Below are 250,345 nucleotides of genomic sequence, written 5' to 3'. Positions count from 1 at the left end.
TAAGCTCAAATGGATTACTTTGCGTATTATCTATATTGCTAGAAAACTTCTAACCTGATTGGTGCATCTCTCTTTTGGGCATACTCTTCATCTCTTGCCTTAGTGTTCATTCTCAAACCACACTCTCCACTGTTGCTCTTAATTAACAACGAATTTCACTCACAAAGGGTTGAATAAAGCGACTGCCAAAATTTTTACCACTTAGTATATAAAATCCCAAACAGATATCAGAGATAAACTAAACATCAGCTTCCATTCAATAACACAATTTGAATTCAGCATTCTTTAGTGCATTATTACTTCTGTTATTAAAGTAAATATTTTTACTGTAATCTACACATACCCCTACAGCCTTATTTAAACACAAATAATGTTTAATTGAATGTAAATCAACCTGTTACGTATCATTATAATGCATGTTTCAAATTACTAAGAGAACATGAAAATAATTAAACTAAATGAGCATTTATTTGGGATTAAAATGTAAGGAGGAAAGTAGGTTACAGAAGGGTTATAAGAATAAGTAAGAATCTGAAATACTTTGAAGGAGAGATTTCCTAATCAGTGATGTGTCCATATAACATCTTTTCCTCAATCTGAATGAAGTACTTTGCTGGTTTTAGATAACACTTCACAGAGCATGGCAATTGTTATAGGTTGCCAAGGCAGGAACTGGAATTCCCCAGATAATAAAAACATAGAGGTGAATGAGTACTTTTTAAGTGATTGAGTATATTTTGACTGTGTGATGTAAACTCTGGTCAGCATTAATATCAATACTGCTGATCTCTTGGATATGGAGAAAAATGGGCAATGATTAAACAGTGTGTGAAAGGAGATGCATTTGAAGTCACAAAGGAGTCTTGTCACACCAGAGGATACTGTGACTGTAAAACTGACAGGTTGAGGTAATATTTAGAAGAGCTACACAAGGAAATTGAGCTTGAAGACAATATCCTAAAAAGGAAAGGGGGGGATTTGATGAAGATGGGATGGAAAATATGATACCGCGAGAAGAATTTTACAGAACATTGAAATACCTATGTCCCTGGCATAGATGACATTACTTCAGAATTACTGAGATTCTTGGGAGAGCCAGTGTTCAAAAAATTCTCCCACCTGTTGTGCACAGTATATGAGACAAGTGAAATATCCTCACACTTCAAGATAAATGTAAAAATTCCAGTTTCGAGAAAGGAGATGTGTATACTACTGAACCACAAGTTTAATAAGCCTTAGTTGTGAAATACCAACAAGATAAAAACTCTCAACAACATCAGTCAGAGGTTGTGAGGCACCATCTGAGGAGACTCAAAGTTGACTTTGCATACATCTGCAGTTGCACTGGCTTTTTTGGCTGCAGAGTACTGTGCTTCACTGTGGGGGAATAGTTGTCATACCAGCCTCAACGATGCACAGCTCAACAACAAGACACATGTGATTACTAGTACAATCAGACCAGCTCCTGTCTACTGGTTCCCTCTGCTAAGTAACACCTACCCATCACAGACTTGCATAACTGAGACTCTGCTTAGAGATTACCACAATATACAAGAGGAGAAAGACATACCTGTCTTATGAACAAACAGGCTTTGTTTGAGACACCAAGATGCCCACCACCACTGAACACTCAACAACTAGCTACAACTAACACCACACTTAAGAGATCTGTGGAACAAGAACTGCCCACACATTGGAAATTACCAAGAACGAGAATGGTTCAAGAAATACAAGTGTGGTACTGTGGGTGTCGAACTTGACACGAAACTGCGGGTCAAATTAAACAGAACCTGCACTGGATGTGGTTGGTGCTCTGATTCACTCTATAAATTGTGTACTGTGGAGTCTCCAAGTTGTGACTACAGTGCTCTCAAACAATCTACCAGACACACAAGAGGGAAATGCTCACTACAACGCTATAAGGGTACATGGAATAATTTTATGAATGCCAATGCCACAGTGGAGGAAAGGATTAATAACCTAGATATTAATATTTCTTTTATTTACTTTTGTTTTATGCATTGACATGCATTACATATTATAAATTTATTGCATGTGTGTGGCATACAAATGATGATGATGATGATGATGATGATGATGATGATGGCTCACAAAAATTGAAGGCAGAATACTGGGAAACTGATTGGAATTAACCTTAGGAAGATCAGTTTGGATCCTGGATGAAAACAGGAAAACACAAGGCAATAGAGACCATATGGTACAACTAAGGAGATACGAAGAAGAAAGGAAAACCTGTGGTTATAGCATTTGTAGATTTTGAGAAAGCTCCTGACAATGTTGATATGATAGAAAGCAAATAACCCAGAGTGAAGGCAAGAATTTACTAAATAGCAGATACATTGAGTAATTGGTTTTTTAACATTAATCCTTAAATTATTCTGATGCTGAAGGACTGGAATACACACTTCAACATTCTGAAAGACATGGGGATAAAGTGTAGCGAGAAAAATGTTATAGACCAGGCTGCAGTTACAAAAGTAGAAGGGTATTAAAGGGAAGTTGTTGAGAAGGGAGTGAGACAGGGTTTTATCCTATCCCCCATGTTACTGAATTGGTACACTGAGCATGCAATAAAGCAAGCCCAGGAGAAATGTTGAAAGAGAATTAAGGCCCATGGAGAACAAATTCAGGTAGAAGAAATAAAAAATTCGACATTTGCCTTTGACAATATAATTACATAAGTCAGCAGAGGACATAGATCAGTTAAATGGAATGGGTAATGTCTGGAAAAGATGTTGTAAGGTGAAATAAACAAAAGTAAAACAAGGGTTATGGAAAGTAGTCACATTAAATTAGGTGCTACTGATGGAATTAGATTAGGATATGAGCACTAAAAGTAATAGACGAGTTTCGCTATTTGGGCTCCATACTAAGTGAAAGTGGCTAAAGTAAAGAGGATACTGAAATGTAGGCTGCCAAAACTGAGGAAAGAAAAATATGTTAACACTGGATATAAATTTAAGGGTTAGGAAGATTTTTTCTGAAGTTATTTGTCTGCAGTGTTGGCTTGTACAGAAGAGGAATGTAGATGACAAACAGCACAGACAACACAGCTTTACAGAATGGTAAATGGCATCACTATTGAAGATATAATTGGATTGATAAAAAATATATTTATCAAGTGGCAGCAGGAGGAAATGCACATAAAAGTTACGGAAATGTGCAAGCTTTCTGTTACGGCATCAAGTCAAGCATCAGCACGGCATTCAGAAACAACATAGCAGGACTGTGAGAAGAGGTCAGCCAATAGCCTGCTGACTGGCCCCTCTCCAGGACAACAACGCGACAGCAGTGGCTCTTAGGTGAAAAGGACATAAGCGCCATGCCCAACTGGTCGCGAACCAGTCGAAGAGCTGCAGAAAAGACACCCAGAACTCCAGGTCCAGGGAGATTTACTGAAAGAGATGTGAAGGAAAGACTGATTGTTAGGGGCTGCACCATTTGAAAATTTGAGAGCTTGAAGTTGGCAGATAAGGTAATATGTAAGACAGGGATTACTGAGAAAACATGGTGCAAGAGTTCATAAGAGTGGAAAACTAAGTGCATTAAATGTGGTAGACAGGTGAGGAGAAATAGACAGACCAGAAAATAAAAGATGTAGCAAACTAAAAGAGAATGAGGAAAAGGAATATTTACTGAAAAAGAATGCCGAAACCAAAGAAATTAACATAAATTTACGCCATGTGGATGGTTAGAATCAAGCATATGTTGTAATGTCAGTTCTCATCAGCAGAGTTCTGAGCAACTGGTGGTGTCAGGAGACACACTCCAGATAGCATGTGTGGTGAAAGAGGCACAGAGTCATCACTGTTACATTGTAGAGCATGTTCAACATCAGGATATTGTGAGTTGCCAATATACACTGTCTATTCCCATTCATCAACCCTTCTGCCAGAAGAAAGAGCCATTGGCTACAAAAGTTTGCAACATTCCCATAACTTCTATGTAGGTTTTCTCCTGCCACCTCTTGGCAAGTAGATTTTTTAAAATCTATACCGTTAGATTATACTTTCAAAAAATGATTATTGTATCTTGTAACTAATGCAGAGGTACTCAGCTGAATTGGGGAGAAACGAAATTTATGCCACAACTTGACTAAAACAAAGGATTTGTTGATAGGTATCGAGGAATAGTCAAATTGATGATGGAGGGAAGTGTGGAGGGTAAAAATTTTGGAGAGACCGATTACAGTAAACAATTTAAAATGGATGTTGACTGCCGTAATCATTTGGAAATAAAGAATCTTGCACAGGATACAGTAGCATGGAGAGTTGCACCAAGCCAGCCTTCGGACAGAAGACCACAACAAACAAACATACTTACAGAAGTAGACAGCTTGGTAATAGGATCAGGAGACAAATAAGAGCTACAAAAGCTGCTAAACAGACTCACGTCACGGGTTGTGGAAAATGACCTGCAAATAAGTCACAGCAAAACCGAACAGATGATTTTTGTAGAGGGCGATAACTCTCACCAAAAGGCATGCTGGCCCTCCAAGACAAACCACTAGATGTTGTTTGCAGATGACTAAGATATTTGTAATTTAGTACCACATCAGCATCATTCAACACCCATGTGAAGGAAAGAGCAACAGCAGCAATAGAAGCAATTTACAACATCCAACAGCATCAAAAACTCCCCATAAAAACAATGATGACACTATTTAAAACAGCCATAGCAACAATAGCAACTAGCTAAAAGTCAATTACTAACACCAGACAAAGCCAAATTCTGATTTATTCACGAATCCTGGGCATCGGGAAGACAGTGCCTTCAAGACTGGCTTATGTTTTAATGAAAGGGACCTCCTTCATAGAAGACATCAGAATGCAGATGATGCTCCTGCTCAATGAAGAAACACAACTCAATCTGGAACAACTTCTACTCAACTGATCCACAAGGACAGAAGAGTGGAAACAGGCAAGCTACAAAATCTAATACATGGTAATATTATATGCAACACACAGATTCCACCTTAAGTTCTACCAAAACAAGAGGTTCCACCAGCTGACTGCATGTGTGAACTGTGAAAGCTATCATGCAAAAAACTACAGGAAAAGAACAGCATCAAAAAGAAAACTAGGACTAGAGTAATGTAACTCAGCTTTGTATTTGCACTTGCACATTGTGTGAATTTTCATTAATAATAATAGAAGTAGCCAGCAACGCCTCATTATCTCTGTTAATGTCTAACGACTCTTCTCCATCATTTAAGGATCTCTCTCATGATGGGATTCATGGAACATGGTGTATGAGTCAAAGAATGACATGTTAACTGCCAACCACAGTCCATTTTCTGCTGTATGTTGTGTCCATACCACTGTATCATGTCTTGTAATTTTGCAGTATGATATTGAATGCAGTCCATAAGATGATTTTGATTTCAAAGATGTGCACTTTGGAGCGGTGTTACTTTCTTAGCTGCATAAAATTCATTCTTTCATTTACTGCCCACCTTGAATGCAGCCCCATACATATTCTCAGACATGCAGTTGTTGCAAGAGGATCTTTTCTTCACTTTACAATTCACAGCTTGTTTTGATACAAATAACGTAACTCGGTGTCGAGACCCTCAATGTCAAGTGCCACCAATTCATATCGTATCAATGTGACACTAATAAATGTAAAGTTACATGTTTTTGAGTGCACAGGTGGCCAGAGCAAATTCTACATGAAGCTACCAGCACTTCTGACATGTGCTGCTATCTCTTAAGTGTATCAGGTACTTCTAGAGTGACATTATGTATTTTTTTCTTTTGTGTTGGAATTTATCCAGGTATTAAGGAATAATACCAGAAGCAAACAGGTCTTCAGTGTGATGTAAGTATTTGCTACTTGCACAAAGTACAATGAAAATAAAACGTTCAGTTGAGTACCTAATAATATTAGAACAATAAGAGGTGACAGATTTACATTCAAATGTAATTAAAAGAAGTACTTCGTTAACATTTAGTATGGACTTTTTAAAGTTCTTTTTGTAGAAATACTTAAAAACTTGTGAAGTTTTTTGCACAGACCCAATATTGCAGGACAAGCATTATTAAGTTTGATACACAATGCTGTAAGGGAAATCTCTGACAAGTTACTTTCATTTCTTGAACACTGTTTACATAACTTGCACTATCTGATCACAAACATCCAGACACCCTAACTAGAGCAGAATTGACCAGTATGTATCACAAGAGATGAATCCGTCAGTCTAAAAGGAGGTGCGAAGTATTGTTTCACCAATAGAGAAACTGCAATGGCAGAATGGGTCGGTCAAGAGAGCTCAATGACTTCGAATGTGGACTAGCCATTGGATGTCATCTGAGTAACAAATCCAACGACAATTCAGTTCTTCTAAAGAGGCCCAGTTGGACTGTTGGCAGTATTATTGTGAAGTGGAAACACAAAGTAACAACAGGCAGACCTCATGTACTAACTGACAGGATCTGGTGAGCATTGCAGAGTGCAGTTGTCACAAATCATGCAATGCTAACGGAAGAAATCAGTCATGAATTCCAAAGTCCTACTGGCAGTCAAGATATCACAATTACTTGATGCCAAGCGACACTTGAGACCGTATCAAGAGCGACACCACTGGACGGTGGATGACTGGAGACGAGTGATTTGGACTGATGAATCACACTGTACCCTGTGGCAGCCCAACAGAAGAGTTTTGAGAGTGAGATTTTCACTCTGCAGCGGAGTGTGCACTGATATAAAACTTCCTGGTGGATTAAAACTGTGTTCTGGACCAAGACTCGAACTCGGGACCTTTGCCTTTCGCGGGCAAGTGCTCTACCGACTGAGCTACCCAAGCACAACTCACGCCCCGGCCTCACAGCTTTACTTCTGCCAGTACCCGTCTCCTACCTTCCAGACTTTACAGAAGCTCTCCTGCGAACCGGTGGAGCACTTTCCCGCAAAAGGCAAAGGTCCCGAGGTCCAGTCGTGGTCCTGCACACAGTTTTAATCTGCCAGGAAGTTTCAGAAGAGTTTTGGTTTGGGGAACGTTGGGAGAACGTTATGTGCCATCATGTGTAGTGCCTACAGTGAAGCACAGAGGAGGTGGTGTGTTACAGTGTGGTTCCCTTATTGTGCTTAAGAAAATACTAAATGTCTACAGGTATGATCTCGTTTTACAGCATTGTGTACCATATACAGTAGAGGAACAGTTTGGAGACAATGACTGTATCAGCATGGCAATGGACTGTCATAGAGCAGCATCTCTAAGTAATGATTTGTTGACAATGACATTCCCGAAATTGACAACCTGCCCAGAATCCTGACCTGAACACCTCTGGGACGAATCAGAACGTAGACCTTGCTCTACATTCCAATGCCCGATATTGCTACCTTCTCTGCTTTAGGCTCTTCAGGAAGAATGGGCTGCCATTCCTCCACAGACATTCAACAGCTCTTGGAAGTGTCCACAGCAGAGTTCAAGTTGTTGAAAGTTCATGGTGGACACACCTCATATTAATGTCTATTAATGTGTCCAGATACCTCCAATCAGATAGTGTATGTTAACAAGTTTTGTAATTGCGTGTACCTATGAAAGCCTGTTAAAGGAAAAACAGCAATAGTTGCACCAGTCTTCATAATGCTTCTAGTTCATAATGCAATTACATTACACAGCAGAACAGACTGGCTACCTGACCATGGTGGCAGCACCGCCATTCTTACACCCAAGGAAAGGAAGGGGTGTGGAGGGGTAGGGGTGGGGTGGAGGGGAGGCAGCAATAGTAGACAGTCCAGTATCCATGAAAGTAAAGTACTACCACACACTACTCGTCCGTACATAGAAGCCCTGCACAGCACAACCAATAAATGCAAATGGGCACTTCGTCTGCCAACACTCTCAGACCAGTGGTTGTCAAACTTTATTGCTGAAATGCCAACACTGACTTGCAGTGCAGTGCAGCACCTTGAGGGGGGGGGGGGGGGGGGGGGGGGGGGAAATCTGCATATGTACTGATCTCATTAACTGGTGACAGAGGTAAATTAATGTGTTATCAGTGCCCAATAAATTAGCTGTAGTCAGGGAGTGGTAAGTTGCCCACCAGCCAGTGATTACTGATTGTTAAAACTCAGCACCATTTGGAACACTTCAGGATGACTGTTGTCTGTTTCAGTTTGCTGCCATCGTTAAGTGACCCCAAAGCAATGACACTGAACTTCATGAAAGTGTTGTTGTGATCCCTGTGCGAGTGTGTAATTAATTGGTTAATAACAATAATTGTACTTATGTTCAAATGCATAATCAATATGAGACACAATGACCAACTTTTACTAAATGTTTTGAATGCCATTTTTCTTCCACTCATTTGACCATATCACAACAGCCTTAAATTAATTTCATATTCCTTGCTGCAAATATATGCCACATTTAAAGTGACTGTGTCTATAATGCACATTCCTGATCTTGTGTTATTTCAGTTTTAAATTTATACCATACCAGATGACAAGCATGAGGTGCACACACACTCTAAGTCATCAGCACTGGCAGGCAGACAGCAAAACATTCCCTCTCTCACATCCTCCAACACTACTGTGGTTACACTATTTACCCATTTGTCCTTGAGATAGGCCACCAACTATACTTACCTGATGGCCGAATTCACTTTGTCAGTCAAAGCAATGCATATCTTAAGTATTACAGTCTCCGCATGTTACTGAGAGGAAAACTAGTCTCTTACGAAGCTCTTAAAGTTAGTCGAAGTTTTTGCATTTGGCTGTTATGTGCTACATGCATATTATTGTAATACACGGCTGACAACTCAAGTCGGGCTGCATGCGTCCTGTAGGCAGCAATTTGACGATGACTGCTTCAGACGATGTCACTTCGCTAACATATAGTCACAGTATACTATGTACAAATCCACTTTTCAGTCCAAATAAATTAATCCATATCACCACTCAGTATATTGTCCTAACCCGCTCCCAGACCCCACATCAGCATTTGTGTGGCAGCTCTGAACTACAGTTCTATATGACACATGCTCTGAAGGTCTAGCAAAGAAGAGGTTTTCTTGTAGGATTAGTGCATAAGTTCGTTACGTTTTTCCACAAGTTTAATAAACACAAAGCTACACGAAACAGAAACTTTAGCCATCAATAATGTATTCTCCTGCACTATTTAACAATAGCCTCCAGTGCTGGGGTAACTGTTTGATCATTCGACTACAGAAATCACACGGTTTTGACGCGAAGAACACATTAAGCCGTGTTCAGAACACACTTTCATCCTTAAAGGAAGTTCCTTGAAGGTTGTTTGATAGTGAGCAGGAAAGGTGAAAATCTGTGGGTGCATATTGGGTGAATAAGATGGTTGCAGAATGACATCCCAACCCAAGCCCCGTATAGTGATTTTTGTGACTCTAGCAGAATGCAGACATGTGTTATTGTGCAGTAGCAAGATTTCATGCATTCTTCCTGGTTGTCGTTCTTGGGTTGCATCTGCAAAACGTATCAGTTGTTAACAATACATGTCGGCAGTGATGGTTACTTCTTGGGGAAGCAATTCGTAGTACACTATGCTGCTGCTGCTCCACCAGATGCATAACATCTTTCTTTTTGGATGCACACAGGTCTTTGTAGGAGTTGCTGCTTTGTGTAGACTGTACCATTCATTTCTTTTCTTTATATCAGCATAAAGACACCGTTTCTCATCACCAGTGATGATACAGGATAGGAATGGTCGGTATTGTTCACGAGCCAACTGATGACGATCAAATAGAGATGCACATATTGCATGTGGTACCCATACAAACAATTTTTAAACCTTTCCTGCTGCATGCGAATGTTGCACGATGGTGGAATGATCACAGTTTGTACACTGGCATGGATCATTGTGGATTAATGCATTTAAACGATCTTCATCAAACCCCAAAGGTCTCCTTCATGTGCAGAGTCACTAATGTCAAAACAGTCCTCCTTAAAACAAGAAAACCACTATCTAGCCACGCTCTGTCCAGTGGCATTATCCCCATACATGGTGCAAACTTTTCTGGCTGCCTTCACTGCTCTCAGCTTTGTAGTGAGCTCCAATAGGAGAATATGTGGGAAATGTTCTGATTTCTCCATATGGCACTCGATTTTCTAGCACCCACAGCTCCTCTGGCTATCTCCATATGACAACACGACAATAGGTAAACTCAAATAGTAACAGTGAACTACAAATAAAAATTGAAATTGATAAATAAACCTATAGCAACTGGAATACCAACATGCAAAACAAAAACCTGACGAACTTTCACACCGACGTAATACATTGAGCTGACTTAGTGGCACTTTCTTTGGAGTAAAAACTTCGTATTTACACACCATTAACTAACTTAGCTTTAACACTTTCCTTCCAAGTTCCATCATCTTTGCGGACTAATCTGTCGCTGCTTTCTCCTTCTTATCGTCAGTAAATTTATTTTTGTTAGCAACATGTAACATTTTCGCACTGTGCAATAGCAATTCAGTCATGCGACCCTGTATGTTCCCTCCAATGCCAGGCACATAATTTGCTTTGCTGGGTGATACACTTAGTGCATTGTTGTTGTAATGCCTACTATTTACTGCCGGGAGAAACTGAACAGGATACAGCTGCTGAGCTCTACAGAGTGTGCGTCTCTTGCCAGTTTTGTCATTGTAACTCTTACTGGTGTCAGTGGGTCGGTGGAATGTAGAATAGATGACACCTACAATATTAGCATTCAATTGTAGCCAGGTCGTAGGTACTTAACACACGGTACCCATAGTCGAGGAAGCACTGGGCCTTTTATACACCACTATACCGAGTGTGCATCACTGGTACCTCAATTCGGAGCAAACTGCCACTGAGAGAGAAAACTTTTACAGGCAGCAATCAATTGCCACAGATTCTAACAGTGCGGAAATGGGTAACAGTGCAACAACTTCTCTACTGTTCAGTGTGAGGCAACAATAACTGGTGAGTAACTGTATCTTTCAGAACAATCTTCTCCCTGTGGGACACAGAAGGTAATGCCCCATCCACATACCTGTTCTCAGCGTATGACACAGGGAAAAAAAGACGTTACTGAGGGTGCAGCAATATACACTTGAAGCCTGGAAAAACGTCACTTGATTAATGAAATACAGTACATGTCGTTACATGTCAGTGTCCAGGTACAATTCTCTCAAAAACTACAAGAGGCAATGCACTATACTTGCGAACACAGCACTGTTGAAGGAATGTGCTTGAAGGTATCTCACACAGCCAACAGTTACCCAGGATATGTCCACATCACCTTTCCCTCACTCCAGCAAACAATACGGGAAACTACGCTGCTATTTTTTACTATGCCGTTTGCTTGTTATTGTTTTGTAAGATGTGCTAATCCTTGAATGTCTTACCATTCTGCTCCGGTTTTGGTCCCAGTTCTATGTTTTTATTCATCCTGCAAATGTTTTTATAAATTAACTGTACTTTCACCCATTACGTGTTATATGTTCTTTACATTTACATATCACTTGAATCATTACATATCAGGCTCTCATATGCACAAAAGGATCAACAGACTATGTGAACAAATTGTTGTTGTTGTTGTCGTCTTCAGTCCTGAGACTGGTTTGATGCAGCTCTCCATGCTACTCTATCCTGTGCAAGCCTCTTCATCTCCCAGTACCTACTGCAGCCTACATCCTTCTGAATCTGCTTAGTGTATTCATCTCTTGGTCTCCCCTCTACGATTTTTACCCTCCACGCTGCCCTCCATTACTAAATTGGTAATCCCTTGATGCCTCAGAACATGTCCTACCAACCGATCCCTTCTTCTAGTCAAGTTGTGCCACAAACTCCTCTTCTCCCCAGTTCTATTCAATACCTCCTCATTAGTTATGTGATCTACCAATCTAATCTTCAGCATTCTTCTGTAGCACCACATTTCGAAACCTTCTACTCTCTTCTTCTCCAAACTAGTTATCGTCCATGTTTCACTTCCATACATGGCTACACTCCATACAAATACTTTCAGAAACGACTTCCTGACACTTAAATCTACAATCAATGTTAACAAATTTCTCTTCTTCAGAAACGCTTTCCTTGCCATTGCCCGTTCACATTTTATATCCTCTCTACTTCGACCATTATCAGTTATTTTGCTCCACAAATAACAAAACTCCTTTGCTCATTTCCTAATCTAATTCCCTCAGCATCGCCCGACTTAATTTGACTGCATTCCATTATCATTGTTTTGCTTTTGTTGATGTTCCTCTTATATCCTCCTTTCAAAACACTGTCCATTCCATTCAACTGCTCTTCCAAGTCCTTTGCTGTCTCTGACAGAAAGTTTTAATTTCTTCTCCATGGATTTTAATACCTACTCCGAATTTTTCTTTTGTTTCCTTTACTGCTTGCTCAATATACACATTGAATAATATCGGGGAGAGGCTACAACCCTGTCTCACTCCCTTCCCAACCACTGCTTCCCTTTCATGTCCCTCGACTCTTATAACTGCCATCTGGTTTCTGTACAAATTGTAAATAGCCTTTTGCTCCCTGTATTTTACCCCTGCCAACCTCAGAATTTGAAAGAGAGTATTCCAATCAACATTGTCAAAAGCTTTCTCTAAGTATACAAATGCTAGAAACGTAGGTTTGCCTTTCCTGAATCTTTCTTCTAAGATAAGTTGTAAGGTCAGCATTGCCTCACGTGTTCCAACATTTCTACGGAATCCAAACTGATCTTCCCTGAGGTCGGCTTCTACCAGTTTTTCCATTCGTCTGTAAAGAATTCGTGTTAGTATTTCGCACCTGTGACTTATTAAACTGATTGTTCGGTAAATTTCACATCTGTCAACACCTGCTTTCTTTGGGATTGGAATTATTATATTTTTCTTGAAGTCTGAGGGAATTTCACCTGTCTCATACATCTTGCTCACCAGATAGTAGAGTTTTGTCAGGACTGGCTCTCCCAAGGCCGTCAGTAGTTCTAATGGAATGTTGTCTACTCCCGGGGCGTTGTTTCGAGTTAGGTCTTTCAGTGCTCTGTCAAACTCTTCACGCAGTATCATATCTTCAATTTCATCTTCATCTACCTCCTCTTCCATTTCCATAATATCGTCCTCAAGAACATCGCCCCTGTATATACCCTCTATATACTCCTTCCATCTTTCTGCTTTCCCTTCTTTGCTTAGAACTGGGTTTCCATCTGATCTCTTTATATTCATGCAAGTGGTTCCCTTTTCTCCAAAGGTCTCTTTAATTTTCCTGTAGACAGTATCTATCTCACCCCTCATGAGATAAGCCTCTACATCCTTACGTTTGTCCTCTAGCCATCCCTGCTTAGCCATTTTGCACTTCCTGTCGATCTCATTTTTGAGACGTTTGTATTCCTTTTTGCCTGCTTCACTTGCTGCATTTTTGTATTTTCTCCTTTCATCAATTAAATTCAGTATATCTTCTGTTACCCAAGGATTTCTATTAGCCCTCATCTTTTTACCTACTTGATCCTGTGCTGCCTTCACTATTTCATTCCTCAAAGCTACCCATTCTTCTTCTACTGTATTTCTTTTCCCCATTCCTGTCAATTGTTCCCTTATACTCTCCCTGAAACTCTGTACAACCTCTGGTTCTTTCAGTTTATCCAGGTCCCATCTCCTTAAATTCCCACCTTTTTTGCAAGTTCTTCAGTTTTAATCTACAGTTCATAACCAATAGATTGTGGTCAGAGTCCACATCTGCCCCTGAAAATGCCTTACAATTTAAAATCTGGTTCCTAAATCTCTGTCTTACCATTATATAATCAATCAGAAACCTTTTAGTATCTCCAGGGTTCTTCCATGTATACAACCATCTTTCATGATTCTTGAACCAAGTGTTAGCTATGATTAAGTTGTGCTCTGTGCAAAATTCTACCAGGCAGCTTCCTCTTTCATTTCTTAGCCCCAATCCATATTCACCAACTACTTCGCCACAGGTTGATTTAATCAGTGCAATAATATCATTGAGCTGCTCAGCCAGCTTCAGTGGCGGATTTAGAAAAAAAAGTTAAAGAACACCGACACTGAATGGCTTCAGGTAGCAAAATTACATAGGTACTGTTTTTTTGTCCTCCTCCTACTTCTAAATATTTCTTATGGCAAGTACGTCGAATTTGAATGTACGTACTGGCACAACATTCTGTCTCATAATTTTATATTTTTTTAAACTGATTTTTAATTTTGACAAACTTACAAGGAATATGTTGTGCACCATGGAGAGAGGTTTACTGTTCACATTTAGTGATGGGATCAAAAATTTTAAAAATCACGAATGTGATTGCTGTTATCAGTATACTAAGCATCCATTATCAATTAAGCTATAATATGTGGAGCATACGTTATGTACGACGGAAACCTTGGAACTGGTGCAGGAAGAAGTCTTTATGCAGTATCCGATTCACATATTTATACATGAGTCGATATAAATAGACCCTATCTGCTGTACTAACTTAGTATGGTAGAGTGTTATTCACATCCAGCTAAGTACTTTAGTTAGAATCTTAAATGAAAGGGAGAACTTGAAATGTACACTCTTAATTTTAATTCTCACAAAATGACAAGATAGTACTCAAGCTTATACACAGGCACTAACAATAAATCATCCTTGTACCGTGCACCACTGACAAAATGCTCAGGAGTGAAGTCGAGGTGGAACGCATGAAAATGGTAGAAATGTGCCACAAAACACACTGAAAAAGTGACTATGGTGTCAAATGTTATTGTCTAGTCCACAACTGGCCAATAACAATCACCTTTGGATTTCCTTTAGTTATTATAAATAGTTTCCAAAGGGTGTACTGTATTTTTGTTGTTAGTTCAGCTGAAAGTTTTAGATAGTGGCTAATATGAGCTACATTTGTTTTCAAATATTGCCTCAGTAAGTCAGTCTGCACTGAACATTAGTATGTTATCTTGTTGATAAGATAATGTCACAGAGATCTAAATTTACAACAGTGACTATTGTAAGTGTACTCTGGACTGTGAATTTTTATAAACATCACGAAATGATCCTTTCACAACTCTGGCAACATTTTATTTCATGTTGATACCTTTAAAAACTGAATGAACTTGGAAAGGTACTGGCATAGCGTTTGAAAGTCATTATGTTAACGGCCTGTACACAATTGCGTGTGTGAGTGCACCAATCCTCCCCCCCCCCCCTTCCATGCACACAAACAAACACAATGAAAGAGGAAGAAAAATAAAATGTGCTTGGGAACTCTTGTTTATCAGCATCCTCTACATACAACATCTGCCATCCAGATACCACCCTTGTGATCCAAACTGGCCCGCAGCTCCTCCTCAAAATCTCAGGCCCCTCACAAGGACTAACACCTCAATCCATAGAAGTTCTTATTCCACCCAAACCATGCACCCCCACCTTTTACGTCCTTTCTACAATACACAAACCTAGTCACCCTGGCTGTCCCATAGTTGCTGGCTTCAAAGCACCCACTGAACGTATATCTGCCTTAGTTGATCAACACCTGCAACCCACAGTACAAAGACTGCCCTCCTCGATCACAGACACCAACCATTTCCTAAATCGTCTGAAATCTGAACATCCCACTCCCACCACACCCCCTGCTTGTCACCACTGATGCCAGCTCCCTCTACACTGACATCCCCCACATACATGGTCTCCCTGCTGCTGAACACTTCCTCAGTCAGTGCCCACCCCATTACAAACCTACGATATCCCTCTTGCTCACCTTAACTAACATTATACTTACCAACAACTACTACATCTTTGAGAGCCAAACATATAAACAGATCAGAGGTAGAGCCATGGGAACCACGATGGTTCCTTCCTATGCCGAAGTTTTTACAGGTTGTTTTGGACAGGGCTTTCCTGGGATCCCTAAGCCGTCAGCCCCGATTTGGTTTAGTATGTTGATGGACTCCTAGTGAGGCTGACCTGTTAAAATTCCTGAAATCTCTAAACAGATTCTCCCAATTAAATTTCGCATTATGCCACTTTCCTTGATGTTGATCTCACCATCAACAAAGATCGCTACACACTTCTGTTCACATAAAAGTAACTAACGAACAACAGTACTTACATTTTGATAGTTGCCATCCTTTCCATGTCAAACATTCCGTACCATATGGCCTCGACACTTGAGGCAAATGTTTTTGTTCAGATAGACTCTTTAAGCAGTACAGCACCATTCTTACATCAGCATTCACTGGACATAATTACCCCATCAGCCTAGTTCAAAAGCAGACATTCCAGACCATCACAGCTGATACTGGTACTGCTGATCCCTCCAAAAAACAACTCAAGAGTACATGTCTTGTCACTCAGTTTTATCCAGGTCTTGAATGTATTAATAAGCTACCTTGACAAGGCTACAACTTCCTAAAATCACGCTCTTAAACGACATCCATTCTGTCATGGGATTTCGACTACCACACCTAGAATAGCTTTTTGTCACCCTCCAAATCCCCGCAATATCCTTGTCAGAACATTTAACACACCAGCCTCAGCTGCAAATACATTATGACTAGTTACTACGGTGCTACAGTTTTATACTTGACATAGCCAAACTTTGGCATGCAGTAGTTTAGAGTCACTCGCTTTGAGGAAGGCCAAATTATTTCGGCTGAAACCTGGGTAAAGTTTGGTTTCTATTTGCAACTGAGGCTTGTGTGTTACATGCTCAATTATCATAGTTGCTGACAGGGCTGCACAACGTTAAAAATTCTTAAATCCTTGTCAGACCCCACGCTGCTCCTGCACCCATCTCCCGACCCTATGGCTCCTACCACTGTAACCGTCCACACTGCAAGACTTGCCCCATGCATCCTATCATCACAAACTATACCAGCCCTGTAACTGGCAAAACAATACTGTCAAAGGGAGAGCCACTTGTGAAACAACACAGCTGTAGTGTGAACAATGTTCGATCTTTTCCATCAGCACGACTACCACCAAGTTGTCAGTTAGGATGAATGAGCACAGACAGAAGGTGTATACTGGCCACACATAACACCCTATTGCAGAGCATGCTCTACAACATGACAGTCAAGATCTTGGTGTCTGTTTCACCATACATGCAATCTGGACCCTTCTCCCAGACACCAGTTTCTCAGAACTGACACTACAACATGTCCTCGGTTCTCACCACCTATCTGGCCTCAATTTCGTATGTCTCAGCATTTCTTCACAGTAACAATTTCTTTCTTCAATTCCCTTTCGAACCTATAACACACACAATGCACTTAGCTTTTTGCTCTTATTAACTGATGCACGATATTCCAGCAGTAATCACTGTCTTCTGTATTACCCTATCTTCCATCTTCAAGCTCGCAGGTTTCTAATCTCATCCAGTGCATTCCCCAACATTCACTCTTTCCATCTCACCCTATCTGGTAAGTCTCACCTGACCCTGGGTTCTGGGTGATCTTTCCGAACACTACCCCTTTTCCTAAACCTCACCAATCCTTTTCCTTCACCATTCTTCCTTCCCCTTCAACGCTTCTGCCAGAAGCCACTGACTTTGAATGCTTGCAAACTGTGATACCCTTTATGTGTGTTTTCCTGCTGCCTCTTTGTGGGTAGACTTTTTTAATTACCTAATTATACTATAGCTACCTCAATAGATAATTCATATGAATTAAACCAAGCACAACTATTGCCATTCATATCAAACTATATATTTTCAATTAAAAAACTAACATTACAATATTAATTTTCAGGATGCTTTTCCAGACAATAGTTAACATCAAAACATTACAGACTTTAACAATGAGTAAATGCTTTAGTACAAAAATATCCATACAGTAAAAAAGCTGCATTATGTTTTTGAAAAATATCCTCATAATTATAAAAATTTCATACGAGTATAAAAATGGCACAGAATACAGGAAACTTCTAATCAAACTCCTCAGTATCTACAAAGCCATATACTGACCGCAACAAACATAGCAGAAATGAGAACATTAACAGTCTTACAAAAATGAGCAAATTGCACATGCTGCATCACAAACAGTTTTAGAACAAGAGATTCTATTTCTGCAGGCATGATTTAGCTAGGAATGTACCTGCAATTCATTGTATACATTAACTCAGATCTAATATGTACTAAGGTCTACATACACCATTTTTGTTCTTGGATGTCATGGAATGTTTTCGTATGACATATTAGCAACTGTTGAAAACTAAACAGAAGCTAAGCACTACACTAAACAGAAGCGGTGTGGTATAAATTCCAACATCAGAACAGGTAAAAGGTTTGGCAGTGTATTTGCTATAGTGGCAGCTCAGTGACGCTTTGTTCATTGCAAGTTCCAGCACCTTTTCGGTCTGCTAGCAGCATCTGGTTTTAGATTTTAAAATCATTGATAAAAATGTCACTGTCTGCTTTGGTAATATGTAAGCAGTGTAGATAACTACTGGAACTCAGGAATAATAAATTATGTTGTTTAAGAGAGGACATATCCCTTTTTTTTTCATTTCGCCAGTTCTTTCAGTTTCAGCGTAACTATCTTGCAATTATGTGTTTCAGTTTTTGATAGTGTAAATGTAACATACTACTCAAATGTGTATTTTCTGTACTAACTTGAAAATTAATTTTTCCAGGTGTATGTTGTTGATCACAACAAAATTATTCCCTATCCACTCATGGTTGCAGACACATTATTGATGATAGTCAAAATTTCAGTAAGTGTTCTATGCCTTTTTGCCATGAATTGTCATTTCACTATTTCTGTTGTAAGTGCAATAACTAAAGTGGCTTGTTCCTTTTGCTTGTTAGTTTTTACCACATGAAAAGCCTTTAGCGCAAGCTACGAACTTACGTCCTTCACTGTAGGTACCCATCTGCCTTCTGCAGACATTAGAACTACCAATACACCAGCATTAGGCCCAATGGGCTACTATGCTAGTAGTGTTGAATACCCATCATATTCCAACTTCAGGTGCTCTGTTAACAATATGGATGCAATAATTCTAAATATTGCATCCTTACTGGTACAGAACACCTCAAGTTTGCATGTGGTAAGGTGTCGAAACTAATAGCATTGTGGGCCATCATGCTTAATATAAGTGTATGGATAGTTCCAAGGCAGATGGGCACTACAATGTTCCTCTATAGGATCCATAAGGCCTGTTATGGTTGATGTGTAGCAATGGACGGAGAGCTGTTGACACACAGTCAAGTTGTGTGTTGGACCTAACTGTTTGTGCAAGGAAGTCTGGTTTTTATGACATTACAGTGAAGGATCTAAGCTCGTAGCCCGTGCTAGAAGATTTCTGCAGAAGTGCACATTTCATGTGGTAAAAACTAACAAGCAGAAGGAACAAACTGCTTTAGTGACCACATTTAAAACAATGAGATGACAACTCACGGGGAAAAGATAGTTGTGACAGTGGATCATATTACAACTATCAAGCGTGCGAGACTAACTTTTGCATGTGTCTACTGTTTGCATGCTGATACTCAGTTTGATTATAAAGTTCAGATAACAGCAGTTTAGTGGTGGAACAAACGCAAGTTGGTGTGTACAAGAGTGATTTTGCGCTCATCACATGCTTTGATGACTTCAGCATCATTTGCAGATCCTGCTGGGCTGACAATGTATTCCACTCCACTCTGAAACAGAAATAAAATTAATTTAAACCAACAGAAAAAGTTTTATTTTAACCTGTGCTAAGTAACAATGATTCTGCATGAATTTTAAAAATGGTCAGATCTATTTAGGTAGTATATTTGATTCACATACACTGCAAGACACTAAAGTTCATGGCACAGAACACTTATCACAGTATCAGACACGGGGGTTTCTTCCTGTTACAATCTGGTATGCAGTGCAGGTAGAGTGACTGATTAAATACTTCCAAAGAGATAGAGGGGCTGGCCAGTACTTACCTCAGCTCAGTACAGGTCTGCAGACCTTGTCCACAAACAGATTTCCCGAGCAATACATTCCTCCCCGTCCAACAACAATGTTCCTACCCCCAGACCACACAGAAGCATCCCCCTTGTCACCCAATATTATCCTGGCCTCGAAAACATCAACAAATTACTCCGCCAGGGATATGAGTTTCTCAAGTCAACCCCTGAAATGAGATCATCCCTTGACAAAATTCTCCCCACACCACCCAGAGTTGCCTTTCGTCGCCCCCCTAACCTCCGTAACATCCTTGTTAAACCCTACAATATTCCCAGACTACCTTCTCTACCCAGCGGTTCCTACCCCTGTAACCGACCCCGCTGCAAAACCTGCCCCATGCATCCCCCCCACAACCACCTACTCCAGCCCCGCTACTGGTAAAACATACACAATTCAAGGCAGGGCTACGTGTGAAACTACACACGTCATTTATCAACTGACATGCCTGCACTGCACAGCCTTTTACATCGGCATGACAACAACTAAACTGGCTGAGCGCATGAACGGACACAGACGAACTGTCCGCCTAGGAGATGCCCAATACCCAGTAGCGGAGCATGCCCTCCAGCATAATTGTAGGGACCTAGGAACCTGCTACACCGTATGTGCCATTTGGCTTCTCCCATCCAACACCAGTCCCTCTGAACTGCGGAGATGGGAACTTGCACTCCAACACATCCTTTCATCCCACCATCCCCCTGGACTGAACCTACGTTAAACAACCTCACTCCCATTCACTCTTCAGTCTTCTCCTCTTTCCCTTTCCTCTTTAGCCATTCATGCATCTTTTCATCCTACATAGTTATGTTTATCTTTATACTATATACCTCTTTACTTCTGTATGCATCCTCTTTGGTTTGAAGCTGGCACAGTACTTAACAGTAGAATATCTTTGGCTTCCCTCTGACAACCATGCCTCCATCCTTGCTACCCTCCCTGTTTACCTTTCCCTGTTGCTTCATAACCTGGGTTGTGAGTAACTGAATCCACTTTCCCTTCTTCCCTTTTTTCCCCTCTCTCCTCCCTGATGAAGGAACAAAGTTCCGAAAGCTAGGAATGTAAATTTTCAGTTCTGTTTTATGTGTATCTATCGGCTGTACTGAGCTGAGGTAAGTACTGGCCAGCCCCTCTATCTCTTTGTTAGTATTTGTTTCACATCTTATATGAGATTTTTGATTAAATACTTCCACACATCCTCTAATTAGTCTAATTACACCTCTACAGCCCCTACAGGAGCGATACATTGGGATTGAAGAATCTCTCCAGAGCCTTCACTTATACATGTTTAGGTTAGAAGTTCTACAGAAAGTGCTGAAAGGGCTTCAGTTTCAAAGAGCGCAGGGCGAGCACAAGAAGCGGGTAGGTGCAGCAGCGATCAATGTTGCAATTTAAACTGTCACAGCTGTGTCAGGAAAGAACCAGAGCTCCAAGTGCTAACAGGAAGCACTTAATCTCAATCACAGGTATGCAAAGTGGCTAAAGCTGGAAATAAATACAGCCAAAACTTTTACAAAGGATTTAAATGTGTTTAGAAAGGATACATTAAATACAGTTGGTAGTGGAGTTTTTATTGCTGCCAGTATTTTACCTTTGAGTGAAATTGAAGCAAGCAGTTCCTGTGAGTTGTTATGGATAGAGGTTACACTTGGCAACCTGAGCACCTTAATAATTGGTTCCTTTTACCAATCCCCCAACTCAGATGATACAGTTGCTGAACAGTTCAGAAAAAAACCTGAGCCCGATTTCAAATGGGTACCCCATTCATGTAATTATAGTTGCTGGCAACTTCAAAGTACCCTCGATATGTTGGTGAAAATACATGTTTGAATTCAGTGGTAAGTATAAAATGCCGTTTGAAATCGTACTGAATGCTTTCTCAGAAAATTATTTTGGACAATTAGTTTAGGAACCCATTTGAAATGTAGATGGTTGTGAAAACACACTTGACCTCTTAGCAACAAGTAATCCTCGTCAAATAGGGAGCATCATGACAGATACACGGATCAGTGACCACAAGGTTGTTGTAGGCCGACTAAATACTGTAACATCTAATCCCACCAAAAATAAATGCAAAATGCATCTACTTAAAGAATCAGATAAAAATTTGCTTGACACATTCCTAAGAGAGAGTCTCCATTCCTTCCATTCCGACTACATAAGCACAGACCAGATGTGGTTTAAATTCAAAGAAATAGTATCAAAGGCAACTGAGAGATGTATACCAAATGAATTAATAAGAGATGGTATTGAATCCCCATGGTACACGAAACAGAACACTGTTGTAGAAGCAATGAAAAAAGCATGCCAAATTTAAAAGAACATATAGTTTTACAGAAGCTCAAAAATTAGCACAAACTTCAATGAAGGATGCTTTTAACAGTTTCCACAACAATATCTTGAAACATGGCAGAAAACCCAAAGGCATTCTGGTTGTATGTAAAGCACACCAGCGGAAAGACGAAATCAATACCTTCATTGTGCGATAACAATGGTGACGTTATTGATGACAGTGCCGCTACAACAGAATTACTAAACACAGTTTCCCAAAATTCCATCACAAAAGAAGACTAAGTAAATAATCCAGAATTCGAATCAAGAACAACGGCAAACATGAGTAACTTACAAGTATGTATCTGTGGTGTTGTGAAGCAACTTAAAACACATAATAAAGGTAAGCCCTCCAGTCCAGAGTGTATACCAGTCAGGTTCATTGCACAGCATGCTGATACAATAGCTCCATGCTTTGCAATCATAAAGAAATTCTTGCTTAGTGAAAGATCGGCACTGGAAAGTTGTATAAATCACATCAACACCCAAGAAAGGAAGTAGTGCAAACTGCTGAATTACAGATCCATTTAACTAACATCAATTTGCAGTAGGATTTTGGAAGATATACTGTGTTCAAACATCATGAGTTACCCTTAAGGAAATGATTTACTGACAAACAGCCAATGTTGTTGTTGTGGTTTTCAGTCGTGAGACTGGTTTGATGCAGCTCTCCATGCTACTCTATCCTGTGAAGCTTCTTCATCTCCCAGTACTTACTGCAGCCTACATCCTTCTGAATCTGCTTACTAATTCATCTCTTGGTCTCCCTCTATGATTTTTACCCTCCACGCTGCCCTCCAATACTAAATTGGTGATCCCTTGATGCCTCAGAATATGTCCTACCAATCGATCCCTTCTTCGAGTCAAGTTGTGCCACAAACTCCTTTTCTCCCCAATTTTATTTAATACCTGCTCATTAGTTATGTGATCTATCCATCTGATCTACAGCATTCTTCTGTAGCACCACATTTCGAAACCTTCTATTCTCTTCTTCTCCAAACTAGTTATCATCCATGTTTCACTCCCATACATGGCTACGCTCCAGACAAATACTTTCAGAAACTACTTCCTGACACTTAAATCTATACTCAATGTTAATGAATTTCTCTTCTACAGAAATGCTTTCCTTGCCATTGCCAATCTACATTTTATATCCTCTCCACTTCGACCATCATCAGTTATTTTGCTCCCCAAACAACAAAACTCATTTACTACTTTAAGTGTCTCATTTCCTAATCACCCGATTTAATTCAACTACATTCCATTATCCTCTTACTGCTTTTGTTGATGTTCATCTTATATCCGCCTTTCAAGACACTATCCATTCTGTTCAACTGCTCTTCCAAGTCCTTTGCTGTCTCTGACAGAATTACAATGTCATCGGCAAACCTCAAAGTTTTTATTTCTTCTCCACGGATTTTAATACCTACTCCAAATTTTTCTTTTGTTTCCTTCACTGCTTGCTCAATATACAGACTGAATAACATCGGGGAGAGGCTACAACCCTGTTTCACTTCCTTCCCAACCACTGCTTCCCTTTTGTCCCCCATGACTCTTATAACTGTCATCTGGTTTCTGTACAAATTGTAAATAGCCTTTCGCTCCCTATATTTTAGTCCTGCCACCTTCAGAATTTGAAAGAGAGTATTCCAGTCAACAGTGTCAAAAGCTTACTCTAAGTCTACAAATGCTAGAAACGTAGGTTTGCCTTTCCTTAATCTAGCTTCTAAGATAAGTCGTAGGGTCAGTATTGCCTCACGTGTTCCAATATTTCTACGGAATCCAAACTAACCTTCCCCTAGGTCGCCTTCTACCAGTTTTTCCATTCGCCTGTAAAGAATTCGCGTTAGTATTTTGCACCTGTGACTTATTAAACTGATTGTTCGGTAATTTTCACATCTGTCAACACCTGCTTTCTTTGGGATTGGAATTATTATATTATTCTTGAAGTCTGGCGGTATTTCGCCTGTCTCATACATCTTGCTCACCAGATGGTAGAATTTTGTCAGGACTTGGCTCTCCTGAGGCCGTCAGTAGTTCTAACGGAATGTGCCTTGTTTTGACTCAGGTCTTTCAGTGCTCTGTCAAACTCTTCATGCACTATCGCATCTCCCATTTCATCTTCATCTACCTCCTCTTCCATTTCCATAATATTGTCCTCAAGTACATGGCCCTTGTATAGACCCTCTATATACTCCTTCCACCTTTCTGCTTTCCCTTCTTTGCTTAGAACTGGGTTTCCATCTGAGCTCTTGATATTCATACAAGTCGTTCTCTTTTCTTCAAATGTCTCTTCAATTTTCCTGAAGACAGTATCTATCTTACCCCTAGTGAGATAAGCCTGTACATCCTTACATTTGTCCTCTAGCCAACCCTGCTTAGCCATTTTGCACTTCCTGTCGATCTCATTTTTGAGACGTTTGTATTCCTTTTTGCCTGCTTCATTTACTGCATTTTTATATTTTCTCCTTTCATCAATTAAATTCAATATTTCTTCTGTTACCCAAGGATTTCTACTAGCCCTGGTCCTTTTACCTACTTGATCCTCTGCTGCCTTCAGTACTTCATCCCTCAAAGCTACCCATTCTTCTTCTACTGTATTTCTTTCCCCCATTCCTGTCAATTGTTCCCTTATACTCTCCCTGAAACTCTGTACAACGTCTGGTTTAGTCAGTTTATCTGGTTCCCATCTCCTTAAATCCCCACCTTTTTGCAGTTTCTTCAGTTTTAATCTACAGTTCATAACCAATAGGTTGTGGTCAGAGTCCACATCTGCCCCTGGAAATGTCTTACAATTTAAAACCTGGTTCCTAAATCTCTGTCTTACCATTATATAATCTATCTGATACCTTCTAGTATTTCCAGGGTTCTTCCATGTATACAACCTTCTTTAATGATTCTTGAACCAAGTGTTAGCTATGATTACGTTGTGCTCCGTGCAAAATTCTACCAGGCGGCTTCCTCTTTCATTTCTTACCCCCAATCCATATTCACCTACTACGTTTCCTTCTCTCCCTTTTCCTACTGCTGAATTCCAGTCACCCATGACTATTAAATTTTCATCTCCCTTCACTATCTGAATAATTTCTTTTATTTCATCATACTTTTCTTCAATTTCTTCGTCATCTGCAGAGCTAGTTGGCATATAAACTTGTACTACTGTAGTAGGCGTGGGCTTTGTGTCTATCTTGGCCACAATAAGGCGTTCACTATGCTGTTTGTAGTAGCTTACCCGCACTCCTATTATTTATTCATTATTAAACCGACTCCTGCATTACCCCCATTTGATTTTGTATTTATAACATGGATATGATACAATCATTGAAACAAAGGAATTTTTCACTGCAAAATTTTAATCACTAACTTTCTCCATACAGTGTGAAAATATTTTGCTGGTGCCCATCCATATAGGGATAAATGATCATTGTAGTAAAATAAGAGAAATCAGAGCTCACATGGAAAGATTTAAGTGTCAATTTTTCTCATGTGCTGTTCAAGAGTGAAACGGTACAGAAGAAGCACAAAGGTGGGTCGATAAACCCTATGCTAGGCACTCACCTGTGAACTGCCAAGTAATCCTGTAGATGAATAAGAATTATCAAAGTTTTGTAAGTAGGCTCTCGGGCTCGCAGTATGCATCTGTCTTCAAGAGAACACCAATTCAAGCTTTTAAAAATTCCTGCGAGTCTCTCCTGTGAGCCAAACAAACGTAAGCTCACCAGACAAACTAACTAGTCATCTCAGTGGGCATGCACAAATGAATCGTTATGCCTTTACAGATGGCACAGTAATCGAGTTACATGCTCAACATGCACATGCTGCCCCTAAGTGAGCATAAGGCAGCAGCAAACACGAGTAAATGTAAGGACACGACTAAGTGGCAAAGCAGGGCAACCACATTTGGTCGTGACCATGACCACACTGTGTGTAATGTCGCTGCATTTGTTGGTGCTTCGCAGTGGACTGTCCAATGTGTGTACAAGAAGCGGTGTAACACACACAGCCACAATGCACGACACTGAATTGTGGTCAGAAACCTGACAGAGAGACAGGAAACACGTTTAAGGGCTCGTGAATTAAAACTGCTTCCAAACCTGACAGGAATTGCTGCAGGCATGAAGAAAGGACCACCCCCAAAGATTAACGAGACAACACAGTGAGAGGAACTGCACAGGACGAACATTTTGAGTCCGTCGTCACACAGGAGGCCATTGCTCACACAGGCACCTATAGATCACAAAAACAAAGTTCATTGGGCTGGGAGAATATGTGACTGGTTTTCTGAACATTCCCCCATCATATTACGCCTTGACTGGCCTGCAAAATCACACAACTCGAACCTCTTAGAAAATCTGTGGGACACATCGAAACAGTGGGTAAAACTCAGACATCAACATCCTCACAGTTTGGTGCGACTGCGGGATCAAATCTCAGCAAGTGGATTAACCTATACATGGCATATCTGCACATCCTTGTGCACTCACTTCCTTATTGAGTCAAGTCGTTATTAAGTCCAAGGGAGGAAATATATTGTATTAACTGTTGCTCGAAACTATTTCTCTAAGGGTGACCAATTTTTTGTCGGGTGAGCTTATGGCCAGTCATGCTGCCCTTCTCTGTGTGCATGCAATAGCCTCTGTTAGTCCTATTTAGTGTGTGTCCCACACACTCGAGTAATATTCTAGGATTAATCGTACGAGAGATTTTGTATACAGTCTCCTTTGTTTACTGACTGGAATTCCCCAGTATTCTACCACTGAACTGCAGTCTGTGACCTTGTTTCCCTACAACTGAGCCTACAGTATCATTTCATTTCAAATCTCGACAAACTGTTACACCCAGGTATTTGTACGACCGTCCGATTCTGACAGTGATTCAGGGGATTATAGTCTTCAGATACTGCATTTTTCTGTTTCGTTAAGTGTACAGTTTTACATTTCTGTCCTTTTACAGCAAGATGCTAACCTTTGCACCACTTCAAAATCTTATCAAGATCGTCCAGATACTCGTGCAGACAAATAGTTCATTATAGATAACTGTGTCATTTGCAAAAAAACCTGCGGTTGCTATTAATACCATCTGCAGGGTCACTGATGTACAATATGAACAGCGCTTCCCTGGGGCATTGGCTGAAGGTACTTCTCATTCTGTTGATGACTCTCCATCTGAGATAACTTGCTGTGTCCTGCCAACCAAGATATCCTCAACCCAGTCACAAATTTTGTTTGATACCCATGAAATCACACTTTTATTAATGAAACTGGCTTGGTAGAGAGTCTAATGCTTTTTGGAAATAAGAAATACTGTATTCACCTGATTTTCTCGATCCGAGTCAGATTCTGCATCATCGGTGTTTTCTAAATCTGTGCTGACCTGTTATGGAGGAGGCCATTCTATTCAAGATATTTTATGCAACATCTCAGTCATTAGCCAACATTTACATTAAGCCATCAATCTTCATGAGGAAATTTTCAACCTATATTTATTTTAACATCCCATCAATAATTTCACATAATGTCCCATTTCTCTCTTCAGGTTCTATGAAATTCCAAGCTGCTCCTCTAGCACCTCAGATAACCCGAAACAGCCCACCTGCCCCATCTCGGTACCCCCTGTAGTGTCAGGGTATAGCTAGAAGCATTTGAAAACAATAATACGTTAGCTCAGCATATGACAATTCTTTCACTTCGAATCTTTATTTTTTTGGGCAGTGATGAATTCTGATAGTTTATTTGTGATTTATAGTAAACAGTTTTGTTTTTCAAGTAAGAATGAGTGGTAAGTAATTTTACTCTAGTAGAAAAGACATGAAAACATCGAATCTGACATGGCGTCAAAGCAGTATGTCATCAAAATGCCACTGAAAGATTTGAAAAGAAATAAATCACTTGGTCCGGATGGAATTCCAGTGTAATTTTAAACAGAATACTCTACAGCATTGGCCCCTTACCTAGCTTGCATTTATAGTGTACCTCTCACTCAACACAAAGTACCAAGTGACTGGAAAAAAGAGCAGGTGACTTCAACACATAAGAAAGGTAAAAGAATGGACCCGCAAAATTATAGACCAATATCCCTAACTTCTGTTTGCTGCAGAATCCTTGAACACATTCTCAGTCTGACTATAATAAACTTTCTTGAGGCTAAGAAACTTATGTCCATGAATCAGCACGGTTTTAGAAAGCATCACTCATGCGAAACTCAGCTTGTCCTTTTCACACGACATACTGAAAACTATGGATGAAGGGCAACAGGCAGATTCCATATTTCTGAACAGCATTTGACACAGTGGCCCCATTGCAAGCTGTTAATGAAGCTACGAGCATATGGAATAAGTTCACAGTCAAAGACTTTTTAAATAATAGAACCCAGTATGTTGTCCTCAACAGTGTGTGTCCATCAGAGACAAAGGTATCGTCAGGAGTGCCCCAGGGAAGTGTTACTTGACTGCTGTTCTCTATATACATAAACAATTTGGCAGACAGGGTCTGCAGCAGTCTATGGTCGTTTGCTGATGATGCCGTAGTGTACAATTATGTGTCGAAGTTTAGTGACTGTAAGAAGATACAACACTACTTATACAAAATTTCCAGTTGTTGTGATGAATGCCAGCTGGAACTAAATATGGAAAAATGTAAGTTAATGGAGATGAGTAGGAAGAACAAACCTGTAATGTTCTGATACAGTATTACCAGTGTCCTGCTTGATACAGTCAAGTCTTTAAATATCTGGGTGTAGCACTGCAATGTGATATGAGGTGAAACCAGCATCTGGAAACTGGGGAAGAGAAGGCAAATGTTCAACTTCGGTTTATTGGGAGAATTTTAGGAAAGAGTGGTTCATCTGTAAAGGAAACCGCATATAAGACGCTGGTGTGACCTATTCTTGAGTACTGCACGAGTGTTTGGGATCCATACCAGATCGGATTGAAAGAAGGCACTAAATAGCGGGCTGCTAGATTTGTTACCAGCAGGTTTGAACAAAACTTGTTACGGACATGCTTCGGGAACTCAAATGAAAGTCCCTGGAGGGAAGAGGACATTCTTTTCGAGAAATACTACTGAGAAAATTTAGAAAACCAGCACTTGAAGCTGACTGCCGAAAGATTCTACTGTCAACAAATATCGCGCGTAAGGGCCACGAAGATAAGATATGAGAAATTAGATCTAACAGTGGAAAATCCAGGATGGAATGTAACAATATTATGAAAGGGAATGTTGCTACTGACCATGTAGCAATGGTGTGTGTGTGTGTGTGTGGGGGGGGGGGGGGGGGGCAGTGCCTGTTGACGATGCAGCACTTCTACTATTTAGTGAGTTGTTTACCTCACCCCTAAATTATGTGTGAAAGAACATGGTCACATTATAGTGTGATGGAGCACAGCACATGTCACTGCTGAAAGACAAATTTCAATATACACCAATTGCAAGTTTTCATTTTCAGGCAGACCATAAACGTAATTCTGAAAACACTATTCATTTTATCAAAAGCACTACAGTCACTTCCATTCCAAGCTTATCTCTCTTTCCATACATCAAGTCATCCTCATCTGCCCTGAATACAAAAATCCATCTACTGGTTCTTTCACTTCACTGCTGCTATGTGCTAATTTTCTTTAAATGTGTTGATTGTACATGACATTAGTCTCATGACAACGCTTTCTTTGAAATATACTCTATCAAATTCTTCCACTAATTGTTGAACTTTATCTGCATTTGGTATCAAAATTTACATCAGCAGAACACAGATGGCTCACTCTCATCCTGGTCACAGTGTGAGTTACTTTTCTTTCTTAACCTTACCCATCCTACACTTCTGTCTTCCCCAAAGAAGGAACTAATATTTCCAAAAGTATATATTTCACCTCCCTGATGTATGTATTTGCACCAGATCCGACTCTAAACTTATTAGCTTTCTCAATTAAGTTTTCCTTTGTCAAATACCTGAAGATGCTCTCATTTGTAGAGTGAAACTAGCAGTAAGGTAAACAATAACTGACGTCTGGTGGCTCACCTGTACATTAATCCCTAAAGGTCACTGTTTTGCCTGAAGTATGAAACATATCGAGATTTGTGCTCACTGCATGAAATGAATCTTTCGATACCACTTTCTCTATTGGAGAATCTGATGACACTTTAATAGGTGTATACGCAACACTTTTTCAGGAGAGTATTGTGTGTGTTAAATTCTAAAATGTGAAAAATGCCAGAAAAATAGTCATCCTGATAATTTCATGTCAGATCTAATTAAAAGTAGATCAAAGCATAAAGTTTGAAAGCTAATATAATTTGTACTACATAATGACACATAGGTTTCTATTTTTGTTGTATACATTACAAATTGCAGTTTATGTTTATATCTTTATAAACAGTTTGTAATTCATTTTTATATGATTGTCTTACATTGTGAGTTTGTGCTGAAAAACATGCAAAGTAGCAGTGCTAGAGGGCAAGTCACAAGCAGTTGTTCTACGAAGTCAGTAGTACACACTTCTTCCAATTGGTTACTCATTCTATGCTGTTTAGTACATTATTTTTCATCTTTAAATCTACAAACTGCTCTTATGCTCTTGGTCATATGACATTACATGCGTATTTATTCATCACCCTAATATTTGTTTTGCCTAGACAATAATATGCAATAATATGAAAATTATTGGACAATGTACGATCAAGGACATAAATATCTGGAAGCAAACATTTCAACAACTATTCATTCATAAAATTAAACTGGGACATTCCACCTAGACAGAAAACCACCATTTCAATGAGCCATCATTTCAACAATGAACCGGCGGTAGGCGAGTACTAAAAAAGTATTTTTTTTTAAGCGTCTCTCAAATGCCTGGAGATCAGTTGCACTAAAATAAGCACCATATCAGCTAAATGAATGCAATTACACCAAAAGATGATTTTAGTCATCTTAATAATTAAACTAACAGCATTTATGTATAATTGGGAAGGGACAATTTCAAGTTGATGTCTTTTTATTTTACTAGCACTGTATTAACCAACGTGTGTAAAAGAAAAACACCCTAAGATTTTTCCAAAACTTAACAGCCAAGCACATCATCTTAAAATAACTCTAATCACGTTATTGGACATAACAATGGACATTTACGCCTTCTGATATCAAACATAGTTTTTCTTCTTCCAGCCACTCACCTGGTAGGCGCGGTCGACATTGTCCCGGAAGGGGAAGAAAGCATCTGAGCTGAGAGCAACTGACTTCAACTGCTTGATCCACTCCTGACGTTCCTGCTGAGTCAGGAATGGGGGAACCTCTTCGTAAACTGATGCCCAGGCATCATACTCCATGTCTTTACCTGAAAAATGAGAAATTGTGTCAACAAGATCTGTTTTAATGAATAATGAATTATTAGCTGATAAATATAAAACAAAATTAGTAAGGACCCTGTAACTACCAGTATTGTCACAGGACAAAACCACAAAATAAAATGGTTATTGTATATAAAAACAAAGATGAGGTGACTTACCGAACAAAAGCGCTGGCAGGTCGATAGACACACAAACAAACACAAACATACACATGAAATTCAAGCTTTCGCAACAAACTGTTGCCTCATCAGGAAAGAGGGAAGGAGAGGTTACAAGGATGGTTTCCGGGGGTAACCATTGATGCCACTTCCTTATACACAAATATTCCGCACGTACAGGGCCTCGCTGCGATGGAGCATTTCCTTTCATGCCGATCACCTGCCACCCTACCTAAAACCTCTTTCCTCATCACATTAGCCAGCTTCATCCTGACCCACAACTTCTTCACTTTTGAAGGCCAGACATACCAACAATTAAAGGGAACAGCCATGGGTACCAGGATGGTCCCCTCGTACGCCAACCTATTCATGGGTCGCTTAGAGGAAGCCTTCTTGGTTACCCAGGCCTGCCAACCCAAAGTTTGGTACAGATTTATTGATGACATCTTCATGATCTGGACTCACAGTGAAGAAGAACTCCAGAATTTCCTCTCCAACCTCAACTCTTTTGGTTCCATCAGATTCACCTGGTCCTACTCCAAATCCCATGCCACTTTCCTAGACGTTGACCTCCACCTGTCCAATGGCCAGCTTCACACGTCCGTCCACATAAAACCCACCAACAAGCAACAGTACCTCCATTATGACAGCTGCCACCCATTCCACATCAAACGGTCCCTTCCCTACAGCCTAGGTCTTCGTGGCAAACGAATCTGCTCCAGTCCGGAATCCCTGAACCATTACACCAACAACCTGACAACAGCTTTCGCATCCCGCAACTACCCTCCCGACCTGGTACAGAAGCAAATAACCAGAGCCACTTCCTCATCCCCTCAAACCCAGAATCCTCCCCACAGAAGAACCACAAAAGTGCCCCCCCACTTGTGACAGGATACTTTCCGGGACTGGACCAGACTCTGAATGTGGCTCTCCAGCAGGGATACGACTTCCTCAAATCCTGCCCTGAAATGAGATCCATACTTCATGAAATCCTCCCAACTCCACCAAGAGTGTCTTTCCGCCGTCCACCTAACCTTCGTAACCTGTTAGTTCATCCCTATGAAATCCCCAAACCACCTCCCTACCCTCTGGCTCCTATCCTTGTAACCGCCCCCAGTGTAAAAACTGTCCCATGCACCCTCCCACCACCACCTACTCCAGTCCTGTAACCCGGAAGGTGTACACGATCAAAGGCAGAGTCACATGTGAAAGCACCCACGTGATTTACCAACTGACCTGCTTACACTGTGACGCATTCTATGTGGGAATGACCAGCAACAAACTGTCCATTCGCATGAATGGACACAGGCAGACAGTGTTTGTTGGTAATGAGGATCACCCTGTGGCTAAACATGCCTTGGTGCACGGCCAGCACATCTTGGCACAGTGTTACACCGTCCGGGTTATCTGAATACTTCCCACCAACACCAACCTATCCGAACTCCGGAGATGGGAACTTGCTCTTCAATATATCCTCTCTTCCCGTTACCCACCAGGCCTCAATCTCCGCTAATTTCAAGTTGCCGCCACTCATACCTCACCTGTCATTCAACATCATCTTTGCCTCTGCACTTCCGCCTCGACTGACTTCTCTGCCCAAACTCTTTGTCTTTAAATATGTCTGCTTGTGTCTGTATATGTGTGGATGGATATGTGTGTGTGTGTGTGAGAGCGCGCGCGCGCGCGAGCGAGTGTGTGCCCGTCCTTTTTTCCCCCCTAGGGTGGGTCTTTCCGCTCCCGGGATTGGGGTGGCCCCTTGCCCTCTCCCTTAAAACCCACTTCCTTTCGTCTTTCCCTCTCCTTCCCTCTTTCCTGATGAGGCAACAGTTTGTTGCGAAAGCTTGAATTTTGTGTGTATGTTTGTGTTTGTTTGTGTCTGTCGACCTGCCAGCACTTTCATTTGGTAAGTCACATCATCTTTGTTTTTAGAGATATATATATATATATATATATATATATATATATATATATATATATATATAGATATAGAGAGAGAGAGAGAGAGAGAGAGAGAGAGAGAGAGAGAGAGAGAGAGAGAGAGAGACAAGCTTGTGTCTGTATGTGTGGATGGATATGTGCGTGTGTGCGAGTGTATACCTGTCCTTTTTTCCCCCTAAGGTAAGTCTTTCCGCTCCCGGGATTGGAATGACTCCTTACCCTCTCCCTTAAAACCCACTTCCTTTCGTCTTCCCCTCTCCTTCCCTCTTTCCTGATGAGGCAACAGTTTGTTGCGAAAGCTTGAATTTTGTGTGTATGTTTGTGTTTGTTTGTGTGTCTATCGACCTGCCAGCGCTTTTGTTCGGTAAGTCACCTCATCTTTGTTTTTATATACAATTTTTCCCACGTGGAATGTTTCCTTCCATTATATAAATAAAATGGTTATATATATATATAGTGCTGGCAGGTCGATAGACACACAAACAAACACAAACATACACATGAAATTCAAGCTTTCGCAACAAACTGTTGCCTCATCAGGAAAGAGGGAAGGAGAGGTTACAAGGATGGTTTCCGGGGGTAACCATTGATGCCACTTCCTTATACACAAATATTCCGCACGTACAGGGCCTCGCTGCGATGGAGCATTTCCTTTCATGCCGATCACCTGCCACCCTACCTAAAACCTCTTTCCTCATCACATTAGCCAGCTTCATCCTGACCCACAACTTCTTCACTTTTGAAGGCCAGACATACCAACAATTAAAGGGAACAGCCATGGGTACCAGGATGGTCCCCTCGTACGCCAACCTATTCATGGGTCGCTTAGAGGAAGCCTTCTTGGTTACCCAGGCCTGCCAACCCAAAGTTTGGTACAGATTTATTGATGACATCTTCATGATCTGGACTCACAGTGAAGAAGAACTCCAGAATTTCCTCTCCAACCTCAACTCCTTTGGTTCCATCAGATTCACCTGGTCCTACTCCAAATCCCATGCCACTTTCCTAGACGTTGACCTCCACCTGTCCAATGGCCAGCTTCACACGTCCGTCCACATAAAACCCACCAACAAGCAACAGTACCTCCATTATGACAGCTGCCACCCATTCCACATCAAACGGTCCCTTCCCTACAGCCTAGGTCTTCGTGGCAAACGAATCTGCTCCAGTCCGGAATCCCTGAACCATTACACCAACAACCTGACAACAGCTTTCGCATCCCGCAACTACCCTCCCGACCTGGTACAGAAGCAAATAACCAGAGCCACTTCCTCATCCCCTCAAACCCAGAATCCTCCCCACAGAAGAACCACAAAAGTGCCTCCCCACTTGTGACAGGATACTTTCCGGGACTGGACCAGACTCTGAATGTGGCTCTCCAGCAGGGATACGACTTCCTCAAATCCTGCCCTGAAATGAGATCCATACTTCATGAAATCCTCCCCACTCCACCAAGAGTGTCTTTCCGCCGTCCACCTGACCTTCGTAACCTGTTAGTTCATCCCTATGAAATCCCCAAACCACCTTCCCTACCCTCTGGCTCCTATCCTTGTAACCGCCCCCAGTGTAAAAACTGTCCCATGCACCCTCCCACCACCACCTACTCCAGTCCTGTAACCCGGAAGGTGTACACGATCAAAGGCAGAGCCACATGTGAAAGCACCCACGTGATTTACCAACTGACCTGCCTACACTGTGACGCATTCTATGTGGGAATGACCAGCAACAAACTGCCCATTCGCATGAATGGACACAGGCAGACAGTGTTTGTTGGTAATGAGGATCACCCTGTGGCTAAACATGCCTTGGTGCACGGCCAGCACATCTTGGCACAGTGTTACACCGTCCGGGTTATCTGAATACTTCCCACCAACACCAACCTATCCGAACTCCGGAGATGGGAACTTGCTCTTCAATATATCCTCTCTTCCTGTTACCCACCAGGCCTCAATCTCCGCTAATTTCAAGTTGCCGCCACTCATACCTCACCTGTCATTCAACATCATCTTTGCCTCTGCACTTCCGCCTCGACTGACTTCTCTGCCCAAACTCTTTGTCTTTAAATATGTCTGCTTGTGTCTGTATATGTGTGGATGGATATGTGTGTGGATGGATATGTGTGTGGATGGATATGTGTGTGTGCGAGCGCGCGCGAGTGTGTGCCCGTCCTTTTTTCCCCCCTAGGGTGGGTCTTTCCGCTCCCGGGATTGGGGTGGCTCCTTGCCCTCTCCCTTGAAGCCCACTTCCTTTCGTCTTTCCCTCTCCTTCCCTTTTTCCTGATGGGGCGGCAGTTTGTTGAGAGGGCTTGAATTTTGTGTGTATGTATGTGTCTGTTTGTGTTTCTATCGACCTGCCAGCGCTTTCGTGTGGTAGGTCACATCCAGCGCTTTCGTGTGGTAGGTCACATCATCTTTGTTTTTTTTTTTTTTATTATATATATATATATATATATATATATATATATATATATATATATATATATATATATATATATATATATATATATATATATATATATATATTTCAAGTTGCCGCCACTCATACCTCACCTGTCATTCAACATCATCTTTGCCTCTGAAATATATATATATATATATATATATATATATATATATATATATATAGACAAGCTTGTGTCTGTATGTGTGGATGGATATGTGCGTGTGTGCGAGTGTATACCTGTCCTTTTTTCCCCCTAAGGTAAGTCTTTCCGCTCCCGGGATTGGAATGACTTACCCTCTCCCTTAAAACCCACTTCCTTTCATCTTCCCCTCTCCTTCCCTCTTTCCTGATGAGGCAACAGTTTGTTGCGAAAGCTTGAATTTTGTGTGTATGTTTGTGTGTCTATCGACCTGCCAGCGCTTTCGTTCGGTAAGTCACCTCATCTTTGTTTTTTTATATATATATATATTTTAAAGATGTGATAGAAAAGCACTGTACATGTATAACAGTTACCATTTGATGATGGGCTTGTAAGCCAAAAGGCGGTTACCAAAATAAATTACTGCAGAACAACCATATTTATCATTTATTAGTATCGAGTAGTTCTACCATGAATTGATAGAATAATCCATTAACATGCCAAACAGTAGAACAAACTGAACAGCATCCAATGATGATGATGATGATTAGTGTTTTAGGGCGCACAACAGCGAGGTTATCAGCGCCCGTTCCCAGAAGTTCAATTCAGAGCCGAATTGTGAGAGAATTGGTATTGTTCAAATTGCAAGAGTGGACACAGCACACCAAAACAGGGAGATAAAACTAAAAATAAAATAGCAGTACAAACAGGGAAAAATAAGTAACGGTGGCTGAGTGACCACTTACAAATAATGGGTGACCAAACCACTGGACAGCACATTAAGACTGCAATCCCAATATTTTGGGAAGAAGGCCAGACATCACACAAAAACGTAAAACTCTAGCGACACTTGTCTCATTATTAGTTAAAAGAGAGGGCAGGTCTGGTGGGAAACTGAAATCTTCCCTCAAACCCGCATATAAAACACACTCAGTTAATATATGCCGTATCGACAACTGTGTCCCACATGTCTGTCACGTTGGTGGCTCCTCACGACATAACAGAAAACCATGTGTCAAAGGACAATGTCCTATTCTAAGCCGTGTAAGGGCTACTTCCTCAGCGCGTCGTTGTCGGAAGGAGGTGAGCCACGGTCGGACAGAATCCTTCACCACTCTCAACTTATTATCCCTCACGTCCAGCCACTGAGCCTCCCACCAACGCATGACCTTCCGAGTCACGAAAGACTTAATGGCCTGCAGGGGGACGGAACAGCGGGCAGGAGGTGGGATGGAGCAAGCCTCCTTGGCAGCCGCATCTGCAAGTTCATTTCCAGGAATCCCTATGTGCCCTGGAACCCAGCAGAAAATCACATCCTTACCCTGCTGTTGCAAGAGCAGGAGTGCGTCCTGCATCTCTTGCACCATCCGATCTGCTGGGTACATCTGTTCAAGAGCGTGTAGAGCACTTTGGGAATCGGAGCAGATGAGGGATTTCGTGCCACGATGTCGGCCTGAACAGCATCCAACTGTGATTGCAAAAAGTGGCAGGAAAAAGCACAGTACTTTTGTGTACGAGACAGCTGCGTGAAGTTTAATGAAGAATTCTGCATAACTGTTATTCATTTTTTATTGATTCAACGGATAGTTACATGACTGGCACGAGGTGTGTCAGGACAAATGTTATGTTAAATATTTTGTGCAGTTCAGAACAAGTTAATGCATATAGCATTATACAATATTATATTGATGGAGTATCCAAACTTCATTGTATTCATTTTATCATTCCAAAAATCGTTCATTAACAATCCTGAAATTAAGTAAAAGCCTCCATAGCATGAGAATAGCAGATCATCCTCCATAGCATGAGAACAGAAATAATGATCATCTCATAAAGAAGGACAACCATTTCGTAAAGTTTGACTAAATATTAAGAAAATCATGTTACCTCAAACATTATTTTGCAATATTTAGTGTTCCCAGATGCAGCAATTGACATCATGCTGTTAGATTTTGTTGCAGACAGCTTTCAGTGGAAACATTCAGTTCACTCATTTGTTCATCCGTCCATCCATCCATCCAACCTCCTCCTCCAAAATTATGAAATAATTTTGCAGTGAACACACAGTGCGTAGTGGGGCAATCACTCAGTTGTAGAAATAATTCAAAAGCAAAGATCGCTTAAGCACTACCTGTTTCAACACACTAAATGTGCCATCATCGGATCTGTGAAGATATAACACGACAGGTTTGAGGGAGAGCTTACATGAGTTACACTATATGCATTACCATTAGTAAAGTACCACATACCTGAGTGTAGCTTAACATTTATAAACCATTTGGATATAACGATACATAGGGCAGACCAGCTGATATAAAATCATTGTCACAAAAAATAAAAAACAACTGCTCTCATGGTCATTCTTTTCCATCAGATATGTAAAACTGAAGTCACAAGATAAAACTATTTGGTACATGACCGCTACTCGACTAACAACGGTTGGCATCACACTGCCCTATTCTGCACCGGTTTACCTGCTGTGATTCTAGTGGTTCACAACCGGCCACTAGATGTGGTACTGTACTAAAAGTAATGTATATAGTGTAACTCGTGTAAGCCCTCGCTCAAACCTGTCATGTTATATCTTCACACATCAGATGATGGCACCTTTAGTGTGTTGAAACCAGTTATCCAGTAAACAGTATTTAAGTGATCTTGGCTTTTGAATTATTTATATTATGGAATAAAATGTGGATAGCTTGGAAATGTGTGGAGGGCATCTGAATGCTGCCTAGAAAAACTTCTGCAGTGTAGTCTAAACAGCCTTGGCAATATGTGGGCTCCAGAACAATCAATAGTAGGATTAAGACATAGCAGAGACTACTGTCAACAACAAAAAGATGGGATTTAGACAGTGCTACTCTACAGCAGATGAAATTTCTTAGTAAAAAAATGACTATAACTGAAGGGAATTCAACCTGGAAATTCGCATTGCCTAGTTTTCAAAAGGCATTTCACAGCCTTAACAGCGACCAGATGATCTATTAAAAGCAATCAGAAGCCTATATCAAAACACTACAGAGTTTACAGACACAGGGAAGCAACTAACGACACCAGTAAAAACCTAGGAGTGACACAAGGTTGCCACCTCTCCCCAACATTTTTTAGTACCTATGTGGACGAGGTCAGGAGATCACTATAATATGAAAACAAATTTTCCAGTATAATGCTCTACCTGCAGTATAGATCAAGTAGTATTTTATGTGCAGACATGTTGTTACTGTGCAACATGGAGAACATAATTTACAAAGGAGACTATACACCTTAAGAAGTATAGCAGAACAACATGGACTCTCCACGTGTATCAAAAGTAATGGCATTTCTAGGGAAAAAACATAAGATCCAAAATTGTGATAAGTGGCAAAATACTGGAGCAGGTATACACCTTTAATTATCTAGGATGGGAAATATCCCAACAATAGATTGCAACATACAAACAAAGCTTTGCAAATTTAAATATGTATGCTTAACAATTCATAGAAGTCTGAAATACAAAATCAAAAAGGAAACTAAACTCACACTTTATAAAACAATGTTGGTACCAATAGTATCGTATGAAGATTATGTGTGGGTACTCTCAAAGAAACACAGAAGGAAAATTATGTCAACTGGGATGAAATATCTCAAGACTTTCAAAGGCTGCACATTGATGGACAAAATACGAAACACCGAAATAAGACAAGAGCTACAGATTTTCAATTTGGAAACCAAAATTAAAAATGTAAAGACAAATTGTGTAAGTTAAGACTGACTGCTAGAATCACCATAAACTATGAACCCGGAGGACAGCTAAGTGTTTGGCATCCAAGAACAAGATGGTTTCCGGAACAGGCTGTGCAGCCTACTCGACAAAGTGGTGAAGAAGAAGAAGAAGAAGAAGAAGAAGAAGAAGAAGATCATCATCATGATAAATACCAAGCCCTATTTATAGTGCATTATTATCTGTCATACTGGTTTACAATGCACATTGCTACTTTCCAGGTGGCTAGCAGAACTTTTCATTCCCCGAATCTAAATGCACAAGTAACAACTATAAAGAATAGCTAAAAGAAGTGAAATCCCCATTCACTCATGTACACATGTCAGCTAGGGATACCACTTGCAAATACAGCATCCATCAAGTACTGCATGTTTGTAAGTCACCAGTATACGGGACTACCATTAACCTTGGGATGCAAATGTTTCTGCAGTGCAGTTTACATAAATCTGATGCCTGAGACTCCATTTTAGCAAAGCAGCACATATCTTGCAATGACGAATTGTCAAATGCCATTAGAATCTTCCGAATGGTGTACGGTAGTGGTTATGAGCGAATCTGGCTAACTAACTGAGTAAGTTAAGTTTCTCAACAGTGAACCCCTTCCACTTCTATTCGACATAACAGTACAAGATGATGAGCACATCAGAGGTCCGCCAGAGGAAACAGGGGGCAGTAATTTGACCAGAATATAACCTCAGATCACAGAAGAAACAGACTGACTGTTCGCTTACTACAGCGAGTGACCCTCGTCACAGAATGGACATGAGGCAGTGATAGTGTCCTACCCTTACTTGTGGCATCAACTGCTAGACACTCTTGGCAACCTCAACCAAACTCGAGCAGCACCAAGTCACTTTCTACAGGTTGGCATCTGAAGTACAGCTGCTTGTGACAGAATCATTGCTAGCGAATCAAGTCACAGTGCCGAATGCATCAACTGTGGAAGAACAGGTGGACAAGTCCTGAACTAAAATTGTTCAGATTCCCCATTAAAGATGAAGAAAGGATACAAAAGTGTATTTTGAACTCAGCCGAGTTACAAGTAAAATTGATAAAGATCCCTAAAGCACTCAATCTGTTCAAGTTTTGTCGATTTGAGTTGGGTGTAATGCAGGAACTGTGTTTCCTCCATGGGAACCACATGTATTTTTAAATGAAATCGCTACTGTTACTTGACCAAGTTTTTGTTATTTATTTATTTATCGTGATTTTGGTAGTAGAGCCAGTTTTGAATGTAAGGTGAAAACTGAAACCAAGACAACATTGACAACAAAATGCAAGACACAATGTGATAACATTTGATAAATACATTTTAAGGAGGATTACAAGACTCTGGTGGTGAAATAAATAAATATGTAAAATCTCATAGTCAAATTGCAGCAATCATTATACTTAAAAAGTATATTTGACTGTGATCCCCTACCAAAGAAAAAACATGATGATATGATGTCACCTCCATTTTCTAACATCTGGTGTATACTAGAGCGGACGGAAATGAATATGAGTAACGAGTTCACAGCCTCATTTACAGGAAAGCAAACAAAATTTAATGAACAATCCCAAACAATTTGCCAGTGATCACTATCATTCATCTGTATCTGTGAACAAGTATTTACACTGGAAGAAACAGAAAAGAACACAAAGGAAAGAGCAATAGTGTACCAACTCTACACGTGAGACACCTTCAGCCACATGCAGCTGCAGGCAAAAATTACAGTATCAGCTGCGACATCTACTGCCCAAGGAAAAACTCTGTGTGTGTGTGTGTGTGTGTGTGTGTGTGTGTGTGTGTGTGTGTGTGTGTGTGTGAGGGGGGGGGGGGGGGGGGGCGGGAGCGGGGTGTAGTCTGGGAGGAAATTATGGATTTGAACATGAAAATTTATTAAAGACAATAATGTGAAAAACCACATGAAATTGGCAGCCTTAAGAAAAAAAAAAAAAAAAAAAAGTGATTTCTTCAAAATATCATGAAATTTGGCATTTTCCCATATAAATATTATAAATCTGAAGACATAACTTACCAACGTCCATAAATGATAGTTCTTGAATGTTGAAATGCTCTGTAACGCCGAATTTGGCCATAAAATAAAAAGATATTTTCCTATTCCTATGGATTTCTTATGTTCTTGTGATTTTGAATGTAGCACTATTCAGAATTTTATGTTTCTCTCAGTAATAAAAAGGCTTCACCAAGACAGGAGGCACTTAATTGTGTATTGCCCATCGGAAAGGATTTGAATGAAACAGAAAGGAATCAAAGACTGCATAGTGCAGACATTTAGGCAGATATGCCAGGGTTTCTTTAACTCTAGAACAGTCGGGCTGGGTCAGTGAGACTCACTAGCTTTGTTTCACTGGATTTATATTCTTATACTTGCTGGTTTGACTCTAGCACTCTGCTAGCTTCCTGAAATATCCAAGAGAAAACTTTCATATCGTGAATGAGGTTTTGCTTTGTTTAGTCAATCTTCGGCAGTCTTTTAAAAAGCTCGCAGGTCTGTCAGACCCATCCCGACCATTTATATTTCTAATTTCTACCAAGCGATCCCATTTTATTTTGGTGCAGGCTTCTCATTGAGTTACTTTCTGAACCATTTATTATGTCCTAAAATCAAATTATCATTGCCAATAGTTTAAAATGTAAAACGGCAAGAGAAAACTGGTCATAAAGTGAAAATTACAAATTTACATGACGATGACAGTGAAGTACACTGTTCTGATGCAGACCGACACTCTGAAATAAACAATGATCATGACAGTAATAGTGAAACAAGTGGTTGTGAGGAGGAAGATGTTCAGCCTTCTGCCAGCACCAGTGCACCTGCTGCAATTAATTCAAGTACAACTCTTGTAACTGACTCAGGTACGGCACCTATGCGCTTTTATGAAGAAGGAACAGAGCAGCTAAATGGAGAAAAACTTGTTTCCCACTAAGTGTTCAAACAAGATGTCACAACATAGCTACCATGCATTTGCCTGGAAGTATTCGAGCTGTAATGGATGTACATTCACTATTAGAACCATGATAGTTATTTTTTAGGAATTCATTGAATGGTTTAGTTCTTGAATAAGCCAATATCTACACTGATTCAGTTCAAAACAAATATACAAGTGACCCAAATATGGCTAGGCCTACAAGTTTTGATTAACTGAAGGCATATTTTGGCCTACTTTACTTAGCTAGAACACTGCATGACAATAAAAGTACTTTTGAAAACTTCTGGAATACAGATAGGACCAGAATAGAAATCTTTCTAGTAACCATATCATTGAAAAGGTTCAGAGTTTTGACTTGTTTTATCAGGATTGACAACATCCATACAAGGGAAGAAAGAAAAGCACAAGATAATCTTGCTGCCATAAGATCCATTCTAGATATGTTTGTCTTCAACTGCAATGCATATTTTTCTCCGTCAGAAAACATTACTTTGGACGAAATGCTCGTTCCATACAGAGGCAGTTGCAGGTTCAGGATGTATCTCCCTGATAAACCTGCCAAGTATGGGATTAAGGTTTTCATCATGGCCCATTCTAAAATGTACTATGTAAAACGCTGGAAAGTCCATGCAGATGCAGAACATCAAGGACTGTACAAAGTCAGTAATAAGGCAGATGATGATGTTTTGCATCTTGTAGACTCAGTAAAAGTGTCTGTAAGAAATCTGACACTAGATAGTTGGTTTACTTCTTACCCACCCATCAGAAAAGTACTGCAAGTAAAGAATATTACTGTTGTTGGAGTGTTAAAAAAATGTGCCTTAAAACTATGTTTGGCTTTCAGGAAGACATCACATCACTGTACATGTACAAAAGCAAAACAAATCAGAACCGCGTATTTCATCAATGCATCATCATGATGAAACTGACTGTCACAGCTGAGGGGGGAGAGGCACCGGGTATAATAATGTATTACAACAAAACCAATGATGGCATAGATGTCACTGATGCTGTGTGTAGTAAATATACTGTTGCTAGCATGACAAGACTGTGGCTTCTGTGTCTCTCTTCTTGGTTGTTGAACACTGCAGCTCTCAATGGCCACATTGTATTCAAAACTAAAAAAAAAATGTTTCAGTTAGAAGAGACAATACCAGAGAAGGGCCGGCCGAAGTGGCCACGCGGTTCTGGCGCTGCAGTCTGGAACCGCGAGACCGCTACGGTCGCAGGTTCGAATCCTGCCTCGGGCATGGATGTGTGTGATGTCCGTAGGTTAGTTAGGTTTAACTAGTTCTAAGTTCTAGGGGACTAATGACCTCACCAGTTGAGTCCCATAGTGCTCAGAGCCATTTGAACCATTTGAACCACAGAAGGAAAGTTGCTACTCACCATATAGCGGAGATGTTGAGTCATGATAGGCACAATAAAAAGATTCACACAATCATAGCTTTCGGCTATTAAGGCCCTTGTCAGCAGTACACACACACACACACACACACACACACACACACACACACACACACACACACACACACAAATGCACACAAATGCAACTTGCACATACATCTGCAGCCTCTGAGAGCTGAAACTACACTGCAAACGACAGGACCAGTGCATGATGGTGGCAACCGGGGGGGGAGGGGGGGGGTCGTATGGTGGGAGTGGTGGACAGTGAAGTGTCGCTGTTTAGACAGAGGGCAGGAGAAAAGCTTTGGAGGGGGGAGGGGGTAAGTAACGGAAAGGAGAGAAATTAAAATAAATTAAAAGACTGGGTGTGGCGGTGAAATGACGGTTGTGTAGTGCTAAAATGGGAACAGGGACGGGGCTGGAAGTGTGAGGACAGTGACTAACGAAGGTTGAGGCCAGGAGGGTTACGGGAATGTAGATGTATTGCAGTGAAAGTTCCCTGCCTGCGCAATTCAGAAAAGCTGGTGTTGGTGGGAAAGATCCATATGGCACAGTCTGTGAAGCAGTCATTGAGATGAAGAAGTTAGAAGAGAATACCTCAGAACCCTACGAAAGACTCTCATAACACCATGTTTGACAGTAGGTGGAATCCAGACATACCTCCTGCGCAAAATTCTCAGGTTTGCCTGTAACCTTTCCGGCATCCAAGAACAAAGACTAGTTGAAGATCCACAACCAAGAAAAAGTGGAAAATGCCAAAAATGCAAGAACAGCAGAACTAAAACCTTTCACAAAGTTTGCAAGATGTGGTTATGCTAGCATATGCTGAAATGGTTTGTGGTGATTGTTTTGAGAAATAATGATTTTTGAGGACGATATCTCACAAACTATTCATTATATTCATAACTTCTATTTATATTGACTTGTAAATACTAGATTTCATCTATCAGTCGTCATTTTTAAATTTTATTGCCAGATCTAGATTTCAGTTAGGAACTAGCCATTCTCAATGCTAAGAATACAAGAGGTACATAGTTAGGTGCTGTCACAAAAAAGTTGCAATTAATGGCTCAACTCATCTGGTTTGTATATTACATACAATTATCATTTTTTCAATGCATGTAATGCCTGTTGGTTGGGCTTCGTCCACAGTTCATTGAATACTACTGTTTGCGGAAGGCGGGCTGTATGGAGAACACATTCGTTGGTTAGATGGCGCCATCTATATGTGAACTACGTATAAACCTCAAGGGAAGTAAACCACTTCAAATTTAATTACATAAAATGAAACATAAGTAAAATTCTTACATTGTCGTCCGACTTATTTCACATTTATCATCAAGTAATAAAATTTCCATCTTCACTCCATGTGAGTCTGTTGTTATTATCGAAACATTTAAATTGTGTCAGGTGGACAAAACTTTTTTATTTTTTTTAAATTTAAAAACACTAGAAGACAAGCGCTGTATGCACCTATTAGTTGATATGGCTTAAATATATTTATTTTTATATTATATCTCCCTTTATTAAAACATAATAAGTATATTGGTCATCATATTTACTTAATAGTTCATAGATGGGCCAAACATCAGTCAGATGCATGGTTATTACAATTTGGCTGTTCCGCTATAGATATAGAGGATGCTAACTTCTTTCTCCCTTAAAGCCGATTTTCCTTGTAAATGCAAAACAACCAATACATTGAATTGCTGTTAATAATACTGTTTATGCATCTGACCTAACATATCATGGAAGAAGTTGATACATAAGTGTGAGAAAGGCAGGTTCCTCCACCTCCTGGAAGAGCTCGAGATCTTCTGCCATCACAAAAATACCAGCAGCAACCTGATTAATGATAAGGTTGTTGTGAAAAATGCATGGTTCTGGGAGTTTGAGGACTTGTTGCTGGGAACCGGTGCAGGGTTTGACCCAGGGGGAACGAGATAACACCTGCCGTCTTGCCAATATGTAGCAACCATTTGCATTATACTATACAAATATGATGAGTATAATTCTGAACCAACAGAACTTCTTCCATGATATGTTAGGTCAGATGCATAAACAGTATTATTAACAGCAATTCAATATATTGGTTGTTTTGCATTTACAAGGAAAATTGGCTTTAAGGGAGAAAGAGGCTAGCACCCTCTATATCTATAGCGGAATAGCCAAATTGTAATAACCATGCATCTGACTGATGTTTGGCGCCATCTATGAACTATTTAGTAAATATGATGAACAATATACTTATTATGTTTTAATAAAGGGAGATATAATATAAAAATAAATATATTTAAGCCATATCAACTAATAAGAGTTTACAGCACATCTTCTAGTGTTTTTAATTTAAAAAAAAAAAAATGTTTTTACCCACATGACGTAATTTAAATGTTTAATAATAATAACTGACTCACAAGGAGTGAAGATGGAAATTTTATTACTTGATGATAAATATGAAACAAGTCGGACGACAATGTAAGAATTTTACTTATGTTTCATTTTATGTAATTAAATTTGAAGTGGTTTACTTCCTTTGAGGTTTACACGTAGTTCACATCGATGGCGCCCTGTAACCAACCGATGTGTTCTCCATACAGCCCGCCTTCCGCAAACAGTAGTATTCAATGAACTGTAGACGAAGTCCAACCAACAGGCATTACATGCGTTGATAAAAATGATAGAGGTATGTAATATACAAACCAGATGAGTTAAGCCAATAATTGCAACTTTTTTGTGACATCATCTAACTATGTACCTCTTGTATTCTTAGCATTGAGAATGGCTAGCTGAAATCTATTATTTACAAGTCAGTATAACAGTCGCTGTGTGCAACAGCCTTCTGAATGGAAGGTAACCTGATTGTTCTATTTATATAATGAAAAGTCAATATTTTTGCTTCTTAGTTTTACAACTAACTCTCATTCACATTAGTTATCAATAATATTTACTTGTATTTCCAGATTGCTTACCTTTAAATCTACAAAGAGATATGTTTCTGTTTTCTTTTTTACAGTTATCGCATAATTCAGAAAACATTTAGTACTACCTGAACAGTTTATCACTTGTTGCAAGTGTGTTGTTTACTGGGTCCCACACAGACCCTGCCAACCGTTCTTGAAACTGTTTTTCGACCGACCATTCTAAGGTTAATTTGTGCAGCTCATAAAATATTTACAATGTCAAATTGGTATTAATTTCTAAACTTTTTAAAGGATGCCATGATACTAACTTATGGTGAATGTCAACAAATGTACGAAGAGCAGCACAGCTTACCTCATAAACTCGTGAATAGTGCCAGCATGCAAGCGATCATAGACATTGCCTGGTGAGGAAATGCGACTTGCACAGCAGAGGCATTCACTGCCTGCACTTCTCCACTAAAGAACATCACTGGTGATAAGCATTATGCCCTATCAATAGGGGGTACTGTAACATTGTCTTAACAGTTGGCCACTGGAAGTGCCAGATTCCACACACAACTGAAACTGAAGCCATTAGTGTTGTCAAGTCAGTCCTTCACGAGGTGGATTTCAAAGGCTTCTTCAGTGATCGAATCCCAAAAAGATGACACGTGTGCTAGAATTTAGACATTGTCTCAGACAATAGTGTACCATATGAATGCAATATGCAGCAGCAGTAGTAGTCAACCCTCAAAGCCATCAACAGACCACCTAAGTTGGTGTATACTAATGTTTATAAGTCAAGGTAATCACCAATGATGACCCCACAGGCAGTGAATATTTCTGCTGTTCAAATGGTATTACTTCAGCTGATAGTGTCTACTATCATACGCACAATGGAGTGGGTCCACAGGTTTATAAGGCAGACAGGAGGGCCACACCATTATTCTAATGACTCTGAAGATAGCAACATATTCTGCAGCCCATATCTAAGAAGGGAAGGATGGTTTATGGCTTTTTAGGAAAATACGTATTTACCACTTCAAACATGCAGGAAGAAAGATTACTGGAACTACTTACCAACACTGCCACCCACATAGTTGTCAATGGCATTTGATATCTCAGCACGCTTCACACCTTTCTTGAACTTCATGCCAATAACTCGTGGGTGCTGTCGCAGCCACCTGCAACAGAGTACATATCAGAAACTTGTAAAGCAAAGTAAAAATCATTTAAGTCTGCTACAAGAGGGCAAACTGCAGTTGGTTGTATACCAAACAATATGGGGTATCATTTCACATTATTCTTGCAAATGACCCTGTAAAAAGAACATACGAAAGCAGGAAACTGACTTTACAGTATTTATTTTTCTCTACCTCAGTAATTAATCAGCGAGGAATATTCAAGTATAATTTTCTATCATCCTCAAGGTCAATACAAGACAAAGCACAGGTAAGAAGGAAGACTACTGTGTAACATCCCGTCAACGATGATGTCCGAGATGGAGTAACAGATCGAATAGTGTGTGTGTGTGTGTGTGTGTGTGTGTGTGTGTGTGTGTGTGTGTGTGTGTGTGTGGGGGGGGGGGGGGATCAACCGTGTCTTTTTTCACAGGAACCATCCCAGCATTTGCCTTCTGCAATTTAGGGGAACCACAGAAAACTTACATCTCTATGGTCAGATGAGAACATGAAATTCTGGCCTCCCAAAAGTTTGTCCACTACTGGGCCACTTCACTCAGTCATGAGTGCTGGCTACTTTGGGCAAGGGTGAAGAAGGAAGCGATAGACGGTATGATATGATTCTGACATTGGCCTGCAGTGGTTTAGGGACAGCAGATATTAGAAATCATGAAGCTGAAAAGTCCATAATTCACTATAACAAGAAATGAAATGTTCACAGTGGATATACTATTTTATTTTGACAATTTACAAAAGCTAATGGGAACCCTCAAATTATTTTCCACACATCCTTATTTATCCAATTTTAAGATGAGAGTTTTCTTCCAAATTTGTCACTTGGGAAGTACAGGGTCGTCTTATACTCGCAGATTGAACTATTTCTGCTGAGGTTAACATTCTAATGTTGGTTAATAGAGTGTACAGTGGTCATCTTACATTTACAGATGAAGTTTTGGTTATTGAGGTCACGTGCAGATTTATTTTGAAGAATTCACCAAGGACGAACTGGGCAAACAATACTAGGACTCTAACAGGCTGAAAATTTCCTGATACACTGAAATGTTTCATACAGTATCGACACTGCTCAAACAAATATGAGAAATTAGATTCGTGCAGGGGTAGTGCACAGGATGCACAAAAAACTGAACTAGCCACTACAATAATCTATTACTCTGCTTCAAATTTGACAATTCTGTGAAACACAGGAGGAAATATCAATAAATTCTATCATCTTACAAACTGTTGTCATATGTGAATAGGTTTGCAACAGAAGATCTCATACTTTTATGGACACCACGTAAAACTATTTATGCTGCTTTTTAAGTAAAAGTAACAATCAAAAGCAAAAATATTACTCTTCAAAAAACATCATTTAATTCTGATCCCAGATCACTATTTTATCTGATTGCAAGAGACTGTAATGTATTACTAAGTGGATCGGAAATGAGAAATTTTGTCACTGTTAATGTTTAGAATACCGGGTTAAAACATTACCACCTTTTAATTAGTTTGAGAACATTATGGTGCATACAAACAAAACACAAAGGCAAATTAATCCAGAATGAAATGTCTGTCAAACAAAATAAATACTGTTAAACTGACTAATTGTTGTCAGAACAATACACTACAGCAGCAAGGCCTGTTATGGAGATAGTATCAACAGACATCAATAGATCGTGAGAGCAAAAATTTGGGAATCGTGATTGCGACCTTTTATTTATGTACTTGTTTCTGTTGTTGCATATGACTTGCATACTAGAAAATATAGCAGTCTATGTCTCACAGTTGCTCAAGCACAGCACTATGAAAGGAGTTGGAGGGAGGACAGTGGTACCAACTTGGCTGAGAACTAGATGAGTGTGGAGAAGTGAGCAATGAGGAGGCAGTAATTACGTCACGTTGCCAACCATGGGAATCTATATTGCGTACCTTGGATTCTTAGGAACATCTATACATTAAAAATGCAGTTTGCCTGAATCCATTTGTAGTCTGAATAAAACCAACTTCAAAATTGGACAACTACTCAGCAATAGTATTCATTTCTGCACCAGATGGTAAAAGTCTACATGGGGTCAGTGGCGGACTTAGGCGTTTTGTGCTGCAATGTTGTCAATGGTTGCTGTGACATATAACAGGAACAAAAAGGGGTGTGTCAGTTACTAGTTCTACACAGCCAATGAGAGAGTGGCAGGCAGACAATATGTTTGGAAGCAAGTGACACTGTTAACATTCTCATGTCAGTACAGAAACAACATCTGATATGTACATGGATAAAAACAGCAGAGTTTCTCAGGCCCCATGGTAACCACAACCTCAGGAATCATAACATTCGGAAGAAACAGTCAAATATTTGTAACAACAAAGATATAAATTTCACAGCTGTGCTATTAGGATGACGATGATTAAAAAGAGTGACGCTACAGATGACAGTGTTAGTAGGCAAAAAAAACAGTCCTCAAAATAATGTAAACTATTTCTTATCATTTATTTCTCCCTGTATTATCAAAATGCAGACAATCAATAAATGGCATGAATTTAGAATCAGTATAATGTCAACTTATTAGGCAGACACTTCATATCAATAAAACAGTTGTAATTTTGATTTGTCAGAACTTTTTTTTTTTTTTTCTCTCAAGAAGATTCTTGAAGAAAAGGGGGTCTTGCAATCAGGCAATCTTGTTCTTATACTCAGGTAAATACGATACTTCTCAAGTATAATCAACTTATAAGAGAGGTGTAATTAATATTTCAACCAAGTATTATATGTCTTTCAATCAATTAATTAACTGAGAAAGACTCTTGTCTATTCCAAGATTCCTTTATTGAATAAAAGGAGTTGTAACTGTTTTCGTTGTCCAATAGCATCTTCAAAAACTTCATCGATCAGCATCTTGAAGCTGATTACTTTTATAGCATAGCAATCTTAATTGTACCTTTCTGTGCCTGACTTTTACATCTGAGATCACGTTTTTATTCTTAACGTTTTATTTAGGAACACAGATATATCATACTGTGATTTGGTGTTAGCAACACATTTTATAAGTGTGTCAGTGTAACGTGAATTTGTAGTCTGTACGTCCATTAACTTTAAACAATTGACTGGAGAACTGATGATGTATAACACATCTTAGCCTCACATTTCTGCGCAACGAATACTTTATTTCTAAGTGTGTATCACAGATTATTATTCTGTGTTCTATTAATGAATGACATCACAAAAATTTAGCTAAGAGTGACTTTATCGTCAGGCAAATGACCAATTACATGCCATGCAAATGGTGCCAAAATGCAAATTGTATGTCTTTACAAATAACTACTGTATGTACCCAAATCTAATCCAAACTTACTTTCCAGTTTTCTAGATATAAAAGAAACACCTGCCTGCAGCTTAGAATCGAGCGCAAAGCACAAAAGTTTTGAAAAATGGTGCTAGGGGCCAACTAACTTTTGCTGTCAAATATAATTAGGGCTACACAATAAAGTAGAACATGAATTTACAGTGAGAAATGAAGCACGGCACTGACATCTGGCGCTGATGCTTAAATTTTCTAGGACTATAAATTCTATATAGACAGGCTTTGTGGTTTTAAATGTTCGAAAGACTTCATTAAATCTGCAATGTAACCTCACTTAAGCTTACAACTCAAACCTAACTACTATAGCTGGATCTTCATCCACCGTATCTTATCTGTATCTCGTGTTAGAATGACCCAACTGTGATTCAATTTTGAAGTGCAGCCTACAACTTTTTTTCTACTGACTCAATGAAATGTACACGCATGCGCGTGCACGCCCCCGTCTCCACACACACACACACACACACACACACACACACACACACTTTTGGACGCAGAAGTATAGGGTATGGCACTTAAATCTGGACAAATGAAACTTTTTTTTTAAAAAAAGCAAATTTATTAAAACAAAATACAAATGAAAATGAAAATCATTTTACCTACAAGTAGTGGTATCTTTCAAGAATAACATTACTCAATGAAAACCCCTTCAGCCGCAATGACCAGTGTGTAGAGATGCAACATTAGGGTGCCTCACCTTATTGGTAGCTTTTTTGACTACGCTCCAAACGTATTAGCCAAGGGATTCAAATCCGGGCTATTCGGGGGGCCAGAACTTCTTTGACCACAACATGTCAACGTAATCCAAGAGCCAGTTTTGGACTAAACGGCTTGTATGAGTCCTTGTCTGCCATCTGATGTATTGTTTGCTCACTTTTAATACTGATACCAGTTTCCTCCTCTGAAATCAGCACCTGAGCCTTTTCAATAACTGCCGCAATTTGTGACACGTGTGACCTCGAATGAGGTTACCTTGCCAGGTTAGCAGAACCTTCCCCAGACTTCTCCAAAGCATTATACTTGCCCACAATACCATGAACAGTTGATCTCAGGCACCCGAAGAATGCAACTCACCCGAAGAATGCAACTAACGTCCAGCAAGAAGACTTTCGATAATTGTGGCTCTTGAGTTGCACTCCGCACTTGTCCATAACATCTCAGCCATTTTGAGGTTCTGATTGTTTACTAGATGCCTATGGCTTTCAAGAATGCCAATCGCAACCTCCTGCGCAACTAGGATGTGGCTGGAAATTAAAATTGACATTGAAATTTGTCCGGATTTAAGCACCGCACCCTATAGTGAGGTGAAAAACAAGACCAACCAAAATGGAACACATGTATTATACCTGCTTGGTGCAGAGCCATTTACGAGGGATGCTTTCCACGTTAATGTTATCACTCTAAAGAACATTATAAAAAACATGTCAAAGTTCTCCACACAAGAAGTATGGACTTATTGGTTCTCAAAATATGTTTATACAAAAATAAACAACATGTATTACCTGTCAACCAGTTACTTTCATTTTTAACGAATGTTTAAAATCTGGCATTTTCTAAGATGCACTCAAAATTGCTAAAATTACATCAATAAGCATCTACTCCAAACCAATATCTATTGTTCAAGTGCTCTCCAAAGTTTTCAAGTCACTTATGAGCAACCATCTAAATAACCATTTTGAAAAGCGTGCTCTCTCAAATATTGTCTGCATTTCAACACAATAAAAATATTACTATCGATACCACTGAAACTCTTAACTAGTTCCTCTAGTATCTATTGTACTTTGTGATAAGCCTTTGACTGTATACTCCTTAGTATCCTATTAGCAAAACTGTAATTGTATGGTGTACACAACCCACCTATAACGGTAATCAAGTTATATAACGTAAGGAGAAGATAGACTGCTACTTACCATAAAGATGACACATTAACTTGTACACAGGCACAACTAAGGGACACTTACACATTAGCTTTCAGCCATAACCTTCGTCAGAAATGGGAATACACATCTATTAATTCACACAAGAAAGCACACCTCACACACACCGCCGCCATCTCAGCAGCTCAGGCTGTAATTTAACTGTCACACAGAATGGAGGCCGAAGCCTGGAGGGGGTGAGGAAGAGAAAAGATAGCAGTGTATAGACATCAGGAGAGAAGAAAGCTGTCTGGTGGAGCGTGCAGGCATGCAACAAGAGTGCAGCATCAGGAGCAGACTGTGGTGCAGGTGGGATGGTGGGGAATTGAGCAGGGAAGGGGAAAGACAGGTGGGTGCGTTTGCAGAGTGCAGAACACAAAGACGGTGGGAGGTGACAACAGGGAGGGGGGTATCTTTTAGTTGTGCCTGTCGGCAACTTAAAAGGCCATCTTTATGGTAAGTAGCAATCTACATTTTCCTTACACTGTTGATATTCCAACTTGGGGTTCCAACTGTTTGTAATCAACTTCTGTTCAAGCAACAAGAAACAGATGGTCTCAGATAGCAACAGGTGCTCTTCACTTGCAGGGCTTAGTCCTTGGCCCCCTTCTTGTCACTGATGTAACTGATAATAAAGCTCCCCACATAGAAGCTATTTCAGCAGTTTGTTATCCATACGGTACAATACAAATACTGCACGATACACATCACAACGCCATAGCATTGCACCAGGCAACTCTGGAAAAATTAGAACAAGAAATGAATAGGATTTCTGTAATCTGCATAAGACACAGGAATTAATTATGGTATGACCTGAATACATAAAAAGTAAATCATTAAAACTATTAGGCTTTCACATCTATTCTTAGACTGAAGTAGCCAGGTACGCAAGAGAATAGCTCGAGGTGCTATCGCATGACGAAACTGACAGATGCAGTCACTACTGAAGATCTGAAGATGGCATACATTGGCTTGTTGCAGTTGCATATCTCCTAAGGCGTACTGATATGGGGACTGTGCTATGTCAGTTAACTTCAGACAATTAAGAGAAAAGTGTAGTCAGATTTATGAGCAAAGTAAATACTAAGAAACACTGCCATCTCCTCTTCATCGAGCTGCAGCTATTGACTGTTCTAACTGACCACTGTTGCCCACAAGGCAGAATGAGGAAGCAAATCTACAATCGTGGGACACAATATTGGCATGTTGAAAACTCCACGAGTCATTAAGGCTACTACATGAATCCTGACGATCCCATTGCTTCTTGATTTGAGCAGCTCGTCTTCTGGCAGCACAACACAGATTGGACATCACTCCAGGCCTCCCTCACTCAGAAAACATCTAAGGAACAGAACCTAGGTCCTTCTGCACCAAAAACAGTGATGCTAACCATTTTTCTATGAAGGTGGTCTTCTGACTGTTGTAAAACTATATATCTAGAAAGAATTACTTTATGTCAAAGCAACTTAACACTTTCAGGCATAGTGACTTCATTTGAGTCCACCCAGTCTCAAGTGTTCACTGGGGGGGGGGAAGGGGGGGGGGGGGGAAGATACGGCTAAGGTTAATTAAGGAAAAATAGTTGTACTTTATTTGTTTGAGGGTCTGGAGGTCTGGAAGGGAAAGGTTGCCATATATTCTTTGATATATATTTCACAAATCTGCATTAGCAGAAAAGCAAAAACAACGTGGAATGCCTCACTGCGGTACCGTCAAGTGTGATCACAAAGGTTTGGCACAGGTCCACGCTAAGATAGTTTTGGTATTTTGTCAATGCATCAATTATAAATTAATTTATTTTGCACACTCTGTGCAACACTGGTAGGAGTTCACGATTAAAAGAATTTAGAAGGAATGTTGTAACAGGTTTGGCAGATACTGGAAGACTGTGACAGGTTTGTAAGGTCCATCACGTAGTACACCTCCCCCCCTCCAAGAGATTCAAACCACAAGTGTCCATGAACATCGTCCTCCAAAACGATGTGCATACTGTAGTACGAGAAAGACCCCTCACAGATCCAGATGGAGTTGTCAAACATGTGATGTAGGCTCATGCTGGTCATCTGACAGGAATTTTTCCATTTCTTTCCACAATTAGTTATTTTGAGTCTATTCAGTGTATGTTGTGTGATTTCTTTATGTACTGTCAAACAATGGAAAATCTACGATGGAATAATGACAATGTTACAAAAAGGATAGGTTGCTACTCACCATAAAGTGGAGATGTTGGGTCACATACAGGCACAACAAAAATACTTACGAAGTAAGGTTTCAGCCAAATGGTGGTCTTCTGAATTATGCAACATGCACATTCACATTCATGCAAACACAACTCTCTTTCACACACACACAACCACTGTAACTGGCTGTCGAGGCCAGACTGTGAGCAGCCAGACCCCCTTCCCTCATGGCTCATATCCCTTTAATAGACCTAGATGCAAGACCTGTCCCATACAACCTCCCACCACCACCACCACCACCACCACCACCACCAGTCTGGTCAAAAGTATCACCTGTCCCATCAAAGGAAGGGCTGCCTATGAAAGCAGACATGTGATCTTAGAAACATTGGCTAATAAAATATTTGTGGACATTAATCACTGGTTCCTAGCCAATTCTTTGTCACTAAACTTTGAAAAAACACACTACATGCAGTTCAGAACGTGAATGGGTGGCCCACAAGTGTATGCCTAACATACGATGACAAGCAGATAGAAAAAGTGGACAGTGTTAGATTCTTGGGATTACAGCTTGATAATAAATTCGACTGGGAGGAGCACACCACAGAACTGCTGAAGTGTTTTAACAAATCTCTATTTGCAATGCGAATCGTGTCAGACGTAGGGGATATAAAAGTGAAGAATCTGGCATACTATTCTTCCTCTCATTGCATAATGGATTACGAGACTATTTTTTGGGGTAGTTCATCGAGCCAAGCTAATGTTTTCCAGGCACAAAAACGTGCAGTAAGAGTTATATGTGGTGTGAACTCGAGAACATCCTGCAGAAGCCTGTTTAGGGAACTAGGGATACTAACTACTGCTTCCCAATATATTTATTCCTTAATGAAATTTGTCATTAAAAATATATCAATTTTCAAACCAACAGCTCAACTCGTGGAATCAATACTAGAAATAAGAATAATCTTCACAAGGATTTAAAGTCACTTACACTTGTACAAAAAGGTGTGCAGTATTCAGGAACACACATTTTTCAATGACTTGCCAGCAGCCATAAAAAGCTTTGCAGCAACCAATGAAATTCAATTTAAGAGAAGGATTTATTGGTGGCCAACTACTCCTACTCCAATGTTGAATTTCTCAGTAGAACCAACTGATTTGTGTGTGTGTGTGTGTGTGTATCACACACTAAAATCTAATTTCTGCACCATTTCAGTGCAGTAATGTGTTCATTGTAAATAAGTATTGTAGTAGTTCTCTTACGTGTTTATTACCTTATAAATAAAAAAACTTTTTTATTTTAAATTCAGTGCATTAGTGTTTGTAAAATGATTCTTTCATATAGTGCTCATTATAAAAAAAAGCCTGGACCTGTGGAAGGTACATTAGCTTATTTGTTTCAGTTGTAAATATTTGTCATGTATTATTGTTTTTCTGACATGTTCTACTTCCTGGAGGACCTCCTCACTACTGATCAATTGGAATGAAAGTAAATCTAATCTAAGCTGCAACCACTGCACTGCGTTATACGTGGGCATGACAACCAACAAGTTGTCTGTCCACCTCAATGGCCGCCAACAAACTGTGGCCAAGAAACGACTGGACCGCCCAGTTGCTGAGCATGCTGCCCAATGCATCATTCTTCATTTTAATGACTCCTTCACAGCCTCTGCCATATGGACCCTTCCTACCAACACCAGCTTTTTTGAATTGCACAGGTGGGAACTCTCCTACATTCCCCTAACCCTCCTGCCCTCAATGTTCGTTAGTCGTTGTCCTTCATCCATCTATCCTCTTCCTGTTCCCACTCCAGCACTACGGGGACCCTGTATTTTTCTATAAGATAACAGAAATTTTTGGAATACAGCGTCAATATTAGTTTTTAAAAATAATGTTGTTACTGTTTTTGTTGTTGTCTTCAGTCTGAAGAATGGTTTGATGCAGTGCTACATGACAGTCTATACTGTATAAGACTCCATCTCGGAATACTTACAGCAACCTACACCCATTTGAACCTGTATTGATGCTCAAGTTCCCCTCTAAATATACCCTAAGCACTTCCCACATTACCAAATTGACTGTTCCTTGATGCCTCTTGAAGGGTCCTATTAACTGGCCCCTTCTTTCAGTCAAATTGTGCCATAAATTTCTTCTCTCCTCAATACTCGCCCAACCCATATAATCTTATCCATTCTTTTATCGCATCACTTTTCAAAAGCTTCTATTTTCTTGTATAAACTGCTTATTGTTTAAGTTTCATTTCTGTACTTTGCTACACTCCACACACAGACATTCACAAAAAGGTCTTACTTATACTTAAATTTATATCAGATGTTGACAAGTTTCTCATTTTCAGCAATAATTTTCTTGCTACTCCCAATCTGATTTTTATATCCTCTCTACTACACCCATCCAGTTATTTTGCTGCCCAAATAGCAATACTCCTCTTCTACTTTTAGGGTTTTGTTTCCTAAACTAATCGGCTGATTCAATTTGACTACATTCCATTACCCTTGTTTTATTTTTATTGACATTCATCGTGCAACCTACTTTCAGGACACTATTCATTCTGTTCAATTTCCCTTCCAAGTCCTTTGCCGTCTTTGATGGAATTACAATCTCATCGGCAAACCTTGCAAATTTCTCCTTAGTTTCCTTTACTACTCACTGAAATAAAGACTAAATAACATCAGGAATAGATTACAAACCTGTCTCATGTCCTTCTGAATTATTGCCTCCCCGTCATGTCTTGACTCTTCCAACAGCAGTCCAGCTTCTATACAAGTTGTAAATACTGATAAAGAAGTTAACTTCAACTTTAAGAAGTTTTCGTAAAAACCAGTTGTATATGAAATGTTACCACGTATACTAAACAAATAAAGCTATTCCGCTTCAGGTAGTCAATTACTAAAGGACTGTTTAAGGCATCAGCATATGAAAAAAGTAAAGTACTTGGCACACAAGATATGTACGAGCGCTTGGGTGAAACTTGAAAAGTGGGGAGTGTACAAACAGACAAAAAGTGTGAAAACAGGTTGTGAGTTTTCCCCAGATGGTTGAGTCAGTAAGAGCACAACTTGTGAAGAACAGTGTTCCAGGTTCGAGTCCCTGTCTGGCACACAGTTTTAATCTATCTAGCAATGTAATTTCAGAAAAAAATCACAGACATGCAATGCTCTACAATGATGAAACACATGGGGCAGCTACACTTACCAGTTATCGGCCTTGTCCCCTGCCAGCCGGGTGCAGTGGATGCGTGACTGCTGGCCTGCACCCACACCAATCACCTGGCCATTCTTGGCATAGCACACAGAGTTACTCTGCGTATACTTGAGTGCTATCGTGGCGACTATCAGGTCCCGCACTGCCTCTGCTGGCAGCTCCTTCCTCTGCGACACCGTGCGCCCCTGGAAGAGGGACTCATCGATGACTGCATCGTTCCGTCGCTGCTCCAATGTCAGCCCAAACAAAGTGCGCCGTTCGATGAGGTCCGGCTCATAGTTCGGATCCATTTCCAGGACACAATAGGCACCACCTTTCTTCTTACTCAAAATCTCGAGTGCTTCTGCTGTGTAGCCAGGGGCAATGATTCCGTCAGAAACCTGGAGCAAAGTATTTAAATTGATAATGGCATTAAGAGGCATATCTGACATCGAAACACGTTAAGTTTGGATGAATACTAGTATTTGCCACAACTGAAACTGAGAGGGGAACGACAACACAAATAAAAGGAAAAAATTACACTTATTAAGTCATTGCCAACAGAAGACTTCAATTTTAACAGTTAAAGTAAAGTTGGAAACAAGTAAACAACAGAAGTGACAACACTTTTTTTTTTTAAATTAGCCTGTAAAATTGATAAATGTTTCATTTTTGACAGCAACTCTTTCGCTGCTACAGACATGCTCTCTGCATACCATGTTGAAGTGGTTTTTGCTACAGCTGTACTTCTCGCCAAATGTTGGTGCCTATGCTGACAGATCACATTCCGGCCAATACAAAATACGTATCATCGATTTGTTTGAAAATTAGTGGATGAAAATTTTTTATTTTTGCACGTCTTATGGTCTGATACCTTCACTCGATAAAAGACTGAATTTATTTTCATTACATACCATAGTTACCATGCCACGTCAAATTAAGTAAAACACTGTGTGAAGTTTTAAGATTTTGTAAAGGCAGAAATGTATCGCATAAACTTCATACATGCCCGAGTTTATCCGATACACTGCAGTGAATGAAATTTAAAGAAGATATCAAAATTGTATGTAACAATGAGAGCAGAAGTATATTTCATTTCATTCTCAAGTTACTGGAATTTATACACGAAGAATGGTTGCACGCGATGCGCCCTTACACATCCTTGCACCTCTCAAATCACGTGGTCATAACAATCGCCGTATCTCAAACAATTCAAGATATCAAAATGAGGCTTTTTGCAGATGGTAGCACACAATGAGGCACATATGTTTTATGATAAATACTTGAAACATTTTTATTCACAGAGATGTGAAAATAATTAATCTGCAACCGTGACAGGTAGTCGCCTCAGGACGCTTTCAGACGACTACAGCACTGTAGGAAAATCCAAGTGGCACAAATATACACGTCCACAGCACCTGGGGAACAACATAACAGGACGTGCATACATTCCCACAGCAGCAAAAGAGTGAAACCCAAATTTTCTATCCTTTTAATGTCTGAACTGTGACAACTTCAGTGCAATTTTGATTTTTCATATTTGGTTCCACAAACCCTTTGAAATTTCTTAAAAATACAACTCGGACGTGGTTTTTTTTTTTTTGCGTGTGTGTGTGTGTGTGTGTGTGTGTGTGTGTGTGTGTGTGTGTGTGTGTGTGTAAAATGCGTTCAGATGACACCAAGGATGGACAACGATTTCTGAAGTTCATTTACTGTTTCTCGACTTTGAGGACCATTAATCTTCAGCATTTTTGCTGTTTAGTTTTGTTAATAACCAATATGATTTTCTAAAGTGTTTTTATTCTCTGACGCTAAGTGTTAATTTTTAGGGGCCAACCTCACCCTGTAATATGAACAAAAGTATCTTTTTGGATACTGTACTTCCAAGCTTAATTTTATAACTAATTGGATAACTTGTATGTAATGATGAGGGAATGTAATTTCATATGATTAAATAAAAGACATGGCATCCATATTCATATTAGTACCACCAAAATACGTACTTTGCACGTTCTATTGAGTTAAAACTATCAATTGTTTGATAGACAATAAGTTTTGTGTAATTCTCATCAAATTCAGTACTGGGATATAACACGTTCTTTCTGAATCAGTTATATCAAAATGTCATGTTTTGAATCCAGGTCCCTGTGGATAAATTTCTGTAGGTGCTCATGCATCAGTATGAAGTGTTACACTTGAAAAAGTGTATGGTCAAAACTGCAACTGTAGTGACTGCAATAAAACTGACCATCAAAGGTGAAAATGTTTTCCATCAAAAAATTTTGCACAACTATGAACCCTCATCAAGAAAAGATAATACCTATTACTAATTGCGGTGGAGTTTGTGTTATACAAGAACTGCAGACAGAAAGACTGGGAAACAGAAGAAATCGATTCTAAAGTTTTTAAATTGCTAAAATGTTAATACATTACTAAAAAAGGCAGTTAAACAGTCTGAAACTATGGCTTAGAATGAAGACAACAGAGTTAGGTGAGAGCAGGAGATATGAATGACTCAACTGCCAAGTAACTGCCACAAGTTAAGTAAAAACTTTCCACAAATAAAGACTTATCTTTTATGGCATAAATGATCCACAATGATAAAAGAGTGTCTGTGTTGTATGCTCCATCTGATCGCTGTAGGAATTCTTCATAACAGAGATCTTTGTAGCACTGCATGAATCAAGATGATACCAATTTCAGAAACACAGAAAACGATAATTATTGCAACATACAGCACATGTAATGAATGCTGAATGCAGTTATAATGGGAACCTACCTTCAAAACTTTAGAGAAGAGTCTCGTTTTTTCAGGGTAAAAATTATGAAAATAATATATTATTCATTGGATATTGATGATCTGAACATATCATAAATCTGTTATAATTACACATGAGTAAAAAAAAATGTAATGGCAGCAAGACTCAATGTAGAGACCTCAAGCTACAAGTTTACTCGCTTGGCTGCAGAGTCCTTGAATATTAGCAAAAATACAAATAATATAAGCACACCTAAAATTTTTAAGCCCTGTTTCCTCGAAAATGGTTGAGGGTTTTGTCTTTCTGTTTACTTATATTGAAGTCTTAGTTGTGGCCTACACACCAAGCTGATGAGGCAAGTTTCTACAGTCCACTTGCGAGTAGTACATGAGGAGGAGGACCAGCAGTTTTTCTCTTATCACAAATACATTAAGTAATCCAGAAGTAAATACCACAATTATCAGTTTCCAGACATTACTTCTGATCATAATTTGTTGTAGCCAGTAATGGTTTCTTCTGCCTGTTAATGTTAGGCCCGGCACTGTGTGTCCAGTTGGCACAATGAAGGCGCGCACACACACACACACACACACACACACACACACACACACACACACACACACACACACACACAATATTTATCTCAGTTGTAAACGTATTAAATCATGACATATTCCCATCATTACCAAGATAGGTCACTTCATACACCAATTCCATGTGGAACACACAATGTTCATGCCCCAGACAACTTTCCTGACATGCATTGCTAACAATACGTAAGTTACACGAAAGTATTCAGTCATGTTGTTTTCTCAAATTCATTTATAGCTCTACACAGTGGCTGATAAAATACACTACACCACCCAAGTTGGCTTGGCATAGACACTTAGCACTACCTGTGAAGTGTCAGGCTGCGTTGCTAGTGAATGAATAAAATAAACCCTAATGCCGCAGTCAGCAGCAATGCTGGTGTTACCACAATTTGCTCTCTAAGCCTACCTACAGTCTCACCGTGTTACTGTATGAACAGAAAACATAAGAAAATGATGGGTTAAAAATTAAAACACATACAAAGGAAAGTAAAAGGGGCATATAAAACTGAATCAATATTCAAACCTCTCGAGAGATTATCTTGGCAGTGACTGCATCACACGTCCTGGAAAGGGCCACAAAGTCTCCGAAGGACGACATCCTGTCTGCTCCACGGGCGCGGGCATAGGCAGTGGCCAGGGGCGTAAGCTGCTCCAGGAGGTCCTCCACCATGCACAGCCGCGCCTGCCAACAGCAAAACCGTGCATGTGTTTGGCAATTTATTTTTCACTCCAGTAGTGAGCTACCACTCGCAGACAACCAGTTCGATATCTATGAGCCATTACACTGAATGCAACAGCACTTGTGCAGAGAAGAAAGTAATCCCTCAAAATCCCCTCGATAAGAGTTAAAAATTACATTGGTGCAAAAGTTCATTTTTTTTTCCCCCTCACATGTTGGTATTCCTGTTTGGGATAATGTCACTGGACAATCCACAGCAAGAAAATGGCTTTCTCATTTTAGGGAGGGTCATTTTGACATTAGTGACTATGTTTGAGAAGACCTTCAGTGTTTGATGAAATTTGTGTAAACACATTAATCCACAATGACCCACATCAGTGTATTCAAGAACAGTACAAAGTGATGAACTGCGATCATTTCACCACGGTGTGACATTTGCAAGCAATGGGGAAGGTTCCAGAATCAGGTGTATGGGTAGTGCATGCTCTAAGCCCATATCACAAAAATCTGCAGCTGGCCGTATGTGCATCTCTGCTGGCTCAACATCAATTGTCTCCTGAACAACACCAACCATTCCTATCCTGAATTGTTACTGCTGACGATAAATTGTGTCTTTAAGCTAACATAAGGAAAAGAAAGGAATGTTTGAGCCCAAACAAAGCAGCAGCTCCCCACCTGCACATGCCCACAAAAGATAATGTTACGCATCTAGTGGAACAGCAAAGGTGTTATGTGCTACAAACTGCTTCTCCGAGGTGTCACTATCACCGATGGCATTTATTGTCAACAACTGAGATGTCTTCCCAACACAATCAAAGAACAATGACCAGGAACACTGCACGAACTGATGCTACTGCAGGATAATGCCCGACCCTGCTCTGCTAGACACAAAAAACAGTGTACAGGAGTTAGACTGGGAACACACTTTGCACCCATCTTATTCACCTGATCTTGCGCCTTCAGATTATTGCCTTTCCCCCTTCTCTACTCCACAACCTTCAAGGCATTTCCTTTCCACTTGTAAATGCGATCTGCACATGGTTCAACGAGTTCTTCACCTCAAAACCATAGGATTTCTATGGTTGCAGAATTGAAAATTTACCTCAGCATTGGCAGACTGTTGTAAATAGTGAAGGAGAATATATTATTGATGACTGAAGTCTCCATTACATGTATCTGTTGTGCTTATTAAATTTATTGAAAAATGCTATGAACTTATGCACCAATCCGATATTTGGTATTGTCTGTACTTGTGTGCCACATAGGAGGAATGATACATTCGGTGCACAGTTTAGGCCACTGCTCACCACATCTTTTATGCGAGGTCCATTGTCAGTGGAAAGTGCAGGCTCACTTACTATTATAAACAAAATTATTTTTTAAGCAGAACTTTACATGACCATTTTTAAGAGCAGTCCCAAATTAGTCTAGTGCAATATTAGTTTTATCATACTTATGAATAGGGACATTGAAACAAAAAGAATAATCAGTACTCCAGCAGCATTCAAACACTGCTGCTGCACGCCAATCGCAGTCAGTGTGGCCCGGGCAGTGCTGTCACTGCTGGAGTAGTGATTATTCTTGTTTTAGGGTCCCTGTTAATACAGCGAAACTGTGATTGCAGTTGACGAAGATTTATCATGTGTTCACATAGTGCTTACAAATTGTTGTGGAAAAAGAAAAAAAAATAGGGGACATAAAATAAGTGTAAACCACAATCTTACAGTTGTAAATGATAACATAATTTAAATTCCCTGCTGAACAGCACGTATCTCACCGTGACACATCTATAGTTAACTCTGCTATAAATAGCGGCGTGAGTCAGACAATAACTCACTGTCTGGTCGGAGTCCAGGCAGTGAGTACACACAACTGCAAAATTTGCAGCATTCTAAGAAGACAGCTGCATCGGTCATCGAAATATTATGCACAAACTGGAAATGACAACCTGGTTGAACACCCAGAAGCTCACTATTAATCATGCCGAGAAAACATGATAGAACTATCAATAATGCTGCTCCATTTCAAACTGAGGAATAAGCATTACAGATGATGTTCCTGTGATCCACGGGTACACAACTTGGAGCATAAATGTTTTTAGAATGCAAAAAAGAGCTCCAAGAATAATTTGTGGCAGTACAGAAATGGAATGCTATTAACTTCACTACTAAGCTCAGTGTTCTAAGCTTACTTATCTATGGAACTATCTTATTCACTTGGAACTTCAAGAAAACAGGCAAATTGTTTCAGAATAAGAAAAAGTACACAATTACTGTAGCATAGGGCAATCACAAAAATACAGCAAAGATATTCCAGATCATCATCCTATCAGAGGTGTATAACTGACATTTGTACCATACTACACAATAAGATACCGTGGGAAATAAATATTTCTACATTCACGGCATTTCTAATAAAACACTATTTCTATTCTCTAAAAGGATTTCTGAATATGCAAAAATAAATATTACATAAACAAGCACTCGTATACTGAGGTTGCAGAATACCTACCTTATTTTATTTTGTCTATTTCTTTTGCTGATAAAATGGATTATTGAATCAACATTTTGACCTGTCCAATATCACTTTTACAATTCACACTGTACAATAAAACTGGACTGACACAAATCAATCAATTGTACCATTAAAAAAAAAAAAAGAGCCACACTCAAATTTTCTGTGGACAAATTTTTGTTGCGACTTATATTTGAATCTTACAGTATTTCAAAAGAACCCAAAAAAACACTGATGTGACAAAAGTCATGGGATACCTCCTAATAACATGTGGGATCTTCTTTTGCCCAGCGTAGTGCAAAAATTTTAAGTGGCATGTACTAAACAAGTCACTGAAAATCTTTGCAGAAATATTGAACCATGTTGCCTGCATAACCACCCATAATTGCAAAATTGTTGCCAATGCAGGATTTTGCGCATAAAGTGACCTCTTGATTATATCCCATAAATGTTCAATGGGTAGCCAAATCATTTGCTCATATTGTTCAGAACGTTCTTTAAATCAACTGCGAGAAACTGTTGCCCACTGACATAGTGAATTGTCATCCATAAAAATTCTATCATTGTTTGGGAACAAAGTCCATGAATGGCTGTAGATGGTCTCCAAGTAGCAGAACACAACCATTTCCTGTCAGTGATCAGTTCAGTTGGACCAGAGGAACCAGTCCATTCCATATAAAAACCACGCAAACAATTATGGAGTAACAACCAGTTTGCACAGTGCCTTGTTGACAAATTGGGTCTGTCATACTCAAACACTATCATCAGCTCTTAGCAACTGAAATTGAGACTCATCTGGCAGTCATCTGCCAGGAGAGGTGCTGCATGCAGCATCATGCTGTTACCAAAGACATTCGCGTCAATCATCCGCTGCCAAAGCTCATTAATGCCAAATTCTGTCACAATGACCTGAGGGATATATTCATTGTACGCCCCCACATTGATTTCTGTGATTATTTCATGCAGTGTTGCTTGTCTGTTAGTACAGACAATTTCTCGCAAATGCCACTGCTCTTTATCATTAAGAAAAGGCCATCACAACTGCAGTGTCCTCGGTGGTAAGTAACGCCTGAAATTTAGTATTCTTGTCACACTCTCGATACTGTGTATCTCCTAATACCGTATTTCCTAATGATTTCCAAAATGGAACATTCCACATGTTTAGCTCCAAACACCATTCCACGTCTAAAGTCTGTTAATTCTCGATCGTGTGGCCATAACAACATCAGATAGCTTTTCACACAAATCACTTTAATATAAATCACAGCTCCGCCAATGCACTGCCTTTTTATACCTTGTGCCGTGACACTATTGCCATCTGCATACATGCATTTTACTGTCCCATGACTTTTGTCACCTCAGTTTAAGTGTAACAGAGTAACACACATTAACAAAGCACCCCACCTCATCTTTAGTGAGTGGGACACCCACTGCCGCCCCTGCAGGGCTGACGTGCTTGAACGAAGTGGCTGCCGGCAGCCCGAGCGCCCTGTCCAGTTCGCGCACCAGCTGCCAGCCGTTTAGTGCGTCGCACAAGTTGATATAGCCGGGGGAACCGTTGGCAACACGCAGTGGCAGTGCACCCCGCGTCGTGAACAGCTGCGCCGGCTTCTGGTGGGGGTTGGTGCCGTAGCGCAGTGTCAGCTGGCCCTGCCCACTGCTGAACTGCCGCCGGAAGTAGTCGGAGATGGCATCGTCATACTGCGCTGTGTGTGTGAATGCCTTCAGTGCCAGGCGCTGCCTGCAGAAACAGTAAGGCAACAATTCTGACATACTGCCGCAATCTTCCGTCCCACATTCGCCTTATTTGTGGCCACGAGATTAATTGAGGCAACCGGAATCTATTCATTTTTGGGGTGGAATTCACATACGGTTATCTCTCACGGTGGTATTCTGCTGCTCAATGGCATTGCACAATATCCTGGTACATTTCTATCCCACCCCTGCACCCAATCCTTTTGCTCCATGGCTCTTATCGCTGTAGAAGACCCAGATGCAAGACCTGTCCTATTCATCATACCAGCACCAGCTACTCCAATTCTGTTACAGGTGTCGCCTATCCCATCACGAGCTGGGCCACTCATGATAGAAGCCACTCGGCCTAGTAAATTACCTGCAGCCACTGAGCAGCATTCTATGTGGAAATGATCAATAACAGGCTGTCTGTGAGCACAAACAACTACCACCTAACTGTGACAACCCTGGACTGAACCTTCACTAGTCCCTCTCCTCGACCTGCCTCGACATTCTACCTGCTCCCGTGCCCCAGCCTCACGTACCCCTTGTCTCTCTCCCTCCTCTCCCACAAGCTAGCATCTATCCTGCAAAGTCCTTTCCCTCTTTCCCAGTTTTTTCTGCTTCATCTCCCCCGCCCCCTTCCAATCATAGCAATTGTGACTGCTTCTGCTCGCCCCCAATGAAGCACTGCTGTATGAAAAGGCATGCAAATCCAAAACCTTGTGTATCTACACTACAATAACCATTGTCTACTGGGCTAGGAAAGAACTATGCCCTGGCAGACATGGTACACTTACACAATCAACTGCAACTAGCTCCTGTCATAGGTATTCCTACTGTAAATAGCAGCAAATAAATTTCCATACTGTGTAATAGTGCGGTGATTGCCTCAGAATCTTCAATACAGGAGTTGGCCACCAAGGGTGACAAGGGGCTACCGACGACAAAGCCGTTAATTTGAAGATTTCAATCTTTGGTCTTCCTATCCCATGCCGGGAGACTGTCCTCCAAAATCAGTTAAATCTTAAGCACAAACAACAACAGGATGTTTTGCCTGTCACCATCAAAGTCCATTCTGTTCAGTTATGTGAAGGACTGTCTGGCGATACAGAGCACTCTCCCATGCGAGTGTGGACTTCTGTACATCAAACAAATAACACGAAGCATTTGAGAATGATGCATGGAACACCAATGTTACACTTGTCCACTACCTCACGACAATTCAGTGGCCGAACACCCAACTGTGCCATCCACTCACTGGACTATGACACCCTTGAAATTCGGGCATCTGTATCATCTTTCTGGGACAGTGGGTACCTTACATCAATGCTACTCGTGGAAATGAAGTCCCATGCTTCTTGATAGAGTGTAGGGGAACAATGCAGGAGACCCACACCGCGGTACTAGGCAAGGTCCTAATGGAGGTGGTTTGCGTTGCCTTCCTCCAACCTTAATGGGGATGAATGATGATGATGAAGACAGCACTACAACACCCAGTCATCTCAGGGCCGGTAAAATCCCTGACCCCACTGGGAATCGAACCCAGGACCCCTTGCTCGGGAAGCGAGAGCGCTACCACGAGACCACGAGTGGTGGACCACCAATGGATTAAAGGAAGAAAATTAATGTCTATATGTTTCAGTACAAACCCCAATTTCTTGTCTAGTCTTCACAGCCCATACACAAGATGTGAGATTTATGTTGGTGGCAGTAGGACCTATCTGCAATCTGCTGCAAATGCTGATCCTCTAAACTTTATCAGTGTTTTGAGAAAATAACATCTTGTTCCTTCATGGGATTCCCATTTGAATATAAGGAGCATTTGCACAATACTTGTCTTAATTGAATCTGAAAGTAACAAATCTATCAGCATGCCTCTGAATTGGTTTGGAGTCTTACTTTAATTGGTGTGGTAGGGATCACTAACACATGAGCAGTACTCAGGAATGGGATGTCCAAGTTGTCTGTATGTGGTGGGTTGCTCAAGTATTGTTGCACAAATTTCTGTTTATGGTCTCCTTTAGAGATGAGATGCCTTTTCTACAGCCTAACTTATGTGCTTGTTACATTTCATGTCACTTTGCAATGTTATACCTACATATTTACTTAGCATGCTGACTGTGTGAAGCATTACATCACTCTACAGGATTGTTTATCCTACTTATCTATTTCAAGTTAGTTAACCCACATTTATAGCAACTTGCTATACAAGACACAAAATGGAAAATCTCGTCAAGTCACCCTGTATCATCCAACATTCACTCAATGATAATATTTTCCCATACATTGCAGCACCACTGGCATACAGTGGCAGATTGCTGCCAATCCACCTGCCTCATCTTGTAAGTATATATAGAGAACAAGAGCAGCCCTATCACACTTGCCTGGGACACTCCTAATGATCCCCTTGTCTCTGATGAACACATGCCGTCGAGGACAACACACTGGGTTCTAGTACTAAAAACGTTGTTGATGCACTGTCATGTCTATGTTAACAGTCTGCATTGTGGCATCTGGCACATTCAGTAATCTATTCTCACATATGATAGAGTGACCCTGTCAATGTGGTGTAACACTTATCACCAGAGTCCATCACCAACTATGTCTCTAGCAGAGGGCTTGCAAACGTTTACTACCCATGTGGCATTTGTTCCGTTGGTACTGTCAGCAAACACGGACTGGCTCAGTTCATGGGTTTACTGGTAGCTCAAAGATCTACATTAACCTTCCACACACCACTGAAGTGCATGGGAGAGAATACTTCCTATTGTACAACACATTAGAGTTATCTCCCTTTCCATTTACATATGGAGCACAGGAACAATGATTGCTCAAATCATCCTGTGCATGCTATAATTAGTCTACTATTATCTCTGAGGACCCCACAAATGATATGTATGGAGCTGGAGAATATTCCCACATTTACTCGATAAAGCAGGGTAGCTGGATATTTCACAGCAGAAATACTAGAAGAGGAGGAGAACTGCTAACAAGCAGCACTCCCAGAACTTCATCAATCGAGAAAATATTGAAGTTATTACTTGGTCCTGAAAACAGCATTTTATACTAAGCTGTAAAATCCTATGTGCAGGGGAGTGAAATTATAAACCAAGTGTGTGTCACACGTATAAATTTACCCGCTCATACACGACTAATGTTAAAACTGGAGTGTATTGTTCCGCCGAAAGATTGCTGTAAAATAAAAGACTTTCATATAGAACATACAGTTTACATTATTTCACATAGGTGAGAATGCATAAATAGGACCCATTACTTATTAAATTGATTGAACACTTACCTTATTGTAGTACTACTGCATATGACTTCTGTATCATAAGTTTTACCTATATAACTGTCAGAAATTTTCATATGATATAAAACATTTATAATCTGAAGGACTGTAGCATAAATGTTGAGGCATGGAGACATACTGTGTACTACACTTTATTATCTTTGGTTTGACTTGTAAACATAAATCAGTTGTGTACCCACCAGTATGTAGTGCGTCCACACAAAATGTTAGAACCAGTCTGTACCATGTAAACAAAGAGTAATAGTGTTTGGTACACTTCATTCTTGACACTGTACAAATGCATTGTATTAAGTATTTTGTTCCATGTATGAATGCTGCCAGCCCCCATTACTTTCCGAAGGCACAAAGAAATTAAAGACATTAGCTGCCATGGGCAAACTCGAAAATTTGTGTCATACCCGGATTCAGACCCAGGTCTCCTGCCTGTTAGGCAGATGCACTGACCACTATACCATCCGGACACAGTGGTTAACACAGCTGCATGGATTACCCTAGCACACCTCCTGTCAGACCCAAATTCTCAATTTATCCACATACTACTGATGTAGTGTCCCTTACCCATTATCCTCATTACGTGTGGCATTTCACCAATTCCCATAAGAGTTCAAGCTTTGTATGCATATGCACAGAAAGGATCATATAAGTCGTTTCCATTCTTTCGGACATGTCCAAAAGAACAGACACCCCCACATATATAATTAAGATGAGGAAGGCAAATGATTTCTTCACTGCAGACGCACACCAACCTCAAATGCCTACGGGAATCAGCAAAATGCCACGAGTAATGAGGATAATTGGCAAGAGGCACTACATCAGTAGTGTGTGGATATGTTGAGAATTTGGGTCTGATGGAAGACATGCTGGGATAGTTGTTAACCACTGTCTCCGGATGGCACAGTGGTCAGCGGATCTGCCTAGTAAGCAGGAGGCCAGCCACTGTGGCTGAGCAGTTCTAGGTGCTTCAGTCCGGAACCGCGCTGCTGCTACAGTCACAGGTTCGAATCCTGCCTCGGACATGGATGTCTGTGATGTCCTTAGGTTAGTCAGGTTTAAGTAGTTCTAAGTCTAGGGGACTGATGACCTCACATGTTAAGTCCCATAGTGCTTACAGCCATATTAGTAAGCAGGAGACACAGGTTCAAATCCCAGTCTGGCATATATTTTCAACTCTTCCCCATTTATATAAATCAATGCCCACTGGCAGCTAATATCTTTAATTCCTTTGTGTCTTGATTCATAATGACAGCAGATGTTTTATAGTTTTAATTTCTGTTATGGAGGACAAGTTTTATGTTACTTGATGCCAAAGCTTTAATAGTGCTATGTAGACTATTGTAAGTGACAAAATTACTTATTTGACATCTGATTGTGCTTTGTCATCTACACCATATAGCACTGCACTGAAAGTTAAATATGAAATGTGTTCATTTTCTTGCACTTAGTAATTAGAATACCTGGTAAGAATCTGAAGAGTGAAACTAGTTCTGGGTAAAGAATTATTTACTAGCAGCTCTTGACAGTTGATATATAACTTTTTTTTTTAAAAAAATGTATTGTACATCAATAGAAGGAAAGACACATTATGTACTATTACACAAGTGCCTAACAGGCTCTGGAAGCTGTGGTAGCCATTAAACATTTAGGAGTATGTGTGCAGAGCAATTTAGGGGAAAACAACTATGTAAAACAAATTGCAGGGGAAAGGCAGATGATAGAGTGAGAGTTATTGAAAGAATACAGAGGAAATGTAGTCCACTCACCAAGGAAACAGTTTAAGAAACCCTCATTTGAACAATATTTGAGAAGATTATCAGTCTTTGACCTGTACTGGCTTGGATTTATACAAGAAATAGGGAAGACCCAAAGAAGAACAAGTTTCACCACAGTTTCATCTGACAAGTACAAAAGCATCACAGAGATGCTCACCCAGCTCCAGTGATACACTGCAAGACGGGGGTTTTACACTGTCATGTTGTTTGCCATTAAAATTATTAGAGCGTACATACCTAAAAGAACCAGCAAATATATTGCTTCCTCCTATGTATATCTTGCAAAACAACTAAAGATAAAATCAGAGAGATCTGAGCTCACACATATTCTTACTAGCAAATGTTCTTCCTGCGCACAATTTGCAACTTGAACAGGAAAGGGGAATGCGACAGTGATACACAAGGTACCCTCCTCCACACAGTAAAATATGGCTTGGGAATACAGGTGCAAAAGAATATTTTGGGTAAGTAATGCACATGTGTAGACGAAATGTGGAGTGACGTGTTTGTACATAAAAATGTTTCTGCTGCTCGTTTCTCTCTCAGTTGCCTTCACTGACACATGAGGCTGCTGACCCAAGTCTTGGAAAGGAAGGATAGCACATACGTGTGTGTGTGTGTGTGTGTGTGTGTGTGTGTGTGTGTGTGTGTGTGTGTGTGTGTAGGGGGAGGGGGTGAACATAAACACATATCTGTGAGTGTTTTGACAATAAGTCAGACCAACAATGTTATATAACTACTGATGCAAGAAGCCTGAGCATTTATAAGTTGGGGCAGATGCCTAGGATAAATCCGTGGGCAGATGCCCAAAGTTCATCATGTCCTGGCATTTATGCATTTTAAAGATTAATTGACAAGTGGCCCTTATAAAAAAAATTTAACATGATATTTTGTATTGGAAAAGGTGTTTTGCAACACTGCTTTTCAGGGAGTGGGTAACCAAGTTCAAATAGTTGCTTGGGAATTAGGGGAGCGTTATTAGGGGAAATAAATTGGACTGTAAACATAACTATTTACATTTTTAATGAGGTCGATTCTTGGGGTAGTACATAATAAAAATGAAAACAACATTCAAGCTTAAAACTAATTTTTGAATAAAGTATAGTTTATGTTGAGTAGCTAGCCTGTAGGTGGTATTTTTACTTACACTATACTACTGCAAAAAGTAAGAAATTGTTCTCAGTCAGCTGCTTGATCCTTATAATTTGAAGAAGAGTCATGAAGTTCTGACTCTGCCTCCTATTCTCCTAAATCTTATTCCTCACCGACTACCGGATTCCTTTCCCACTTTGCTTGGACTGTTCAACATGGACTTTTTCCTTGGGATCGACAAGCTTAGGTCATGTTCCTGCTCCACTGATTGACTGACTGATTGATGGATTGCTTACTGAGAGGGTTTATGGGACCAAACGGCAAGGTCATCAGTCCCACAATTCCAAAGTTACTCACAGAAGAAAGAGGGTCTGCTAAAAGTGGACAGATCCGGTAAAGGGGAGTCAAATCATAAAATAATGAAGTTAAAACACACACAGTAAAAGGCATAAAAGGTGAGGCCAAATCTAAACTGGAAAAAAAGAACAATCTTCCATGCGGAGTAGTCATGGGGTCCCACACCAAGAAGACATGAAGAGAGGTCCCAACCACAACCACCCTGCCCTACTCCTCCACCTTGTATGTGGAAATAAAAACCACTTTCATGGAGGAAACTGAAGATCAGTTCAACCATCTGTGAATCATCTGCTAATATTAAAATTAAGGAATCTAGAAGGCTATACTTAGCACAAAGGCACAAAAGAAGGGGACATTCCACCAATATGTGGCTCCACAACCACACTGTGGGGATGGTTTGTTATGCAGGAGGAAACAATAGGTGCGCCAGGTATGACCAAAGTGTAGACAGCATAAAACAGTGGATTCCTTCAGAGAGGGATGGAAGAAAGAGGCAAACTGCAATGGACTCCTTCACTGTGTGGAGTTTATTACCATGAGCAGTAGCACACCAGATGGCATTCCACCAAAGAGAGATTTGGCAGTTCCGCATATCTGCAACTAGAATCTTGACGAGAATGGGAGGAGGGGGAGGAATGGGGGGTTAAGCATATGCTTCTTTGGCCAAACGGTCAGCCAGTTCATTCACTGGGATGCCCCCATGACTTGGGACCCAGAGAAAGACAACTGAGCTGGCAGCCTGGCCGAGGGCAGAGAGAAGGCCATGGATAGCAGAGACCAAAGGGTGGTGAGAGTAGCATCAGTCAATAGCCTGGAGGCTGCCCATTGAGTCAGTACACATTAAAACACGGTGCAGAGAGGTCTGAGAAACCAAGTGGAGGGCTCTGTGAATGACTAGAAGCTCAGCTGTGAACGTACTACATGATGCCGGCAATAAATGGTGTTCTAAGCCAGTAGGAGACATGGAAGTATATTCCACCTCATCTGTTGTTTTAGAACCATCAGTGTAGAAGATGGTGGCACCCTGTAACTCTGCAAGCATGGCACATAAAAGATGCCGGAAAACCACAGGGGTGACAGAGACCTTGGGACCCTGGAATAGGTCGGTCCTAATCCGTGTCTAGGCGCCATCCAAAGTGGGGTGTGGGAGGAAACACACGGGGTGCATTCCAGTGAGTGGAAATGGAGATTCTGACAGGGGGAAGTGAGACACATGCCAACTGGCAATCAACACCCGTGGACGGTTGTCAGGAGGGAGACATCCCTCATTTGCAAAAAAGGTCAGGGTACACGGGATGGTCAGGGAATTGGTGAATGGCGATTGTGTAAGAAACCAGGAGTTGGTTCTGTTATATTTGTAGAAGGGGAATCCCTGCTTCTGTGAGGAGACTCAACGGTACTAGTATGAAAGGCACCAATAGCCAGACACACCCCACAATGGTGAACAGTGTCAAGTATTTGCAGAGTGGAAGCAGCCACCGAGTCATAAACCTGACTGCCATAATCTAATCTGGACAAGATCAGAGCACGGTACAGAAGTAGAGTGGTATGGTCTGGAGCCCAAGATGTTTGGGCCACAAGGCGGAGAGCATTAAGCTTCCGCATGCATGTAGTCTTTAGGTGGCGAATATGGTGCAGCCACATCAGCCTCTTACCAAAAATAAGGCCCAAGAAACAGGACTGTGTTTCAACATCGAGGATCTGGTTACTTAAATAAAGTTCTGTATCGGCGTTTACTGTGGGTCAATGACAAAAATGCATAACCTGCGTTTTGGAGGGAGAAAACTGGAGGCCGTGGGAGATGGCCTACGCAGAGGCCCATTGGATGGCGCCTTGGAGCCAGTACTCAGCAGATGCTGCTGAGCGGGAGCAGCACCATATACAAAAATCATCGACGTACAACACCAGGGTAACCACATGCTCAACAGAGGTTACAAGCCCATTGACAGCTAGGAGCAAGAGTGTGACGTTTAATACAGAACCCTGTGGGATACCACTATTTTGAATCTGATGGGCACTGAGTGAAGTGCCAACTCAAACCCGGAAGAGCCAGTGAGATAAAAACTCATGGATAAAAATCTGAAGGGGGCCAAAGAAGCACCAGTCATGGATGGCAACTAAAATGTGCCCAAGCCATGTCATATGCCTTTATGTAGATTTTCTTAAAAAAAAAAAAAAAAAAAAAAAACCATGGTTAGTAAAAGCCTGTCAGATTACTGTTTCCAGTCTGAGTAAATGGTCTGTTGGAGATTGTCCTTTGTGGACGCCACACTGATATGGAGACAAAAGGCCCTGAGATTCGGGTAACCAACATAATCTGAAGCTAACCATCCCCTCGAGCAGTTTACAAAGTACATTCATCAGGTTAATTGGGTGGTCACTGTCGAGAAATGTTAGGTTCTTCCGAGGCTTAAGGATGGGGATAAGTATACTGTCTCATCATTGTGACAGGAAAGCACTCTTGAGCCAAATGTGGTTGAAGACTGAGGAGACGTTGCCTCTGGGGAATGTCCAAGTGTCGGATCATCTGTTTGTAGATGGAATTTGTGCCTGGGGCTGTGCCTCGTGAAGAGGCAGAAATTGTAAAAAGAAAAAGAACATTATCAATGATAAGCAGCTGTCAGCAACACACGCCCTTTCCTCACTACAACAAGTTGGAGTGCTAGTTAAAAAACCATGCTTCTCTCTTCTGTCCTTTGGTTCCTAGTAATAAAGGCAATGAATGATTTAAACATTTACCAACTTTTAACTTTGGGAATATCATTCCATACCTTATTACAATTGATAAATTATATGTTCTAGCAGTAAAAACTTTAAAGAGTATCCTTTCCTTTTTATAAATTCCCACATTTTGGGAATTTAAAACCGCTTTGGGTTAATACCCTTTTATAAATGTCTTGCCCACTGGGCATTTGTCTAGCCCACATCATGAAATATAACTAATGCAAATTAGGTCAAATCGTGCTTACATGTCTCTGTATATATTGAAGTGACTAATACTACTTTGCAAAATGTTTCACAGACAAATACGCCACCATCACTACTACCAAACCATGAAAATTTACACAATGTTAAAAATACGTCGCACAACATGCTTACAAATTTCCACACGACAACTGTAACCAAGTATAAATGAAAGGCAGCCTACCTCGTTGCAAGTTCAGTATCCTTGCCAGGCGACTTCTGAATTTCAGCAACTACCGAATCGTAGTCTGAAGGATCACAGAGCACAGTAACACGGTCATGATTCTTGGCGGCCGCACGTAACAGTGTTACCCCACCTGTAATTCACCATATCACTTCTTTATAGCCAAAATTTAATTAATCTACAGGTGTAATCCAATCCACATTTCATTTCTACAACACAAAATAATAATAAAAGTAAAGCTGTACAGCCCCCACACAAGATATACAACCTGTGCGACTACAATGTTCTGGCTGAATACACTGTCTCTGGATTACAGTTCTGCATCTTGACTGGCTTGAGGTAACCCCTCAGGTGTAGTGAGCAAGGGGAGAAAGACATCTCTTAATGAGTAGAGTATGACAACATTTCACTTTTGATTTGGGGGAGGGGGATTGTTTCCCCCAGGTGCCATTAGACAGGTAACCTGAAACTGGCAAAGTGCACCATGAGCCACAAAGTGGGTTTCCTATTTATTAGTATGGATACCTAGCAGCCTTATGCCTGCCTACCGCTCAAAGTCCTTACTTTCTACTCCGCGTGTTGCTGTTGTTTTGATTTTCCCATTTATAATCCTGGCACAAACACTTTTTCATTTGTATGTTGCACAAAAACAATGCAGTATCTGCCACATCAGCATCTGACATCTTTATTTGGATCACAAAATTGTGTCTCTGGCCAATCGTTTACGCAGCTTGCAAAGTATAGTAACCAAACAAAACAATTATTCAGCACAGACCAGCCACAGCACCAAAATTTACAATGTACTAACTGAAGATTGAAATATGTATCATGCCAAGAAAAGACGGGTGAAAGCCCAAAATGGAGATTGACGTAAATAAAAATAAGTAAAAAAGTGGCTGGTTGTGGTATTCCTTAAAATAATATCACTATGCTGCTTTATGCTATTAGTGTCTCTGACAGCTAAATTTAACCAAGTACACTAGGAAGATACCTGCTACTTTGGAAAACAAAATACCAAATATTGGATGACTTACCAATGTCAATGTTTTCCACAGCATCAGGAACTGTGACATCAGATCTTGCAACAGTCTTGACAAATGGGTACAGGTTACACACAACCACTCTTATCAAGTTGTAGCCCTGCTTCTTCAGATCAGCTTGATCAGAATCAGTTAAACGTGCTAGGATACCTGAAACATTGGAAATTTTATGTTGTACTTCAGTAAAAGATGTTTAAGTGCAGCTCATTCACCAAATCACCGAGTGAGGTGCTGCAGTGGTTAGCACGCTGGCCTCGCATTTGGGAGGACAAACATTCAAATCTACGTCCCATCACCCAGATTTATGTTTTCCACGATTTTTCTAAATTACTTTCCGTCAAATGCCCGGATGGTTTCTTTGTAAAGGGTATGGCCAGTTCCCTTCCCCATCCTTCCCTCATCTGAGCTGGTGCCCTCTCTGTAATGATCTCAATGTCAACGGGGCATTAAACCCTAATCTTCCTTCCTAATAATCTTACAACTATATTATTGCTATTACTTTAACAATGATGAATTTCCAGACTTATTAGTTGTTATTCAACTGCAGAATGTTGAAGCAAGCTGTACTGTAGTGGTTATCACATGGCCATGCAGCATGTCATTATATTAAGGGAGCAACAATTAAGCACCTCCTCTTCTAAAGGCAGTCTTGTTGCAAATCATATGAACCTCTTCCTCAATAAATAATACAAGGGAAAGGAGAGATTGCTCCTCTCACCATAAAGATCACACATCGAGTTGCAGGTAAGCACGATGAAAATACTGTTGCACACTTAGCTTTCAACCAAAGCTTTCTTCAGAAAAGGAAACACACATTTACTCGTTCAAGCAAGCACACCTCATGCACACACGACCACCATCTACGGCAGCTCGGACCAGGATGCCCGGTATTCCAGGTACATAATCCAGGCATTTCAGACCTGGCTGCTGGAGATAGCAGTCATGAGTGCATAAGGTGTGCTTGCTTGTATGAATGAATGTGTGTCTTCTTTTCTGATGGAAGCTTTGGCCAAAAGCTAATTGTGTAACAGTATTTTCACTGTGTCTGCCTGCAATTCAATGTGTCATCTTTAAGGTGAGTAGCAATCTATCCTTTTCCTTATATATTGCTGATATTCCAACGTGGAGTTTCCATTATTTGTTCCTCAATAAATGCTAGTCAACGAAAGACGAAGCCTGATTCAGCACTCACCATTATGTTTCACTGCTCGACTGTCTCCATTATCCCAGACAATTTCTATCTGATTTGGCTCAAGTTGACTGATCTTGGTTATACGGTGCAGAGGCATATAACAGCTGACTGGTTTTCAAAGATGAAGAGGGATAGAGTAAAGAAGACTTAGGTCCCAAGATATTGAAGTTGGATCTGAAGAAAGCAATTTGAGAGCTCTAGGAAAAGAACGTATTGGCTGTCATAGAATACCATCTTTGGCACTGAAAGTCCAAATTTAATAGCCAGATTGGCTGAGGCAGTAAACGGAGTTTATGACACAGGAATTTGTTCTCAGGACCTACTTAACACTGTTCTAGTATCTTTATCAAAAAAGAGTAACATAAAAGAATACAAAGACTATTGGACAATTAGTTTTTTTAAGTCATTACGGAGAACTGAAAAGAAAATTGAGGAAAATATTGAGGAAGGCCAGAGTGGGTTCAGAAACAATAAGGGAACCTGAGGTGCTACAGATTGTCTGGGCATGACTGGAGAATGACAAATCAACAAGAAGGTGTCTACTCATTTTATCGACTGGGAGAAATCTTTCAATAAGACTCAACTGGAGTATACTGCTGAGAATTTTAAAAGGTGTTGGTATAGACTGGAAAGATAGAAGGTTAATAAAGGAAATGTACACAAAGCAAAGGTGATGTGAGCAGGGAATGATGCTAGAGAAGAGATGAATACTAGAAGGAGTGTAACGAACATCGCACACTATCATCATAGCTATACAACATACAGTGTGAGAAGGCTAAGTCATAACACCCCTTATCTCTCCCCAACCCTAATAGATACAAAGATGCTGTTTGGACAGTGAATTGCAGGGACAGAGGCTACTTGAATACTTCATGTTTCATGTTTGTGCCATCTTTGTTTTTTTTTTTTTTTTTTTTTTTTTTTTAATGGAACCCTATGTTAAATTTTATCGTAACATGATGAGCTTAGAAAGACAATTTCAAATATGTGCATATGATAATACTTAGGCAAATAGTTGTTGAGACACAGATATGTTCCCATATCGTATTCGTCCTTCGAAGCGGCGTTGTCCAATGCGGCCTTTCCTGTTGACCAATGAGGAACTTAACAGGGAAGACGTTGTTTTCCTGCTTCTCAATAACGGCGCAAGGTGACGCACAAGGTAGCTGGAGAGAAGGGTATAAATGTGCTGCTGGGGTAATGAGACATCGCATTTCCATCACAGTTTCTTGGAGCAGACATGTACACTAACGAAGAAACGTTAGATATGCTTCTAGTGTATGGTGAAAGCAGAAGAAATGCTGTTAGAGCAATAAAGCAATATGGAGAGCTGTATCCTGATCGTGAGCATCCTATGCACCAGCTTCTTGCACATATTTGCAAGAAACTACTTGAATCGGGATCAAGGAACACCATACAGAGAACAAGGCAGAAAACTGCAACTGGCGAGGTACATGAAGAGGGCGTTCTAATGCTGGCACATAACAACCCTACTGTTTCATTACAACATATCGCCTCGGAATGAGGTGTAAGTCAGAGAAGTGTTCTACCCATATTGCACTGGCATAGATTTCACCCTTTTTATCTCTCATTACATCAAGCACTCTCCGGTATGAATTTCGAACGCTGCTAGGAATTTTGCTGGTTTGCTCTGCAGTGCCTATAAGATGATCCAACGTTTTTTCAATGGGTGCTTTTCACTGATGAAGCGACTTTCACCAACCATGGTAATGTGAATTTACATAATATGCATTACTGGTCAATAGAGAACCCTCATTGGCTTCTACAGATACAGCATCAACAACCGTGGAGTGTTAAATGTGATTTGAGACTTTCTCGGCGTATTCCATTCGTGAAATCTTCTCGGGTGATCAGCCGAGTAAAGGCGTCGTCTTCTCGCAACGTTTCGAGGGGTTTCGTACCCATCATCTTCGCTTGAAGATGATGGGTACGAAACCCCTCGAAACGTTGCGAGAAGACGACGCCTTTACTCGGCTGATCACCCGAGAAGATTTCACGAACCGTGGAGTGTTAACGTGTGGTGCGGCATTGTCGGAAATGTCATTGTGGGGCAGTACGACATTCCGGGTATACTAAATGGCAATAACTATGCACAGTACCTGCAAAACATTCTGCCCATTTTGCTGGAAGAGGTACCACTAACTACGCATCAGTGCACGTTGTTCCAACATGACGCTGTCCTGCTCACTCTTCCCATATGGCTACAGAGCAGTTAAATGGAAAGTTCCCAGATTGCTGGATAGGACAACATGCTGAAGTGGAGTGGCCAGCCCGGTCTCCTGATTTGACCCCTCTTGATTTTTTTCTGTGGGGAACAATCAAACAAAGTGCGTGCTCAAATACCACGTACGCCAGACGATATGAAGCAACGTATCATCGAAGCGTGCGCCGATATCTCACGTGACACCCTCACAGCCGTTCACAAATCATTCGAACGGCGACTACAAATGTCCATTACAGCAGAGGGGAAGCATTTTTAGCACATGCTTCAGTAAAGTTTTGTATCATGTACAGTATGTATTTTGCATCTTTGTGCGTATTTGCTTCGTATTGTGATCAATAATAAATATTTTCAAATAAAAAACAAATACATACAAAATAATTGTTACCAATAAGGGCCTCCTCATTTACATTTGTATTTCTGTTACTTAAAATGTATTAACATCTTGTATTTTTTTTAAACTGTATATTGCCTACTATTTTGGTATCACAGTTGCCAAATAACTGAATAATATTTGCGCAACATCATCAGTTAATTTTTGTTCAAAATATCACAGTATGTATTTCTATTGTCAGGTAAATGGGTGTGGTGTTTGTGTAAGGACGGACTCACGACGTTTACCATGTCCTCTACACAACAAGAAAGGTCACATTGGACAACGCTGCTTCGAAGAACGAACACGATACGAGAATATATCTGTGTCTCAAAAACTATTCGCCCAAATATAATGATATACACATATTTGAAACCGCCTTTTTAAGCCCATCATGTTACGCTAAAATTTAACATAGGGTTACATTTTTAAAAAAACCAAAGATGGCCTCATATCTCTGTAATAAAAAATAGCACAAACATGAAATGTGATGTATTCAAGCAGCCCCTGTCAGCTGCAATTCACTGTCCAAACGGCATCTTTGTATCTATTACGGTTGGGGAGATACAAAGGATGTTATGACTTAGCTGCTTCACCCAGTATATGGACAAAAAGCAAGGCCATAGAGGATGCAAGTAATATTTTAACTGAAGGAGAAAGGATAAAGACTATAAAAGCAGTGCTCATGGAATCATACGAGCTACAGAAGATGTTTAAGAGTACTGCAAGAAAGGGCAAGGCGTATGCAATCAACATAAATAAAGGAAAGACAAAAGAGATGAGAATAAGCATGAATCAAGCTCCAGTTAACATTTCTTAGGCGGGAAAAAGAAAGCACAACTAAATCCTTCATGTATCTGAGAAGTTTAATGACATGGTACTTAAGCTACAGAGAAGAAACAAGGAGAAGGATATAGACGGGAAATAGAGCACTTGACAAGGTGAAGTAGTTACTAACATCTGCAAGACTTTGAATCGAGCTCAGCAAAAGACTTGCTAAATGTTATGACTGGAGTGTAGTGTGATACAGGAGTGAACCATGGACAGTTGAGAGAGAGAGAGAGAGAGAGAGAGAGAGAGAGAGAGAGAGAGAGAGAGAGAGAGGGGGGGGGGGGGGGGGGGGGAGATAAAGATATTCAGAAAGTTTTGAAATGGGGCTATGGAGAATATTGCTTAAGATGAAGTGGAATAGGAGAAGAAAGAAGATTACTGAATGTGATCAGTAAGAGGAAAAAATCTTGGCTGTGACATATACTGTGTAGGAATTGTCTACAACAAAGAATTATAGAGACAAAAGGAGAGGCAATAAGAGGAAGTGGTAGGAAGACATACAAACAAATGAAGGAGGTTGCTTGCGAACAGGGCATGATGCACAGACTCCAGTTGAAACCTGTCATAAGATAGATTCACCAAAGAAGACATTTCTAGTGGTACACTATCATTCCAGGTATCTATACCTTGGCTTTCCTACTTTTTCACAAATATTTCAGTCCACAGAGTATTTCTATACTGCAACAAGTGCATCACTGAAGTGAATTAGACTATGTATTCAAGACATCTGAAGCTCCATCTGCATTGGAATAAAACGTGAATAAGAATCAGCATACAGAAAATTATCTTCTAATCAAGTTGTGCCACAAACTCTTCTTCTCCTCAATGCTTCTCAGTGCCTCCTTATTAGATACGTGATCTATCCATCTAATCTTCAGCATTCTTCTGTAACACCACATTTCGGAAGTTTCTATTCTCTTCCTGTCTAAACTAGTTATCGCCCATTTTTCACTTCCATATATGGCTACACTCCATACAAATACTTTCAGAAAAGACTACCTGACACTTAAATCTGTACTTCATATTAACAAATTTCTCTTCTTCAGAATTGCTTTTCTTGCCCTAGCCAGTCTACATTTAATATCCTCCCTACTTAGGCAGTCACCAGTTACTTTGCTTCACAAACAGTAAAACTCATTTACTACTCTAACTGTCTCATTTCCTAAGCTAATTCCCACAGCATCACCCGATTTAATTTGACCATTTTCCATTATCCTCGTTTTGCTTTTGTTGATGTTCATCTTATATGCCCCTTTCAAGACACTGTCCATTCCATTCAACTGCTCTTCCAAGTCCTTTGCTGTCTCTGACAGAAAGTTTTAATTTCTTCTCCATGGATTTTAATACCTACTCCAAAATTTTCTTTTGCTTCCTTTACTGCTTGCTCAATATACAGATTGAATAACATTGGGGATAGTCTACAACCCTGTCTCACTCCCTTCCCAACCACTGCTTCCCTTTCATGCCCCTCGACTCTTATAACTGCTATCTGCTTTCTGTACAAATTGTAAATAGCCTTTCATCCCTGTATTTTACCCCTGCCACCTTCAGAATTTGAAAGAGAGTATTCCAGTCAACGTTGTCAAAAGCTTTCTCTAAGTCTACAAATGCTAGAAACGTAGGTTTGCTTTCCCTTAATCTATCTTCTAAGGTAAGTCACAGGGTCAGTATTGCCTGAAGTGTTCCAACATTTCTACTAACTCCAAGCTGATCTTCCCCAATGTCGGCATCTACCAGTTTTTTCATTTGTCTGTAAAGAATTCGTGTTAGTATTTTGTAACCATGACTTAATAAACTATTATTTCTGTAGTTTTTACATTTGTCAAGCACCTGCTTTCTTTGGGATTGGAGTTGTTATATTCTTGAAGTCTGAGGGTATTTCACCCGTCTCATACATCTTGCTCACCAGATGGAAGAGTTTTGTCAGGGCTAGCTCTCCCAAGGGTATCAGTAGCTCTAATGGAATGATGACTACTCCAAGGGCCTTATTTTGACTTAGGTCTTTCAGTGCTCTGTCAAATTCTTCACACAGTATCATATCTCCCTTCTCATCTTCCTCTACATCCTCTTCCCTTTCCATAATATTGCCCTCACGTACAGTTTCCTTGTACAGACACACTATATACTCTTTCCATCTTTCTGCTTTCCCTTCTTTGCTTAGGACAGGTTCTCCATCTGAGCTCTCGATATTCATACAGGTGGTTCTCTTTTCTCCGAAGTTATCTAATTCTCCTGTAGGCAGTATCTATCTTACCCCTGGTGATACATGCTTCTATATCCTTACATTTGTCTTTTAGCCATCCCTGCTTAGCCATTTTGCACTTCCTGTTAATCTCATTATTGAGACTTTTGTATTCCTTTTTGCCTGCTTTGTTTACTGCATTTTTACATTTTATCCTTTCACCAATTAAATTCAATATCTCTTCTGTTACCCACAGATTTTTACCAACCCTCATCTTTTCCCCTACTTGATCCTCTGCTGCCTTCATTATTTCATCTCTCAAAGCTAGCCAGTCTTCTTCTACGTATTTCTTTCCCTGTTCCTGTCAATCATTCCTGAATGCTCTCTCTCAAACTATCTACGTCCTCTGAGTGTTTCAGTTTATCCAGGTCCCATCTCCTTAAATTCCTACCTTTTTGCAGTTTCTTCAGTTTTAATCTATACTTCATAGCCAACGAATTGTGGTCAGAGTCCACATCTGCCCCTGGAAATGTCTTGCAATTTAAAACCTCGTTCCTAAATCTCTACCTTGCCATTATATAATTATCTTAAACCTCCAAGTGTCCGCAGGCCTCTTCCACACATACAACCTTCTTTCATGATTCTTAAGCCAAGTGTTAGCTATGATTATAGATCCAATTTTCGATTTTTTTTAACTTGTTGGTTTGGACAGTCCTGATATATTTTGCATTTTCAATTGTTTCGAACATTTAGTTTATTGTTGACAGTCAAAAAGATTGGTGAATTTCTACTTTCGAAAAAGATGGATTAAAGAATTTGGATCAAATTTTATTGAAAAATAGGATAAAGTGCAGCACTGCATTCAAAATGCTGACTGTAGTTTTTGGCGAATCTACTACGAGTACAACAAGAGTTGACGAGTGGTATAATCCTTTGACATAGGGTCGAGAAAATGATGACCGCCATGGGTGCCCTAGCACATGAATTGCTGATGACAATGCAGAAGGAGCAACGAAAATGGTTCTGGAAAAATCACTGAGTCACCATCAAAGAGATTGCTGATGATGTTGGCATTTCCTTTGACTCACGCCAAATTTTTTTTAATGTTTTGGGCATGAGATGTGGAGCAGCAAAGTTTGCTGAATTTCGAGCAAAACTGAAGTCAAATGGACACCGCTCAGGAACTGGTGAATAAAGTCGACAACAATCCAGAACATCTAAAGAATGTTTTAACAGGTGATGAAACATAGCTGTGCGGGTATGACAACACCAATCATCCCAAAGGAAGCTGTGTGAATAGCTACGACTGAAAAACATTTAACAAGTTCGATCGCATGTGAAGGTTCTTCACCACTGTTTTCTTCAATTACAACGAGATTGTGCATCACATGTTCGTGCCTTACGGTCGTATGGTCAATAAGGAATACTTCCTGATGCGCCATTGATGTGAAGCAATCCAAAGAAAACAACAAGAGCTGTGGCAACACCACTCGTGTAAATTGCATTATGATAATGTTCCTGCTCACGTTTCAAGGCTTGTTCGTGATTTTTTGGCAAGAAACAAACATGTTGCTGCAACCACTGCATTCGCCTGACATGGGCCCCTGCAGCTTCTTTCTATTCCCATGGCTGAAGAGAACCATAAAAGGAAGTATTTTTTCCACCATTGAAAACAACAGAATCACTGAAAGAGCTGAATACCATAACCGGAAAGTGAGTTCCAGAAGAGCTTCCAAGATTGGAAAAAGCACTGGCAGAAATGTATTATATCTGAGGGGGATCACTTTGAAGAGGACAAAGTTGATATTTAGGAATAAATATAGATTCTTTAAGGAAAACAAAAAATTCCATTACCTTTAGATCACATCTCGATGTCAAAGGTGCTTATGGGATCTGGCATTACAGCTACTTAACTATGTGTGCCTCCATAGTTCAACGGTCTGTATCCTTCTCTGATATGCAGACGATACAGGTTCAGTTCCCAGTGCTGTCAGGGATTTTTCCTCAGTGAGTGAACTGGAGCATGGTGCACTACTCAGCCTCAGGATAGCAACTGAGGAGCTACTCAAGTGGGAAGTGGAGGCTCCAATGTTCAGAAAGCCGACTGGCTAGAGCAGCGTCTTGACCCCATGCCCCTCTGTACCACATCCAAATGACGCGATCGACAAAGGATGATACAGTGGTCAATCAGGCCATAATGTGGAACTTTTTTTTTTTTTTTTTTCCCTGGCATTACCTTAAATGAAACCTGTGTTATGATCTTAACACAAAAAAAGTTTTCATAGCATTCCAATGCTTTAATGCTCATCCTCATATGTCTCTGGCATTCCATACACTGCAACTCTGAGTTGCTACCAGACACCAGAGTAAACTGTTACAGTATTGGGGGAAGGGGGGGGGGGGGGGAAGGTTAGATTACATGACCACAAGAAATGCATAGATACACGTGAAGGGCAAACATTTTCAACATCCACTGTCATTTTTAAATTATTGCAATTTTGTAAAAGTATTTTTGTAGTTTTTTTGAGTTATTTGAGAAAAGTGTTTGACATTCTCTGATTAACTGAAGATGAAAAATGAAACTTCGTTTCATCTTACAGAGCATGTGACTACTCAAACTAATCACTACTGGTACTCCTAAAACCCCTGCATTGTGCTTTAAGCTCCTCTCCATAACAACATTATTAGAGTTTTGTGTGCAGTTTCTGGTAGTCAAATTTTACTGCATTCTGTGTGTCACAAGCCTCATCAATCGTGGTCTCTATTCATGAAGCCTTCGGAAAAGAGCACACAGTAAGCAGAAGTTGTGGCTGCCACCTGTTTGTGATTTTTTATCTATTGGGATATTTAAAAGGAATGGTGCACAAAAATAACTTTACTGACTGAATAGGAATACACACCAAAGTGAGCTGTCACAGAACTGTGCAAAGTAAGTTTCAATATATGAACAAAACCTTAGATTAAAGTGTGATACTGGACCATCCTGCTACCCCCCCCCCCCCCCCCCCCCAATCTTGGTTTGAATGACAGACTGATCTGTAGCATAACAAAAGGTCTAAGACTGAAATACTGATAAATTGGCTGTGAGTTGACAAAACAAACAAATGTGAAAGCCAAATAAAGATTGAGTTAACAGACCGATCTGTTGAATAGTGTGCTGTTTATGTCAGCACTACGTTGAAACAGACTTTCCAACATAAAAACTAAAATTCCAAGGAAAATTAAGAAAACATGTATTAGATAATGGGCAAGCTTCCAAAGAGTATTTTAATGCACATACGTCATCCATAAATTACTACGTAGCTCTTTCCCAAGCATGTAATAGAGGTGCAGACAACCAGACAGTCACGTTATTGTAACCACCATCTATTTTCAATGTCAATACGCATTAGCTCCTCAAAGGTGACAGATGGCTGCACTCGCAATGGAGGGTATATAAAGAATGTCGCCAGAAAACAGTGTAGTTGTTGCTGTAATGTTGAAATTGAGCAACATATCTGACATCCAAAAGGTCATTACATTGGCTTTCGGCCCAAGGGCGGAAGCACTTCCAAAATGGCTAAGTTGTCAACTATTTGCATGTCACTGTAGTTAAAGTATACTGTGCTCAGCAAAATGCACTATCCGAGACCAGTGCCGAGACAACTGTGGGCACCACGTGCCACAGATGACAGGGGTCAGTGATAGCTGTGGAGATGTGTACAGGCAGACAGACACGCAACTGCTGAGCAACCAACTGTGCCCAACTGAGGGATAACCGACAATGTCTCAATAATAACCGTCCAGCAAAGGCTGCCAAGTACGGGCGTCTGCAGCAGGTGCCCGGCTAGTGCACCCGTGCTGACTGCTGTTTATCAGTGACGAAGGCTGGAATTCACACAGAAGTACTTCAACTGGATGCCCTCCGAATGGCAACAGGTGGTCATTTCGGGTAAATCACGTACTACGTTCCATCAGACAGATGGCTATAGGCATGTACAGCACGAAATGTTTGTAAGCAAACACCCCGCAACCAGGAGGAAGTGTGTTTTCTTGGCGTTCTCTATGTGACTGTAAGCACGCATCTATCGCTGCGGACCATGTCCACCCCTACATTCAGTTTGTTTTACCTCGGCAAAATTGCATCCGCCGGCAGGACGATGCAATGTGTGACACAGCTAACAGTGTACGCGCACGGTTTGAAGAGAACTGGGATGAATTTACCGTACTCCCCTGGCCACCAATCTCCCCTCATTTAAATCCAATCAAGAATCTGTAGGATCACCTCAAACTGACTGTTCATGCCATAAATCTCAACCAAGAAACCTAGCACAGCTGACCACAGCACTGGAGTCGGCACGGCTCCACATACTCGTCGGTACCTTCCATAACTTTTCCCGCACATCTCGCACTGCGAAGGTGGAAATTTGAGGGTTTTGATGGGTGGTCACATTAATCTGACTGGATGGTGTAATTATAATTAATGTCAGTGCACACTAGTGAACTGTTCTCTGAATGTTTGTTTGCTTGTGTTCATTTCCACTAACTCCAGTGGAAAATACACTTTAGAAACGATGTGCAGAATGTTTACTGAATCTAAAGGCAGTGTCCTGCTCAACCCATCCACTCACCTCCGTGCACCGCCGGGTGCAAAGTCTTCACCCTCCCACCCAGCATTTCGGGTGCGCCGGTAATTTCTGCCACATCCTTGACTGCGAGCTTGGCGTCACGCAGTGCCTTGGCCGTTCCACCAGATGCTACCAGAGTCAGACCCAGGGAGTGCAGCTTTTCTGCCAGGGAGACCAGGCCCGTCTTGTCGGAGACACTCAACAGAGCTGAAATCATAAAAAATTCTGATGACTCCTACAAAGTACTTAGAATTTCACATTATTTGATCTACATATTCGATTGTACCCCATATTAAATATGCTTCAACCAAAAAATTGAAAGAGCGGAGCTGGAAGAATACATAACAATGCTAAAATTTTCTACTAACAAGCCCCACTGAGCGAAAGTAAGGACTTACAGAAAGTGCAGAATGGAATACATAGCGCTACAAGATTTTGGTGACTAACACAAAAGTAATCAATATTTGGAGATAGCATAATAGATAGCTGCTAAACACAAGAGAGAGTTTGCAGTGACCCATGGCACCCACAATGTGTGGCATCTCTTATGATTCCTTACCTCTGAACGACGTGGAGCCGAAAAAGAAATAGTAAAGTCAACTATAATTTATTGAAGTAATACTACTCGTTGTGGTGAGGCTATAAAAGCTTAGTGCAAAGGTCCCGAGTTCGAGTCTCGGTCGGGCACACAGTTTTAATCTGCCAGGAAGTTTCGTGGCTGTTGAAGTTTGCATGTGGGGGAAACTGAGTCGGTTGGTGACATGTAATGAAGAAAATTGGAAAATATATTTTGAATGGTTAATTCTAAGTGAATGAGGAACATAAAAATGATGTAGTTGAGACTACATGTTCACTACAAGAAATAATTGCAGGGAACAGACTGCGTTTGCAGACATAAAGAATAAAATAAAATAAAAAAACCATAGTGGGAAACTGCACTTCACCTTAGTAAATGATCACAATTATACACAAAAAGAAAAGTAATCCCACAAGTTCCAAAAGACATTAAAAAAACTCTTCTGGCTAGGAAGCAATATAAAAATGTTTATTAATAACAACAATAATAAAAGTAATAATGTCATGTGGTTCACAGATGGCCTTTCAATTTGAAACTGCTTTTAAGGCTTCAATGTTATTACCACAGGTTATTTCTCACGGCACTTTTCATTTGGCCTTCATGAGGCACTGTGCGCCTCATTCCATTCAACACTAATTCCAAGTGGTCACTGGGTTTCAACCTGGAACCTCTACAGCAATAGCCAAGGATCTTCGTCTCCAAACAACTGAAGCCATCATTATAAACAACTGTCAGGGTATAAATACATCAAAAGTAGATCTGTATAGGCAAAGAAAGCTTTTTCAACAACAGTGCTTCGATTGTGTCGTACTGAACTAGATCCGAAGAGAGAAAGGATCTCCTGAAAGTAAGTTGGCAGTGCAGCATTGGCAAGGAATGGAATGTGCACCAAGGTAAAATAAAACAGATCAATCTTGAGGCATAGATTGTGACTGATGTTCCAGCCCACTTCCACTGGCCTTCATGACAATGCAGGTCTTTAACTGTCCAGTATATATGCAGTTCTCTGTAGGTACAGCAGCATTAGAGGCCAAACGATTCAGTCAGTTGTGACTTGTCAAGCAAAGGGAGCTCGAGTAGTCAGCCATGTTTGAATCCTGCCTAGAGAGTGACCATAAAACACAAACTGAAAAAACTGAGGTCTTGGCCCATATGATTTCATATTAAAGGTACCCTTAAATGAGCAAACTTGTTTGTTAAATGAGCCCAACTAGCTGTGGATTTGTCAAACAAGCCTGTACACATAGTTAGTTTAACCTCACTTTGAAGCAGACACTGCTCGTGCTTGTATTTTCTCAATAGTAAGAATGATCAGAAATGTAGACAAAGCAGTCACTGACTTTGACACCGTGTTTAAAGAGGAAGAAAACAAGATGCTGGTATAGGGAATGGTTTAAAATTATAAATATTTACATGAAAACCTGTGTAGTGGAAATGTTACACTCTGAAACTGATGATTACATCAGCTTTCCACAGATGGACAGTGAAACGTTTAACAACTTGTTTAGAGTTACTTTGCCCTCACATTGAAAAAGAAGACATGCATGAGAAAATTTAGTATCTTCTATCTGCTCCTCTAATGACAGTTCATTAAAATACCACAACATAGGTACAGATAGGCCGCACCACCCATGAGAACTTTGAGTTCTTTTATTTCATTGCACTCCCACTTTAATGGGTACAATATTTATTCCATTCAGAACCTCTTCCTGCATAATATATGGCTGGGAAATATATGATACCTGTACCATTTTGGTAATATCAGTACTATTTTGTTTTTACTCTTTATCATAGTTTCCATCATGTGGAAACTCACGATACAACAAGATACATTGTAAAAGAACCATTTTTCACTATACATAAGAGGTGAACCATTAACACAAATAATTTCTTCCATCTTGTCAAACTTTCCTTCAATCAAAACTTCTCACAAAGATGTAAACATAACATACGTTTGACAAGCATATCGGACAGATACCATACACTTCAAATGTTTGGGAAACATAGTACATTTACACAAGTTGTTTGATCCTGTACAAGCTCTTTAGAGTCCAAGCAATGGGAAGACCAGGATACAACTTTAACTGAGACAAAGGGGTAGACACTTTTAAGGCATGGGTATAAGTGTTAGACATCGAGTGGCAATAAAGACAGATGCAGGGCATTGACAGGGAGGCAGGAGTGACAGTTTCACATGTGGCACCGGCCCCTCTGCCAACTGACTCCACTCCATCCTGCAGAAGACTGGAGCTACCAGGAACTGCCTTGTACATCTATATTTAGGTCTACACTCTGCAAACTACCGTGAAATGGATGGCAAAGAGTACATTCCACTGTCCTAGTTATTAGGGTTTCTTCCCGTTCCATTCACATATGGAGCATGTAAAGTATGACTGATTGAATGCCTCTGTGAATGCTGTACCTACTCTTCTCTTGTCCTCACAATCCTTATGCGAGTGGAACGTAGAGGTGTATTCTATTCATAGAATCCTCGAAATTTCATTAGTAGATTTTCTCGGAATAGTTTACATCTATCTTCAAGAATCTGCCAGTTCAGTTTCTTCAGCATCTCTGCGGCACTCTCCCATGGGTCAAACAAACCTGTGACCATTAGTGGTGCCCTTCTCTGTATACGTTCAATACCTCCTGTTAGTCCTATCTGGCACAGGTCCCACACATTTTAGCAATATTCTAGAATGGGTCACACAAGTGATTTGTAAGCAATCTCCTTTGTGAACTGATTGTGCTTTACCCACGACTGAGACTACGTGATCATTCCATTTCATATCCCAACAAAGGGTCACACCCATGTATTTGTACGAATCGGCCGATGGCAACTGCGATTCATTGATACTATAGTCACAGAATACTATGTTTTTTCATTTTATGACATACACGTTTTTACATTTCTGAACATTTAAAGCAAATTGCCAATCATTGCGCCAGTTTGAAACCATATCAAGATCTGACTGAATATTTATGCAGCTTCTTTCGGACAGTACTTCATTGCACACAACTGCACCATCTGCAAAAAGTCTGAGGTTACTATTAATATTGTCTGCATGGTCATTAATATACAACATGAGCAGCAAGGGTCCCAACACACTTCCCTTCACACCCTGAGTTACTTCTACATCTGACAATGAATCCTTCCAACAAGTGTGTCAATTCGGACTTCCTCCAGGAGGGTCAAGATGCTGCTGCGTGCTAGCCTTGACACCTAGCAGTTCTTCTCCCGATTACTATTGTGGAGACAGATGTTGAAAGCTAAAGGAGGATTTAACCTCAAATCCTACAGGTCAAGAGTGACTGTGTCGCATCACTATTTCAAAGTTTGCTGAAAAAAAAAAAATATATATGTTTTAGTTCCACATGATACCTCTCCAAAGCTACAATATTTTTATTTTATGATGAGTAGTTAAAACACTACGGACTTCTATAAATGAGAGTATTTGTGAAAATGTTGTAACGAAAGGAAAAAATGAGTATTTAAAAAAATAAAATATGAAAATTTGAAACTTTTGGAAAATTTTAAAATTATGTTTTCAAAATATGAATAGCCAGAGGATGTTAACTGTCTTGAGAAATGATAAAGTGGAAGGACTGCTAACTATCAGCTATGATATTAATGCATGAAATTCTTAAAGTGTCAAAATATTTGTACATGAAGATGAAAGAATCTTAAATTTTTTGGTTATTTAGAAATTATTTTCTCCAAAACCCCATCCCAAATGTTCTAAAAATTCCATGGTACATTAGTTGGTCTATTGTACTTACGAAATGTACAATCACTGTGGGCAACACTTGTCTGTACAAAATGTGAGAAATTTTTTTATGTAGGGCAAAAACTCATGGACAATTCAATATTTAAATTGATCACTGATTTTAAGTAAATGTCATGCAAAACTGATATTTCTGAATCAAAATAATTATTTCACAACAGTACAAGTGAGTGGGGAAACAACACATAACTTTCTTCGAAAGCATTTTACAACGAAAATGAGATACAGAATATTTAATACCCATTCTTCTTTTTATGATCTTATTCACAAATTATTATTGTCTTCCGTCATGATTTTACTTACTCATGACTTTCCATGAATTAGAATTGCCTACAATGTAACAATCAACTCTGCACTATTGAAAAGAGTTCATTTTTTTCCATCTGCTTCTCATTGAAATTGTACAGCTGAGCTGAATCTGCACACAAGACAAGGATTATCCAACAAGAGCAGTACTTGGGAAATGGAAACTGCACACTGATCTTTTAATGATGGCCATTTGAAAGCATTACCAGGACACTGAGGTGTCAAAGGAGACAGTTATATCTCGAAACTTGACCACTTACTATCATATAGACAAGATAGGATTTGGCTTACTGCAAAGTTTTCTGATGTATACTGTTGTCTCTGCATTTCACACACAGTAACAGGCTGCATTTCATGGAGAACCGTTCTTGCAGTTTTTGTGCCATTCCGGGATGTAACCCAGAAGTGACTTGACTTACTTCCTACCACAGGCTTCACGGCAGACCACTCTTCCCTCTTTTTTAAACAGAATTACCTTAATGTACTTTCATTTAGAATTAAGAGTTTCATGCTTGTTACTAATGTTGATATTGTGTGTACAAATCCAGCAGCATCAATAGCTTCATGCTGGAAATTAAATCTTGTTGCAAGATGTTTACAGAGACATCCTATCCCATCACATGCACTTTTTCCATGACCTGTTGCTGAAAATATTCATTTTTCTGCCTTCATTCCTGTACTGCAGTGTTGACCAAGCTCATAAAGGTGAAAGCGGTTTTAAAATGAGATGCTGCACCATCAATCACATACACATGTTTAGGAAAAGCATGGCCTCTAGATGCTATGTCATCAATTATCATGCTGACAGCATAGCATGCATGCGCACACTCGTGAATGAGATCATCACTGACAATAGCAAAACAATGTGATGTTCCAAGGAAGTGAGCAACACAAGTGAATATTGATACCTGTGACATTTGCTAGTGGTAACTTTGAATTTCATTTTGCAAAGCAACAGACCAGTTTTCAACAAAGTCTAATTAAGAACTAACATGTCAGTATTCTGGGATGTTGCTGATATTACTTCTGCTATGGCTTGTCTCTGAATCATACAGATATGATGGTGAGCTATTCCTTTCATGACCCAATGCCTGACCTCTGCAACGAACTTCTCTGGCTGTACTATCTCCTTCACCAACTCTTCTCCCTCACACAATGCATACATTCTGTCACTGTCAGTATCCTGAAGGTGTAATGCTTCAACACTCATCACTTCAGCACAAGGACACATCGCACACTCCTGCAACCAACATTTATCTTGCGGCTCTTGACATATACACAAAAGCATTAGGTCCATCTCTGTGTATTTCTATCCTGTGACACTACTTATGGTGAAACAACAAGCTTCAAATTAGTGCGGTAAATACATGTGCATACTTTTTTTACTGGCTGGCATTTTACCTATTTTGGTCGTAAGGAATAGAATTTTGTGAGACCAATTTGTAAATTCAGGTTTTCCTTTTTCATCAGGAGGTATGTTTTTCTTATTGATCTTGTCCTATATTTTTGTACCTTTTAACTTTTCCACCATTTTCACTAACAGATATAACATCATCCTGGTTAGGACTTAATCTGCTGCAATCTTTGTCATCACTTAGGCAATATTCCAGAGCAACAGTAAGTGTATCATCTTGCAAAGGATGCCCACAGTAAGAATCTGGGCATGCCCAAATACCTTTCTCATTCTTTATTTTACAAGCTTTTGAAATCAAATAATGTGAGGAAGCAAGTATGTATTTCAGTTCTGCTGCTTAAAGTAGGTACTTGGTATCGGTGTCAGTAATTGTACCTTCTCAGTATATGTAGCTGCTGAAATAGCAGTATTTACGTTTTGAAACCACGTATCACCTTTAATGGACACATCACTATCTTCAATTGCATCTACATTATACATTTCAATTTCTTTTGAGATGTTGCTTGTTCAAAACTAGTTTCTTTTCACAGTATGTTTTCTTCTTGCGCTTCTTACCTTTCCTGGACATTTAATGGGGGATATAGTAGGGGCTGCAGCAGAAATGTTAACATTCAACGCACCAGCGACTTCATACCCAGGAATATAAACATCTGCACTGTCTTCTTCAGTTTCACATTTGGGTGATGGTGGGTTGTCGCTAAATTTCTTCTTTTAATGAGTGTAGCAATTCCTGCACAATAGATGTGATGCTAATACTGTTACTCGAGGACCAAGATATTTTTGCAATACCCCTGACAGATTTGCAACAACTGAAGTGTTTTTCACTTTTCTTACACACCACCTTCCTGTATCTTTTTTTCATATTCCACACACCACACTATTCACTACTGTGTTTTCTCACTGCCAATGTATCTAACAAATAGTTGAAGCCAAACACAAAACTTGACACAGCATGGTGTATGTTCAAGTTCTCACTCGTTTGTTATAAACAGAAGAGCACTGGAAACAGTGTTGGCAACATGCATATTTTACACTAGAAGTTCAGTGATGTGAAATATGCAGAATACTGAAATTTTTTTAACAATTTACATACAAAAATATTGCCCACTGTGTTTGCACTGACTACTAACATATTAACCAAACAATACGAGGGTCGACTGAAAAGTAATGCCTCCACATTCGTTAACTCTTCAACAGTTGGCAGCATTGGTATGCGGCAGGTACTGGCTTGTTCCGAAACCTCTTCTCTGGAGCTCCAGTTGGTGGGAAGTCTTAGCAATGAACATTTGTGTTGTTAGAGTTTCAAGTATGGAACCCTGGGCAGACAGTCAGTGAATGTGATAATGTGATTTAAGCAATGTGCAGTCATTGAATTCTTGACAGCAGAAGGTGCCACCCCAAAGGAGATTCATCACAGAATGGAAGCAGTTTGTGGTAATTGTGTTGATGTGAGTACTGCGCATCGTTGGGCGAGTAAGTTTAAAGATGTTGAGGCGGGAACATCTGACCTACGTGACAAACAAAGAGTTGGTTGGACATCCTCTGATAGCAATCACCAAGTTCCACAAGCAAAATGTTGGCAGATTGATTCAGGACGGTCGTCGTAGCACTTAGAGAGAAATTGCAAGCGCAATCAGCATTTCACAAGAATGTGAGAGTCACATTTCCTGCAGCATAACAATGCCAAAGCACACACTTCATGTGCCACAACAGCAGAACTTCAGAGACTGAATCTCACCACCGTACGGCATCTTCCATACAGTCCAGATTTAGCACCGGCTGACCTCCATCTCTTCCCGACAATGAAATACACAAACTGGCAAAACAGAGGGATAAAAGAGCAGTCTTTTCAGAGGGAGTTGTTATGGGTCCCACACCTAGAAAACATGAAGAGAGGCCTCAACCACAACCACCCTGCCCCTGCTATAAGGAGTAAAGCAAAATCTTATGACTGAAAATAAGAACCGCTTTCACATAGGAAACTGAAGACTAGTTAAGTTGTCCATGAACTGACTGATAATATGAATCTGGAAGACTATACTTAGTACAAAAGAATGGGACAATCCACCAATATATAGGGTACCGTCACTCTGGCTCCACAGCCACATTGGGAGGGGGGGGGGTAGCTCGTTACGCAAGAGAAAAAGTAAGCGAGCCTAGTATGACAAACTTGTAGACGGCATAAGGCAGTGGACTCCTTCGGAGAGGAGAAGAATGAAGAGTGTCAAACTGCAGTAGTCCCCTTGATTGTATAGAGTTTATTACTGAGAGCAGCAGCACACCAGCACACAAATGTAATACTTACTAATGTAAATCCACCCGATGATGGAGGTTTAAACCTTCGAAACGCGTTGTGGAAATAAATAAAACGGTGACTGGTAATAGTGAACTTGTTGTTTCATTTAACACCAGAAGTTATTCCACTTTTGGGCAAAGAGAGATTTGATGTGTATCCACATATCTGCACCTATTCCCAGGGATGCCCACACAACTTTGGACCCAGACAAAGACAACGGAGCAGGCGGATTGGCCAAGGGCAGAGAGGTGGTCATAGATAGCAGTGACCAAAGGACGACAAGAGCAGCATCAGTCTATAGCCTAAAACATTGGAGGAAGGCCTGAGAAACACAATGGAGGACCCTGTTAATGCCAAGCAGCTCTACTGAGAATACACAACATGATCCCAGCAGTAGATGGTGTTCCATGCCAGTAGGAGATGTACAAGCATATTCCGCTTTATCTATTAGTTTAGAACAATCAGTGTAGAAGATGGTATCACCCTCGAACTCCTCAAGGATGGAACATACAAGACGCTGGAATATCATAGTGGTGACTTGATTTGATTTAATTTTGACAGGGAAGCTAAAATAGCTTTGGTCTAACCAACTACTGCCCACACCGAAACAGAGTTTATTGTGCGGTATCGCTCCCTGTATATCTAGTAAAGCCAACCAATGCCCTTAAATAGTGCAACAAGTCCCTTTACCAGTTTTTTGTTAGACACAATTTCTTCAGGTCTAGTTGTCCCAAAGGTTCTGTATCTTTTGCTCTCCAATGCCATGCATTCGAAGATTAGGTGTGATGCAGCTTCTTTACCCTCATCACAGTTCCCACATTTAGGGTCTTCTTCCGTTATACCCATTGTGTGTAGGTATCTTTTGAAATTCCCATCGCCGGTCATCAGTCTAGTCATGAGTTTAATCTCTTTCCAGTTCAATCCCAGGATTACAGAGCTTCTTTTAAACCATGGCTTAGGCATCATTACCTTACCATGTTTTTGTTTATGGGCCTTGGTCCAATATTCTATTAACTGTTTCCTAAGCCAGTTCCATAGTTATAGTTTGATCACAGCCTTGGTGATTGTCACGACAGGTTCCAGTCCAATAAATGGAGTTGTTGCCCGCATCCTGGCCAATCTGTCTGCTTGTTCACTGTCACAGATCATTGAGTGGCCAGGGACCCACACCAGGTTTACCCTGTTGCTTACCCCTAGCTCCTCCAGTGCTCTGTGGCATTCTGCAACAATCTTAGATCTGTTTGGAGGAGATGTCAGCGATTTCAGGGCAGCCTGGCTGTCTGAAAAGATGTAGATGCTATGGTCCTTGTAGCACCTATGCATATTCTCCTCCACACATGCCCTGATTGCAGTGATTTCAGCTTGGAATACGGAGGACAGTTTTCCTAGAGAGATAGGGGTGACAGAGACCTTAGGATTTTCGAATAGGTTGGTCCTAATTTACAGTTACGGCACCTTCAAACAGGAGTGAGGGAGGAAATACACGGGGCACTTTCCAGCGAGTGGAATGGCTGGTTGGTTTAAAAGAGGGGGGAAAGGGACCAAACTACAAGGTCATTGGTCCCTTGTTCCTAATAAAACAATGCCACAAGTGTGAGAACAAAACAGACAAGACACATAACACAAAACTGAAAGAAAGGAAAGACCACAAGAATAAAAGAAAGGCAACGAACACTAAAAGGAACAAAAGAGGGCAAGAAAACAACAGAGAGATGCAGGAAACAGAAGAAAATAAAACAAAGAAGCAGATTACAGTGGCTGGCTGACCACAAAAATAAAAGGAAAAGCCACCTACCCTGAACACATTAAAACCTCCACCCTAAAAGCACTAGAGTGGAAGACAGAGGGACAAAGGACATGCGCTAAAACTTGGATCAAATGATAAAACCCACCCTCACGAATAAAACGTAAAACTGAATCAGCCAAAGAGGCATTGTCAGATAAAATTAGCAGCAAAGAGTCCAGTAACCCTAGATTTCGTTGCTGGGCAGTCAAAGTGGGACAGTGCACCAGAATATGGGCCACTGTTAACTGGGCGCCACACTAACACTGAAGTGGGTCTTTGCGGCGCAGGAGGTAGCTGTGGGTTGCCCAGGCATGGCCAATGCGGAGCCGGCAGAGAACCACGGAGTCCCTGCGAGAGGCCCTCATCAAGGACTTCCACACATTCATGGTCCCCTTAATGGCTCGCAGTTTGTTGTGCGTACTAAGATTTTGCCATTCTGTTTCCCAAAGCTGAAAAACCTTGCAGCATAATAACATACACAGGTCAGTTGCAGGGATGCCCATCTCCAGAAGTGGTTTCCGTGTAGCCTGTTTGGCCAGCCTGTCAGTAACTTCATTCCCTGGGATTCCAACATGACCAGGGGTCCAGATGAACACCACTGAATGACTGGACCACTCCAGGGTATAGACGGACTCCTGGATGGATGCTACCAAAGGATGGCGAGGGTAGCACTCCTCAATGGTTTTCAGGCTGCTCAAGGAGTCAGTACATAAAAGAAAAGACTGCCCAGGGCATGAACGGAGATACTGAACTGCACGAGAAATGGTCACCAGCTCTGCAGTGAATACACTGTAGCCATCAGGTAAGGAATGCTGTTCAATATGGTCACTGTGAATAAAGGCAAAGCCAACGCTACCATCAGCCATCGAGCCGTCAGTGTAAAATACTTCAGAGCCCTGGAACATGTCAAGCATCGAGAGGAAGTGACAGCAGAGAGCCGCAGGGTTAACGGAGTCATTAGGGCCACGTGAAAGGTCCAAACGAAGCTGTGGACGAAATGGACACCATGGAGGCACACGTGAACGGACCGCAACAAGAGGTGGTAAAAGGAAGGACTCCAGTTTCGAGAGAAGAGACCGCATGCGAACCGCAATCATTAGCCCTGACCTGGGTCGCCAATGCAGGAGATGGACTGCTGCGGGCGGGAAGAGGAGACAGTAATTTAGATGTTCAGGGGAATTACGAATGTGCGCTCCGTAACTGGCGAGCAGTTGCGCACATCTCATCTGCAGTGGAGGGAACCCAGCCCCTACCAGTACACCGGTCACCGGACTAGTCCTAAAAGCTCCTGTCACTAGTCAAACCCCGCAGTGGTGCACAGGGCCGAGAAAATGCAACGCTGAGGGCGCTGCTGAACCATAAATCTCACTCCCATAGTCAACTCTGGATTGGACAAGGGCTCTGTAGAGCCGCAGCAGCGTAGAGCGATCTGCACCCCAATTGGTGCTGTTCAGGCAATGGAGGGCATTGAGGTGCTGCCAGCACTTCTGCTTAAGCTGACGAAGATGAGGAAGCCAAGTCAATCGAGTGTCGAAAACCAGTCCTAAGAATTGAAATGTCTCCACTACAGTGAGTGGATCGTCATTAAGGTAAAGTTCTGGGCCCGGATGAACTGTACACGCTGATAGAAGTGCATGACACACGACTTTGCGGCAAAAAACTGGAAGCCGTGGGCTAGAGTCCATGACTGCGCCTTGTGCATGGCTCCCTGTAGGCAACGCTCAGCAACACCAGTACTGGCGGAGCAGTACGAAATACAGAAGTCATCTGCATACAGAGAGGGTGAGACAGACATCCCTACAGTGGCTGCAAGACTGTTAATGGCCACTAAAAATAGAGAGACACTCAATACAGAGCCCGGCGGGACTCCATTCTCCTGGATATGGATGGAACTGTGGGAGGCACCAACTTGGACATGGTAAGTACGGAGCGACAGGAAATTTTGGATAAAAATTGGGAGTGGGCCCCGGAGACCCCACTCATACAATACGGCAAGGATATGGTGTCGCCAGGTTGTGCCGGTTGCTTCACATAAGTCAAAAAAGACTGCAACAAGGTGTTGCCACCTGAAAAAAAGCTGTTCGGAAGGCAGACTCAAGGGACCCAAGATTATCAGTGGTAGAGCAACTCTGGCGGAAGCTGCCCCGACATGCAGCCAGTAGGCCACGTGACTCCAGGACCCAACCCAATCGCCGACATACCATACGTTCTAGCAGCTTACAAAGAACATTGGTGAGGCTGATGGGTCGATAGCTATCCATATTAGCAGGTTTTTACCAGGTTCGAGCACCGGAATGATGGTGTTCTCCTGCCATTGCGATGGAAAGACACCATCGCACCAGATCCAGTAGAAGATGACGAGGAGATGTTGCTTGTAGTCAGATGAGATGTTTAATCATCTGACCGTGGATCTGATCTGGGCCAGGAACTGTGTTGGGGCAATGTGCTATGACACTGAGGAGCTCCCACTCTGTAAATGGGGCATTATAGGATTCACTGCGGTGTGTAGCGAATGAGAGGACGTTCCCTCCATTTCGCTGCTTGAGAGTGCAAAAGGCTGGGGGTAATTCTCCGACGCAAAGGGTCTGGTACCCGAAAAGAAGTTTGATCTTTGCCCAGACTTGGGAAGGTGACGTATGGCATTCAATGGACGAGACATATCTCTCCCAACACTCCAGCTTCCAACATTTGATAAGTTGGCAAATGAGGGCACGCAGCCGTTTAAAGTCTATGAGGTGCTCCAGGGAAGGGTGCTGCTTATGCCGTTGTAGAACTCGCTGACACTCCTTAATTGCTTCAGTGACTTCCGGCGACAACCAAGGGACTGCCTTACACCATGGGCACCCTTAAGAGTGAGGTATCATGTTTTCTGCCACAGAAACAATTGTTGTAGTCACCTGCTCAACCATCATCAGATTGATGTTGCCGTGTGAGGGAGATTCAATGGTGACAGCAGAGGTGAAAGTTTCCCAGTCCACCTTGTTTAAAGCCCATCTGGGCAGGCGTTTGTGGGCCTGACGCTGGGGCAGTGACAGGAAGATGGGGAAGTGGTCACTACCACACAGGTCGTCATGTGCTCTCCAGTGGACAGATGGGAGAAATCCTGGGCTGCAAATTGATAAACCAATGGCTGAGTAACTACCGTGAGTCACACTGAAATGTGTGGTGGCCCCAGTATTTAAGAGGCAAAGGTTGAACTGAGACAGTGAAGTTTCCACACCTCTGCCTTGGCCAGTAAGAACAGTGGCACCACACAGGGGGTTATGAGTGTTAAAAATCTCCTGAAAGTATGAAACGTTTAGGGAGTTGATCAATCAGTGCAGCTAATACATTCAGGGATACTGCACCACCTGGAGGAAGATAAACATTGCAGACAGTTATTTCCAGCGTCATCCTTTTTCTGACGGCCACAGCTTCAAGAGAGGTTCGAAGTGCCACAGGTTCACTACAGACTGAGTTTAGAACATAAACACAAACCCCACCTGACACTCGATTATAGTCACTACGGTTCCTGCAATATCCCTTATAGCCGCGTAGGGCAGGGGTCCGTATTGCTGGGAACCAGGCATCCTGGAGGGCAATGCAGATAGCAGGTGTAAAGCTTAACAGTTGCCATAGCTCAGCCAGGTTTTGGAAAAAAACACCGCAATTCCACTGGAGGATGACATAATCGTGAGACTGGGAAGACATGGAACATTCAATGAGGTAGTTTACATCTCAGGGTCACCTGCTGCCATCGATTTTTTGCCTAAGCAGTCTATTATTCATTGAGTCTGAGGGTCTGGCGAGATCTAGATCCTCAGTGGACACCAAAATCTCCACTCCATCCTCAGACGCAGAGCTTGTAGGAAGCGGTGGTGTGAGTGTCCCCGCAATTTCCTTGGTCTTAGAAGTTTTCTTTTTGGATTTCTTTCGCTGCTCCTTGGGTTACCCTGACTGGGAGGACTTCACTGACTCAGTATCCGGGATGAGCATGAAGACCTACGACCAGCTGCTTTCGGTCTCTTCAGCCACTGGCAGTTATCTTTCCCATTCGCAGAAACCTGGGACAGGAGCATCCCAAGGGACCCCTTCCTAGCGAAAGAAGCAGAAGACTTATGCTTCTCCGGCTTAGGAGTTGGGCTGGATGTCCCCCATGGTTGGGGAAAGGAAGGTGGGGGGGGGGGGGGGGGTGTTACTTCCAAAGCAGGTGGTGCAGGAGCAACAGAGAGGGAAATGCCCCCCCACCATCAAGGGGGCAGGTGTAGTCTTCCGGCTCTGGGAGGTGACTGGGTTTGGCAAAGCTGATGGTGCCAGAACTGTTGTAGCGACGGTGTAAGACGATGTCATAAGCACAGGATGCAGGTGTTCAAATTTTCTCTTAGCCTCACTGTAGGTCAGTCGGTCCAGGGTCTTGTACTCCATGATATTCCTATCTTTCTGGAGAATCCTGCAGTCTGGCGAGCAAGGCGAATGGTGCTCTCTGCAGTTGACACAGATGGGAGGCGGGGCACATGGAGTATCGGGATGTGATGGCCATCTGCAATCTCAACATGTGACACTGGAAGAACAGTGGGAAGACGTGGCTGAACTTCCAGCACGTAAAGCACCGCATCAGGGGAGGGATATAGGGCTTTATATCATAGCGGTAGACTATCACCTTGATCTTCTCAGGCAATGTACCACCCTCGAAGGCCAAGATGAAGGCACCAGTAGCAACCTGATAATCCCTCGGACACCGGTGGACACTCCTGACGGAATGTACACCTTACCGCTCTAAATGGACGCGCAGCTGATCGGACTTCAAAAGAAGGTCCCTGTGAAATATTATACCCTAGTCCGTATTTCAGCTCTTATGGGGCGTGATGGTTACAGAAGCATTCCCCAGCTTGTCACAAGCGAGTAATGCCTGTGACTGGGTAGAAGGTGCTCCTTTGATCAAGACTGACTCAGATCTCATTTTGGAAAAGCCCTCCACCTCACCAAACTTGTCCTCTAAATTCTCAACAAAAAACTGAGGCTTCATCGTCATGAAAGACTCCCCATCAGCTCTCGAACATACAAAGTACTGGGGCAAATAAGATCTGCTGCCATCCTTAGCTTGGCGATCGTCCCATGGTGTGGCCAGGGAGGGGAGCGATTTGGGGTCGTACTTATGTGCATTGAATTGAGCTCGTGAACACTTATAGACTGCTGGTGTTTCACCACCAGCAAGAGATAATAGACTACGCTTCATCACGTGTCATCTGCCCTAATGCCACCCACTCCGACCAGGGACCCTCCCCACCCAGCTGCAGCATAGGCCACCTGGCAGGATGGCCATTGCCGGGAGTCCCGGTGCCACAGGGGGATGGGCATCTACCCCTTGGCATACGTGGGGAGTTAACGGTGTAGGCATCGGTAGAGTGATCCCTATGTGGGGGGGCTACAACCAACAGAGTACATGGCAGCACCAGCACAACGGACTGGCTACCGTGGTGGATATCAGGTGCGAACAAGTACATAGTCATCGTCACCACAGAAAGGGACACTGCATAGTGCATGGTGGAAAACGCACCCTGGAAGGTGTCCTCACCCAAGAGATGGAGAATGAGCAGGATGAAATGCGACGACGAGGAACTGGGCTAAAGATCTAAATGCACGATGGACACAATGCACCATGTAAGGCTTCCTTCCCCAATTGGCTCACTCTTCGGGAAAATTTTGAAGACTGGAGGTCAAACCTTACAGGGGACCATCACATAAAGACCGAATTGTGTGAAATTCCTTTTAGTCACCTCTTACGACAGGCAGGAATACATCGGGCCTATTCTTACCCCCGCACCCACAGGGGGATCCAACGAGTGGAGATGGAAATCCCAACAGAGGTACGTGAGATGTATTCCAACCGGCAATCCTACTAGAGGGCAGGTGTCAGGAGGGAGACATCCCTCATTTGTGAAGCGTATGGAGTACGTGGGATGGTCAGCGAATTGTCGAATGGTGATTGCGTAAGAAGCCATGCGTGGACTCCGTAGTATTTGTAGAGAGGAAATCTGCACTTCTTGAGAAGACTGTCGATGCGACTAGTGCAATAGGCACCAACAGCCAGACGCATTCTATAATGATGAACAGGGTCAAATAGTTTCAGAGTGGAAGGAGCCGCCGAGCCATACCATACAACAATAATCTGATCTTGACAAAACCAGAGCACGGTAAAGATTGAGAAGAGTCACAAAGTCTCCAGCCCAAGACGTGTGGGCAGAGAGCATTAAGCTTCCGCATCCAGGTAGTCCTCAAGTGGCCAATATGGGACAGCCACGAGAGCTTGATACAAAACATAAGGCCCAAGAAATGGGACTGTGCTACATCATGAAGGCTCTGGCTGCCTAAATGAAGCTTTGGATCAGGGTGTACTGTGGGTTGGTTGGTTGGCTGGCTTAAAGAGGGAGAGGGGGGGGGGGGGGGGGGGGGAGGGACCAAACTGCAAGGTCATCGGTCCCTTGTTCTCAGTAGCACTATTACCCAAGGGAAAGAAGAAAACAAAGAAGACATATGGCACAATAACAGAAGAAAGGAAGACATATGGCACAATAACAGAAGAAAGGAAGAACCAGAAGAATGACAGACTGGCAACAAACACTACAATGGGCAGAACAGGACAAGAAAACCATAGAGAGACATAAGAAACGGGGAGAAGAGACTAAAAACAAGAAAGCAGATTACCATGACTGGCTGACCATGAGAATAAAAAAGGAGAAGCCAGCCACTCTGCAACACATTAAAACCTCCATCCTGAAAGCCCTAGGGTGAAGGACACAGAGGGACAAAGGGCATACACTAAAACTCAGACCAAATGATAAAACCCACCCTCACAAATAAAACGCAAAACTACAGCTGTTGTTGAGGCATTGTCACACAACACCAAAGGCAGGGTGCTGGGAAGGTTAAAAGTCCGCTGCAGAGCGGCTAAAAGTGGGCAGTCCAACAACAGGTGGACTAGTGTCATTTGGGAGCCACAGCGACACAGAGGTGGATCCTTCCGGAGGAGGAGGTAAGCATGTATGAGCCACATATGGCCAATGTGGAGCCGACAAAGGACAACTGATTCCCTGTGAGAAGCCCGCAGGGAAGACTTCCACACATTCGCAGTGTCCTTAATGACATGCAGTTTGTTGTGCATACTGTTATGCCATTACATCTCCCAAAGTCGAAAAACCTTGCGGCTTAAGACAGAACACAGGTCAGTTTCAGAGATGCCCATGTCCAGCAGTGGTTTCCACGTAGCCTGCTTGGCCAGCCTGTCAGCAAGTTTGTTGCCTGGGATTCCAACGTGTCCTGGGGTCCACACAAACACCACTGAGTGAATGGACTGTTCCAGGACAGAGATGGACTTCTGGATGTTCACTACCAAAGGATGGAGAGGATAGCACTAGTTGATAGCTTGTAAGCAGCTCAGGGCGTCACAACTGAGAAAAAACGACTCACCAGAAAAGAAACAGATGTACTGAAGTGCACGAGATATGGCCACAAGCCCTGCAGTGAATACACCGCAGCCAGCAGGCAAGGAATGCTGTTCAATATGACCTTTGTGAACATAGGCAAAGCCAACATGACCATCAGCCATCGAGTCGTCAGTGTAAACAACTTCAGAGCCCCGGAACACATCAAGAATCGAGAAGAAATGACAGCAGAGAGCAGCGGGGTTAACGGAGTACTTAGGGCCATTAATGGAGTCCTTAGGGCCACACAAAAGGTCCACACGAAGCTTTGGCCGAGGTGTACACCATGGAGATGTATGCGAATGGACCTGGAGTATAGGTGGTTGATGTATTTCCAGTTGGTGATGGTAATATCCTTTGCAATTCCACTGTATTATCGTGTGGCGAGAGTCCAGGCCCAATGGGAGATCATGGCACCAGGTCAGTGGTCATCACTGTCGAGCATGGGGTGACATCTATAAATAAGAAATCAGACTCAGGTTAGGAAGAGGGTCCTGATGGGGGAGGGGTACTGTCCTGTGACTAGTTTTTTCTTCTTCTTCTTCTTCTTCTCCTCTCCTTTTCCTCTTTTGGAGGTTGAGGAGGGCAAAGGAGAGCAGGCTTCTGCAAGATCTAGAACTGTAAGAGAGAGGAGGGTGACCTTGAGGTGTACAGATGGTGCATCCTTCGGCTGAGTTGTGGTAGCAGGCCTCTGGCCTGAGAGATGCCAGGTCATGGGGCCCAGTGGGGGTGGCGGGGGGTGGGGTGGGGGGAACAAGTCCCATCATCACTGGGCATCAAAGAAATGGGGTGCTTCTTTGACCAGGGAGGGGGAGCAGCACCTGGAGGGGAGGAAGAGATGAGACGTGCACAGGGCTGGGATAAGGAATAGGTAGCATGGAAAAGGAACTGACATTGGCTACAGTCAGTCACATGTTTGGTGAGCCTCATCATAAAACAGCCAATCCACGGACTTGTACTCTCGGATCTTCTTTTCTTTCTTGTAAACTGGGCAATCTGGTGAGTGCGGAAGAGGAAGTCATGACAGTTTAGGCACACAGGCAGCGGAACATTTTGGCTTCCCTCATGGAGTGGGTGGCCAAAGTCACCACACACAGGGTCCACCGCACAGCGGGAAGACATATGCCCAAAACGCAAGCAGCACAGCACCTCACGGGTGGCAGGATATAGAGCTCCATGGCACATCGGTAACGCGTAACCTTGGCCTCCTATGGGAGGGTACCCCCTCGAAAGCCAGAATAAAGGTGCCAGTATCGTTGCAGTTGTCTTTAAGAACCTTCTCAACATGCCGAACAAAATTAATGCTGCGTCGCTCCGTGTTAGCCCAGAGTTCCTCATCAATATTAAAGGTGAGGTCCCAGTGAAAAATCACTCCCTGGACCATATTTAGAGACTGGTGAGGAGTAACAGATACTGGAACATAACCAAGGCGATCACAAGCACAAAGGACTGCAGATTGGGCGGCAGACGAAGATTTGATCAACAGGGAGCCTGACCACACTGTGAGACTCCACTCCATGAAACTCGTGCTTGACATTCTCCACAAAAAACAATGCCTTTGTGGCAATGAATGTGTCCCCATCCATCCTAGTACAGACCAGGTAGCAGGTAAAGTGTTTCACCCCAAGACGTTGAACCTGGCCCTCCTCACAGGGCGTAGCCAGCATTCAATGATCCGCTATCATTCTAAGAGATGGCAGTTTGAGAATGGCCAGATTTTTGCAGCTCGATACACTTCATGTGCCAAGCATCCGTCCAGATACCTCCCACTTTGATCAGGGGCTCTCTCCGTGAGTGCCACACAGCAGGGCTGGCATTGCCAGGAGTTCCGATGCTTCAGGATGATAGGCAACAACTCCCTGGCATACATGGGGAGGGAACAGCTCAGGTATCAGTAGTGCGATCACTGTGTTGTCAGGGAGCTCAGCCAGATGGGTATGTAACAGCCCCACTACAAAGACTTGCTACTTGTGCTGGAGACCTAGCAGGGCAGAGGGGGGTACAGCATGGAAGGAACAAAATCGAAGGAATACAGGGAATCAGGTGGATAGCCAAGTTGACACAAATAAAAACACCGAGAGAGAGAGAGAGAGAGAGAGAGAGAGAGAGAGAGAGAGAGAAAGGAGGGGGGCAGTGAGGAAGGAGCCAGAATGGGGAGGGAGGGGCACAGAGAAGGAAATGCAGCCCGAGAAGGATGAACGAGCTGCAACAGCTCGGAGCCCGTGGGCACTATGCACGAACTTTCCGAAGAACCGTGAGCTCCCGGGTAGAGGGAGCTTTAGAGATATTTAGAAATTTAGTCTGTCTGCAAAAGAACCTGCATACAAATCACTTGAAAATCCTACCTTAGAATACGGCCCGCGTGTATGGGACCTGTAGCAAATAGGACTAACAGGGGACTTCTAACACATGGAAGAGCAGGTTTCTTCGAGCCAGAGGACGCATCACAGATATGCTGAAAAACTTTATCACCTAAAGACAGATTCCAATTATTCCGCAAAAGCCTACTTACAAAGTTTCGAGCACTAGTATTAAGTGAGGTATCTAAAGATATTCTTGCTCCCCCCTACATATCACTCCCACAGTGACCATTAAGATGACAGACTAATTAAGGCACAGAGTGAGGCATTTAAGGCACACAGTGAGGCGTTTAAGCAGTCATGCTTCCAATGCTCCATACGCAACTGAAATGGGAAAAACCCTAGCTTTGCCATGCACTTTTGTGGTTTTCAGGGTATTTATGCAGATGTAGATCACATATTTCTTTCCCTTCACAGAAGTCAAACTATAGGAAAAAATAGTTCAATATTCTGTTATAAACTTTCTTAAACAAATATTTAGAACATGACTGAAAAGGAAATAATTCTATCAATTGAACTTATAGTTTGAAGAAGGGAACAAGAACCAAACTTTTTTTGACATATAGATGCATGCTGTGAGCTATAAAAATAGAATGAAAGGCACTAACATGCTGGCTTAGTCGGGCTTGGAAATATTTCTTAGTCTGAAAGAAGGGAACTTAACCAGGCTTCATGTCTGTCCCGGAGTTCATGTCTGCTGTTCAGTTGCTTAAAACCTCTTGTTTACAGTGCATCCGAGTATTATTTTGTGCTTAATGCCTGACTTCTAAGTTTAGATATTCTTCATTAAAGATTAGTGAATAACATAGGTCTGCGACATAAAAATTGTTTCAAATTTATTAAGTGATTTTTATAGTGTTTTCAATGCTGATTTCGGGAAAAATAGTGAAAAAATTCCATCACGTACAGTTATTTCACCAACTGTTTGTCTAGTTTTAGCTTTTTTCGATATTTCAGCACTCTAGTGATTTTGAATCTTGGTTTTTAGGATCTCCATAAACTGTTATTTAGCCGTTTTTATACTAGATATACATAAAATAAAGAGTAATTAGGAGAAACCAGCAGTATTTTCATGTCAGTGCCTGTCTGTCGCGCTCCCCCTTCCGCTGTAATCACCAACCAGTGAGCTTCTGCTATTGTCCTTCAGTTCGCAGTACCTCTTCACTCTGTGCTGATCATGTGTTGTTGTTACAAGTGCTTTGAAGTAGTGAATGTTTTCTTGTGTTGTGAAGCTGTTTTATGAACAATGGACAATGGCTACCAGAGGATGTATAACCTCACCAGACTGCTTCTGCTACATTTGTGGTAACTATACCATTAAAAAGCAACAAAGAAACATTTCCGATTTTAGAATGAGATTTTCACTCTGCAGCAGAGTGTGCGCTGATATAAAACTTGCTGGCAGATTAAAACTGTGTGCCCGACCGAGACCCGAACTCGGGACCTTTCCGATTTTGTTGAAAAAGCATATTTCACCTATTTTGGTACAAAGTTAGGCGATCAAGATAAGCCTTGAGCCCCACACAAAGTTTGTTCAGTGTGTGTTGAAGAACTGAGGCAATGGTTTCAACGTAAAAAGCAGTCCTTAAGTTTTGGAATACCGATGGTTTGGAGGGAGACCAAAAATCATAGTAATAACTGCTATTTTTATTCTTGCAACATACGAGGTTTCAATTTTAAAAACATAAAGGATATTTCTTACCCAAACATTCAATCTGCCATTTGCTCTGTTCCTCATTGACCTGAAGTACCAATACCCTCTCCTCCAGATTCTTTGGATGATATAAATGATCACGAGCCATTGGCTCAGCAAGGTGATAGTGAAGAACACAGTGATTGCTACGATCCTGGCACAACTGATCCCATTCCATTCTCACAATCTGAACTGGACGACTTAGTTAGAGACCTAGGCCTTTCTAAAGAATCAGCAGAGGTTTTAGGATCTAGATTGAAAGATAAATATATGTTGGCTCCGGTTACATCGATTTATTTGTATCGATCAAGGGAAAAGGAGTTTGTATCTTTCTTCTCTCTCAAGAAGGTGACCTGGTATTTTGCAGTAATGTTCCTGGACTTATGGCATGTTCAAAAATAGAATATGCTCCTCACATCTTGATTACTTCCCTGCAAACCTTGGTGATGTAAGTGAAGAGCAAGGCAAAAGATTCCACCAAGACATCAAAGAAATGGAAAGAAGATATCAAGGAAGATGGAACGTCAACATGATGGCGGACTACTGCTGGATGATAAAAAGGGATGATCCTCAACGAGTCCACAGCCGGAAAAGCAATAAAAGAAGCTTCGACGGAAAGAGAAAGTGTTTTTATAAGGACTTATGAGCTTAAAGAGAAATGGAAGTGTACTGAAAATTTAGTTTATAACATGATTTATAAATAAAATAAAATTTTATAATGTTGGAAAAAATGTGATAAATTGTTTATATTTTGTTATTATACACAAAAATACTCCCTTTTTTGTGAGAAAACCTGACTTGATAGAAAAAAAAAAAAAACAGATTGCATTTTTGAAATCAGTGCTGAAAAGCACATAAAAGTCAGTTAAAATATTTTTTTGGAGACCTGTGTAATAGTTATTCATACAGTAACTATTCTGGATGGTTTAAAAGCATGTTTGTTTGACGACGACGAAGTCCCTAGAAATGTCCTCATTTTTGATTACCAAGTACAGACAGTTAGAATATTTTTTTATCGAAAAGTTATTTAACCGCATCTGAGTTCATTTATAATGCGGTAAAGAACACTTGCTGCAAAATAACAAGAATGCACCACATTCCAATGGTTTACAATGGAAACATTCCAGTACAAGACATGCAAGATAGTTATATACATTCCACATGAGTAAAGACCATTTCATGAGGAGGAGATGATGAGACTAACAACAGCTACTGCAGAGGATGATAAAGATGAAGGACAGTAATGATTTTCAGAATAAATTTCATAGCTAATGCTTTCAAAACCTGTGAGTAGTATAGACATTTCATGTATATGTTCTATTGTGAATGTTTTGTGCAAATATAGCTATTTCTGACAATGTAATAAGAAGCTGTAATGCCTCATTCATAATCTGTACAAAAGAGAGACAAAATCCTCGGTTTTTAATATTGTGACACGTCTGTCAAGATCAACTGATCTTTCTGAGGTACTGCTAACGTAAAAAAAAAAAGAACGGGAAGAACTTTTTTGTATGTCCACACAAAATGAGGTCTTGGATTCGCTCCCTTCTTCAAACTATCAATTCAATTAAGGTTAGCTGCTTATCTCCATTTTTATAAATTGATATTACTACTATACGAGGAAACTAAGATGACACTCGGCGTGGCGGCTGATGGGAGTAACCAGATAGATATTTCCCCATTTACAGTTGTTCCCATCAGCCACCATACCCAGTATCATCTTAAGTTTGGGTGTACAATACTGCATACCTCAGCCTACTCCATGACTCATTACATAAGTAAAGTACATTATCACAACCAAGTCAGCAAACACTTTCCATAGTTTGACTGAAATACATTCAGAGCCAGGCGGCAATTATTTTTGCGAGCTCTCTGACAAACGAGTCAGAAAAATTGATACCTACAGGTGAAGTATGTGAAGCCTATCTAACCGAAAGTAAATCTAATGGATCTACTTTTGATGGTCCATTTTTTGTCCCTGTGTTTCTTGTTACTTTCAAGAACAACTAGCATCATGTTTAATGATCAACAATTTTAACTTACACAACAATTCACAGTGTCTATCAGGTACTTTGATGTCATTTTCTTCCCAGGATACAGTAATTTGTTCCCCTATAATTGTGTCTGACCTCCTCATAAAGGCAAATTGGATTCTGTTATTTAAGAATATTTTTAGGAAATAAATTTCTGATCTACTGCGCACGATGGAGAAACACTCATCCATTGTTTTGTCCAGACAGTCCTCTCCAATTAATGTATCAATGTCAGAAACTCTGATTGTGAGGGATAGTACTTTTCCCTTCATAATTAAACCTGACTGGTGAGCATGCTTTATTGCTGCCATCTGACCACGAAGCTCAGTGTAACAATTTACTCTGAGGCTCATCTGTTTCATGAAAGACAGTTGGAATTAGAAATAAATTATAAGTTACTGTTGGTCGTTTCCTTAGAAGGGTGCTCTGGGGAACAAATCAAAGCTATAACTCCAGGTGTCCTCTACCAGCACTATCAGCATGAAATCAATGTTGAAATCACCACCTACAAAGACTTTCCTATTATTTCTATGAAGTGTTATTAGCCTGCTTAACTGCCAGATGAAACTTTTCTTGGCGACCTGTAGACTTCGAGAAAAACTATATTGTATTTTTCCTGACCTATTACTGCTAAGTCTGTTCAATGAAGTCCGTTGCTTGGCACCTGATAATACTTTCTGTGAGTACAGCACCCCTCCCCCTTTTCCCTTACATTGTAATGTACAAGTAATTGTATACTAGTTTGTATACTTCTACTATAGGGTTCCCCAAACTCTGTAAAGTGAAAAGTGTTCCACGAGTAACTACTAATATCATCGCCTTTTTCTCTACATTTTGACGATGTCTGAACTAATTAATTTTTTAATTTTATAATGATTTCTGTGTTTGTAAGTGAAGATTTAAAATTGAAGTATTCATGGAATGAAACAAGTTTTCTCTCTCTCTCTCTCTCTGTCTCTCTCTCTCTCTACGTTATTAACCTTGAAAATAAACAAGGTATTCCGCAGAAGTCCAAGGTTCGTCATAGTGTTCCTCAGAGAGGAAAATTTTGGGAACCCCTGCTCTATAAGATATATGTATACCGGGTGTTGTACGTATCATTCATAACAGTGACTTGAATAGGCTAAGTAACATTATCACAAGTATAACGAAACATGAAAATGAAAAAGTGAAAATATAAAAACTAAAATTACATTATATAATCAAATGATTTTATTATTTACCTAAATTTCCACCTGCTGCCATTTCAAATGAATCGCTTGAACACCTGTAACAGACAAGAAAACACGCGTTATAGATAACGTTATTGTCTGGGATAGTGACGACCTGGCAATGATATTAATTATGTGCGACAACCTGCACGAGGAACCGAAATCTTGTATTACATAACAACCTATTTACATGACTTAATTGGCATCCTATACAGCAGGCAGTACCATACTTAATATGTAAAGTCTCACTGCTTAAAAACATCAGACCAAGTAAATATAAAACAGCAATCCCGTCTCCGCAATCCTACCTATACGACGAAACTGGACACTTGTTGATCTGAGCTCAGCATACAACCAAACGCATTGTGGATACCCTTTATCGGGTAGCCCCCAACAGAGAGCGCTTACAAAAAGCTATTTTTTAAGATAAGACGGTGAACTTATTCACTGACCTCTGTGGATGTCTTGAGTTCGTAGGTCAACTGATAGTAATAGATAAATTGGTTCAGTACTGACGCTACTTACCGGCTAATGACGCCTCACGGACACACAGCCAATGAAGACAGAGGTTACCACGCAAGGACACCAAAAAAGTCGCCTACACTTGCCACATGACAAATTATCTTATTCTTCCTGAAATACAGTCGGTTTTAAAGCAACCCATAAAAAAATACACCTGTAAGGCTGTGTATTACTCTGATTTGTCGCTACGGCAGCCACGAAAACAATAAACTGTATTTCGTACAAAATAAATTTGGCGCTATTTTCTACGTTTTGCTTCTACTTCTGCCAACCAATCACAGTTCTTGTATTAGGAAAAACAGAAATATTTTGGGCATTTGCGGTAATTTCCATTTCCCTCTGGATGTGCACGAATATGAAACGTGCAAGGCACTGTGATGTTTGTGAAATTTGCCTTACTCAGAGCAAAAACTGCGAAACATTCAGAAATATACAGTAGTAGAAATGTCATCTCGCTATCTAACTGACCTTTCTTAGATGTTTCATTACGCAAATCTATCTCGTAAATGCTAGCAAGTGACAGGACTATTTGGCTGCGGAATATTTCAGTGGGATAGGTACATTACAACTAGATAAATGTGGATTCTGAGTTTCTGACAGTACTTATGATCATGTTTGGTATATTTTCGTAAATAATTTCTATATTATGTACAGTCCAAAACGAACAAAATAAAACCCTGTTTTAAAATAGAGCTTCTGCTGGTTTTACTGGCATCCTGAAGGGGCAGCACTGTCCCTGGTTACAGAGCGTGGAGACGGAACTGGGAAGTTAATTCAATAAATCAGTGCTTCCTAATTGAACCGCCTCATTTAACCTAATGACAATTCGTTAAGTACATTTCATTATAACGGCATTCATTTGCACTGAATATTGGCAATACATGTGTAACACTGCTGCACCATCGAGAGAAAATCACGCTAGGAGTGACCTAGTTTCCTTACGTGAAAAATGACGTTCACTTGCGATCTGTCAACGCCTATGAAGTCATAGCAGGTGTGGTTATATTTTTGTAGCGTTACAGCAGCGATTGAACATCTTGAGGATAGCCGCATGTGGTGACTTCAGTTATGATTCATTGGCAGTTTGCTTGCTAACGCACGGGGTCTGAACGTCACAGTTCTTGCGTTTTCAGTTGCACGAAGGATACTGTGCTATATGCAACTGTAAATAGTGGGAGAAGGAAGCATTATAAGATAACATGGAGCTGGCACGAAAAGGTAACATGTCAAGTTATTGAAAGTAATTTAAAATTGTGTGCAAGTCATAAGTTTAAAGTGTGGAAATACTCCCTCTTTCGATACTCATCGCCTCTGTAGTACTATTAGAGTATTTGAATTTTGCACTGTGCATACAGTGTCAACAGAAAGAATCTAATGCACGGCGTATTTACCTGCAGATCACATTGTTATGACACCAAAATGCAAAACTACTGATTCAACAACCCTTGCGATTGAACGTAGGGCAGTTCCTTTGGATGATACCAAGAATGACAAAATACATGTTGCTGGTGGTGACCACCAGGGAATCATAATTAACAAAGAACTGGCAAAGGGTAAGTACACAGCTTGTATTTACACGTTCCTATGTTAGAAAAGTAAACCACGAAGAATGGCGTTTGAATTTACTGGCTTTTGTTGAAAAATGACAACAATACCGACTGGTAAAAGTGTTGTACATGTCTCTTTTGACAGCTGGAAATATTAACTAACACTTAAACTAATAAAAAGGCAGATGTAATACTTGATCTATACTGTATCTATGTTCAGAACAGAAAGAAAACAAATGTTACCAATATCAAGTACTCCTAGCAATATCAAAATTAGTGACATGCAACGTTTTAGTGTAGGGGTAGATGAACAAGGAATGCTAACTTGAACGATCCTGTTGTTTAGGTGTACATTATAACATGATTTTAATTTACCTTCATTTCATATTTGCTTCTGGCGTTGCTCTATGTTAAATTAAGAGTCAAACATTAGCCTTCAGTATCTGCAACAAAAGTTCTTGCAACTAATGCCAACAATCCATCAGAGTTTTCAGTACAGTACCATAGGCTGTCACAACTTTTAATCAGCCATTGTTCACTCTTTCTGCCTCTCAGCCCACTGAGGTTCTCCTATAATGGTATAGGATGAAAAATTCAAATGGAAAGGGTATTGCAAGGATATTTTTTACATGCACAAGAATGGGAATCGGATATTATTATGCACTTGTTTGATGACAGCTAATATGACTTGCTGGACTTAAGTGTCATTAAAGAGCAATTAAAAAATTATTTTTAAATTAAACTAGACCATTAAGTTGAGCCTTCTGTCAGCGTATTTTATAATCAACCCAATTCACAATATCAAACATTTTCTTAATGTACATGCATCGCCAAAAAGTAATAGGCCTATCTTAGTGTATGTAAAGTATGACTGTACATTGACTGTGATCAATTAAGTAGAATCATATTTATTCATATAGAGTTATTTCTCTGCATTGAAAAACAAAGTAGGCCTTGTTAAAAGATAGAATATGTAAATAACAAGGGGTAACAGTTCACAATGAGAAAAACACTGTGAAGTGCGTGGCAGAGCGTGCTTCCCGTTCCACCACCTATTAAAGTTTCTTCCTATTCCCCCTATGCATATGGAGTGGGGGAGGAATGGCCATAAATGCAGAAATACTGAATGCTTTGGATCAGGGCAGTTAGGTAGATCATGGATTTCTTGATTTGACTCATTACCACACCTATGCTTATTGTCAAGAGTATGAGGTTTCAAGTGACTGGACTGAGGACATTTTGATAGGGAGGTTGCAGCATGTTTTCTTTGATGGAGAGCCGTCACCAGATGTAGAAGTAACTTCTGGTGTCCCCCAGGGAAGTGTTGGGACTCCTCCTGTTCGTCATACAATGTATGCTTTTACTGCCGGTATTGTCTTTACTTAAAACTCCAGGCAGATAGGCTGTGGTCGATGTATAAAACTCCCCCGTGACGTTTCATCTCAGACGGCGGGAGATGAAATATCAGGGGAGAGTTTTATACATTTAGTCTGGAAGTTTTAAGTGCCTTCCTGTTTATGTTTTATGTTAATGGCGCTAGAAACGATGTTAACAGTAACCTCAAACTTCATGCAGTTATCTGTAATGAAGTACTGTCTGAAAGAAGATGCATAAACATTCATTCAGTTCTTGATCAGATTTCAAAATAGTGCAGAGATTAGCAGCTTGCTTTAAATGTTCAGAAATCTACACTTTAGAAAATGAAAAAATTTCATATCCTATGACCATAATATCAATGAGTCACAGTTTGTTTCGGCCAGCTCATATAAATATCTGGGTGCAACACTTTGTTGGTGTAAGAAATGGAATAATCAAGTAAGTGCAGTCATGGGTAAAGCAGATGGTAGACTTCGGCTTATTGGTAGAATACTGGAGAACTGCAGTCATTCTACAAAGAACATTTCTTGTAAATCACTTGTGAGGTCGATTCTGGAATATTGTTAAAGTGTGTGGGATCCAAACCAAATAGAACTAACGGGGGATATTGAACGTTACAGAACGGCAGCACGAATAATCATAGGTTTGTTTGATCTGCAGGAGAGTGCCGTAGAGCTGTTAAAGAAACTAAACTGGCATACTCGTGAAGGTAGACATAAATTATTCTGAGAAAATGTACTAACAGTGTTTCAAGAACAGGCTTTAAATGATAACTCTTGAGAATATGCTACAACCCCCTATGTATCACTCGCAGAGGGATTCTGAGGATAAGATCAGAATAATTAAAGCATGCACAGAAGCATTCAATCCGTCATTCATCCATCGCTCGATACACGAATGGAACAGGGAGAAACCCTAATAACTGTTACAATGGGATGTACTGTCTGCCAGCACTTCATGGAGGTTTGTAAAGTATAAATGTAGATGTAGACTGCCATTGTAATTAGTCTAATCTTGCTACTGCAGAGCCTGTGTAGAGGGCTCTAGTATATTCCTAGATTCTATACTTTATACTAGTCCTTAACACTTTCTGAGTAGGCTTTCATGTGTTTTACATCATCACTGTGACACTTTCCTATGTTCTATACAAACTTGTAACCATTTGTTCTGCCCTTCTTTCTATGTGTTCAATATTTTTTGTTACTCGTATTTGATATTGGTCCTATGCACTTCTACGTTGGCTTGCGTGAGTGTTTCGTAAACTTGATATACCTGTGACTGCCCCAGCATTATCATTTGCTTCACATTCCTGCATATTGTTACATCTAAGTATTTGTAGGAGTTCACAGATTCCAATTGTCTCATCGGTAACTACTTTTCTGCTGTTTACGAAGTGCACAATTTTATATTTGGAGACATTTAAAGCAAATTTCCAATCTTCGCATCACTTTGGAATCCTTTCAAGTTTACAGTTTTGTTTGACATCCCTTGCAGTTGTAAATTTGTTAGTAAACATTGGCGTGGTACCAAGTTGTATGCTTTTTGAAACTGGAGAAATACTGCAGCCTCAAGATTGCCTTGATCCATGGCTTTCTAGATGGTATATGAGAAAAGTACAAGTAGCGTTTTACATTATCTTAAGTTTTGGAAATGATGCAGGTTTTTGTGGAGGGAGTCATGTTTAATCTGTCAGGAAGGTTGAAATTAGTGCACACTCTGCTGCAGAGAGTAAATTCTTCTGGATACATAATTTGTTACAGTAAGTACCATTGTTGAGTATACAGGTTACGCCACATGGAATTCCAGTTAGGCAGAGCGTTTGCTGCCTCACAGTTACTTCTGCTTTAGCAGGGGCTCTGTGTGATAAACAAATAGCAGTTTATGGTGTCTGAACTGTATGACGACAATGAAGCTTGTTTCATCTTCACAAGTCCTCTTTGTGGGACAGTATTTGTCCACATACAGAACTCATTTCATCCATTGTACTTTTCTCACATACCATCTAGAAAGCCATGGATCAAGGCAATCTTGAGGCTGCAGTATTTCTCCAGTTTCATCCTCCTCCTCCTACCCTCCCCCCCCCCCCCCCCCCCGCCCCACCCCCCCACCCCCTGTTAGTAATAATGTTTTAGCCTGTAGTTGCCCTTTTTTCCCTGCTGGCTACCAGTTTTGGTACAAAGCATCATCCACAGCCCATTCCCAGGCATGCAGTTGTCACATTAGCTTTTCAAGTAAATCCATCAATCAGAAAGAGCGTGTGATAATTGCATGCCAGGGACATGCCAGGGAATGGCTTGAGGATGGCACTCTGTACCAAGACTAGTGGTCAATAGCCAAAATAAAAAAATTAAAACTATAGACTAAAACATAAATTATTTATAAAGTGTTTTAGACTGTTCCAACCGACAGTACATCGATAATATGCAACAAATTATTCATGCTCGAGAAAAAATGTAGCCTACAAAATTTTTTATTCCAACAGTGGCAATTCGCTCCATGCAGGAATTCAGTGGTAGTAAGGCCGATGCAGTAATATTGGTGTTAATAGGACATTCATCTTGCTTCTTTACAGACAGAAATTTGTGTGCATTATGTTTTATTCATGATGCAAGAATGAGTTTTGTCCTGTGATATGGTTTTCTTTAAGAGTTGGAAACAATGTTTGTTCCAAAGATCTGTATGTTATGAGAGATTTATCTTGATAGAACATCTAATCCATAATACCAAGTAGCAGCTTCTTTCCTGATGCACTGCAAAATATTTTGCCAGAAGTTTTACCAGAAAAGCACGAGAAGTCGGACCAAGAAAGTGTTTCCTATCTGATATTATTGCCATATTCTGTCAGTGCTGTTGGGAAAATTCAGTTAATCTAATCCATAACTGACACTTTGGGAGAATGTTGCGTTAAAGTTTCTAGTGTTACAGCATCTCTTCAGTGGCTGTTCTTCAATGCCCATCTTTGGTGATGCTCTCAGATGTTGATCTTCAGTGACCCAACTTTGGATGTGACTCCCTCACGCTACATGCGTGGCTCGTTCCCCTGGTAGCATCACTGTCTTAAAGCCTTCAAAAGAAACTGAAGACCTAAATGCAAGTATCAAACACATGAATAATATGACACAAATATATACCTATATTCATAAGACTGGGTGGCTCACTCAGTTATACTTGACTAAAGGAGCTGTGGTAGAATTTGTGATGGAAAATTGACAGTTGTAAATCTCTCTGATGGGTCACTGACAGGTATGATAACGTCAGGGGATTATCATACATTTACACCCATATTCCACAAGCCACCGCAAGGTGTGTGGCATAGGGTGCTTCTGGCACCACTTTATTTTCCCCTTTCTATGTTTCATTCATGAATCGTGTGGGGAGAATAATTGTCTGTAGACGTCCTCATGTCAAATCTTTCCAGTGCAGAGTTAGTCGACATGAGAGGGTAGATGATGTGACAATCACATGCTATGTTTTCTTCATTGATTATTGGTCCTTGGTGTGTCACTACCTCTTCTTGTAACTGAAACACCTATCCTTGTCCGTAAATAGAATACAAGATATGATACAGCCATTATGGTGGCTTTACCTGTGTACGGCATTAAATCTCGTCCTTTACCTTCTCTCCTTCATGATGGGATTTACAGAACACAACTTGTGAAATGGATGAATGGATTTCCATATCAAGAATGAGACTGGAGACAAATTATCCAGTGATGTGCTTATTATCCAAAACAATGTTGCTTTCAACATGAAACTAAAACTTTACTTTTTATCACTGGTGTAGATTCCCTCTCTTTATACCCCAAATGTCTTCCTCCTGTCCTGCAGTGAAATAGTATTTTCTGTGTATTTATTTATTCATTCTCACAGCAATTGTCTTTCAGCGATAAAGGATTTGTCATCATAGTACAATAAAAATAAATAGCTAAGAAACATTCATTCGTATCCACAGAATACAAGGTGCTATCAAAAAGTAAAGGGAATTTTTTTAATTTCATGGGCTTCAAAATTTCTTGTTATCTTGTTGGTGCACATGTTCCAGATGTATTTGTGTCTTTTCAGCAGTTTTGAATATTTAATTTAGTTGACAGTTGAGAAGGTTACACATGTTTTGAAGTGCTCGGTGAATTTTTCCTTGCAAAACAACTGTGGCTTTTAAGAAAAATGCTGTGGGTAAGACAAGAGTTTGTACCACTTGTAAACGTTCCAAGAGGGCAAAAAAGGTGCTGAAGATAACGAACACCCCGGATGTCCTAGTATGCCAATTATAGACAGCAGTATCGAAGAAGTAAAGAAAATGGTTCTGGAAAATTGTTAAATCACCATGAGAGGGGTTGCTGATGATGTTGGCATATCCTTTGGCGTGTGTCAAACGATTGTTTCATATTGTTTGGGCATGAAATGTGTATCAGCAAAGTTTGTTCCGAAGTTGTGAATTTCGACCAAAAACAGTGTCGCATAGATATCCTCAGGGATTCCTGAATGAAGTCGACATTGGTACAGTACTTCTAAAGAAGCCTATAACAGTGGATGAAACACAGATATACTGGTACGACAGCGAAATTGAGGCTCAGTTGTCCCAATGGAAACTGCCTTCAGAGCTAAGACCGAACAAAAAAATTGCCAATTTCAATCACATGTGAAGGTCTTCTCACTGTTTTCTGCAATTGAAATGGGATAGTGCATTACGAGTACCTCCCTCATGGTCATACGATCAATGAGTATTACTACCTGGAAGTTATGTGCCTTTACATGAAGAAATACGAAGAAAACAGTCTGCATTGTGATAAAAAAAAACTCCCGTGAAAATTGCATCACTATAATGATCCCTCTCATACCTCAATGCTTATTCATGATTTTTTTGGGAAAAATGAAACTGTTATGTTGCCTCAGCCACCATATTCACTGGACGTGATTGATTCTATTCCCGAAGCTGAAGAGAACCAAGAAAGGATGTTGTTTTGCCACCATTGATAAGATAAAAACAGAATTGCTGAAGGAGCTGAACGCCTTAATGAAAAGGGAGTCTCAGAAGTGCTTCAAAGATTGGGAAAGTACTCACACAAGTGTATTATATGTGAGGGGGCTACTTTAATGGTAAAAAATTGATATTGATGAATGAATAAAGATATTTGAAGGAAAACAAAAAATTCCATTACTTTTTGATCACACCTCGCATATAAGTATGGTTTATAAGGATAGGACAGGTGGTTGACTGTGGCCTTGATGAAGGAAAAATCCTGGCATTTGCCTGAGGTGACTTACGGAAATGTAAACCAGAATTATTGTCACATTGTCAACACATTCCTAATCTTCCTGAGTACTAAATTTTCTCCCCCTTTGTCTTGTCTGCTAACTTTACCCCATTATATGTTATTCTGTCTTGCTCTTCCCAGGTCTTTTAAACTTCCCCAGATTTCATTCTGTCTATACTGTTGCCAGGCATTTCTGTTATTCTGATAGTATGTGATTCCTTCTCTTCAATCATAATATAATGAAAATCCCAAAACAATGTAACAACATGTTAATAGAACCAACATGACTGAAATACGATATATTCATTACTGTTATCTTTATTTTTAGACATGGATTACAGTGTTGGATGCTGTCGTGTCTACTTCAGGTTACTTGCAGTATCCTCAGAAGCTGATGATTTTTATTGTTATTATTACTGTTGTTATTAGTGCTGTAACATTAAACACAGCAAATATGATCACTGGGCTAGTGTTCGTATTTTATCATTAGTTGAACAATGCGTGTCAAGTGCCTACTAAGACCTCTTGGCACTGGTCCCAATGTACCAAGAAACCAATTTCACTGGTTTTATGCCATAGTCTAGTTTGATTTTGAAGTTCCTGCATCTGATAAATGTTTCTTGTTGAACCCAGTGTGATGTCTATAATTCGTGCTTTCTTTTCCTATGTGTTACAGCTGTTAATCTTCCTAAGCCAGAGGTCCTACATTAATTTGGTATATTTGTTTTTGGCAACTATTTGTGGCTTGTGGCTCCACCAGTTCTTTGCCAACACCGTTTTGGGATACATTACAGTGGATCATTTGTACCACAGCATTGTGCCTCTGTTTGTAATCAGTCTGATCAGTCTTTTTGGAACAGCTCGAGGTGGATCACAGCTTCTGTGCAGAGTCTGCAGTTTGTCTTGTGCCAGATTTCTCGCTTTTGGTTTTTGTGGCATCAGTTCTGATGGCTTGTTCACATGCAACAAAAATCAGTCCTTCAGTTTCTTTCTATAGTGTTCCGTTGGTCTGCCAAGTCCAGGTCTTTTCCTTATCCATTCTGCCTTCAATCTTTTCTAAAAACTTCCCATATAATGCTTTATTGTGCAGGCTGTCAGTCTTGGATTGGATTGCAGCTTTGTTGTGTTGGTTCTTTGTTTGCTGTACTTTGAGACGCTACCTGTTGTTGGTTTCAGTCTGAGATGATTTCTGGCTATTTTTCACTTAAAGTGCCATTTCGTACTTCTCTTCTTCCAATGGCTGCCTCCCTTGCAATAGTCTAATAATAATAATTATTATAATTATAATAATAATAGGTTGGTGATTAAGTTCATAGGTTTTTGTTTTGCGTGTAGATATTTCGGTTGCTATGGGATTATTTATCGATTGTCACTTTGTATTTGTAGCTCATTGTTGCAAATTTGACTTTAATATTGTCATTTGGAGATAGTGTGTGGAGCTGTGGGTGCTAGAAATTGGAACATTTCCAACATATTGTTGTGTTTGAGTCCAATAGAGGAGTGACAGCAGCAGAGGCAGCTAGCAACATTTGTACCATGTATAGGGTAAATTCCATTGGATACAGCGTGGCAAGAAAATAGTTTTATCATTTTGAGGGGGATCATTTTGACATTAGGAGCTCTCCATGTTCTTGAATACCTTCAGCGTTGGATGACGATTATTTAACTGTGTTAATCGACAATGATCAACATCAGCATACTTTAGAACTGACCACTGTGATGAACTGTGATCATCCCAGCATTGTGCAAAACTTGCATACAGTAGGGAGGTTAAAAAATGGGTGTATGGCTACCACATCCTCTTAAGCCAAAATCACAGAAATCAGTGGGTGCCCATAGGTACATCTCTGCTTGCTCGTCATCAGTTGGCTTGTGAACGCCACCAACTATTCCTATCCTGTATCGTTACTGGTAACAAGAAATAATGTCTTTATCTTAACATGAGGAAATGAAGGAAATAGTTGAGCCCAAAGAAACAGCAGCTCTGCGTACAAAGACCGGTGCGCTTCCACAAAAGATAATGTCACGCATCTGGTGGAACAGCAATGGTGTGGCGTACTACAAATTGCTTCCCTGGGGTTTAACCATCACCGCTGACATTTCCTGTCAATAACTGATATATCTTGCAGATGCAACACAAGAACAGTGACCAGGAAGACAGCGTGTACTGACGCTACTCCATGATAATGTCGACCCTCATTCTGCTACACTGACAAAAAAAACACTCTACAGCAATTGAGTTGGGAAATCATTCTTACCTATGTTGCTCTCCTGATATAGCACTCTGATTTCCACTTCTTCTGCTCTCTATCAAACAACCTTCAAGGAACTTCATTTTTAGATGAAAATATGCTCTGGACATGGCTCAATGAGTGCTTCGCCTCAAAACCATGTGATTTCTATAGCTGTGGAATCGAAAAGTTACCCCAGCATTGGCAGACCATTGTAAATAGTGCAATATTATTGATGATTAAACTATATTTTATCTGTATCTCTTGGTTTTTTTGTACTTACGGAAAAATGCTACGAAATTATGGGCCAGTCTAATAATATTATTATTAACTTGGTTGGCCACATTGGACCACTTGAGTGATTCCATGTTCACTTTATCTTTGAAGATTGGACTACTTACTTCTTGCACTCAGCCCAGTACTTTTGCATTCGTTTCAAACTCAATTTTCTTAACTCGCCTGAAATCTCTACCGGTCTTCTGCACTGAAAATTTAGGATTCATAAGGAGAGTGTTAATTTTGTTTTTGTTCTCTGGATCAGTAATTCTAAGTCCGACTGCTTCAAGATCTTGCTGAATTTCTTTGACCCACTGTCTTTCTGTCTTCTTTCTGAGACTTCTCATCACTAGTTGTTTTAAAATCCTGTTATCAGGCAGTCATAAGGCATGAAGGAAATATTAGAGATTCTTTTCTTCTTCATTGTGCTGGTGATTGGGTCAATTTCACAATAGACAGTTTCGTTAGGGAGGATTCTCCAGACTCCATCAACGTGGTTTTTATTTATTTATTTATTCAATGCATATTCTGATAATTCTTCGTTCAGTCTTGAGAAGTTGATTGTTTCTTCATTCATTTTTAATTTGGAGCAGAGTTTCACAAGCGTAAGTTGCTTCCAGGAGAGTTACAGTTTTGTAATGTTGGATCTTAGTGTCTGTTGACAGGCATTTCTTATTATATGTTGACAAGGTTAGAAATTGTGCTTTTTTTCATTGGTTCTATTTATCTGTGTTGCTTTCTCACCCAAGTTGTGCAAAATAATTTCTCCATGATATTTAAGTTGTAGAACTATATTAATTGCTTGATGATTTATGAGGATTTTATCTATGCAAAGAGGCTTCATGGGCATGATTTCAGTTTTCTCCAAGGATATTTGTAATACTATCTTTGAAGCAGTTTTCTGGAGACTTATGATCTGAGCACGAACTTTTTCCATGTCAAAGGCTAAGAGAGCTAAGTCAGCACACCAAGGCAGTTTGCTCTTATTGCTGTTTTTCCTCCAATTTTGATTTTACATTGATTTTCTTTTTGCCACACTGTCATGATGTAATTGAAGGCCACATCAAAAAGCAAAGGGGACAATCCATTACCTTGTCTTGAGTCCTGTTTTTATTGTGAAAGCTTTTGACATTTCTCCTCTAAGCTTGACATTTGAATTTGTATTAGTTAAAGTTAGCTGAATGAGTCTTCCCAGTTTCGGATGGAGGCCATATGATGTAAGGATTTTTAGAAGTGTGGGTCTATGAACACTATCAAATGCTTTTTTTAAATCTATGAATGAGATAAATAACTGTTAGTTTCTATACTTGTAATACTCCATTATTAGTTTCAGGCTAAGAATTTCGCCTGAGCAGCTTCTGTATGGTCAAAATCCTCCTTGACAGTCTCCAAGTTGTGGTTCCAGAATGTTTTTGATCCTATTGTAAATTATGCGGGAGAAAATTTTGTATGTGCAGAACAGAAGGGTTATTCCTCTGTAATTATCTGGGTTCGTTATATCGCTTTTTTAAATAATGGATGGATTATTCCTAAGGTCCAGTGCTCTGGAATTTTCTCTGTGATCCACATTTCAATATGATGTTAGTGGAGATTTATGACTGCAGGTTTTCCAGCATTCTTCCACATTTCTGCAAATACATGGTCTTCACCACATTCCTTTTAATTTTTTTGTTCCTGAATTGTGACCTCTACCTCATTGATAGCTGCAGGATCTATTAGGTCTGGGGTGGTTAAAATAGGAGCTTCTGTGTACTTGATATTTTTCCAGTGGGTCACCACAATTTAAATGTTTGTTGAAAGTCTCTGCAAAGATCTCTGCATTTTCTTGATTGCTATGCACTAACTTTCCTGGCTGATCTCTCGGCATCAATGTTGGGTACTCATACGTTTTAAGATATCTCCAAAAGGTTTTGTAACAATCTCTTGACTGTTTCTTCTGGAAGTTCTATTTTCTCTAGGGTATTTTTGAGATGTTTGTGTTTTGCCTGTCTGATGATTTTATGGGTTAATTTTCTTTGCTTAGTTAGTTCTAGATGTGATTCTTCAGACTTTTTTTTTTATTGTAGTCGACACATCCTTCACCTGTTTTCCTTGTGTACTTCTCATTTTTTGTTAAGATAGTTGGGTCAAATTTTCTTCTAGTTTTTTTTTTTTCTGAGATCTTTTCTTTACCATTGGTGTTAATTTTATTTTGATCTTCACAACATGACCCTGAGACTTCAACCTTCCCACCCCCACACCCCTATGGCCTGGGGTTTAGAATAGGCCCGAGGTATTCCTGCCTGTCATAAGAGGCGACTAAAAGGAGTCTCACACCTTTTGGCCTTTATGTGATGGTCCCCGGTAGGGTTTGACCTCCATTTTTCAAAATTTTCCCGAAGAGCGAGCCAATTGGAGAAGGGTGCCGTACATGGTGCATAGTGTCCATCGTGCATTGAATCTTTAGCTCACTTCTTCTTTGTGGTATTGCGGTCCCGCTCATCCTCCATCTCTTGAGCCAGGACACCTTCCTGGGTGCATTTTCCTCCACGCACTATGCAGTGTAATTTTCTTCGCTGACGAGAACCATGGAATTCTTTGCACCTCGCAGCTAGCACGGTAGCCAGTCCGTTGTGGTGGGGCCACCATGTACACTGTTGGTCGTAGCCCCCTGACAACAATGGGATCGCTCTGCTGATGTCTACACTGTTAACTCCCCACATATGCCATGGAGTAGATGCCTATCTCCTTGGGGCATTGGGACTCCCGGCAATGGCCATCCTGCCAGGTGGCCCTTGCTGAGGCTGGGTGGCGTCCGTGGGGAGGGCCCCTGGTCAGAGTGGGTGGCATCAGGGCGGGTGACACACCATGAAGCGTAGTATGTCCTCTCTTGCTGGTGGTCCGCCGCCAGCAGTCTCTAAGCGGGCAAAGTGTAACTTCAGTGCTAAGAAATATGCCCCAAATCATTCCCCTCCCTGGCCACACCATGGGAGGAACGCCAGTCTAAGGATGTCAGTGAAGCCTATTCGCCCCGGTACTGTGGAGCATTTGCAGGACAAGCTTGGGGACGTGCAACACTTGTCCAAAATGCGCTCTGGGTTAGTCTTGATAAAAATGGCATCCTCTGCCCAGTCACAGGCATTACTCACTTGTGACAAGTTGGGGGATGTTTCTGTTACCATCACACCCCATAAGAGCTTAAATATGGTCCAGGGTATTATATTCCACCAGGACCTTCTTTTGCAGTGTGATGACAAGCTGCGTGCCAATTTAGAGTGGTGAGGTGTTAATTTCATCCGGTGTGTCCCTCGGGGTCTGAGGGATAATCAGGTTGCCACCGGTGCCTTCAACTTGGCCTTCGAGGGTGACACATTGCCCAAGAAGGCCAAGGTGATGGTCTACCGCTGTGGCGTCAAGACATATATCCTTCCCTTAATGCGGTCTGCCGCCAGCAGGAAATTCAGCCATATGTCTTCCCGCTGTACTTCCAGTGTCACATGCCAAGATTGCAGAGGCCCATCACATCCCAACAGTCCATGTGCCCCTCCTCCCATCTGTGTCAGCTGTGGAGAGCATCATTCACCTTGCTCGCCAAACTGCAGGATTTTACAGAAAGAGAGGAAAATCATGGAATATAGGACGCTGGACCAACTGAGGCTAAGAGGAAATTTGAGTGCCTGCATTCTGTGGCTGTGACCTCATCTTACGCCACCAGAACCAGAAAACTACACCTGCCTCCTTGATGCTGGAGGGCACTTCTCTCCCTGTTGGTCCTACTTTGGGAGCAACACCCTCCAACCATCAGGGCTATCAGTCCCCACTTCTGAGCCAGAGAAGTGTAAGTTTTCTTCGCTCCTCTAGATGGTCCCTTGGGTCACTCCTTTCCCAGATTTCTGCTAGTGGTCAAGATGACACCTGTCAGTGGCTGACGGGTCCAAAAGCAGCTGGTCGTAGGGCTTTATGCTGATCCTCAGTCCCGGAGACTGAATCAGTGAAGTCCTCCCAGCCAGGGAAACCCAAGGAGCAGCAAGAGAAATCCAAAAAGAATGTCACGAGGACCAAGGGAATTGCGGTGGCATCCACACCTACAAGCTCTGCATCTGCGGATGAGGTGGAGATTTTGGCGTCTACTGAGGACCTAGATCTCGCCGGATCCACAGACACAATGGATATAGACTGCTCAGGCAAAACGTCTGTGGCAGCAGGTGACCCTGAGGTGTAAACTGCCTCATTGAATGTTCCATGCCTCACAATGACGTCATCCTCCAGTGGAATTACGGCGGTTTTTTCCACCGCCTGGCTGAGCTGCGGCAACTGTTAAGCTTTACACCTGCTATCTGCATTGCCCTCCAGGAAACCTGGTTCCAAGCAATGCGGACCCCAGCTCTCCATGGCTATAAGGGATACTACATGAACTGTAGCGACTATAATAGTGTGTCAGGTGGAGTTTGTGCTTATGTCCTAAACTTGGTCTGTAGTGAAACTGTGCCCCTTCAAACCCCTCGTCAAGCTGTGGCTGTCAGAATAAGGACAACGCAGGAAATAACTGCAATGTATATCTTCCTCCAGATGGTGCTGTATTCCTGAATGTATTAGCTGTACTGATTGATCAACTACCTAAACCTTTCCTACTTTTGGGAGATTTTAACGCCCATAAGCCTTTATGGGATGGCACCACGCTTACTGGCTGAGACAGATATGTCAAAACTTTACTGTCTCAGTTCGACATTTGCCTCTTATATACTGGGGCTGCTAAACATTTCAGTGTGGCTCATGGTAGCTATCCATTGGAGAGCACATGACGACCTGTGTGCTAGTGACTTCTTCCCCATCTTACTGTCACTGCCCTCTCATCAGGCCCACAGTTGCCTGCCCAGATGGGATTTAAACAAGGCAGACTGGGAAACTTTCGCCTCTGCTGACACTGTTAAATCTCCCCCACATGGCAACATCAATGTGATGGTTGAGCAGGTGACAACAACAATAGTGTCTGTGGCAGAAAACACGATCCCTCGCTCTTTAGGGTGCCCCCCGCGAAAGGCAGTACCTTGGTGGTCGCTGGAAGTCGCTGAAGCTACAGTGGCGTAAGTGGCACCCTTCCCTGGAGCGCATCATAGCCTTTAAATGGCTCCATGCCCTCGTCCGCCAGCTTATCGAACGACAGAAGTAAGAGTGTTGGGAGAGATATGTCTCGATCATTGGGTGCGATACGTCACTTTCCACTTTCCCAAGTCTGGGTAAAGATCAAACGTGTTTTCAGGTACCAGACGCCAACAGGTGTTCCCGGTGTTAAAATAAATGGCGTGTTATCGACCGACGCAAACGCAATTTCCGAGCACTTTGCTGAGCCCTATGCTCAAGCCTCTGTGTCAGAGAATTACCCTCCAGCCTTTTGCACTCTCAAACAGCGGAATGGAGGGAACGTCCTCTCATTCACTACACACTGCAGTGAATCCTATAATGCCCCATTTACAGAGTGGGAGCTCCTCAGTGTCATTGCACATTGCCCCAACACAGCTCCTGGGACAGAGCTGATCCACAATCAGATGATTAAACATCTCTCATCTGACTACAAGCGACATGTCCTCGTCATCTTCAACTGGATCTGGTGTGACTGTGTCTTTCCATTGCAATGGCGGGAGAGCACCATCATTCTGGTACTCAAACCAGGTAAAAACCCGCTTGATGTGGATAGCTATCGGTCCATCAGCCTTACCAACCATCTTTGTAAGCTGTTGGAACTTATGTTGTGTCGACGGTTGTGTTGGGTCCTGGAGTCACGTGGCATATTGGCTCCACCTACTGCCAACAGCTGGTTGCCATCTTTTTTGATTTACGAAAAGCATATGACACCACCTGGTGACATACTATAATTGCCACATTATACGAGTGGGGTCTCCAAGGCCCACTCCTGATTTTTATCAAGTTTCCTTTCACTTTGTACTTTCTGTGTCGAAGTTGGTGCCTCCCATAGTTCCCCCCATATCCAGGAGAATGGGGTCCCGCAGAGCTCCGTATTGAATGTCTCTCTATTTTAGTGGCCATTAATGGTCTAGCAGCAGCTGTAGGGCCGTCCGTCTCACCTTCTCTGTACGCAGACAACTTCTGCATTTTGTATTGCCCCTCCAGTTCTGGTGTTGGTGAGCAAAGTCGTGTGTTATGCACTTCTGTCGGTGTCATACCGTTCATCCATTGGACTGGTTTTTGACACCCAATTGACTTGCCTTCCTCATCTTCGTCAGCTTAAGTGGAAGTGCTGGCAGCACCTCAATGCCTTCCGCTGCCTGAGCAACACCAACTGGGGTGCAGATCACTCTACTCTGCTGCAGCTCTACAGAGCCCTTGTTGAATCCCACCTTGACTATGGGAGTCCGGTTTATGGTTAGGCGGCGCCCTTGGCATTGCGTTTACTCGACATAGTGCACCACTTTGCTGTTCCCCTAGCGACAGGAGCTTTTGGGACAAGTCCAGTGGCCAATGTCCTTGTGGAGGCCAGAGTCCCTCCATTGCACGTTAGGTGTGCCCAACTGCTGGCCAGTTACGTTGCACAAGTTCTTAGTTCTCCTGCGTATCTGAATCACCATCACTATCTCTTTTTCCTACCCACAGTGGTTCATCTCCTGCATCAGCGGCCCAGGTCAGGTCTTCCAATTGCAGTTCGTGTCCGATCCCTTCTTTCCGAACTGGAATCCTTGCCTTTACCAGCTATACTTGAGATCCATTCACGTACACCTCCACGGTGAACACTTAGGTCGCAGCTTCGCCTGGACCTTTCACGTGGCCATAAGGACTCGATTAACCCTGTGGCTCTCTACTGCCACTTAATCTCGATTCTTGAAATGTACAGGGGCCACGAAGTGGTTTATACTGACGGCTCAATGACTGATGCTCATGTCAGCTTTGCATATGTCCACGGAGGATATATTGAGCAGCATTCCTTGCCTGATGGCTTCAGTGTTTTCACTGCCGAGCTGGTGGCTATATCACGTGCTCTTGAGCACATCCGTTCATGTACAGAGGAGTAGTTTCTTCTGTGTACTGACTCCTTGAGCAGCCTACACGCTATTGGCCAGTGCTACCCTCATCATCCTTTGGTAGTTACCATCCAGGAGTCCATCTATGCCCTGGAACGGTCCGGTCCGGTCATTCCGCGGTGTTCGTCTGGGCTCCAGGTCACATCAGAATCCTAGGCAACAAACTTGCCGACAGGCTGGCCAAACAGGCTACATGGCAACCGCTTATGGAGATCAGCTTCTCTGCAACTGACCTGCGTTCAGTACTACGGCACAAGGTTTTGTGGCTTTGGGAGACAAAATGGCATAACCTCAGCACACACAACAAACTGTGTGCCATTAAGGAGATTAAGACTGTGTGGTGGTCCTCCATGCGGTCCTCTTGAAGGGACTCTGGTCCTGTGCCGGCTCTGCATTGGCAACGCTTGGGTGACACGTGGCTGCATCCTGCGCCGTGATGATCCATCTCAGTTTCGGTGTGGCGCCCGGCCGACAGTGATCCATATCTTGGTGCGCTGTCCTTCTTTGGCTGCCCTGCAACGGACTCGTTGCTGTTGATTTTAGCTGACAACACTTCATCGGCTAATTTAGTTTTACGTTTAATATGTGACGGTGGATTTTATCATTCTATATAAGTTTTAGCGCATTTCATTTGTCCCTTTGTGTTCTCCACTCTAATGCTTTTAGGGTGGGTGTGTTAAAGTGTCACAGAGGGGCTAGATTGTCCTTTTTATTCTCGTGGTCGGTCAGCCACAGTCATCTGCTCTCTTATTTTTACCCCTTCTACCTGTTTCTTGCTTCTCTCTGTTGTTTTCTTTTCCGGTTTTGTCCATAGTAGTGCTGGTTGTCCTGTCGTTCTTTTGGTTCTTCCATTCTCCTGTTATTGTGCTGTACGTCTCCATTCTTTTCTTCTTTCCATTGTGTAATTATTTTACTGGGAACGAGGGTCCAATGACCTCGCAGTTGGTCTCTCCCCCTCCTCTTTTAACAAACAAACCAGCCAACCAATCTTCACCCCCTTAAAACTTTGACATTGTAGATTTCACGATGGTGAAATTTATCCATACATTCATGGTCCAGGTACCATTCACCCTTTTGGAAATCAGGGTGTTTCCAGGTTTTTAATATTGTGAGGATTCCTTTTAAAACATGTTGATTTTGAGACCAGGTTAAGGTTATTAGAAGTTTCAATTAATCTTTGACCATTTTTGTTGATCAGTTAATGTGCAGGCCATTTTCCAGTGCTACCTCTGTATCTTCAACCTTGCCCCACTTGAGCATTGATCCCGCCAAGGATAATTTCTATATTTGATGGAGGAATGTTGATTAAGACTCGATCCAGGGCATCCCAAAATTTCTCTGTTTCTTCTGTGTTCTTCAGAGTATTATTTTTCTGATTGGTGGGAGCATGTGCATTGGTAATTGTGTAAGTCGTATTTGCATATTTCAGATTTAGAGTTGCAAGTCTGGGACACTGAGATGTGAATTCTGTGATAGTCGATAATTTTGAGATCTGTAAGAAATCCATCGCCAAATTGTGGACAATTTTTCATGACTCTTTTTCCAGGGATTCCTTTATAAAGTTGGTATCCCTGTGATTCCATAGGGTCTTGATCACTGTTTCTGATTTCTTGGAGAGCCATGATTACAATTTTGTGTTTCTACATTATATCAGTGACAATTTTTAATTTTCCAGCTTGGCACAAGGAGTTAACATTGTGTGTCGAGAAGAATGAGATTTGTTTAAGTTTAATCCTTTGATATTTTTCGGTTTGTACTGACTGTTGAGTTTCTAGACACTCTGATCCATCATTATCTTCTGAATGGCAGCCAACCGAATCCGAATGCTGTCTTCCAGCAATCTATGGTTGCAGTTGGTGGAATTATTCTTCGAAAGACTGTTCATGGTCGACTGTCTAAGGTTCCATCTTGGTGTGAAGATAAATCCTTGAATTAAAATCTGAATGTTATTCAGAAAGGTGATGATGAAGGATGAAAGATGACAGCATGAAATTTTGAAGACAGAAAAAAAATAGAATGGGTCCGACACTTTGAGAGTTGAAGAAATTGGCCTAAGAAAGACAAGGGCCATTAAAGGATTTGAAAATGAAAGACACACTAGGCTTCCATAGTTATGCCCTTGGGGTCAGAAAAGAACAAGGATTGACCAAGAGAGGTCAGATAGGATAGATGAAAGTGAGGAGTGTGGCACAAGTAAGTGGAAGCAATGCCAGACCCAGCTTGGGGACCCGTGCTTGCCACACACGTCACGGAAGATGCTTACTTCTGAGCACAACCTAATAATAATAATAATAATGATGATGATGATGATGATGATGATGATGATGAATTGTTAACGTATGGGCTGCCAGACAACCACGTAAAATGTCTATTTGATGAGAGATATTCTCAGGCATCACATTTCTTTCATCTTCTCTCTCTGCACTTTCTTCTGTCCATTTCATTCCTATTTCAAATTTCTTGACCTTTACATTTGAGTACCTTGTGGTTAAATGTATGTTTGTCTTATATGTCTTGAGTGTGCCATATCAGCATCCTTCAGGTCTATTGTGATGTCTGTAAATCAGTTCATGTTCCTGATGATTTCTGTGTACTTAAAGCTCTGGTTTGTTGTCAAGTGTTTGCCATTCTCTTGATATGCCCATAAAATTTCAGTTAATCATTCTTCATGGTGATGTGTGTGATGCCAAACGTCTGTTCAATCTCTTGCCTACTCCACAATCTGTGATATTCAGTATTTTCTAGGCACCTTTCCGGTCCATGGCCAATGTTTCTGTGACAAGGATGATTTACTGTGTTTCCAGTCTTCCAGAATGGGCTAATCATCTCTAGATTTCACTGTTTGTGAGCTTCTTTGTCTGTTCCTTTCATCATGATCTTTTTTGGTGCATATTTTTTATTTGTCACTTTTGCCAGTTTTGTTAGACATTTTCAGCCTTCCCTTTCAGGCTCTAGATTTGCTTTAACGCAGTTTAGTGTTACTTGGGAATATTACCAGAGCATCAGTGAATGCGAGACAGCCTGTATCCTTTCATTCCGTTTTCCTTCCTATACTGGTTAATAAAGTTCCTGTATCATCAGCTTTTTCCATTCCCTGACTGCTTTGCATAATAGAATATTGAACAATAGTCCAGAAATAATGTTGCCTTGTCTCACCCTTGTTCTAATCTCAAAGGACTCTGATAACTCTCCCGTGATTTTAATTTTGGATTTGGTGTTTCTTAGTGTGTGTGTTTGATAATGTTCACTGTCTTCTTGTTGAGGCACCTTTCTTTCAGTTCTTGGATCAGAGGCGATCTATCTATAGAGTTCATGCCTTAATGAAATCTACAAAGGTGCGCATGGTCTCTGCTTTTCATCACTTGATATTATTATATACATTACATATACTATGTGTGTTGTAATGTTAATTTACTGAGGGTACCTTGTTAGGTGGAAGGGATGGCTTGATGGCCATAATCTTGTCATGTGAAATAAGTGTGTAAATGAATAAAGTGTGATTTCATGTGACACTTCCTTGTTGTACATTTCATTTAAGTAGACATTGGTTAATTTCAGATGCGGATGATAGCCCAGCACAGCTGTCCCTGGAGTTCAGGGTGTTCCTCGTGAATGCCCAGACAGGCAGCCATACACGCGAGAGCCGTACGCTGCACTATTGGTTCGCAGAGGAGCTGCCAGCGACGGAGCGTCCGTCTGTGGCTCAGCTGTTCTTCAGGGAGCTGGTCAGCCCACAAGAATTCCCCAGGGGTAGCTATTCTGTTTAATAGTCTGAAAAAGTTCGGTGTTGCAGGCATTTTTATTGGGATGGAGTCCATAGGCACACTGATGTTTCCAGTAGTGCCATTCTACTTTGACCGATGCCCTAATTGGGAGTTAGGTTGTGACATATCAATACCATGATGGGATCCTCCTCACAGTTTCCTGTTTTCTAAGATCTTATTATAGTAGCAGTTCTGTTTGCAGTCATACTGATGTTGCTTAACTTTAAACATTGCCACCAGCAAATCATGTGTAAAGATGGGATTCATGTGAACCTATTTGCCAAGTATCTTGTTATCCTTCGGTATCAGTTATTGATACTATGAATTTCCTATTCTTGGATAATACTTTAATTTTTGAGTGTTACCTCCACAGTTTGTACACATCCACCTGTGTAAAATTGCCCTGTTCTAAATAACTTGCATAAAAAGATAATGTCGTTCACATACCACAACCTAAGCCATCGTATTGATTTCAACAAAATTTGGCAGACATATCATTTGTTATATGAAAAAAGTTGTGATGTAAGTACAACCTGGCTCCCATGTGGGTGGGGTGAAAGAGGATTGACAGTGCCTGTCTTCTAGGTTGCCCTGCATGCCTGGCAGTTGTCAGAATGCATTCCAATAGGTATATGTGCAGATGGGCACAGCTGAGCAGAGACAGGGTGGAGGAAGAGAGGGGGAGGAGGAGATGGACAGGGAGGCGGACGGAGAGAGAGGGGTAGAGGAGAAGGCAGGCAGAGAGAGGGACCGGGAGGAGATGGATGAAGAGGGTTGGGGGGGAGGGCAGGAATGGACAAGCAAAGAGAGGGGAAAGGTGGAAAAGAGCAGTGAGAGGAAAGGAAGTGGGATATGGAGAGTGAGAGGTGGGGGAGGAAGGTAGTAAGAGAAGAGAGAGGGTGGGGAGGTGTAGGAGGCAGATGGAGAGGGGTGCAGGTGGCTAGAAAAAGAAGGTGGGATAACCTGGACAGAGAAGGGGGAGGAGGAGATGGAAAGAGAAAGCAAGGTGGAGAAGATGTGTACGATAAATGTGTCATATGCTTATGTGGGCAAAGTTGTGGGTAAAAGGCCAGTAATATATAATGGAAAAGCTGGAATGAAATAACAATAGGAAAAGATAGATTCCTGCTCACAACTTAGCAGAGATGTTGAATGGCAGACAGGCACATTGAAAAATAGGGGTGTATAATAGTAAGTTATCACTCGTATTCCAACGACATAAACAAAAGTAAGCTCACACACGTAGTCACCGAGGTCGGAGACTGCATTGCAGGTGAGCAGGTAACCTTGCTGAGATGGGAAGTTGGACTACAGAAGAGGGGTGGGGCAGGAAACAAGAGGGATAGGGGGTAGGGGTGAGAAGGAAGATGATAGTGCGACTGTGGGAGAGTTCAGGGGACAGTTCAGGTCTGCTAGTTGCAGCAGTGTGAAGCTGTGCTGTGGGGCATAAGGAGAAAGGAGAGAATCAGAGGAGGAGAAAGGTGTGCTTAGGTGGGGGGGGGGGGGGGGGGAGGAGGACAGAACATGTGTGAGGCTAGAGTGGGAACAGGGAGGGGATAGGCAGGTGGAGGAAAGTTGAAGCCAGGGGCACTACAGGAAAGATGGTATGTTACAGGGAGAATTGACACTTTCACATTTCAGAAAAGCTACTGTTGTGAAACAGTTGTCGAAGTTGAACAGATCCTATCGGGCGGCGTGCTCGGCAGCTGGGTGGTTCAGTTGTCTCTCGGCCATGGTCTGTCAGTGGTCATTCGTGCTGACAGACAGCTTGTTATTGCTCGTGGCCATGTTGAATGCCATACAGTGTTTGCAGCTAATTTGGTAGACGACATAGCTGCTTTCACAAGTAGCCCTACCTGTGATGGAAATAACAGAAAGAGAGTAATTGGTAGTTGGAGGATGCATGGAATAGGTCTTTCATCTAGGTAAATTGCAAGGATATGAGCCATGGACAAGGGGTTGGGAGCGTGGACGGAATAGGGTAAGCCAAGGACATTGCCTAGATTAGTTGGACAGTGGAACATCATTGTAGGAGGAATGAGGAGGGTAGTGCAGAGGATATTTCTTATTTCAGGGTACAAGAGAAGGTATTGAAAGCCTGGCAGAGAATGTGATACAGTTGCTAGAGTCCAGAGTGGCACTGAATCATGACGAGTTCCCATTTGTGACTGGACGTGGAGTATGTGGGGGACAAAAGGTGACTGAAGAGACAAGGCAGATCTGATTCTAGACAAGATGCGAAGGATTATTTCGGTCTGCATGGGGTCCAGTGAAACAATCAGCATATTTGGAGGAGAGGACTGCTCCTCACGACAGATGCTAGGTTGTATGGGAGGGATTTCTTGATGTGGAATTCTTGGTAAGTTTGATGTGATGTGGGTAGAGGTACTGATGTAGCCACCCTTGAGATGGAGATCAGCATGGAAGAAGGTGGCTTGATGGGATGAGGAGGACCAGTTGAAGTGAATGGAGGAGGAGGTGTTGAGGTTCTGGAGGATGTGGATAGGGTGTCCTCGCCCTCAGTCCAGATCATGAAGATGTCAGCAGTGAATGTGAACCAGTTGAGAGGTTTGGGATTCTGTGTGGTTCACCCCTGAATAGGTTAGCATAGAATGGTACTGTGAGGGTGCCAATTGCTATATCATGGATTAATTTGCAGGAGATGCCTTCAAGGGAGAAGTAGTTGTGGGTAAATATATAGTTCATTATGGTGACAAGGAAGGAGGTTATAGGTTGGAGTCACTTGGGCTGCGGGAAAAGTATTGTTCAATAGCAGCAATGCCATGGGCATTAGCATAGAGTGAACTTGTGTCAGCAGTGATGAATAGGGCCAGGCAATAAAGGAACAGGAACTATGGGAAATGGGAGTGGTGTATTTGTCAGAGTAGACAAGAAACCTAAATCCATTGATACAGAAATTGAAGCTGCATATGTGTTTGGGCAAGGCTCAGTATCGGGTGTGGGCATAAAACGATAATTGGATCCTTCTATCACCCACCAGACCCATCTCTTGCTCTAACTGAAAACTTTAGAGAGAACCTCAGTTCACTTGTATCTAAGTTCCCCAGTCATACTGTAATCATTGGTGGAGACTTAAATAATCAAACAATTGGGAAAATTACAGCTTTTGTTATTGGTGGGCTTGAGAAGATATCCTCTGAAAACTACCTAGAACAGATTGTTTGGAACCCCCACTCAGGATGGTTATATATTGGATCTAATGGCAACAAATAGCCGTAACCTCTTTGAGGATACGCACATCAAAACTTGTCAGTCACCATGATGCGGTTGTGGCAACAATGGTTACCAAAGTACAAAGGACAACTAAAACAAGCAGAAAGATATGTATGTCCAGTAAACTAGATAAAAAATCAGTAGTGTCATATCTCAGTGAGGAATTTGAACCTTCCGGCACAGGGCAGAGTATGTAGAGGAACTATGGCTCAGGTTTAAAATAATTATTGGCTCACTGGACTGATATGTATGCTGTAGAAAGTTCATGATAGATGGGAACCTCTGTGGTATATAATCACTGTAAAGAAACAGAGATTACTGCAGATAGCATAGGGCTGCAGGTAGAGAGATGCTGAATGAAACATATTTGGCTGTGAAGAGAGCAATGTGTGTTGGCTTCAATGACTACATTAGCCGAATATTTGCAAATGATCTTTCACAGAACCCAAAGAAAATCTAGTCATAAGTAAAGGATGTTAGTGGCACTATAGTTAGTGCGCAGTCCCTAGCGAACGAGACAGGGACTGAAATTGAAGGTAGCAAAGCAAAAGCTGAAATGCTTAACTCAGTTGTCAAATGTTCCTTTACTAAGGAAAATCCAGGATAATTGCCCCAATTTAATCCTCGTACCACTGGAAAGCTGAGTGAAATAAGTATTAGTGTCAGTAGTGTTGAGAAACAGCAGAAATTGTTAAAATTTAACAAAGCCCCGGGGCCCAGTGGAAGCCCTAACAGGTTCTATACTGAATTTTTGGCTGAGTTAGCCCCTCTTCTAACTATGATCTGTCATAAATCCCTTGAACAAAAGACCATCCCCAGTTCTTGGGGGAAAAAGTGCAGGTCACACCTGTATACAAGAAGGGTAGTAGAAGTGATCCACAAAACTACCATCCAATATCGTTGACATGGGTTTGTTGTAGAATCTTAGAACATATTATGAGCTCAAACATAATGAGTTATCGTATCGTGAACAGAATTATGAAAATTCCTAACTCCCATATTCCGAAAACATTGGTCATTTGAAACCCAACTCGCACATTTCACACTCAGTATGCTGAAAGCTTTAGACCAAGGCAGTCAGGTAGATGCAGTATTTCTTGATTTTTTTTTTTAAAAAAAAACATTTGACTCAGTACCAAACCTACTACACTCACTGTCAAAAGTACGATCATATGGGTTATCAAGTGAAATTTGTGACCAGGTTGTGGGCTTTCTGGTAGGGAGGATGCAGCATGTTATCTTGGATGGAGAATCATCAGATATAGAAGCAACTTTGGATGGGTGCCAAGGAAGTGTGTTGGGACCCTTGCTGTTCGTGTTATATTGTATGTTAATGACCTTGCAGACAACATTAATAAGTAGCCTCAGACTTTTTGCTGATGATGGTGTTACCTATAATGAAGTACTGCCTGAAATAAGCTGCATAAATATTCAGTCAGATCTTGATAAGACCTTAAAGTGATGCAAAGATTGGTAGTTTGCTTTTAAATGTTCAAAAATGTAAAACTGCGCACTTTACAAAACGAAAAAACATAGTATCCTATGACTATAATATCAGTGATTTGTCGGAATCGGCCAACTCGTACAAATACCTGTGAGTAACTCTTTGTAGGGGGGTATGAAATGGAATGATCACATAGGCTCAGTAGTTGTGGGAAAAGCAGGTGGTAGATTTTGGTGTATTGGTAGAATACTGGGGAAGTGCAATCAGCCTACTAAGGAGATTGCTTGCAAATCACTTGTGCAACACATACTAAAATATTGCTAAAGTGTATGGGACTCATACCAAAAAGGACTAACAGGAATGTTGAACACACACACACACACACACACACACACACACACACAGAAGGGCAGCACAAAATGCTTACACATTTGTTTGATCTATGGGAGAGTCACAGAGGGAGGGATTTCAGGACAGAATGGAGATCTTGCTAAACTTCTGCAGGGTGTATACGACCCGGGAAAAACCCGGTAATTTTTTCATCTGGGAGAAAACCGGGAAAAACCTGGGAATTTTTCAGAATTCCAGGAATTTTTCATTGTTTTAGCTTTCAGTTAAATTTTTGTAGTTTTGATTGCAGAATTGATTCTCTAGCAAAGAATGTTATTGTATCCTGTTACTGGAGAATGATAATGTAGCAATAAAATATAAACAAGAGGGAAAAAAATAAAACTTTAGTGGCAAAGGAAATGTGCAATTTACAACAACAAAACACCGAGCACGCACAAGTGTCTGCAAATAGCAAAAATATGTCAACGGCCGTAGGGCGCAGACTAATTCTTCGTAACAATAAACTGCTTGCGATGAGCATGACGTCACAACTGTTCACATTAAGGTTCGTTTGACCAGTTGCCAGCGGTCTGTTGCGCATGCGCATTTGACTTGCTTATAAACAATACCTTCTCCCGCTTCCCGCTACTTGAAGTTTGGCTGTTACCTGTATCGGTAGTAGCAGCAAGGAGCCAGATTCAAACGAGAAAAATTTTTCTCGCGCGCCCTAGCTGCCAGATTCGCACTTGCACAGAGTTGTCTGAGTTGTAGTGGGGAGGGGGCTAGTCTCCACGTGACCCGTGTTTACGTTAAGTGATTTCGCTGCTTCTCTTCGTGTACAACTCCCACGTCAAATGAAAACAAAACAGATTTCTGTGGCCAGGAGCTATTAAGTGAATTAAAATACATTCATATAATTACGGAGGACAAAAATATATTATTAATTTCAGTTTTCCTATTTTATTTTATTTCCAAGTTAGTAGCAGTCGAGCATTAATCGCCTTGCACAACAATGAAGTTATTTTTGCAAGTTTGCTAAAGAAGTTTGGCTTTATTAATCTTTCCACTGAGGCAATCATGTTATTTGAAACTAAGTGTTTAATTCTACAGTATTGGCTAGTTCCAACTGTTCGCTGAATTTCAAGTGCACGTTATCATCGTCTGCCATGTATGGCATTATGCCATAATAAAGAACCAAAAATGAGATCGTAGAGTACTGGTACTCCAAGAAAATTTACATCCCAAAAACCACACTGAAAAGCTTAATATCAGATGGGGCCTACTTCATTGTGAATCTGGAAAAAGCCAATTTTCGCTTCAAGCCGAATTATGTATTTTAGTATGGTTTACGAAATTCCGATGCTCTTTGGAGTATCCTCTGATGCCCTGTTTCTTTTATTGTGTAATGTAAGCTCTCTTAGTGCTTTATACACATGAACATGCGGGCCTCTTAAACCACTGTAGTTGCAGAAGCACAATAATGCCTGTTTTCTGGCAACTGGTAAATCGAACCTATTTCTAACAGTCTCCAGATAGTATTGTGAACGGTAGTTAGAAAAGCTTTACTTTCAAAGTAAATTTCTTTTTACTCAAGATGAATTATGTTACGTGTGAGAAAGTGGGATGGATTTCTAAATCACAGAGCGTTCAAAACTGAACGTTTTGAGGACCGGCCACTTACAAGAATTTCGAGCCGAGACATTTATGTCATAACTTTAAATTTACTGGCACATTTGTGTGATGTATCTTAAAGTATAACACATACAAAAAAGATTAATATTAGATGTGAAAGCTTAGCTTCTGTTGTAGTGTGTTAGAGACACAATATTATATGTGAAAGCTTAGCTTTTCTTGTAGATATACGGTACTGTGTACATTAATGTAAACAGTTAACTTTTCCTCTTGTGTGTTCGCATGTAACCAGTGATCTTGCTATTGGCTGACTATAACACGTGTCGTATGCTCTGAATAGCTGCTGTCATCGGCTGGTAAGATCTCGTGGCTTGAGATATGACTCGCTTACAAAAGGACATCGCAACCTCTGTTTCAATGCTCCGTCAACTAACGCGCTGTGCTTGGTGCAATTAGAATTTATAATTTTGTAATACAAAAATATGCAGCGTATATGTTGCTGCAAATCAAAGGTCTTTCCAAAACTTTTCTCCTTTTTTATTAAAAATCTCTCCTAAACTTGTATAAAATGTTAACCATTCAAAGGATTGATAAGTTTTACAGTTCCGAGGGAAAATCTACTGTCACTTAGCACAGAAAAAGTGTATTTCCGCCTGGGAAAAAGCATATTTTTTAAAAGGGATCTCCGGGAATAATCCGGGAATTTTTTTTCCTTGTCCCCGTATACACCCTGTTCTGGAATGGGATCACTTTTTCAGGGCTTGTTGGTGGATGCATCTTTTCTTTCTTTCTTTCTTTTCTTTCTTTCTTTCTTTCTTTCCTTTTTAAATACATCATGTTGTTGTTGTGGTCTTCAGTCCTGAGACTGGTTTGATGCAGCTCTCCATGCTACTCTATCCTGTGCAAGCTTCTTCATCTCCCAGTACCTACTGCAACCTACATCCTTCTGAATCTGCTTAGTGTATTGATCTCTTGGTCTCCCTCTACGATTTTTACCCTCCACGCTTCCCTCCAATGCTAAATTTGTGATCCCTTGATGCCTCAAAACATGTCCTACCAACCGATCCCTTCTTCTAGTCAAGTTGTGCCACAAACTTCTCTTCTCCCCAATCCTATTCAATACCTCCTCATTAGTTACGTGATCTACCCACCTTATCTTCAGCATTCTTCTGTAGCACCACATTTTGAAAGCTTCTATTCTCTTCTTGTCCAAACTGGTTATCGTCCATGTTTCACTTCCATACATGGCTACACTCCATACAAATACTTTCAGAAACGACTTACTGACACTTAAATCTATACTCAATGTTAACAAATTTCTCTTCTTCAGAAACAATTTCCTTGCCATTGCCAGTCTACATTTTATATCCTCTCTACTTCGACCATCATCAGTTATTTTACTCCCTAAATAGCAAAACTCCTTTACTACTTTAAGTGTCCCATTTCCTAATCTAATCCCCTCAGCATCACCCGATTTAATTTGACTACATTCCATTATCCTTGTTTTGCTTTTGTTGATGTTCATCTTATATCCTCCTTTCAAGACACTGTCCATTCCGTTCAACTGCTCTTCCAAGTCCTTTGCTGTCTCTGACAGAATTACAATGTCATCGGCGAACCTCAAAGTTTTTACTTCTTCTCCATGAATTTTAATACCTACTCCGAATTATTCTTTTGTTTCCTTCACTGCTTGCTCAATGTACAGATTGAATAACATCGGGGAGAGGCTACAACCCTGTCTCACTCCTTTCCCAACCACTGCTTCCCTTTCATGTCCCTCGATCTTATAACTGCCATCTGGTTTCTGTACAAATTGTAAATAGCCTTTCGCTCCCTGTATTTTACCCCTGCCACCTTCAGAATTTGAAAGAGAGTATTCCAGTTAACGTTGTCAAAAGCTTTCTCTAAGTCTACAAATGCTAGAAACGTAGGTTTGCCTTTTCTTAATCTTTCTTCTAAGATAAGTCGTAAGGTTAGTATTGCCTCACGTGTTCCAACATTTCTACGGAATCCAAACTGATCCTCCCCGAGGTCCGCTTCTACCAGTTTTTCCATTCGTCTGTAAAGAATTCGCGTTAGTATTTTGCAGCTGTGACTTATTAAACAGATAGTTTGGTAATTTTCACATCTGTCAACACCTGCTTTCTTTGTGATTGGAATTATTATATTCTTCTTGAAGTCTGTGGGTATTTCGCCTGTCTCATACATCTTGCTCACCAGATGGTAGAGTTTTGTCATGACTGGCTCTCCCAAGGCCATCAGTAGTTCTAATGGAATGTTGTCTACTCCCGGGGCCTTGTTTCGACTCAGGTCTTTCAGTGCTCTGTCAAACTCTCCACGCAGTGAATATAGTGATGAATTTGCCCTGGATATGGAACATGTCAAAATTGTGATTATACTGGACTGCAAATTGCTGTACGTGATGGGATAAGCAGTCTGAGTGATGGCAGTAAGGAAGAGGCTGGGGCGGAGCGGAAGAGGGATAGCAGGCTAGGTGTGGGGGATAATAAAGTGCTGCTTGTGGGAGCTACAGGTATGAGGTGAGGAGAGGGTATGGCAGCTATGTGCAGTCAGGGGATTAGATTTTGGGGAGGGGGGGGGCGGTTATGTAGCAGAAAAGGAGAGAAATAAAAAGGCTGTAGGTGTGTTGATGTAATAGAAGGCTGTTAAATGTTGGAGTGGGAACAGGGAAGGGGGATAGGTGGGTGAAGGACAGCGACTAACAAAGGTTGAGGCCAGATGGGTTACAGGGACATAGGATGTCCCTAATTAACCATCCAGAATCCAAAAACCCCACAGCTGGTCCAGATTTGTAGATGACATCATCATGATGTGGATTGAGTGTGAGGGCACCCTGCCCACATTCCTCTAGCACTTCAGCATCTTATGCCCCATTTGCTTCACCTGGTCCTCCACAACCCAATGAGCCACCTTGCTCAATGTTGACCACCACCACAAAGATGGCTACATTAGTACCTTTCTCCATATCAAACCTACCAAAAACCAGCAATACGTCCACTTCGACAAGTTGCCACCCATTCCATGCCATACCAAGGAGACCCTTCCATAGGGCCTAGACACCCAGGGCCGTTGCATCTACAATGATGAGTAGGCCTTGTCCTAATATGCCAAGGGTCTCACTGAAACCTTCACAGCACAAAGTTACATACCCCTCCCCCCGACTCAGTACCACCCAGGACTGGAACAACTGAAGGACATTCTGTGCTAGGTTTTCGACTATGTCTCACCATGACCTGAAAAGACGAGTATACTACTCCACCGTTTTTCCCACCCCTCCCACAGTGGTATATTGCCATCCACTGAATCTACACAATATTCTCCTCATCCTTACACAAACCCTGCTCCCTTTCCCTTGCCTCATGGCTCATATCCCTGTGATAGACCTAGACGCAAGACCTGTCCCATACATCCCGCCGCCGCCACCGCCACCACCACCACCACCACCACCACCACCACCACCACTTACTCCAGTCAAGTTACAAGCATCAAAGGCAGGACTACCTGTGAAACCAGTTACATGATCTACAAGCCAAGCTGCAACCACTATGCTGCCTTCTGCATAGGCATCACCCCGGAGGCCCCACAACTCTTCTGTCAGTATGTGCTTGGCTACCCCAACCTTTGCAGCATTACTTGCTTTCTCTACTGCAAGCTTCCATTACCCACTTTACCCTTCTGCCCCTCCATCGGATGGGTTTCTTGGTGCATACCCTGCTTGGATGTGGTTTATATTTGAGACTCGAGTTTCCACTTCCAGTGTTTTCTACAACTTTTGATTAAATAAACACATGGTCCCCATTGTTGGGTTTCACCTACCCACCAATTTTCAAAATTCTCCAGAAGTGAGGGAAAGGTCATCCACTGTTGCGTATGCTCCACCTTTGTGCCTTTCCATCTTCTCACACAGCGACCGCACTCCCCATGTATGCCAAATGTGACTGGGGTATGGGGATTCCGAGCAACAAATTACTGACCAGGCAGCTGTTGCTGAGGCTGGGTGGCACCCATGGGGAGAGCTCCCATTCGGAGTGGTTGGTATCGTGACAGATAAGTCGCAAATGAAGTAGATGAAGGCCCCCGGCAGTCTTCTCTGAAAGGACAGTTCTCTTTAATTCAAAGTGATATGACCCTAAAATGTTTGTTTCCATGGCTACACCATAGGAGGAACATAAGGCTAAGCAGCAAGCAAAAAATACTCCACCCAATACTTAGTTCGCACAAGGACTGATGGAGATTTCTTCTTCAGTCACAGGTACTCGCTTGTAACACGCTGGGTGGCATACCGGTGACTGTCATTGCCCAGTAGTCTTAATACAGTTCACGGCATCATTTTCCACCAGGACCTGCCCTTACAGTCCTATGATGAGCGTTGTGCCAGCTTGGAGTGACAGGTGTACACTTCGCCCATTATGTACATAGGGGGTCTAAGGACTAGGGTGATTAATTGCCAGAAAAGGTCGAGGTGATAGTATACCGACACAATGTGAAACCATACGTGTGTCCACCCCCCACCCCATGCAGAGCTTCAGGTGTTTGAAATGTGGGCACGTCTTCATATTGCAATGCTGGCCCTATCTGTAGAGATTGTGGATGAGTGCTGAATGCAAACACTCCTTGTGCCCCTCCCCTCACCTCTGTGAAAGTATCATTCTCCCTCCTCACCAGATTGCAGTGTTTTCCAGAGAAAAGAAGATGCAAGAATAAGAGACTCACTTGACCAGCCTCTCTATGGTTGGGGTCTCCCCTCTTACTACTTCCCCTAGACCTGCTTTGGGGTCGATGGCCTCCCACCCACTAGGGACACTCGTCCCTGCCTCCCAGCTGGAGACGAATAACCTTCCTCTGGCTTCTCTTGCCAGGAAGTGGTTCCTCGGGACACTTCCTTCCAAGGTTTCTGCCTATCCACAACCGGGCACCAGCCAGTGGCTGAATGAGCCACAGGCTGCTGGTCGCAGGGCTTCGCAGTCATCACCTTTACCTAAAACTGATTCAGAGAAGCCCCCACCATTATCAAACTCTTCTAAGGAGAGGAAAGGCAAGAAAAAGTCCTCCAAGAAGGACATTTCAGTGGCCATTCATGCCACCAGATCCCAACTGTTCCACTCCTTTGGCCGATGTGACCCCTGAGGCCCCATTTTGCATCAGACCATGGAACCCGGAACCCGTGTATATTAATGACTTAAACCGTCAACCAGTGGCAGCATATGACCCTAGGGCATCACGTGCCTCCTTGGTCTCTTCCCCAGTGGAATTGTAGTACTTTTTCCAGCACCTGACTGGGCTACAACATTTATTAAACACTTACGCTTCCTTTTGCATTGCCCTTCAGGATACTTGGTTTCCAGCAATGCAGACTGGCCCTTCGTGGATACCGGGGATTTTGAGATATTAGAAGAGCTGTGCTATCTATGACAGGATGCTGGGAGGAGTTTGCACATACAATCTGGACTCTCTATTTAGTGAACTTGTGCGTATTTGTACACCTTTGGAGGCCACAGCTGTTCAGGTAACAGCATTTCAGGATATTATCACCTGCATCATTTCCCTCACTCCCAATGGGGAAGTGTCTGACAACATACTGTTTGCATAGGTTTCTCAGCCGCGCCCCCCCGCCCTCAACTTGACCTTTGCCTCTTGAGTGCAACTTCCCCCCCCCCCCCCCCCCCCCCCACACACACACACACACACACACACACACACACACACTCTTCAGTGTGGTGCACGGAACTTTCTTGGCCATTGAACTTTCCTTTTGCAGCCCCTGTCTTCTTCCATCCATCCACCTGAGAGTACACAATAACCTGTGTGGTAGTGACTATTTCCCAATCTTCCTGTCCCTCCCTCAGTGTTACTTCCATGGATACCTGCCCAGTGGGCTCTCATCAGTGCTGACTGGGATGCATTCACCTCTGCTATCACCCTTGGCTCCTCACCACATGGAGATATCAATGAGTCAGTCAAGAATAAAACTAGAGCCATTCTTTTAGTAGCTAGTTTAGCAGTTCACTGCTCCAATGGAAGACGGTACTTTGCTGGTTATCATAAATCACAGAAGCCATTAGAGATCTTAGGTGGGCTCTCGACACCATAAGGAGCACCTATCAATGCAGCACCGCATTGTCTTTGAGGCTCTATGTATGTGTCCACCATCTAATAAAATGTCAGAAACGAGAATGCTGGGAATTGTACATTTCAACTGTTGATCCCCATACCTCTCCTTCGCAGGTTTGCGCTAAGATCAGATGTCTCTAAAGATACCAGACACCTGCGGATGTACCTGGTATTACCTTGAATGGCACTGTGTACACTGACCCAGAGGCCATCGCCAAACATTTTGCTCTGCATTATGATCGAGCCTAAGTGTGTGAGAATTATCAAACTGGCTTTGGTGTTCTGAAACAGCAAGTGGAGCAAAAGCAATTATCCTTCACTACATGTCACGTGGAGCCATTTAATGCTCCATTTAGCAAGTGGAAATTCGTCTAGCCCCAGGGCCGGACCAAATGATCAACCATCTACCAGTAGGGTGTCAGCATCATATTCTGCCGGCTTTAACCGCATCTGAAGCGGGGGCAAGCTCCCACCACAGTGATGAGAAAGCATCATTGTCCCAGTGCTAAAACCGGGTAACAACCCTCAAGAGATGGACAGTTATCACCCAATAAGCTTCACCAGTGTTCTCTGTAAGTTGCTTGGCTACATGGTGAGCCAGCAGCTGTGTTGGCTCCTTGAGTCTCAGGGTTTTCTGGCTCCATCACAGGGTGGCTTTTGCCAAGGCTATTCCACTGCTGATCATCTGGTTTACCTGGAGTCTGACATTGAACAGCTTTTGCCTGATGTCAATACCTTAAAGGCTTGTGACACCACACGACGACTTCACATCCTTGCTACGTTACACGAGTGGAGTCCACTCCAGATTTTTATCCAGAACTTCCTATCGCATTTTACATTCGAGGTTCTGTAGGACCAAATTGAGAAGCAAATCTCCAAAGTCCTGGAATGTGTCAGTACATGACATTACAACATAAAAGTAATAACATATAAAATTAAATGTTTATGAACCCAAAAAAAAGAAGAGCCATAAGTTTATATAAAGACAATAAACAATATCGCACAGAAATCAACTTAATTTTTGAAAGAACTCTCAACAGAATAGACGGAGTGACCCATGAAGAAACTTTTCAGCTCTCATTCGAAATTGCGTGGATTACTGCTAAGATCTTCGAATTCTTGTAGTAGCTTGTTGAAAATGGATATAGTAGTAGTATACTGTAATCTCCAAATACAGGTTGGATTTCTGCCTAGTATTAACTGAGTGAAAGCTACTAATTCTTGGGAATAAGTTGATATTGTTAACAAGAAACGACTGTAAAGAATATGTATTTTAAGAGGCCAATGTCAGAATACCCAGACTAATGAACAGGGGTCAACAAGAGGTTCGCAACCTTACACGACTTACTGTCCGAACCGCCTGTTTCTCAGCCAAAAATATCCTTTGAGAATGGGAAGAGTTATCCCAAAATATAATACCATACATCATAAGCGAATGAAAATAAGCTATGTAGACTACTATTCATGGCAAACTATCACTTACTATAGGTACTGTTCTAATAGTAAATATGGAATCATTTAGTCTTTTAACAAGAACCTGAATGTGGGCTTTCCACGCAGTTTTCTATGTACCTGAACGCACACAAATTTGAACTGTTCACTTTCACTTATATGCCCATTCTGGAAATTAAAACATCAGGTTTTGTAGATGTGTGTTAGAAACTGTAAAAACTGAATCTGTGATTTAGTGTTAGTTTATTTTCTACAAGCCATGAACTTATGTCTTGAACTGCACTATTTGAAACAATGTCAATGTTGCACACTACGCCCTGTGCTACCAAGTTAGTGTCATCAGCAAACAGAAATATTTTACAATCACTTGTAATACTAGATATCATTTATGTAAATAAAGAATAGGACTTGCCCCAGCACTGATCGCTGGGGCAGCCCCCTCCTCCCCCACCATTTGACTATGCCCCCTCAGACTCCACATCACAGCCATTCTCAACACTGTGGATAATGACCTTTTGCTGTCTGCTACTAAAGTAAGAGGCGAACCAACTGTGAGATACTCCCCATATTCCATAATGGTCCAACTTCTGGAGCAGTATTTTATGATCAATACCATGACATGCCTTAGTTAAATCAAAAAAGATGTCAAGCGTTCAAAACCTTTTGTTTAATCCATCCAGTGCGTGAAAGAGGGAAGAGAATATGGCGTTTTCAGCTGTAAAAGCACTTCTAAAACTGAACTGTAAATTTGACAGCAAATTATGTGAAATAAAATGATCAATTTTCCTTACATGCACTGCCGTTTTGATAACTTTAGGAAAAACTGATGGCATAGAAACAGGTGTAAAACTGTCTGCATTATTCTTTTCTTCCTTTTTATAAAGTGATTTTACTACTGAGTACTTTAATCATTCAGGAAACTGACCATTCTCCAAGGAAAAATTACAAATATGGCTAAGCACAGGGCTAACAATTGCAACACAATATTTTAATATTGTGCTAGGTACTCCATCATATCCATGAGAGTTCTTAGTCTTCAGTGACTTAATTATTGACTCAATCGTCGCCTTGTCAGTATCGCAGAGAAGTATTTCAGACATCAGTCTCGGAAAGCCATTTTCGAATAGAGTTATATGATTCACTGTAGAAACTAAGTTTTTATTTAATTCACAAGCAATGCTCAGAAAGTGGTTGTTAAATACAGTATATATAGCTGACTTATCAGTAACAGAAATATTTTTACTACGAACTGACATTATATCGTCAATCTTGTGCTGCTGACCAGACGCTTCCTTCACGACTGACCACACAATTCTAATTTTGTCCTGTGAATTAGCTATTCTGTTTGGGTACCACACTGAGTATCCCTTTCTTTATAGTAGCCGTGAAGAGTGCAGAGATGCAGTGTCGCCAGGCTGTGCTTCGGGGTGGGGGCAAAGAGAAGGAAGAGAAAAGACTTTAGTAGTAGGTAGGCATGTTTACCAGCACAGCACAGACACTGGATCTGCACCTAGCAGCCCTATACTGTCCCCACCGCATCCCTGTATATTCCCACATGCAGCATATCGACTTCCCCTACCCATGCTGTCCTGTTGCTCCCCCTACCCCTCCCCCTCTCCCTCCCTTCACAATGTCTCCTCCTTACCCCATCACCCATCTCAGCAGATTGCTGCTCGTGTTAGATGCTGTTAGTCAGGCCTCGGCTCTCTGAGACAGTGGCTCTCTCTCTCTCTCTCTCTCTCTCTCTCTCTCTCTCTCTCTCTCTCTCTCTCTCTGTGTGTGTGTGTGTGTGTGTGTGTGTGTGTGTGTGTGTGTGAGAGAGAGAGAGAGAGAGAGAGAGAGAGAGAGAGAGAGAGAGAGAGAGAGAGACTTGGGAAGTAGTACTTTGTCCAGAAGCTTAAATATTTATACAGTCTTTTCTATTGTGCCTGTCTGCAACTTGATGCCACTTCTGTGTGGTGATTAGCAATCTATCCTTCCCGTATTGCTATTATTCCATCTAGGAATTACCATTGTTTTGAGTTCTATTATAAGACATTCTGTTTCTATTGTAATGAATGGGAAAAATAATAGTGGAAGGGTTATTAAAAATAAATGCTTCTTTTTGAGATTCCATTTTGTGTGATGAAAGTACTACAGGTGTTTTAATTTCATTTCAGATTATGTTGGTTTCATCAAGAAAGTTATGAAACTGCTGCAGCATGGATTTACTGGTATCCGCAAAGTGGAAGTCACTCTAAAGCAGCTTGGTACATCTGACCAACCTCCGCCTTCAGCTAGACCCTGTGAGTTTCTGAATTTTTTAGTCTGTTACTGAGAGATTCTATGTAACAGTTATCTGACAAAATATAGGTTATTTCACTATAATTGGAAAGTGGGTTAGCACTGCCAATATGAATTGATGCAAAAAATGTAGGATAGTTCTCCCTCTGCCCCCCCCCCCCCCTCTAATCTGCTAAACACCTTCTTCTTTTATCCTTATTCGTCATTATATTCATAAGTTAGTCCAAAGGGCTTTTCATAGAAAACCTTACTTTGTGAAAGGCAACTTTGTACTGATATGAAGATTTGCCCCAAAATAATATACCACAGTGAATAGAAATATGGAAAATTTCTTGTTTTGATTATGTATATCATAATATTCATATCTAGCAGCAAAGGCCTTTCATAAGGTTCTTTTTAATTTTTTTATAAGGGGCGTTCAAAAACAAACGAGCCAGAGGCATAATTACAGAAACCAGTACCTGTATGTTAGAAGTATTGACCCTGGCTGTTTAGGCACTTTTCCCACTGTGACACAAAGCGGTGAATGGCTCATAAAATTCCTGGGGCTGTCATGTTAACCAGTTCAGCACGTACAGCTGGACATCATCATCAGAGGTGAATCGTTTGCCCCTCAGGGCCTTTTTAAGGGCGACAAAAAATTGTATAATCACAGGGGGATAGGTCCGGACTGTATGGAGGGTGGCAGAGGGCCTTCCATTTGAATTTCTGCAGGAGTGCCGCAACTATGTTGGCCATATGAGGCTTTGCATTGTCGTGGAGCAGAATGACCCCACGGGTGAGATTTCCTGGTTGTTTTGATTTGATCATTTGGTGAGTTTGCAAGTAATGCTGGACATTCACTGTTGTCCCATGCTGCAGGAAATGAATCAGAGGTGGGCCATTTTTGGTCCCCTTAAAAAGGCTCTGAGGGGCAAACGATTCACCTTGGGCGATGACAGCTGTATGTGTGGAACTGGTTAACATCACAGCCCCAGGAATTTTATGAGACAGCCATTCACTGCCTTGTGTCACAGTGGGACAAGTGCCTCACCAGTCAGGGTCAATACTTCAAACATACAGGTACTGGTTTCTGTAATTATGCCTCTGGCTCGTTTCTTTTTGAATAGCCCTAATTTTTGAAATTATTTACAGTTCTTGCCAGCTGTATGTAAGTTTACATTGTTAATACAGTACATGAAGTAGTATCTTGTCGGCTTCAGTGGATAAGTTCAGGGGAAGTATTGTGGTATGTGTAACATTAGATAGTGGTTCTATCACATTCCCGGTACATCATGCAGTTGTTTTCCGACATCCGAAATTGAAATTGTGATTTGCTGCTTCATGCTGAAACAGTAATGAAATTTTTTTAACTGTTTGTGGAAATTCGGGGTTTGTCATTGTGATTGTAAATACTTGAGATTAATTTTGGGATTCTGTAAGGGAAGAAAATACATAAAATTACAAGTGATCCTTCCTGACCTTGAAATCTTGTAGGATCCTGTATCATATGTAAGTTGTATGGATTGCAGTGAAGAGGAACTTACTTGACTCCAGGATACCACTGTCAACATATGAATGTGTTTTTTCTCCCCTGTTGCTTCTATCATGGTAGTGGAAATACTCCTAAGGCTGTAATTTCAAGGTATCAGGTACAAGATATAGGAACTGAAAGATTAGACGAGACTCATTTCTTCAAATTAGTCTAATGGTGCTATACCAGACTAGGTCAGCAGTGAAGACTCTAGTATCATATTTTAGAGGAGAAATGTTCAAATTCCATGGTGTGCTAGCATACATGCTGGAAAACTAATAAAATCTTTCTTCTGAAATGTACCGTAGATTTTTGCATCACACATCAATCAGCTGAGGTGAGTAGTTGTGTAGCATCACATTCCTGCATTTTATAACCTTAAGTATACAAGCTAAGCAATAATATTCAAAGCATTATCACTGCTTATTAGTCTTTTTTTACATGTTCAACATTACCGACATGATGCAGATTATCTAATTGTATTGTCATTGAAAGACAAGATAAAGTTGTTCTTAAAGTGTAAGAAATTTTATTTGTCTGTATGTGGACTCTGCACTTCCTACTAGAGATTTTGAATTTCACTTATGACAGGTAAAAGGAAAAAAGAAAAAATGTTTTGTTGGGAAGAGCGTACTTGTGCAGGTAGTGATTTTTGCCACGAGTCAGTTGGCCGTGGTTATTGTTTTGCCAGTGCTACTGACCACGTGGTTTTGCTGCTATGCTTTCAGCTCAAGACGGGGTGTTGGTCATCTCCCTAGGACCGGCTACACGCCCTGTGCCAGGTTTGAACTGGTTCAGCAGTAGCTTCAGGACTGATTCTAACTATTTAAACAGTGTGAGGGGCTTGCCATAACTGTGTTGTGAATGCATGTGAAAAACATGACCTCCATCTTCCCTCTAAGTACTGGGCACTCTTGAGTATTTGTATGTCTCTGACACTTGGTTCATGATGTAATTTTCTTGCTTAAGTGGAATTTAAGGGAATTAAAGATCACATTACAATTGGATTTGCTTATGGCATTCAAACATGATCTTGGTGGAAGGATCAACAACTGTAATTGTCATCATTGTTTTTATTTTCTGTCGCACTTGAATTTACATTCAAATTTTCTGGTTTCTAGTTTGACTCAAGTTCATTTTCAAACCATTACTTGAAATGAAGGTGTACTTCATTCAGGTAAAAATATGAAATAAAAATTCAAGAAAGATACGCTAATGAAGCTTTTAAAATGGTTTTGTTGTGTATTTTCACTCTAATGACATAGCTCTCAGCTGTAGTTAATGGTCTGAAAATGAATATTGTGTGTGGAACTCACCAATAAATTTGAGTGTGATCACAGCTAAGGTGAAAATGGTGGTTTTCATAGTTTCCATAAGTACACAAACATCCATTTAAGTGATAATTCCATTCTGTTATGCTCTTCCCTTATTTTTATTTTGGGGGAAAGAAAAATACTAATTAAAAGTGAGATTAGAGTCCTGATGTAGAGGTGTGTGCTTTTTCGGGGGGGGGGGGGGGGGGGGGGTGTATTAGAGTAGGATAATCTTTCATGCAAGTACATAATTTCAGGGATGAAACAATGAAACAAGAACAATGTTAGCTCCGGGAATGAGGGGTTCGACCTGTACTTGGGAGAAGTTATGCTACAGATAAATGTTGGAAGACTTTTTTTCTGTATGGCAAGTCCCTGTAGTATTTCTAAAATACTGACTTCAGCAGCTAGATATTCACATTGCTACAAAACACTCAATAACATAGTCTGTGGCATGCTAGTTTGCCTCATTTATTGTCTACTTTCATAGAAGTAAACAGAGAATCTGTGCTTGGATAAAGAGAGACATAAATTACTACATCTGTAAATAGTATTAATATTAAACTCTTCCACATAGAATTTCAGTATTCACTACAGAATTTATAACAGATAACTAGCAAACCCTTCTTGTCAGTTCTTCACAACAATAAGTCGGATAGTACAGTGACAACTAAAAGGGCATTCCATGGCAGCTATAGTGGGAGGTTCTTCATGGCAAAACTAAGGTGGTGAAATAAATGGAAAACTTATAATAAAAACCTATCTGCTGGAAATGTACACTGGCATAGTGAAAATGCTGTTGAAAAGACTATAGTTGAATCTTAATATTCCACTAAATGGTTATCTTGGTCTCGGAAAACAGTTTCATAATAGTTTGTTTCAAATCAGTTTAGCTCCAGAGAACTATATTAAATAATTACTGGCATTTAAATCTGAGGCCACCCCATGACTAGTTTCTGTTTCAGTGATTAAAGTTTCAAGTTTTCTTAATGTATGTTAATTAGGTGAAGGGTATATCAATTTTTTTTGTAACTTATTTGACATAAAAATAATAAACTCGAGTCAGTTTATTATTAATATTATTAAATGCCTTAACCCATTATAGTAAAAGATATTTTTTTTAGTTTCTGGAATCTGCAGACAGAATTGAAAATATTGATACTAAAAAATTTACTAAGAAATTTTTTGTGTAATCACCATGCAGGAAAACTTGAAAGAAAATGGTAGAAGATGGGAAAACACCTCCAGAAAATTAACCCAATAAGAAGTATTAAAATCACAAAGGAAAAGCCCTCTGGCAATTCTAGGGAAGGATGAGGGTCCCAGTAGGTGATTTATTGCTCAATATGTGGAGTGGAGGAGAACTTACTTTTCACACACGTCAAGAAAATCGAAAATAAGATTAGAAAAATAGAGGATATCTGAAGAGACAGGAAAGGGAACTGAGAAATTTACAAATCCTGCTTGAGGACTGTTCCAGAGTCTTACCTGTGAAACTGAAAACTGGAAAGCATGTAACCAAGAGAGAAAATTATTTATAAGTGGAGCAAGCATATCTGGCATTGTTCCTCAGCAAACCTCACAATGTGAAGATTGTCAGCATTGATTGGGTAGCTACAGGTAGAATATTGATGACGTGTTGTTGTTGTGATCTTCAGTCCTGAGACTGGTTTGATGCAGCTCTCCATGCTACTCTATCCTGTGCAAGCTTCATCTCCCAGTACCTTCTGCAGCCTACATCCTTCTGAATCTGCTTAGTGTATTCATCTCTTGATCTCCCTCTACGATTTTTACCCTCCACGCTGCCCTCCAGTACTAAATTGGTGATCCCTTGATGCCTCAGACATGTCCTACCAACCGATCCCTTCTTCTAGTCAAGTTGTGCCACAAATTCCTCTTCTCCCCAGTTCTATTCAATACTTCCTCATTAGTTACGTGAGCTACCCATTTAATCTTCAGCATTCTTTTGTAGTACCACGTTTCGAAAGCTTCTGTTCTCCTCTTGTCTAAACTATTTATCGTCCATGTTTCACATCCGTACATGGCTACACTACATACAAATACTTTCAGAAACGACTTCCTGACACTTAAATCTATACTCGATGTTAACAAATTTCTCTTCTTCAGAAACGCTCTCCTTGCCATTGCCAGTCTACATTTTATATCCTCTCTACTTCGTCCATCATCAGTTATTTTGCTCCCCAAATAGCAAAACTCATTAGCTACTTTAAGTGTCTCATTTCCTAATCTAATTCCCTCAGCATCACCCGACTTAATTAGACTACATTCCATTAACCTCGTTTTGCTTTTGTTGATGTTCATCTTATATCCTCCCTTCAAGACAGCATCCATTCCGTTCAACTGCTCTTCTAAGTCCTTTGCTGTCTGACAGAATTACAATGTCATCGGCGAACCTCAAAGTTTTTATTTCTTCTCCATGGATTTTAATACCTACTCCGAATTTTTCTTTTGTTTCCTTCACTGCTTGCTCAGTATACAGATTGAATAACATTGGGGATAGGCTATAACCCTGTCTCACTCCCTTCCCAACCACTGCTTCCCTTTCATGCCCCTCGCCTCTTAAAACTGCCATTTGCTTTCTGTACAAATTGTAAGTAGCCTTTTGCTCCCTGTATTTTACCCCTGCAACCTTCAGAATTTGAAAGAGTATTCCAGCCAACATTGTCAAAAGCTTCCTCTAAGTCTACAAATGCTACAAACATAGGTTTGCCTTTCCTCAATCTAGCTTCTAAGATAAGTCGTTGGGTCAGTATTGCCTCACGTGTTCCAATATTTCTATGGAATCCAAACTGATCTTCCCTGAGGTCGGCTTCTACCAGTTTTTCCATTCGTGTGTAAAGAATTCGCATTAGTATTTTGCATCCATGACTCATTAAACTGATTGTTCGGTAATTTTCACATCTGTCAGCACCTGCTTTCTTTGGGATTGGAATTATTCTATTCTTCTTGAAGTCTGAGTGTCTTTCACCTGTCTCGTACATATTGCTCACCAGATGGTAGAGTTTTGTCAGGACTGGCTCTCCCAAGGCCGTCAGTAGTTCTAATGGAATGTTGTCTACTCCCAGGGCCTTGTTTCGACTCAGGTCTTTCAGTGCTCTGTCAAACTCTTCATGCAGTATTGTATCTCCCATTTCATCTTCATCTTCATCCTCTTCCATTTCCATTATATTGTCCTCAAGTACATCGCCCTTGTATAGACCTTCTATATACTCCTTCCATTTTTCTGCTTTCCCTTCTTTGCTTAGAACTGGGTTTCCATCTGAGCTCTTGATATTCATACAAGTGGTTCTCTTTTCTCCAAAGGTCTCTTTAATTTTCCTGTATGCAGTATCTACGAGGGCCGTTCAGAAAGTAACCTCCGGTTGATTTAAAAAAATACACCAAGTTAAATAAAAATATTTTAATATATACATCTTACAACTACATCTTTGCACTATTTTTCTACATAGTCTCCATAGCGATTGAGGCACTTATCGTATCTCTTCACAAGCTTTGAAATTCCTTCTGCATAAAAATCACCCGCTTGTGCCTGGAGCCAGCCTGTGACCGTATCTTCGAGCTCTTCGGCGTCATCAAACTGCTGTGACCCGAGCCATTTCTTCAAATGCATGAAGAGGTGATAATCACTTGGCGCCAGGTCTGGGCTGTAAGGTGGATGGTTGATAACGTCCCACTTGAAGGACTCAAGAAGGGCCGTTGTTCTGCAAGCAGAGTGAGGACGGGCGTTATCGTGCAAAAAAATTATACCGGAAGTCAGCATACCACGGCGTTTGTTCTGTATAGCCCGTCGTAACTTTTTTATTGTTTCACAGTACACGTCTTGATTAATGGTCGTACCACGTTCCATGAATTCAACCAACAACACCCCTTTGGCATCCCAAAACACCGTTGCCATCAGTTTTCTGGCAGAAAAATCTTGCGAGGCTTTTCTTGGTTTGGTAGGCGAATTTGAATGTGCCCACATCTTGATTGTTCTTTTGTCTCCGGGTTCACGTACTTAATCCAGGTTTCGTCACCGGTCACGATTCTGTTTGACAATGGTTCTCCTTCGTCCTCATAACGTGACAGAAAGTCTAATGCAGAGGCCATTCTTTGAGTTTTGTGATGGTCGGTAAGAATTTTGGGCACCCGTCGTGCACAGAACTTACAGTAACCCAATCTTGCTGTCACTATCTCGTACAAGAGAGTCTTAGAAATCTGTGGAAAACCAGTAGACAACTCCGACATTGAGAAACGTCGATTTTCACGAACTTTTGCATCAACTGTCTGAACGAGTTCATCAGTCACCAATGATGGTCTACCACTCCTCTCTTCATCATGAACGTTTTCTCGTCCACTTTTAAATAAACGTACCCATTCACGGACAACTCCTTCACTCATAACTCTTGGTCCGTACACGGCACAAAGCTCACGATGAATAGCTGCTGCAGAATATCCTTTGGCTGTAAAAAACCTTATGACAGCACGCACTTCACATTTGGCGGGGTTTTCTATTGCAGCACACATTTCAAACTGCCACAAAAACTAAACTAGCGCAGGTACGACGTTCACTCGACCACAGCTTGATGCCGACTGACCTGTTGAGTGCGTGAACGCACAGATGGCGTCGCTACTCCCCCCACAACCCGCACTGTGACCAATCGGAGGTTACTTTCTGAACCGCCCTCGTATTTTACCCCTACTGAGATAAGCCTCTACATCCTTACATTTGTCCTCTAGCCATCCCTGCTTAGCCATTTTGCACTTCCTTACATGGAAGTGGAAAATGTCTTTAATGTTGACACATCAAACGCATTAGTTGAGAGATAATTGGCAGACCCACATAGGTGTGGTAAAAATTGGTATCTCTGAAGCAGTTGTCTACACCTGTGTGCCTGCCAGAAGGTGCTCAACTCACAAGGAGAGTGAGTGGAAAATTTAGCGTTCTTGCCTCAGTATGAGCCATAATGTCCCTTATTTTGTAATTACTGCCCTTACAGGAGGTAAACATTGAAGAAAGTACAATTATTCTGGTTCTGTTGCAAAGGTTGGTTCTCTAAACTTCCTCAATAGCTTTTTTTTTGTGAAAAGATAAGTCTTCTTCCCTTCTAAGTGCACAGAGCATTTGTTGAATATTGCCGTACCTATAGAACTGGCCAATGATAAATCGAGCAGCTTGCTGCTGAATTGCTTTGATGCCTTTCTTTAAGTTAATGTTATAGAGATCCCAATCATTCAAGCAGTACTCGAGAATGTGTTATTCTCTGAGTATGTCTCTTCTCTTAATCTGTTTTGCCTTGAAAGATTATTACCCAGTTGTGTTGCGCGTCTGTTGGATGGGAATCTTGAAGTGACAGTATGACTTTTGCATACTTATGCTTACTGTATGTCTCCAGTTGGAAAATAAAACATGCTGCTTTAATAAAGGAATGTATCACACTTTTTTAAAATCGTACAACTGTATGTGCCCACTAAGTTATTGAAATAACTGTAATCTTTTACAAACACTGCCAGTGCAGAGATATTTAAATCCTTAACAACACATTTGTTTCTGTTTAAAATCTTGTAGTTCAGGTTTTTGCACCTGGATATATTGTAAAACACGACCTTCGTATGTACTGCAGACTGTAACTTTATAAAGCAGAAGATTTTAAAAAGAAAAAGAAAGATACCTTTTTAAAAAGCCAAAATACTTGTTTTGTGTTGTGTTGAATTAATGCTTTTAGTAAATGATTTTTAAATGTAGCTGAATGACGCTATACTTAACAAGTATCTTGTGTTTCCTTAGATGTAGATTTGTGGTTCCTGTGTTGTGAGATAATGTGTGCTGTTGTTAACTTTTATTACAAATTACACAATTATATCTTTCCAAAAAGGTTTAACAAATACACAATTTAAGTTTTTATTTCACCATTTTGTAAGAATTGTTTTATTTTTTCAATTAATAAGTATTCAGTTTATTGTAGAAAGTTAAACCACAGTGTGGTTGCAAGGAAATCCCCTTTGTGTGTTAATCAGTTTGCTGACAATGATAATTTTTGTCGGAGAAGTTATTTAAGCAAAATTCTGTGTCATCTTATTGGTGCTCTCACAAATCATAGATATTTTCCAACTTTAGTATCCGCAGATGAGAGCACACTGGGTGCCGTCGCTCCGCTCACAGAAGAACGCATCAAAGAACTGCTGGAATCCTCTTTTCCGAACCCGGTGACTGCGGTTGAGCTGGCGCGTTCCAACGGCTGGTCCGAGGAGGAAGTGCAGGCGCAGTTGTCACAGCTGACGGAGAAGGGCATTGCCAAGGCTCTCGAGCACGGTGCATACACACGCGCAGTTGCTACCAAAGTGCAGGTCGGTGTTTGGCGATTGGCAGTTTTGATACTTTGTAAAGGTGTGGTGAGAGGATTCACTTCTTTGGACACTCTCGTTGCACTTACTCTTGTTGGTGTTCATTTTGGTTCTAACACAATAAGTGTAGTTGTTGGTCAGGTAGAATGTTACTTAACCAACACAGTTAGCATGTCTGGGATTAAACAGATCAGTTTTGCTTCCGTAAAGGTTCCTCTTGTGGGGAAAGTGATATTTCATCTCAAGAAGTCAATTCTCATACAACTGAAGAAGAAATATTACTCAGTTAGTGTTTTCTGTCATCTTGTAAAACCATCAGTTTTGTAGATCAGGAAATTTTACTAGGGAAACTTAAATGACATAGTGTTATCTTAATAGAAGGAGGCTGATGGTGAAGTCAACTTATAGTATGATATGATATGAAATGAGTAAGACTAGGCTCTGAATGGGGTTACATTAAATACAGTGTCTCAAAAGTTTTGTTTTTGACCTGCCCTTCTTGTTGCATATAAATGAGTTACACAGGACACTGGAGGTGGATGTTTGCTGATGACACAAATGTATTTATGAATAGCCCAAACACATACAAACCTTTCCTTTTTGTGAGTACGTGCTTTGCTGCCATGGGGCCCCGGCCTTTGCATCACCTTATCCATTTCTGTGCTGCACCCCTATGCTCCTGCTATTCTTTTTCCCCTCCCTTGGAGAACATGTCTGGGATATTTTTGGAAATGTGTTCTGAAGTTTCAGTAGCCTGACATCACAACAGTTCCTCAACTGCCTTCTTCCCCACCCCAACCCCCCACCCCCCCACCCTCCCCTCCCATTGAGGATCATGTTTGTTTCTTTTCATCCCTGTACACTCCTGAAGGTTGGCCCACACATTTGACATGTAACTGGTGACTGGGTAACGTGTAATTCCCAGCCCCGGGTCGTCATACAGAGTTCGCATGTACCACCCGTACAGGCCAGGCTCAGTGAGCGGCGATTATCTGAGCTGTTTCCTTCCCAAATTTGCCAATTGATCCTTCTGCCAGGAGTTCATGAGATGTGACCTGAGGTATGAGCAATTACGTAAGACGAGTGAGCCGCCCCATCTGGGGGGAGGGCCCCCAGTTGGAAAAAGTGTGTCATTGAAGACACTAGCAATCGTGGGGGATTTTCTTGCAATGAGTCAATCACCATCTCAGTCTACATTTACTAAACGTAAACAGAATGAGACTAAAGATTCAAAGAATCTCCCATAAGCATCTTGTTTCCTTGTGGCATCCTGTACTGAAGAAGGTCAGCCGTTAGCTACGAAAGCTGCTGATTGAATTGCAGGTGCTGTGAAACCATGGTCTTGTTTATGGAATGGCACTTTGCTTTTGGAGACTAATTGTGATCCTTAGGCACAACACCTGCTGCTTTGCTCCTCCACAGCTATCATGTTCATGTCAAGGCCCGTCAAATGCTGAATTCTTCATGTGTTGTTATCTACAATAGACTGCTCGATGGTCTGACCGAGGGAGAAATCCAAACTTACCTCTCTGATCAGGACATATTTTCAGTCCATTGGGTAATGAAAAAAGTTGATTTAACCATAAAAAAGTGCCTATATGAATTCTTTTTCCAACATGTGATAGAGTAGTGCTTCCAGCAAAGATCAAAGCAGGCTCTGAAGTCATGTTCCAACCGTAAATTCCAAACCCGATGCATTGCTGTTAGTGTCAACGTTACAACCACACTCGCATGTCCAGCCGAAACACCTCCAAATGTGTTTCTTGTGGTACAGATGCTCACAAGGGCGGTTGCCTGTCTCCTCCTCTGTACACAGACTTCTGACCTCAAATTCAGCACTGCAGTTGTAAAATTGCCAAGTAAGACACTAGCTGTGCAACAAGCCACTAGATCTTCACCTTTGGCAGCAAAATTACCTATGTGTAGCAGGACAAAAGGAATACTCCTGTGAAGACTTGCCATGTGCCAATTGCAAAGGCTGTATGTAATCAAACAAAGGCAAACAGTCATGTCCTCCCCTGACTCGCAGTGTGATACCCTCATCCGGCTGACCTCCATTTCGCTGGTGCGCACTGCCTACTGTTTTTCTGCCCTGGAATTGTTTTTCTGCCCTGGAATCCACAGGCCGACCCATTGAGAATCCAATGGAACAGGATCTTCCAGCCTCTGTGTCCTCTAGCACTGAGCCTTCGAAGACCGGCACTTGGTAGCTGCCGAAGTAACAATCCTTCATTTGTTCCCTACTCCCCTTTCCCCGTTATGACTCTTCTACAGTGGAACATTTGTGGCATTAGATCTTAAAATCACTGTGTCCAATTGTTCTCTGCCTCTAAGAAACAAAATTGTCCTCACGGCCACCTTGACCTCTCGCATTTCCTTCTAGTCGGCTTTGACTCCCCCCCTCCGAGGATGGCATCCCATCTCATCGGGAGTCATACTGCTTATCCTGGGTGACACAGTAAAACCATCTCGCTGAACATACAGCTGCAAGCTGTTGAGGTCCACATTTTCCTTCCTCGCTTCACCTTTTCTCTTTGTACAGTCTACACTTGTCTCTCTCTCTCTCTCTCTCTCTCTCTCTCTCTCTCTCTCTCTCTCTCTCTCTCTTGCTGTCACCAGGGAAGACTTCATCCAGCTTATTGGTCAATTTCCTCACCCCTTTTTGCTTCTCAGTCATTTTAATACACACCATCCCCTTTTGGTCTCTCCCAGAACCTGTCAGGGGGCCAAATTCATATTCTTGAGGAAAAAGAAACTTGTTTCACAAAGCATGTAGCATCCAGCGCATGTTGGTCTATCGATCATTCATATGATTTTGAAACGCATCCCTGCTGGAATTTGAGCAAATTCTAAGTTGATTTTTGAATGCGTGCATGGTGTACGTGATGCCTTTGCCAGTGGAATCCCCGTCGCATCTAGAAATCAACTTTCCTGCAGGCAAAAGGGGACGGAGCTATACGAGCTGAGCGAGATAAAGCCGAACGGGTGACTGCCAATTGCTGTTTATGCGTTTGACTGGGTTTGCGAATGCTCAGCCTAGTTATAATTACTAGCAAAATCCGTAGACTCAGACTATCAGAGTGGAAATAAACGACTAACAGAAATAACAGAAAGAAAGATTACATCTTATCAGTGTACTGGTATCCAAGGAAATGAAATTTTGACATTACATTTTTGGCCAGACCACTACACTGTAAGGGCCAGTTGTTTAGTCCCCAGTTAGGAGCTAAAGCTCTGTGTATAGAGCTTTAGCTAGCAGATGCTAAAGTTCTATTCTGGGAGTAGCGAGGAAAACGTGTTGTACGAACATGTAATAATGCCAAACCGTAGAATAAATGCGGGATAACTAAACCGGTGGTTGCGGCAGGGTTAGTGAAGCTAACCAGAGAGTAAGTGTTGACAGTGGCAGGGATAGTTCCAGAATTAGTGATGACAAGATTGTTTGCTAGAACGAGGAAGGAGAAGGAACGGGGACATCACACAAATTATGGAAGAATATGACAATTCCAAATTTATATAAAAATTTCATACTACTACTTTAACATTTCACGCATATGAATGAAATGTAAAACTCTTTCCTAACAAAACTTTTTGCTTGTAGTAGACCTAATAGGTGTTTGATATTGGGACTTCATGAATTATGTTCTGTCATGTTATAAAAATGACCATTTGTGCCAAAACAGCCTTGTTTATTTGGTGTGCATTAAAACTGCTATCCGGTATTGCTCCAGCTCAGAAATATCATAGTTGTGGGGCTGATGCACAGAGCAATCCTAGTTGTATTGGGGAGGTTTAGTGGTTCTGCTTTTTCCTCTTTGTTAATTGCTCTTACATCAAATGAAAACAAAACGGATTTTTTTGGCCGGGACCTATCAAGTGAATTAAAATACATTCACATAATTACGGAAGACTAAAATATGTTATTAGTTTATGATTTTATTTTATTTCTGCCTTTCTGACAGTCAAACATTAATCGCCTTGCCGAACAATGAAGCTATTTTTGTCTGCTTGCTAAAGAAATTTGGCTTTTATTAATCTTTTCCACTGAGGCAATCAATTTATTTCAAACAGTGTTTAATTCTACACTATTGGCTAGTTTCAAGTGTTCACTACATTTCAAGGGCTACTTCTCATCTTCTAGCATGTATGGCATTATGCTATAATAAAGAACCGAACATGAAACAATACAGTACTGGTACTCCAAGAAAATTTGTCTGAATCTGGACATACGCGAACATGCACTTTAATCCGAATTACGCATTTTAATATGGTTCATGAAATTCTGATGCTCTTGGAGTATCCTCTAATGTCTTTTTTCTTTCATGACGTAATGTAAGATCTTTTAATGTTTTATACGTACGAACATACGGGCTTCCTGCGTCGTCATAACTGCGCAAGTGCGGTGACACCTGATATCTGCAACTGCTGAAACGAACCTATTTCTAACAAGTTGCGAGAAAATATTGCAAATGGTTGTTTGAAAACCATTAGTTTCAAAGTAAATTTCCTTTAACTCAGGATGAACTATGTGTGAGAATGTACGATGAATTTCTTAAATCACAGAGCATTTGAATGTAATTTAAAAATCAACTCTTTGAGGACGACCTTTTTCAAAAATTTCGAGTCTAGAAGATCAGACATAAATGTCATTTTTACTGGCACATTTGTGTGATGTATCTTAAAGTGTAATGTGCCCATAAAAGATGAACATTATATGTGAAAGCTTAGCTTCTTTTGCAGCTTATTGATCTTTGAGACCAATATTATATGTGAAAGCTTTGTTTTTCTTGTAGCAAAACTGTGTGCATTTTAAACGATTTACTTTCCCTATTTGTGTGTACACGCTACTTAACAGTGATATTGCTATTGGCTGACTACATCACGAAAATTTGCAGTGTACATGTTGCTGCACATCAAAGATCTTTCCAAAACATGTTTTATTATTTTTATTGAGTTTAGTTTTTTAAGGGCTGGGAAATTGTACGCTGGTATATAAAAACATAACCATACAAAGGATTGATAAGTTTTACAGTTCCAAGGAAAAGTATACAGTCACTTAGCATGGGAAAAGTATATTTTCATCCGGGAGAAAGTGTATTTTTAACCGGGAAAAATCCAGGAATTTTTTTTTCTTGTCCATGTACACACCCTGCAGAAGCACTGTATTCTGCATCTTGTAACACACCTGCAGGCAAACTGTCCGTTGTACGTACTTGCTTCTAAGACAGATGTGTCATCCACTTTAGTGCATACACTCAGTCTTGTTAGCAATCTGCAGAGAAAATTTCATGGAGAATATGACCACCAGAGAATGAGACAGCTATATCTTGTCTAGTAGTGGGATAGTGTTGCCATTAAAGTCATGAACAGCCCTAGTTCAGTAGGAAATAACATATTTTTTCAAAGAGGATGTTCAGTTAAGTTTCCTAGATTTTTTTAACAATATATTGCATAATGCTTCATTGTCCATGTGCTATCCCTCCCCGCACCTCACTTATGTTTTGTTATCGTCACTCTGAGAGATTCTGCTTAGTATCACCAGAGTCTGGAAGTTTTTATATTGGCTATTGACAAGGTCTCAGTTGACTAATCCAGAGAGATGGGAATTAGTCTTGATAAAAGCAACATACTCATAAGAAAAATGGGCACTCCTGTCCATTTGGTGCCACATAACTGTCACAAATTTGCTTCTACAGGATTCTGTCAGTTCGTGAAGGTACATGCTCTATTTCAATCACTCATGTAGATTTTACAAGGTAAGTTTGTTTTCCACAGGTTGTGCGTAACATGCCGGCCATGGTGCAGTCCAAGCAGCCGACAATCGCCATCATCACTGCACAGTACTGTGAGAAGTTGGCAGTGGACTCCATGTTAGATAACCGGGAAACCTTTGTACGGTACACAACAGTCGGTACGTGAGTAATATATCGTACATTGATGAAAATATTTATGAAATAATAATTTTAATTTTAATTGTGTAGTAGATATGTCACCAGGAGAAACAAAACTGGCATTCTGTGCATCGGAGCGTGGAATGTCAGATCCCGAAATTGGGCAGGTAGGTTATAAAATTTGAAAAGGGATATGGGTAGGTTAAAGTTACAGTGAGAATTTGTGAAGTTGGATGGCAGGAGGAACAAGACTTCTGATCAGGTGAATGCAGGGTTATAAATACAAAATCAAATAACGGTAATTCAGGAGTTGGTTCAATAATGAATAAAAAAAAATAGGCGTGCGGATAAGCTACTATGAACAGCATAATGAACCCATTATTGTAGCCAAGATAGACATGAAGCCCACACCTACCATAGTAGTACAAGTTTGTATGGCAACTAGCTCCACAGATTATAAAGAGATTGAAGAAATATATGATGGGCTAAAAGAAATTATTTAGATACTTAAGGGACACGAAAATTTAGTAGTCATGGGGGACTGGCATGTGATTGTAGGAAAAGAAAGAGAAGGAAAAGTAAGGAATGAAAGGAGAAGCCACCTAGTAGAATTTTATACAGGGCATAACACTTTAAGAATCATGAAAGAAGGTTGCATACATGGAAGAGACCTGGAGACACTGGAAGGTTTCAGAGATTTAAGAACCAGATTTTAAATTGTAAGACCTTTCCAGGGGCAAATGTGGACTCAGACCACAATTTATTGGTTATGAACTGTAGATTGAAACTGAAGAAACTGCAAAAAGGTAGGAACTTAGGGAGATGGGACCTGGATAAACTGAAAGAACCAGAGGTTGTAGAAAGTTTCAGAGAGAGTATTAGGGAGGGAGTGACAAGAACAGGGGGAAGAAATACATGTAGAGGAAGAATGGGTAGCTTTAAAGGATGAAATAGTGAAGGCAGCAGAGCATCATGCGGGTAAAAAGAAGAGGGCTAGCAGAAATCCTTAGGTAACTGAAGAGAGATTGAATTTAACTGATGAAAGGAGAAAATATAAAAATGCAATAAATGAACCAGACGAAAAAGAATACAAACGTCTCGACAATGAGAATGACAGGAGGTGCAAAACGGCTTAGCAGGAATGGCTAGAGGTTAAATGTAAGAATGTAAAAGCATGTATCACTAGGGGTAAGATAGATATTTCCTGCAGGAAAATTAAAGGGACCTTTGGGTCGAAGAGAACCACCTGTTTGGATATCAAGAGCTCAGATGGAAAACCTGTCCTAAGCAAAGAAGGGAAAGCATAAAGTTGGAAGGAATATAAAGAGGGTCTATACAAGGGTGATGTACTTGAGGGCAATGTTATAGAAATGGAAGAGGAAGTAGATGAAGATGAAATGGGAGATATGTAACTGTGTGAAGAATTTGTGAACACTGAAAGACCTAAGTCAAAATAAGGCCCTCGGTGTAGACAACATTCCATTAGAACTACTGGTAACCTTGTGAGATCCAGTCATCTGGTGACCAAGATGTATGAGACAGGCAAAATACCCTCAGACTTCAAGAAGAAAATAATAATTCCAATCCCAAAGAAAGCAGGTGTTGACACGTGTGAAAAATACCGAACTTTCAGGTTAATAAGTCACAGTTGCAAAATACCAACAAATTATTTACAGACAAATGGAAAAAAAAAATGGAAAAACTGGTAGAGTTGGGGGAGACCACTTTGGAAATGTTAGAACAAGCGAGGCAATACTGACCCTAAGACTTCTCTTTGAAGATAGATTAAGGAAAGGCAAAGGTACGTTTCTAGCATTTGTAGACTTAGAGAAAGCTTTTGACAATGTTGGCTGGAATGCTCTCTTTCAAATTCTGAAGGTGGCAGGGGTAAAATACAGGGAGCGAAAGACTATTTACAATTTGTACAGAAACCAGATGGCAGTTATAAGAGTCAAGGGGCATGAAAGGGAAGCAGTGGTTGGGAAGGGAGTAAGACAGGGTTATAGCCTATCCCCAATGTTATTCAATCTGTATATTGAGCAAGCAGTAAAGGAAGCAAAAGAAAAAATTGGAGTAGGAATTAAAGTCCATGGAGAAGAAATAGAAAATTTGAGGTTTGCCAATGACTTTGTAATTCTGTCAGACAGCAAAAGACATGGAAGAGCAGCTGAATGGAATGAACAGTGTCTTGAAAGGATGATGTAAGACGAACATCAACAATAGAAAAATGAGGATAATGGAAAGTAGTCGATAATTCATCAGTTGATGCTGAGGGAATTAGATTAGGAAATGACACTTAAAGTAGTATACGAGTTTCGTTGTTTAGGGAGCAAAAGAACTGATGATGGTTAGAGTAGAGGATATAAAATGTAGACTGGCAACGTGCAAGGAAAATGTTTCTAGTGAAGAGAAATTTGTTAACATCGATAATAAAGTATCTCAATCAACAGTTTAGACAAGAGAAGAATAGAAGTTTTCGAAATGTGTTGCTACAGAAGAATGCTCAAGATTAGATGGGTAGATCATGTAACTAATGAGGAGGTACTGAATAGAGTTGGAGAGAAGAGGAATTTGTGGCACAACTTGACAAGAAGGAGGAATCAGTTGGTAGGACACGTTCTAAGGCATCAAGGGATCACCAATTTAGTACTGGAGGGAAGCATAGAGGGTAAAAATCATAGAGGAAGACAAAGAGATGAATACGCCCAGCGTATTCAGAAGGATGTAAGTTGCAGTAGTTATTCGGAGATGAAGAGGCCTGCACAGGATAGAGTAGCATGGAGAGCTGCATCAAACCAGTCTCAGGACTGAAGACCACAACAACAACAGATGGTTTCATATTGTTCTTCCCAATTGTTTCATTAATGACAGTGTACCTCCATGTCTGAAAGAACAAGTGTTATTGAAAATCTACAGCTGCACGAAATAATTTGAAATTTATTCACAGACTGCAAATTTTTTTACATGCACAGACAGCAGAATCGGCTGAGGCAATCTCTCACAGTAAATGGGAAATTCTTGGTAGAGCCACACTCTGGCACTAATTTTCGCAAGTCATTGATAGGTAGTGCATCTATACCTAATACAGTCGACATCAAAGAATTCACAATCGGCAAATAAATTTCAAATTGTTCCATTAGCGACTACCGTAAATAAAAAAAATCTTAAACGAAATTTAAAAATGGTAACGGAGTATGGCTTTGGCTCAAAAGCATCTGATGGTCCTAGAGCAGTGCTGACAGTAGTTAGTCACATCATTAGCTCTGGGGATCAGCAATTCATGCATTATAAGCTAAAAGGGAAACACGGAAAATAAAAAGCCAAATTAAAGGATAATTCTCACACACAGTTCTAGTTTTGTAAACGACTCGAGAAACACAACAGTAATACTGCTTCACAGAGCAGTAAAAAACAAATTGATTAATAATAGGGGTAAGATAGATACTGCCTACAGGAAAATTAAAGAGACCTTTGGAGAGAAGAGAACCACTTGTATGAATATCAAGAGCTCAGATGGCAACCCAGTTCTAAGCAAAGAAGGGAAGGAAGAAAGGTTGAAGGAGTATATAGAGGGTTTATACAAGGGTGATGTACTTGGACAATATTATGGAAATGGAAGAGGATGTAGATGAAGATGAAATGGGAGATAAGATACTGCGTGAAGAGTTTGACAGAGCACTGAAAGACCTGAGTCGAAACAAGGCCCCGGGAGTAGACAACATTCCATTAGAACTACTGATGGCCTTGGGAGAGCCAGTCATGACAAAACTCTACCATCTGGTGCGCAAGATGTATGAGACAGGCGAAATACCCACAGACTTCAAGAAGAATATAATAATTCCAATCACAAAGAAAGCAGGTGTTTGACAGATGTGAAAATTACCGAACTATCAGTTTAATAAGTCACAGCTGCAAAATACTAACGCGAATTCTTTACAGACGAATGGAAAAACTGGTAGAAGTGGACCTCGGGGAGGATCAGTTTGGATTCCGTAGAAATGTTGGAACACGTGAGGCAATACTAACCTTACGACTTATCTTAGAAGAAAGATTAAGAAAAGGTAAACCTACGTTTCTAGCATTTGTAGACTTACGAGAAAGCTTTTGACAACGTTAACTGGAATACTCTCTTCCTAATTCTGAAGGTGGCAGGGGTAAAATACAGGGAGCGAAAGGCTATTTACAATTTGTACAGAAACCAGATGGCAGTTATAAGAGTCGAGGGGCATGAAAGGGAAGCAGTGGTTGGGAAAGGAGTGAGACAGGGTTGTAGCCTCTCCCCGATGTTATTCAATCTGTATATTGAGCAAGCAGTAAAGGAAACAAAAGAAAAATTCGGAGTAAGTGTTAAAATTCATGGAGAAGAAGTAAAAACTTTGAGGTTTGCCGATGACATTGTAATTCTGTCAGAGACAGCAAAGGACTTGGAAGAGCAGTTGAACGGAATGGACAGTGTCTTGAAAGGAGGATATAAGATGAACATCAACAAAAGCAAAACGAGGATAATGGAATGTAGTCAAATTAAATCGGGTGATGCTGAGGGGATTAGATTAGGAAATGAGACACTTAAAGTAGCTAATGAGTTTTGCTATTTGGGGAGCAAAATAACTGATGATGGACGAAGTAGAGAGGATATAAAATGTAGACTGGCAATGGCAAGGAGAGCGTTTCTGAAGAAGAGAAATTTGTTAACATTGAGTATAGATTTAAGTGTCAGGAAGTCGTTTCTGAAAGTATTTGTGTGGAGTGTAGCCATGTATGGAAGTGAAACATGGGCGATAACCAGTTTGGACAAGAAGAGAATAGAAGCTTTCGAAATGTGGTGCTACAGAAGAATGCTGAAGATAAGGTGGGTAGATCACGTAACTAATGAGGAGGTATTGAATAGGATTGGGGAGAAGAGAAGTTTGTGGCACAACTTGACTAGAAGAAGGGATCGGTTGGTAGGACATGTTTTGAGGCATCAAGGGATCACAAATTTAGCATTGGAGGGCAGCGTGGAGGGTAAAAATCGTAGAGGGAGACCAAGAGATCAATACACTAAGCAGATTCAGAAGGATGTGGGTTGCAGTAGGTACTGGGAGATGAAGAAGCTTGCACAGGATAGAGTAGCATGGAGAGCTGCATCAAACCAGTCTCAGGACTGAAGACCACAACAACAATAAAGAATTCAAAAAGAGGGTAAATAAAGTAACTAGGTGTGTATGTAAATGTGAGAGAGAATTCGATCTCTAATGTTGTTCTGCAGTCCTTTGTTACTGATGTTGTTGCAAGCATAATCCAGGATGCTACCTGTCTCAAATACCTGCTACACGTAAACTGTGTTCAAAAGCATCCGAACACCTGGCTGAAAATGACTTAAAAGTTCATGGCGCCCTGTATCGGTAATGCTGGAATTCAGTATGGTGTTGGCCCACCCTTAGGCTTGATAAGAGCTTCCACTCTCGCAGGCATACGTTCAATCAGGTGCTGAAAGGTTTCTTGAGGAATGGCAGCCCATTCATCATGGAGTGCTACACTGAGGAGAGGTATTGATGTCGGTCGGTGAGACCTGGCATGAAGTCGGTGTTCCAAAACATCCCAAAGGTATTCTATAGGATTCGCATCAGTACTCTGTTCAGGCCAGTCAGCACAGGGATGTTATTGTTGTGTAACCATTCCGCCACAGGCCGTACATTATGAACAGGTGCTCGATCATGTTGAAAGATTCAATTGCCATCCCTGAATTGCTCTTCAATTGTGGGAAGTAAGACAGTGCTTAAAATATCAGTGTAGGCCTGCGCTGTGATAGTGCCAAGCAAAGCATCAAGGGGTGCAAGTCCCCTCCATGAAAAGCACGACCACACCATAACACCACTGCCCCCGAATTTTACTGTTGGCACTACACATGCTGGCAGATGACGTTCACCAGGCATTCGCCATACCCACACCCTGCCATCAGATCGCCACATTGTGCACTGTGACTCATCACTCCACAAAACTTTTTTTCACGGTTCAGTTGTCCAATGTTTACGCTCTTTACACCAAGCGAGGCATTGTTTGGCATTTATCTGCGGGATGTGTGGCTTATGAGCGGCCGCTCGACCGTGAAATCCAAGTTTCCTCACCTCCCGCCTAACTGTCATAGTACTTACAGTGAATCCTGATGCAGTTTGGAATTTGTGATGGTCTGGACAGATCTCTGCCTATTACACATCAGTCGACAGATGAGGTCGACCTGTACACTTTTGTGCAATACGTGTCCCTTCACGTTTCCACTTCACAACCACATCGGAAACACAGGACATAGGGATGTTTAGGAGTGTGGAAGTCTCATGTACACACGTATGACACAAGTGAACCCCATCGCCTGACCATGTGCGAAGTCCATGAGATCTTCAGAGCACCTCATTCTGCTCTCTCACAATGTCTAATGACTACTGAGATCGCTGATATGGAGTACCTGGCAGAAGGTGGCAACACAGTGCACCTAATATGAAAAACGTATGTTTTTGGGGGTGTCCCGATACTTTCGATCACATAGTGAATTTATATCAGGTTTATGTTTGAAGCCACATGGTTTTCTTCAGAATTCTGTGGACAGTAGTTTAGATAGTTGTCGAGCATACTGTGATTGTATAACCTTTTGTCAACTACGGCATATTTCTGAAGTTTTCCTGCACTCCCCAAATTAACTGATGGCAATAAAGGAGACAACGACCTTTCGATAATTTTCCCTTTGTGCATCTCGCATGGAATCCGTTGTCATTTGTCGGCCGTGCATTGGCCACACTTGGCTGAGCCACGGCCACATTCCCTGGCGTGAAAACCCACGTTACTGCCGATGTGGTGCCTACATGACAGTGGCCCACATCCTGCTAGACAGCCCAAATTTGACTGTTTTGCGTCAATGTCTTAACCTTCCCAACACATTTCCACTGGTGTTAGCAGGTGGTGCTGGAGTGGCTGACCTAGTTTCACATTTCTTCTGTGAATGTAGTTTCTATGCATCCCTGTGAGGTGGGGCACTCGGGTCTCATTGACTGCCTGAGGGGTCGGAGAGGCATACCTCGTCTGCTCTGGCCCACGGCTCGAAGTGGCTCTTGCCCGACTGTCTGGCCTGGCCCTTACTGTTCCCACCTTTTTATTCTCCTTTTTCTTTTATGTCTGCCATTTTTAGTATTTCATGTTTTCTAAAATTTTATAACCTTGTCTGTGCTACTTGTTTTCTTGGCCCGGCTGATGGAGAGGTGGTGCTGGTGGGATGCATCTTCCACCATATACCGTGCTCCGGAGACCTCCAGCTGCATTCTGGGCAGAGTGGCTCACTCTCCTTATCCACTCTCACTCCCCTCCTACTTCTTCTTGATTTTCTCTGTCTTGTTGAATCTTGCTTACAGTTGGGCTTCCCAGGATTTCCCTTCTGTATCCTTCTTATCAGGGTTATTCCTGGTTCTATACATATAGAATGAAGGAACTGATGACCTTGCAGTTCAGTCCCTTTAACTCCAACAACCAACTGTGATTGTATAAAATGGCCTGTGCGGTAGTATCTTCCACTTTGAGGTCGGAGGTGACGATTTTTGAATGCTCAGAAGAAATTTGTAGAAGTAGAATAGGACCAAAATACTTTATATAATTTTTGGCATTCTTCTTCAGCATGCAGAGCTTTCTATGAATGTAAAAATTATGAAAAATAATCATTTCAGTTTGGTTGTATAGATTTATTACAATTATTGTGATGAAACCCTCTAAAAGTTATTACATTGAAAGAAAGTGTGTGAAGAGAAAGAAAGGAAAAAAAGTAATAACAAAGTGATTGGAACTGCTGCATTGGAATTTGGTTCTTACTGGGAACATCTTTAACAGTTATTGACAAAACAGTTAAAATAAAGTAATTTGATTATGCATTAGTACATTTTTTAAAAAAGCAAAAGATAATGAGGTCACTAGGTTATACACATCGCTATTTCCATTGCAACACTATTTGGTGAATTCATCTAGGCTGCTCATGTTGTTTCTTTTTACTGTTAACATTATTTTTCAGAATGCTGTTCCTGTATTGAAGGACCTGCTGTTAGTAATATCCCGTAAAATCCTGAATGCCAGAGAAATGTTCAGTAGTGAATCTATTTCTTAATAAGCAAAACACTAGGTCTCTTCTTGATCTGTATGCGACATGTTTTAAATGCAGGTACATTGGCGAAAGACCCTGTGACTGGCAAGTCGGTGAGCTTGAAGCGTTTTGGTAAGATGTCACTGACGCAACAATAGCAATTTTTGTTTGTGTGCTGTGGTGCTTGGCTGTGGTCGCTTTTTGTGTTGGTCCACAGGCACTTGGGACAGAAGAGAAAATAAAATACTGAGCTTTGCTGTGGTTTCTTTTTTTGTGTCATTTGGCATAGTAGTACACTATGAATAGTTTCTGTGGAGAGCACTGGTTGTTGTATTTGTTGCAATTTAAGAGAAAGTCTGACAGTCAAAAGTGTTGTTAATATTCTAGTTGTAAATTAAATGTTTATGAAAAGCTTTATTGACAATTCACATTTTCCTGCTACCTTCATTTTATAAAGTAATAACAGCGGTCCACTATTTTGGAAAATTGACATCATACATTTTGTAAGCAATTCGTTCAGTTTTGTGATACACGAGGAGTTAGTGGTTCATATTTACTTACGTTGCAAATATTTGCTTCTGTTTATACACTGAAGGCCTGGACAACATTATTGCACTTATGTGTATTGGGACACATGTGCCAAGGTTCGAGAGAGACTGATAATTGTCTTATTGGGTGATAGTCGAATCTAGAACTGGTTTTTTGGGATACACAAGTGCATGAAGCATGGTATAACTATTAGGGCCCGATTGCTGAACATGTTAGTAACCTCTGCTTCTCGTGTTCAAGTCATAATTTGGGTTTTAAATATCTCCACTGTTAACGGTGTACTCATTCTGCATTTAGATTTGAGTGGCGCCCGGATTACCTGAAAAAACTGAACTCATTAAATATATATTATGTACACAGATTTTTTGTTTTTTATTGGGTCTCATATGATTTATTTTATGTCTAAAGTACTAGTTCATAAATGAAACATAGAAAGCAGTAAAGCTACAGAAGGGGAGTCTTATTCTTGCCTGGCGTCAGTAGACCGACACACAAGACTTTATGAAAAAAGCTGCCAATCAGTCAATGGACAAAAGTGATTAACATATTATACACGTTTTTAATATCATTACCAGTTTCAACAGTATGTTGACCATCTTCAGAATGTGTTTGTCATAGGTAGAATGTGGTGAGTTAACTTACACTGCCTATGATGCGGAGGTACTAAAGTTGGTGAGTGTGTGGCTGAAACCATCAATGACAGGAATCTTATTATGCGATTGTGTGTAAAAGATGACATAGAAATTGTACATTTCAGAGCCTGAGATTGCTTCCTGTAGCAAGAAAACAAAGGGCTTTGGGAAGTGAACCTATGCATAGGGTGTAGTAGGGAAGTCATCCAGGATAAAGTGAGAACAGAAGAACAGGATTGGACATTTTTCCTCTTTTGCCAGAGTAAGGAACCTAGGGATCAAACTATAAGAGATGCGACATCATGGGTTTGTGCCTGTATACCGGTATGCTCCCATCAACTGCGTAACGTACAAATTGATATGGAGGGAACAACAATGAGAGATGCATGTGTGTGGGATATTTAAAAATACCACTATCAGTGGTTCTTCACAACATTGAGCCTACGTGAGTGTTAACTTCTTGTTTGTAGGCAATTAAATACAAGGCTTATTTTAAAAGTAAAGGAAGTCTTGACCACAAGAACCATGCAGTTGCACCACCACCCTCACTGGCATGCTATAGACCTTCCTAATCATTGAAGCAAGTACAATGTTTTGTGCAATTTTGAAATGTTTGGGGCTTCTGAAAATTCCAAACTATTGAAATTTATAGTCTGATAACTGAAGTTTATGGAAATTTGATGAAAGAGGCTTCAGTTTGAAAATGGTGCACCGTATTTAATGGTCGACAAATGAATATCCATGATGAAAAATGATCAGGTTGACCTTCAGTTGCGGCTGACAAATTCAAATAAAGGAATGAGGAAAAAGTTATTGCTGTCGATGACAGAGCTTGTGTTTTCCTAAAATTTCAGAATCATTTCATTATCAAATTGTTAGTGGTTATTTGAGCTGTAGAACAGAGTGTGGCAGATGGGTTCCTCAATTTTTGACAGGTAGGCACAAAAAACAACCTGTGATAACGAGACATAACTTTTATGTGAAAGTCCAAAATCCAAGTGCCAATCGAAAGAATGACACCATTCACAATCCCCAGCAAAGCCAAAAAACAAGGAACAAATTCTGAAATTCTGAGTACCAAACATCAGGCGACTATCAGAGCCGTCACCAACTACATCATGCTGTTCCAAACAAACCGTGTCGATTGTTGTCCAGTGGCATTGTACTTCGTGATAACACTCGCTTGCATACTGCTGCTTTGACAAAAGGTTTGCTTCAGCAGTTTTGGGATGCTTTTGAACATTTGCTTTATCGCCTGATCCTGGCCCAGAGCGATTGCTGTTTTTTTTTATTTTATTTTTTTTTTTCTCAAATTGAAGGATTTTTTGGGCAGAAAGTACTTTGTAAGTAACAGCCAACTGCAAAGTGATGTTACTGTTTCAACAATTTGGTGGCAACTGATCATGCAGACAGCATAGGGAAGCTTTTGGAGCACTTTGACAAATGTTTGAATGTGAATTCCACTATGTAGTAAAATAGCTGAGATATCAAAGTATATGTTGTAAATTAAATTTTTTTTCATTTTCTTGAATAAGAATGTCTGGAGAAACGAACAATCTTAACTTTTAGAGTGACCTTGTATATTGTGAAGCTTTCCCTCGCGACTACGGGAGCACACTGAAAAGTTAAATAAAACAAATATTATTAACCATCTACATCTACAGCTACATATACTCTGCAAGTCACAATATGGTGCATTGTGGAGGGTACCCTGTACCGCTGCTAATCATTCCCTATCCTGTTCCACATGCAAATAGTGTGGGAAAAATGGCTGTGTTTATGCCTCTGTATTAGCCCTAATTCTCGCATCTTATCTGTGTGGTCCTTGTGCACAGTGCATGTTGGCGGCGGCAGCAGCAGCAGCAGAATCATTTGGCAGTCAGTTTTAAATGCTGGTTCTCTAAATTTTCTCAGTAGTGTTCTTCGGAAAAAATGTAGCCTTCGCTCCAGGAATACCCATTTGAGTTCCTGAAGAATCTCTGTAATGCTTACGTGTTGTTCGAACCATCCAGTAACAAATTAAGCAGTCCACCTCTGAATTGCTTCGATGTCTTCCTTTAATCCGATCTGGTATGTATCCCAAACATTACATCTGTATTCAAAAGTAGGTTGCACCAGTATCCAATATGCGGTCTCCTTTACAGATGAACCACATTTTTCTAAAATTCTGCCAATAAACAGAAGTTGACCATTCATCTTTCCTACTGCAGTTCTCACATGTTTGTGCCATTTTATATCACTTTGCAGCATCATACCCACATATTTAAAATGACGTGACTGTACTGAGCAGTACATTATCGATCCTGTATCCAATCATTACAGTTTTGTTTTGTCTACTAATCTGCAGTAACCAAAATTGTTGTGCATTTAGAGTTAGCTGCCATTAGTCACTCCAACTAGAAATTTTGTCCAAGTCTGCTTGTATCTTCCTACAATCACTCAACTTCAACGCACTTCGTGCTGGACGAGAGATTCGTGATAAATGCAAGCTAGGTAAGGGGCTAAAGCCATTGAGTACTCTTTGTAAAATTGAATTGGGGTTACATCTGATCCTGGTGACTTATTTGCTTTCAAGTCTTTCAGTTGTTTCTCTACATCAGGGGTGCTTATTACTAGTCATCCATACAGGAGTCTGTCCAATGATCAAATGATGGTATGTTTGTACAATTCTTCTGCATTCTCTCTTGAACGTAAAATTTAAAACTTCGACCTTTGTTTTGCTGTCTTCAACTATTACACCAGGCTGGTCAGCAAGGGACTGTATTGGATGCCTTAGACCCACTGAGATTTTACATAGGACCAGAATTTTTTCGGGTGCTGTGCCAGATCTTTTACTCAGGTATGACGGTGGTAGTTGTATGCTTCGCGCATAGATCTTTTCACAGATGCATGAATCTCTACTAACCTTTGCTTGTTGTCATTTGTGCTTTTGAACCAGGAGTGCAACGGCCTCTGCTTCCTCAGCATCTCCTAATTTAATTATTAAACCATGGTGAGTGTTTTCCATCCTTTATCCACTTACTAGGCACATAACTCTCTAGATCACAATTTACAATCAGCTTGAATTTTGCCCATAATCCCTCTACATCTGTCTTCTGGGAACTAAGTGATTTAAATTCACTGTCTGAGATGCTAAAAACTGCTCATCTGTTCTCTCTAGCAGAGACACTCTCCTAGCCTTCTTGACTGAGTTATTAACTTTCATAACCATGGTTGCTGTAATGACATAATGATTATTGTGAATCTTCAAGCTTTCGCGGCGTTTGTTGTAAATAGTCTTCACAGGTTTGCCTCCAGATCACGTTGTGCAAATTCCACAATATTTCCTCATAGCAACTGTCTGACATTTTCAGGTGATTCAACCTTGCTGGTGGGTAGGTACGATTGACGGTGTCCGCACATCGACACTGTTTCTAGAACACGCGCGTGAAATGTGTGTTGGCGCAGAACTAGCACATGCGCAATGATTTGCAGATAAATGGTGCCATACTCAAACTGAAAATCGCAGGGCAGCTCTCATGCGGCTGTATGCTGCATTTACTAACAGTGCGGCCAGACGTTACTCAACAGAGACTGTACTAGACCAATGTTATGACAGGTCTGTTATCGAAAAATATTGATTTTCGCGTCATGATTTAATAGCAGCCAATGCAGCTGTGCGCAGTTGATATCCCGCATCCCTGTTGATGAGATTATCGGCTGTACGCATATGTATTGCTTCCTTAATGACACAATCGCAGAATGATGATGCCGGGGATGAAACTTCCATCTTTTCATAAATCATGTGATGTCCTGTATTCAGATACTGTTCCGCAATTGCCGACTTTACCGGTTGACGAATGTGTGTACGACACTGATCTTCATTGCAGTGTTCTTGTACCTTTCGACATGTCTGGCCTATATATGCTGCCCAACATTGGCAAGGAATCTTGTACACACCACATTTCCTCAGGCCAAGATCATCCTTAACTGAACCCAACAAGTTTCTCAGTTTTGCAGATAGCTGAAAAACACACTTAATGCCATACCTTCCAAAGACTCTTCAGATTCTTGACGACATGGCACCAAAATATGGCAAAAAGGCCAAAGTGGTGGGTGTCTTCATATCTTCATTCTGCTCCATAGATTGAACTATCCTGGGCCTGAATGCATAACATATCTGTCTCTCAGAATAACCGTTTTGTCGGAACACTGTCTTCAAATGTTGTATTTCACTCGATAGGCTTTCAGGATTAGATACCACATGTGCTCCGTGAACTAACGTATGTAATGCACTACCACATTGTGCAGGATAATGGCAGCTTGTGGCCTGCAGATATAGATCTGTATGCGTCGTTGGCTTGCAGTAGGTGCCGAGTCCCAAGGTTCTATCTGCTTCCCTTTGTACCAAAACACCAAGAAAAGATAAAGTACCACCTTTTCCCATTCCCATTCCGAAGTTTATATTTGGATGGAGTGAATTCAGAAGCTGAAGAAGAAACATAGGTAGAGTATCAAGCCCATGTGGCCACACCACAAATGCATCATTCACATACCGCAGAAAACAAGAGGGTTTGAGAGTGACTGACTGTAGTGCTTTTTCTTCAATTGGCCACCACAGAAGACAGAGGGCTTCCAATGGTGACACTGTCTGCTTGTTCAAAATATTGGTCATGAAATAAGAAATATGTTGAAGTAAGCACGTGTTTAAATAATGCTGCTATGTCCTCCTCAAACTTGTTGCTAATGAACTCCAAAGAGTCCTGCAAAGGCACCTTTGTAAATAAAGACACAACATCGAAACTTGCGAAGAGATCCAACGATTGCAATCTAAGAGTTTTCAGGCGACCTATGAAATCTTTATCATTTTGGATATGATGGTGGCACTTGCCTATGAGAGGTCCCAATAGTGATGTCAGATATTTGGCAACAAAATAAGTAGGTGCTCCTACATTACTTACAATGGGACAGAGGGGCATCCTATTCTTATGGATCTTGGGTAGGCCGTAGATTCTAGGAGGAACTGCAGCCTGTTGACGCAAACCCTTAGCGACTTGCACTGGAATCGAGCTTTTCCTCATGAGTTCCAAAGTCTTTCTCTGAATCCTAACTGTCAGATCGCATTTTAATTTACTGTATGCTGGATCATCGAGTAGTTTTTATATCTTGCTGTTATATTCTGTGTGTGAGAGAAGCACAGTAGCATATGTTTTGTCAGCAGGTAAGATGATGATGTCTTGGTCTTTTTTCAATTCTATTGGTGCGTTTCTTTCAACTGAGGTGGTGTTAAAGTTGGACCTCAAAGGTGAAGCTTGAGTCAAGATGTGGCATGTGTCACTCCTAATCTTTTCGGCAGCATCCTTAGGAAGTTTAGAAACAGCCTGCTCTAAACAACTAATCGCATCTCAGATGGGAATGGTCGCTGGTGTAGGTGCAAAATTCGGAGTATGGCACCATCCATCTGCATATCATTGTGTGATTTCCGTTCCTGCGCATTCTTCACGTACGTGTTCTAGAAACGGGGTGTCTATGTGCAGATTCCGTCAGTCGTACCTAGCCACCAGCAAGATTGAACCACCTAAAGATGTCGGACAGTTGCTCCCAGGAAATACTGTGGAATTTGCACATCGTGATCTGGCAGCAGACCTGTGAAGACTATTTACATCATGATCACTAATCCCTGTTTCTATATTGACATTGTCAATAAGATGCGGCCTATTTGTAGCTACACGATTCAAGATATTTCAATTGTGTGTGGGCTGCCGAGCTAGCTGCTCGAGACAGTTTTGAGAAAAGTCTCAAAAGTATTTCACACGGCTGTATCTACCCCCTACAATGAATCTAGAGACATCACAGTCGATACTCGGTAGGTTAAAGTGGCCTCCAACTAGTACTGCATGCTGTAGGTATTTACGCCTATTGACTGTAGACTTTGTTTGAATGACTAGAACTGTCACAGCAGAATGGGGTGGTTGGTAAAAACATCCAACAGTTAACTTCATACCATCTACACTTGTTTTAAGTGACCGGATAACTTAACTGTCGCACTCCATTTTGTCCTCTACAGACACTATATGTTTGTCAGCCGCAATGAACATTTCCCCTCCTACGGCCTCTAATCAGTATTTCCAGCATACATTCCACAGCTCACTAAATATCACAGAGCTTTCCACTTTGGGTTTCAACCAACTTTAAGTTTCAAGAGCAATTTGAGCATGAGAGTTTTCGTGGATGGCAGTAAATTTGGGAGCTTTGTTACGAATACTTGGACAGTTTACTGATAAAATTTTGACTGTCGAAGAGTCTTTACTCTGAATACGGTCTGACTTCCCTCGGTGTGTATTGACTGGCGAGTGTTCATCAGAGTACGTCTGGTGAACCTAGTCTAAAAAACCATGTGCACTCCACAAGTACTTTGCTACCTTAGTAGCTGCTTTCTCTATCAAGGGGAGTCCTATAAATCCCCACACAATAACACAGGTATAGAAATCTGCAGCCAATACTGTCACACAGTCACATTCTACATCTTTATTCTTCATGTCTACACATTTATTTCTCAGCATAGGATGTGGTGACACACATTTCTTCCAATGAGAAACCAATTTGTTAATATCATTACTGTAGAATGTTTGACTTTGGTGACAGAGCTGCAACCTCACCTCACCTCACCTCTGCTTGCACTGTTTCATTGCTATCCAAATGAAGCCCTCGGTGTTCTTTAAGTTTTGGAAACAGATGAAAATTTGATAGGGCTAAATCGGCACTGTATGGAGGATGATTGATGACAGTGTAGTCTAGCTGTGTCATGCTGAAGGAGGCGGTGTTCCATGTGTGGACAAACTCTTCTGCAGTTAAAAACTCAAATTACAGCATGCTGTTTCTCATCCACCAACAGTTACATTAAACACTATCATATTACATAGTACAATTTGGAGCCTTCCTACGGCAGAGGCCTATAAATATCTAGATGTGAATAACAAAGATGTAGAATGTTTATAATATTTGTTTTATTTAAAAAGCTTTAAGAGTTCTCGCATCAAAAATTCGGAGGCATTACATTTCAGCATGACCTTGTAATTATTGCTCACACCAATGCATATTGGGTACCCACCTGTACTACTAGTCATTTTACGAAAAGGTGAACTCATTCCTGAAATGTTGTATCTGGTGAGATTTTTTCCCCGATTCACTCAAAGAACAGAAATTCCCAAATAAATAAATTAGCCTGCTGTTTGCTGGAAACGTGACCCGATCCATGTGCCATTCATTTCTAATTCATTGATATGTCGTATTGTGTGTGTCCGTGGAAGCATGAAAATAAAGGGTAATGTATAAGTTGGAGTGTAGAAAGGCAAGTTGATAAAAAGAGAATGATTTGTTTACATGCAAAATAATCTGGATATGTTTTTGAAAGGAGTTCCCTGTGATGTATTTTAACTGTACTGAACAATTGTAGACATGTATATCATATTTATCAATACATTGTGGATCCTGTTGTTAAATGGCCACGAATAATTTTATTTATTTGAATCATTTCATTTGCAAGGAGACATTAAGGCCTCTATGCAATCGAGAAAAGGCGAAACAGTTGTTCAAATAATGAAACGAGTAAAGTTAACAATGTACTGTATACTTCAGGTGAGACTGAAAACATTGATAAGCTTTCACATCATGCTGTTCTTTATAATACATTTCCACTATGCCACCTAACGAATGAAATAGAGATTGTACAGAATATCGGGCCAACTGAGTAATTGAACTAAAGAGTTTGTAGCAAACAGAACACAGCATGTCATTCTGAACTGAACAAGAGTGTGACATAAATTGGACATGGGGCAGTAGTGGGGATCGAACCCCAGTCAAAGGCTGAGCAGTTTTGTGTACTATCATTTATGCTGTGAGAAAAACTACATCTGGCGAGCCTCTTGAATTTGTGTGTGTGTAATGGCCTGATCATCTAACTTCAGTGCTAATCAATTTGGAAGTAGCACAACATACCAAATTTTTTTCTTAACAACTATTTCTCTGCACAACCTGCCATTCAATACCCTTGCAAGCTTTTTAGATTGTTTCTGACCACTTCGTGTATAAATGACACAGTAGACAACATCGGAAGTTCCGTGAGGCTTTTCACAGATGATGCTGTTGTATACAGAGACATTGTGGCACTAGAAAATTGTAGCAAAATGCAGGAAGATCTGCAGAGGATCGACACTTGGTGCAGCAAGTGGCAATTGACCCTCAACATAAACCAATGAAACATATTGCAGGTACATAGACAGACCCGTTATTGTAAGATTACAAAATTGCAGAACAGTCATTGAAAACAGTTACTTCCATAAAATGTCTAGGAGTATGCATAAGGAGCAGTTTGAAATGGAAGGGCCACATAAAATTAATCACGAGTAAGGCAGATGCCAGGCTTAGATTCATTGGAAGAAGCCTCAGGAAATTTAGTCCGTCAACAAAGGAGTTAGCGTACAAAACTCTCGTTTGACCAGTACTGGGATAATGCTCATCAGTATGGGAGTGAAATAGATGAAATAGAAGAGAGAATATCTAAAGAACACAGTGTGTTCTGCTACAGGTTCATTTAGTAAGCATGAAAGTGTCACAGAGGGATCAACCAACTCCAATGCCAGACACTGTGCTAAATATATTCTGCAGTGCCCTTCGCAGTGCTTTCACAGTATGTGTGTAGATATAGACACACCTGGCACCTTACCTTAAACCTTTGTACCACATGCTGTGTGATACTAACGTTATCAGTATGAAGTTGAAGGAAATAGATCTAAAATTGTTTTCTACCATTTACCTTTCAGAATATTAACAGATTTCTGTTCCTGAAAGACAGTGTGCTTGTGATTAGCTAAATTGTTTGTGATCTTCACTCCCAGTTTTAAAATGCCTGTGCAACTGAATTAGAAACAGCTGTCGTGGGAGAGCTCCTCTCTGTGACGTGTGCAATAAGTCACACCTCGTATGTCAGTCGAGAACAGGATATTGTAAGACATAAACTGCCTGCGTTCTTATGCTGGTGTTAGGCTGTCTACATGTCACTGTGTCTAGGGTGCACTGTAAATGGAAAGTCATTTGCATCTTTAATAAAAGTGCAGATAACTCCAACCAGTCACCTTTGAAGTATTTGTTTATTTCCATAAACTAGTTTTCAAGCCTTTCCAGGCTCACCTTCAGTTGAGGCTGAAGCAAGAGGTTCATGTATCTTCCTGAGTCATTAAGGGCTTGTAAGTTTCCAAGCTTTCACATATTTGCAAGAAAAAATGACTATTAACAAAACTCATTGGAGGAAACACATGAGCTGGTTTGGATCATTTTTATTCATAAGGATTAACTACTACAACAAAATACTGGTGACTCAAATGAATAAGTACCGAAAAGCGGAGGGGGTATGACTTTCAAGGAACTGCTTCCATGCCTCACCATCTGAGAACATAAAACTGAGAAATATAGAAACTACAAAGTAGCTTTTGGAAAAAAAAAATGGTACACACATTAAATATTTATGAATTTCTTGACTCCCTCCACTTTCCAGCCCCCATTTGTATGAGGTACTAATGTGTGGGTCAGTGACTAAAGCAATGGTGTCAGCTTACAAATCCAAAATTCAGTCCAATCTAAGACTTTTTTGCCATGTGTTGCTCCTTTCTCCTTTAGAAAGATATTATATTCATGGAAAAATAACAGGTTGCACCAAACATCAGAGACCTTGTTAAACTGTTGGAGACTCTGATAACTGCCTCCGCAAATGAACTCGAATAGCTCTGTGCCTACTGAATAAGAGTAGTGACCGAACTGACCTTAGGGCTGAATACTGCTCTGCCTTAAGGTAGGAGGTTCATGTTCCTTCTTACTGATACCATTTTGTACTTGCACTTGAGATGAGAGACAGAGAAAATATGTGGAGCTATACATGTGTGGGGTGCAAGGATGTGTATTGGATGAAAACGTAAGTAGGCCATCACTGCTTTGCTGCAGAACACTTCAATTGCTTTGCAGTGAACAGTAGTCACAGTAGGCTTGTATGTAAATACACTGAATCACAAGTGGTATTTTGCACTGCAGATAGCACTCAAATTACCAAATTAAAATGAGAAATCAATATTACATAGTTACATATTCCATGTTAAGTGATGCCTAAAAAGGAAACTGTGTGTGTGTGTGTGTGTGTGTGTGTGTGTGTGTGTGTGTGTGTGTGTGTGTATGTGTATGTGTATGTGTGTGTGTTTTGTTGTTGTGGGGATAGTGTACGGGTGTGCTGTTATGTGATAGTCAGCCTCCCTGTGGTACTCTATGGGGGAATTGTGTGTGTTCTATGTACATATGTATGTGTTTTGTATACATATTTGTTGCCCAGACCCTCCTCTCTCTCTCTCTCTCTCTCTCTCCCTCTCTCCCTCTCCCCCCCCCCTGCCTGCCCCCCCCCCCTCCTTTCCCTCCTCCATCCCTGTACAACTAAGTCAACACACTATCCTAATCATCGTAGATGTTGATGGCTCATCCATGTAACTTATTTCCATTCTCTTCCCCTATTGTACACTCTTGCATGTGTGCTATATGTAAAATTCTCCCTGTATATGTACACTGTTTGCCCAAGAAGTTCTGAGACTGTTTTTTATTCCTCACATGTTAGTGAGGTAACTGCAGTTGCAGCTTGAACTAGTAACTTTAAACAGTAAATGTGCAAAGTTTCAAAGAAGTCCAACAGATGGAGAAGAAATTTACTCATTATAAGCAATACGCTATAATAGAATTCACACAGGATGAGATTTGGTGCTGCCTGTACAAACCTATCACAAAATAACAAAATGGAGACCAAGTGTCTGATGGTTCATCTGGACTGAAGGTGCAATAATGCTGTGAGCTTCGAAGAAAGTGACGAGTCTTGCCTTCACTTTTGTCATTAGCACCATTTTCATTCCTGGCAAGCTGTCAGAGACCCATTCTGCACCTCTGTCATTTTGTGGTAGGTTTGTATTGATAACCAGGAGTCTTGTCAACCCTAAATTCAGTTACAGCAGGTTGCTCGTAAAGATGTCTTCTACAGCAGCCATTTTTTGTGCTATTTGCTCTGCCATATCTCGGAATTATTTGAAACTTGGCACATCTGTTGTTTACAGTTGTTAGTTCGAGGTGCCACTATAGTGACTGTGCTGACACCACTTATACACTAGAATATAATCTGCCTCAGAACATTTTGAACAGAATGTCTCTGTGGATTTACCTAAACCAAAGTGGTGGAAATGTAGTCAGATTTCAAACTATTAAAAAATTTCATTTGTTCCTCTTTGGAAAGACAGGGATTATTGTGTCTTTGTTTTCACATGCAATCTAGAATCCAAGTGGCTGCATAATGCATTGTTGATGCACTTTATTTATTAATGTGAAATTATGTATGTGAATTTCATGTCTGGGGAGAAAAAACAAAGCTCGGATTACACCTCATTGTCTTCTTTTGAAGATAATACAGTGCTGACTTCAGATTACCTCCACACCGATTATTTTATGTGGTTGAGGAACTAACATCTAATGAAAGAAAGATTCTTCATTTTGTCATCTGTCCTCATGCAGTATTGTGTAACTTGTTGATGGAATAGAATTTATTTTGGTAGCTAACCCAGTCAGCTGACAGCTGATTCTGCTATTTATGTTGAAATGGGAGGCACTGTATAATCAAAGTAGTGTACGGAGAGTACACATTCCAATCATAGTCGTGACCACATACATGCCGCTTCTTAAATATTGTTATCCAAAATAAGTAACTATTAAATTGAATTCTTTTTTATACTACAAATGTATTGTATCCCATACCAATTCTCTGATGTTCCTAGTTGGTGCAGATTGCTGAAAGTTCTTGTATTTCAGGAGAATCAAATGTCTACACATTGGGCAACATTGGAGCACACCGTATCGTATGCACAAAGTTGCCAACTGTCGGCCACACACGGGAGGCCATTACTGCTGCGGGAAATACAACAACCAGGATGCTGGGTAAGTTTTTGAATGCCGCTGCTTGTGGCACAAGTGAGATGCAGTGCTACTTAATGTAAATTACAATTACGCATTAAATTTTCATACTATTTTGGTTTACACATCAGTCTGTTCTGCTGTATAAAACTGTAGGATATGTTTCAGGGAAAAAATCTGAAGACTTATGAGATCAGTTGGTGATCTATACCATTTGTAGTTAAATACCTCAGTAAATGTAAGCAACTTCCAAAAATTGAAAATATTGTTACCCCACGTGCAAAACAGTAACACATGGTGTACCTTATGATTCAGTTCTTTATTATTTACTCTTCGTCGTATACACTGTATTTACCTGAATATGAGATGATCCCACCCCATTCGTACACCCTTTTTCTAAGTTCCTTGAGAAAATTTTATTTTTTGCACATTCTGATCAATGAGAATTACAAACTGTTTTATTAATGAGTTAACATTATAAGATGATATGACTTACCAAACGAAAGCGCTGGCATGTCGATAGACACACAAACAAACACAGACATATACACAAAATTCAAGCTTTTGCAATCAACGGTTGCTTCATCAGGAAAGAGGGAAGGAGAGGGAAAGACGGAAGGATGTGGGTTTTAAGGGAGAGGGTAAGGAGTCATTCCAATCCCGGGAGCAGAAAGACTTACCTTAGGGGGGAAAAAAGGACAGGTATACACTCTCTCTCTCTCTCTCTCTCTCTCTCTCTCTCTCTCTCTCTCTCTCGCGCACACACACACATACTCATCCACACACACATCCATCCGCACATATACAGACACAGGCAGACACCCTGAAGAACCAGCTACAAAGGAGTGCTCCATTCGTCACCCAACACCTCCCCGAACTGGGAAAACTGAACTACATCCTTCGTCGGGGCTTTCATTATGTATTGTCAAGCCCTGAAATTAGATAAATCCTACCCAAGATTCTTCTCATGCCTGCTAAATTGGTGTGCTGTCACTCGCCGAACCTCCACAACATCCTTGTCCATCCCTGTACCCCTACTAATCCCACCCCCTTGTCATAGGGATCGTATCCCTGTAGAATACCCAGGTGCAAGACCTGCCTAATTCACCCACCGAGCACTTCCTATTCCAGTTCTGTCACAGGCATATCCTACCCCATTGCAGGCAGAGCCATATGTGAAGCACCCGTGTTGTATACCGGCTCTGCTGCAATCATTAGTCAGCTTTTTATATTGGTATGACTATGAACCAGCTGTCAGATATGAATGGCCGCAGCCCACCCGTGGCCAAGAGCAGAGCAGACCACCCTGTGGTTCCTCAGTAGTTGAGCGCCCTAACCGCCCCCCCCCCCCCCCAAAAAAAAAAAAAAAAAACCTGTGGTTCAACATGCTGGAATTCAATAGCTGCTTCACAGCCTTGACGATCTGGATCCACCCTCCACCATCAGCTTTTCTGAGCTGTGCATATTCCACACAAGAGCTTCCGCCCTCTTTGTCCTATCATCTCCTTCCAGTTTACATCCCCTCACCCTTATTGTGCTCTCTGCCAATGCACCCAATGGTCTTTTTCTCTTCTCCTTGTTCGACCCCCTTCCTTTCTCCCCCACAGCCTCTTGACGCTGTGTGTGTGGCAACCTTCTCTGCTACCTCTAGTCCGTTCACACACTGTCAGGTAGCACTGATTCCTCTTCGCCCGCCTATACTGTTATCCCTCTCCCCTTCTCTGTCCCACTCCGGATTGGTGCTCCTATTCGACATGTTTCAGTTGTATTCTTATTGGAGCAGTCAGAGATAGCGGACATGTTGTGTGAGGTTACTTGCATATGGGGAATGTGTGTGTGTGTGTGTGTGTGTGTGTGTGTGTGTGTGTGTGTGTTTTGGTTTGTTTTCCTTTCCTTTCCTTTTCTGAAGAAGGCTTTGGTAGAAAGCGTAGTGTGTAACAGTCTTTTCATTGTGTGTCTGCAGCTCAACGTGTCATCTTTATGGTTTGTAGCTATCTGTCCTTTTCGTAATAGTTGATATTTCAACCTGGATTTTCTACCGTTCGATATTTAAAACAAAAACTGTGATGTCTCTTTGTTTTTAATATGATGATATGCAGTGGGTAGTTCTGGGTATTGTAATTGATAGCTCTGGTAAATATTGTAATATTTAATTTTTGTGTTTCCAGGGACTTTCCAGAAAGTGGACCATGTGTTTTTGGTCGGTGTCGGAGGTGGAGTGCCTCACTACACGGACTACAGGAGGCATGTCAGGCTCGGCGATGTTGTCGTCTCGCATCCTGTTGATGGCAAGAGGTGAGAACTCATCCACAAATAATTTAATTTGATAAGAAAACTTGTTTCGTACATTTTCTGTCAAATTTCAATCCATGGCAAAATTTTTAGTTAAGTTTCTGATTATTTATATGAAATTTGTGTAAAACTGATATAACTTCTAAGCGAATGATAGCTCTTGAGAATTCCCTATTGTCCTTTCTCACCCATGAATGTGAATAAAATTCTTCTGATGTTTTTAGACTATTGTGTGAACTGTGAGCAGACTTGTAATTTGACACATAGCTATTTGCATTAAATATGTGATGCATTTGCACTATACACCTCTCTCCTTTATATTTTCTTCCCTAATTTTGATGCTGATAACTTTTTGAAATGGACATATAATCTGATTATTCCTCATCCCACACATTTATTCAAATATAAAAACTGAACATGCTCTTTACAGGTCAGTTTATGTCTATTGTGAGAATGCTGCATTATCGGAGTCTGGTGGGGCAGAGTTTGAGATAAAGGAATATTGCCCAAACAACATGGGACTGCAGGAGATTGCTGCCCAGCTGCAGGCAGAGGTAATGAATCACTATGATTGTTCATCATGAGGATAATAGAAAAATTATCTGCTTAGCTGTTGGATTTCATCGGGTCATATCATGTTTTCTGTCAGCACTAAAAATGGACCTGTGAGGAGAGCACAGACTCTACAGCCTCAGAGCCTGAGATAGACTTGGAATACCACTTCCAAATAAAGGACCCCAGAGGTTGGATCATCTTTTTGAAACCATCTATATGTGATGTAGGTTAGGGTCCCAGGTATCCCATCTGCAGCCATTCATCAGTATGTGCCTCATTTGTGGGTAACCATTGAAAAAAAATGCAGGATTTCATGTGATGATCGAGAGCCTTAAAAACAGTAGTATTGTGCAGAGTGGTTAAGATACATGCAAAAAGTTATGGGTCCAAATCCTTTAAGGGGCTTTGCAAGTCTTTATTTTTAAATTTTTGTCAAAATAAATTTAATCCGTATTTTTCTTCAGTTAATTGGTTTAAATGTAATTTCTTCCATTTCCAATACTTTGTCAATTAATTTTAATCATCATATCACTTCTTTATTTGCTCTCATTTTTTTCTTCCTATCATTTTTTTTCATTCGCAATCTGGCCATCTGACTTTGATTATTTTCATGTGTTAAGTTAGATTCAGTTTCTTCCATTTTTTTTATCTTGTGGTTTGTCCATGTGACTGAATTTGTTATTTCCACTCCTGTTTTTGGTTGAATTTCATTTTATTTCTTGTCTCTTCGTTTGTTTAAATCTTCATTTGTGTTAATTTGTCCATAGTATAGCAAGAATTTGTTCTAAATATTTTGATTACCATAAAAAAGTGTACATTTCTAATGAAAAATACACTTTTTACACCGTTTCACAGGCAATATAACTAGAGTATTTCATTGTCTGTTTTTAACAGTTAGATCAGCAGTTTCAAACATTGATATATTATGGCAGACAAATAAAATCAGTTATAATCACATGCACAAAGATTCCAAATGAAAAAAAAAGAATGATAGGAAGAAAAAATGAGAGTAAATAATTTAAACATGAAGATGAAAAGAGTGCAGCAAAGGATCAGAAATAAATACAATGATCAAAAGTCTCCTAAATAATGATTTTAAAAACAAAATATTTTATAGCACCCAACTGGATTCAGATCCACAATCTTCTGCACACCAGGAATGTATCGTAACCACCATGCTATGCTGCCAACCTGCATACCGTATTTACTCGAATCTAAGCCCCACTTTTTTTCCGGTTTTTGTAATCCAAAAAACCGCCTGCGGCTTAGAATCGACTGCAAAGTAAGCGGAAGTTCTGAAAAATGTTGGTAGGTGCCGCCACAACTAACTTCTGCCGTCGAATATATGTAGCGCAGCACAGGCATGCTTTGCAGGCACAAAGATAAATACTGGCGCCAAAACCTCCGCGTCAGTAAATAAATTAAAAAAAAAAAAAAAGGTGGAAGACGACATTTCCTCTCCGCCCCGAGTTTCAACCACTGCATTTTATACATTATCCAACGAAATAAATACAAATTCCGTATTGTTCATCTTTGAATGTAGCAGCATTTCAATGTACTACGAAAATCCGACTGGCAGGACTGTTTGGGATGTTTGTCAATATGGCCAACTCTACGTTCTGAATTTTTTCCTACCTGTGAGAAGATATGGTTGCAAATAGGAACTTTTATGAATTGTGAATCATATGCAGTATTCTCTTCGCCATAAGAATAATACAAATATAAACATTTTGCCATGTATTCTTTCGTGTTTGCTGCAATCTCATTTAAATCCTGTCTGCCTAATAAACTACGAAACTAGGGTGAGACAGCAGCAAACGCGGAAGAATATACATATCATGTCATGTTTATATTCTTATGCCTAATAGTGATACAGTCAGAAATGAAGCAGCAATCGACTAGATTTTTAAATCTAAGATGACTCTTAATTTCTGTGCCGAATGTAATGTACTAAAGAGGCGCTTGCAAAGATTTTCAAACCGAGAAAAATTTTCGCTAAACTCTCGTTCAGAACGTCTTCTATCATAAGCTGTCTATTATTTGGTTCTTGTTGATCATTATCAAAGAAAGCAGCAGTGTAAGTAACAACAAATAGCAGTCTCTTGCCGTTGTTCTGCTAATGAGACGATTCCTCTATTTTTTTTTTTTTTTTTTTAATTTTTAATTGTAAGCGGAGGTAGTGCGCACAAAAGCAAGCCATGCCGCGAGCCGGGACAGGCAGTAAACACTCATTATCAGAATGCGACAAACAATTCGTGACACAGTACAGTAATGCATTTTTAGCTTAGAGTGACGTAAACACCTATAACAAAGAGATCGTCACTTACCAGATCAAAGCAAAATAAGCAATCAATTCAAACCAGACGAAGTACGTGGAAAAGGAAAGGTATCCGTATAAATACGGACGGAGCGTGTGGCGCATAACAATGACTACCTAGTAAAGCTTAAGTGCTAAAGCTTACGACTCGAACGTACTGTAGCTGTATCGTCATTCATTCGACCTAAATTGTGTCTCATATTACAATGGACCAACTTTGTTTCGATTTGGTGGTGCGGCCTAAAACTTTTCTCTCCCCTTGAATTTCGAGTCTCAAATTTCAGGTGTGGCTTAGATTCGGGAAAAATTTTTTTCCTTGATTTCGAGTCTCATTTTTCAGGTGCGGCTTAGATTCGAGTGTGGCTTAGATTCGAGTAAATATGGTAACTAATATTTTTGAGGCTCTAGAGCGCCACAGAAAATTTTGAAATTTTTTTCATTGATTGCTTGCAAACAAGGCCCCACTTTCACGAACCACTGCAGGGTGCCATGGTGCGATGCCTGCGACTATTAACATACGCCTGCCTGCAGGAAGGCATCACGGTATGTTGCCTAATGAATTGGCGTACTCCACGGTGATGTCACTTGACCATTCAGTTGCTATCGTGATCCACAAAACATTGAAAGTATGATGAGGAAAAGAAACAGAGCTGTGTGCTCCCTTTTGGAAGGCAGCTGGGTGGGCTGTATTGACGCAGTGTGTGTGCTACTGCCTCTTCACGATCAAATTGGGGCCCAGGTGTCCACGACAAGTATAGATACAGACACCTCGCCACTGTGGTGCACAGAGGAGGAGGCCGAGTGAACACCTGCAATGGAATATGGATTAGTGGCATCGAGTTGTCATCACTGATGAATGCAGAATTTGTCCGAAGCCTGAAAATCGTAAAGAGAGCAGGAGGAGCTGGGACCGAAAGAAAGTCTCGGGCACACAGTCCCGCAGCTTCAGCAGGGAGGTGGTTTGGTCATATTTAAGAGTTTCTTTCGGCGGAAATCCATAAACGAAATGACCCTTGGTAAAAGCAGACACGGACGTGATCGAGTGTGCATGGGAGCTGCACCATCACAGGCACCCTCCTCGATCACTGGGTGATCTCGTGAGGACCACTCTCAAAGAATGGGACAGACTCGAGGAATGATATCTTGGCTGTCGAGGGGATGGAATGCCGAGGAGGATCAGAGCGTGTTTTGTATCCCAGGTGAAGCAGCACTTGATTGGATGTTATCTGACAGCGGCAGTAGTTTCACATACGTGCACTTTCTATCAGACTGCCTTCAATTTGCGTGTTTTTTTAATATCGTAGTAAATTTTTTATTTCAGTTACATGAAGCTTATTCTTCCATTCCTTGTTCCACTTGAATTTAAAGCAAAATGAGTTCGTAGGTCTCGGTGGTGCAAAACTTTTTTGCACTGTTACTCCAAAAATTTCTTTCCTCGTAGTTTCCATTTTACTGTATTAAGTACTTTAGAGAGTATAGTGCTTAACCAGAGCTGTTGTTATTCAAATTAGTATTGTTCATCTAAACAACAGTCTATGCTTTGGTTGTGTTTGCATGTGGTGGTGTTATTGACAGTAAAACTGTGTATTTGTGGCGTGTTAGTGGAACAGCTGATCTGTCATATATAGGTGGTAGACCGTAGAGTTCTAGTACCAAATGAATAACAAAAAATGTCAAATGATGGAAAAACTCGTACTATCACAAGTTGATACTCTTAAATTCTGAAATGGGAGGGGGCAAGAATTTGCTGCATTCCATGCTTTACCTAGTTTGGTTAATAAGTTAATCACCAGCTAGTGACATGAGGGCTGCAGTTTACCTCAAACCACTCCCTCTGTTTGTCATTCAGTATGTGGAGTTGGGAGTCTCACGCCAGTTTTGTGGTGAATATTTCCTGATAAATGTGTTTTGTACACTTACGACAACTCGGTATGCATTATATATTCTGCCCCTCCCCCCCCAAAAAAGGGATATACTAAGTTGGTACCTCTTGTCTCTCTTGCAGGGTAGGGCATGATGTGAATTTGTTTGATGAAGGGGCAGCTGGCCACCCTTGCTTTTGACAGTTTCTGTCTTGAAGATTGACAAAAAGGTTTCCAGTGCAACTATCCAATTATATTGTGACTTACCAAACGAAAGCGCTGGCACGTCGATAGACACACAAACATACACACAAAATTCAAGCTTTCGCAACAAACTGTTGCCTCATCAGGAAAGAGGGAAGGAGAGGGAAAGACGAAAGGATGTGGGTTTTAAGAGAGAGGGTAAGGAGTCATTCCAATCCCGGGAGCGGAAAGACTTACCTTAGGGGGAAAAAAGGACAGGTATACACTCACTCACACACACACACACACATATCCATCCACACATATACAGACACAAGCAGACATATTTAATTGGTCTTTAAATATGTCTGCTTGTGTCTGTATATGTGTGGATGGATATGTTTGTGTGTGCGAGTACATACCCGTCCCTTTTTCCCCTTAAGGTAAGTCTTTCCGCTCCCGGGATTGGAATGACTCCTTACCCTCTCCCTTAAAACCCACATCCTTTCGTCTTTCCCTCTCCTTCCCTCTTTCCTGATGAGGCAACAGTTTGTTGCGAAAGCTTGAATTTTGTGTGTATGTTTGTGTTTGTTTGTGTGTCTATCGACGTGCCAGCGCTTTCGTTTGGTAAGTCACATCATCTTTGTTTTTAGATATATTTTTCCCACGTGGAATGTTTCCCTCTATTAATTTATATCCAATTATATTTATTTATTTTAACCTGGTCTGATTTGGACCATGAGGCCTTCTCATACCTTTTTTACATTGTAGGTTCCTAAGAAATAACAATTTTAATATCATAAATAGTATTAAAATTAGACATTGTGAGTAAATAATACCGACTATAAACTAATAAAGTTGATATTGGCAGTATTTGTACTACTGTTGCTGCTGCTGCCACTAATAATAATAATAATAATAATAATAAATGACATCAATAATGGTAGTGGCAAATATACAGGGAGTATAAGCCCTGGGAAATCTGGGAAGAACCTGGGAATTTTTTGGTATTCCTTTTTTTTTTTTTTTTTTTTTTTTTTTTTTTTTTTTTTTTTTTTTTTTTTTTTCTCTTCAGAATTTTTCACTGTTCTAGTTTTCACTTAAATGTTTGTAATTTTGACTGATAAGAACCGATAATCTAGCAAGGAATTTTACTTTAGTTCTCTACTGCAGAATAATAATGCATCAGTAACCCACAAACAAGAGAGAAACTCCTAAATAAAGCTAAAGTTGTAAAGAACATGTGCCATCTACAGTAACAAAACACAATAGGCACACAAGTGCCTGCCAATAGCCAAATTTGTCTATGGCTATGCAGTACTTCAAAACAAGAAACTGCTTTCGATACATCTATCTTGTGGGCTTCATTTCAATGAGCATCTTGCCACAACTGTACATTTCTAACAGGACGCAGGAAAATATTGTAATTGTGGTTTGAGAAGCATTATGTTCAAAGTAAATGTCCTTTTACACCAGATGAATTATGTTAAGTTTGTGACAATGTGCGATGAATTTCTTAAATCGTGGAACGTTTGACTCTCATTCAGCACTTAGAACTTTGAGGACTGGCCACTTACAATAATTTTGGACCCATAAGACAAGAAATGTACGCCATTATTTAAAATTTTACTGCACCATTGTGTTTGATTTGTTTCAAAAGGATCACACACACTTAAGAAGACCAAGCTTCAAGATTAGTTTTTCCATAGTTCCTTCGTAGACTACAAATTATGCCATAATGGGTGGGGGTGGATCCAAAATGAGTTCTTGTGCAGTTTTACATGTAATTGATTTTCTATGGAAAACTCGAAGTGCTCGGCAGAACATGTATTCAGCGAGGTAACCCACGACATTTATAATTGTGCTTGTCAGAAATATTCGGCTACTGCAATTTAAGATGGTGCTGTTAGGATTCTGCATAATCACACCCTTGGGAGGGAGAGAGGAAGGGGGGGGGGGGGGGGGACAGCAAAATCATTTTGACAAGGTATGTTATTTGTGAAAGCTTAACTTTTTCTATTTGTGTGTTCGCACTACTTAACAATGATGTTGCTATTATTGTCTGACTACGTTATGCTCTGAATATCTTTTAACATTGGCTGGTGAGATTTTGTGATATCAGCTATGATAGGCCAACAAAAGTGCGTCACAGTCTAGATTTTAGTTTTTCAGAAGCTGCCATGCTGTGTTTGCTGGAATTCGTGTTTGTACTTGTGTAATATGAAAGTATGCAGTGTAAATGTTGCCGCGCATTGAAGGTCTTTCCAAAATATGTCAGTTTCTTTTTTTTTCTAGGTTTCATTTCCTAAACTGCAGGGAAGTTCTATGTTGTGTATAAAACCTTCACCATTCAAAGGATTGACAGGTTTTACATCTCCAAGGAAAAGTACATTGCCACTTAACACGGAAAAGAAATGTACTTTCACCTGGAAGAAAGTGTATTTTTAACCGAGAAATCTGGGATTTACATACTTATTTTTTCCTTGTCCATGCATACATCCTTATACCAAAAAAAAATAATTTATAGGCGTACAACATAGATGTCTGCTGGCATAGCAAGTTCTGAGGAAAGGAAATTTAAGGGGCCTGCACATCCAAGAATACATCTACATTTAAGTGATTACTCTGCTATTCATAATAAAGTGCCTGGCAGAGGGTTCAGTGAACCACCTTCAAGCTGTCTGTCTACTGTTCTACTCTCGAACGGCACGCAGGAAAAACGAGCACTTAAATTTTTCTGTGCAAGCCCTGATTTCTCTTATTTCATCGTGATGATCACTGCTCCCTATGTAGGTGGGTACCAACAGAATGTTTTCGCAATCGGAGGAGAAAACTGGTGATACAAATTTCATGAGAAGATCCCACGCAACGAAAAATGCCTTTGTTTTAATGATTGCCACTCCAATTCGCGTATCATGTCTGTGACAATGTGTCTCCTATTTCGCGATAATACAAAATGAGCTGCCCTTCTTTGTACTTTTTCGATGTCATCCGTCAGTCCCACCTGATGCGGATCCCACACCGCACAACAATACTCCAGAATAGGGCAGACAAGTGTGGTGTAAGCTGTCTCTTTAGTAGACCTATTGCACCTTCTAAGTGTTCTGCCAATGAATCGTAGCCTTTGGTTTGCTCTACCCACAGTATTATCTATGTGATTGCTCCAATTTAGGTTATTTGTAATTGTAATCCACAAGTATTTTGTTGAATTTACAGCCTTTAGATTTGTGACTTATTGCGTAATCAAAATTTAGCTGATTTCTTTTAGTACTCATGTGAATAACTTCACACTTTTCCTTATTCAGGGTCAATTGCCACTTTTTGCACCATACAGATGTCTTACCTAAATCATTTTGCAAATCGTTTTGATCTTCTGATGACTTTACAAGATGGTAAATGACAGCATCATCTGCAAACAGTCTAAGACAGCTACTCAGATTATCTCCTGTGTCGTTAATATAGATCAGGAACAATAGAGGGCCTATAACACTTCCTTGGGGAATGCCGAATATTACTTCTGTTTTACTCAGGAAATCACGAATCCAGTTGCACAACTGAGGCGATACTCCGTAGGCACGCAGTTTGGTTAGAAGATGCTTGTGAGGAACAGTGTCGAAAGCCTTCTGGAAATCTAAAAATATGGAATCAATCTGACATCCCCTTTCGATAGCACTTATTACTTCATGAGTATAAAGAGCTAGTTCTGTTTCACAAGAATGATATGTTCTGAAACCGTGCTGACTATGTATCAATAAATCGTTTTCTTCAAGGTATTTCATAATGTTCGAATACAGTATATGTTCCAAAACCCTACTGCTAATCGACATTAGTGATATAGGCCTGTAATTCAGCGGATTACTCCTACTTACCTTTTTGTGTATTGGTGTGACTTGAGCAATTTTCCAGTCTTTAGGTGAGGATCTTTCTGTGAGCGAGTGGTTGTATATAATTGCTAAATATGGAGCTATTTTATCAGCATATTCTGAGAGGAACCTGACTGGTATACAATCTGGACCGGAGGCCTTGCCTTTAAAAAGTGATTTAAGCTGCTTTGTTACATCGAGGATATCTACTTCTACGTTTCTCATCTTGGCAGTTGTTCTTGATTGGAATTCAGAAATATTTACTTCGTCATCTTTGGTGAAGGAGTTTCAGAAAACCGTGTTCAATAACTCTGCTTTAGTGGCACTGTGTTTTTGTGTACCATGGGGGATCGGTACCATCACTTATTAATGTGGTATAGATCTCTCTCAATTTCTGTCGATACTCTCTCTTTGAAAACATACCACAACTTTTCTACACTTAAATGATCAGATCGGAAGGAGTGAAGACGGCCTAAAAAAAGGCGTTAAGAGCATTTTTATCAACTTTTTTAAATAAATATACTTTGCGTTTCTCTTTGATGGTTGTAGGTGTTTTGGTAGTCAGCAGCAACTGCCTTGTTGTCGCTAATCCCTGTATTCGTCACAATACTCACTGTTTCTCCAGGATTATTTGTTGTGCTAAAAGGTCAAGTATGCTTTCGCAACCATTTACACCTTGAGTGGGCTCATGAACTAATTGTTCAAAATAATTTTCAGAGAAAGCATTCAGTACAATTTCGGATTAAGTTTTATGCCTGCTGCCGGCTTTAAACGTGTAATTTTTCCAGCGTAATGAGGGTAGATTAAAGTCACCACCGACTGTAATAGTATGAGCGGGGTACTTATTTGAAATGAGACTAAAGTTTTCTTTGAACTGTTCAGCAACTATATCTTCTGAGTTGGGGGTCAGTAAAATGATCCAATTAACAGTTTAGTCCGATTGTCAGGTATAACCTCTACCCACACTATTTCATACGAACTATCTACTTCAGTTTCACTACAAGGCAGACTACCTCTGACATCAATAAATACTCCACCACCAACTGTATTTAATCTATCCTTTCTGAACACTGTTAGATCGTTTGAAAAATTTTTGGCTGAACTTATTTCTGGCTTTAGCCAGCTCTCTGTACCTACAACTATTTGAGCTTCAGGGCTTTCTATTAGGGGTTGGAGCTCTGGTTCTTTCGCAACACAGCTAAGACAATTTACAACTACATTACCAATCATTTGTACAACTATCTTACTGTGTTTCACCTGCCCACTTTCTGACGGACGCCCCTTCTGTGGTTCTCTGAGACCCTCTAACCTAAAAAATCGCCCAGTCCCTTCCACACAGCCCCCACTACCCGTGTAGCCACCTCTTGTGTGCAATGGACTCCTAACCTATTAAGCGGAACCCAGAAACCCACCACCTGATGGCACAAGTCAAGGAATCTGCAGCCTACACAGTCACAGAACCGCCTGAGACTCTGATTCAGACCCTCCAATCTGCTCTGCACCAAAGGACCACAGTCGGTTCTGTCGACGATGCTGCAGATGGTGAGCTCCGCCTTAATCTCGGAAACAAGACTGGCAATCTTTATCATTTCCGCTATCCACCCGAAACCAGACAGAATCTGCTCCGATCCAAAGTGACTCAAGTCATTGGTACTGACATGAGCCACCACCTGCAGTTGGCTGCACCCTGTACTGGAAAATGTGGAAGATATGGTTGCGAAGAAGGGTGTACAGGTGCAACAAGTGCATACAGTAATGATAGTAATCATTATTGTTGCTTTAGTACATATGTCATTAATTGTTTTATGAAGCTGGAGATGTTATCCATTTCTCTAATATAATGCAGGAGGGTATTCCAGAGTCTGGTTACTGCTACTGAGACTGACTTCAAGGAAGTAGCTGAACAGTGGTGTGGGACAGAAAGGATTTTACTCTCATGGGAACAGGTGTTTGTCATGTTGTTCAGACATGTGTGTTCAGTTCAGTCTGACAAGAGTGCTCAGAGGAGAGAGATGACAGTAGAGAAGACTGAGAACTGAAATCTCATCCCTTTTCTGCATGCAGCTTGGATAACTGTGCATATAATGGTGAAATACGATCGTAGAGTCTAACATCACAGATGTAATGAACACAGGCATTCCTAACCATTTCCAGGCACCGTGAATGTTCCTGAGAAATGCCTTGCAAAATAACATCGCTGTAATCTGTAATAACTGGAAGTATAAGTGTTTGTACAACCTTCTTTTCCAAATCAGGAGGGAAGAGCTTTGTTATATTTTTGTAGGGCATGAAGAGATGCTGAAGCCTTCTTTCACATTGCTGTTATCTGCTCACTCCAATTCAGATTTTCATCCATTATTACTCCTCGACTCCTTACTGAGAGAGAGAAGTTGATATTTGCCCCATTCAGGGTTAAAGATGGTAAGGATTCTAGATATTTGGGGCTAATGGGGCAAGAATAACCAACCAGTACTGCTTCATTTTTGGAAGGGTTGAACTTCAACCCTATATCCTGTGTCCATTTTGATAGTGCAAACAGGTTTGTATTGAGATTGTTGATAAGTATCTTCAGGTTTATCGGTTTCATACTTAGTTACAGCTGCTGGTATCAGCTTACATGTGGTATTTACAGTATGATAAAATTGATGACACATCATGATGTACAGTGGAAAGATCATAGGACCAAATACCAAACCCTGGGGGATGCCTGATACTGCCTGCCTCCATTGAGACATAGTGGTGCTAGACATGATGTATTGCTGGCGAAGTGTCAGGTCTGAGTGAAACCACTGCACTGCACTTGACAAGAAATTTAGGCTGCTAAGTGTGGCAAGTAAAATGTCAAAGTGAGCAGTGCCAAAGGCTTTGTTGAAGTCTAAGAAGCATCTGATGATCACCTCTTGTGCATCCATGGCAAGCCTCAGGTCATCTATTAGTATTGTTAAGACAGATGTTGTGCTCTGATGTGTACAGAAACCTGATTAGTATTCATCTAGTAGGTTGTCTGTAGTTAGTGTGTTAGCAGGCCGTGGTCTATATAGTCTAAGATGATGGACAGGGCACAAAGAATGCAAATAGGTTGGTAATCAGTGTGTGTTGTGCCAATGTCCTTTTTTTGGTAATGGCTTAACTAGCCCCTGCTTCCAGGCCTCAAGGAAAACACTTGTGGTTAAGGAATGGTTGAAGATATATTGTAGTGAGTAGTAGCAGTGAGTCAACAATAAGCTTCATCATTTGGACTGCAATGACATTGTGTCCATTAGATGTTGATCTGATAAGCATGATGGATTTGTGATGGTACTGCAAGTAACAGCTATAGATAGAATTTTTTGTGGTGAAAGTTGTTTATCTCCATAAAGTAACCAGTGAGTATCTTGCACAAGATTTGGTACATAGGACATCTACAAATGAGAGGCATGATAACTGATTTAGAGAGATCCACTTCAGTTGTACTAATACGTATTCAAACCATGACCTGTTTCAGGATTTTAAAATTCCACCTTCAGGTGTAAGAAATAATTGTATTTGGTAACACATGCGGTTGGGCCAGTCAGTGCAAGAGCTCCAATCATCGCATGGTGGCAGAAACTGTCCGCCACTGGGTAGCTGTAGGGTCAGAATGCCAACCACTACTGGCAATAGTAGTTGGCGTGCCTACCCTGCAACTGCCTGGCGGGGGATAGTTTCCGTCAACATGCTACGATTGGAGCTCTGCCGATAGTGGTTGGCTTTCCTACCTTGCAGATGTCAGATGGCAGACAGTTTCTACCAACATGCAATGACTGGAGCTCTTGCACTGACTGGTCCAACTGTTTGTGTTACCAAATACAATAATTCAATGAAAAGGATAGTTGGTACTCGTCATATAGTGTAGATGCGAGTTGCAGAAAGGCACATCAAAAAGACGGTTGGAAAGTTAGTTTTCGGCCATCAAAGCTTTGACACACACACACACACACACACACACACACACACACACACACACACAAGCACATGACCACAGTCCCTGGCAGCCAGAGCGAGACTGTGAGCATCAGTGCATTATGGGAGAGGCAGCTCATTGCGTGTAAGGAGGCTGCAATGGGGAGAGGGAGGGATAGCATGGGAGGGATGGGGGCTGGTCCAGTACTGCCGGGAGCATTCAGTGATGAGGTAGAGAGTAGTGCAGCTAGGTGCAGCCATGAGGTTAGATGGAGGGCAGGGGAGAGAGGTGGGGTAGCAGGAAAGGAGAGAAGTATAAAGACTGGGTGTGTTGGTGGAATAGAAGACTGTGTAGTGCTGGAGTGGGAACAGAGAAGGGGCTAGATGGATAAGGACAATGACTAATGAATGTTTAGGCCAGTAGGGTTACGGGAATGTAGGATATATTGCAGGGAGCATTCCCACCTGCGCAGTTCAGAAAAGCTAGTGTCCATGGGAAGGATCCAGATAGCACAGGTTGTGAAGCAGTTATTGAAATGAAGGACTGCATGTTGGGTGGCTAGCTCACAACAGGTTGGTCCAGTTGTTTCTTGGCCACCGTTTGTTGGTGGCCATTCATGCAGACAGCATGTTGGTGGTCATGCCCACATAGAATTGAGCACAGTGGTTGCAGCTTAGCTTCTAGATCCCATGACTGGTATCACAACCCTGCCTTTGATGGGGGGTGGTGGTGGTGGTGGTGGTGGTGGTGGTGGTGGTGGTGGTAAGATGTGTGGGACAGGTCTTCCACATTGGTCTAGTACATGGATAAGAACCATGAGGCAAAGCGTTGGGAGCAAGGGTTATGTAGGGATGGATGAAGATATTGTGTAGGTTTTCCGGGCGGCAGAATATCACTTTGGAAGCAGTGAGAAGGATCCCCATCCTAGTTACAATGTAGTTTTTCATAATGACTATTTCACAGAGTTTTTATACACTATCGAAAATTATTCCTGTAACGTTTCTACAATAAACGAATAAGAAAACCCGATTCCAGGAACTGATGATATGTCAGTTCTTCTGAAGTATTCTGTGGAAATAAATTTGCTTAAAATTAATAAATTTAAAGCCATAATTGTGCTATGTGACTGTGAATAAATAAAACAGTGAAAACTCCATGTAGGAATATCAGCAATGTAGAAAAAGACAGATTGCTATTTACCATAAAGAATACTCGTTAAGTTGCAGAGAGCCACTGTTACAGGACACCTGCACAAAGCTTTCGACCACAGCCTTCATCAGCAAAAGAGAAACAGAGGAACACACACCATTTGTATACAAAAGCAAGCACATCTCACACACTCATGGCTACCAACTCTGGCAGCTCAGGCCAAAATGCAACTGTTACGTTGGATGACCGCAACAATCTGGAGGGTGATGGGGAAGGGGAAGGGGAAGGGATAGTAGTGTATGGGTTGGAAGGGGGGGGGGGCAGAGGAGAGCTGTCTGGAATGCCAACAGGCCCAGTGTCAGGAGTTTGTGGGACAGGGAGTTGCGTGGGGACGGAGAAGCAGGCAAAGATGGGCGGGTGTGTTGGCAGAGTGCAGTAAACGAAGAGGCTGGGAGCTGAGAATGGGAAGGAGATTATATTACGCGGGGGGGGGGGGGGGGGGGGGGGTGGAAACTGTTGGGTTGAGGGTGTGGGGATAGTACGAGGGTCACTCCAAAATAAATGCACACTATTTTTTTTTTTTTTTTTTTTTAATCCATCTTTTATTCTACATGTTCGAAAGTTTTACAGTGTGTAGATACATCCTTTAGGAACAATATTTTCATTTCTCCACATAATTTCCATCCCTCTCAGCTGCCTCACGCCATCTTGGAACCAGCACCTGTATACCTGCATGGTAAAATTCTGGACCAACCTGTTGGAGCCACTGTTTGGCAGCGTGCACAAGGGAGTCGTCATCTTCAAACCTTGTTCCACGAAGAGAGTCCTTCAGTTTCCCAAAGAGATGATAGTCACATGGAGCCAGGTCAGGACTGTAAGGCGGGTGTTTGTGTTGTCCATCCGAGTTTTGCGGTTGCTTCCATGGGTTTTTGACTGACATGTGGCCCTGCTTGTCATGCAACAGCAAAACATCCTGCTTTTGCCGATGTGGTCGAACACGACTTAGTCGAGCTTGAAGTTTCTTCAGTGTCGTCACATATGCATCAGAATTTATGGTGGTTCCACTTGGCATGATGTCCACAAGCAACAGTCCTTCGGAATCAAGAAACACCGTAGCCATAACTTTTCCTGCAGAAGGTGTGGTTTTGAATTATTTTTTTTCTTGGGTGAATTTGCATGATGCCACTCCATTGATTGCCTCTTCATCTCTGATGTAAAATGATGGAGCCATGTTTTATCACCTGTCACAATTCTTTCAAGAAATTCATCTCCACCATTCTTGTACGAGTACTGTTCCAAAAGTTCGCTGCGTACAGTTTTTCTTGTTTCTTTGTGAGCCACTGTCAGCATCCTGGGAACCCACCTGGCACAAACCTTTTTCAACGCCAACACTTTCAGTATTCTGCAAACACTTCCTTCCCCTATCCCAACATAGTGTGACAATTCGTTCACTGTGATGTGTCCGTCAGAAGTCACCAATTCGTTAACTTTCTGCACATTGTCTGGAGTGTGTGCAGTACGAGGCCTGCTGCTGCGAGGACAATCCTCAATATTGCCATGCCTGCTTTCATCACGTGACCTGCTTGCCCACTGACCAACTGTACTGCAATCGACAGCAACATCTCCACACACCTTTTTCAAACTCTTGTGGATGTTTCCCACTGTCTCGTTTTCACAGCACAGGAATTCTATGACAGCACGTTGCTTCTGACGAACGTCAAGTGTAGCAGCCATCTTGAAGACATGCAGTGACGGTGCCACTCACGGGAGCAGGTTGAACTAAGTTTGAAAACAAGTGGGAAGGATGTATCTACACACTGTAAAACTTTCACACATGTAGAATGAAAACTGTATTTTTACAAAAATAGTGTGCATTTCTTTTGGAGTGTCCCTCGTATGTTTCAGTAAATTTGAAGCCAGGATAATTATGGGAGCGGAGATTATATTGTCAGAATAACTCCCATCTGCGCAGTTTTGAAAAGCTGGTGGTGGAAGGAAGGATCCAGGTGGCTTGGGTAGTGAAGCAGCCAGCTCGGGTAGTGAAGCAGCCATTGAAATCGGACAAGTTATGAAGCTGGTATGACTACCAACCAGCCGTCCACCAGGATGAACTGCCACCACCAAACTGTGGCCAAGAGCAAAGTAGATAACCCTGTTGCATAACATGCAGCCGAGCATAACATGCAGCTGAGCATAACATGATAGATTTCAATTGCTGCTTCGCTACCCGAGCCATCTGAATCCTCCCCTTCACTACCAGATTTTCTGAACTGTGCAGATAGAAGTTATCCTCACAACACATTCTCCGTTCCCGTAATTATCCCGGCTTCAACTTACAGTAACATACTGTCCCCACACCCTCCACCCAACAATTTCCAACCCCCCTGTCCTACCATCTCCTCTCCCATTCTCATCTCCCACCTTGTTTATTTGCTGTCCTCTGCCAGTGGATCCACCTATCTTTTCACACTCCTCTGCCTTTTTGCTCCCTTTTTCCCCCGCTCTCTGTCCCATTACCTTTTGATGCGGGACCTGTTGGCATTGTGATCCTTCCACACTCCATCAGACAGCTTTCCTCTGTGTCTCCCCCACCCTCACACTACTATACCTTCCCCTTCCCTGCCCCCTCCAGATTTCTGCTGCCATCCCATCTGATAGCTGCATTTGGCTTGAGTTGTGGTGGTCACCGGTGGTTGCTTGTGTGTATGAATGGTATGTTTTTCTCTGTTTCTCTTTCGCTGATGAAGGCTGTGGCCAAAAGCTTTGTGTGTCTTTTAATTGTGCCTATCTGCAACTTAATGTGTCTTCTTTGTGGTAAGGAGCAATCTATCTGTTCCTACATTGTTGTAAAGTAAATAAAAATGTTATTCAAATGGAGACAAAAGTGAACATGTTAGCAGTCCATATAACATGTATGTTATATACACTCTAGTGAACTGGGTTAATCATAAGTCTTGGCATTGATAATTTCATAATTTTGTTTCGTGGTCAGCCATGTTACATACTTTTAAAGCAGATTAGCAAGTGTTATGTGGTGTCTCAAAAAACAGTTTCCACTGCTTCTGTCAAGAGGTCCTTGGACATTTCTTCTTCTTCTTCATTTGAAGATTTTTTTAAATGTGAGCTTAATAATAGATGTTGTCTTAAAATAAAGAATACAGTTGTGAACAAACTTTCAAATTTACTTCACAGGCAGAATCTCGGGACGAACCACCGTGGATGCAGTTGATGCGGGAAGCAATAAACTCGTTGCAGTCAGAGTCCGAACACGATTTCTCTCAGCCTCCCGCTGACTCAGATAAGCTGTACATGGCTATTGGAGAACGGGATCTCATAGAAGTGGCCCACCCATCCCCACAAGAAGGTGCTGAAAATCACAGGTACAATGACTATACCATCTTTGATAGGAATAACTAAGCTCAGCATCTAGCATGTGTGATACATCTGACAGCTGTAGGCATCCCATCTTACTTCTTGTACTTCGAATGCTAGTTGATTCATCCTCAAGTACCAGTGTTTGAAGACAGATCTGCTAATGCAATTTTTTGGTGCTGCCATCTGCAAGACAAACCTCAAATGAAAATACAATAATTTATAAGTTGGTTTGGATTTTTCAGTTGTTTTAATAACTTCTGCTATATGGTATTCACCAAACTGAAAAATTGCTGTATCATTTAGTGACTGACTTGTAGATGGGAAAACATGGGCAGGATAAAATCAAAGTTTTATATTATTTGTGGTGACCCGTTGCCATCACTGACATCAATTAGATATTGGTTCAATTTCTTAACCACAGTTGAACATCCAGTTTAAATAGTAATTGCCCAAGGTGGTCAGCACAGACAGTATGAAAGAAATCGCTGAAAATATCCACCACACAATTCTCACTGATAGACAAAAGTGCACAAAGTAGCTAAGGCCATAAATGTTTTGACAGAAATGGAAAGTAACAAGTTGGCAATGAAAAAATTTTCATCCCAATGGCTTCCATGAATCTTGATGAACAACAACAAGTGAGTCTGGGATTCAACTTCAAAAGTGTGTTCACTGCAATATAAGTGAACTGCACCACCGCTGTGACATGGGTTTGCCATTATACTCCAGAAACTGAGCAGCAGTTGTTTTGGATTGCTTCAAGTGACTCTTCTTCAAAGAACACAAAGACTGTCATGTCAGCCAGAAAATTCATGGTGACAGTTTTGTGGAACACAGTGCAACATACTCTTCTTCTTCTTCTTCTTGTTCACCTTATGTAACTACAACTCTGCATGGGTCTTAGCCTCTTCAACAAATTTCCTCCATTCTGCTCTCTCAAGTGTGTTTCTCTGCCATCTTCTGATTCTTGAGAGGTTTTATATCTTCTTCCACATCATCTGTCAACCGATTCTGTGGCCTTCCTCTCTGTCTTTTTTCATTTGGCCTTCCAGTATCCACCCTAAGGACATGCCGAAGCCAGGCTATTCTAACTTCTTATTAATCTACAAGGGTTGAATGGAAAGTAATGCCTCCACCTTCGTTAATTGGATTTGGATGGGAATAGTTTAATAAATAAAATGCAGAAATAATACTTAGAGTATGATCATTAATTACCAATATTCAGTTTTCCACATAATCGCCAGCCATTTGGATACATTTCTGCCAATGATGAACAAGTTTTCTGAAGCTGTCACAGTAGAAGTAGACACTCTGTTTCTGAAACCAGTCTCTTAGTTCTCTCAGCGTCTTCATCAGAAGCATAATGATGTTACTGCAGATCATCTTTCATTATTGGGAACAGATGGAAGTCAGACGGTGCTAAATCTGGGCTGTATGGAGGATGCCGTACGGTGGCGAGATTCGGTCTCTGAAGTTCTGCTGTGGTGGCACATGAATTGTGTGGTTTGGCATTGTCATGCTGCAGGAAAACATTTCATATTGTGCTTGTAATTTTTCTCTGAGTGATACGACAATCGTCCTGAATCAATCTGTCAACATTTTACTTGTGAAACTCAAGTGGTTGCTGCCACAGGACATCCAACTCTTTGTTTGTTACGCGGGTCAGATGTTCGCGCCTCAACATCATTATACGAGGGTTATTCCAAAAGTAAGGTCCGGTTATAAAAAAAAAAAATCAAAACTAAAATGTTTTTTCAAAACAATTGTTTTATTTACATTCCTTACATCTTTATCTATTTTTCTACATAACTTCCATACTTATTTAAACATTTGTCACATCGTTCAACAAGCTTTTGAATGCCCATGTTATAGAAATCGGCCGCCTGTGACGATAACCAGTCCTTAACTGCTTCTTTCACTTCATCATCTGTGTCGAAGCGCTTGCCGCCGAGAAACTCCTTTAAGTAACGGAACAGGTGGAAATCACTTGGCGCCAGGTCCGGACTGTAAGGAGGATGGTCCATCTGTTCCCATCCAAATTTCTTGATCAGAGCTTGCGTTTCATTTGCAGTGTGGGGTCTGGCATTGTCATGCAACAACAAGATTCCAGACGACAAAAGACCACGTCGCTTATTCTGGATTGCACGTCGAAGTTTAGTCAGGGTAGCGCAGTAGGTGGCTTTATTAATCGTTGTTCCTCTCTCCATAAAGTCGACTAACAATACTCCACGTCTATCCCAGAACACAGTCGCCATAACCTTACGTGTTGAGATTGTCTGCTTTGCCTTGACCTTGACTGGCGATGACGTGTGACGCCATAGCATTGACTGACGTTTAGACTCTGGAGTGATGTGAGAAACCCATGTCTCATCCCCTGTGACAACATTGTCTAAAAGACTGTCACCTTCCTTATGATATCGCTCCAAAAAATCAAGAGCAAAAGCCATTCTTTTCATTCGTTGGGGCTCAGTAAGCAGCCTGGGAACCCAACGGGCACACAATTTGTGAAACTTCAAATGTTCAGACACAATTCTGTACAAAGTTGTTCTACTCACATTCGGAAAATGCATGTCTACGTCTGTAATAGTGAATCGGCGATCTTCACGAATTTTTTTGTCAACCGCATTGACCAAATCGTCTGAAATCACTGATGGTCGGCCACACCGTGGTTCATCGTGCACATTATCCCGTCCTTCATTAAAAGCTCGCACCCACTTGCGCACTTTACTGTCGCTCATTATGTTAGGACCGTACACTTCAGTAATCTGCCGATGGATTTCCGCCGCTGAATTGTTTCTTGCAGACAAAAACCGTATCACTGCCCTTACTTCACAATCGGCGGGCTGATCAATTGTCTTAAACATTGTAAAGTGACACTGTGAACTACACTCAGCAACAGTAACAAAGCGAATGGCGGCGTTTGACGCGCAAGGCTTGCCGGGAGTCGGCGCGCATGCGTGTTTTGTCATTGGCGCCAAATTTCAATAGTTACGGCGAATCGGACCTTACTTTTGGAATAACCCTCGTACTTACACGCCCAACGACACGCAGTACTCACATCAACACAATCACCATAAACTGCTTTCATTCTCTGAATCTCCTTTGGGGTGACACCTTCTGGTGTCAAGAATTCAATGACTACACGTTGCTTAAATTGCATAGACTGACCATCTGTACAGGTTTCCGTACTTTACACTGTAACAACACAACCGATCAGTGCTAATGCTTCCCACCAACTGGAGCTGTAGAGAAGAGGCCACGGAACAAGCCAATACATGCTGCATACCAATGCTGCCAATTGTTAAAGATTTAAGAAGGTGGAGGCATTACTTTTCAGTCAGCCCTCGTAACAATGTCAGCTGCTTGTATGAGGCAGTCAGTGTTTGTTCTAGATCTACAGAAACCATTGTTATCCTGAACTGTCCCATAGATCTTGTGCAAAATCCTGCATTCAAACATGCTGAGCTGCTGCTCATCTGTACTCGTTAATGTCCATTGTTTCACATCCTGTGTTTATAAATGGCCTGATTGTTACGCTGTGTGTTTGCAATTTCAGCTATGTATTTAGTCATGACCTGGAGGACAATAATTTCTTAAATGTGTTGACAGCAATCTGCAGTTGTTTGCTGATGATGCTATGGTGTACAGGAAAGTTGGTGTTGAGGGACTTAGGATACAAGATGACTTAGACAAAATTTCTAGTTGGTGTAATGAATGGCAGCAATCTCTATATGAAGAAAAATGTAAGTTGATGCAGATTTGGGAGGGGGGGGGGGGGGGGGGAGATAGGATGTAATTTTTGGGTATCTCATTAGCAGTGTCCTGCTTGACACAGTTACATTATTTAAATATCGGGGCGTAACATTGGAAAGCGATATGAAATGGAATGAGCATGTGAGGATTAGGGAGGTGAATGCTGAACTTCAGTTTATTGGGAGAATTTTTGGAAAAGTGTGGTTCATCTATAAAGGAAACCATACGTAGGAGGTATTGAATAGGATTGGGGAGAAGAGAAGTTTGTGGCACAACTTGACTAGAAGAAGGGATCGGTTGGTAGGACATGTTTTGAGGCATCAAGGGATCACAAATTTAGCATTGGAGGGCAGCGTGGAGGGTAAAAATCGTAGAGGGAGACCAAGAGTTGGTGGACTAATCTTTGGGTGGCATTACATATACCCATTATACACTCGTGTGGTTGTTGAGGACAGTTTCGCTGCGTTAGTGGGTCCATATCGCCAGCAGTTTGGTGGCAATTTATCTTGATGGATAACAACTTGCATGCTGTTCTCATAAACATTCTCCTTCACCTGAATGGAGTGGCCTGTCATTTCCCTGGACATGAGCCCAATCGAGCATGCGTTGGATCGATTGAACAAACTATTTTTGGTCGTTGACAACAGTCGTGTACCCTATGCAATTTACACAGAATTGCTGTTGAAGAGTGGGACAATTTGGACCAGGGTAGATTTGTTGGTGATCTCATCAGTGGTATTCCACGAAGAATTCTTGCCTGCAACTGTGCGAAGGTGTGTTCCACTGTGTACTGTTGGTGATAAGGACTGCTGTGATACATCCCTCCACCTCCCCATGGTAACAAGCGATTGTGTCGTTACACAAATGTTTTTTGATTTGGTGATCTTGACAGATTGCAAATTAATATGTATGCAAGCCTCAGAGCAATCCCGCCTCCCCCCTTCCCACTCCCCTCTCCCTCCATGCCACAAATTCTAAATAAATGGGTGATGCAAAATTTTTAGTGATGTGTGTATATTTTCCAGTCGCACATTGCACAAATGATATCGATGCTGGTTTTGACTTCTTACCAAGTCATCGTCAGATGATCTGCTTTAAAAGCAAGAAAGGGGGATGTTAAAATACTAGTAAACCAAATTATAAATTGAATTATCTGCAGTGTACAATCTCACATACTTTAACCCATTATACAGTAACTTGTCAGCTTTAGAGACATCGAAAAGCACTCGCAGTGTAAACATGTCTGTGCTCTGATTGATGTAACTGAAGGCTACAGCTGTCTTTGTAATCGTATAAAGTTGATAATTCTTAGATTGCAAATATATTGTTAAGAGAGTTCATAGTGTAAACGTGAATGTAAGAGAAAGCCTTCTAAAAGTGAAAACCAGTAAAAAAATTACTTAACTTTTGGTGTAGAAAGCTTGTCACACACTAAGAGGAGGATAGATGCCTGCCAGCAGACACGATCTGCAAGTAGTAAACTGGTAGATGACAGTCTCAAGTGTACTCTGAAGAGACTATATTAAAGAGTTTTTAAATCTAGCTACTGTTAGACAAGTGTGATTCGGGAGGAAAGCTAACGTGAGCATAGTAAAATAGAAATTAATGCATCAGGAAATATGTTGATACATGAAGATGTTTGGCTCAAATGAACTAGGCTTCAGAATGGTCCCATATCAGCTCCTTCGTTGCTGAAAATAGCTGTTAAATGTGAAAACAAAAGCACAGTGAATTTTCTAGAAGACCAGGCTGGTTGATACATTTCTAAAAGAAGAAAGCCTTGGTGTTAAAAAGATGTTTACGTAGAGCTAAAGGACTTTTACCAACTTTGACTGAATGGTGGTTGCTATCACTTTTTCCTCCAACACATGAAGAATATTACACAATGGGTGTAAATGCATTCACAACTGTTTTATTTTATAAAGGTTATGTAATTGGATGGATAGAAGAAATATGCTCACCAAGTAGCGGCAGGAAAAACATATATAAAAGTTAGGACAGTATTCAAGCATTCAGAACCAGTGGCCCCTTTTGACAGAAGGGTTGAAGGGAAAGGAAGAGGGATGAAGGAAAAGGAGTGACGAGATTTAGGAAATGGGGAGAGTTATGGAAAAGTCCCCCAGAACTCCCAGTTGGGGAAGACAGTCTGGCAACATTACCTTTCCAAACGTCTGACTGACTCCTGATGTACAACGTCCATCCTGGTCACCATGACCAACTATATGTTCACCCATAATTACTTCTCCTTTGAAGTAATGATGCACAAACAAACATGTGCCACAGCAGTGGACATCAGATGGGACCATGCTGTGCTAACCTATTCCTAAACCATTTAGAGGAATCCTTCATAACCATCAAGAGTCTCAAACCTCTCACTTAGTTCAGATTCACTGATGACATCTTCATGATATGGACTGAGGGTATCCATTCCTCTAAAACATTGAACCCCCTCCCCATTCGCTTCACCCTGCCGTCCTCAACCAATGAAGCCACCTTCCTCCATGTAAGCATCCACCACAAGGATGGCTAAGACCTACTAACCATCCGTTGTACCTCCACTTTGACAACTACCATCCATTCCATAACAAGAAGTTCCTTCCATACAGCCTTGCCACCTGTGACCGTTGCATATGTAGCGATGAGCAGTCCCTCTCCAAATATGCCGAGAATCTCAGTGAGGCCTTCACAGACTGAAATTACCCTCTCAGCCTTGTCCAGAATGGAATCTCCCATGCCTTGTCTGTCCAGCCATCCACCACCTCACACACACCCACTGTCCAGCCACAAAGCAGCACTCACCTCATGACTTAGTACCATTCAGGACTGGAGCAACTGAATCACATTCTCTGCCAGGCTTCTGATTATATCTTGGCAGTATCCTCTCCACTCCTCCCACAGTAGTATTTCACACCGACGTTACCTACACAGTATCCTTGTCCATCCTTGTTCCATCCTATCCCTGACCCCTTACCTCACGGCTTATACTGCTGCAATAGACGTAGAAGCAAAACTTGCCCCATACATCCTCTGACTACCGTCTTCTACAGTCCTGTCACTGGCATCTCTGTCCCTACCACAAAGGCAGGGCAACCTGTGAAAGCAACCATGTGGGCTACAAACCTAACTGCAACAATTGTGCTACATTCTATGTGGGCATGACAACTAGACTTTCCGACCGCAAGAATGGCCCCCACCAAACTGTGACCAAGAGACAGCTGGACAACCTAGCCGCTGAATGTGCCACCAGTCATGATGTGCTTCACTTTAATTGCCATCTACAATCTTCCCATCAACACCAGCGTTTTCTGAATATGCAGTAGGGAACTCTCTCTACACCATATCCTCGGTTCCCGTAAGTGCTCTGGCCTCAACAATCTCTAGTCACTATCTTCCACCTGTCTATCCCCTCTTCTACTCCCACTGTCGTATACACATACCTCCTGTCCCGCCAACACACCTACAAGTCCTTTCCTCCTCTCATCTTTTCTCCTCCCCACTCTTAACACCCCCCCCCCCACCCCCCCCCGCCACCCTCATCCCAGCCCTCAAATAAAGCTTCCCGGTGCTGCACCAAGCAGACCTATTGTGTCCCCACATTTTCCTGCATGCCCCCACTGACAGCACTAGATCTTCCCCAACCCTGCCCAGCTTTTCCTCTGCCTCCCCATCCCATGCCTCTTCCTTAACTCCCCCCCCCCCCCCTCCACTACACTCCCCAGATAGATTGCTGCTCTTGTCAGATGCAGTTGCAGGTGGCCTAAGTGCGTGGAGACAGTGGCCATGTCTTTGAGTGTTGTTGTGTTCTACTCCCAAAGGAGGACTGTGTCTGAAAGCTGAAAAATACTTCTAGTGTTCTTTTTCATTGTGCCTGCTTGCAACTCAACACTACCTCGACGTGTTCAGTAGCTATCAGTGCTGTCCATATTGTTGTTATTCCTTCTTGAACTTTCCATTGTATATTCCAGAAGACATTACCATAATTATCAGTTCGAGTAGATTAGTACTAGTCACAGTTTTGTCAGTATGCTTTACAGAATTAGCTGCCAGTGGCAGCTTCTGCATTTTGATGCACGACTTGGCTCAATCCATGTCCCTGAAGCCGCAGTGTGTAGAGTTGTCGTGTTTAAAGTATTTCTCATGATCTCTGTAGGCGGAAAGGCTGTCCATGGCTCCACCTGTCTCCCGTTGCGTCCGGGCGGGGTGTAGCTCGCGATGAAGCGCTGAGGCAGCAGCTGGCCCACGAGACGGGGGCACTCGCATTTGACTCGGAGTTCGACGCAGTGCTCGATGCTGTGACTGGGTCATGCAGAGACAGCTTCCTCGTAGCGCGCGGTATTGCTGACTACCGCGACGGCGGCCGTCCAGGGGCAGCAGGCTCCCAGTGGCAGCCGTATGCCGCCCTCGCGGCTGCAGCGGTTGTGCGCTGCATCGTCGAGAGAGTCCCAGCTGTGTGTGACTAGGTGAGCTGCTGGGTCACTATCCTTAATGTAGAGTGAAGTCAGGGCTTATGGGCAGTTTATCGAGATAATTTGGAGAACTGTAGTAAAATATCACCACTAAAGTTACATGTGTATTGCATGCGTATGTTAAAATTGGCAATGACCTCTAAACTTTCTTCAGTCCCACCACTGGTAAATCCTACAACATGAAATGTGTACATTGTAAAACTAGATCTCCTATTTACTAATTAATGTGGTTTTACTACACAACCCTTCTTATTGGAATAACAATAACTAGACTAGACTAGATTAGATAAGATATACTTTTCGTTCCATAGATCCATAGTCAGGAGATCCTCCATAATGTGCAACATGTCAGAAGACGAGAATACATAAGACTGCTAATAAACTGCGTGACAAAAGAAGTGAAGCAATCGGAACACACGGTCAAAGTAACTTTGTATACAAAAACATCATAGGCAGATATGTAAATGATTAGAGCAGCAATTCTGTGACAGTTAGAAGGGCCATAATAGTGTTGTTAGTGTTTAGTGTTGCTACCACCCTGGTAAGTTGTATAAAGAAAACAAACAGCATCGGACATTAAGTGATTACTGTGAAGAACACAAGCACACTGTGTAACTCTGTGAAACAGCATTATCAACACCTTAAAGGGGTTTCATTGTGGATCCCCATATGGTCAGGTTTTTGGGTCATGCAACATCCCGATTTAAGGGGCCTTCACATGTGACAGTGCCCAATGTCGGACTGTGGGGCAAGGCATACTTCCCGTAGAGGTTCCAGTCTGCTGTGTCTGATTACCGTGAGGAAGAATTGCGGTATTATGCACCGAGCACACCCTGACACCTTCACATCTGTGCCTGTCATCTGAGAACAGGTAATGGACATTGTGCAACATTCTGTGTCATTCCACAGCGTTGGCTAGGGATTGGACTACAGCATTACTGTCCAGGGGGTGGATTGCCATTAATATCTCGACACAGATGGCTGAATTTGCAGTGGTGCTGCTTTGACTGGGAAATAAGGATTGCTTACGAATGGCAAACTACGCAGGATGACCACGGTCGCCGAGTCATTCCGACCTGGGGAGAAGTCCCATTCTTACAGTGTTTAAGAGAGGCACGGCAGTGTTATTCCTGGCATCACAGTGTGGGCAACTTCGGGTGCGACTTCCTGTCTCAGCTGGTGGTGACTGAGGGAACCTGCATGTGGGGACAGCCTTTGTCCCCACCCGTGAGATTTGCATGCTGACTTTTCTTCAGGGCGCTGATGACCCTGATGTCGAGTGCCCCATTGACCCGTATCGCCGCCACGATCGAGGGAACTCTTATGGCAAATGGTACATCACGAACATCCCACATTCCTCTCGTACGACCGTTCTTCAGCAGGAAAATGCTTGTCCACTCACGGCACGTGTGTCTGCAAACTCTAAGCGACCAGTAAGATTCTGAGACATATCCCAAACAAGGTATGTGTGGGACCAGTTCAGATGTCAACTCGGTTCCAGTATCCGTATCCATGATATTGAGGACAAGTTACAACAGTTACAAACCAGTTTGCATCAGGAGAGGATACAACTGCATTATGACGTCCTGCCCAGTCAAGTCGGTGCATGCATCCTGGCCAGAGGGGCTGCATATCATACAGATATTGCATATCCACTCAACATGAAGTATCACTTCATTTCCTCCTCCCCTTCCGGACACTTCACTTTTTTGTTCGACAGTGCATTTTAGTTGGAGTGGGTTCAACAACTGATTCTCCCTCTCTGTCCCCTTGTCACCCACAGTAAATCTGCCACACTGGCCGTTGTTACTCTGATTAGAATATTCGTTAATTTGGTCTTTCTCACAATTGCACAGTTTTGATTGTGTAAGCATTTTCAAGTGTCTAAAATGTATGCCAGGTGTAACATCACTAAAATGCAAATATAAAAACAATCTTTAGTAGTTTATTTGATGAAATAAAAATTGAAATAATGTAAAATGAAAGAGAACTTACATTGTTTAACCAATCACAGGCATTTATGGGTTACTATCAAAAACTTCGTCATAATTGTTACAGTGCAACTGGATGGCCTGTTATGGAAAATAAAAATGCAAGTAGCATTAAAAATTGGTCAATATACAATAGGGGATAATGTCAAATGGTAAAATTAGAGTGGCAATTCTTCTGGAAAATCTGGGATTCTCAGGAAATTACATTTTACCCAGGAAATTTCAGGAATTTTGCAAAATCTCAGGGAATTTTATGTTTTTAACATAGCATTGATTTAAATTTATGAAGCTTTATAAATGACAAATTTTTAATTACTTAATATTTCAAAGTGTGCTAATAATACTAATGTTATTCCTTGTAAATTATCGACGTTCAAAACTGTGGTCAAACTACTGCTTAATATATATGTATCATCTGAAAGGAAAAAAAGGTGTTATTGTAGGATACCCCAGTTAGAATCAGAAAACATCAAACAACAAGTACAACAAATACCGGAACAAAATAATGTGCAATAAGAAGAAGAAGAAAATACAGTAATGGACTCGAACACCCGAGAGCAAACAAACAAAGAACAACACGCATCAACTAAACAATCAGAGGAAAACAAAATCTTAAGACAGCCACCAGAACAAGCACAAATAGAACACGAAGTGACACACATGTTAGATATAGAAGAAAAATTTCATCTGACATATATAGAATACAAAGACACAAATACAGACATTAGACCATTCTTGCATAGACCACCAAATAACCCACAAGTCGAAACAACAACAACAACAACAATCAACACAATCATACACAACAAAATAAATGAAAATACAACTATGGAAGAGTTACAACTACTGGTTTATATAGGAGCACTCGCTACACTAAATATACACACTAGGCAGAGATCAGAACAAACCAACACAGAAGAAACCCACCAAACCAGCATGGCAACACAGGCTACAGATCAGAATAGAAAAACTGAGAAAAGACATCGGACAGCTAACACAATTTATAAGAAACGAAATATCGGACAAAAAACGAAAAAGGTTAGGTAAAATCTCACAACAAGAAGTGATAGAGCAATTAGATGAAAAGAAGCAGAAATTACAAGCATTGGCCAAACGACTAAGGAGATACAAAAAAAAAAGTGAAAATAGAAGGAAACAAAACCAAACAATCAACATAAACCAAAAGAAATTTTATCAGACAATAGATAACACACACACACATTAAAGTAGACAACCCACCAAACATAAGACATGGAACACTTCTGGAGCAACATATGGTCAAACCCGTTACAACGTAACAGGCATGCACGGTGGATAAAAGCATAAACAGACACGTACAAGACGATACCACAAATGCCTGAAGTGATAATTTTGCAACATGAAGTCACCCGAGCAATTAATTCTACGCACAATTGGAAAGCCCCTGGAAAAGATAAAATAGCAAATTTCTGGCTAAAGAAGTTCACCTCAACACATTCACATCTAACTAAATTATTTAACATATGTAAAAACAAAGATGATGTGACTTACCAAACGAAAGCGCTGGCAGGTTGATAGACACACAAACAAACACAAACATACACACAAAATTCAAGCTTTCGCAACCAACGGTTGCTTCATCAGGAAAGAGGGAAGGAGAGGGAAAACCCATATCCTTTCGTCTTTCCTTCCCTCTTTCTTGATGAAGCAACCGTTGGTTGCGAAAGCTTGAATTTTGTGTGTATGTTTGTGTTCGTTTGTGTGTCTATCAACCTGCCAGCGCTTTCGTTTGGTAAGTCACATCATCTTTGATTTTAGATATATTTTTCCCATGTGGAATGTTTCCCTCTATTAAATTATTTAACAGTTACATTGCAGACCCATACACATTCCCTGATACACTTACACATGGAATAACTTATCTGAAACCTAAAGATCAAGCAGACACAGCAAACCCAGCAAAATATCGCCCCATAACATGCCTACCAACAATATACAAAATATTAACTGCCGTCATTACACAGAAATTAATGACACATACAACACAGAACAAAATTATAAATGAAGAACAAAAAGGCTGCTGCAAAGGAGCACGAGGATGTAAAGAGCAACTGATAATAGATGCAGAGGTGACACATCAAGCTAAAACTAAACAAAGGTCGCTACACTACGCATACATTGATTAGCGAAAAGCTTTTGATAGTGTACCCCACTCGTGGTTACTACAAATATTGGAAATATGCAAAGTAGATCCTAAATTGATACAGTTCCTAAACATAGTAATGAAAAATGGAAAAAAATGGAAAAACTACACGTAATATTCAAACAATATCACATCACAGCCAATACAGATTAAGCGTGGAATATACCAAGGAGACTCATTAAGTCCTTTCTGGTTCTGTCTTGCTCTGAACCCACTGTCCAACATGCTAAATAATACAACTTATGGATATAATATTACTGGAACATGCCAACACAAAATCACACATTTGCTATACATGGATGATCTAAAACTACTGGCAGCAACAAATCAACAACTCAACCAATTACTAAAGATAACAGAAGTATTCAGCAATGGTATAAATATGGCTTTTGGAACAGACAAATGTAAGAAAAATAGCATAGTCAAGGGAAAACACACAAAACAAGAAGATTACATATTGGATAACCACAGAGACTGCATGGAAGCGATGGAAAAAACAGATGCCTATAAATATCTAGGATACAGACAAAAAATAGGAATAGATAATACAAATGTTAAAGAAGAACTAAAAGAAAAATATAGACAAAGACTAACAAAAATACTGAAAACAGAATTGACAGCAAGAAACAAGACAAAAGCTATAAATACCTATGCTATACCAATATTGACCTACTCATTTGGAGTAGTGAAATGGAGTATCACAGACCTAGAAGCACTCAATACACTTACACGATCACAATGCCACAAATATAGAATACATCACATACATTCAGCAACAGAAAGATTCACATAAGCAGAAAGGAAGGAGGAACGGGATTTATCGACATAAAAAACCTACATTATGGACAGGTAGACAATTTAAGAAAATTCTTTATAGAACGAGCAGAAACTAGCAAAATACGCAAAGCAATCACTCATATAAATACATCGGCTACACCGTTGCAATTTCATAACCACTTCTACAACCCTTTGTATCACATAACATCAACAGATACAAAGAAATTAAATTGGAAAAAGAAAACACTACATGGCAAGCACCCGTATCATCTAACACAGCCACACATCAATCAAGACGCATCCAACACATGGCTAAGAAAAGGCAATATATACAGTGAAACAGAAGGATTCATGATTGCAATACAGGATCAAACAATAAACACCAGGTATTACAGCAAGCATATTATTAAAGATCCCAATACCACAACGGATAAATGCAGACTTTGTAAACAACAAATAGAAACAGTAGATCACATCACAAGCGGATGTACAATACTAGCAAATACAGAATACCCCAGAAGACATGACAGTGTAGCAAAAATAATACATCAAGAACTTGCCATACAACATAAACTAATAAAACAACATGTTCCCACATACAAATATGCACCACAAAATGTACTGGAGAATGATGAATACAAATTATACTGGAACAGAACCATTATAACAGATAAAACAACACCACATAACAAACCTGACATCATACTCACCAATAAAAAGAAGAAATTAACACAACTAATTGAAATATCCATACCCAATACAACAAATACACAGAGGAAAACAAGAGAAAAAATTGAAAAATACATCCAACTTGCTGAGGAAGTCAAAGACATGTGGCATCAGGATAAAGTCGACATCATACCAATTATACTATCAACTACAGGAGTCATACCACACAATATCCACCAGTACATCAACGCAATACAGCTACATCCAAACATATATATACAACTACAGAAATCTGTAATTATTGATACATGTTCAATTACCCGAAAGTTCCTAAATGCAATGTAACACATACCGTACAGTTAAAAGGAAGTCACGCTTGATCAAGGTCCGCGTCACTTTCCATTTTTAACCAGACATAACGTCTGAGACAGGAAAGAAAAAAAAAAAGAAAAATTATAATAATAATAATAATAATAATTATTATTATTATTATTATTATTATTTTGTGTGTGTCTCAATGGCTTTGTTCAAAGTCTTTGTATTGAATGCCCACTCAGCGACTTGCATGTTTCTAACCTTCTCCAGTGACCAGTGAAAGGGGACCTAAAATGTAATGTAGAATCCAAAACTAGTGTTGTTTCTGGCGACTCCTCAAATCATTCAGAGGTGAAGGCCAGTTTCAAACAAAGACTCGGGCATCCACAATCCAGCTGAGATTCAATCCTGCAACATCTTTCTTTCAAGGCACACAATTTGCTGCTAGCTCACATGACCCAGCATGTATGTAAGTAGTTCATCTACAGGTTTTGATGAGTGAGTTTGCAATTATCAGAAGATGTCATACATTGCCGTATCTCTTGGTTGCATTATCTTAGAAGCTTAAATTATTACACCACCAAGGGACTGTAGATCTTCATACCTGACGAAAATTTCAACTTGATACTGCCACCCATTTCTGAGAAAAAAGGTTCTGAACTGTCGGACAGGCACACACATAACAGCAAAGTGATCGTACCAGGGTTCTGTTCTTACCATTTGCTTTACAGCACCCTAAAAAAGAGATTGATGTTTATGACAAATTTCATTGAGGAATAAATGTATTGGGAAGCAGTATTTAGTATCTCCAGTTCATCGAATAGGCCTGGGCGAGCTGTTCTCGAGTTCCTACTACAAATAATTTGTATTTATCAAACAATGGAAAATCCGGGGTGGAATGTAACAATATTCTTAGGAGAAAAGTTTCTACTCACCATATAGCCGAATGCTGAGCCGCAGATAGGCACAACAGAGATTTTCACACTTAAAGCTTTCAGCTAATAGCTTTTTCTCTATGATACCCACACTCACGCAAATGCAACTCTCACTCACTGACTGCTTCACAGCCTGTACCATATGGATCCTTCTCACCAACAACAGCTTTTCTGAATTGCACAGGTGGGAACTGTCCCTGCAATACATCCTACATTCCCGTAACTCTCCTGTCCTCACCCATCCAGCCCCTTCCCTGCTCCCATTCCACCACTACACAGTCGTCATTCCCATCACCACACCCAGCCCCTTTTTATTTATTTTATTTTAATTTTACTTTTATTTATTTCTCTCCTTTTCCACTACTTCCCTTCCTCCCGCCCCCGCCCCCGCCTGCTGCCCAACCTGCAGCACTTCACTGTCTGCCATTCCCACCATACTATCCTTCGCCCTCTCCACGCCAGCCTCCTCCTTTCCCCCACCCAGTCACCACTCCCATCATGCACTGGTGCTGCTGCTCGCAGTGTGAAGTGTGAAAATCTTCTTATTGTGCCTATCTGTGACTCAGCATCTCCGCTATATGGTGACTATCAACTTTCGTTCTCAGAATATAATTTGTATTTACACGCATTTGTACTGCAGAAATGTTTGCTTGATGAGGTAACTCAAGAAATGAATCCATGGGACATTATAGAATGAAAGTGAAAGAGATAAGCCACCTTCTTTATTTTTGTATCATCTATGTACTACAATACCCATGTTTCAAATAAAGATTTGTGTAGGTACTTCAGTGGTTATGTGGTATGCTCTTCCCAACTGAATTTATCAGTGAGTTCTAACACTCTAATGACCTTATTGTCCATGGGATGTTAAATCCTATAGAGTTGTAGTCCCAAGAATTTCACTGTCAACCTCTTCCATCTGTATGTTTATTGTGTTTTATATATATACTGGGAAGAAACCTCTTGCAAGTTGCGCACTGCATATAGTGGATTTGTCGAAGTTTAGTAAAAAATTATTGTTTTTAAAACAATTTATTAGTGCCTGTAATAATTTCAGTAACCACTTTTGCTAAATGAATGGACAGAGAACAACTTTCTGTCTTGGGAACACTCAGTACCCAGTTGCTGAGCACGCTCAGCTGCACAACTCGAAGGAACCGAGAGCTCGCGACACCACATCAGTCATTTTGAGCTTCCTCCTCAGCGCTAGTTTTCTGGAATGCCAGAGATGGAAACTTGTGCTCAGATGTGTCGTTTTATCCTGCCACCATCTCAAATTAAACTTGGGTTAACACTCACTCACCTATTTTGCCCCATGAAACATTCTTATTCTTTACGCAGTTACTTCTTTTACATTCTCCAACCTCGGATGATCTGCCCACCTTCCTCTTTCTCTCTATTTTGTATTTTTATAACTCGGACTACATTTAATTGCTCTCCATGTTTGCTTCTCACCCTGTCCCTTCTACCATCTTTGAACTGAAAGTGGTACTATCCTTACCAGTGAGGTACATAGAGGCACAAGGTACACGTGTCAATTCACGATAAGACTGTTGAGCAACAAGAATGATGCACTGTCAAAAGAGAGCACACATTCCAGGTTTCGAGCAGACACATTTTCATGTATGGTACAGATAACAGGTGCATCGGAGTTTGAGTGAAATGGCCTGGCAACTGGAAATGTACCTCCAAAGTTGAAGTATGTGGGACAGTAAGATTCTTATGGGAAAAACATGTAAATCGTACACAGATCCACTGTGAAATTCTGGCAGTATATGGTCCAAATGCAATGTCACATCAAAGCGTAGTAAAATTGTGCCAACAATTTACCCAAAGCCAAACAGACGCAGATGATGCCAATCGGGAACAGGCGACAGATTTGCAGCACTCGCATTGTCACTATTGTGGCCATTGCTCGGCAGCTGTGCATCTCAGTACACAGTGCTCATTCTGTCAGACCAGATCATCTGCAGTATCTGAAATTGTGCTCACACTGGGTTCCGCGATCACCGACACCTGCACACACACACACACACACACACACACACACACACACACACGCAAGGTTAATGGCCATAAAGGAAAGGTGGTGTGGAAAATTAAGTGAAGGCCGTGTTCTCTTGAGTGACAGTGCAACAACCCTCACAACTTTGCTTCAACATTTTCAGTGGGATTTTGAGAAGCATCTGCTATACACTCTATATCTTCCACTGTGTGATGTCCTCCTTTTTCTCAACCTGAAAGAACATTGTGGGAGAAGGAAGAGGAGGGGAGAGGAGTTTTTAAATTTGACATTCACACAGCAGTTGTAAAATGGTTCTGTGACTGAGGAATGGATTTCTGTTGTTGAGGAATTGAACAATTGGTTAAATGTTCTGACAGAGTCTTGGTACTATGTTCAAAAACAGTATCATGTACCTGTGTCACCTTGAAACATAGCTCAGCATTCAGTAAAAATTGCTTGTCCTGACATAACAATTTGTGATTTACTTTCTGAAGTCCGTTTGTATCTGTAACTTCCTATTCCTCTTCTAGCTCACGCCTCTTCCTCACAACACATAGGTCCTCCTCAGCTTTGGGTCTTAGTGAAATGTCACTACCTTCCAACTGTCTCAAAGCACCCAGTCTGTCCTCAATGAAGAAGGAACATAAAAGTTCCAAAAACAAGAATTATAGTCAATTTAAAAGTACGTGATTGTTGACGTCTCTATCACTCAGCACTACAGTGTTGCCACATCGGCTACTGCTCGGCAGGTCACTTCACAAGTGCTGAAATGCATATAATGTGGAGCGTTGTTAGAAGCTGTTGCCATTAGGTATGGCAGAAACGTGATATGCTCTGTCCACAGCTGATTTTAAATGACCAATGACTGAACTGTTGCAGACGACGCTTTTTGTAGCCTAACTACAACCTCTTGATGTGTGATGTATCCGGGAAAACGGTAGTCAGTAAACTACGGCAGAACTATTAATTATGCTCACTTTGATCACAGATTTTAAAGCTGACATGTATGAGGAAACTTATATTTTTAGTTTTAAAAGGGAACTGTAACTTCTCGCTTCTGCTATGCGAGCGTCATGCGAGCTGATGCGATATGGACTGATGAGCAATCCTGGTTGTAACTCATTTACAGGTTATAGGCGACATCAGCAGATTCAAAAAGAAAGAAGAATGATAGGAAGAAAAATAAGAGCAAATGGAAAAGTCAGTACAATGATGAAAATGGCACAACAAAGGATTAAAAATAAAACAATAGATCAAAACCAATTAATTGTAAATAATTATAATCGGAATCATTTTGATAAAGATTTAAATAAAAAAAATTGACACCACCTGGCAGTGTTTGAACCCACTTGCTGTTACACTGTAGACTGCGACGTTATCAGTGCGTTATGCAAGAGCTTCGGATGATGGTATATTTAAAAAAGTTCAGTTTTACACCATGTCGTATGACGTTTACCTACTGTAGGCCGATCTCTGTGACAAAAGGACTGGGCCCAGGATTTGGGATCCGAATACAAAATGGGAGGGGGGGTGGGGGTGCAGACAAGGAATTGGAAAAGGCATGACATTGAGCACTCTGACTGGAGGAGGACACCTCCAACAGATGAAGTGTCGACTATCAAGTAATTTTAATCAGACTATAGTAGCATCAGTTTTAAATGTTTCTATCACCAACATTTAGAATTTTCCAGAGTGAGATTTTCACTCTGAAGTGGAGTGTGTGGTGATACGAAACTTAATGGTAGATTAAAACTGTTGAAGGTGGGAGATAAGGTACTGGCAGAATTGGCAGATTAAAACTGTTGAAGGTGGGAGATAAGGTACTGGCAGAATTGTAGCTGTGTGGACAGGTTGTGTGTCATACTTGGGTAGCTCAGATGGTAGAGCACTTGCCCGCGAAAGGCAGAGGTCCTGAATTCGAGTCTCTGTCCGGCACACAGTTTTAATGTGCCAGGAAGTTTCATTTAGAATTCTGCCTTCTGAAGAGGAGCACTGACCAGTAGTCCCCCTACTTATACCCCCTCGAGGAGATGACGAATGTCAAATTAGAGAGATTTGAGCGTGCACGGAGGCTTTCCGGCAGTTGTTCTTCCCGCGAACCATACGCGACTGGAACAGGAAAGGGAGGTAATGACAGTGGCATGTAAAGTGCCCTCCGCCACACACCGTTGGGTGGCTTGTGGAGTATAAATGTAGATGTAAATGTAGTTCTTTGTCTTTGCAGTTTAACAATATTTTGAATTTTTCATGTAGCATTTGTGAGCAGCTGTCTAATATTTGGACCAGCCTCAGTTGTAATTGGCATTTCTGAGAAAGCTTTGTGTACCGGGCATCAACAGAACAGCATCTTGTGTACATACAATAGAACAGTATTATCTGTTTCTGCTGAAACACTGAAAACACCTTGACATAGTAACAAGCTTATTTAAGTTTGTACTAATATCTGAGTGTTTATAGCCTCTGATGACGTGTTTAGTGCTGAAGGAAGAAAAGTAAACAACCAAAGATAGATTAGGCAGAGAAGTTTCCTAACGACACAAATACCAGCCATGAAATTCTACATACCGTACTGCTCCCTGAACTGAATTCTAAGTGTCAAACATGCCGAACTGAGCTAGAGAGTAGTTTATGTATTACAGCCTTTTCTAACTTATTATTTTGTTGAAATGTCTTGTTTGTGCATATTTTACCCACCTAATATACTTACTTCTCTGTGGTATTGCCAAAATAACTAAACCACAGTGAATGTCTGTATGAAGCTAAAACTGCATCTCAGTGACTTCAGTAAGGAACTCCTATGGACTGTCCACTCTCTCTCACGTTTGGACACAGTTTTAACTTGTCTCGTTTCTAGGTTAAGAATATATCCCTGTTCACCCTACAGTCTGACCATGTAGGAACAAGTATACTTCATCAGTATTTAAAATCCATTACATGTAATTTCACGTGTAGTCTCCTGTGTATGTATGTTACAGTTCCTATGAATCCTTTTGTTCAGCTGGCATTCATCATTCACTCTCCTGAAAATCAAGTTTGTGTGTCAGTTGATCTTGACACTATTATCTGTGAATGTTTGAGTGATGTGTTCGATAATTGAAGGCTGTAAGACATTTGCAAAATAGTAATCAAAGTTAAGTTGTTTCTTCTGGGATTGTGGGGTAAGAGGGCGTGAGGCTCTTAATTGTAAGCTTCTGCCATATTTTTGATTCATTAAGCAAGAATAGTGCTATGAATTTGGTCCCTATTAGATGTATTTTATGTTTTCAACAATTTTTTATACCTATGATGAATTAGGAATCTACAGACAGTTGAATATGTTTATCATGTATTGTATTTCAACTTGTAATAGTAGTAGTAGTAGTAGTAGTAGTAGTAACGATGATGATGATGATGATGATCTTTTCTGTTCTTGTTTCAGCATCTGTACTGAGAGACAACACTCTTTGCTGGTAATTTATTTCATTAGTCAGTCCGAGACCTCATTCAAATTCCTAATTTTTATAGAACTTGTTTTGGTCATATAGAGGATAAACTTGGTTTAGAGTTTTATTCATTAATTATGCATGATCACTAGAAATTACATTGTAGGACTGTGGTCCTTAATCACAGCTATGTGGCTTAAGTTGTTATATTTGCCACATTGTTCATTTTATTGAAGACTAGTTGTTGCATTTAATTGTAAATTCAATACTGGTAACTAATGCTGAGTTTCGTAAAGAATATTCATTAGTGTGTGTGTGTGTGTGTGTGTGTGTGTGTGTGTGTGTGTGTGTGTGTGTGTGTGTGTCTAATAGGGATAGGTACTTTTTGATATTTTAAGACTGTGCTGCTCATCATAATTTGCTGTGAAGAGGTCATCTTACTTCTATGAAACTTAAAAACACATCCTCCTGTCCAAATATGTTGTTCCTACTGTCACACACAAAAATGATCTGTGTTGTATTGTCTTCTCTTGACTGGCCGGAGAGATATAATTATATTTTCCCAAGTTCATTTTGCATGTACTCTCTTCACAGCCGTGTAGTTTATTATATGCATGCTGGATTTTTTTATTTTGTTATTAAGTATACTGTCTCCTGTTTCTTTTGGGAACAGTGTGTTTTATTAGAGGGAACTGTTACGGCAGATATTGGTCCATATTTTAATATAGGGTAGAGTATAAGTCATGAAGAGGAAAGTTAGAAGTACAGATAATATTGTTATATAAGTTATAAGGTGTGCCAGGATCAGGATGTAATTGTAAGGCAGCAATGTGTAACTGAGGTGCTAACATTAGACTGGACTAGTACAGTTACAACGAATGTTTCTTCAAATTCCGTGCCCCCCCCTCCCAATCCATTCGTTCCATTTACAGACTTACTATAAAAGTACCACAATGTTGTTAGTGAGGAAAGAGTATTGTGACATAATGGACTGAAACAGAGAAGCAGGCCTCTCTCCAAGCTTCACTTGAAATGCTGTGCTCCACATGTATATTCTCAGAAGTTTCTTTCTCTCTTTAAGGCCTTTGTCTCTTACTAACAGATTTCTTTAGCAAGAAATGCCTGTACTAATCTGTTCCTTAATATTTATGCATTGCTGGGATTACTTTCAGTTGGTGTTCTGTGCTCAGTAGACTGTTCATTCCACTTAATAGGTCCTGTAATTCTTCATTTATATCATTTCACCCTGAATCTTAATCCCACTTCAAAACTTTTCAGTTATTTCTTACATTGTTTCTTTGATGTTGAGAACACCCATTATTTTAATCCAAGCACTTCTGTCTTATTTTGAGGCAGGTACCAATGTCAACTGCAATTGGGCATTGAAATAATTCAATGTCAAGTGATGAAAATTTCTGCTAGATCAGGACTCCATCTCAGATTTCTCACTTCACCCAAGTGCAGTTGCGGCTGATGTTCGTATATCCCTCGAAATATTGTTATTTACAGCTGCTGTATCAAAAACGGAATATGTTTGACAGAGCAAACACCACACACATATACTACTTATTTCTTACTCTTCTGTTCTTTGACTCTAGCATTAATCAACTTCTCCTCATCTCAAAATTTTCTTTTTTGATAAAAATATAATGCCACGAATTCTATATGGATGCTCCTGTATTTTATATGAAAGTAAGTGAATCGGACAGCACCAATTGCTTATTCTTGAAGGAACAGGATGCTTAAATTATGTGAAAAAATACTTCTAACTCCTCCATGTCTGTCTGAACTAGGGATAAATTATGACAGTGGCTCTCTCAAATAGTGAAGCAAATAAGAGGAAAACAACCAAAATCCGGCCACTGTGGTCTAGCGGTTCTAGGCGCTTCAGTCTGGAACCGCGCGACCGCTGCGGTTGCAGGTTTGAATCCTACCTTGGGCATGGATGTGTGTGATGTCCTTAGGTTAGGTTCCAGGGGACTGATGACCTCAGATGTTACGTCCCATATTGCTCAGAGCCATTTGAACCTTTTTTAAAAACAACCAAAACTCACTTGTGCTATACCCCACAGCTCCGTCGTGTTGGCAGCTCTTTCTACCTCCCTTTTTCACTCAGACAAAAGAAATTGTACAGGGTACTACATCATTCACACATTAAAGGTTGCTAATGTATTATTGGAGAGCTATTTACCAGTCATTATCTTCATGCAATTTGTAGATCTTGTATGGGTATTCTGGAAACTTGAACACTTTCAGTCCTTAAGAACTGGCAGTAGTCAAATTAAGAGGACATAAATTAAAGAGAGTCTGCTTATATTTTAGGTCTGGATAACATTGTCACACTTTCAAGATTCAGGTATACAAAATGTAAACTTTGCCTAGATTTCCATTTCACTCCATTGTGCCACATTCGTATGCAGTAACTGCCTCCCAGCACTTCTTTACACAGTGTTCCAAGTTGTTGTTCCATGAAAACCTAACAGTTATACCAATTTGAGGACCTCTATTTTTCATATAGGATGTAGATTAGAGAAGTAAAGAAAAATACATTTGTGTGTTAACAATAACAGTTAACAGACTAAAAGCCAGCACAATTACCTCATGGAAATTGAGATGGGATCATTCTGTGTGTCCTAACGTAATATTCGTTTAATGTCTTGCACAAAGCAAATCTTGTCATGTATAATTAGCACTTTGCCTTCGCAACAAGTACATATAATATCTAGTGCTATTCAGAAAAATTTGAAATTTGGTCTGGTGTTCATTTGCACATTCAGACCATCATGTTTTCGTGCCCTTGTCCTGACATACAACAGAAATAGCTGATTTCTTATTAAACTCATTTTAGTTCTTGAGTATCTACTCTATAATTATAAAAAGAGCACTGAAACTATTTCCTTTAGATGTAATAGAAATTTTACAGCTGAAAATTTCCAAAATAAATAGAAAAAATGCTGGCTTCTTATGCATGAATAAAATAGTCTTAACCTTTCAGACTTCTGTGATGGCAAACAAAAATTTAGTGATGTCTAGAGTTTGGGTGACTAACTAGAACTGTAGAATGTGGAAGGGGATAATGTAGGGAAAGAATATATACTAGGACAAATAAAATTATTAAATAATTAGCTTCTATTCAGTGTGACTAATTGTAAGCATTTGTTATATTGTGTGTTAAAGTTGTTGAAATACTATATGTGACACTCCTCTTGCCCAGAAAAAGATAGTATATAAAATGTCATGTTGTTTTCCTGTTGTTTTTTGCAGCAGAAAATGCTACACCATTGTGGTTGTAGATATATTTATTTTAATTTTATTCTTTTTGTGTACCACAGCCAAATTATTATAGACCTGCATGTGTGCTAGTCGAATAACAGAGTTTACATTTATATTTTTAGATTTGATTTTTAATTCTTATTGTTTTGCTTCCAATGTTATATTTATTTTCAGTTACATATTTAATGATTTTGTTTTCTTTTTCACTGCTAAAGGAATTAACTTAGTTTTATTTTATAAGGCTGTTTTGTTTTTATTACAGGCTTAATTATACTGTTACCAAGAATCTCCTTAGTAATAGAACTTTGTAACTGTAGTTTTTCTGTTAAAGAAAAAGCTGTATTCTCAGAGAGCATAAGATACATGAAAGTGAACAGTAGAGCACAAAAAAACAAACCAATTCAGTTAATCTTTAAGAACATCCAAGATGAGACCTTATTTTGTCCATATTTTATGCAACCTACAGTTTTGACTCAAATATTTAAATTGATCATAACTAATGTTCTTATGTACTTGGCATAAACAAGAGCCCTGTTATTCATGCAATTGTGTGTGCCATAAACTTACAACTTTTGTTTCCATAGGCAAAGTGTACATGCTTATTACTGTCGCGTGTGCAGAAATTGTTATGTTTATAATTTATTTATTCTCAGTTTACAGAATATTATGTATGCTATATATGCACCTAAGAAGGTTTTTAGTGTGGTTTTGAATGTCTCTAAACTCTCCTGTTTTGCTGTGTTATTTGTATTTGATACAATTCTTTAACAAGTGGATAAGTCTGATTTGTTTACCAAAGCTGTTTGCTTAATACTTCAGCACAACCTGCTTTGATTTAGAGGGCAGCTGATACATGTTTTCTTCTTATGAGGGAAGCCCCTTAAGTATACAAATTAGGTTGATAACATTAAGTCAGCTAGCAAAGATTTGTCACAGTGTTTGTGCTGTATAGGGAATAATGCTTCGCTTCAAAGTTTTGACTGTTCTGAATATTTTTACTGTGTTTGAGTCGAGCCATATTTTATGCTGCAACACTACACATAAATAACAAAATTGAGTACATCTGATATCAAAAGCATACCTGAAGACAGCTGGCAGATTGGGAATCTTGCAAATGGTGGTAAAGAAGCACATCAAACACTGTTGCTGAAATGTTTATATTGGGACATCAGTTGGAGTACCTGTTACACTAGCAGTTAACAAACGTTTCTAACTGGATTGTATGTTGTTCAGATTTTGAGGTATTATTTATTTTTTTAATAGATAGAGTCAGTGTGTATTTTGATGGAAATACTGCCGATGCCTTCATGTGATAAACCACATTTTATTGTTGTCATGTGTGTCAATTACAATAAATTGATCCATTTAAAGTGTTGTTTAAGTGGAAACTGTAAGTTAGTGCTGAAGAAATTTAATGCAGTTAAATGATCTAAATTAATAACATTGGCTTAGTAGTTTGCATTAGAACCAAAGATAATTGTGTTTAACAATTAATGACTTGAAATTTTTAATTAACTGACTGTTCAAATTACTATTTATCAAAACTTAAAAATCCCTTGCTGTTTGCAGTGTTTTCCCACATTTAGAAACAGGTGGTAAAAGAATGATGGAGGGCTTAATTAGCATGTTAGTACAGGTACCTTAGGACCATGGGAATGGGCTAAAAGACTATTTTGGATGTTGGCACAATAAATGTTGTATATTCTGCCAAAATAATTCGAAATTCCCTATCTCTGTTAAATGCAGCCCGTCACCTCTCTTTTCCCTGCCCTCTCACCTCCATCCCTTCCAGTCTATTTTTCTGTCATCACAAAATTACATGACTTGCTTATTTTGTGGTTTATTGCAGTTTTCTTTCTCTTTTTCTGCTGAAGAGATTACAGTTTGTATTCAGTTTGAAATGTTTTGATACTTTGGTTTTATTCATGTTTGTTTGTTCTGTTGTGAAGCATATTCACAGAATGTGCCAGGCAAATGTAATATATCTTCTACATTACATTGAGATATCAGTGACAGCTAGAAATACGTGCATTACCTAAATGAAAGATACATATGTCTCCTGAGGCCAAGCGTATCATCTTAATTTAGAGTGTGCTAACAAATTATATCTAATGTAGAACAGAACACAGTTGTAGGCCTTATATTTGATGACATATAACTGGAACTATTCTATACAAAAATAGACCTTACCACTTATATCTTCCATCCTCAGCTTGCCAGCAGCATAGTTAATTATAGCAACCTTTCACACAAACTGTGTTGATAAAATTATGGTTTTAAATTTGTGACTGACTTGCTTTCGTAGGTAAATGTTGTTACTTGCTTCTTAGGATCTGCACTGCAAGTTTATGAATCTAGGTTATGTGGTGCTTTGTTTCAGTGGTTTATTAAACCCTGTCTATTGACTGCATAAGAGTACAAGAAACTGAAATGTAATGGAAATTAAGCAACCAGAGAAAATTCTTAAAAAGAATCCAAGTTTTACATTACACAAGAATATTACTTCCAGGCTACAAATCAATTAGGGAATCTTATATATTTGAAATTAATTCAGTTCTGTGGAAAAATGATATCTTTTTATTAAGATATTGAGAAATTAGACACACTGAAAAGGCTCTAGTCCCATGAAATTCTTGAACAGCGCAAAAGAGTGACAATGTATGGGAAGATGAAGGCTCTACTTCTAAGGAAATAGAAGAAATATTACCGGAATGACTTGTCATGTTTAATTCAGCAAGGATAGTGGACTGTGTAAGAAGAATTTGCTATGTCTGAAGTGTTACAACTAGAAAACAAAATAGTCTTTCTTTTCAGTAAATATTTTCTGATATTATCTTTTGCTGTACTTGTTTCTTAAAGACTTAAGAACTCTCAAGTTCTGTTTTCTATTTTACTTTCTACTATTTCTGTTAATGCTCGCATCAAAGTGCACTAAATTCCTTCTTAATTATTATGTAACACAGCTAATGGTCTGTCTCTAATGTTTCCATTTTCAGTAGTCCATTAAAGTCTAAATTTAAATTCCATTTTTAAAGCTACATTAACACTATTTGTGAAAAATAAGTGACAACATTACATGATTGAACAGTCAGTAGTGTCAGTTATTTATGAATTTTATACAGTTATATGTACATTGCAGTTTCATTTTGCAACTTGCATTACACATTGGTTAAAAATTAAGATAACATTTGTGTGATTGATGTTAATATTTTTACAATAATGGGAAAAGAATTTTTTTAACGAGAGCATACCAACATTCACATACGGAATTCAGGGAAATTTGAAATCAGGCTGGGGGTCTGTGGAATTCTATCAGCCTGTCTACGAATATAAGACTGATATCTTTTTCCGCCTGTTGTCAGAAATATAGTTTGTGAGTTTTAATGCAAACTGCTAACTTTGTGTGGCCTAATTTTTGTTTATCAGAATACAAATAAATTGTGCAAAGGAAGTAAGACACTGAACATAATCAAACTTTGATTTTGATATATAGTACCACAATTAAGACTTTGAGCCAACCTTCTTTTTCAGTTTAAGGCTTCTTTTATTTCATGCAGAACTATGACAAGACTGATGAAAATATTCCTGTGAACCAATTTCTTTAAACTACATTTATGAACTACAATATGAATTATAAGATTAAATGCTTATTTATACTGTTGCCTTTTGAAAATAAATATATTTGAGACAGTTTATTATTCAAATTGTTTTTGTTGTTCCTTTTTCAAAATTAGCTTTGCTTCATTTTATCAATAGCCATCGTTATGATGCCTGCTATTTCAGGAATATTGCTTTGCCTCTAAATATGTAAAGCGCCAACTATTTCTTTGTTCAGCAACTTAATTTTAATTCTACCCTGCGAGTAATGTTCTCTCAGGAATTACACACACATGCTGTCAAAGAGTTAACTCGTCTTTCTTGGACAATTGTTGCAGTTGATTCTAATGGCCAAAACAACTCATCATCATAGCATGAATTATACGTGTCTTTTGGAAACAAGAAGTGTGTTACTTGTTTTCATCAGAAATATGTCTGTTGGATGTGCTGTATTAATAAGGAAACTAATGTTTGTGCCCTTAGCACTAATGTTCATATTCACAGGCAACAACTAAACATTTGAAGTAATATTGTGCTTGTGATTAAGTGACTGGTCATGTTAAGGTGGAAGCAAATTTGTGAACAACTGAGACTTAATTTGTACATAGACAAAAATTATTGTGCTTTTTTAATGTACTGTGTGATTTTTACAAGTCATGTTATTGATTTTTGTCTTTTTTTTTTTAACATAAAATTTGTAAAAAAAAAAGGAAATTTAAAAATAAAGTTGGTTGTATACATGTAAGCGAACAGGCAGGGAACTGAACTGTCTGTCCAAATATTCAGTTAAATTGTCAGATACTCAGAGATGCCTAACCAATACTTACCTTCATGATTTAAAACTCCCAGTACTGGTTATAATACAAGAATAAATCTCAGTTGTTGTAATAGTAGGCTTCTTCAGGGAAGAAAGAGGAATTAAATGGAAGGGCGAAGGAGAGGGGAACATCAATCAAAAACTGCTGAACCTCCCTCAACAGATTCTTCTTTCTTCCCTGAAGGAGTTGTGTATTCTCCCAAAATCCAGAAATACTATGTTCTACTCTTCTGCATTGCTGTGAGTTTTACTAGGAAGTCCTGGGCAACATTGCTATCCCTCTGTGGCTTTAACGAGGTCCTGAATTGAAATATCATTTTTATACAAATTACCAGCTGAATTGTGTTATAGAATATTGTAAATCTAGCATGAAACTGTCTTAATGTTTTAAGGGCTCAGCATGTCGGCAATTAAGATTTCAAAGATACTACTAAGTTTAGCAGAAGATTTAGCGTAGATAGTGAAGGAAATGTATTTGTCGATATCAGTGTTCAGTGCAGTAATGAATACATCATTTCCTGAAGCATTGTCAGACAGATACGTCTAAAAGAATTGAAGTACGATATGTGGCAGTTGCTGAAAGTGATTGGGGTACTGTGTCCATTAGTTCATACAGATGTGGTTATTGTACAGCAGGGATTTGCTCAGTTATCAAAGCACATTGTTCCAGATGTTTTCATAATTAATTCTGTAGGGAACCCTCAACTGTATCACCTTGTCATAATCTCATCATCAGCACATACCTTCTCCATCCACTTGTTGTGCTTCATGCCATGCTTTCGATAATGTACAGTTTTCTACTAATTGAAGATTATTTGACTGCTGCTTCCATCATTGACACGCTAACTACACCACTTGTTACTTTTCACATGGCACTTCAGTGTTGCCGCACCAGATGGCAGGTGTGCTTCAAGTAAGGCATGCACAATAAGCAGCAGGCTGCTTACATGGCCGGAACACAGTTTCACCCACTGCAGACAGCAGCAATTAAATGGACTGCCAGTTGTGTCTGACAGTGGATTAAGTCTTTCTGTCTGCACTACCCAAAAATTGCAAGTGAACTGATGTTTCGTTGTGATACCTTGGCAATGTCTCTCTCACACACTTCCAGTTAGTGTGGTATGGGTTTTTGTGAGAAATTTTTCTTCACCTAATCTGCTTACAATGTGATAATTTTCTGTAATGTCTGTGTTTGAAAATGTTCTGGTTCATGACTGTGAACAGTTATTATTTTCGGTGATGATGTACTCTTTGCTTTTCACTGAACTTGTGCTCTTGTCTTGTCACTAACTTCAATTCCTGCCCAGAAATATGCAGTACCAGATAGTTGTATATAGGGCTCTACAATCAGCATTGTTACATTACTTACAAGGGAACATTTTTGTTCACTCCAGATATTCATACTCAAAATTGAACTCATTGTATGGATTTGAATGTGTGGAAATCAGAGACAACAAGCATGCATCTGTCAGTTAAGATTGTTGCTCAAATGGGATAATATTAATGGGTATGTAATAAACAGTTTCCGCATGTGATTTTCGAAATAAGCCTGAAAAGTGTGTAAAGTTCTAGGTTACAGTTATTTTAGAGTGTTCCATTGGATATGACAGACGAGTACAGGCTGTTGACATCAGCATACATTTCTTTTTTCACTTTCCTTCAGTAAAAGATGGTAAAAGGTACTATTTAACATGTCTCTGAAGGAACTCTACAGCACCTTATCAGTTTTCTCGTTCTCTGTTGATGGTAGGCACTCGTTTGATCATTCAAAACTGACTCTCATTTTAGGAAGATTATCTGTTACATTGTGTTCACTTATTTATGTCTAGTACAATAAGTTTCAGTGATGCTGTCTGTATAAAAAACAATACAGGATTCCTCGCTCAATAAAATTTAATACTTTTGTTAAATTAAGATGCTGACTTGCCGCATGCATAGTGATGGATGTTTCACGGCCACTGTGTCAGGTGTGAAATTCTGCTGTGCCCACATAGTGCCTGGCAGCAGCCCTATAGCTTTCAGTGTGTTAATACAGCTGTATTGTGAGCCAGTTCTTTATCTTCATTATATGGAGGACCCTCAAACTTTCACTTATATCTGTTACCAACAAATCTTAGGATATTGGACAGACTGTTGGTCATCTAAAATGTTAATTTTCATATGTGGCTCTTTCTGAAGATATTGCTACCATCCCTGTGAGCTATGAGGAAGAAAATAGTTGAACTGTTCCCAGTTGTGTAGTAAATCAATAGCTGTCCTTTGTTTGAAGTACTGCTGCCAACCTGGACACTATGCATCTGATTTTTACTTTGGCTGATCACATTGTTACAGTGGAACTTTTTTTGCATAAAAATATAATGTACAGAGAGAAGAAAAAGCATGAATATTCTGAGTGTAGCTTAGTTGAAAGATAGGTGGTTTGTAAGGTCATCTTTACTAGTCCAGGCTATAGAAATTAGAAACAAAAGGTCAATTATTATTGTTGTTGCAAGACTCAGTACATTGAAACACCTCATGTGAATCTCTCCCTGTGTTTGAATATTTAGTCAGGTAAAAATTTTCCCCTGTTAACATTGTTAAAGAGCAGTCACACACGAGTTATGTGCTCGATGGGTTAAGGTAGAAAGAGTCCTGCTATCAAGTGTCTTGTGTAATTTTCCAAATAATATGTAAAATAACTTGATTGTGTGTGCCTAGTGATACAGACAGTGCTATGTGTGTGTCCAACTTGGCAGAGAGTTACAGAGTCAAACAGAGCACAATTTTGTGTATACTGAGATTCAGTCCATGGAAATTGCCTGAAATTATTCTTATGCTAAATGAAACATAATGCAAATGTTGTTGTAATTTGTGTTCACATGTATTTTCTTTTTTCTGTCATCCCATACACTTAGATATACGCCTTAGTTATTTGGTTACTATTAGTTTTGCACATCTTTCGTTGAATTGGTTAGACAAAATATGCGATTTTTGGTGTTTGGAATATTATTGCATGTAAATATTGCTCAATTTATTTACATTGTGGCCTAGATATTGAAGCTGGTGATAACAGCACAAACTCTCATTACGGACTGGATATTGTTATCAGCTTCAATTTTTTTAAGCTGGAGTGAGCTAATGTAGCAAAAGAGGTTTTTCTTCAATTGTTTTACAGTGGCCATTGACTTGGGTGGTTGAATTTAAATAACTGCAACGTAACACCAACTTACATGAGTCAGTGGATACTTCTTACCTGTAATCTGGAGCACTTCTTCCATAGTCAGTAATCTTCTCACAGTTCCAATCTTAGCAACTTATCTGAGTCACTGAGTGGAAAAAGAATTAACATGAAAACACACTTGATAAGACATACTCAAATATTATTCTAACTGTTACAAATATGAGAAACAAGTACAATCCTCACCACTGTATACGAAAGAAAAACAAGACATAAAAATGTGTCCTTATTAATTTACTGAATACTCACTGTTGTTATTGTCTTTCAAAATTGTGATGTTTTGTGTGAATGTTCCTCACTGTTTTACGTATTTTTTTCCATGCAGCTAACTGCATTTCTGTAAGTCAGAAATAAAAGTTAAACATGTTAAATAAAAGTTTGTCTACAGAAAGCTTCCTGGTCTTTGATTTTGTTTTTGTATCTAGACATTGCCCTATAATAAATACAGTTCATTTTAAATCCTCCAAACAGTTGCTTATCTCCACAACTAGACCCGGCTGGTAGCCGCATGCGTTAACGTGACAGCTTCCTGGATGGAGAAGTGCACCAGCCCTTGATCAAATCCACCCAGTGTATTAAGGACAAGGCGTCGGTGTGCAGGCCAACCTGCATGTGTTTCTTTTAGGTGATTTTTCCACATCCCATCCCATTAGGTGAATACTGGGCTGGTTCTCATGTTTTGTTGAAAATACAGCTATGCAAACATTTAGAACTCTTCTGACACTTGCAGACAGAATTTAATCTATATGCAGAGAGATTTGGTACACTGCTGCTGTACTGCGAGGGGGGGGGGGGGGGCTGAAGACGTTAGCTGTTTGGTCTCCTTAAACACCCAGTCAGCATTTCCACAATGGGGACAGTTATCTGGCATACTGTTTTACATGTATCTTCCTTTTTTATTGGTGTAGAGGCAACTGTAAATGTCAACTTTTTCATTACATTCGCCTACCCCTAAAAATTTATTAAGTAGAAGTGTTGTCAAATGTTTGTAAGGAAGGTAGAAAAGGGTTTAACGTTCCCTTGACAAGGTCACTTGAGACTGATCTAGAGCTCAGATTGTTTGCTTTTAAGGATGGGTGCAAGGATACACTTGCAGAGCAATTATCTCATCATTTGCCTAGAACAATAAATCGTGGAAAATGTAAAATTTAATGTTTTCAGACGCTGATCTGAACCATCATCATCATTCTGAATTAGAGTCCAGAGTGCTGATCAAATGTCTTCAAAGCATTTTATTGCTTGTGCTATGCTCATCGACATGAGCAAAGCATTTGACACTGTTTCATATATCATAATGTCTACATTTGTATATTATGGTGTCAAGAACAATGAACTATCATTAAGCAATTCATAAGTACTAGATAGTAAACTAGATTAAGACAATACTAGATTAAGTGCTAGAATTGTTTTAAATATTCTAGTGTAAAGCTGTATAATCAATTATCTCTGACAATTACTTTTAGATGTGCCTACAAAACATATTAATCAACAATGTTTTTTTATGAACAACAGCAACTCTATAATATGCTAGCCTAAATCTGACATGTAATTTTTAATGCAAAATATTATGGTATACTAGCACGAAAATCCATATAAATGCAACAAACCACATGCACCATTGTGAAATTTTTAAGTGAGAATGAAAGTGTGTGCCAGACCGGGATTCAAACACCAGACAATTGTCTTTTGTAAGCAATGTTCTGAGCAGAGAGATGGTCATCCCTTGATGGCGAAGATGATACAAACGATAACAGCAAAAATAATAATAGTCAACATGAAATTCTCTTAATTTTTTTTTAGTCGAATTTTTTTCACAAATTGCAACATCATCTAATCTAAATACCAGTTTTCATAGATTTAGCTCTTAAATATGTTTTAATGTAACATATTTCACCCCCCTTAGGGCTTGAATTTCCAACAAGGAAAAAAGCTTTTGTAAGGAAATACTGCCATAAAAATTTTCATTCCCTATTGTACTCCCATAGGCGCTGAATTTCCTGAAACACTACATATTTTTTTATTTCTAGTTGAGAAGTCAAAGGCAAATTTTCTTAGATTTAGCTATAACAATGTTATCGAGCCGTAACAAAATATTTTCATAATATTTCATAATAATTTTCATACCCTATTTCACCCCTTAGCAATTGAATTTCCAAAGATACTGAAACACATACTTTTTATTTGTAACCAAAAAGTCAAATACAAACTTCCATAGATCTAGCTTTAAAGATGCTTTAGTAGTACTTTAACAATGATTTGTTTTCAGAATAACTTTCACCCACTATTTCGCCCCTCCAGGGGTTAAATTTCCAAAAAATGCTGAAATACATATTTATTTATATCTGACTGAGAAACCAAATACCAATTTTCGTGGTTCTTGCTCCAAAATTGCCTTAATTGCAACATATTGTCAAAAACTGTTCAGCCCCTATTTCACCCCTTCAGAGGTGTAATTTTGAAAAATACCTTCTGAAACAATGCCTACAGAATAAGATGCATGCCCCTTTCAAATTGCAAGTCCTTAGTGGTTTGAGCTGGACAATGATGAGTCAGTCAGTCAGGATATTTCCCTTAGATTAGTGATAAGTGTTTTTGAAACTTACTGGCAGATTAAAACTTTGTGCCAGACCGGGGCTCTAATCTGGGATGTTTGCCTTTTGCAGGCAAGTGCTCTACCGAGTCTCCACTTCCACCAGTACCTAGTCCTTCCTTCCAGAAGTTCTAGTTGTGCAAGTTTCACATGAGAACATGGGTGAAGTTCAGAAAGTAGGGGATGAGGTACTTGCATAAGCAGAGCTTCTAAAATCCCAGATTTTAGACATAAAATTCTTTAGTTCCAGCCTGACAGATTATTCTGTCATCTCCTTTGTGCAGGAATAGTAACACTGTATAAGTTATCCCGCATTTCTGTTGCATAATTGCTGGCTGAACAAAACAATGATACTTACTCCAAGTATACTCTTTTTACAGTTTTCTTGCCAAAGAATGTACAAGAAAGCCCAACTTTAAGTTGTCTCAAATGGTTACTCTCAGAAGTTTGACTGTCGATTCCTTACTGTTTGATTCCCACACCTGTGAACTTTTTGTGTCTTCTTTTATGTTAAATTTCACAATTAATATTTGATTTGTTTTTACTTACACAGAGCTAACTTTCATTAAAAATAATTTATTTACTGCACTGTTTTGTCTGATCCCTAATTCACCATAAGCTTTGTTTGAAAAGAATCCATGTTTTTTGTGCATTTATTTCACCTGGCAAAACTTATGCCCCTCAGGTTCTCTCTCACATCTAACCAGGCTTCTTCATTAAGTAAACATTAAAAGTAGAATGGTACACATGCAATATAATGATGATGATAATAAAAGTACAGCAAACCAAGAATCCGTACCAGAAAGCTTCACTCCAGTGTCAGAGTGACAGCCCAAGCAAGAAAATATTTTTGAGGAAAATCAAATGCAAAACAGTTAATGAAATGACCTGGTCTTGGCTGACAGAGGGAACCGTAACGAGAGAAATTGGACTGATTTTTTGCTGCACAGGCAAAAGTCATCAAAGCCAGAATCAAGTAATCAGCAGAAAATACCAACTGCAGATTTGCAAAGAAGTTGAGTAAACAATTGACTATCTTGGTCTGTTGCCAAAAGATCGCTCAGACTGATTACAGGCAGAGGCACAATGGTGTGCCATTAATGATCCACTGGAACTTACGCCAAAATTACCACACGCCTGTGCCAAAGAACTGTTAGGACTACAAGCCAGAAAAAGTTGTTGCAAACGAACATACCAAATTACTGTGGGTCCCGAGAGGTTCTCAGCACAATGGAAGCAATTCCACGAGATCTTAGTGGGCACTTGAGAACCATAGTCATTGATGAAATGTCCATGTTCAAATACAAAAAGCCACTTTACTGAGATCCGCCAATATGTCTTGTAGTCCTAGAAACTTGTGCTCTATCTCACTAGTGACAAAATGTGAAATACAGCTCAGTGAGCACATTTGTCATGTTTACTGTTGTAATTATGTCAATATATATTGAATACGTGAAATGGAAGAAATGTCTGTCTTATTAACTAACATTAAGCAGTTTCCCCCATTATGTTCTTGTCAAATATAAGTAATCAGGGTTACCACAGGTTCTGGAAATCAGGGAATCTCAAACTTGTCAGGGAAATCGGAAATCTGAAAAAAAAAAACACTGGAAAAAAACTCATTTTTGTCTCAATAGGTGAAACGGTTTGTTCGCTGAGGTGTCATGCATTGTCATTGGCTGGGTGCAGCTAAGTATGTGTGCCACTTCCCTACTCCCCCATTACTACTGCTTCTCTCCTTCCTATCAGTCCCCTCAGCTTGCAGTCAATGCTGCCACCTCTTCTTGCCACTAGCCTAGCAGCTGCTGACAAGAGGCAGGGAGGCATGAGGAGTGGTTTGTTTGGATCTGATTCTCAGAGACCGTAGCTGCAGCGGTCATGTGTGCATGAGTTGTGTCTGAATGATGCGAATCTGCATGTGCTTTCATTTTCTGACTAAAGCTATGGCTGAAAATTTAGTTGTGAGAGTGTAATTGTCTTCTCTACATGCCTGTCTGTGGCTCAGCAATCATCTTTATGGTGAGTTGAAACCTATCCCCATTATTATTGATTCTCAGTGTATTTTAACAAGTTAGCTGTTGCATGGATAAATCACCGTGGTCTCATTTCATCAACATGTTGTCTGTGGCTCATGAATAGCTGACCACACCAGTGGATTTCCACAACAGGTCAAAACCACAGGCTGTTTCTGTGGGCGTATGTAATGAATTGTGCCTGCTGATCTGAAGCCATTCGGTTCCCAGTAATCTGCAGACCCTGCCCATCGGATCTTGTCTCACTTGTCTCCCTGCAGGCCAGGTCTGTTTCAGTGTGGCATAAAGCAACAGATTTTCATGGTTTATCCAAGGACCCAGGACTGCATTGCTCATCAGCAGGCCAGAGGCCATGGGTGATGGATTTCAGGAATTGCAACTGTCTCACCGCAAGTAAGTTGTACAGTGTGCCATTTTATAGACATTTTATTTGTTCTAGTACATTTTGGCACTTCCAAAAGTATTTTATATCTTGGAAAGTATGGAAGATAAGACGAAGAAAATTGTGTCAGTTGCCGATGGTTTGTATGTTAAGTACTCATAGATTTCTCAAAAGAAAAATCACAAAATACCTGTAAAACAATAGATATAACACATCGGGTAATAACAGACAATAATAAACGTAGTAGTACCAACATTTTATTACAGTCACCTACAGTGTTGGTTTCCACAATTCTTCCCCGCCTTAAACCCTTCTTTCAAGAGGCCTACTTGTTTCAGAGTTTATTTCTGAAATCAGTGGAGGTATTTTAAATGTCCTTTGCAACTCCAAGGATATCCATATTTTTGTCACCTAATATGTTTGTTGTATTGAAATAAAATAACATCAGTGGTCAAAATAAAAAAACATATACCATTTGGCTTGCTTTCTCCATCTAAAAACATTTCATTACAAGAGATGTTGATGTTAGTCCTTAATATTTTTGCTCATATCAGGAAACGTCACATGCTTGCAAGTTGTAGTTAGATATTTCCTCGTTTGCATTATTGTTTCTTGTACCATAGTGTACTGCAACGACAGATTGTCAACTTACGTCTTAACTTACCCTTGAGATGTCACAATTTGTCAGGGAAAAATGCTAAAACTTGACTGGAAATTAGGGAATTTCACTCAGGGAAACTTGTGGCTAACCTGGTAATGACTGTAACAGAAATACAGCACAACTTCTACATACAGAACTGTCTTAAAGGTAGAGAACAGTCTATAATAAAGATTTAAATAATAAAACCTACTAACAGAACTGTTTTAAAAGTAGAGAACTATCTATAATAATGATTTAAAAAATAAAACAATGGGCCAGTTATGGTTTTTTTTCCAGTCACAGCACAAAAGGTTTTAGGAAGCTTTCCCCATTTCCAAGAACTGTGGAAGCTTAGATTATTATTATTATTATTATTATTATTATTATTATTACAATTTTTGAAAAGGATAGTTGCTACTCACCATATAGTGGAGATGCTGAGTCGCAGATAGGCACAGCAAAAAGATTATCACAAAATGGAATTACGGTGAAATCCTGACCTTTGTAGCTGCCTGTAGGCATTGATAAATATCAACTTTCAGCCTTTGTCAAAAAATAAAAAAGAACAACTAGCTGGCTTCAGGTAATGGTTTTGTGTGTGTGTGTGTGTGTGTGTGTGTGTGTGTGTGTGTGTGTGTGTGTGTGTGTGTGTGTGGGTGGGTGGGTGGTGGGTGGGTGTTCTTTTTTTTTTTTTTTTTTTTTTGACAAAGGCCTTACTGGCCAAAAGCTCACTTTGTGACAGGCTTTTTGTTGTGAATATCTGCGATTCAGCATCTCTGTTATGTGGTGAGTAGCAGCAACTATCCTTCTCAAAACACTGTTACATTTCATCATGGATTTTCCATCGTTTTATTCCTATTACTATTATTGTATACGAGCTGTGTATGTGATTTTTGTTCTACTTCTCTTGCCCCGCAGTCATCTCTAATAACATTAACATACATGGGGTATTGGGAAAAAAGCATTGAATATTTTGAGAGATGTTAGTGCTCTGCAGTTATCTCAAATAACATTTGGGGTAGTAGGAAGAAAGCATTGAATATTTTGAGAGATGTCAGTACTTATCAAAACAAGTCCAATAAACATGGGTTCGGAGTCATATACTTATAAAGATGTGAACACGTTATCATGGGGGGAGCTCATCGTGACGTCAGTCTAGTGTAATGCAAATATCTGATCTTTTGTTTAAGGAATCAAACATTATGTGAAGTAAACTGAATTTTTGTACTTGCAGGTATGCATCATTGACTGGAGTGACATAGACCAATTCTTCTGAGTGTTGTTATAAGCAAATAGGTACATGGGGACGGAGGTGTGGGGAACTGCTGAGGTCAAGCTGTGAGGTTTCCTCAACTCATCCAGTGGGCTTGAAATGTAGTGTCAGATGTTCAACCACATTGCTGCGAAAATATGCTGATGTGCGATTATGTATGAACTCATCTACATCAACATACCTGATCTCCAGACCACCATATTTTGCATGGCAGAGGGTACCTTGTAACACTACTGGTCCGTGCCTTCCCTGTTCCGCTTGAACAGGGAGTGAGGGATAAATGTATGTGTGTCACCATACGAGCCCTAATGTCTCTAATCATGTCTCCGCTGTCATTACACAAAAAGTAGTTGGCAATGTGTTGAATGTAGGTTTCGCCAGTTATGCAAAACACCATTTTTTCAAAGTTCCCAAACATATTTCAGCACCTCTGTGCTATCATCAATTGTTTCTGTTTTATTTAATGTTTACATTTGGTTTGCATGGTCTTGCAGAACCACTTGCATATTATTTCTCATATTTTCATAAATTCGGTTGTAAAATCATTTTACACTTCACCAAAACACACTGTAAAGTTATGTTTACATGTGCTTCACAACACCTCATCAAGATGATGAGAAGAAAGGGCTTACCACACAAAAACATGACAAGCTACCAACAAGAAATAGTATGCAAGTGGTTCTGCAAGACAATGGAAAACGAATGTAAAGATTAAGTAAAACAGAAATCCACTGATGCTGGCACAGAGAAAAATTGTGTTTTGCATAACTGGCGGATGTCACATACAAAAAATTTTACTGAAAACTCAAAAAACACAAGGAGCTGCAAATCCAAATGATGAATATGTTGGCATCAGTTGAATCATTCAGCAGTCAGTTGCAAATACTGGTTCTCTAAATTTTCGCAATAGTGTTTCAAGAAAAGAACATTGAGGAATTCCCATTTGAATTCAAAGAATATTTCCATAACATTTGTGTTCATCAAACCTACTGGCAACAGATATAGAAGCCTGCCTCTGAATTGCTTTGATGTCGGTCTTTAATCCAACATGTGGAGATCTCAAATACTTGAGCAGCACTCAAGAATGGGTCATACTAGTGTTATCCCACAGGATTGTTTTTCCCCATCATCTGCACTGTACCTTCCCAAAAAGGATAAATAAGACCATAACCAAGAAACTCGCCAAAAATTCCCTGAACAACCACTGTGCATCGCCTCAAAAAATTCAGACAACCCCAACCACTGAAATCAGTATAAAAATATTATAAAATACTAAGTACAGTTATTCAGAAGCAAAAAGTTTTTATCTGTGTCCCAAAATTAATAAATCTAGTAACAAAATCAAAACTGTATGGGAAGTGATAAGGAGTGAGACTAGTGCAAATTGGCCCAGTAGGATCCAAAACATTGTTCTCAACAATGAAAGAAGATAAGTACAAAATCAAGAGATGGGCGAAAAATTTTAGTGAACAGTTTGTGATGTGTTGCTGAGAAAATATAACGCAATGGCTTCTTAGAAAATGGCATAAAAATACTGAAAGAGAATCTCCCAAATTCTTTAGAGAAGATAGGTATAGCTCCTATGCCCCTAGGAAGCAAGAAAAACCATAATTTCTTTAAGAAAAAATTAAACTGATGTCGACAATATTTCCAGCGTTACTCCTAAAAGCCTGATTTGATCAGTTCAGTAAAGTGCTAGCTCATATATTCAATGCCTCTCTCAAACAAGGTATCTACCCTGACAGGACAAAGTATGCTAATGTAAAGCCCCTCTATGAGGAAGGTGATACCTCAGATGTTACAAACTATTGAGCTGTTTTCATTTTTCCTCATCTTCTTCGCTGTGAAGTTTTATATATTGAGCTGTCACTATCAGTGAAAAATAAAAACATGACAAACTGTGAAAGAAAACAGGCACTATAAAAACATAACACATCAGGAAAACCACACCACGTAGTAAAAAATCCATAAAATAAAAGCCCACTGATGATGCTGCAACGGTAGTGAAACATGTTTGGGATAAAAAACAAAACAGTAAATTCTGTATCAAAAACATCAGTAACACCAATTCCATTCATTTCCATTGTGATCACAAAAGCCCACAGGTAATAAACGTTGCATACAAGAGCCAGAAGGTACATAGGGCACATCATTCGAAATTTTTAGGTGTCCATATAGATAGCAGGCTTAACAGGGAATACCACATTCACCCCACCCTGGAAAGGCTTAACTCAGCAAAATTTGCAATCCACATAATCACCAAAATTGGAGACACCTGTGTCTCAAAATCTGCCTACTTCACCTACTTTCATTCACTGCTGTCAAAGAAAGTTTTTGCATATCGAAAAAAGGTTGCCCAAATTTTGTGTGCAGTGCCTCCAAGAATGTCATGTTGTTGTCCCCTTAAGCAAACAGGAATACTAACCACTATCACACAACTCTCTTTTCAGTCACGACCATTTTTTTAAATTTTATTTTAATTTTTTTTTTTTTTTTTTATTTTACACGTCTAGTTCCGTAGGACAAAATTGAGGAGCAAATCTCCAAGGTCATGGATCATGAAATTACAATGTAAAACCAATAATGGATAAAATAAAATGTTTATGAACCCAAAAAAAGACAAGTCATAAGTTTATGTAAATACAATCAACAATTTAACATATGAATCCACTTAAATTTTCAAGGAACTCCTCAACAGAATAGAAGAAGTGATTCACAAGAAAACTCCTCAGTTTCGATTTGAAAGTGCATGGATACTGCTAAGATTTTTGAATTCTTGTGGTAGCTTAATGAAAATGGATGTAGCAGTATACAGCACGCCTTTCTGCACAAGAGTCAAGTTAGTGGGATCTAAATGCAGACTGGATTTCTGCCTAGTATTAACTGAATGAAAGCTGCTAATTCTTGGGAATAAGCTGATATTGTTAACAAGAAATGTATGGATTGAGAGAATACCCAGACTAATGAACAAGGGCCGAGAATAGGTTCTCGAACTGACACCACTTTTTGCCAAATTGCCCATTTTTCAGCCAAGAATATCCTTTGAGAATGGGAAGAATAATCACAAAATATAATACCATACGTCATAAGCGAATGAAAATAAGCAAAGTAAACTACTTTTCATGTTGAACTATCACTTCAGATACTGTTCGAATAGCAAAAATCGCAGCATTACGTCTTTGAACAAGATCCTCGAAGTGGGCTTTCCGCAACAGTTTATTATTTGAACTGTACAGTTTCACTAATCATATCCCCATTCTGTGAAATTAA

The 250,345-nt window shown here is 40.6% G+C and overlaps 2 protein-coding genes across 9 annotated transcripts; one reads left to right on the top strand and one right to left on the bottom strand.

The window, feature by feature from the left end:
• Positions 1–17,639: 17,639 nt before the first annotated feature.
• Positions 17,640–115,055, bottom strand: LOC126428139 (bifunctional purine biosynthesis protein ATIC). Of its 6 annotated transcripts, none has more exons than XM_050090046.1 (11): positions 114,952–115,055; positions 114,439–114,482; positions 89,512–89,715; positions 78,076–78,231; positions 77,042–77,174; positions 67,030–67,366; positions 62,956–63,114; positions 59,093–59,481; positions 48,327–48,430; positions 31,392–31,552; positions 17,640–19,598 (listed from the first exon to the last, which is right to left on the bottom strand). In XM_050090046.1, exons 2-11 carry the CDS (start codon positions 114,458–114,460, stop codon positions 19,479–19,481), a joined length of 1,785 nt encoding a protein of 594 aa, XP_049946003.1. In that variant the 5' UTR covers positions 114,461–114,482; positions 114,952–115,055; the 3' UTR covers positions 17,640–19,478. The 6 variants fall into 6 exon arrangements, with proteins under 6 accessions (XP_049946003.1, XP_049946004.1, XP_049946000.1 ...); XM_050090047.1 differs by having other exon boundaries at positions 114,879–114,961; XM_050090043.1 differs by lacking the exon at positions 114,952–115,055 and adding an exon at positions 114,735–114,845.
• Positions 115,056–115,177: 122 nt separating this feature from the next.
• Positions 115,178–240,549, top strand: LOC126428138 (uncharacterized). Of its 3 annotated transcripts, XM_050090039.1 has the most exons (15): positions 115,178–116,166; positions 116,346–116,501; positions 136,206–136,397; positions 152,795–152,920; positions 155,160–155,213; positions 161,863–162,092; positions 167,865–168,000; positions 176,154–176,207; positions 189,119–189,244; positions 191,389–191,515; positions 191,943–192,066; positions 208,556–208,743; positions 216,642–216,951; positions 229,250–229,280; positions 232,789–240,549. In XM_050090039.1, the coding sequence occupies exons 1-13, from the start codon at positions 116,148–116,150 to the stop codon at positions 216,949–216,951; spliced, it is 1,842 nt and encodes a 613-aa protein (XP_049945996.1). In that variant the 5' UTR covers positions 115,178–116,147; the 3' UTR covers positions 229,250–229,280; positions 232,789–240,549. The 3 variants fall into 3 exon arrangements, with proteins under 3 accessions (XP_049945996.1, XP_049945997.1, XP_049945998.1); XM_050090040.1 differs by lacking the exon at positions 155,160–155,213 and having other exon boundaries at positions 229,250–240,549; XM_050090041.1 differs by lacking the exons at positions 155,160–155,213; positions 176,154–176,207 and having other exon boundaries at positions 229,250–240,549.
• The last annotated feature ends 9,796 nt before the right edge of the window (positions 240,550–250,345 follow it).

This window comes from Schistocerca serialis, chromosome 12, assembly GCF_023864345.2.
Source record: "Schistocerca serialis cubense isolate TAMUIC-IGC-003099 chromosome 12, iqSchSeri2.2, whole genome shotgun sequence".
Taxonomy (NCBI): Eukaryota; Metazoa; Arthropoda; class Insecta; order Orthoptera; family Acrididae; genus Schistocerca; species Schistocerca serialis.
Note: the sequence above shows the minus strand (reverse complement) of the source record. Positions and strands in the feature narration are given on the sequence as shown.

What these genes read in the sequence shown, in the direction of transcription:
- LOC126428139 (XM_050090042.1), bottom strand. An exon ending in GGCAGCAGGTGGAAATTTAG is followed by an intron (nt 89,716 to 114,438) that starts GTAAATAATAAA and finishes TTATGATTTCAG; the next exon opens with CTCTGTTGAGTGTCTCCGAC. An exon ending in GCACCCGGCGGTGCACGGAG is followed by an intron (nt 78,232 to 89,511) that starts GTGAGTGGATGG and finishes CCAATGTTTCAG; the next exon opens with GTATCCTAGCACGTTTAACT.
- LOC126428138 (XM_050090039.1), top strand. An exon ending in TACAACAACCAGGATGCTGG is followed by an intron (nt 189,245 to 191,388) that starts GTAAGTTTTTGA and finishes TTGTGTTTCCAG; the next exon opens with GGACTTTCCAGAAAGTGGAC. An exon ending in CATCCTGTTGATGGCAAGAG is followed by an intron (nt 191,516 to 191,942) that starts GTGAGAACTCAT and finishes TGCTCTTTACAG; the next exon opens with GTCAGTTTATGTCTATTGTG.